Source organism: Lissotriton vulgaris, chromosome 7 (genome assembly GCF_964263255.1).
Source record: "Lissotriton vulgaris chromosome 7, aLisVul1.2, whole genome shotgun sequence".
In the NCBI taxonomy this organism is placed as follows: domain Eukaryota; kingdom Metazoa; phylum Chordata; class Amphibia; order Caudata; family Salamandridae; genus Lissotriton; species Lissotriton vulgaris.
The window spans coordinates 131,999,318-132,287,675 of NC_141695.1; the positions used below are offsets into that span (position 1 = coordinate 131,999,318).

At 46.1% G+C, this 288,358-nt stretch overlaps 1 protein-coding gene across 1 annotated transcript; it reads right to left on the reverse strand.

The window, feature by feature from the left end:
* Nucleotides 1-40,146: 40,146 nt before the first annotated feature.
* On the reverse strand, nucleotides 40,147-224,225 carry LOC147700995 (phospholipase A2 inhibitor gamma subunit B-like). The gene is made up of 5 exons (XM_086929818.1): nucleotides 223,995-224,225; nucleotides 89,944-90,063; nucleotides 89,645-89,791; nucleotides 72,106-72,252; nucleotides 40,147-42,001 (listed from the first exon to the last, which is right to left on the reverse strand). Exons 1-5 carry the CDS (start codon nucleotides 224,044-224,046, stop codon nucleotides 41,808-41,810), a joined length of 660 nt encoding a protein of 219 aa, XP_086785944.1. The 5' UTR covers nucleotides 224,047-224,225; the 3' UTR covers nucleotides 40,147-41,807.
* Between the last annotated feature and the right edge of the window lie 64,133 nt (nucleotides 224,226-288,358).

The following is a 288,358-nucleotide window of genomic DNA, read 5'->3' on the forward strand; positions in this document are numbered from 1 at the left end:
CAGACTGAATTTCAGCGAAGCAGCCGGGTTTAGTGCAAGCTTCGTTAGTACGAGAAAAAACATACAAGCAAGCATCCTGGGGACACCCGCGTGTTGGGAAAAACACTTAATAAATGACGAACAATAGTGTTAATATGATTATACAGTTTAGGCAAGGGTTTTGTTTACGAGCAGGGCGCTTTACATGCGAATCCCTGCTCCACCAACAGTGTCTCTGTATAGAGCTGGGGTGCTACAGGGCAGTCACAGTGTCACTGTGGAGACCTGGGGTCATGCAGGGCTGTCACAGTGTCACTGTGCAGATCTGGGATCATACGGGTGATCATAGTGTTATCAACACAAGGTTATGGGTTTGTGTATTTCGATCCGCACATCTGATTACTGTCCTTAATTCAAAAAAGAACCCATCATTATTGGACACAACTCAGGTCGAGGTGCTCTATTAAGGTGTGTGACACCTACCCACCAAGGTGTCAAACTGTCCACAGATTCAAAAGAACCCAGGTCACAAAATTATAAGCATTACACCTGAGCACACATAATCATTATTTCTATAATCTAATGTATTTGTATTGCACTTCAAACAATATCGCAGTGTCTCTCCACCCTATAGTCCAAAGTCCATATTTTTCCAAGAGAGATGCAATAGTCTTCTGTTGAATATATGTATTTAATTTTTCAGTTTGACAGTACGTAGCACCGCAGCAGCTGATGCGCGTTTCTTCAACAAGATTTTATGATTGTCTGTTAGACAAGGTGCTTACATTAATCCCATTCAGAGAACTGTAAATACAATTTCTACAAAAGGTTAACCTAGTCATTTAAAAAATAACCTTGTTCAATTCACATAAACATGTTTGCATATAGCCCGTTGGCCTATATGCATTACAATAGACAGTGTCTCCTAGAGACATTCTATTTTTGTTGGTGGAAATAGAACAGTTATGTGATTTCAAGCCACCCTGGGTACCTAAAATATCCGTGCACAGAGTGAACAAAACGTAGTCTATCCCATACTATAATGTGACTGTGCGTGTAACCTAATGTGCACAACCACTATCATTCCCATTACCCAGTGCGCAAATCATGCACACATTTGTGCACTTGTCTCATCTTAGTTTCTGATCTCAAAATGCAAATTTGATACATCTCAGAGAGACATCTTTCTGTTAGCTTGTTATTGACCCAGACGTCTACGAATATGCTCTCAGTACAGTGGAAACTGGTTTCACTTTGTAACAATCTGATAGATAAATGATGTCATATATATTAACATTCGCCACTTTTTATTATTCTAAGGTCATCTTTGTCTCGTTTCCCTCCAGGCAATAACAACCATAAGCTTCGTCCTTTGTTTATTCAAGCCATCATAAGGTCGGATCTTGATGAATCCAATATGCTTTGGGACTGTCACTGGATAAATGCACGACGTAATTCGTCACCGGTGAAAAGGAAAAATACAAGTCGCCGTGTCAAAACAAACTAGTGCAAACACAATTCTTGTTCCACCCACTGATATCGCACGCTGTCTCTCATGTTAGCTGCTCTAATGTAAACCAAAATTCATCGTATAAGCCGAGGGAGGTAAAGTAACATTGCTTTCCCCACCCACTTTTAACGAGACTGAATTTAATATGAGCCGCTCTATTGTTCACATTATTACGCATTCTCATTCTTACCTCAAGGCTAAGTACTGAAGCTCCTCATTTTCTGGCTTCTATATTGTGTTCCTTGTGGACCCTAAGCCACGTTTGCCCCTCTCCTTTGAACCGGTCAAATTGACTACTTCCTGATTAGACAAGGAAAGCGGACTTGTTCGCCAGAACTTTACTTTATTACAGTAACACATGGTCGCCTTTTCTTAAAGGGGTACACAGATCCCCAGTTATTGCCCAAATTTATGAAAAAAGGTTTACATTTTTATGCAGTGCGATACGCTCTAACAGGGGTTATGGAAACCAATATCACCCGTGCATTGAGATTTCACATTCACTAGAACCTATCGCGTTTCTGCGCATTTAAGCATGGGTGGGTCGTATTGCGGGCACTTATTGTTACATCATAAGGGTATTTACCGTCACTTTGCTAGACTGAAAAACACATTTTACTCGTATTAAAAAGTATACTAACCATGCAGAGCCTATCCAGGCCTGCATGCTAACTCTCGTCTCTATTCCACCAACATAAAAGACGGACTCTAGTGTTCTGTCCACAAATTCCAGATAAGTAGAAAAGCATTATCTACCGGAAAAGAGAGAGAAACCATCATTTGGCATTATCCTTTACACTTTCATTGTAGACTACATCCACCACACTTCATATCAATTTCTACAGCCTGAGGTCACAAAAATAATTTCTCATTGTTACTGTATTCGTGATCATAGTGTATTGTGCACAGCCAGGGCCATACAGGTGTTCAAAGTATCTCTGTGCAGAGCTAGGGTCATACAGGTGGTCACAGTGTCAGTGTGCAGAGCTGGGGGTCATACAGGTGGTCACAGTTTCACTGTACTGAGCTGGGGGTCATACAGGTGGTCACAGTGTCTCTGTGCGGAGCTGGGTTCATGCAGGGCAGTCATATTTATTTATTATTTATTTGAAGGTTTTATAGAGTGCGAACAAGATCCTTGCGGATATCAAAGCGCTTTCCAGTATTCAGAATTGCATAATACATATTGAGAAGTATGACAAATCAAACTGATAATGACGGAGGGCTGAGTTGCGCAAGGGATAATAATATGGGTGCAACATACAAAACGAGGTGACAAGAAACATGGGATAACATTAAAAACAGAGATCAGGAACAGTAGTAGAAAACTTAGTGTGAATGTCTCGATTTCTTAAGTTCCATGGCAGGATATCGCTCCTAGGGAGAGTGGAAGGACCTCCCAATGTGGGCAGAATTATTCTTCAGATATGCTTAGCGTCTAGTCAAGTAATTTTTGCCATGAGGATCGCTTTTACTTTCTTTTTGAAGGAGACGGCGATGCTTTTAGAGCTGGAGTCATGCAGGACAGACACAGTGCCTCTGTGTAGAGTTGGGGTCTTGCAGGGCAGTCACAGTGTCTCTGTGCAGAGTTGGGGTCATGCAGGGCAGTCACAGTGTCTCTGTGCAGAGCTGGGGTCATGCAGGGCAGTCACAGTGTCCGGGGAGCGCTGGAGTCATACAGGGCAGTCACAGTGTCACTGTGTAGTGATGGGATCATACTGGGCAGTCACAGTGTCCTGGGGAGAGCTGGGTCATGCAGGGCGTCACAGTGTCACTGTGCAGCGATGGGATCATACTAGCAGTCATACAGCCTGATTCATGAAAACCAGATTCTGCGATTCTCAATTAGCGATTAACTGCGAATCGCAATTGAGAAATCGCAGAATGGTATTCATGATGTTTAGCGAGAAAAAAAAGCAAATCGCACGCGGCCGCAAAAACCGTTAGCAATTATCGAAAATCGCCGAAAAATTGAATTTTCCGGCTACATCCGTGTCGGATTTGCGATATCGCAAATAGCGATATCGCTAATTGCGAGATCGCAAAAAGCGAGATCGCAAAATCGTGAGATCGGGAAAACGGGAAGTCGCATTTCGAGCACAGTGATGACATCACAACCAGGAAGCAGCCAGTTCCCACCCCCATTCACCACAGTGAGGCAGACCTCGAGGCAGCCACAGAGACAGCTCCTGCAAGGACACCTTGGATTACCACTTGCAACTACACTGCAGCTATGGCTGAGGAGGCAGTACCTGGCCCCAGCAACACCACCGGGCGCAAGAGAAAACTAAAGTTCTCCGAGCAGGAGTGGGAGCACTTAATTGAAGGGGTGGTGGAGAACCACTCCAAACTGTTCGGGAAGGACTCAAGGAGGGTGCCCGAGCAGGAGAAGCGCAGGATATGTGTGGGGATAGCGGCCGCTGTGAACTCTGTGGGTGTGGCCGACAGGTCACTTGATGAACTGAAGAAACGGTGGTACGACCTCCGAGGTCGTGCCAAAGAGAAGGTAGCCGAGAGGCTTGGAGAGTCCTTGGGCACTGGAGGGGGAGGACCTACAGTCCCTCCAAACACCCCCATGGAGGATCGAGTAGAAGACACGCTGGAGGCTGAGGCGTGCATCGGAGTCACCCGATTGGACTCTTCCCGCCCCACCCAAGAGATCCAAGGTAAGTGGCAAGCGACTGCGACCCTGTCCCCTATGAATGGCCATGACCATATAGCCTCCCATAATGTTCCATAGTCATGCCATCGGTGCACATCAGGTAATGCCCTAAAGCATTGTGGGACATGTAGTGTGGCCACAATGTAAAAGTACCCCAATGCAGCCAGACAGGTTCAAAAGTACGCAAAGCCATAGGCAGTCATGGAATGTCACCCAGCATGCATGTAGCAACTGCACGTGTGACAGATACATGCAACTAATGAACGTCCACTTCCCCTCACAGGTGGCGCAGACAGCAGCGACAGCGAGAGGCTGCACATAGATGAGGAAGCACAGGATGACGAGGAGGTGCCGTTCCAAGCACAGCCTCCTGCGTCTGCCGCAGCAACAACCCCTGCAGCCAGGCCCACTACCACTGTGCCTCCAGCCCCTGCCGCAGCAACAACCCCTGCAGCCAGGCCCACTACCACTGTGCCTTCAGCCTCTGCCGCAGCAACAACCCCTGCAGCCAGGCCCACTACCACTGTGCCTCCAGCCTCTGCCGCAGCAACAACCCCTGCAGCCAGGCACACTACCACTGGGCCTCCAGCCTCTGCCGCACCAGCAATGCATAGCTTGACTCCACCAGCAGCTGGCGCATCAACATCAGGTCTCGCGACAGCGGCGACACAGCGGCCACCCACTGTGTCAGGCCAGCAGAGCAGGCGTGGCAGGGCTCGTCTGCAGACCAATGCTCCCAGCACCAGGAGGGGGAATGGACAGCGGCTGCCGAGCATGAGTGTCGAACGATGAATGCTCCGGATTCACCAGCTGTAGGCACGCCGGCAAGGGGCCATACAGCTACAGCTTTATAACATTGGCCGCAATGTGGCAGGTGTAGGGGACCGGATGGACCGCATGACGGCAGCCATGGCAGGTGTGGGGGAGGGGATGGCCCGCATGACTGCAGCCATGGAGGCCAACACAGCTGCAATGATTTCGCAGCGCAACACAGCCCGCCACCGCCACCGTCAGCTACTGACCCGGCTGACGGCTTACACCCGGTCAAACTAAGTTATTGGCAATGCCACCTCGCAGCTATCGCGCCGGTCCCTGGCGCAGCAGCTCATACAGTGCTGCGAGGATGTGGCCAGGGTACTTGAGCACCTGACCACTGCCGTGACGGCACTTCGCCCTGCTCTACCTGCCACTGTTGGGGGTGATGATGCCAGTGATGGGACATCAAGTGTGAGCAGCCACTCTGCCTCACACGTAGGGGCGCTGAGACGCAGCACCAGGCCCACTGCAGGGACACGTGCGTTGGCTGAGGAGGAGCCAGAGAGGCGCTTGGGTGCTTTGCGCCGGAGGCGCACCTGACTGAATAGTACTTGTACAGGCACAGGCTGAACATAAGCCTGCTCTGTGTATTGGACGCAGCAGTATGCTGAAATACTGTTTGCAATGGAAGGATGGAAACTGGAACCATTATTGTGATTCAAACAATAATATTTAATTTAGCATCACACATTGGCGTTGTGTCATTATTAAATTTTGCATGCAATTGTGATTTGTGGGGTGAGGGGAGAGGGTGCACTAGAAACTGTTCATTGTGATGTGGTTGCGACGTCTGTGGCCTTCAGCTGGGTTCTCCCCGTGTGCATGGCGCGCATGTGCAGGTGGCCGGTCTTCCCCTTCCAATTCACTGCCAGAGATGTCGACAGGTATCGGGCGCTTGGTAGCAATGTTGTGTAGTATAGCACACACAGCCAAAATGCGGCAGCACACTTCAGGACTGTAGTACATGGCCCCACCTGTCTTGTGAAGTATGCAGAATCTGCTCTTCAGTAGCCCAAAAGTTCTCTCAATGCAATTCCTTGTGCGTATGTGTGCTACGTTGTAACGCCATTGCTGTGGTGTAGCAGGGTTGAGGTATGGGGTGAGGAGGTATTCACACAGGGCGTAGCCACTGTCACCTGAATGAGAGGAGCAGAGGGTGAGTGCCTGTGCAGCGCAGCTACTTCATCTCACTGTGACATTGTGGGCCCAGTGTACTTACCAAGTAGGTGTCCTTCCCCAAAGTCTCCCCTTGCCAGTCATGTGTGGAGGCCGCTGTGCCGGAATATGAATGAGTCATGTGTACTCCCCGGGTACTGTGCCACTATGTCCGTGATGTATGTCTTTGCATTGCAGACCATCTGGATGTTGAGGGAGTGGTAGGACTTGCGATTGCGGTACATGTACTCCGTTGCAGCTGGTGGGCAGATGTGGATGTGGGTACAGTCAATGCATCCTATCACGTGTGGGAAATGCGCAACATTGTAGAATCGAAGCTTGGTCTCATCCAATTCCTGTTGGCTTGTTGGAAATTTGATGTGGTGGTGTAGCTGGCTCAGCATTGCGTCAAGGAAACTCCCTAGGCAGCGGGACATGGTGGGCTGGGATATCCCCCCAGCAGCCGCAACTATCCCCTGGAAGCTCCCGGAGGCCAGGAGGTGCAGGCTACACAATACCTGGACATGTGTTGGCAAGGCATTGGTCCGCCTTGTTGGGTGCTGCATCAGGGGGTCAAGGTCCTGAATTAGCTTGATGATCATTGCCCCATTCAGGCGGTACTTTGCCTAAATTTGCTCTCTGGTTTGGCCCAGCAGGGTGACCCGCTGGCGGAAGATCCTGGCCTGGATTCTGCGTCTCCTCCGTGCTTCTCGCTGTAGCCTTCGACGCCTGACCACCATGTACATTCCTGGCATTGTGACGCTCCTTATGCTGATGCTGCTTCTCCTTAAGTGTGTTTGGGCAGGCCAGCACCAGTTGCTGATAGGCCAATGGTTTTTCAAAACAAATATTACTATGGGTTTGATGGTTACCACCTGCTTTGGGTTGTCCTTAAATTGCGCCTCGCAAAATGCGATTTTGGGGTTTTTTGCTAATTGCGATTTGTTATGAATCCCGATTGCGAGGAATTTGTGATTTCGCTATTATTTTCGCAGAATCCGTGATTTCTCGCTATTTCCGATTCGCTAATGGTCTACTGCCGGGATTCTGCGAATCTTTTAGCGATTTCGCAATTCTGTGTTAGTGAATTCGCATTTTGTATGGTGAATTCCGATTATGGGAATTGCACCCGCGATAGCATTTTCACAGCTATTGCGAGCGCAATTGAGCTTCATGAATCAGGCTGATAGTGTCTCTCTGCAGAGCTGGGGTCATACATGTGGTCACAGTGTCCCTGTACAGAGCCGGGGTCATACAGATGGTCACAGTGTCTCTGTGCAGAGCTGGGGTCATACAGGTGGTCACAGTGTCACTGTGCTGAGCTGGGATCATACAGCTGGTGACAGTGTCACTGTGCAGAGCTGGGATCATACAGCTGGTCACAGTGTCACTGTGCAGAGCTGGGGTCATGCAGGGCAGTCACAGTGTCCAGGGGAGAGCTGTCCTCATAAAGGTGGTCACAGTGTGTCTGTGCAGAGCTGGGGTCATGCAGGGCAGTCGGAGTGTCACTGTGCAGTGATGGGGTCATGCAGGGCAGTCATATTTTCTACTGTAGAGCTGGGGTCATGCAGGGCAGTCACAGTGTGACTGTGCAGAGCAGAGGAAATGCAGTTCAGTTACATTGTCTCTGTATAGAGCTGGGGTCACACATGACAGTCACATGTCCTGGGGAGAGCTGGGGTTGTACATGACAGTCACACTGTGTCCGTGTAGAGCTGGGGTCATGCAGGGCAGTCAGCATGTCACTGCGCAGTGATGGGTTCATGCAGGGCAGCACAGTGTATCTGTGTAGAGCTGGGGTCAAGCAGGGCAGTCACAGTGTCACTGTGCAATGATGGGGTTATGCAGGGATGACACAGTGTATGTGTGTAGAGCTGGGGTCATGGAGGGCAGCCATAGTGTCACTCTGCAGAGCTGAAGTCATACAGGACAGTCACATTGTCTCTGGGTAGAGCTGGGGTCATTAAGGCCAGTGACAATGGCCCTGATTCACAAAAGTAATCTGAGACAAAATTCTAACTTTACGACTTTCGGTATTCAAAAATGTCATTTAGTTGTAGTAAAGTTAGGATTTTGTCTCAGTTAAACTTAAGTTTTGGTCTTAAGTTAAACTGAAGACCAAAACTTAAACTTAAGACCAAAACCTTGTCTCAGTTAAACTTAAGTTTTGGTCTTCAGTTAAACTTAAGACCAAAACATAAACTTCAGACGAAAGGTTTGCCTCAGTTAAAGCTAGGTTTTGGTCTTAAATTATACTTAAGACCAAAACATAAACTTCAGACCAAAACATTGTCTCAGTTAAATCTAATAGTGTGGGCTTCAAGGCCTCCCATAAAACCAGTCTAGAAGGTGCCGTCTCAGCATTGAAGGATAGGTATTCAGTGACTGACCGATGAAGTGTGAACCTCTATGTTGGGTTACTCAGATGCCAGAGTGATATACGCCATCGTAATGAGGGTCGATTTGTAACGTGGGGCCACAGCAAAATAGCCTGACAACCCTTGTGGCGAAATCACATCCGCCAAGACCCTGTGAATATAGGGGCTGGAAAGAAAGAGATAATCTAATCGCGAGAAGGACCCATGAACCGCAGAGAAAAAGGTATAGCCAAGCTCCGCTGGATGGTAGGCCCGCCACGCGTCTGTCCACATCAAGGAGGATGTCAGTAGGTGTCGCTTAGAGTCACTAGAGCTCTGAGCGGGGTCAGTTGTGCTCCATCTGTCCTCTCCCGGCACCTTCACATCATTCCAGTCTCCCCCACCACCAATAGTCTGGCCAGCAGTTCCCCCCAAAGTCGTATGATACTATTGACAAATGCCTGGCTCAGGGGAGTGGGGGGGGGGCGTATACACTGCTCAGCATCAGAGACTCCCCATGCAACATCCCTTTCAGCAGTGTGTACGTTCCACCGGATCCATCCACAATCTAGTGGTCGTCCTATGGGGAACCCTGCAGTACATGAGAATCATTGTGCTCCGTGAGTCCCACACAAACCCGGAGGGGAAAATCTGAGCAAACCATGCCAGGCACGGCCCCCTCGTTCCCTCCATGTGAGTTACTTGGAGCAGCAGAATGTCTGCCATAAGCCTTTTGGCCTATCGGTCATAAAATCACCCCACGTTTGATTTTGTCTGCGGATCATAGTGCATCTGTGTCTGTGCCAGGTAAAACACAACAACAAACCACATAGTAAACGAAACCCCCCAATCCACCAGCCCAGTCCTCAGCAAACAAGAAGTATCTTTTGTAGCGTGCGTGCCCCGGGGACCCTAATGAGAGCCCAGGGGGACCCAATGCCAATGAAGCCCCGAACTTACAAACCCCTTACACATGTCCCTAGAAACTTCAGGAGCACACTTTCAATGGGCAGTCAGGCCTGGAAGTCCAATGAGAGTAAACCAGTTCAGAGTCATGTCCCAAGCACAGAGGCCGAAAGCCAAAGCCAGAATCCATCCGGAGCCAAAAACGTCATCCAAGCTTGTATCTATGTTATGTATCTTTGCCCTGCGTCTTAAATCATCAGTTAGAGCGGGAGCAATGCCAACATTTCGGTGTAGATATCTTTGGACGGTGTCATCAGTCACTTTGAGAGGAGTCGGACCCCAGCGGAGGTGGTGCATGAGGCCGGAGGTGCACTGTTTTGTCCGTCCTTGCAAAACCGCTTCAGGTGTATCGAAAAACAGGGACTGCCATTTGTATCTGACCCTCATTTGTCCAGGGTATGTACTGAATATTTAGTTGATCACAATCTCTACTTTGCCGCCACAAAGGATTGACGCTGTTGGTGTACTAACCTAGTGTATCCTGGGAAAATACGAATTGCATGCGAGTCACCTGTCAACTTGTCCTGGCCCCAGGAATATTTAGGGATGGCATCCCAGTCTCGATAATTCAGCAACTTAGTGATCACTGCTTAGGCTCTGGCAACTGGGAGGGCTTCTTCACAAGAGCTATGTGCGCCCACTCAACCACACAACACAGAGACAGGGAACCCTCAGGCATAATGGATCGCAGCCATTGTGACAGGATACTCCTCCACTGATACAACCCTCTGGGATCCCAACACAGCATAAATTGTTGTGACAGGCGCAAACTTCTGCGTATTCCACACACGCAGCTAACTCTTGTGTAACCACAGTCAATTTATTAACTGTCTGTTGGAGTGATACCAAAGAGTCTTCTACTGACACCCTGGTTTCTGCCTCTGTTATATGATTCACTGCCTCCCGGAGGCCCTGTCGAAGCCGGGAAACTTCTGATCCCACCACCGCGATCTTGGCATTGCGCATGTCATGTGATTAAGTGATGGCCACTAGTAACTTAGCATTATCTGGGGCCCACTGACATCACCGGTTCCAGCGGACCTGTAATGAACCTTAGTCATGGTGACTCCAGGAGGGCACCTCCAGGCCAATTTAGTATATCCTTCCTGGGCATGGCTATACCTGCCGGACATGCCCCACGCTCAGTTCTGCCACTAGCTACTTGGGGCACAGCCCCCGGCGGCCACAGCTGTAGTATCGGGTTCCCAAGGCCTACATGCTCCGTAGATAACCCACTTACTCTGAAAGAACTGTTGGCACGGAAACTGAAAAGTACAAAGAACAAGTTTATTAAGACCCCATGGGGTGGTGGTACATTCCTACAGCACCCTTCGGTAATGCAAGAAGTATCACACCGAACGTTGGTGTGAGTCCCTCTTTTATACAATTTACAAGCAATAAACAAAATAGGCAGCACAAGGTTACAGAGATTATGTACATATATGGTCATTTTTGGAGCACAGCCAACTCATGGGAGGGGTTACAACCTCACTGGTCAGTTTGGCGGCACATTCCGGAGGGGTGACTGGTCAGTTGGAACTGCGCATGAGCGGCTTGACCATTACTAAAAATAGCCTGTTGCTGGGCAGAGTCGAGTGGTCAGTTGCACGGACAACGGACTAAAAGGCATGCTGACCACGAGGCCGCTCATTCTCTAAAATGGCCGCCACAATTTACAAAATGGCGTTTCTAAGTATAGTCAAGTTAAGGGAAAAAACGTGTAGCACAGCTAAGCGCTAACTCGGCCATTGTCAAATTACGACAGACGACCCTTTTAGCGTTTAGCTGAAGCTACCTCATAGTGGACATAATCGGGATGTTCATCTTCAATATCAATTAGCATTATTTGAGCTACTTCTTTATGAAGCATCATTTTGTTGTGAGCAAGAGCTCGTCTTGATGGTATACAAGCCGATAGACACATGGAACATCAGGCTGGGCCACATTGTATACATAAACATACAAGGAACAATATCCCAACAATGATACATAAAATCGTTAGCAGTTTCCAACCCTAAGTGGTAAGCATTGACCAGAACCACCCTGAAAGAGTACAAGTTCCATTGTCCGGGTGTATTTCAGCTGCTATTTTGTGCAACTTAGAAATGGCATCATAAACGGATGGCGAATTATCTGGTACATAAACACAGCAGCTACTTCCGATTATTCTACATGCCCCCCCCCGATCAGCTAGAACCACATCTAGAACCATTCTGTTCTGAAGTGTAACGATCCTAGAAATCTGAAGTTCTTCGGTAATATTTCCTAATGCGGTAGCGGTATCATTAGCTACAGCCTCAACAACACAGGTCAATCGTCTTATTTTCCTACTATTCAAAGCGGCCCCCACAAAGGAGAACAGTCCAAAATTAAAGTCCACATATTGCTGCAGTGCAGTATCCGTCTGGTCAATATCGTCCAGAACAACAGTACGTTTAACACGGTTTAACACAAAATCGTGGTAAAGCACATAATCATTATGATACATTGGTGGGGCAATGAATACAGGGGGAAATACAAAGGATACATAGCAAGTGCCTAACCATCCTAACGGAAGCTGATGATAGCCTTTAGATCCACAAATAAAATAAGTATTACGAGATGCCACAAACGATATGCCATTCTGGCTGTCGAACGTAAGTGTAGTGTTGCATTCACTCTTTCCAACCGGGATTGTACCTTTATTACGTATGCACAAATCAGCTTTAGTTGCAATCACATTAATAACATGCGAACTAGATACATTAATGTTCCTTTGGTTGCTGTAAATGCGGGGTGCAGATGCATTGTCGGGGCGGTATTCTTCCCATTCAAATCGAGTACCCTCAGCTCGTGGGTACCCATCCCGGTCATGGTAGCAGATCTTATTCAAACGGAAAAGCACTCCTCCTTTCGTTGGCCATCGCAAAGTGAATAGGAGAGTGTACCAGGCATTGCAAGACCCATTATGTGAAAACGGGAGTGGAATGAGTGGAGTGCCCCCCTTCTTCTGATGACCAGGCAACATCCCACACACCCAACAATTGGAAGTATTTGTCATGTTATGTGTATGATGCAGGATCTGAATAAAGCTATTGTTCAAATAGGTCTGACTGTGCCGTTCTTCATGGTAGGGCAGGGTGAAGTGAAAATGTTCAGATGGAGCCGGGGTAGTCGGCAGCAAATGTTCACGTGCAGGCGCCACAAGTTCAACTACCCAAGCTATCACTGCTATTACCACAATGGTCAGGACAAAAAGGATGGCACCAAGTATTCTTTTGTCTCGTGATGCAGAAGACGCCATAATTCAAAGAGTTCTCAAAGTCTTAAATAGTTCGAAAAGTTCACAAAGTCTCAAATGTACATATGTGTATATTTACACCTAAAAAGGAAAAATACGGTGCTGAGCTCCGAGGTAGCCGTTGTTTTCTTCTCCGGGGTCAAGACGGGTGTCGCTACTCTTGGCAGAACTGATCCCCCCCCCTTGAGATTCCCGGTTTCCGTTTCACAAACCCCAGAGCGGTAACCAACCAGTCTCGAAAACCAAAAAAATTCTTCTCCTTATCGTGGCCGCAGATCGTACCGTTGTCGTCCAGAAGCAGTGTGCTCCAGGAAGGCTCCCTCGACTTCAGCCGACGTCACAGCTGGGCTCTTTTCTTTTTCCAGAATCTCCTTGTAATCAGTCAGCACAGCAGGATTCACCAGGTCCGGAGAGACACGCCGGCAGTGAGTTGAGTGTATCCACCGCTTTCTGTTGGTCACCCGTACAGCTGTTCTGGTAGCCAGGAGGACCTGCTCGGGGCCACGCCACCTCGGTTCCAAGCTGTTTGCCCTCTCAAACGACCTGATCATCACAAAATCCCCAGGACGGAGATTGTGAGCCTCTCCAGTAGAATTGTCAGGGAGCGCTTCTCAAACCTGTTGATGAATAGAAAGCAAATCATTTGTTAATCGTGCCAAATAGTCATTCATCATTATACAAGGCACATCATGTATCAATCGCGGCTTAGGCACCCCCCATATATTCATCGGCCTTCCAAACACCACTTCATATGGTGTGAGGCCAGTTCGAGAGTGGGGCACTGACCTGAGAGAGAGCAATGCTAACGGTAAAGCATCCGGCCACTTCAATGACGTAGATGCTACAATCTTAGCCAGTTTTAGTTTCAACGTGGCATTGTACTGTTCAACAAGACCTGCTGACTGAGGGTGGAACACAGCATGAAACTTCTGCTGGATCCCCAACGCCTTCAGCACATACTCCACAATTTTCCCAACAAAATGAGGTCCATTATCGCTCCACAAAAATTTGCAAACTCCGAATCGAGGGAAGTACTCCTTGAGCAAAACCTTAGCTGTTGTCAAAGCTGTATTATCTTTTGTGGGGAAGGCCTCAACCCATTTACTAAAAGCGCACACCACCACTAGGACATACTTAAGGTTATTGCAGCGCTCAAGCTGGATGTAATCCATTTGGAGTACCTCGAATGGTGCAGATGGTGGAACGAACCCTCCTTTCGGAGTATGGGTCCCTTTCGCAGGATTGTGCTGCAAACATATCAGACAAGTCTGCACTACTCTCTTGGCTGTATTGGCAATCTCGGGATGCTCCCAAACTCGTGATAACAATCGAGTGATCGCAAGAGCTCCCACATGTGCTAATCCGTGTGTCATCTGAACCATCGCTTGCAAGTAAGCTGCAGGCAATTTCCATTTCTCCATGTCTTTGCTTCTCCAACAGCCCTCATCATCTAGCGCCCCATCTACTGCCCATGCCGCAAGTTCTGCTTCAGTGGCTGATTTTTGGATATCTAGTATCTCCGCTCTAGCATCGTACCATCGCTCAGCTTGTGATTTGTTACATACATGGGGGAGTCAGTTCGGGACATAGCTGTTTGCCTTACTATGCTGTCTGCAAAGGCATTTCCTTGACCCACTTTATCAGTGATCTTTTTATGGGCACTGCATTTAATAATCGCTACTTTCTTTGGACAAAGCAACGCGTTTAGGAGATCACGCACCAGTTCTCCGTGCATAATGTGTACTCTATGAGAAGTCAAAAACCCACATTCTCTCCAGAGTAGCCTGAAGTCGTGCGCTACTCCGGAGGCGTACCGGCTGTCTGTATATATGTTCACACATAGGCCAGCACTCAATTCGCAGGCTCTCGTCAAAGCTATCAGCTCTGCTGCCTGAGCCGATTTTTGTGGTATTCGTGCTGCTTCTACCACTGTCTTAAGGGTCGTGATCGCATATGCTGCGGAAGTTGTGCCATCTGGTAGCCTCAAACACGATCCATCAACCCACAGTTCCCCATCCACATCTGGAAGTAGCATATCCTGTAAGTCAACACGACCCTTTGTCTGTTCCTCAGTCAGGAAAACACAGTCATGATGTTTTTCTTCCTGACCCTCCTCAACCGGATAGGGCAATAAAGTGGCAGGGTTCAGAGTAGCGCATCTTTTCAGTGTGATATGTGGCGCCAGAAGTGTAAGCTCATATCCTGTCAAACGTGCACTCGTGAGATACTGGGTTTTCGTCTGATTCAACAGGGCATCAACTGCATGGGGAACTAACACCAACAATTTGTGCGATAAAACTATTCCCTCACTCTGTCGTGTAGCTACCGCTGTTGCTGCAACTGCTCGAAAACACCCAGGTAACCCACGTGCTACAGGGTCAAGGACCGCCGAGAAGTATGCACATGGCCTTTGTTTGTCCCCTTGTGCTTGCACTAACACTGATAACGCGCACCCATCTTTCTCATGCACGTACAATGTGAAAATCTTTGAATAGTCTGGTGTACCTAACACGGGTGCAGAACAAAGGGCTTGTCTCAATTGTTCAAAAGCATTTTGACATTCATCTGTCCATTCAAGAGGCATAGGTGTAGTTTTGGACAGCAACGCCAACAACGGTTTGATAATGTATGAAAACCCCATGATCCACTGTCTACAAAAGGACGTTAATCCTATGAAGGCACGTACATCTCTCTGTGTGCGGGGGACTGGTGTGTCTAAAATTGCCTGAATTCGATCTGATGTTAATTCACGCCCCTCCTTAGACAAAAGATGACCGAGGTAGGTCACCTTGGGTCTACAGTATTGAAGCTTTTTCTTCGAAACTTTATGATTATTTTGAGCCAAAAAGGAAAGCAAAGCAAGCGTACTCTCCTCGCATTGAGCATAGGTGTCAGCAGCCAACAAAAGATCATCGACATACTGGATAAGGGCAACTCCAGATTGCAATTGGAAGGAATCAAGCTGTCTCTTTAAAGCCTGGCTATAGATACTCTGACTCTCAGTGTAACCTTGAGGAACACGACAAAATCTATACGATTTATTATTTAACGTAAAACCGAATAAGTATCTGCTGTCAGGATGGATGGGAATGGAAAAGAACGCATTTTTCAAGTCAATGACACTAAAGGTCGTCGCCGTTGGGGGGACCAATGTAAGCACTGTCGTGATATCAGACACCACCGGATATTGGGGGATGACAATTTTGTTAATTTCTCTCAAATCAATAATAAATTGATAGACTTTGTCGTCAGTATCTTTCTTAAGGATCGGGAGAATAGGACTATTGCAAACATTATAGGGGACTTCCTCCACTACCCCTGCAATAATCAAATCTTGAACAATGTGTGTCAGGGCAATTTCACCTTCCCTGGAGATCTTATACTGTGGGACATGTGGCAAAAGTACTCCCTCCTTTACAGTAATGCGAATGGGTGGAATGAGCATCTGTCCCACATCCGTATCCGAGGTCGCCCACAACGTATGAGGGAGAGAGGCTAATGCTTCACATTCTTGCATAGTAAAAAATCTGTCTGAATCTGGATAGTTATCATTCAAAATAACTCGCACTCCCTCCGGAGCGCAACGTATTGTTGCTCGAAAATATTTAAGCAAATCAATGCCCAGAATATTATCTGGGGTATAAGGTGACAACAAAAATTGGCCAAAACTGAAAAATTTATCGAGGCAAAGTGCAAGAGGCTTCGATAATGGGCTAGGAGTGGGTGTGCCATCAAACCCAATAATGTAATCATATCGCCAGACAGGGGAGCCCTCTGAACCAAGTTTTTAGACAAAGCGCTACGAGTAGCCCCTGTGTCAACTAGAAACTGATCAGTAGAACACAAGATACCCGCTGATACATATGGACCACTCTGATCTACTGGCACTTCAACTGATTCCGTACCCCATCCTACGCAGTCCTATGCATGCACATAATCCTGATGCTCCACATTCTCACTCTCCGATATCTGATACTGGTTCCGCCCATCAAATGTATTACGCTCATCCTGGCTACGGCCCCTCTCTTCAAACCTACCACGATCACCTCCGCCGCCTCTCGCCCCCGAATAACTGTTCCTTGACCTTCCACCTCCTCGACCACGCTGACTACGTTGCTCACGAAGTACCGGACAATCATCAGCCCAATGCCCAAACTCCTTACAATAAGCACATTGATCCTCCGCTATATCCGTACGCCCGTACGACGCATTACCCCCTCCTCGTCTACCTCTATCATTCCCTCTAGATTGCGTTCCACGAACCTGTGCCAACATCACCTTTGTTTTCAATTCCTTCGCCTTCTTATCAACACTTTCTTTAGCCTCCAATTCCTGCCGCTCATAATACTGGGCCATAGTTAACAAAGACGCAGGGGTCGCCGTGGTCCAGGAACTTTCACTCGTTTTCAATCGTTTCGCAATCTCCGGTAGGAGATTAGCCACATACTTATCGACAAACAGATGCCTACCCGTATCGTCTGTTAATGATTGCCCACTGTAATCATGAAAAGCTTCTTCAAAGCGTGTAAAGAAATCAGATACCGATTCATCTGGCTTCTGTTTGCATGAAGCCAACATGGTCCAATCGATCTTTTTAGGAGGTACCAGAGTTTTTAATTTAGTCAAAATAGCCGTCGGGAGATCTAGAATCAAAGCACACGGTTTACATGCAGGTTCCCTTTGTAAGTCAGCCTGTTCTAAGTCCTTCCAAGTAGCCCCAAAAGTCGTTTGATCATTAGTTTTACGAATCAACCTCCACATATCAGGGGGGAGAATTAACCCAAAGAAGAGATCTATATCCACAAGCGTCATTACACAAGAGGAAATGGCCCCCTCAACCCCTTCATAGAACGCAGCTGAATTTTTACGAAGATCGGGCAGGGAGTTCTTTAACGCCATAACATCTGATCTATTCCAAGGCGTATATACCCAATTATATATAAAGTACCCCTTCGCATTCTTCGACATTTTATCGTCATCTGTACCCTCTCCCTTCGGAGGAACATACAAAGGCGCAGCTTCACGCATAGGCATAACATGCATTTTGGTAGTCTTATCTGAACCCCGAAGAGGACACTCTTTGGATTCCTCCGTTGACCCCGACGCGGACCCCGTAGCATTTTTCTTTTCATCCCGCAGTCTGGTCGCCTCATCCCGCAGATGAACTAGTCGTTTGAAAAGGTCATCAGTATCTGAAAGAGCAAATAAACCTTTATCCAAATTCTCACAATAATCTGACACAGCTTTGGGTTCTAAAGTGTCTGAATATTTACGGAAGCGAGTAACAACTTCTTGCGCTAAAGTAGTTATAAAACACATGAATTCTCGTTCGGACCACAAATTCTTTTCAGCTAAAATCGTTGCTACAGTTACATGATTCAAATTGAATTTCCTAGCAAGACCACGCAAATCCGCGGCTCTTTCCGCAGATAACCTGACACTCGATCTGTCCTTTCCATCCGACTTATCCCGACCTTCGTCACCGGAATCCTCAGACGGAGCCGTGGGATGGACATACGGAGGCGGAGAACGATCTAGTAACGAAAAATCATCAATTTCATTATTAAGGACAGGATAAAACGGACGACGAATAGGAAATTGACCGGCCGTTTGCAAGTTACGTTCCCGTTCCTCCCTCTCTTTCTTCTCCTGCGCTTCCTTTTCCTCAAGCTGTAAAGCCTTATCTCGAGCAGCCTTGCGCTGCTCTTTGTCCGCCAAGGCAATTTCACGTTTCATACGTTCACGCACCGCTTTCTCCCACATTCGTACACAATCAAACATATTCTGTCTAGACCTACGTTGAAACAAACACTGCTCCACAAATTGAACCTTTCGCAAATCGAACGACCCATGTAGTGGCCATTGCAATTCAGGATCAGTTTTTGTGTATTTATGCCATAATTTGCTATACATTATAGGGGGAAGGCCAAATTTGATATACATTTCACGATTCGGAGTTCCTTCTGGGGGAGCCGGCTGTGATTCCGCTAACCTAATTGTGGTACCATTTCCGAGACAGCACATCCCTCGGAGTGTGCTTAAAACAGGCATGTTCAAAAAGTATCACGAAAGCGTGATACCGTATAAACTGGCACTTGCAGTACTTCACAGAAATGTGCCGCTCAGAGGGAAAAAAACAAAATCAGAGAAACATCTCTACATGCCTGCCTATGTGAAGTGCACTACACATATAATTCAGAGATCACAAAGGTCACAAAGTCACAAACGTTAGCTAACTCAAATCATAGACACAAATCATAGAACTTCGGCAAGCGTCCGAAGACTACCTTACCGATCACAAATCATAGGACTTCAGTAAGCGTCCGCAGACTACCTTACCGATCACAAATCTTACCCAAATCTCAAAGGTCCAGATTCCAACTGCCAAGGTCTTTTAATCGAATCAGCCAAACGGCACTTATCCAGCAACGCAGACGATCGAGAACTCAGTCGGAGACCGGCGCCACCTGGAAGGTCAGATCGGAAGGAAGGGAAGAAACACCGTGGGTGCCAAGACTCGGGTCACTCAGTGGCAGCGCGCGCGTCCATGGCGAGTTTCCAAACCTTCGTCACGACCTCTCCTTCGGGCATCCGAGTCGCCGATGAGTCCCTTCGTGGTCGCCAATTTGTAGTATCGGGTTCCCAAGGCCTACATGCTCCGTAGATAACCCACTTACTCTGAAAGAACTGTTGGCACGGAAACTGAAAAGTACAAAGAACAAGTTTATTAAGACCCCATGGGGTGGTGGTACATTCCTAGAGCACCCTTCGGTAATGCAAGAAGTATCACACCGAACGTTGGTGTGAGTCCCTCTTTTATACAATTTACAAGCAATAAACAAAATAGGCGGCACAAGGGTACAGAGATTATGTACATATATGGTCATTTTTGGAGCACAGCCAACTCATGGGAGGGGTTACAACCTCACTGGTCAGTTTGGCGGCACATTCCGGAGGGGTGACTGGTCAGTTGGAACTGCGCATGAGCGGCTTGACCATTACTAAAAATAGCCTGTTGCTGGGCAGAGTCGAGTGGTCAGTTGCACGGACAACGGACTAAAAGGCATGCTGACCACGAGGCCGCTCATTCTCTAAAATGGCCGCCACAATTTACAAAATGGCGTTTCTAAGTATAGTCAAGTTAAGGGAAAAAACGTGTAGCACAGCTAAGCGCTAACTCGGCCATTGTCAAATTACGACACAGCCTCCATCTGACTCTTCTCCGCAGGTCTTGAACACTGCGCGGATGGCCCACAGTCAGAGTTTGCTGTGGAGCACCCACAGTCCCGCCTCCATGCTCCGATGGGGCTGCACCTACCCGGTCACACCAGGATCCGACTAGGCCACACTCAAGCACCGGAGAACCTTCAATCCCCAGGGCAGCCATCCATATAGTCTAGGGTGACCAGAATTTTAAAGCAAAAAACTGGGGCATTTCCCAAAAATAGAAGAAGGACTACAATTTTACTTCAACCAGTGCACAGAAGGACAGTGCTCCTTAGCAGAAAATTACAGAAAAGGCAGTAAGAAAATACATAAAATGCCATTTTTGCAGCCAGTTTAGTGCCTTTTAATTACATTGCTTTCTTATAACAGCTGCTAATTAGCCATACTTTGTAAAGCAAAAAAAAAAATACCTCCTACCCTTTTCAGCCGACCCTCTCAATAAAACCTGGACATGAGCTTCATTTCCTGAAATCTGCTGGGACAGCTGTCGGAAAACCGGGACTATCCAGGAAAATCCGGGACGCCTGGTCACCCTAATATAGTCATGGTAAGGATGTCGGGTAGGGACCACCTCCGGCCCGAGAACCAGATTCTCCGACTGCAGCTTCACCCGGGACTGCTACTCCTGCTCGGCCCACAAGGCGGCACACCGACAATCGCGCCACAGGCCCACACAGCAGAGGCCCCCTCACTGAGTCCACACCGGCACCTATGGCTGCCCTGGCTCCGTCAACCTATACAGGCAAGTCACACCGGTCCTGGGTTCCACTAGGTCTGAAGTGTGGAGAAGTGTGGCTCAAATGGTTAGAGGCTCAATTTCCTCGGACTTGATAATTCTCGCCTCGGTGACTGTTCTAATCATGGGTCCCACTCTGCAACTCTGGGCAATAGCTTGCTTAATCTCCACAACGGCCCCAACAGCGCTGGGATGCCTTGCTTCACCTTGGGGGTGTCCAGGAGTGGACATTCCACAGGGAAAAACCAGGAAGGGTTCCTAACCTTTATACGGACAGCGCCGGGACACCTCCGTTGGAGGTAGCTGTGCACTTTACAAATGGCATTTACATGTTTTAGGTCCATGGCTGATGGGTATGAATGCGGGTGGGCAGGATGATAGCGGATGATTTAGCCTGACTGCATGGAGCACTCTTAGTTAGCTTCCGCCATGCTGGCTCCCCAGGCCACGCCCTCGTCCTTCTTGTTTTCAATAGTTTTATTTATGTCAAATTTGACAATTAAAGGGTTGACCGATGGACAAAGCAACTCTTAATTTACACAAAAGACAGAGAAGAACAATAAAATATTATGGCTTGGGGGGACTATTACTTCATATTTCACACTCAATACCAACCTCATGTGTATTTGAAACAATCTGCTAGAAATAGCTCAGCTGATACTACCTGGGCGCAAAATGCCTCATACATACCTGCTTGAAAGCAAATGGATTTCCTCCTCCCATTCCACACAGCCTTTAACCCGCCCCCACTCTTCCTTCCATATCGTGATCTTGCTTGCGTTTGCTCCAAATTCGGTCCTGTGTGCCCACCCTGTCTATAACAATAGGCATCCATGAGGAGGCTTGGCGGCCACTCATGCAATTCTATTCTATTCTATTCTGTTCAGCTCTCAGTTCTTCTAAGGGCCTGTAGTAAAGGACAGCAGTCATAATGGACACTGCCTAGGGAACAATGACTGTCTAAGGGCCTGTGGTAAAGGGCAGCAGCCATCAAGAACACTGCCCAGGGACCAATGACTGCCTTAGAGCCTGTGTTAAAGGACAGGAGCCATCAAGAGCACTGACCAGGGACCAATGACTGCATCAGGACCTGTGGTAAAGGACAACACCCATCAAAACACTGTCCAGGGATCAATAACAGCCTTGGATCCTATGCTGAAGGACAGCAGCAATCATGGACACTGCCCAGGGAACAATGACTGTGTCAGGACCTGTGGTAAAAGACAACACCCATCAAGAACACTGCCCAGGGACCAATGACTGCCTTAGAGTCTGTGGTAAAGGACAGGAGACATCAAGGGCACTGTCCAAGGACCAATGACTGCATCAGGACCTGTGGTAAAGGACAGCAGCCATCAAGAACACTACGCAGGGATCAATACCAGCCTCAGGCTTGTGGTAAAGGACAGCAGCATCCATCAAGGACACTGCCCAAGGATTAATAACTGCTTTAGAGCCTGTGATAAAGGACAGAAGCAATCATGGATACTTCCCAGGAATAAATGACCGCCACAGGGGCTGTGGTAAACAGCAGTAACCGTCAAGGACACTGACCAGGGATCCATGACTGCCTCAGGGCCTGTGGTAATGAGCAGCAGCCATCAAGGACACAGCCCAGGGATCTATAACTGCCTCGGGACCTGTGATAAAATACAGCAGCCATTAAGGACACTGCCCAGGGATCAATAACTGCTTTTGAGCCTGTGCTGAAGGACAGCAGCAATCATGGACATTACCCAGGGATCAATGACTGCCTCAGGGGCTGTGGTAAAGGGCATCAGCCATTAAGGACACTGCCGAAGGATCCTTAGCTGCCTCAGGGCCTGTGGTAAAGGTCAGCAGCCATCAAGAACACTGCCTGGGGATCAATAACTGCCTCAGGGCATGTGGTAAAGGGCAGAAGCCATTAAGGACACTGCCGAAGGATCCATAGCTGCCTCAGGGCCTATGGTAAAGGTCAGCAGCCATCAAGGACACTGCCCGGGGATCAATGACTGCCTCAGGGCATGTGGTAAAGGTCAGCATCCATCAAGAACACTGCCTGGGGATCAATCACTGCCTCAGGGCATGTGGTAAAGGGCAGCAACCATAAAGGACAACGCCCAGGGATCCATAGCTGCCTCAGGGCCTATGGTAAAGGTCAGCAGCCATCAAGGACACTGCCTGGGGATCAATGACTGCCTCAGGGCCTGTGGTAAAGGTCAGCAGCCATCAAGAACACTGCCTGGGGATCAATCACTGCCTCAGGGCCTGTGGTAAAGGGCAGCAACCATAAAGGACAACGCCCAGGGATCCATAGCTGCCTCAGGGCATGTGGTAAAGGTCAGCATCCATCAAGAACACTGCCAGGGGATCAATCACTGCCTCAGGGCATGTGGTAAAGGGCAGCAGCCATTAAGGACACTGCCGAAGGATCCATAGCTGCCTCAGGGCCTATGGTAAAGGTCAGCAGCCATCAAGGACACTGCCCGGGGATCAATGACTGCCTCAGGGCCTGTGGTAAAGGTCAGCAGCCATCAAGAACACTGCCTGGGGATCAATCTCAGCCTCAGGGCATGTGGTAAAGGGCACCAGCCATTAAGGACACTGCCGAAGGATCCATAGCTGCCTCAGGGCCTATGGTAAAGGTCAGCAGCCATCAAGGACACTGCCCAGGGATCAATGACTGCCTCAGGGCATGTGGTAAAGGGCAGCAACCATCAAGGACAACGCCCAGGGATCCATAGCTGCCTCAGGGCCTGTGGTAAAGGGCTGTGATCTACACACGTACAGAGTGTAGACTCTGAGACAGGCGACCGCTCTTTGCACCTTGTCCGCTCCTCTCCCAGTGAACTTACAGATTACCTCTAGAAGCTTTTTACTTTTGCTCACATTGTAAGACAACAACTGTATATGTAAGTCCTATATATTATATACTACCAGGTTTCCTTGATAACATAACATCAGTCAGCGAACAATCTCTGTAAATTCATTCATTCGTTTTTCAGTCATATCTCACCAAATGACAGGATGCTCAGTCTTTCCTCCAGAAGAGAAGACATTGGGGATTTAGTGTCAATTAAATCCATCATTAGCCTTGGGTCGGTGCTCATTGTGGTCATCAGAAGGTACTGGATCGTCAGGAGTTGTTCTGGGAGAAGTGATTAATTTGTGCCTGTGGTTTTAGGTGCTCAGCACCGGCACATAATCATCAACACCGACACTTTTCATGAGGATCAGTTAAGGACACATTATCATTAATTCATGGTAGGCATGGGGAGATTAAGTGATTTACCCAGAATCACAGGATGTTGAGCCGATGCCCATCCTCGAACTTTGGTCTGCTGGATCCGAAGTTGGCAGCTCTGGCTATTATGCCACATCTGCTCCCTTCTTTTATCGTTGGTAGTTAGTTCTTTTTGAGGCGGTTCTAACAGGAGTAATGGGTGGTGCAAGCTTCCGCCTGACGAGAGCCCCAGCATTAATTTTTTACAAATTAACCCCTTCGCTGCTGATGACGAGCTCAGCTCGTCATCAGCCACGGTGGTCGTGTGCGGATGACGAGCTGAGCTCGTTATGTAGTGCGGCTTTTGGAAAAAAGCCGCACAGCAGAAAAATTACCGCCGCAGCAATGTGGTTAACCCATGAATGGGAGACACATTCCCAAGCACAGTATGGTAATACTGTGATTAAGCTAAGGTTTTGGGCAGTCTAACAGCACAGATGTCGGAGGACATTACATATTTTATCCCAGTCCAGCCCATCCAGTAATACTAAAGGGAGAATATAAACAGGGCCTTAAGTAATCAATGGAAGGCTAAAAGGAGGTTGTGTAGAGTTCCTGAAGTATAACACCAATATAATTGTGGCAACACAGCTGTGAATGTCCACCCAGGGTTGTGCATTTTTATTAATGCACAAATGCTATGGAAAAAATGTGTGGCATTGGAAGTGCCTCGAAAATGACTTGATCTGATCATCCTCCTTTATACTCAAACCTGGGAGCAGGTCACACAGGGGGATGGAACCAGCAGGACACAGCAAATTAAAGCTGCCAATGGGTTAGAGCAGGGATGTGGGCCTGCGCCGGGTTTAATTCATCTGTTCATGGCGGACCTAAACCAGCATCTGGAAAATATTAATGTACACCGCCCCAAATTTGAAAACTGTCATCAAAAATATCTACACTACGCCGATGGCACTATATGACTCAGTCAGACCCCCAGAAGCTCTCAGGGATTAATCAAGGATTTTGATGAATACATTTCAATTCATCATCTTGAACTGAATATTAAGAAAACCAAAACAATTACAGTAGGGCATTCTATGGCTAGACATCAATCCTGGCATGTATGGAAAAAGCCTGTCAACTTGGTTAGGAGCTACAGATACTGAGGCATTTCATTTGATAATAACACTTCATTTAGAGGTCATTTTAATCTTTTAAGAGCTAAAATATCTTCCTACCTTGTTGCTTTAAAATCACTATGAGATAAATAGAGGTGCCCTACATATGAACATTTAGTGAAAATCATGGCCGCTAAAATGATCCCACCACTAGCCTCTGGTTTAGTCATGCAGAGGGAAGGACACCAAATTACTGGACCTAATGCAAATCAAGGCGAATAAATCTATTTTTATGATCCCTAAGAACATTTGTCATGCAGCAATTTCGGTTGGAGTTTGGTCTCCAAGGACAAGCTCTAGTGCGACAGGCCGCCTTTTTAAAATGTTTACACTCCTAATTATGGCACCTGGTTCCTTACCAAATATGTGCTGGCAAGAAATCAGCAACTCTATTTATGCTGGTGCATTGAGAGCCGACCTATCCGTCTGCTACCACACTTTCGATTTACAGCTCTCCTGCTTCCAGAAATGTTAGAGTCTGCTTTAAGCACCATCTGATTCGAGCAACTAAACAACTCTTGTTTACGGTTGATAAGTATGCAGAAGCAGCCAAGTTGCATGCTTGAACAGACATAAACTCCTAACAGAATTTGGAAATTCAGCCTTATAAAGTCTCCCCCCCTTTTCATCACGTATGAGACATGCATGTCTCAAGCTAAGATTTGGCAGGAACCCAACCAATTAGGGCATCTCAAAATGGCTGCAAAAATGGGCAACTAGCAGCTGTAGACTCTGAGGGTATCATCAAAAAACTCTACTGCATTTAGATTGCGTCTGCCCCAACTTGCTATGTGCTCGCCAAATTCCTTTAAACCCATTATTTTTAAAGTAGAAGTGAAAACATATTGCCTCGTACTTATGCTATGTCTATCGGGCACGTCAATGGGGAACACATTTTTACATGTTCATCTTAATTGTCAAATAATTTGTATGTAGTTTACTTTTACTTGTTCTTATACACAATGTAAGTAGGAATGGACATTGATAGTTTATGAAGGTAAAAGATGACAACTTAATGTTAAGCACTTTAAGCTTCTTACATTGACAGTTGAGAATGAATTGCAAATGCCTAATTAAGAGTTATCAAACGTTAAGTATTTCAGTATTGTTCTCAATGAATTGGTTAGAAGTTAAACACATTCGCATTACCTTGTACATGACTAATCTTGAATTACCTTATATAGGTAAAGTGGCTTAAGCGATTGTTTTATCCATTTGTCTTAATTCTAATGATTGTAATGATCAGACAAGAATTTGTAGCATTGTGCAAAATGAATTGGTTAGAAGTTAAGCATTTAGCCTCCCCTTGCACAGATCTTCCAATATGATTTGCACATGGCTATTCTTGAATTGCCATAAATGTAAAGTAGCTTAAATACTTATTTTACTAACGTGTCTTAATTCTAAAGGTTTAAATGAATCAGACAATAAACTATAACTTGCAAACTTAATGCACAACACTTTACTAATATCTCAACCTAACAATCTATTTACAGTAACCATGGGAATCAAATAGTAAACAAGACATAAACCAAAATACATATAACGGGGATGTTTTTCACTGAGGGTTCTGAGTGACGTACAATAGGCAGTGAAAGTGACAAACAAGATGTCAATGAAGTCGAAAATATGCCCTTTATTCCAAGTTTTTCTGCCTATAATTTTATGGTGGATGTGGCCTCCACATATCATCGGCTCCTGCTTCTGTTGGAGCGCATTTATATTCTGTAAATTGTAGGGGTACATCATATTCATGCCGCTCGCAGCCGTGGTGTTTGCTTGCCTGCTGTCGGTACATTTATAGCTGGATACTGGGAGAATCTACCATCACTGAGGGTGAACGCTGACTGTGCCTACTGCTTCTTGGGACTGTGAGGACCAGCCTGACTTGCGGCGTGCGATCAGCCGCAGCGGGTCCTCTTCCCGCCACACCCCCTGCAGCTCTTAACGGCTCGCGGCCCCCACTCCGCGGGAGCCGCTCGCAGCCGTGGTGTTTGCTTGCCTGCTGTCGGGACATTTATCGCTGGATACTGGGAGAATCTACCATCACTGAGGGTGAACGCTGACTGTGCCTACTGCTTCTTAGGACTGCGAGGACCAGCCTGCCTTGCGGCGTGCGATCAGCTGCAGCTGGTCCTCTTCCCGCCACACCCCCTGCAGCTCTTAACGGCTCGCGGCCCCCGCTTTGCGGGAGCCGCTCGCAGCCGTGGTGTTTGCTTGCCTGCTGTCGGGACAATTATCGCTGGATACTGGGAGAATCTACCATCACTGAGGGTGAACGCTGACTGTGCCTACTGCTTCACAGGACTGCGAGGACCAGCCTGCCTTGCGGCGTGCGATCAGCTGCAGCTGGTCCTCTTCCCGCCACACCCCGCTGCAGCTCTTAACGGCTCGTGGCCCCCGCTCCGCGGGAGCCGCTCGCAGCCGTGGTGTTTGCTTGCCTGCTGTCGTGACATTTATCGCTGGATACTGGGAGAATCTACCATCACTGAGGGTGAACGCTGACTGTGCCTACTGCTTCACGGGACTGCGAGGACCAGCCTGCCTTGCGGTGTGCGATCAGCCGCAGCTGGTCCTGTTCCGGCCACACCCCTCTGCAGCCCCTAATGGCTTGCGGCCCCCGCTCCGCCGGGGCCGCTCGCAGCCGTGGTGTTTGCTTGCCTGCTGTCGGGACATTTATCGCTAGATACTGGGAGAATCTACCATCACTGAGGGTGAACGCTGACTGTGCCTACTGCTTCACAGGACTGCGAGGACCAGCCTGCCTTGCGGTGTGCGATCAGCTTCAGCTGATCCTCTTCCCGCCACACCCTATTTTGACCTTCTACTTATTTACCTTACACTCCCGCGTCTCGCGGGAGAAGCCCAGGCGAAGCCCGGGCCAAGGGTGGGCCCGTTTAAGCCCGTTCAAGCTCGTACAAGGGTGAGGCGGGCCACCCTCCTTATATCTCAGTAACGTGTGATTACCATTGTCAGTACTGTGTACCCCTGTTTTTGTATGATTGCCTTGTTATCATTGTAAATGGCAGCCAAGGAAGGTAGTAGCAAGATGGCTAGTGCAAACGTAATAGGTTCTGTGGACAAATGTATCACCAGGGTGAACTCCGCTATCGACCAGACCATCTCAATAATAGAGAGGCGGGTTTCCCAGGATCTGGCACTTGCCAGAAGATCTTCAATGGGTCCAATAGCTAATGTCAGGACCCCGGTTAATCATTACAGCCCTATTAACCCTGATGTACTACCTTTCCTGGAATCTCTAATTCCCGATCCGGTGGTTTGTGTCACTGATTATCTTTCTGAAGGGAACCAAACCACGGCCTCTGACTTGCTTTTGATAACCCCTTATATATTACCAATAGAGCCTAGACCCGCTATGGAGCACAATACCAGACAACTTCGGGAAAGGCGTCAAGGGGCTATCCCAAAAACCACACAGCGTCTGGTCAGTGCTATTGAACAAAAGAAGGAAAAAGTGACCAAACGCAAGGGAAAAGCTCCTATTGAAAAAGGGCAGGCCCCCCCACAACACTAAGGCAATTGTACACACTCCTAAGGTAATCATGACCCCTGTGAGACTGCCGTTGGAGGCTGAGGAGTCAGACAGTAGGGCACCTAATGTGTTGGATGTGGAGGACTGTCTTATAAACAAGATAGGAGATCTATTTAGACTTCTTCTTCGCCCAGTTGTTGAGAGGCTAACCACGATCGAAGAAAAATTAGACAGGATTGGTATTGTGTACTCTGATAAGGTTGATCCAATGAAAATGGCAAAAGTACCCAGGGTTGAAGTCCCTCCTACTAACTCTCCGGGAGCGGGAGCTGTCAATGATCATATAACCCTGCTACCCAAGTCTTCAGATACACTGGTTGCAGCTGATTTCTCATTTAAGGCGCAAGCAAAGGTCCCAGTTGCAATACAGAGTAAAATGTCTTGATCAAATCTGGGAAATGGGACCCTGAAGGAACTATCTGCCAGTGAAGGAATTAATATTGACCTTCCCACGGAAGTAAGTCCTTATCTGGTAGTTCTAGCAGGAGTACCAGTTTTAGAAAGAGATGTTCATGAATCATACGCATCCCTACGGAATAAGGTTGTGGACTGGCTTAACAAATTTAGACCGCTACCTATGTATATCTTGAGTAGAATATTGATGGTTAAAAGGGTCTCATGGGTGGGACACTCAGACAAGGATATTAGGGGGGATTGTGTCTTAGTCAACTTTGACGACCCCAGGACAGTAGGACACATTTGTAATTGGAAAAGCCATGGTCTGGGAACTTCCATTCTAGCCCTCCCATTGTCCTATTTTTAACCCTCTGGTTTTCCTCCTCCAACAGATGATGGTTGGACTTTAATACAGCGGAGAGGTGGGAGATTTAACATGGGGGGAAGTGTGAATCATGGAGGTTGGTTAGGCCCCCAGTTTGTTCCACCTTACATTCCATGCCAAAACCGGTTCAGCAGATTGGAAGCCGTTGACTGACTTCAGCTACATGTAGGGGTTTCTCCTGTTATGATTGTCCCTCTGAGAACCATTGATGGGAGTCCCCCCAGGCTACCAGATCTCCATGGTATTGCACTCTCAACGCTGGTCATTCCAACACATGCGGGAAATAAGGAGAATGCCCAAGGTTTAGACCACTGATTAGGTATGGCGATTTCCCTGGACTCTACTGCTCTCGTAGGAAGTGGTAATGATGGGCTCATGGAGTCTGCAGTGCCTGTACCGGCATGTTCGCTGATCCCAACTTTGGGAGGTGACAAAGGATCTGGCCAGGGGTTAGTCTCACTACACAATGATGTTGCTCCCTTTTAATGGCTGTAACAAAAACCTTAAAATCATCTCATGGAACGTAGCGGGCCTGCTTAAAAAGTTACTACTCCCAGACTGGAATAACCTTATTGATAAATATGATCTGTGATTTTTCCAAGAAACTTGGTGCCTTGAGCCAATGTATAAGTCTGGCTATTCTTCTTTTTATGTGCCAGCTACCTCTTCTGGGCCATGCCGCCCGTCCGGCGGATTTTTAATTTGGGTTAAAGTTGCGCTAAATTGTAAAATTATCCACCATCAAAGTGCATCAATGACCTGATGAGGCTAACGATTAGGGAATCTAAGGCTAGTGTGACCCTGGAACTTTTTAATATTTATTCCAGAGGTCTGGAAGGGAGGGCCAAATCTTCGACTATCTCTGCGCTGTCAGAATTACTCTTATGCTGCCCTACGGAGTCTCTGCCCCTGATTGCCGGCAATTTTAACTGTACTTTCGAACCACTGGCTGTGGATGGTGCTGGTGGATTTTACGATGAGGATGCTAGATGGGGCATACCGCAATTGACGATCGCGCCAATTAAGAAATGGACACCGATTGTCATACAAATGAATGCTTTATTAATGGAGCATGCCCTTGTAGCTGTTAAAGGGCGTACGCCATCCTATTACTTCGAAGCCCATACATACAATAGGGTTTCCTGCCCCAGTAGAATAGAGTATATCTTGGTTGACAAGAGGCTATGGAAATTTGTGAGTGACATGACAGTCATTCCATCTATCCATAGCGATCATAACCCCCTGTCCCTTTGCATGCGGAATCGGTTGCTTAATAGGGAACCTCAGCTTAGTAGCAGTCCGAGGATGCTGACCAGGGAAATGACACCTTCTAACTGTAAAAGATTTATTAAATGGCAAAAATTCATCTTAGATGAACAAAAAACTAGTGCCCTTGGGAAGATCGTAAGAGATCAGACTGTGAAGCTTTCTGCAATTTGCACCAATGCGCTGGGACCCTGTCAGGCGGATGTAATTTATGCTGAAACAATTGATATGATGGGCGCTCTCCTCCTTGATACTTGGGTTACAAGCCTGCCCAGGAGCAGGAAACCTGCAGTCAAGTGGTATGATCAGGATGGCAGGGGGGCAAATTCAAAATTAATATCTGCCATTAAAACTCGCGATGCTGTTGAGGTCCGCTTAGCTCGACTCCAGTACAGGCGAGCATTATTGGTGGCAAGGAGGGCTTGGGAGGACACTCATTGGGATGAGCTGAAGTTGGCTAGTCAGTCCAAGAACGGTGAGCTGTTTTGGTCAGAAGCTCAAATGGTGGCGACACTGATCCAATACCCAACCATATCACTGATGGGGAATGGTTTGACCACTTTAGGAGTCTGTATGAAGGGGCCGAGGTAACAGATAAAAACGGGTCCCTTGAACAAGATCCATCTCTCATGACAAATATTTTGCCCTCCGTTGACCCTGTAGGGCAAAAAGAGGGCGAGGCAGCCATTAACAAAATTGTATCTGGGAAGGCACCGGGCCAGGATGGCATTGCAGGCGATCTATTCCGTGCCAATATCGAGCAATGGGCTAAGGATTTTTCTCTCTTGATTAATGCCCTTCCTCAGGGTTCACCGGTTCCGAGCTCTTGGAAAGGGGCTGAAATGATCCCCATTTACAAGAAGGGACCAAGGGAAGACCCTGCCAGCTATCGTCCAATCAGCCTTATTGATGCTGGTCAGAAGGTGGTTGTCAGGGTTCTTCTGGAGAGGATCCTTTCGTGGGCGGAAGAGAACAACATCATCTCCCAATTCCAGGCAGGCTTCAGGGCGTGCACTAGCACTGTCGACCAGGCATTTAGACTGGTTATGTTGCACTGGAAGATAGTAACCATTGGCAAGGGCGGTCTCTATTTAGCTTTCATCGATTTAAAGACCGCGTTTGACTTGGTTACCCGAGAGCGCCTGTGGACGGTTCTGCGGGAGATGGGGTTTCCCTTTCCCATTTTGAATTTGTTGGCCCGTATGCATGATGGAAATTATGCACGTATCCGGTGGGGTACACAGGAACAGAAAACCAATAAAATCCCCGTAAATAGAGGTGTCCACCAGGGATGTGTCCTGGCGCCGACCCTCTTTTCGTTGTTTGTCAATGGGGTTGTCTCATTTTTGTCTGAAATCGACGCTGATGCCCCTACTCTAGCTGGTGTCAAAGTCCCTTCTATGCTTTTTGCGGATGATACTTTATTGGTATCTAAAACACCAATGGGGCTCCAGAAGCTCTTAGACCGTTTCTGTCTATTTTGTAATCTGAGGGGCTTGGTCATCAATACAACTAAAACCAAGCTCCTTTATTTTAACCCTAGTAGGAAAGCCGAATCTACGCTTACACTTGACGAGGTGCCCCTAAAACGCGTTAAAACCTTTGACTATCTAGGGATAAGGCTAGCAGATCAATTGAAATGGCACCCACACATTGAGAAAATGGCCTTAAACCACAAGCGCATTTTTGGGAGTCATTGGGAGGGAACATAGAGCTTCAATATCCAGACCCATAGCACCTGCACTGGAGATTTATGCTGCAAAAGCGGTAGGTTGTGCATTGTATGGAGCTGAGCTCTGGGGTTTAAACAATGTTGATATCCTTGTTACGGCAGAAAATACGTTTTTTAGAGAGCTTGTCTCATTACCTAGGGGTACTCCAACTAAGCCACTCCAGTGCGACATGGGTCACCGATCAATCAAAGACCTAATCATTTTGCGCCCGCTTCTCTATTTGGCCCGCTTGTGGCGCACACCCGAGCTATCAAGTTATGCAGATCGCTAAAGAGAAATCATGAACATGCAGGGGTCCCACAAAATCGTCTGGCTTGCTAGGGTAAAAAAGTTTCTATTGGCTATTGGTTTTAACATTGCATGGGAGTCAGGTGTTTCGGTGTCAAAAACGGAAATTAAGAGAGCCTATTGGACATGGGTTGATGCCCAAGATCTCAGAGATACCAACATGGGCAGGTTGACAGATGAGTTCCGCTTACACAAGACAGTACATCGTCTTGAACCCTACCTGGACTTCATTAGGAAACCCAGAGATTGGGCACTTTACATTCAGTTCAGACTACGGAACTCTTCCGGTTCGTGAACGTACATGTAAGTGGAAACCACTCAACCAAACTCCTGTTGATTGTCCGTTTTGGACTGATGTACCCGAAACCATCCCGCATTTTTTCTTCGTATGTCGCGCTTATAACAAACCTAGGTCGAAATGGTTAAAACCTGTCTGCCGTCAGCTTGAGACCAAGAATTACTCTTCTGCCCTCAGAATTTTGCAGACAGATCCTAACACCACCCTAGTTTGTGGGGTGGCAAAATTCCTTAGTTGGGCGTGGGTGATCAGACTGAAAGACTTACTCTAACCTTATAAGGCGACCATTTTTTAACTCTGTTCAAAGCTGTAATTGGTTTCATAGATTTTTACTACTGTTGTATTTTTAAGTGCCTTTTTAATGTACGTCTCAAATGAATTGTGTTTTTAACTGTAAATGGGCTTTTTAAGATATTTCATATCGAAATAAAGCTTTGTACTACTACTACTATATTCATGAATAGTCCGTACCTGCATATATTCTTTTGAGTGTTAATTTTAGTTAGTAAATCGTGTTGTAATAATCAATGGTAAATGAAGTGTTAGAATGAGTCGTGCCAGTCGAGAAAAGTAAAATGGCATTTAGAGGGAATTTTGTAATTCTCGATGTTCATTGCAATTGCCTAACAAAGTCGCTCATATGTAACGTAATGCATTAGATTTAAATGTGCACCATATTAATGTCTGCACATGTAGAGATAATTGATTTTGCCTTAAAAGTGATGAAATGTAGTGCTTGCAGATGCAACATGTATAAATGTGTGTTTAAATTGATGTCTAAGACCTAGATGGAGTATTTACTCTTTCGTGCTATGAAAGGCCTATTCGTATTTCTTATGTTAGCTTATTTGTCTAGGCCTGAAATGTATTTTCCCTTGGGAAAGCTCTCATTTGGAGGCAATCAGGGAAATTCATGTGCGTGCAAGGTTGTTCTGTTCTCATGTTTCTGTTACAGGTACAAGGACACCGTCCTCGTTAGTTAGACTAGCACCTTTTGTTTTAGGAGTTAGGTATGGAGGAGACCTGTTCAAAGTATGCAGGAATGCCGATAATTGGGAGCCGACATTTTTTTCTTGCTGAAGAAGTCTCAGACCCAAGGATACACCAAGCGTTGCTGGACCGAGTACAAGTTTTGGTGGAAAATTACCTACGAGAGGTGCCTGGCCAGAGGAGGTGTTTCAGGGGTGTGATATCAATTGTGCATTTTGTATTCGGGACAGTTTCCCGAGGGAAGAGTGAGCAGAAAGCAGTTAGAGGGCAGAAGGAGGGGATCGATTCTAGCAGAAGGAAGTCTTAGAATGAACTCTGTAGCTTTGGCTACTCACCTTTACAACGTGAGTGTACTTCTTAGGAAGTCTTCACGAGCTGACACCTTCTCTTGTTCTTGCACGAAAATTCTAAGTAGGGATGCGTGTAGAGATAGATTAATAGCCACTAATTATTTATTTATTTATTTAAGCCATTTCTAAAGCGCACTGCAACCCTACGGGCATCCTGGCGCTATAAAAGTGTAACTAAGAATTGAGCATCATGGGGCAGGAAGGGGGAAGTGAGCAATTTACTCTTGGGCAGTTAGACTTTGGGGAAGAGCCATGTCTTTACCTTTTTTCGGAAAGGCATCAGTTCACCTATTTTCCTGATTGCAATAGGAAGGCTATTCAATAGATGGGCTGCCGCTATGCTAAAGGCTCTGCCACCGTGAGTAGCTTTCCTGATCCTAGGTATGCTAGTGAGATTAGTGGATGAGGAGCGGAGGGGCCATGTGGGTTCATACCATTTGAATTTGTTTTGTAGAGGTTTGGGACCTCTCCTATGTGCTGCCTTGAAGACAGTGCATAGAGAATAATGCAGAACTAATGAAGACTAATATAGATGTTGGGGCAGTTATTGACTGTTTAGCATTTTTGAAGTTGCTCATTCTTTTTATGCTGCATCTGATTAGGGGATTCGTAGGGTGGGCTTTGTATTAGTGCCTATGTATTTTTACAAACTTGTCATGAGGTGCTTGTATATTCAGTTATTTTTGGCTTCGTATTAAAACCCCTGACTTGGAATTCGGAGTCTGGGATCCTTTCCAAGTTTTCATTATTTTAGTCATGTTAAATTGTCATGAATGTATTGCTTCTCCCCTTTACACTTCTCAGCAGGTAATAAAGGTCCAGTCGACCGAGGATTCCTAGTAAACTTTTATATTGGAGTCCGGCTTCCTCACTACCAATGTGTACAGGGGCAGAGAAGTATTGGGGGAACCATATATAACTTGTTAAAAAAATGTATAAAAGAAATCCGATGCAAATACAAGAAGGTGATGGAAGAAATGCTTGCATAAATCTCCGCCACTGGTGATTGGTCTGAGATCCATTCCAGGCTATCGCTTTTTTGCTCACAGGGCCATTTTAGGCAGAGACCTGCCTTATGAAAATCGGTTGTGGTCCTTCTCTAATAGGAATAGTCCAGCGCGAACTGCCAAGCCAGGCCAAGTCCCCTCCAGCTGGGAACACAAACAACCTCAAACTGCTTTTGACCTACTTAAGTCCCCTCAGTGAGGTATAGCTTGAGTTCTACGGCACAGTGAGCAAGGGACCTACATCCCATTTAAGGTGTCTACTGCAAAAAATAAACAAAGTGATGGAGGAAACGATTGAATTAATGTCAGCCACCTGCAAGCGCTCAGGGTTACATTCCAGACAATTGTGTTTTGCCCACTGTGCCACTCTAGACACCTTCAAGACACAGTCAACGCATACATAAAATCCATAAATAACAAATACATACATAAAATTTGATGACTTCAGTGAGATGAAAGAAGTAGAATAAGAGAAAATTAAAGTTTGCCAAGCAAAGTGCAGGTGGTCAAGTTATGCTGAGGTACAAAATATATCTTTGAACCATGTCTCATATCAAAAGAAGTGAAGAGGGGCCAACAGAGCAAGCCTTGACATCCTTCCTGGGAAAGCTCCAAAGATGACTATGGCAACATAGATTACTTTCTTTGACCAGAAAGATATGTTAAAAATAAGATGAGGGTCACAAATTTTTGGAGCAGTAGAAGAACCGATCAGGAGTATTTCAAGGGAAAGCAGGTTGCACAATTTCACAGCCATGTGTTGACATGCAGGTTTGCCTAAAGAAAGTGAAAATTTAGATCCCAGATACAGGTTAGGTTGAACAAATCACCCTCAAAGGGTATTTAGTTTCTGAAGACTGTGCTCCTCTTGCTCTCCCAAAATGCACTCTGCCTCATGGCCTGTGTCTGTGTTTCACCAGAAGCACGTGCAGCACACCGGCTCGGCTTTGGACGGCTTTCATCCTCTCTGAATTGGTCTGCTAGAATCATGAGATGCCGGCCAGCAGTACATTATGGAGAATCACGCGAGTCAAGGTGGAAAAAATACTTAAATACGTCAAGGCAGGGAGGAGGCGTTGACTGCTCTCAAGCCAAGCGTCATGATTTGGCTAAGGCCCTACTCTATTCTCGGTTCACGCGGCTGTGTTACCCTCTAAGCAATTCTAAGATGATGGCAGTGCCTCTTTAATGAGACTGCAGACACTGGAAAGGACCTCACTTCCTATAGCATAGACATAGCTGCCAAGGTTTCAGACTGTGTATGTGTGACATTTCCATAATTGCATTGTAATTATGAGTGACATTCAATGACTATGAGTGACACTTTCTTGCAGGCACAATCAAGCAGTGAAGACGAAGGAAACATATATAAATATCAGAAACTACACCCATTTGATCAACAGGAAACTCTAAGATCTTAAAATTGCTGCAAAGCACCAGAAATGGAAGGGCACAAGGCTAGTGCCCTTATGTGGGGGTGCTGCCTGGAGGCTGAGCATTGGTGTAGCCAGGCCACAGGTTAATGGGTTTTGAGAGAAGGGGAGTAGTGAGAAAGCTCTATACACATAGCTGCCAGGTTTTCAAATTGTGTGACATTTGCATGGTTTTAGTGCACTTATGAGTGATACTCAACTGCCAAATGTGTGACACTTAGTGTGACATTTTCTAACAAGTAAAGCCAAGCAATGAAGTGCATGGAAAGAGATAAATATTAGAAATTACATCGGTTTGATCAATGAGAAGCCTTTAAATATCCTGAAACTGCTTAAAAACCCTTAAAATGGGAGGATAAGAAACTGAGACAAAACACTTTTGTTCCCAGAAGATAAAGTAAATAAATCATCATAAAACGTCTCGCAACCTCGTGCCATTTTATTATGCCCTAACAGTCACACCCGCACGTCATTGCATTTTATTGCCTAACAGGTAAGCATATGCTATGGAGATCAAATGAACACGGGCCAGATATTGTACAAACATAGGCAAAATCACCAAGAGCAGAACAATATTTTTCCCTTTATCTGTACATACTTCAAACAACACGTATAGATAGAAAGCACTTTTAAATGTGTTCTAGAGCAGATCCATGACTAATACTTAAAGTAAACAAATACAGAAATGGCATGTTACAAATGAATAAATACGATTTTGTTTTCTGTTCTATTTGGTTCACGTCGAAGCATTTGCAGACTTTTGAAACAACAAGTACACTTCTCTTAGTAAAGTGTCAACACTAGGCAGAGTACTTGACTAACCTAACTGCTGCCATTGCAGCGCTTAGGCGTGGGTGAGCAGAGCGCTTTGCCAGCTATCTTTATTTCCACAGAGCTGTGACGTGTCTTTGGGTTTTTTCTGTGGAAAGGGGCCGATAGACTATAGCTGAAGTTTAAAGCTGGGTCACACAGTGGTCTCCTACAGAGTGTCCCACTCTGGCTGGTGGCTGTTTCTGATGATTAGAACAGGCCTGCTATCAAGATACCCTTCCAAAGCAGTATTTAATTATTTATATTGAGTTTAAATGTGCAGCAACAGCAGTGGTGTAACACAGCCCCTTGCAGCACCCACGGTGCGGGGGCCCCCAAGCTTCAGGGGGCCCACTTCAGCACAGTACTCTGGCCGGAGAGCTCCTGATTGATCTGGAAGGGGCCCCTCCACATACATTGCAGGGGGCCCCCTCAAGTTTCGTTACACCAGTGGTAGGGGCATAACACAGGCCCCCGCATCCCTAAAGGTGCGGGGGCCCTGAGCTGCAGGGGGCCCCCTCAGCACAGTACTCCTGCCTGAGTGCTCCGGAATAAATGCAGAGAAGGGCCCCTCCAGGTACATTGCACAGGGGCCCCTTAAACGTTTGAAATGCCTTTGGTCTGGTACGGAGCTCCTTAGTTTGCTTCTGCCATGGCCGCCATCCAGGCCACGCCCCCATTATTGGATATTTTTAATGACAATGTTTTTGAGAGCAAACTATTTTCTATGTGTTTCTATACATATGATAAATTATGATTATTGTTACTACAATTCCCATAATGCATTTTCAAGTTAAAGCACCAATTCAAATAAAGTGACTTTTTTGATATACAATAATGTAAGATCTGTATTTCTTATACTATCATGATTTAATGAAAATCTTAAACCTTTCAAACTAGATGGTGGATTTGAGGTATCTAGGTTGTAAACCACAACAACACTTTCCAGCTGATTTGTTGCCTCAATCATGTGTGTTGGTGGTGGCTGCTGAGATGGTCCCCCACCTCTCCCACATGCCTCTGCCAAGCGACTTGCTACCTTCTCTTTTGTACATGATCTTAAGTCGTAACACATTTTCCTCATTTCTGGGATGGTATGTTATGTCACGCCAAGGGAATTGATTTTCTCCAAGATGTCATTCCAGATTTTAGTTTTTGGGCTTTCTTGCACGGTGAAAGAGGTCCTACAAACAGCTCCTCATTATGGGCAACACACTCCTTGATGAGGACCTCTAGCTCCTCTGGAAACCTCAGCTTCTGCTATCTAGCAGAAAGATGTTTATCTGCCTCTTTCCTGGAATAATTGTAGTTGTTTGCAGCCAAAGATTCCCACAAAGGTCCACAGATAAACTCCTGCAACAAAACTCACTTCCTCGGTTACAAAACATTAGAAGGGGCATGCATCTGAACACTTTCTCATAGTGATGTCATCATTCTGTTCCCAAAAAGCGACTGTACCTATCCCTGATTTCCTAAAACCAAATGGAAAATTTTGTGATTCATATTAGGGAATTGCAAAATAGCAAAGATGATTCTTACAGATTCGTAAATTGTAGAAAGTGAACTTAGCGATTTTCTAATAGTGATTCAGATGGATTCACTATTGGAAATCGCTAAGCCAAATGTACGTACATCTCGTCCAGAGTTATCGGAGTAGTAAGTTTGCCAGTAGTCTTCCTACAGAACAAAATAAGCCTTTTCCATCTAGAAATCTAGCATCTACAACAAGGTTTGTGTATCCATCTGGACTACCCAACGCTACTCCAATTTAGCAAAGTATTGAAGAATCACCTCTTTAAATAACATTACATCATAATACAGTAACAGTCCACGTTACATTTACCTTGCAAATCATTTGCTGACCGTATCCTTGCCTTTGACCGTGTACCATGTTCCACAGCCTTTTGGCAAGGTTCACCCAATACAAATTCTGTGTACATACACACATAGGGCCCGATTCACAGAACTAACTTAAGACAAAAGCCTAAACTTACTAATTTTGGTATTCACAGAAGTTAGGATTTTGTCTTAAGTTTGTCTTAAGTCTGTCTTAAGACAAACGTAAGACAAAATCCTAGCTTCTGTGAATACCAAAAGTAGTAAGTTTAGGATTTTGTCTGAAGTTAGTTCTGTGAATCGGGCCCATACATTCCTGGTGCAGGCTCATAGGAGAGGTTTATACTTACCTTCTGCCCCTGCTTCAAGAAAGTTTGTCAGCTGTCTTCTCCATATGCAACTACCTCAGAGCCCAAGGCAGCCCAAGGAGGTGATTTACAGGCTTTGGGGACCCCCTTGAAGACCTTGAGCAGGACAAAGACCTTGGAATCCAAACCCAACAGTCTGGGCGGTCCCTGGACCAGAATACTGACGGGCAAGGAACTAGACTCGCCGGGCCTGGCCATGTTGTTGTTACATCTCATAATTAAGAAAGGGTTTTTTTTTACTTTTTTGGCTGTTGCAGTTACCTGCTGCCTATCCTATGCACAAGTTGTCTGCTGTGGCGGAAGCAAAATTGCATTTTAAAAAGGAATACAGTGAAATCAGAGACATTTTGAAGACTATGTTTGGACTCAGATGTCATTTATTCAGTAACATTGTAGCAAATAAAATATTACACTTTTCAAACCCACAACACTGTAGTACATTGGAGCGGAGTATAATTTGGCCATATCTATTGTTAAGAGCTAATATTTTAAGTACACCACACATTATGTTGATAATTGTTGTGAAAAGTGGGCAACAAACGTCATCTGAGTTTTTCAAGCTAAGCTGTAGATTACAAATAGCCAACGAAACATGATCACTTGTATCAGGTATGTAACTAGATATGTAGTATTAGATACAATCAGGAGTATTGATGATATGAGCAGACACTGTGGTGCTGAAAGTTTAAATAGCTATGCTGCCACTGGAAAATGTTTGTATAAAACCACTAGTAATATTTATAAAACAATCAACAATCTGATAGCAAAAAATAAACAACAGAACATCAATACAAAAAAAGAGCGCCGGTATTAGATATGTGCTGTCATGCAAAAAGCACAGTAAAGTCAGGACTGGTATGGTTAGTTTTGGGGGGGCGCAGAGTGTAACTGCGTAAGTAAAGTTCTGCAAAAGGTACAGACGTCGCTACTTTATGAACCTGCAAAAGATTACATCTATGCACAAATTCGCCAAACAACCTTTACAACAAAAATTTTACAACACACTACCATTACGACGCAACCATTACAACGCAAACCATTACAACGCATTGCGCTGGGGGGCGCTCTAGGATAGGGAATAGATTTAATTTACTATCCAACACCTTCCCTACTATCCATGGGGACTGGAGTTGGAATAGTAAGTTAAACTATTCACTATCCAGCACCCCAAAGCGCTATGCGTTATAATGGTATGCGTTGTAAAAACTGCGTTGTAACGGCATGCGTGGTAAAAGCATGCGTTGTAACGTCATACATCCATTAAAAACATTCTGCCTTGCAAAGACTGCCCTACATAATCTGCCAGGCCTATTGACTTTTCTAATGCTTGTTTGGTACTACAATCTCTTGTTCCATTAAAGACCAGAGCAGCAAACTATGTGAGGGTGTTGGGGGAAGACAAGTGTACGTGTACGGGGTAAAAACAAGGAAACAAACAGAATACAAAATCAAAGGGTAGAGTTGGTAGCAGGAAGAAATGTTGGCAGGAAGCCAGAGAAACAATGTGTTCAGTCACTGGGTCAGGTGGCGGAACAAAACAGAGGAATTCAGTGGTATCCTCCGGAAAAAGAAACACAATTTAAAAAGAATAAAGCTTATATAGGGTAGAGGTGATGCTATCTAACCTATGAAATAATACAACTTCCTTTTGGAAATGATTTACATCCTGGAGGCTGGACTTAGGTGAAAGTAATTCATTTTTTACAATTTTGAGGGATAAGGTTTCTGAGCATCCGAGATCAAGCCCCCTCGTCAGACGTCAGCGTTCACTGACATAGCAAGGGTGATATGGACTCTAATATAAGCTAGTGAAAGTGGTCTCGGTGTCCTCTGATTGGGTAGTACATGATGGCCATCATGAGGTGCAGTGTGTCCCTCACCTACCCGGGCCTCAGCGCTACTGCTGATGCAGGGCTATTACTAGCTATGCCCATCACTGTAAATCTTGCGAATTCACTTTAAGCTTGAGCTTCCGAATAATCAACAGTTCTTTAAGGTATCTGCGTTTATGCGGTGGAGATTAAAAGAAGTCTTTCAGCAGAACAACTCCAACAAGGACAGGGAGGAAGTAGCCATGTTGAAGAAGGATGGCTTCACTGCTGCACTGAATTTTCCCCATTATGGGCACGCCTGCAAAAATGCTAGAATCTTGATCTGCGATACACAAATTTTCAGTTGCACATCCACTCATGGCAATGGAGTACACACCAACATCTGAAAGGAGAAAATAACATGGAATTATATTTGCTGCGTATGATCCTGTATGTACAACCTGTAATTCTAATATCTTGACCTCTGTATCTGAACCCCATTTCATCATATCAATGGCACTCCATGGCATTTTGTTATCTGTACTGAGGTGATTCTGTAGTCTTGACCTATTGTGGACCTATTTAGGGGTGGGCAGAACTCGTGGAGTTTTAATCCATAAACTTTCGCAGAGGTACAAAAAATTCTGTGAGATTCCGCAGAGTCCCGCCCACCGCTAATGCTAACGCTGATGTGGAGCTTCTAAGACATGATGCTTTACTAGTTCATTAATGTCCCTCTAAAACTTCATGATGTACTCATCCCTAGGTTGAGAGGAAGAGGAGACATAATGTCACAAAGTAATAGGCTAATCTATTCTACTATGACTCAAGCTGTTCCTTCTCCACTGGCTCCCTGGAATACAATTATCAATTAGACATTCCCAGATGTGAGCGGATGAGGGCTGGTCACATTGGTTTCTGTGACTGGAGTGCCAGCTCGGTGCTCAACTTCTCTCACTTTTTATGTTTACAGTGTATTTATTATCCAAGTAGCTGGCAGCTTGAAATAGGTAATTGCACAATGCTCATCAACAAGTGAAATTATAAACTTCAATTTTTCAGATGTCAACATTAACAAGCGCACAACTGCAGAGAATGCATAAAATAACCACGCTCTTCTGCAGACATTTTGCTCATGCCGTTAATAATAACAATGTTTTAGCATAAGACAAAAGGCTATGAGCGACCAGACTGTACTCATGACAGCACTTCCAGTAGTGTCCCTAGATTGGTAATGACAGTATTAGAGGTCTCAGTGTAACAGAAACAGCACTGTTAGTGCTTTCAGTAGGATGAGTATCAACAGGATGGATAATGAAAAATTGTCTAAAGAAATGTCACATTCTGCCATCCTGCCAGACGATGCTTCTGTTATTCTCACCTACCCAGGTTCTGCTCCACGAAGAATTCTTGTCTCCTAAAACCCTTTACCCTTGCCTCTGGATCTGCCCCATAGCTCCCATATTTACCCCAGTCTCTGACACTCCCTCCATTCATGCACCAGGCTTTGAGAGCCTTCTCATTCTTTCCCTCCTGGTCCTCAGCTGCACTGGGAGGTGACCAATGCTTCTAGCCCATAGCCCGTCATATAGAGTCCTCTCCTAACTATGCATCAATGGTCTAGGGAGGGTCAGACCGTGCTTCCCCTCTGTGTACCAGGAGGCCTCTGCCACGACAGCAGGACATGCCAGGAACCAACCAACAAAAAAAGGGCTAGGGAATAGGGTCAGAGATCAGAAGAGGGGAAGAGCCTAAAGGGCAAATAGGTACGTTTTTAGAAGTTTCCTGAAAGTGGCTTCATTTTTTGCTAGCCTAATATTGATGGGAAGGGTGTTCCATTTGGTTGCTGCCAGGGAACGGATAGACCGACCTCCCATTCTGGATTTTTTTATACGGGGGATCATGAGGAGGCCCTTTCCCATCGAACGAAGTGCTCTGTTAGGCTCGTGTGGGACAGCTAGGTCAGACAAGTAGGACGGTGCACTGTGAGAGATAATTCTAAAGCATAAAAGAAGGGCTTTAAAAAGAATTCTCTTCCTAATGGGCAGCCAGTGAAGGGTTGCCAAGGTGGGTTTAGAAGCAACTCTTCTGGGAAGTCTCAATACTAGCCGTGCTGCCGAGTTTTGTAGCACCTGCAGTCTCCTGATGTTCTTTTCCGAAGTACCAAGAAGAAGTACATTGCCATAGTCCATGCAAGAGGTTACTAGGGCCTGAGTCAGGGTACGCCTGGCCTCCAAAGGGAGAAGGTCCAGGGTACGGTTGAGAGTTTTCATGACCCCAAAGCACTTCCCTACAATTTTATTTACATGGCTGTCAAAGGAGAGTTTGGTATCCACCCAGACACCTAAATTCTTTGCTTCTCTGCCGGGAGTAGGTAGAGACCCCAGACAGGATGGCCACCACTCCTTGGTCCAGCTAGTGTCCTTGCCTCCAATTATCAACACCTCAGTCTTTGAGCCGTTGAGTTTGAGGCAATGTTGGGTCATCCAACCTGCAAGATTGCTCATACAGGTTTTAAAATTTTCAGCAGCCAAGGAGGGAGCTTGGGACAGGGAGATCAGCAGTTGAGTATCGTCGGCGTAAGAGACTAGCTCTACGCCGTACGATTGGACCACCCCTGCCAGTGGGGCCATATATAGGTTGAACAAGGTGGGACTCAGGGCAGAGCCCTGAGGTACCCCCTGTTCTAACGCTATGCTGTCCGAGAGAAAATTGCCTCTCTGAACCTGAAAGCTCCGGTTGGTTAGGAAAGCTTTCAGCCAGCCCAATGCCTTCCCGGTGACCCCAGCTTTGTTTAGACACTGTAGCAAGATGAAGTGTGCTACAGTGTCAAACGCAGCACTGAGGTCCAGCATAATGAGTGCCATAGTCTTACCCTCATCTGCGCCTTCCCGTAAGGAGCGCTGTCTCTGTTGAATAGCCTGATCTAAAACCAGACTGAGAGCTGTGTAAAACATTTTGGGATTCGAGATAGGCCATGAGTTGAATATTTGCTATTTTCTCTGCGACTTTGGCTAGGTAAGGTAGCAGAGATATAGGTCTTAAATTCTCTAGGGTATCCTGACTCACATTGGGATTTTTCTTTATAGGAAGTACGATTGCTTTTTTCCAGTCTTCAGGCAGACAGGCTGTAAAAAAGGAAATTTGTAGCACGTACCTAAGGTGGGGCTCCAAAACAGCCAGACTAGCAGCTATTATTTTGGGAGGAGCCGGATCCCGAGGGGAACCAGATTTAATACTTTGGCAGATTTTTACAAAGATTTCCAGGGAAGGGACCGTGAAATTACGCAGGCATAAATCTGTGGGAGCGGCGTCTTCACTCTCAGCAAAGTCGTGTCCTGGTTTTATGTTGCCCAAAAAGTTGGCATAGATGTCAGTGATCTTGCCGGAAAAATACTTAGCGATCTTATTGCAAGTATCAACTGAATCATTAAGGGAAATATTGTTAGAGGCGGTTACAGAGATTTCTTTAAAGATCTTGAAAAGCTCCTTCGAGGAATTCTCTGCTTCCATAATGCGAATGTTATAGTGGAATGCTTTGGAGGCTCGGATCATTCTATAAGTTTTTTGCGCTTTTTTGTAAAGGGTTTTAGTTTTTGGGCAAAAATTGATACGCCATGTCCGCTCAAGTTTTTTACAAGCAGATTTGGCTAGACGTAGTTCTTGAGTGAACCACGGATTAGCTTTATTGGCTCTCTTGGTGTTAGTCAGCGTACGAATCGGGGCAGTGCTATCTAAAGCAGTTGTAATGCATTTTTGTAGCTGACTATAAGCTGTTTCACAATCGGACCCTCCAGGAGGTCCAACGTTATCAAATTTCTTAATAAAGGAGTCAATGGAGAAATGTTTCCATTTTCTGCATTGATAGCGATAAGCAGTATCAGAACTGAGTTCGGTAGCAGGGATCTGTATTTGCATCGGAATCACAAAATGATCAGACCAGGGAATCGGTAGAGGGGCCAGAGGGAGTACTCCAGTCCAGTTCCCAAAGATGGGGTCCAGCAAATGTCCTAATTGGTGAGTTGGGTCCTGGTTTTTAAGCTCTAGCTGTAAAGAGAGCAAATCAGACTTTATGTCAGAGGCCTCATTATCAAGGGGGTTGTCAAAGTGGACATTCATGTCTCCCAACACTAGCAATCTGGATTTTCTCAGTGCTAGGTGAGTTGTAGCCTCCATAAGGCTAGATGTAAAGTCATAGAGTCTTCCTGAGGGTCGGTATACAAGGATACCCGAAAGGGAGTATTTCGGCCCTATTAAGATGGTGATCACTCTATATTGGATCCTGGTGGCGGGATATTAATACCTCCAACCTGACACTGGCTTTCAATAAATGCCAGTTGCGCCCAGTCCTCAAGGTCACCCCCCAAAAAAATTGTATTTATTGTTTATCAGTCCACCACTTTTGTGCTTCATTTAATAACGAGTACAAAAGAAGAAAAATGTGTGAAAGGTCAGAAAGTGCATCACGTGAGCGTCACCAAGGGAGTTGCTGGTAGGTACACACCATTTTGCTCACGTTTTTCATCATCAGTTACTTTCTTGACCATGAAAAAGATAAATCCAGGGTTTAATATATAATAAAGGGTTAAGAAAAAGAAAGATATGTGAAAAATTGCACAAGAAATGCTAGTGTTAAACTAGACCAGTGGTACGGAGCACACTCTTGAAGTAGAGTGCGACCGTATGGGACGCAGAAATGAAGTAGAACCAGACTCTCATCTGAACATGGTATGGGTGTGCATGCAGACAGAATGGGCAGTGAGAGAGCCTTTATGTTTTACTCCACAAGAGATAAATACGGGCTGAATCTGTTGGCGAATTTGAAGGGTGGTGAGAGAGCCCCGCTTTTTGACTCCGCACTAACGAAAATAAGATGAGTGGGTGATCATGGGGAAACGGGTCATGGCTGTCCTCATGCAAATAGAGGAGAGCGGATGCATGTTAGCATTTATCGCTTGACTTACAAACCAGTCAATACAAATATATGAACAGAGGGGAGCGAATGCGTGTTAGTGTTCATTGCTTCACTTACAAACTGGCCCATACAAATATCTGTACCAGAATATCAGTATTTACGTATAGATTTGAACCCTTTTTACTTGAGGATTTTACTTGAGGATGTAAGTTTGTAACTAGTAAGATACTTATGTGCATATAACCACAGGTTTATGGGCGGCAACTGCATGTGCCTGCAGGGGATGTGCAACTTACGAGTGAAGGACAGTCCCTAGAAGGTGGGAGGCCGGTATGAATTTTGAGGGCAACCACCTGGTAAATATATTATGACTCTCATGCTATATATGTTACCTTTCGCATCAGCAAGCCAATTGGCTTTTTGAAAGATGTCCTGACTGGTTGGTACCATTTGTCCGTTCTTTGTTTATCAGTCTCCCTTGGCTTAGGTCGGAAGTTCAGTGAGGTGAAGATTGGCCTGAGTCCTGATGAATTTGCTGTAAAGTATTTTTGGCAATGAAACATGTTGGCTTAACCTAAAGTGGTCTGAAACATGCTGTTTGTTTTAAATCTTAAGTGAGCTCACAACAATTAATACAAATTGGAGCATGGGCATGTGAGTCTTAACTCATTTTTAGTTTGGAGAAACGTGGTTATTCCCTCTCGTACCACAGGGTCTAGCTTGACACTAGCACTTCTTGTGCAATTTTTCACATATCTTTCTTTTTTTTCATTCTTTATTATATATTAAACAGTGGATTTATCTTTTTCATGGTCAAGAAAGTCCCCGATGATGAAAAACGTGAGCAAGCTGGTGAGTACCTACCAGGAGATCCTTTGGTGACGCTTATGTGAGGTACTTTCTGACCTTTCACACATTTTTCTTTCTTTTGTACACATTATCAAATGGGGGTACAAATGGGGTGGACTGATAAACAACAAATAACTGCCATTTATTGAAAGCCAGTGTCAGGTTGGAGGTATTAGTATCCCGCCACCAGGATCCAAGAAAGTTGTTGTATGTTCATAACAGTCAGGTCTGTTCAGTATATTTTTTGCTTTTGGGTAGAGGGCGACCTGATTGTATCATTCCCTCTTATTTTCCTTATTCTGGATAATCACTCTAAATCCCTTGGGATGACAGAGGCCTACTCAGGAGATACAGAGAAACAACAAAAAGTAATGCAATGGTTATAGGCAGCCAAAGTTTAATCTCTCTAAGGCCCACCCAAGAGCAAAAAGAGAAACCTACAAGAACCCAGTGAATGTAGACAGCCCTGTTAAAAGACCTTTAGAGTCCCCCTGGAGTAACAAAAGTCTACCCAGTAGTGACCAAGGCACCACTCATGAGTAGCTCTATAAAATACATTGAGGACCGTCTGACGAACAAACCACAGGAATTCCCTGGCTACCACCAGACAGGTAAGAAGCTCTATAGAGCAGATTGAGGACTGGCAGAGGAACAAACCCCCAGAATTCACCAGCTACCACCAGAAAGCGTAGAAGCTCTATATAGAACATTGAAAAGTGCCAGAGGAACCGTGGCAATTCAATGGTTGCCCCTAGATAGAGTGGAAGCTCTTAATAGTACATTAAAAGATTCCAACTGGCACTGGTTGCCACCCAACAAGGTAGAAGTTCTATGAGTGCATTGATCAGTGGCAGAGGAATAAACCACTGCAATGCACTGGGTACCACCAGCCAGGTTAGAAACTCTTTTGAGTGCATTAGGGAGTGGCAAAGGAACAAACCACAGGAATGTACTGGTTACTACCAGACAGACTAGAAGCTCGTTAGAGTACATTGCAGTCCAGCAGACACTACAGACAATCAGCATTTCGTAAGACCTCTGAACTCCTGGTCAGAGACCTGCTCTCTCTCCCTGCAGCTCCACTGGTAGTGGTGCTGCCCTGTGCAGTGCTCTGTGCAGGTAGGTGTTCGAGGCCCTCCTCTTCCCCCAGGCTCCTGCCTGCGCCTCATCTCTGGTGGTCCGGTGGGAGAGCCTTGCTCTTCTGCTGGTTCCACTGCTGTCTTTGCTGTTTTGTGCCTGTTTTTCTGTCTTTGCTATTGTGCCCATTATTTGTTTGTTTCTCTCTGTCTTTGTTATTGTACCTGTTTTTCTGTCTTTAGGTACTGTGTCTCTGTATTTTTATTTGTTTGCCTTGTCTCTCTCTCTGTTTGTTCTCTTTACTTCTGCCATTTCCCTTTCCCGAAGCTGCTGCCCCTGAGCCCCTCCCCCTGCCGGTTCCCGCTCCTACCTCCCAGCTGCGCTTCCCTTCCCTCATCCCTATTTAATGGCGGCTGCTGCGTGGGGCGCCAAAGGCAAGCCTGTCTGCGATCTAACCGCTACCAGCGCCAGGGACCCAGGCTCTACGACCACCCACCACTTCAACTCAGCTGCCCTCCTCGTACTCAACCCCAGAAGGAACAACAACTGCCAGCTGTCCACACCGAACACCACCCTTGGCCAGTTCTCCTGCTGCTACTGCTGACGAACAGTAACCACCCTCCGCACCACCATGGCTGGCACCCCCACACCAGAAGTCAACAACCCCGGAGCCCTAAAGGGCATCCTCTTTAACGTGCGCTCCCTACTCAGACATGCCGTAGAGGTCTGGGACCTCCTTGACACCCTCTCACCTGATGTCGCCTTCTTCATGGAAATCTGGACCAATGCCTTCTTCACCCCCGACATCGCCAACGCTATTGCAGATGGCTACAAGATCCAGAGAAAGGACAGCCCCAACCACCCAGGAGGAGGACTCGCCAATGCACACAGGAGCTCCCTCTGACTCTCCACCTCCACCACAAGCGACTCCTCCGCCCCCACTGAACACCTTCACTTCCAGATCCAGACCAGCCCTAGAACCACTCTTTGCTGCACCCTTCCCTACAGACCCTCCCTGAATGTTGCGCTTCATTTGCCCCTACAATTGCTGTCTTCATTGTACACAATCACCTCCATGGACCACATACTCATCGGAAACCTGAAGTTTCACCTCAACAACCTCAATGACCCCAGATCCACCATCTTCCTGGACAACCTCGCCAACATGTGACTGAAACAGCTTTTCAACACCCCCACCCACAAGGCAGAACACACCCTCAAACCCATCTTGGCAGGTAGGAACAATATCCGCATCAGCCACACCACAAAGCCCCTCTTCATGGACCACCACTGCATACACTTCTCTTTCAACACCGTCCCCGCTCTCAAACCCACTCCTCACCCTATGTGAAGGAACTGGAGCAAGGTCACAGAGGAGCACTTCAACTCTACCCTCATTCACGACCCCCCACCTCGACCGACGCCAACTCTGCAGCCAAGGAACAACACTGCTGGATCACCAACTGCGTGGACAAGCTCACACCCCTCCGCACCACGGACAGACAGCTGCTGAAGGCCACCTGGTTCACTATCATCCTCCAAGAAGCCAGACGCTCCTGCAGACGTCTTGAAAAATGATGGAAAAACAGCAAAACCACGGAAGACCTAACCACCTACAAGAAAGCCATGGCAGAATACCACCAACGCATAAGATCCACAAAGAAGTCTTTTATCCGGAACAAAGTCATCACCAACTCCAGCAACTCTAAGGAACCATTCAACATCATCCAAAAATTCACCAAACCACAGCGAAGCCATGAATGTAACCGCCTCCCAGAACCTCTGCAACAAGCTTGGCTCCTACTTCCACCTGAAAATCAAGGCCCTCTAAGACAACTTCAGTGAGCAGACTCCAAAAACCACCCTTTCCTCCCTCAACGACAGTTAGCCCACCATTTCCACCGAAGATACCACCACAACCATGAAAAGGACTCACTCAGGAGCCCCAACGGACCACTGCCCTCTGCACATCTTCCAGAGAGCCGCTTCCGCCATAGCACCCGAGCTACGATGGACCATCAACGCCTCCTTCGAATCCGGCACTTTCCCCGGTCTGGAAGCGTGCAGGAGTCAAGCTCCTCCTCAAGAAACCCTCCGCAGACCCGACGGACCTGAAGAACTACCAACCCATATCTCTCCTTCCCTTCACTTCCAAAGTCACTGAGAAGATCACCAACGCCCAGCTGACAAACTTCATTGAAGAGAACCACATCCTTGACCCCTCCCAATCAGGATTCAGCAGCAACAACAGCACCAAGACCGCCCTCCTCGCTGCCACAGATGACATCTGCACGCTCCCCGACCAAGGCCACACCACAGCCCTCATCCTACTTGACCTCTCTGTAGCCTTCGACACCGTCTTTCATTGCACTCTAGCAGCCATACTCCACGACACCGGAATACAGGGAACCGCCCTCGACTGGCTCCGCTCCTTCCTCATTGGCAGAACCCAAAGGATCAGACTCCCGCCTTTCCCCACCGAACCCACAGAGATCAACTGCCGAGCACCACAAGGTTCATCACTCAGTCCCACGCTCTTCAACATCAACATAGCCCCCCCCCCCCATCGTCAGACAGCATGGACTCAGCATTGTACCCTACGCCGACTACACCCAGCTAATCCGCTCCCGCACGAAGTACCCTGAAACCATGAGCTTCCAAGAAGGAATGAAAGATGTTGCAGCTTGAATGAGCAGCAGTTGTCTGAAATTCAACTAGGAGAAGACAGAAGTCCTCTCACCCCCTCAGCTTGGCACAGAGGAACAAACCACAGGAATACATTGTTCACAACCTGACAGAGAAGGAGCTCAATAGAGTACATTGAGAATCGCCAGAGGAAGAAACTGCAAGAATGTCCTGTTTACTACCGGACAGAGTAGAAGCTCTATAAAGCACATTGAGGAGTGTCAGGAGAACAAACCACAGGAATGCACTGGTTACTTCCAGACTGGGTAGAAGCTCTATAGAGTAGATTGAGGAGCAACAGAGGAACAAACCACATGCTTTGGTTACGACCTGACAGAGGTTGCACTGGCTGCCACCAGTCAGCGTGGAAGCTCTATAGGGAGTGTCAAAGGAACAAACCACAGGAATGCATTGGTTACCCTGGGGCAGAGTAGAAGCTCAATAGCAGCAGCGGCCCATGCAGGTAAGAGTGGTGGAGTCACTGCTGCTGCGTACATGGAGGTGTGCTAAAGGAACTACAGGAATGCACTGGTTACCACTGGACAGGGTAGAAGCTCTATAAAGTGCATTGAGGAGCGTCAGAGGAACAAACCAGAGGAATGCATTGGTCACCACAGGGCAGAGTAGGAGCTCTATAGAGTTCATTGAGGAGCGGCAGAGGAACAACCTGCAGGACTGTATTGTTACCACCGGATAGGGTAGAAACTTTATAGAGTACTTTGAGGACTGGGGGAGGAACAAGAACAGGAATGCACTGAATATAAGGGGTTAGGGTATATCTTCCACAGAGGCCACTAAAGATCAACATTGAAACCAATGCAGCAGTTGTTCGGAGCACCATGGGGTAATACTGTCAGTAGAAATGTAACATGGTGGAAGGAATGTAATTATTAGTTAGAGGAACTAAGGGCAGGAGGTTTTTAAAGAAGACAGGTGTGAGAAGAAGTTAGGTAAGCATGAATTCTGGCCACAAGCCCTTTTCAGCCCTAATAGGCTCATTAGAAGTGCAAAATGAGGGAGGAGATAATAAGAAAAGCACAGGTCACAACAGGTGGGCAGAGAAAGGACTTTGGCTGAAAAACACAAACGCTAAACCCAAATTCGCCTGGTGACCCGAACAGTCAGGATCTGACTTCTATGCCTCTGGTGAAAGGCAAGGAATGGAAGCTTAGGTATGTCTTTACCTTCGCTTATGCACTTTCACTTGGTTTGTAGACGAGCGGAAAAACATAGGCAGATGGGAGTAAAGAAAGCAAACCACAGGTTACAACAAGGTGGGGAAGAGAGGCCTTTGGCAAGGACACAGAAACACAAGTGAGCTTAAACCAGAGCCAATGCAACGCATTAAAATTCAAAGTTTTGCATTTGCAAATTTTCCAAAGAAGTTACCACAGACACAGTGTCCTGGAACTTTTGGATGGAAGGGATTAATGGAGGGACATGTGCAGGTCTCCATCCACTGAGGTACTTAACGAAGGAGGTCAGTGAGTAGAAGCAAGACCAAGAGTCTTGCTTCTACTCCCAACGGGTGGGAGAAGAAGACGTTCAGCAAGGAAAAATATAAATGGCTGTAAAAGCAAAAAAAACAGACAATGCAAAGTAGTGACAATTCAACTTTTTTGCAGATTCTTTGCAGACTAGGGGCCCTGGGCCGGTTGAACTGACAAGTCAGATGCTGGTCACTTTACCAGTGGTTTGCCTGAAATGCAAGGTATTAAGACAAAGGTATGACTCCGAGATCATTCATGCAGTGTTGCTGCTTTTGTGGTGCAAAAACATGGTGCACTAGGCATGATCTCAAATGGCAGCCGAAGGTGGGAATCATCTAAGATGCTAGTCGTGAAAAGTAGATGGTAACAATGTCCCTCCATTGAGGCGCATGGGCACTACGTTATCCATGCACTGCAATGGAAGCAATCCAGGTGGACTAAAATGCCTGCTAGCCAATCAAATGCTGAGATACCGTAAAGAGGCTAGTGAATAAAAACAAACATCTCTTTCTTTACTTTTTAGGTCTGGTGTAAACCAAGGAGTTTGGAATTTACTAAAACAATGTGTATAATAAACTTACTTAAAGGGGCTTTCAGCCACCTCTCTTCATCCATTGGTCTGTTATTGTATATTCAAGATGCAACTACTTCTCTCTCAATGCGTTGACACATATACGCCGCACACGAGAGAAAGCGTGAGCACCGAGCCGCTCCACAATTGCAGTGCATGGGAGCTGCTTCTGCAGCCGTAGTGCCACAGAATCGGGGTCCAGGAAGGCGAGCATGGGCCAAACATGACCAGGAACCCTGCATCAGTCCACAGCAGCCAGGGTCCGGCGAGAAGTGTCAGAGGTGAGTGCTGAGGTACATACAGGGACAAGGAGTGTGGTGTATACCCCATGGCTCCACCCCACCAGTCATTCCCTTGCCTGTTATTTGCCGCAGCCACCTGGCCCTGGAGGGAGGGAGCCCCGGTGGAGTAGGCAGAAGCCTGTTGCCATCTCTGATACCTTTAGGTTTCTGGGAGTTCCACCCCCCAGGGCGTCTACCGGTACAGGCTCTGGCTCTGCAGCCAGCCACGCTACGAGCAGCAACAACAAGCCCAGAGCCCCCATTGTGGGTGCCCTCCTTCTGTGGGAGTGGCCCGGTTAGCGTCAAGTGCTGCCTGCAGAGGTAGGAATAAGAGGGGGCCCAAGGTCCTAAGGCCCGACTGACCCCATGGCAACTGGTGGTTGGAGGAAGATTCCAGAAAGTCAAGTGGCTCCCCAGGCACATGACAAGACCAGCTGAGGTAGCCCGGAGAAAAGAAGATTGGGAGTCCGGCTGGTGGAAGCTAGGGTCCCTATTATAAGGTTCTGTTATAATTGAAAAGAGAGGAGAGAAAAAGTATCCAAGGCTGTCGAGTTAAAGTTGCTAATCCATGGTACCCCCTTACCATCCTGCAGACATATCGGCACTCGGTATCCAAAACAGAGTTCAGGGCCACAAACTGGCACAGAGCAAGCCTAAGAAGGAAGGAAATGCCTGCAGTGGTTACCCTAGCCTTTAACAACTTAAGCCTCCCCAAATGAAGGATGACCAAATAGAAGCCCCCCTAACATCTCAAACCTGCCCCAGAGGGTAAAACCCCTCCGATCCAAGCACCATCTCGAAATCCAAGAAGAGCACAAAATACAGTCCAGGGTTCCAACACTCGGAATGTCACCTCAAAGGATCCCTACAGCAGGCCTCATAACTCAATTTCTACTCAAAAGCCCTCCTAGCAGTGGAAATTCCTTCTTCGTTACAGAACCATCAGTATGCGCCAAGATCCACTACTCGAAGGAGCCCCTCCCAGGCAGCTCCCCCAACTGCGAAACCCCTGCAACACAAGACCTTCAAACACACACGGAGAGACACTGGACTCAATCCTTTCCCCAGGCAGAGCAGCCCCCCGGTAATGAACTCATACCCACAAGGAACCCACTGGTCGACACCAAGATCCCTACTGCAGGTGGGTACAGCCCATATACATCACCCTCATCAATCCATCCCGCACCCTCCCATCCAGCCCTGCCTCTCGGATCCCTAATGCTCTGGCTCAGGAAAGAGCAAAGTGGCCGAGGGCAAATAAGAGCTGGGGTATTTACCACCATTAGTCTTACAAAACTGGGAGACCAAGATTGAAAGAACTCTGGAGCTCACCCCGAAGCAGTTCAGAATGGTCTCCCCCATTCTCAGTCAAAGTTTTCAAAGTTCTCAAAACATTAATTCTTTCAATGACCCGGGACCAATCTCAATCAGTGAAATAAATCACTCCACGGCAAGGGCACTACTTTGGCAATCAACCAAAATGGAGCTGCAAATTGACCTCTTAACAACTACTGAACAAAGCCTAGCGGACATGAGAATCAAGTTGGACCAGATTTAGAACAATTTTAGTACAACAAAGAATACCTGGAACTGTACCTGTTCATGCACCGCATTCATTGGCAAATGGGCAAGACTTCACAAAATTCGAACGGATTTGGCAGCCACACTAAAGGGGCCAATAGGGAATACTATTAATCCACTGTTTAATGGCAGCCCCAAATCAACACCTTGAGCCGGCTCCCAAACCGAGCCGGCAGCCTTACAATGAGGTCCGGAAATCATGATCTACCCTTGGTCATTAACCCCACCGAGACAAAGTCTTAGCCCTTGAATTTTACATCCAAGCAAGGAAATCAAGGACAATTCCCTTAACCAGAATAAGCAAGAAGAGCCCCTCTCGAGGAGGGCCAAGAACAAACTAAAGAAACATCAGAAAAAGGCCATAAACTCTCAAAAGTGTCGCCTTCCTACAATTAACCCAGAATCATTTACCACAAGTTAACGACGACAAAGCATGGACCTGCCCAATTTTTGCCAAGAAGCCTGTCTCTAACAAATCAACATTAACAGTACCAACTACATCGGATGTAAAAGATGTGACAGATATCTTAACTTACTCAATACCCCGAACGGGGGAATTGCAAAGCTTAAAAGGCCAGGCAACCAAAATCCAACTAGCTTCTTTACCAACTAACACGAAGTCCGAGCATGCCATTCAACCACCCCTGTCCAAGGAACAAGGGCCAACACCAGGACACTCACAACCCAGGGTCCATAATTTCCTGTCCTCCAGCCGCTCAGCAATGTAATTGGCCTACCATCCCAAAGTCCCACTTTCAGCCGAGTACTCAGTTATCAAGACGCCGACTTAAGACCGAAGTCTTGCTCAGACTAGACCCAGAGCTATTCCCAAGGAGAAGGAAGTCAGCAAACCTACTTGCAAGATAATCTTCACCCCCAGATATCGCATTGAGGGCCATTACGACATTTTAAAAAGGGGTAATATACTATGCCTATCTAAGCACATCTCCACACTAGCCCAAACACAATCTGACGACCTAGCTTAGGTGGATTTTCTGAGCCTACCTGGTGACACCCATGGGGAATCGACCTCGATCAGACTGAGCCGCAACACCCTGAAAGGGCTGACACCAAAAGAAACATCCCTCATGGCGGATTGTGGCATAGACACTGCACTTCCTGCACCAGAGAAATATCCTCACATTCTAAAAGTACTTCTGCCAACAAATGCAGTCTACTCAGTACTAAGGTAAACGGCCAGCAGCCATTCAGAGAACAATTTGACAGAAAAATGAACATCCTATAATGTATATAGGATAACTAGGACACTTGACCAAAGGGCAGTTCCCCCAGTGAGCTGACGCAAACCGCTGGACAACGAACTTGGACCCGATCAGAAGGCCTGCTTCCACAACAGCAACATTACCTTCACAAAGGCCAAAAGTAATCGGATCACCACCAGAACTTTCAGAATCAACCCTCAATTACCAATTATATCCTGGAATATAGACGGCCTCGAAAAACTCCTCAGTACCAACTCAGCACTTAAATACCTCCAAAAAACAACATTCTTTGTCTACAAGAGACCTGGGCCACTGAACCCCTAATTCTCCCAGGTTTCAACAAGCTTCACACTGCAGCCATAAAACGTAATATCTTAGGGTGAGCATCTGTCTGCCTTTCGATTTACATATACCAAGCTTGTAGAATAGAGACTACCTCAATTGCAACCAACACCACAGATCTGCAAGCAGCACTTATCAGTGGGCTAAAAAGCAACAACAATTCAATGCCACGGATATTGCCTCAACTTTCGGTCTACCCCTCGCCATCATGACCCTCGACGCCACTAAAGCGTTCGATAGGGTAAATTGGGAATACCTAAATTTAATAATGAATAAATTCCATCTGGGACCCAAATTTTGTAGGACCATAGGCTTATTATATTATATAACAACCCTAGAGCATCCCTATTAATAAATGGCACACAAACCACTCCTTTTAAAATCAGCCGAGGAACAAGGCAGGGCTGCCCCCTATCCCCTCTCCTCTTTAATCTATATGTTGAACCGTTCGCACAATCCATTAGAGAGGACACCAATATTCCACATTTTACTTTCTCGGGCTGGGAAAAGAAGATTGGCCTCTATGCTGATGACATACTTATTTATACAACTGATCCTACATTGGCATTCCCCGTAATTATAAAGAAGGCGGAGATTTTTGGGAAATTCTCGGGTTATGAAATTAACGCAGGAAAAACCGAAATTATGGTTTGGAACATTCAAAATCTACAACTCCCGGTAAAATCATCAATGAGGTACCTGGGAATTACAATAACTAAAGACCTAGAGCACTTGGCGCAAAACAACTTAGCTCGTATTTCCTGAGAATCCCAAATTTTGATGAAAGCCTGGTCCTTCCTCCCACTTAACATCCATGGGAGAACTAGCTTGATAAAAATTAGTATTTTCCCGAAATTTACTTTTATCTTTAATTCCATTCCGCTAGTTTTTGACACCAAACAGCTTGCAAAATGTCAGCAGAATATTAATTCTTGCATTTGGGGATATAAATACAGCAGATTAGCTTGGAAAAAATTAAGAAGGAGAAGAGAAAAAGGAGGGCTTGCATTGCCAGGCCTGGAATACTATGCTTGGGCATTTAATTTGACCCATTCTAGGATGCTACTTAAGCTCCCCTGGGAAAATGCAAATGGGCTTATGTACAAGGCAATGCTATTGGGTTCGGACCTCCCAGTGAATGGCTTTCTCTTCAAGTTCGGCCACCAGAAGTTTTTCAAAAAATCAGGTTAAAGACACTACTGAGTAGCTTGAAAGAGTGGTCTCAAATAAAATCTAAGGCCGGGATAGGATACTTATCTGAGCATGCACCAATTTGGGATCTACCTGGACTAGCATCACAAGAGGTCAATACAGTTAAAAAAGTCCTGCTAGACGCAGGGATCACAAAGTGGGGAGATATGTTGACGGAAAGATCAATCATTGACTGGGATATCTTCAAGCTAAAAGTAACATCACCACTCTCCTGGATAGTATATCTACAAATAGGAAGCTGGATTCAGACTCAAATTAAGAAAAAAGGAATGATGGGAGAGGAGAGTCCTTTAGAAAATATCCTAGTTGAAAGACCTGCGGCAAAAAAGGAAGTTGCACTCTTCTATTGGCATATTATAGAGGATGGAGAGCGAGATTCCAACCTCCCGGAAAAATTATGGGGCGCAGAGGGAGAGGTTATTTGGGAGGAATCTTTCACCCTCCTTTACAAAATCATCAAGCCAGCATGGTTGAGGCGCAACCATTTCTTCACACTCCACAGAGCGTATTACTCTCCTAAAAGGCTGTCGAAATTTCAAACAGGGAAGTGCTGCTGTAAATGCTCTTTACCAGCAGCCTCAGACCTTCATATATTTTGGGAGTGTCCGAACATTGCCACTTTTTGGTATGAAGTCAGAACAACACTCAAATCTATTCTTGGTATCACTATCCCGTGCTCATGGTCTCTAATTATCTTCGGATTAAACCACAATATTAAGGGATTAGAGAGAGATTTTTTGTTTTATGCCATTTTATTGGCAAGAAGAGAAATTTGTAAAAATTGGGTTAACATAAATCCCCCAACACAAGCAGAGTGGCTGTCTTCACTTTATGCAACATCAAAGCTGCACTTATCGAGAACATGCAGCCCTCGATCACTTACATTTTGGGACATTTTGATCGATTGGAGGAGGGATAGTTAGATAACCCAGGGTTTTTTTTTTCCCCGGGTCCGATGATTAGGCCTAAAAATCTCTCTGTCCTAAAGGGTGGTATCGTACAGTTACAGGACAACTGGCCGAACTGGTCCGAAGGGAGTATGTCCGTCCAAGCTCTGTTGGCGACATGGAGGCTGACTCTCGGGGTACCTGGAGCTCAGTTTTGGGCTCTGAAGTGCTACAGGGGGGTCGGTCCTCGTGTCTGAGAGGACAAGAGCATAGTTGGATCGACTTATTGGCTAATGAGGACAAAAAAAAACGGAACCCCCCCCCCCCAAAAAAAAACAATTCAATTCGACTTTTGCTAATTAACTGTTACGTTAACGCTGCCACCCACCAAAAAAAAACAAGCACTAAAAACACTGTCAACAAAAATGTATCCTTTTCAAAATAAATATGCCTCATATCTTCCAGTCATTGCCGGCAACCTGAATACTTGGGAGCTGGGAACCTGCAAACCCACTCCTTATCTTCCACTGAGGCCGCTCCCCTGCAGCGTCTCCTCCAAAGTCACAGCCTGGTCTACGTGCATGCCAATAAAGCAGTTGAGGATCCCCTCTGGCTCCCACTCCCCTTTTTCAGGGGTAAGTCCATAATTGACTACATCTTCATTCCAGACCACCTGGTATCATACCTCAATCATTTTGCAGTGGACAACAGGGACGAGAGTGACCACTGACCGCTGAGGGCAATTCTCCAAATAGAAGGAATATTTGCCCCACAACTGCAAACACTAGGGGCTCCAACCGGGGCAGAGTGCCACAAAGTACTAAGCAGAATAAAATGTCCGGCAAAGCTTGGCCTAAAACATGTGGAGTTGATCACATATAAAGAGTCGAATCCAAAAGAACTAGGTACAGTCCCCCTCCAAAAGAATTGGGAAACACTCCTACCGGACCTAAAACAAGCCCTAAGGGAGGGACCGGGAACTACCCAGACTCAGGTCATTTATGTCTACCCATCCAACCACAGATCAAAACAAGGGAATAACACCTTACCTAATCAACCCTTCAAAGGCTCTGAAATCAAGGAAAAAAGGTAACAAAAACTTGCAGTCATACAATCTCAGCCCTCCGATCAGAGCACAGAACGAAAGTTTGCTAGATAAAATCAAAGAAGATTGAGGGGGCCGGGCTGAACATCTTCACTCTTCTCAAAGAAAGGGGACATATACAAATTTGGAAAAACATCAATTATCTCAGCAACACCAGTCAGACAAAAGAGAACGGAGTGGCAGCCGACAAGTGAGTCAAATACGCAAGACAGCTATACCTTAACCATTAGGACACACCATATATCAATCTACACCAACCTTCTTCAGCAACATGCCAGGCCGTCAAAGAATACTGGACAGGACATCTCACACCACTCTTCAGAAATGCCAATGCCGCCTCAATAATCCCAACCTCTTGGAAAGGTTCCATCCTCTTTCCAATTCATAAAAATGGGGACCGCAGGAGACTGGGTAACTATTGCCTGATCACTTTTTGTTAGACCTCCAAGCTAAAGCGTATGCAAGGATACTACAGAAAGAACTAGAAGCCGGGGTAAACAATAGTAACATCCTTCCTCTCTTTCAATCAGGTTTTAGGACCGAAGGTTCCATCATGGATAACATCCTAGCACATCGAGCTACACAGCTGACAAAACCGCCTCTCTTTTGGTGCTTTGAGGATTACAGCGCAGCATTTCACTGGGTAGACGGAGTGAACCTGTGAGAAAAACTAGACTCCTGGGGAATCCCACGACAGTTACTAAAAGCAATAATTGCACTACACCAGGGATCCTGGGTCTGCATAAAGACCAACCAATGCACTGCAACAATAAAGGTGCTAACCAACAACGGTCTGAAACAAGGCTGTGTCCTTGCTCCCCTACTCAATCTTTATACAGCAGACCTGGGAAAAGCCATGGATGGTGCATGCCTATTAACACAAAGGTTGGGAAAAGTGTGGCTCCAAATCCTCCAGAGTGCCAATGACATCGCAATAATGGACCGCAGGCAGACCGGTCTCCAGAAACCCCTAACGTACTCCACACCTACAATCAAAAGAATAACCTCATGGTGAACCAGGAGAAGACCAAGATAGTCATCTTTGGGAAGCACCCCCGAAAGAAAAGTGCCCAATGGCGCCTAGGTGATCAGCAAATTAAAACATGCATGAGTTGCAACTATCTTGGCTTCCGGCTATCAGACGGGGCTACAGCAGCGGCCCACTTTAAACATCGAAGAAGTAAGGGGCGGGCATCATTTGCAGTTTAAGGCGTCTAAATCAGCTGCTACACAGCCCCACCACAGAACCCATCCTGAAAGTCTTGATAGCCAAACTCGATCTCTCCATCAATTATGGTCACCTTGCATTTCCTGGTGCACTCAACAGGTTCCTCATGCATTTCCATATTTCTGCTTACAGGAAGGTTCTAACCCTACTCCGACAGGCTAGGAGATCCAGAGTTAGACTGGAGCTGGGACCTACTTGTCCAAACATCATATGTTAAGGGGACACAATTAAATACTACATGAGTACCCTGTGTGCCTCAGCACCCTCACTGAAAGCTCAAATCAAATACATTTTTTAAGTGGCTGGTTTCCCATAGCAGGCCAAGTTGAGGGAGGCCACAAGCCTAGTTGAAATAGAAGTTCAAAACCTGCAAAATCAGGATATCTCGGTCACAACCTGGAAAAAATCAGTGAACGCACAGGGTAAAAAAATGTCATTTGAAGGGCACCCAAAAAGCTTACGCCGCCAATCCAACTTTTCTAAACTGGATGCCGCCTATATCCTGGGCAAACCCAAACCCCGGCCTTATTCTTAGTCTTGTTCTTCTTTCTTTCTTTTATTTTTTCTCTTTTGCCTTTCTTTTTTTTCTTCTATATTTCCCTTTGTGCCTTCATTCCATTTTTAGGTCGAGCCTAGAGCAGCGCATGCACGGCTTGCTCGACTTTAGTGAGGGGCTTTTCAAAGTGCTACCCGCCGGCCACCAGCTTGCGGTTACGTGCACAAGCATGCGCGCCTCGCTCCACCTCTTTAATCATTGCTGCGCGAGCATCCCTCGCGTGTGTGTTCTCTCCCCCCCCATTGAGCCTCCCCAGGTGTGCGGCGAGTGCGGCTGCTCTGCACAGCCCAGCCAGTCCCTCACCTGCACTGAGACGATGAGACCGGCCTGTCTCCTCCTTTCTCCCTAGCGCAGTCGATGAGTCCTGTTTGCCTTTAATTCCTCTCAGGCGATGTGAGTTCTGATGCTATCGAAGTCCATGTTCCCTCTTCTCAGCCGACCTGGAGACTTCAGCTGGTCTTTGTACAATTCACCCCCCACCCCGAGCTGAACTTGCGAGGTTTGCTGGCTTTAAGTCATTTCCTTCTCTCAAGTGGAGCTGATGTGTCCTCCTGCTCGGAGAATCCCTCCTTCCTTGTCCTGCGCTCAGGGCCGGACTGGCCAGCCGGGCAAGCAGGCAATCCCCCGGGAGGCTGGAGCCCCAGGAGGCCGGTTTTGACACCTGGAGGCCGGTTGCGCACCCAGGAGTTTTGATACAGGTTACGCGATCTCAGCGGCCTCTTTAAGATTCTCAAGCCCCATTAAAAGACTAATTATTCTTGCACAGGTGCATGCATGATTAGATACTGTAGAAATAGCGCTACTGTGCAAACTCTTAGGTACTTGAATAGTTAATGAAATCCCCTTCTGAACAACCAGCAAAACTAGCGTATATAATTGAAACCTTTCAGCAGGCACCTTTCAGTTTGATTTTTCCAAAATTATCCTGGGACAATCATACTGAGCAAAGTGTCGGGGTCACTCACTCAGTGCAAATGGGGGCTGAATTAATAATTTTTTTGCCAGGGCTGCTTTAAGTTCCTAGTCCGGCCCTGCCGGCGCTGATGAGTTCAGTTAAGTCCCACCTGAGCTGATCAGTGCTGTTGCTCTGGAAGTCCTGAATTCACTCTCCTGCAGATGACGCTGTTGTCTTGATCACTATGTACGACTCCTAAAATCTGATGTTTCCTGGTGGTCTGGAAATACTAATTTCCTCGGCTGATGAGTTCTGTTTGCTTGTAAGACCTCCTTCCCTTACCTAAGCAGGTGAGGTCTGTAAGTTCTTCTTCACTCTCTTCAGCTAATACATTCTCTCGGTCTGTAAGCCCTCGCCCCTCACTTGAGCTGATAAGTTCTGGTGGTCTCTAAGTTCTCCGTCCATCTCCTGAGCTGAGGAGTGCTGTTGGTCTGTAAATCCTCCCTCCAACTCCTGAGTTGATAAGTTCCTGTGATTTATCCTGAGCTGCAGTGAAGTACAAACCCTCCAATCCCCCTTATCTGCGACCTCACTTGGTCCAGGGGCTCTAGAGACAGCTCAGCAGGTCAATGCAGCTGCTGAAGAGATGTGTGTGCAAACCTGACATTCGAGTCAGTGAAGGGCGCCTGCCCAGCCTTTCAGCCCCCAGTACGCAAAAGAGTACCACCGAGTCCAGCAACTGGGAGAGTTAATATTTATACTGTATGAGGTCGGGTGCCCTGGAAGCATATTTAAACGCGAAAAGTGATTATTTACATTACCTCCCCTCCCCCCCCCCACACCCCACCCCTCCTATTGAATGTATTTGATTTCCTTCAGTGGAAGAGTTACTCACTTTACATGACATTTGTGCTCGTTACATAGAAGGTTTTTTTTTAGGTCTTTCGAAGTCGACCGTATCTCTATGATGTTTACAAACCTTGCATTAATGTAATAAGAACATTTTGTCTGACTGTTTCAGCTGGATGTCATTTGAATTGTGTTTGCATTGGATGTTTCGCTGCTTGATGTATTGAGATATACTAAGCACTATAAAGAACAGGTGTTGGTATATAAGGTTGAAAGGCTGAGTCATTCATACCGGGATTCAAAGAGTGACCCGCAGATCACTGCACGTGTGAGCGGCGAGTGTTTAAGTCACCCAGCCAGCTCGCCGCATGCAGTAGCTCTCCTGGCCTTTGTGCCATGCCAGAGTTTGTCCTCTGCGTTTAAGCGTGGCACCGCATGTACAGTGAAGACTATTGGCTTTGACAGTGCTCCCTTTTCAAGCCTGAAAGCCGCTGCAGCCCGGGACCCCTGAAATCCCAACCGGCCCTGCTGTAACTCACTCTTGTTTGCGGGGAGCCGCGCTGTCTGCACCTTTGCCATTTTTTTCCAAGAATTACTAGCTGCTTATCAGTCCCAGATTTTGCGAGGACAAGGTTGGCATGTGAGCGAATTAACCAAGGAGAAGTCCATTCAAGAAAGCTTTGTTTAAAAAAAAAAAGAAAAAAAAGCCCACATGAAAGCTTTTTAGAAGGTGGGGGTTGGGGCCCTGGGGCGGAGGGGGCGCTCTCAAGGAAAAATGCATTGTGGGTTAGAAGTACATTTTAGGGCTCGCCCCTTTCCTATTCCGCAGGAATAGGAAAAAGAGCCCTAATGCAGCTAAACCACTATTTAAGGCCAAGGGCTCTCCAGCGGATTTTGGGAAGTGCACACCTCGTGCACAAGCTTGCCTGAGCCTTCTGCCTATCAGCCTGCCAGTTCTCCTCCCCTAATTATTCACGGCCGCAGGCCGTGACTCTGGCTCTTCAAAGGCTCTGCTCCCTGCTCCCCGCCTGCACTTGACGGCCACTTGCCTTCTGTCCCTTAATCTCCCTGTGACTCCCCCCTCACCTCTCCCACTCCACTGCTTCAGGCCCCCACCATTTGCTCAGGACATTGCTTGTTTCTCTGATTTTGGCTGTGTTTGGTTCCCAATCCATTTCGTACAGTCAGTAAGACCTTCCCAGGGCTTGGGAGCTGCATTATGTGTGTATACTAGAGATGAATTCCGTTCTCCCACCCCCTCCTCCCAGCTTCCAACCTCTCCCCGCCCCCTACTCCCGTCTTTCAGCTACTGAAGTCACGGTGTCAAAACGAACTGGAAGCTGATGGTATCTAAAAAAGCCTGAATTTGAGGTGGAAAAATTGGCCTGCTGAAGCCTGCTGCACTCTAATTATTTTAAACAAGCACGGCGCAGTCCAGCTGACAATTAGGAAATTCTGCTTTATGGCTTGGGGGATTCGTACGCAACCTCATAATAACTGCAAACACGTCCTTTCATTTAGACAGTAATGAATGTGAGGGTAAGGGCCGGGGGGAGATTGCCTGGCAGTTTTAGACCACTTAAACACATTTTGAAACAGCTGTGTAATTACCGTGGCTCCGGCGTTCAGCAGCCAATCCCAATTTGTAGTCTCAGAACATCTGTGATTTCTCAACAGCCCATTCGTACCCCCCACCTGAGAGGCACTGAGTGCCCCCACCACCTGCCCCTCCCCCCCAGGAAGTGCTGCGTGCCATGCTTGGGCGAGCCATTGCCCATAGATTCCGGGGGCAGGGCATGTTAGCATGGGTGGGGGGCACGGGAGAGGTGGCTGCGGGGCATCCACGCTGCGACAGACTGGGAAACACGAGCTCAGTGTTCTCTTCGTAAGGATGTACTGGGATGACAGAACATTTCTAGAGGCTAGAAGGAAATGTTCGAATCAACATTCTCAGCACACTCACGACAATATCGAGGCGGTGTGTTCCTCATCATACATTCATGCTTTTGTGCTCTTTAGGGAGGAAGGGTATGGATAGACAGAGTCTGTAAAGACGTTGCTTGTAACCTGCCTATTTTATAATGTTTACGTCTTTGCTGTGACATGCCATTAGGCATCTCCAGGTGCAACGTTACAGGTATATGAAAGATCAAGTAAAGGCAGGGTTCTTCCAAGGAAGATAGCATTACACTGTGACAGTACAGCCTTTTCTGTATTATTGGAAATAACAATTTGTTTTTATGTGGCAAGTCTAAGTGTCTAGGCTCTAGTAAATACAAGGTATTAGCATTCTCCAGTTTACCCACCTCGGAAGGATGGGAGATTCGTTTGGCCCTGACAAGGTTTGACCTTTAACTGAATGAATATTCCCATATACCACCAGGGGCGATATTTTGGATACTGTGCATTGCTCCACTCTGAACGGTGAAGTACTCTTAGCTGGGTGCGCCAGGCGTAGCCTGGGATATTCCCTATGACTTTGAATGCGAGGTTCGGAAAGAAAGCACAAACCTCCCTTTGTATTGGGATAAGTGTACAAGTGAAAGGCTGAGATACTGTTTCAAGCTGCCAGTTTGCCTTTTGAGGTGTTTTCCTGAAACGGGTCAGGTGTGGTGCAAGGACCATGAAGCATCCTACCTAACGGTGCGTGAGGGTTATTTGTCCTTCAAAAAAGATCATTCTAGCATTCCCTTGCAACAGGCCAATTCTATTAATGGTCCAGTCTAGACTGGACCTATTAAGCGCCCTCTGGAGACACCTAAATATGTACAGGGCCTTGTTTAAATTAGTTTGGTGTGGTATCATTTCTTTAGCGGTAGAAGCCATTTTAAACTGCTAGAGTTAGGCTGGTAATATCATGGTGGGGTGGAAAAAGAAATGGTATTCTTTCTGATGAAACCACATACAAGCGACCCTTGACCTTGCCAGGTAGGTTGCTCCCCCACCACACAGCTCCGCCTGTGTTCTCCAGCCCGCTGCTGCTGCTGGTAAGGTCGCCCCTCTGCTTGCTGTTTCTGTGCCCTTGCCAGCTGTCCCCCTCGCTGCCCCCGGTCTTCTGTGCCCGTCTTCTTCTGCTTGTTGCCCTTTTTGCCTTCTGTACCCCTCGTGTGCCCCTGATTCTGTGACCTTTTACCTTCTGTTCCCCTTGTCTGCCCTGATTCTGTGGCATTTTTGCCTCTGTTCCCCTCGTACGCCCTGATTGTACACCCGTTTTTTTCCTTCTGTCCCCCCGTTCTGTGACGATTTTTGCCTTCTGTTCCCCTCGTGTGCCCCTGATTCTGTGACATTTTTGCCTCTGTTCCCCTCGTGTGCCCTGATTCTATGCCCGTTTTTTTTCCATCAGTGCCCCCATCTCTGTGACCATTTTGCCTCTGTTCCCCTCGTGTGCCCCTGATTCTATGACATTTTTGCCTTCGGTTCCCCTTGTGTGCCCCTGATTCTGTGACATTTTTGCCTCTGTTCCCCTCGTGTGCCCTGATTCTCCACCTGTTTTTTAGGTATCGGTGTAGCCAATGCGCTTGCGCATTGCTTCTGCGAGTAATTATGTAGGGGCTCCAGGAAAGCCTAACAAGAGGGCTTTGAAATGCGGATTATGGCCCTATTGCATGTGAGGCATTCAAGCGGGAAGCTGGCATCTGGACTGCTTTTGCCAGCGTGCGCTTGGCCTCACTTCCTGCTCCCCTATTTCTTTCATTATCGCTCACACCCCATATTTTCGTTCCCTCCCACCCTTCCTTTGATGCCAGAGGGCTTTGGAATGCGGATTCTGGCTAGTGCATATGCCTCACCATTTGCTCCCCCGCATCAGACTTAAAAGGCTGCAGCTCCCCCGCCCCTGCATCAGACTTGAAAGGAATGCACTCCCCGCTATCTTGTTCTTTTAGCTCTACACTCGCCAAGCATTACCTAAAGCTAACCAGTGGGCCTTTTGCCCCTCACTAAAAGCTCATCTCCTCACGTCTCTTTCTCGCTCTCGCACCCATGCTCTTTCCGTTACTCCTTGCTCTCTTTATCTCCATTCCTCCCCTGTAGTTCTCTCTCATTCTGGCACTCTCCCCGTACCATCCCTCTTGCTAACCTACTTTCCCTTTTAATGCTGAATATTGAAAAATATAAGCAGACGCCAGGTGTTTTTAACTATTTTTTTTCACTTTCTACTTGCGCACCACTCGTGTGTTCTTTTTTTTCTCCTCCTACCCCTCTCTCTACGTCTCTTTCTCGCTCTCCTTGCTCCCCCTCCAACCCCGCCCTCGAACTCCACCCTCCAACTCCAACTCCACCCTCCATCTCCAACTCCACCCTCCAACTCCACCCTCCAACTCCAACCTCCAACTCCACCCTCCAACTCCACCCTCCAACTCCACCCTCCAACTCCACCCTCCAACTCCACCCTCCAACTCCACACTCCAACTCCACCCTTCACCCTCCAACTCCACCCTCCACCCTGGAACTCCACCCTCCAGCTCCACCCTTCACCCTCCAACTCCAACTCCACCCTCCACCCTCCAACTCCAACTCCACCCTCTAATTCCACCCTCCAACTCCACCCTCCAACTCCACCCTCCAACTCCACCCTCCAACTCCACCCTCCAACTCCAACTCCATCCTCCAACTCCAACTCCACCCTCCAAATCCACCCTCCAACTCCAACTCCACCCTCCAACTCCAACTCCACCCTCCAACTCCAACTCCACCCTCCAACTCCACCATCCAACTCCACCATCCAACTCCACCATCCAACTCCACCCTCCAATTCCACCCTCCAACTCCACCCTCCAACTCCAACTCCAACTCCACCCTTTAGCTCCACCCTCCAACTCCACCCTCCAACTCCACCCTCCAACTCAACTGTCCAACTCCTCCCTCCAATTCCACCCTCCAACTCCACCCTCCAACTCAACTGTCCAACTCCACCCTCCAATTCCACTCTCCAACTCCACCCTCCAACTCCAACTCCACCCTCCAACTCTAACTCCACCCTCCAACTCCAACTCCTCCCTCCAATTCCACCCTCCAACTCCACCCTCTAACTCCACCCTCCAACTCCAACTCCTCCCTCCAACTCCAACCTCCAACTCCTCCCTCCAACTCCTCCCTCCAACTCCACCCTCCAACTCCACCCTCCATCACTCAGGAACACCACCACATCACTCAGGAACACCACCATACCACTCAGGGGCACCACCACATCACTCAGGGACACCACCACATCACCCGGGAACACCACCGCATCACTCGGGGACACCATCACATCACTCGGGGACACCACCACATCACTCGGGGACACCACCACATCACTCGGGGACACCACCATATCACTCGGGGCCACCACCACATCACTCAGGGGCACCACTCAGGGGCACCACCACATCACTCGGGACACCACCACATCACTCGGGGACACCACCACATCACTCGGGGACACCACATCACTCAGGGACACCACCACATCACTCAGGGACACCACCATATCACTCGGGGACACCACCACATCACTCTAATACACCACCACATCACTCTAATACACCACCACATCACCCTAATACACCACCACATCACTCAGCCCAACCACATCATCACTCAGCACCACAACAGCACTGTCCTTGCTTGCTACCAACAAGCATTGCCATAGCCAATAGGACTCGCATTAGGAAAGTGTAAGCTATTGGCTTTGGGAATAATGATGCTATTAATTTATATATTTTCAAAGACAACACATATTAAAAAAATATGTAATTTACATACCAATAGCTCACACTTTCCTAATGCGAGACCTATTGCATTGCAAATACTTGTTACTGTAGTTTTCATTAAGGCTGAAGTCTATCAGTTGGACAGAACTTTCTTATTCAATATATCAATCTTGTTGAGAAGTTCGATCCTGTCCCTTTAAAAGCCCTGCTTAGAGGTGTCAGCTCTGCCCCCATACATGTTTAACATGTATGCTTAAAGCGGAGCACTGGTACTGAGCCAAGAAGGTACATGGAACATGTTGAAGTTGCGATACTATCCCACTACACTACATCAGCCCTACTGATGAGTGCCCGCACTTCCTCAGTAAAGGTTACAGCAGAGCACTGAAATGTTGTCACTGTCCCTATGCGAGGATCTAAATCATTCTGACAGGCCAATATTGTTGTATTGCAGCAAAACCCACCGGTTCTGGGCTGTCCTAATAAATGTTCAGCAGCCCTACTGCTCCATTAGTAGCAGAGCAACCTCGCTGAAAAGAGCTGCTACTGTCCCATAAAGTGTAAAGCACCCCTGCTGCGAGGTGCTGATACTGTCCCATAGGGCGTAAAGCACCCCTGCTGAGAGGTGCTGCTACTGTTCCATAAAGCGTAAAGCACCCCTGCTGCAAGGTGCTAATACTGTCCCTTAGGGCTTAAAGCACCCCTGCTGAGAGGTGCTGATACTTTCCCATAGGGCGTAAAGCACCCCTGCTGAGAGGTGCTGATACTGTCCCATAGGGTGTAAAGCACCCCTGCTGAGAGGTGCTGATACTGTCCCATAGGGTGTAAAGCACCCCTGCTGAGAGGTGCTGATACTGTCCCATAGGGCGTAAAGCACCCCTGCTGAGAGGTGCGAATACTGTCCCATAGGGCGTAAAGAACCCTGCTGAGAGGTGCTGATACTGTCCCATAGGGCGTAAAGCACCCCTGCTGCGAGGTGCTGATACTGTCCCATAGGGCGTAAAGCACCCCTGCTGAGAGGTGCTGATACTGTCCCATAGGGTTTAAAGCACCCCTGCTGAGAGGTGCTGATACTGTCCCATAGTGCGTAAAGCACCCCTGTTGAGAGGTGCTGATACTGTCCCATAGGGCGTAAAGCACCCCTGCTGAGAGGTGCGAATACTGTCCCAAAGGGCGTAAAGCACCCCTGCTGAGAGGTGCTGATACTGTCCCATTGGGCGTGAAGCACCTCTGCTGAGAGGTGCTGATACTATCCCATAGGGCGTAAAGCACCCCTGCTGAGAGGTGCTGATACTGTCCCATAAAGCACCCCTGCTGAGAGGTGCTGTTACTGTCCCATAAGGCATAAAGCACCCCTGCTGAGAGGTGCTGATACTGTCCCATAGGGCGTAAAGCACCCCCGCTGAGAGGTGCGTAAAGCACCCCTGCTGCGAGGTGCTGATACTGTCCCATAGGGCGTAAAGCACCCCTGCTGAGAGGTGCTGATACTGTCCCATAGGGTGTAAAGCACCCCCACTGTGAGGTGCTGATACTGTCCCATAGGGCGTAAAGCACCCCTGCTGAGAGATACTGATACTGTCCCATAGGGCGTAAAGCACCCCTGCTGAGAGGTGCTGATACTGTCCCATAGGGCGTAAAGCACCCCTGCTGAGAGGTGCTGATACTGTCCCATAGGGTGTAAAGCACCCCCGCTGTGAGGTGCTGATACTGTCCCATAGGGCGTAAAGCACCCCTGCTGAGAGGTGCTGATACTGTCCCATAGGGCGTAAAGCACCCTTGCTGCGAGGTGCTGATACTGTCCCATAGGGCGTAAAGCACCTCTGCTGAGAGGTGCTGATACTGTCCCATAGGGCGTAAAGCACCCTTGCTGCGAGGTGCTGATACTGTCCCATAGGGCGTAAAGCACCCTTGCTAGGTCTTGCTTCGCTTTTGGGATCTTATCAGTGTTTAGCCACGCAACAGTTGATGTTGCTGCACCAAGGATATTGTGCTGCATAACTAAATACTTATAAGGTCCCAAAATCGAGACCTATTGGCTATGCCAATGCTTGTTCTTTTTTGCCTTCTTTCTCTCTTTTTTGCCTTCTTTCCTTTTTCGGGTCCTTTCTTGTCTTCTTCCCTTTTTCTTTCTCTTATGCTCTTTCCTTCTGTCTTCTTTTACGTCTTTTTTTCTTATTTGTCTTCTTTACTTGAACATGTGCATATGCACAGTGATATTAAGGAATTAATTCATTATCAAATTTTAATTTCAAGTTGTTGGAGATGATTTTTGATTTAATTCCTCATCTCGTGGAGAGACAAGAATATACCTGGGTTCAAGCTCCACTGAAGAGGGCCCAGAAGGTGGAATGGCGGGTACTTGTTGGAAGCATAAATTTGCTCAGGAACAACTAGTAGGTTATAGTTAGTAGAAAGAGATAAGAATATATTGAAATATTATGTTGTATTTAGGGTCATATCACTCAATGCTTTGAAGCATCAGACGCTTGAATTGTGCTCTGTTTTGCCTGAAAGCCAGCTATCTTAGTTGTGGTAGAATCAGGGGGGTGTTTAATAGGAAAGTTCTTGTGACAAGTTCAGGGCTTTGTCATGTGGTACAGGGGAGTATTGAGGTACTCCCACAAGTATCATTAATCAATTTGCTGTACACTTCTAATAAAGTAACATGTTTCTTTGCATGTATGAATGATATCCTTCATAAATTGGTAACATTGTCCAGTAGCTCTATTTGTAATGAAACATTCCACCATCATAGAAGGGTTGAAAAGCAACCCAAGGTTTCTTATAAAAGAGGAAAGGTTGATGGTATGAGGGGGAACTAATGACCCTAGTTAGATAGATTGTATTTGACCAGGAGTTCCTCTGCTTCAGATGTTCAATGCCTCAAACACTGCCTGCACATCATCCAAAAGAGGATGTCCAGCGTCTACCCGACGCTGTTCTTGTGTCCTTTATGAGATGGCATTATGGGCCACCCTCTGTGCTCATGCAAACTGTGTAGCTCTCTATTCCTCGGAATACATGGCAGAAAGTTCTGTGAACCAACCACCTCTTTTGAGAATAATTACCTGTTGATACATTCGCAGTACTGTGAAGACACCTCGTCTCCTCCCCGGTGCAATCCTTGATCACATGCTTGGAACATGTTTGCGACTGTTCCTCAAAGCACCAGGGGCACTTCACTCCATTAGGTTTTGCAGGTGCAAATGGAAGTGCTGAAAGCAGAAAAGAAAACATCTTTAATATGAATTCCTAGCACATTAACACGGATTATGCAGGTTTGCAGAATTTCATAAAGTGATGACATGCTGCATTACAAACTTACTTAACTTTTTCGAGGCACTTTTTGACATAAAAATAAAAAAATCCATATCTCTGGTTCTCCTCACCTTATTCTAATCTTCTAGATATCTTATTGTTCATTAAACTTTGCTCTATTCTTCTAAAGTGTTTTGGCAGTTTTCTTGTGTTGTGTTCTTTACTTTAAACTTGTTGGTACTGCTTGAACTTAGCATGCTCTTCTCTGGGGATTGCTTGTGTGAAAGCTAGCAGAAGTTGAACAGAGATTCTCTATAAACTGTGGTTTGACCTACCCACGGTGGGTGTATTCAGTTGGCAGGGGTACTACCCTCCCAAATTAATAAATATTTCTGGCAGACTTCATACGTATTCGTTATTATGAAGGGGCGTGTTGAAGATGTCCATTCCAAATACCAATCAGTTTGCAATTTATCAATATTTTGTGACCAAAATCTGTTTGCAAAACATGGAAAAATGACAGACTCCTGAGATGCAGTTTAAGGCATTTCTGCAAGAAATGGGGGACAGTTTACAGTCCTTTCCACTAAGTGATTGTTAAAAAAAAGTTGATCGGGAGTAACCAGTTGCACAGTGGGCCAATTCTAAGAAAAACTTTTGAAAAAAGAAAACTTGGCTTTTTAAACGCAGTACCACTTCCTTAAAGGCAAATTGGCTGAATTAAAAAAAAGTTTACTTTATTGAAAGGCGATTACAGAAGTGGTGCTTTTCTGACCCCAGTGGGCCTCCATCTCTGTGACTACCACCAATCGGAGTGAGATGCAATTGGCGACCTACCTTATTCATTTTCAAAGAGCAGATGAGATTGCAACCCATAGTAAACTATTAGTATATAACTTGGTTTATTGGGCTCAAAAAGGCTGGTTACAAATTGCACCATATATTTGCAACCAATTATAAGTACATCAAACCCTAGTTTCTAACATCCTTTATCTGATCTTTCATTTACAATTAATTTATAAAACTTGAAATTGAATTGTCACTGTAACACAAAGTAGTATTTTTAAATAGGTTGTCTTTAGTGCTTTCCAAATTTGGACAAAGGTTGGACCAATCCCAATGGACACATAGATTTTTTTCCAGATCCTGAGTGCATAGATGAAGGAGCCACTTCATCTTCATTCTGATGTTGTCCTGGATGTAGGTGTGCTAAGAGCCACCAGAGATGGTAAGTCGGGCAGTCAGATAGTCAAGGGTGCAGGTTGTGATGGCTTTATAGGTAATTGTAGGAATTTATAGGTAACCATGTCAAAAGGGCCTCTTTTGACATGGAACATGATATGATTTTGATTGGAAGTGCACTGGGTCCCTGCTAACCAGGTCCGAAGCACCACAGTTCCTTCCCAAAACGGAACTATTGCTCCTAAATTGGCACAACTTCAGCTCCTCATGTAAGTCCCAAGTAAATGCTACTCCTGATACTTAGGGGACTGGGACTGAAGAGCGTCCTTTAGGGGTGCAGCACAAATTGTTCCACCATGCAAACTGTCATTGCAGGCTGCATGTCTTAGTGCAGACAAAAACGAAGAGTTGACATGGCCTACATTCGTATGTGCCATGCCCACAGACACTACATGAGATATAGGTAAATCACCCCTGCTGCAGGCCTTCCAGCGGCAGGGTGCACTATGGCACATGTTGTTATATCTAGATACCTTCAAAACTATGGTACAAAAATAAATACAGGATCTGTACAAAGAAGCAAAAAAACACAGAAACAACCTAACAACCCAAGAAAAAACATCATTTTTCAAATCGCAAACAACAAGAACACGACTGTCTGCAATACAGACAAAGGAGGGGCATTAGTCATTTTAGATTCGGAATACTACAATGAAAATGTAGAGGTACATGTTAATGACTAATCGTTGTACATGGAGCTTAACACCAACCCCACTAAAGAATATATGAAAGTTTTGAAAACCATAATAGAACGTGCATTGGATCTAGGCACCATAACGGAACAGGACAAAAAATTCCTGAATAAGAAAAATCCAAGTACACCGACCTTACAAATGGTCCCCAAAATTCCTAAAAATATAAAAAGACCGCCATTCAGACCAATTGTCAACAAAAGGAATTCAATGCCCGAGCCTATAGGGAGGTATAAAGATCGACACTTACAATCAAGTGTCCAAAGAATGACAACTTTTCTCCAAGATACAACCGATTTTCTAAGAAAGCTTGAAGATAATAATATAGATGATCAAAACAACATCATCTTATGTACTGTGGATGTAAATTATTTATATACATCTATTCCCCACGACCTGGGACTACAAGCAATGGAATCATTTCTAGTAAACAGTGACAAAGAAATTAATTTACAAGTATTCCTTATGGAACTCATGCAATTTGCACTACACCACAGCTATTTGACTTGGAACAGATTCTTTGCACAACTCTCTTGCGTAGCTATGGGCAACTGTGCAGCCCCAGCATATGCAAATCTGTTTATGCACCGGTTTGAACTGGACTATATTTTATCGAACACGATTTGGCAACAACATCTGCTAACATATTTTTGATACATTGATGACATCTTTGTAATCTGGAAAGGGGAAGAAAATATGCTACTGGAAAACATAAATCAACTCAATCTTGTTGATGAAAGAATACTATTTTCACATACTATTAACAAAGAGAAAGTGGCATTTCTAGATGTGAATATACAATTGGAAAATAACTTGATTGTTACCTCAGTATACAAAAAAAGATGGACCGTAATAATTATCTACATTTCCAGAGCTTCCATCAAATGAGCCTCAAAAGACACCTTTCATATCCGCAGTTGCTCAGAATAAAACCAATATCATATACTGAAGAAACTTTCAAATTAACAGTGAAAAAAATCTAAGAGAAATTCTTACAACGAGCATACCCACTGCATATTATAAAGGAAGCACAAGACAGAGTGAACACCAAAGAAAGAAGCCAACATCTGAGGCTTAAACCACCAACTACCTCCAGAAGAGAACGAGCAGTTTTTTTTCTTAAAATTTTCCACTCAGAGCTTTGGAATCAAGCGTATAATTGTGACAAACTGGTCATTACTCCAAATGGAAGAAGACTTCAAAGGCATTTTTCAGTCACGTCCCATTTTTGCATACCAGCGTACCAAAAACCGGAAACAAATGTTAAGCACCAACCCTGAACTAATGGAACATATATACAGAGGGCCCGATTCACAGAATGAACTTACTACTTTTGGCATTCACAGAATGCACTTACTACTTTTGGTATTCACAGAATGAACTTACTCATTTTGGTATTCACAGAAGTTAGGACTACTAACTTTAGGACTTCTAAATGCCTTCTGGGAATACCGAAAGTCTTAAAATTACGATTTTTCTCAATTTAGTAGTAGTAAAGTTAGGACTACTAACTTTAGGATGCCTAAATGCCTTCTGTGAATACCAAACGTCTTAAAATTACGATTTTTCTCAATTTAGTAGTAGTAAAGTTAGTAGTCCTAACTTTACTACTACTAAATAGAGAAAAATCCTAATTTTAAGACTTTCGGTATTCACAGAAGGCATTTGGGCATCCTAAAGTTAGGAGCCCTACCTTTACTACTACTAAATTGAGAAAAATCCAAATTTTAAGACTTTCGGTATTCACAGAAGGCATTTAGGAGTCCTAAAGTTAGTAGTCCTAACTTCTGTGAATACCGAAATGAGTAAGTTCATTCTGTGAATACCAAAAGAAGTAAGTGCATTCTGTGAATGCCAAAAGTAGTAAGTTCATTCTGTGAATCGGGCCCAGAGGAACTATCTCATGCCATAATTGTGGAAACTGCAATCATATAATTCGAGGAAACACACTCATGCATCCCACAGAAGAAACTCCAATTAAACTGGAGGTTAATGCCACTTGTGATGCCAATTTTGTGGTTTACCTCCTCAAATGCCCATGTGGGCTACCATATGTGGGAAAGGCAGAACAGAGAAGAAAAACACGCCTTATCAAGCACAAAAGTAACATTAGAAACAAGAACCCAAAGTCTACAGTAGCAATACATTTCTTTGAGAAAATTCATAATACCAGCCAACTTCGATATATGATACTGGAGCAAATTAAAGAAAGAGAAGGATGAGACAATAAATTTTTTTTACTCTAACTCGCAATGGATTCTGAGACTTGAGAGACGCACGCACATGAAAAGCCACAGGTACGATGTTTATGAAATCTGCAACTGGCACGGTTCTTATTTTGAAGGGAGCATTGTGAAACCGTGAATCTATCGGTTGGCACTCTTTGAGTTCAGTTGATTAACCCGCCACAACACTCTTTGGGTACCATCTATTACCCCTTACGCTCACCATAGGCACGTTCCTGCCGCTGAGATTATATGAAACTCTTGGTAACAACTCGGCAGTGCTGTTTTATATTTTTTCCTCACTACATGGACACCAATGTTTTTGCTTAACGCATAGCTCACTTAGCCCACCATCGGCACAGTCTTTCTACCGCATGTTATATACTGTTCACGTTTTTAAATTTACATCCTGAAAACCACACCCACTTAGTTTTTTCGACAATTTAATACAAACTGACAGTCACATAGCACTATGCTCAGTCACCACCCTATTTTTTTTATTGTAGCATGAATGTATTGATTGATACCTCGCATTGCAGTAGATTGTTGGATTAAGTTGAATGTATTAAGTTGAATGCGTTTTGTTTACCTTGTTTCAGAGAAAACCCCCTGATGAAGGGCTGGTCCCGAAATGCATAGGGGAAATATATACCCTGTGATGATTCAACAAAAAGTTTGGATACAACGAATTGATGTGACCATAATTTGAACACCAATTATTACATCAAATGTGGAAATCATCATATCAGTGTTAAAAGAACTCTTTGAAAAATAAATTGAGTTTGAACACTTCAATGCGTGATTAAATTATTGTGGAAAAGCAATTCTTTCACTGAATGAGAGCCTGTAGGCAGTGACCCCATCCCATTGGAAAGGGAAAATTCTGGTCATATCTGCCTCAGCAGATATGGTCCTGCAATATCTAAGTCGCTCTTGGCTATTGTAAGTGGGCAGGAAAGGCATTGAGAGTACAGGGGCTGGACACCCATTATTAGGAGTTCCCCAGCACCATGATGGCTTCACTGCACTCAAAGATGGTTGGTACCAAACATCTCATCTTAATAAACCCACACAGATCCCAGTGTTGGATTTATTAATAAATGCACGCAGAGGGCACTCTAGAGGACATCGTACATCAGTCTCAGCAAACCTGCCACCAGTAGACATGTTTTGACCTCATGGGGTGAGAGCCTTCATTCTCAGAGGCCAGGAACAATGCCTGCTCTGGATGGAAGTGCCTAATACTTCATGCAGACCAGAATGGCATTAGCACGGCGGGTAGCTTCAAAGGTGATGATGACTTTTAAATGCAATTCAGGTATCTCCAGTTAGTGATGCCAACCCCCCTGTCCTGCCCCACATTTTGGGGGGAGTACAGGCTGGAAAATTGGTTAGATTAGGAGGTGTGCCCATATTCAGCCTGAAAAATCCCTAAGGAGTGGCAGGTGATGTGGACCTCACTATTTAGATGCTCCATCTTGTGTTGGAAAGAATTAGCCAACCAGGGTCAGTGTTATTCTCATTTCCTAACAGAACTGGAAAAATAAAAATATAGTCACCCTAAAGGTAGGTAGCCCAGTAGCTTTAGGTGGCACCCTTTGACACTGAACTTCGGATCTGATGGACCAAAAATAAGAAACAAACAAAGAAGAGCTGCCGAAGCCTAAGGGCCTGCTGTGGACTTTGGGCACGTAACCCTGCCTACCGCTTGAAGACCAATCCATTGCTGTGAGATGTCTCATTATGCCGCTGTAAGGACTCTAAAAACCCCAGAGGACTTTCAACAGTTCGACAATCACCCATGTAATCCCTTGGAGTAGAGGAGCTTCTCCCCTGCAGAACGCAGGCACTGGACCTGTAGAGTGTGGTGAACCGAATCGCAGCTCCCTGGCCCGACTAATGCTGCTGTGCACCATACTCAAGAATGTGTACGTGCAGAAAATGCAGTGGTAAGTCTCTGAATGGGATCACAGACGAACCCTGACCATGTCAAGGAGCTCACTGAGGCAACTCTAATCTCAGAGGGTGGGTTGGATGTATCTACCCTGGCTGTCTGGCATAGTAACCTGGTGAGATACAGACAACAGCCACATATAAATGGGGTTAGAGTTGAAGCCCTGAGAGACACTGGTGCTAGTGACACCATGGTGGATGAGCAACTGATGTCCTCGAAAGAGTACTTAACTGGTGAGACCTACACAGTCTTCAATACTGATAATCGGGCTAAGGTACATCCAATGACGTTGGTGTCCTTAGAGTCGGAAGGGGTTACTGGGCACAAAAGGGTGGTGGTATCTTCTGCAATTCCTGTACATTGACTGCTAGGCAATGAGCTGGAGTCCTCAGGATGGGCTGAGTTCAAAAGAAAAACACATGCAGACATGCTGGGTACACCTAAATGGGTATGCTTGAAAACCAGAGCACAGAGTAGAACCAAGGGTGAAAAAGAAAATTCGGAATCTGAAATTACGCCCCAACCTTCAAAGAGAAAAGGCAAGAAGACTGCTTCTCAACAGACACAGACCCCAGACAGATCCCCTCTCCTGAGGAAGAAGACCTGTTAGCCCCAGAGGGAACTGAAGCCCAGGAGCTTAGGCCTTACATGGCAGAGCTCTTTGGCCCAGGAGGGCCCTCTAGGGAAGATCTGTGCCAGGTGCAGAGGACTTGCCCCACTCTTGAAGGCCTGAAACAGCAAGCTGCCGATCAGGGAAAGAGAGTTGTCAGAGGCTCCCACAGGACCTGTCGGGAAAAAGGACTGCTGTACACTGAGGCCAGAGACCCCAAACCTGGTGTTACTAGGAGAGTGCTGGTGCCTCAGCAGTTCAAAGAGTTTCTCCTCACATTGACTCATTACATCCCCCTAGCTAGGCATCTTGGCCAAACCAAAACTTAGAGTAGGTTGGTGAGCCACTTCTACTGGCCAGGTATGTCCCAAAAGGTGGAGGAGTTTGTTAACTCCTGTGTCACCTGTCAAGCCAATGGCAAGACAGGTGGCCACCTGAAGGACCCCCTTAATTCAACTTACAGTAGTTGGGGTTCCCTTTGAAAGGGTATATATCAACAATGTTATTCCCCTTGACCCTCAAACAGCCGCAGGAAACTGATTCATACTGGTAGTAGTGGATCATGCGAACAGGCATCCTGAAGCTATTCCCCTAAGGACCACCACTACCCCTGGTGTCAGACAGAGGTACAAAATTCATATCTACTCACCGAATACATGTGGGCTGAATGTGGAGTGACTTACACTTTCATTACCCCATATTATATGCAGTGGAATGGGCTTGTTGAAAGGTTCAACAAGACCATGAAAGGTATGATTGGCGGACTCCCTGAAAACTCAGAAGGAGATGGGATGTCTTACTATAAGGTCTGCTTTTCGCCTACTGACTGGCACCCCAGAAGTGAGTAGGGTTTTCCTCCTTTGAACTTCTGTTTGGTCATCCTGAAAGGGGACCATTGTGTCTTGTGAGAGAAGGATGGGAGAAGCCTCGCCAACAGCCCAAACAGGATATTGCAGATTATGTGCTTGGCCTTCTTTCCAGGATGGCTGAGTACATGACAAAGCAAATAAAAACCTTGAGGCCGGCCAAGAGCTCCAGAAGCTTGAGTATGAACAGAAGGCTGCCATGGTGGAGTTGCAACCAGGGCTGAAGGTGTGGGTGACCAGACCCTACCATATCATTGAGAAAAAGGGGAGGTCACCTATCTAAGTCATCTATCTGCTGGACCCTGGCACTTGCAGGAACCCCAAGAGGGTTATCCATGTAAACCACCTTAAACCCTATCATGAAAGGGCCGAAGTGACCAGGCTGATAGTCACAGATGAGGATCATAACCTCTCCCTGAACTCCTCACAAACAACCCTAAAGATGGGCCAGTGGACGGAGTGGTCTTGTCAGACACCCTCACTGTCCAACACAATATAGATTGCAGGTGAATCCTAAATCAGTTTTCTGGGGCCTTCTCCTTGACACTGGGAGCATCCTTCCTGTCAAAAAGAAAATATTCAGTTAGTCTAATTATGTCAAGGAGAGCATCAAAGCTGTGGTGAGCAAGATTCTGGTATTGGGAGTCACTGAATACTCTGAGAGCCCCTGGGCCAGCCCAGTTGTTTTAGTCCCCAACCCTGGGCGAGAATGTAGCCTAACTGCTAGAGCGGTCGGGCTCGAAGCTGGGGAACCGGGTTTGAGTCTCATCAGGGGCGCTCAGCATCCTGTGATTCTGGGCAAATCACTTAATCTTCCCGTACCTAACAAAAACAAAACTGGTGCTCTGACAACTGATATCTTTGTGTCGAGTTTGCGCTATTCAAAAGTCCCTCAATTTTATTTTTTAAAACCTCACACCCATGTTGGAAAGAGAAAGATGAGGTTTGTGTGGACTATAGGGGCTTTAATGCTCTAACCAAAATGGATGCTTACCCAATTCCTAGGCCTGATGAGCTAATTCACAGGTTGCCGGGCAGCCAAATATATCAGTACTTTTTATCTCACTTCAGGGTATTGGCAGTTAGGTCTGACCCGTAGAGCAAAAGAGAAATCAGCTCTCTCGATCCCTGATGGGAATTACCAGCTTACTATGATTTCCAAATGTTGGTGAACAAAGTCTTGTTGGGTCGGAATCCTTTAGTCCAGTTTATCTTGAGGATATTGCTGTCTTTAGCTCCACATGGCAGGATGAACTGATTGACTTTGGCAAGGTACTCGAGGTCCTCAGGAGTGCAGGCCGCACTATTAAGGCAAGCAAGTGCCAGAAAACGCAGGGCACTGCTGTGTACTTGGGCCACCTTGTAGGTTGATGCTAAGGTCAACTCTTACAGCCCCAAGATGCAGAAAATTCTGGACTGGGCAGCTCCAACCACCCAGACTCAAGTCAGGGCATTTCCTGGCATGACTGGGGATTACAGGAGGCTTGTGAGGGAATATGGGTCCATTGTGGCCCCCACAACGAGCTGAACCCCAAGAAAATTCCCAAGAAGGTTAATTGGACTGTGAGTTGTCAAAAATCTTTTGAGACCCTGAAAGAAGCAATATGCTCAGCACCCATTCTGAAAGCTCCAGATTGCATCACTCAGTCCACAGTGCAGATAGATGCCTCTGAACATGGGATAGAAGTGGTTTGATCCCAGACCAGTGTTAACAGCCATGACCAACCTGTTGATTTCATTAGCAGAAAGTTGCTCCCCAGAGAGCAGTGTTGAAGTGCCAATGTGAGGGAAGCCTTTGCTGTGGTTTGGTCCCTGAAGAAGCTAGACAATATTTGTTTGGTTTTCACCTTCTAGTTCAAACTGACCACATGCCTCTCAGATGGTTGATGCAAATGATAGGTAAAAGCCCCAAAGAGTTAAGGTGGTCCATATCTCTACCGGGAATGGGCTTTACAGTCGAACACAGACCTGGGACTGACCATGCCTATGCAGATTGCCGTTCCATGTTCTTCCACTTAAAAGATGAAGACTCTCTAGGGAAAGGTTAGATTCATCCGCTTTCATTTGGGGCGGTGGGGTTATTAGGAAAGCTCCTCTTTTGAAATTGTTAGCCCCCGCTTTTTGCCTGGAATGCTGTGATTTCAGCTGAAAGTGCACTGGGTCCCTGCTAACCAGATCATAGCTCTTTCCCAAAACTGTACCATTGCTTCCCAATTGGCACAACTTCAGCTCCCCATGTAAACCCTAGTAAATGGTACCCCTGGTACCTAAGACATTGGGACTGAAGAGTGTCCTCTTGGGCTGCAACATGAATTGTGCCACCCTAGGGTGCCCTCACCAAGACCATGCAAACTCCTATTACAGGCTGCATGTCTTGGTGCAGATAAAAACGAAGAGTCCACATGGAACACATCCCTGTGTGCCTTGCCCACAGACATTGCATGCTTTACCTATAGGTAAGTCACCCCTAGTGCAGGCCATCCAGCCCTAAGGCAGGGTGCACTATATCACATGTGTGGTCATATCTGCCTGAGCAGATGTGACCCTGCAACATCTAAGTCCATTCTTGGATACTATAAGTGTGCAAGGAAGCCACAGAGAGTGCATGGGCTGGACACCTAAGAACCCCAGAGGACCTCCAGCCCATCACCAATAGCCCAAGAACTCCCTTGGAGTAAAGGAGTTACTCCCCTCTAGGCACCAAACCCACACAGTCCGGTTTACCAACTTGCAGCTCCTCGGCCCTGCCAATGTTGCAGCTGCCCAGGATGACATACTACATGCTCTGGGTGGTCAGATCTGTCTCCCCACTGAGTGGGAAGACATCAGGATTTTCCAGAGCCGTGCCATACCAATCCCCGGGGTACCAGACCCCCTGCAACCAACATCGACCAGAAGAGTCCAATCCAGACTTAAACTGCCCAGGAAGCAAGCACTAATTGAGAGACGCTAGACCTCCTGAGATCCACCTCATGATGGGCCCAACAGTCCTGAAATTGTACCTGCTACCTGCTTGCCCCTGACCTCGAAGACCATCCACAGAGCCTAGCTGACCAACCTGCTCTGCACTCAAGCCCCTAGCCTGGGTAACAATTAACCAGCTGTGCTCCAGTTCTCCGGAGGCCCTTGTGACCTGAGCCCCCTGCTTGGTAACCCTCGGACTTGTCTACAAGTACTCTTGTGCATCCCGCATTTAGGTGACCCCCTTCTTCATAGCGCACCAGCTACCAATGCCTTCACCACCTTTCTCCCGGCCGAATCCAGGACTCTCCAGATGAACTGCTGGTGGAACTTTGGACCTCAACTTGTCACTACACTAACTCCTGAAGGTGAACCCCTAAACCCAACTGCCTAATTTTCTATGTATTTCTGATTTTTCTCCCATAGTGCGTTATTGCATACAATAGTAAACTATTTTTTGAACTTTTCTAAATTTCAAGAAATTAAGTACTTACCTGAGAACAAAGTTCTTGGTTTGAAAAAATATAGAAAAATAAAGGTTATTTTTGCAAATTGGTCTCAGATTTTCTCTGGAGTGTGTGTCTCAATTATTGCCACTCTGAGTTCCACAAATGCTTAGCACCACCCTCAGATAAGCCTAACTGCTCACCCACACTACCACAAAATTGAGCGTTAGTATTATTCACTTGTATCTCTGTATGCCAATCTGTAACTCAGTGGGCTCTCGGCACAGTTTGATTCTTTTTAGTACACTATAAAGAGAGACCTCATCCTACAGTGCTGCACAGGTCTTTAATTTAGCCTTAAAGTGCACCGTAGTGAGCTATACCGGCTATTAAAGGCCAGCTCCACCATCAAAGGCCCGAGATGAAGGTGAGAGCCTTCAATAAGGGAGCCGGCCTTTAATGACCGGATTAGCCCAGAAATGAATGAAATGAAAAGAGATTTATAAAGCGCTACAGCAGCTATTAAACATTCAACCACCAGATGGCAGAATGTTCTAACAAATAAAGCAAAGGCCTCTCTGAGACCGAGGGTATTTAAATCCCAGCAGGCTCCATGAGGCCTTTGTTCACAGCAACAGCTGTGAACGACCAAACATTGGAATGCTGGAGCTCCAGGCTCTTACCAGCCATTACACACCTGGAGCCCTCCATTGTCTACAATCGAGCTCCCAACATTCCAAATTTCTAATTTGTGGTGTTGGCTGTCAAGGGCAGCCGGTCAAGTTCCATCAGCATCCGTCGCAACCTCCTTCTCTTACATCTCCGCCAAGACCTAGAACGACCTGCCCACACACCTGCGAACAGCACCCTTCCTGGCAGATTTCAGAAAAAAACTCAAGACCTGGCTTTTCGATGGAGATATCGTACCCACAGCACCGAGATACCCCTAGGGATGACACTGATGCACTTCGCAAATGCTGATTGATTGCATGACTCCTCCCAAAACGCCTCACATTTATTTATATTTTATTTATTTATTTATTAAGCTTATTAAGCGCGACAGCTACCCAAAAAGCGTTTCCCGACACTGGACAGGCAAAGTGCTAGGTAACCTAACGTTTAAACAGTGAACAGTGTTTTTGATTGAAAAGCCAGATCTTGATGGCTCTGCGAAAGCGGACATAGCTGGTTTCTTTGCGGATATTCACGGGGAGAGTTCCAAAGTGTAGGGCCTAGGTATGAAAAAGATCTGCCACCCATTCTAGCGAGTCTAATTCTGGGAACATTGAAGTTACCTTGGGATAAGGACCGAAGGTGGCGAGAGGGAGTGTAGGGACAAACAAGGGATTGTAGGTAAAGTGGAGCTGAACCCAATTTGATTTTTAACATGTAGCTCAGGGTTTTGAATTTAATGCGACTCTCTACCCTGAACCAATGTAATTCTCGGAGGTGTCCGGAGATTTGGGCTGTTTTGGGAATTTTGCACAGTAGTCTAGCGGCGGCGTTTTGAACCAACTGCAGTCGTCTTGTCACTGCCTTGTTAGCCCCAAGGTAGAGGACATTTCCGTAGTCCAGCCGGGAAGTTATAAGGCCATGGTCCACACATTTTTGGGTGTCGCTTGGCAGCATCCAGATGATTTTCCTAAGCCATCGCAAGATTGTAAAACAGGTGGCAGAGACCTTGCTTACCTGTTGGTGCATAGTCAAAGCATTATTAATAGTAAAACCCAGATTGCGTACATGGTCTGATGGGAGAGGGAGGGTGCCCATCTCAGTAGGCCAATGTTTAGGACTCCATAGGTCTTGTTTTTGACCCAGAATCAGGACTTCGGTCTTACCACCGTTCAATTTAAGTAGGTTGTTGTTCATCCAGGTGGCAATTTTCCCTAAGCCTGACTGCAGGAGGGATATGGAGCCAGGGCCCGGTTTTGAAAGGGAGAATGTGATCTGGGAGTCATCCGCATATGTGAATAGGGTAAGACCTGCTTGTTCCGCGATATGGGCCAACGGTTTGACATACAGATTGAAAAGTAGGGGGCTGAGCACAGAGCCCTGGGGAACGCCATAGGGAGACGTATGAATTTTGGAGGTTGCCGTGTTAGAGAAAATTTGAAAGGTGCGGTGTGTAAGGAAAGAGGAAAGCCAGTTTAGTGCAGGGCCGCAAATGCCCAGTGAAGATAATGTCTTCATGAGTATGGTATGAGAGATAGTATTGAATGCTGCGCTGAGGTCGAGTAGTATAAGCGCAGCTGTGTCTCCTCTGTCAAGGTGGTGGCGCAGGTTCTCCGTGACTCCCAATAGTGTTGTTTCAGTGGAGAAACTGGATCGGAAGCCGGATTGCGAGGGATGAAGAATGTGATTAGATTCGATGAACTGGGCGAGATGGGAATGGATGTGCCTCTCAAGAACCTTGGAGAAGGCTGGCAGAAGAGAAATAGGGCGGACGTTGGATAGGACGCTTGGGTCTGCCATGGGTTTTTTCAAGAGAGGTGTCACCATGGCGTGTTTCCAGCTAGCCGGGACAGTTGAGTCTTGCAGGGAAAGGTTAAGGGTTTTACAAATCATAGATAAGTCGGAGTAATTATGCTCCTTTTCCAGTCTCTCGTCCATCCCACATTTATCAGTAAGAGGTCTACTTACATGTGGTGGTGTCTCAGCATAGACAAAACATGAAAGGTGGGAATTTAGACTCGTAAGTTTGTGAATAGTATGTTGTAGTACACCTACTAATACAAAATGCAGTTACTGCATCGGGATCTATGTGTGCAATTGTTTCAGTAGTCAGTAAGAATGTTTAGGGAACTTCCCCCTTAAAGGTAATTTATTGAGTAGCACTAAGGGGATATGCAAATATCAGGTATCCCCGACTCAAGAACCCTGCAGTTTACATCACAGTGAGACCTTCATTGGGAGAAATGGGTAAAACGCTGAATCTGGTTGAGTCTTCACTTACAGTCATTGCAGCAGGTCCCCAGCAGGAGGCGCTGCACACCCACTGACTTCAATGAACAGAAAACATGGTCCAGGCAGGAAGAAATCAAAAAAGCTCAGACAATACACGGAAACCTTATCATTATGAGATGCCTCTTCAAACTCCTTGTCCCCGCAAATTTTTATAACAGAGGAAGCTCTGAACGTCACTAGAGTTCTTCTAATAAAGGACCTGCCGAACTGGGCGGGGACATTGCGTTCTCGCCACCATGTGCAAAGGAGATCTTACTCAGGGGTACTCATAGTACGGCCCGCGGGCCAGCGGCGGCCCGGCAAGCCTTCCGCTGCGGCCCGCGGACCATACAGACATCTGTAATACCCACTGTGTGTGGAACCCCTGGCCACCCTGCCGTGTGCACGATTATTGCTTTGCAGTGAGTGTTAGAGAAGCGAGCGAGACGCACATTAAATGATTCGCGTCGCCCTCCAAAAGCTGTGTTTGTTTTTCTGAGAGCCTCGGCTGGCAGCAGCCCCGTGGGGCGCTGAGGGCCTCTCAGTGGAGCCTTTGAAAGCGCCCGGTGCCAGGGCCTCTTTCTGCCGAGCTGTGCCCTCGTGCTGGGCGGGGATTGTTTTTTTTTTTTTAATGTAAAAAGGGTCCACAAACATGAGGTTGCAGCAGCACTCTGTGGGAGCCGGGCTATTTCAGTGAAGGTCAGAGTGGAGATTCAGGGGTTGCTAAAAAGAGGCAAAATACAACAAAGCCTCATTAACAAGTAAGTGGTCTATTAAAGACCTGTGGTGAAGTACTCGGGTGCAGCCAGCAAGCTGCCTCAGCCCTGGCTGACACACCCGCACGCCAGGTGAGGTGACAGAGGGAGGGAGCGGGAGGGAGGGGGGAGAGGCAAAGGGAGGGAGACAGAGTTACTAGTGAATGTGGGTCTGCAAAACTCTGCTCAGCATCACATTCTTACTGTTTAATAATTTTAGACTGTACCTTACTCCGTGCTACAACACTAGGTCTTTCTAGATTCCAGTTGCTTCTAAACTCTGCTGTGCCAATGATTCCAGCAAGGAATTCATTTAAAAATGAGCATTTAGAGCCAACGCGATGCATGCCACCAGCATTACTATTACGTTTCTTACTTTTCTCACTGTTAGAGATTGTGACATGTTGTAAAGTAGAAACAACCATAGTCGCTTGGTTTAAGTTTAAACCTTTTCCATAGTTCAATTGAGAGTTACATCCAGAAAATTCGGTATTTGCTAGGAATGCAGATGTGACTTTTTGACCGTGGTATTAAATCCAAGATTGAGTAGCAACGTTTTTGAGCCAGTAATGGCATTTTTGAGCTGTGCTCTCTTACACCAGCCATGTAATTATGGACTTACGATATACATGGGCACTTTCACAATGTAAATGTGCCGCAACCACTATCAAACAATTTGTAAACACCCATGTAGTTGACATTTTCCGCAACACAAGACTAAATTGGGGCTATGTTCGCTTGCCACAAAAAGAAGATAAAACTGACAAATGAATGCACTGCAATGTGAAAATATGCATCATTTAAATCAGTGGTGGTCGTGAAGTCCCTCTCCTATCACCTTCAATACTGGATCACTTCCTGAATGGCTATCATTTAGAAGTGTACTGTCTTTACATAAAGGTTTACTAGCCAGAAGTCTGTAAATGGAAACAGAGAGGGAGGGGGAGAGGGAGGGAGGGGGGGAGAGAAGGGGAGGGGGAGACAGAGAGGGAGGGAGACGGAGAGAGAGAGGGAGGGAGACAGAGGGAGGGAGACAGGGGGAGGGAAACAGAGGAAGGGAGATAGAAAGAGGGAGAGGGAGACAGAGGGTGGGAGACAGAGGGAGGTTAAAGAGGGTGACGGAGGGAGGGAGACAGAGGGAAGCAGACAGAGGGAAGCAGACAGAGGGAAGGAGAGTAAGACAGAGGGAGTGAGAGAGAGTGAGACAGAGGGAGGGAGAGAGAGGGAGGGAGACAAAGGGAGGGAGAGGGAGACAGAGGGAGGGAGCGGGAGACAGAGGGTGGGAGACAGAGGGAGAGAGACAGAGGGAGTCAGACAGAGGGAGTCAGACAGAGGGAGGGAGACAGAGGGAGGGAGACAGAGGGAGGGAGACAGAGGGAGGGAGACTGAGCCAGAGGGAGACTGAGCCAGAGGGAGGGAGAGGGAGACAGAGGGTGGGAGACAGAGGGAGAGAGACAGAGGGAGGTTAAAGAGGGTGACAGAGGGAGGGAGACGGAGGGAAGCAGACAGAGGGAAGGAGAGTAAGACAGAGGCAGACAGAGAGAGGGAGACAGAGAGCGGGAGACAGAGAGAGGGAGACAGAGGGAGGGAGGGAGAGGGAGGGAGACAGAGGGAGGGAAGGAGACAGAGGGAAGGAGACGGAGACAGAGGGAGGTATACGGAGACAGAGGGAGGGAGACGGAGACAGAGGGAGGGAGACGGAGACAGAGGGAGGGAGACGGAGACAGAGGGAGGGAGACGGAGACAGAGGGAGGGAGACGGAGAGAGAGGGAAGGAGACAGAGAGAGGGAGACAGGGAGAGAGACAGAGCTAGGTTGAAAGAGGGTGACAGACAGAGGGAGACAGAGACAGAGGGAGGGAGTGAGCCAGACGGAGACAGACAGAGGAAGGGAGGAAGAGAGAGAGAGAGACAGAGTGAGGGTAGCAGAGGGTGAGAGAGAGAGAGGGAGTGAGACAGAGAGAGAGAGAGACAGTCAGATTGAGGGTGACCGAGGGTGTGAGAGAGAGAGAGAGAGAGAGAAATGTGTGTGTGCCGGTCTGGTGGCTCAGTGGACGAAGGCGTCCGCTGCAGGTGCCTATGTTCAACCTCATGGTCACAGTTTTTATTTTGCTCTAGACCCGCCCCCTCCCCAACTGACCCCGCCCCCACCAGTGCGGCCCTCGGCCACAAACCACACTGTAAATTTGGCCCCCGAGAGAAATTTTGTGAGTACCTATGTCTTACATTAATTAGAGGGATGGACGAGGTGTTTCTGTTCTCACCCGCCACCTTCATCGCCCGTCTCTCTATCTCTCTCTCGGTTTGTCTCACCATTTCTTTCTCTCGCTGACTGCCTGTCTCTGCCTTTCTGCCCTCCTTTCGTCTCTCGAGCTATTCCTCCCTTAGCTGGCAGAATGCAGGCGGTGGGCACAGCTGCCGAGCTGCTCCATGCCACAGGTGGCACCGTGAGCCAGGGCTTCATTCTTTACCAACATTCAGGGATAATATTTGTCTCACACTAACAAAGTAAAACTACAAGTCCCAGAAGGAAATCAGCAGTGGAATCAAACCCACGGCTCTTGGCAGGTGGGACTCGTGACAGGAGGCTGTCTGCAAGCATGGCATCTGGTGAGGATGGCACCTACGAGCCAGGGTTGATAAAGTGGGGGCCGTACCAGGGCGGTGTGCAGGGATGCAGCCGTCGGAGCTGCAACATGCCGTGGCGATGCGCATGCTCATCTGCGGGGAGTTGTAGCTGTACGCCTGCTTGCATGAACTGGACCGGTCACACGTCCTCAGGAGCACTTGTGCTTTCCCTCCTCCTGGGGGCAACAAATAAACACACAAACTGAAATATTTAATTGCACAGAAGAGGTATTTAACTTAGTTTCGACTGTGACCTTGTGCATGGTGGCCTTCATCAGGCCAGAGTGCACATTGCCACTTTGTTGCAGATGTAAACATTTGAATGTACCTCCTACAACTTCTGAGTACGCAGTCAAGCATCTAGTCTCTGGCCCGGTGCAGGGTTTCAGATCCCCTGTGCAGGAGTCGCCTGTCGGGCTGGTGCACTCATAACACATAAGGGCATTTCCTGGTAGAAAGACAGGAAAATAAATCATTAGTCTGGTTTATTCATGTAAGGCGAGCTCCCTCCTCCTCCATTGTTTACAATGCCTGAATTTTAAAAGGTCTAACAGGGCACCTATAGAGAAGCAAGACACCTAAAGTGCATCTATAGAGAAGCAAGGCACCTATAGAGTATATATAGAGAAGCAAGGCACTTAAAGGGCACCTATAGAGAAGCAAGGCACCAATAGGACACCTTTAGAGAAGCAAGGCGCCTATAGGGCACCTATAAGAGAAGCAAGGCACCTATAGGGCACCTATAGGGAAGCAAGGCACCTAAAGGGCACCTATAGGGAAGCAAAGCACCTACAATGCATCTATAGAGAAGCAAGGCACCCATAGGGTACCTATAGAGAAGCAAGGCATTCTTCTTAAAGGTTTCAGTATTTGCAAAAGAAGTGTTCAAGAATCACAGCATGGCACCAATTGTCACTATAAGACCACTCCCTGGTATATATGATGGGTCTACATGGAGCCTGGGAAGACTTCTCCATTACATCAACATAATACCACGACGAAATATATAAAGCAAATGAATCACTGTGTACATGAATCTACATCATGATATAATGTTCACGCAGGGTGGCCATATAGAGCACAAGACGTCTGTCCATCTCCGGTCTTTAGACACCTTCTCAGTCTATTTATCACATCCACTTCCCTCATCCTCTCGGGAACAACCACAATCTCACATTGTCCCACACCCTTGTATCGGCCATCATAACCACCTTATCTTTCACCCCACATTATTCTGGTTTGTGAAATACTATTCTTACCCTTGGGTACTCAACCAGATGGTTTCATCCGTGCAACATCTTCATCCTTCATCTTGACTTCTCTCTTCCATCGACACTGGGTCCTTTTCCTGCAACAGGCTTCTTACATCACACACAACCTTCAGTCTACCAACTCCCAGCTTCAGGGGATCCACTGCTCTTTGTTCCACACAGTACACTGCACTCCACCTTACATATGTAGAAATGGAACCAGTCCAGTGTTGTCCTGTGGTATGGTGCACTCCGCTCACAACATCTGATGAAAGCCAGTAATCTCAAGGCTGCGTTTTTCCCATGGTAGCACTCAACTAAACCATTGCTTATGTTTACAAGAAGATTATTGTATTCCTCATGCCTGTCAACCGTAGATAATTCCCCACCTCCTCTGACACCAACCTATACCCACTTATTCATAAGATCTTTCTCAATTACTTCAATACTTCTTCAACCACCTCATTGTTAGCAAACTTTACTTCAAGCCACTTGGAGCAATAGTCCCTCATGATAACAATCCTACACAATGGGTACCTTGTGCAATCCTAACTTACTCAAGACAAGGTAAGTTACTCCAGCTAGTTCTACCAACTTATTACTAATATTGCACATAGCACAATTGCACAAAAATGCTCAACTGTGCTGTCAAGACATGGTGGCCAAAACCCATCTTGAATTCTCCTCTTTGCGGTCATGATGGCCTGCCTCTAATGTGCTTCTCTTTAGACCAACTGGCACCACCAAAAACCATCTGTCAAGACACCTTTCTACTGTCTGCTCCACAGGCATCTCTTCCACAGCCTGTTGTTGAACGTGGACTCTGAAGTGTCATTCCCTTCCATTCTCACAGAACCTTGCCAAACTTCCTTCCCATTACAGTCATAGGCTCTACAAACCTTCCTCTCACTCCTGTTTTGTTTTTAATCCACTCAAAACCACATTCACTTGAGTGAAAACACTTTTGATCATCCCTGCCGCAATCAGCTCCATCAGCCACAATATCATCGACAGCAGGCAAGACACAAAGTTGACCATTGTGCTTTTTAAACTCAATACATACTACATACACCATCCTATAACAATGGTGTTACAGTCTTAGTCTAACCTGGCATTTAGAGATTCTTGGAGTGGCACGCCTGGCACGAAAAAGGACGATCAGTAGCATGTGTCCACATGCAGGGTTAATTCAGTGCCTCCTAAGAAGGCTCTGAAAAATGTAAATGTAAATGTATTTGAGCTTATATAGCGCACAGCTACCCGCAGTGGGTTTCCCGGCGCTTGCTTCGGGAACCCGTCCTGGTATTCCCCTGTGAGATAACCCCGGCAGGGTATCCACAAGGTAAAAGCCGGGCATCCCGCCGCGAGGGGCCGTTGTGGAGATTAAGCAAGCTATTGCCCAGAGTCGCAGAGTGTGAACCCGTGAGTCGAGAAGGCACCGGAGCGAGAATTATCGAGTCCGTGGAATTTTTGAGCCCAAGACCCGGCGAGGCAGGGAATTGAACCCTGGTCCAGGGCCGATCTCAGATTCCGGGTCTGCCGCCTCTAACTCCTGAGCCACACATCTCCCAAAAGGTGCATGCTTCACTGGTGCATCCCGGGGCCGTATTACTGAAGAGCCCCAGGGGCGCAACAGGCGTTTGCACCCACTTTGCAAGCCCCATGGAGCACTTTGGAGCACTTTGGTATTACAGAAGGGGCCACACACGCTTGTGAATCCCCTTCTGTAATACCAGTAATGATACTCAAGAGGGCGTTTTCTCATTTGCACGTGGGCATGGCCCCATGAAAATTAGGGAATCCCTTTTCCTATGGCCTGATCCATATTACAGGCACGGGCATGGAGACATAGAATCTGTTGGTGCCCAGGGGCATTACACAGGCCCCCGCAGCCCCCACGGTGCTGGGGGCCCCCTCACTCAGTGAGCCCGGCTGTAAGCAAGTCTCTTCATTCCAAGCCAGCCGGCCGAATACCTACACACATTAACCTGCTAAGCGATTTCAGTACGGGAGACAGGCAGATAAGAAAAAGGACTCTTTCTTTTCCTTTGTGCCCAAAGAAGACAAATACATTGTCTAGTCCCCCTGCTACTGGTAGCTGCCCCACCCGGTTTTTGGTCCCCCTCCCTCTTCCCTCTCTTACTGTTGCGCTCCTCCTCATTTAGTAATACCGAGACTTCAAGAAACTCGTATTACCTTCTCGTTCCTCCTTTCCTTTATTTGCTCCCCTATGAAATGGATCCAAAAAAGAACAAGCATTGGCATAGCCAATAGGTCTCGTCTTTGGGATGTTATAAGTATTTAGTTATGCAGCACAATATCCTTGGTGCAACAACATCAACTGTTGCATGACTAAACACTTCTAAGGTCCCAAAGGCGCGACCTATCGGCTATGCCAATGCTTGTTAAAGTTAGTAATACTGCCTGGGCATTGGTTGCACCTCATTAGTACAATTTTAATATCCAGATATATCCAGATAAAATAAAAAAAGGCAGATTATTTGGCAGATGATGGATTATGTGGCAAATATATAACTATGCAAAATTCACTGCAGCCGCACACTTGCATAATTCTAGTGGTCCTGCCTATTAGCCAATAGGCCTTGTTTACCTGTTGGCTTTGTCAATCATGTGCAGTATTGACACACACAAAATATAAGTGTGAAGGCGCAAACACACACAGAACACTAATAATGGATGTGTCATTCCATAGGAACACCACGATTGTTTGAGGACATGTTAGCACATGCATCACCATGCATGCACACACCTATAGACTGATGCATGTGCCATTTTATTAATTTATTTTCGCCTAACCGATCCTATCTGGCAGATGGCCCTTGGAGCAATAAATAAAAAATGTATTTTACTTGTCTAAAGGCGCTTTTCCACAATATAGCCGCTCCGCAGCAAATAGCAGATGCTGGCCCATAAATAAAATAAAAAGACACTTTATTTCAATGAATGAGAGGGGTGTGGATGAGTGAGAGGCAGGAACCAATGGTGAGTTAGCGGGAGCAATGGATGAGATGTATTCCCTATGAGATGTTGCTGGCAAAGAAGGTGAAAGAGTCCGGTGGAATCCAAGGGTGAATTCTTGAAAAGAAGAACCTGCAAGCAGAGGGAACGGAGTCTATGCCACTCAGAGGTGACCAGGAGGCATGGAACAGCCTTAGGCATTATTCGCCACCTATAGAACGCTGCTCAGGCACGCTTATAGCAAGACTGCAAAATTGTTTTAATACTTTAAAAAATTGTGTGTGAATTGATGTTACAAATTTACCTGTATTTTTAAAACAAAACTTCACGCGGTACTCAGGGCGGCTGCTCCAAGACCCCAGCTGTTCCCCCTCACTCCCCCCCTTGCAGCCAATCACGCTCAGAAGGGGCGGGGCCAGGATATTTAAGCAACTGTAGCGCGGGAAACTTCCCTTAGGCATTATTCACCACCAGTAGAACGCTGCTCAGGCATGCTCATAGCAAGACTGCAAAATTGTTTTAATACTTTTAAAAATTGTGTGTGAATTGATGTTACGAATTTACCTGTATTTTTAAAACAAAACTTCACGCGGCACTCAGGGCGGCTGCTCCAAGACCCCAGCTGTTCCCCCTCACTAACCCACTTGGAGCCAATCACGATCGGTAGGGACGGTACTCAGGGCGGGGCCAGGAGATTTAAGCACCTGTAGCGCGGGAAACTTCCCTTAGGCATTATTCGCCATCGATAGAACACTGCTCAGTCACACTCATAGCAAACAAAAACAAAACTTCACGCGGCGCTTAGGGCGGCTGCTCCGAGACCCCAGCTGTTCCCCCTCACTCCACCCCTTGCAGCCAATCACACCTCAGTAGGGGTGCCAATCGGGCAGGGCCAGGAGATTTATGCAACTGTAGCGTGGGAAACTTCCCTTAGTCGCCACCGATCGAAAGCTGCTCAGGCACGCTCATACCAAGACTGCAAAATGATTTTAATACTTTAAAAAATTGTGTGTGAATTGATGTTACGAATTTACCTGTATTTTTAAAACAAAACTTCACGCGGCGCTCAGGACTGCTGCTTCAAGACCCCTGCTGTTCCCCCTCACTCCCCCTCTTGCAGCCAATCACGCTCAGTAGGGGCGGTACTCGGGCGGGCCAGGAGATTTAAGCAACTGTAGCGTGGGAAACTTCCATTATACATTACTCACCACCGATAGAACGCTGCTCAGGTACGCTTATAGCAAGACTGCTAAATTGTTTTAATACTTTTAAAAATTGTGTGTGAATTGATGTTACGAATTTATCTGTATTTTAAAAATAAAACTTAATGCGTCGCTCAGGGCGGCTGCTCCAAGACCCCAGCTGTTCCCCTACACTCCCCCCTTGGAGCCAATCACTCTCAGTAGGGGCGGTACTCGAGGTGGGGCCAAGAGATTTAAGCAACTGTAGCACAGGAAACTTCCCTTATGCATTATTCGCCACCGATAGAATGCTGCTCAGGCACCTTCATAGCAAGACTGCAAAAATTTTTAATACTTTCAAAAAGTGTGTGAATTGATGTTATAAATTTACCTGCATTTGTAAAACAAAACTTCACGCTCTGGTCGGCTGTTCCCCCTCACTCCCCCCCCTTGCAGCCAATCACGCTCAGTAGGGAAGGTACTCAGGGCGGGGCCAAGAGATTTATGCAGCGCGGAAGCGCGCAGCGGGCGTGCCGATGGCGCGCCAAAGGCAAACTGTCTGCGCCCGTCTGCGCCCCTCATGTCGGTCCACTCATATACTCCTCTGAATCCCTCAAAAAGCTACATTCAAGTCAACCCAGCCACACCCGCGAAATATGCAGTCTGGCCACTAAGATGGAAATCTACACGGTATGTATCTCTTCTCCAGAACTACGACGACAACCCTACCCTACCACACAAACCCCACTAAGCCGGGTCCAACCCAGCCTCCCTCCCCTATATTTTGTTTACCTCAAAACCGGCTCCCTTGTCAAGCACCAATAAGACATCTTCCTCCTTCTAGTCAAGGACAAGCCAGATATTCTCCTATTGACTGAAACCTGGCTGACACCCGACTCCTCCCCTGACATACTGGCAGCGCTTCCCCCAGGCTATTACATCATTAATGCCAACCGCCTTCCCAGCAAACCTGGAGGGGGGGTCCCAGCAATCATACACGCCAAACTCGAAGTCAATGCCTTGACCTGTCTTAATCTCCCTAAATCGGAGAACTTACTAATTAAATTGGAATCTTCCTTTGACACCTTTGTCTGTGTACTAGTCTATAGGCCCCCGCACCATTTGCCATCATTCCCCCTATCTCTGTGCGAACAGATCGCAAACCTGGTCATGAACCAAGCTAAAGTACTTCTCGTAGGCGACTTCAATTACTGGTTCAATGACCCCCACGAAGGTCCAGACTCTATTGAACTGACCGACCTCCTCACCAACCTGAACTTCACTCAACAGGTCCCCTCGCCCACCCATCAAAAAGGGCACATCCTTGATCAAATCTGGACTAACAGTCTGACTTTCACTGCCCCTGTCACGCTCCCTTGCTTATGGTCTGACCATTACCTAATTAAATTCACGCTAGCCCACTCTACCATCAGGAAAGCCCCGACGGTCGCAAGTCAGGAGCCCCCACTGACTGCTGCCCTCCTCACATATTAAAACATTGCCTCTCCGTTCTCCCAGACCCTGCCCTCACCCTCCTCAACAACTCTCTTTCATCTGGCCACGTCCACATAATCTTCAAAGAGGCTACCGTGGTACCTCTTCCGATAAAACCTGAAGCCGACCCCACCTGCATGTCTAATTACCGCCCCATTTCCTTGCTTCCATTTTTAGCGAAAGTTTTAGAGGCACACGTGGCAAGATGCCTATCTAACTTCTTGGAAAGGTCCAATTACCTTGAGCCTCATCAGGCGGGTGTCCGGCCTGCCCATTTGACTGAATCTGTAATATTAGCTGTACTGGACACCCTCAGTGATGGCGCAGACAGTAGCGCCACACAGGCCCTGGTACTTCTGGACATTTCTGGCACAGTTGACATGTTAGACCACACTATTTTGGTTGACCGTGCCAGACAAGCTGGCATTCAAGGAACAGCGGCCAGCTGGCTAAGCTCCTTCCTGGAGGACAGGTCTCAGGCCGTCTGTCTAAATAAGATGTTAGCCCTCAAACAGAGAATCACCTGCAGTGTCTCGCAAGGCTCCTCCCTGTCCCCCCATCTGTTCAATCTTTATATCCTTCCCCTAATTCAGTCCCTCAGAGACAGGAAGGTGAAGGTCTTCAACTACGCAGATGACCTTCAACTGGTCTTATGATAACACTGACATATCAATCACCGATTTCCAGACCTCTATGAGGCACATCCAACTTTGGATGGACCAAAACCACCTTAAGCTGAATCCTGGAAAGACTCAGCTGGTACTTACAGGAGACAGTCACAATTTCTGGGGCTCGCACTATTTGCCTCCTAAGATGGGCTCTCCGCCTTCTCCCTCCTCCTCGGCAAAAACTCTCGGAGTCACACTAAACAGTGATCTCTCACTTAAAACACAAGTGGGTCTCGTAGTATCCAAATGTTTCTTCCAACTACGGAAAATCAGGAAGATTCGCGGCCTTCTCACGCAGGAAGCCCTGACCCAGGTGGTGATAGACACTGTCTTGTCACACCTAGATTTGCGCCAACTCCGTCTTCCTGGGCATGCCTCTCTACCTGCTAAAACGGTTGCAGCTGGTTCACAACCATGCAGCCAGACGGATTCTACGACAACCCAGATGGCAACCAGTCACTCCCCTGGTAAGGAAACTACACTGGCTTCCCATGTCCCAGAGCTGTACCTTTAAAACTGGATGCCTGATCTTTAAATCTTTGCCCCGAAAAAGTCCAAAATGTATCAACAACTTGATACTTAGGCATACCCCTGCCCGCATCCTACGCTCAGCCCACCTCTCACTCCTCCACACCTCTTCATTGAGGCGGAAATGCATAGGAGGTTGCAGATTTGCCACTCTCGCCCCCATACTTTGGAACTCCTTTCCCCTGGAGATCCAAGCCTGCTCTGATCTTATGAAATTCAGAAAATCCCTCAAAACCTGGCTTTTATCCCATGAAACCCGGCACTGCTGGTCGGGGTTTCTCCGTTGTTACTCAACAATAAACAACTTATCTTGAACTCAATCAGTTCCAGTTACCTTATTTACAACACTGGCTTTTTGAGCAAGCCTACAACTGACACTCTCTTGGGTAACGACCTTTGCCTTTGCTCCTACAGCACTATGAAACCACCCAGTGTACACGCGCTTTACAAGATATTCTTAACATTAACATTAACAGCAATGACCACCGATAATGGAAGATGCAGCAGTGATGACGGTGATCTTGTTGCTGCTGTTGTGAAGACCAGGCGATGCTGTAGAAGATCAGGAGTCTTTCACAAGCAGACTCACATTAGAAGTCGAGTGAAGGGGGTCCGTGCCTGGAGGGAGCACCAACAAGCCTTGGTAGTAGAAACAGACGTGGTAAACGATAAAGGAGCAACGTTGGGACGAGCAAGGTCCAAGGGACCCACCATTTGCAGAAGAGTCAAAGCAGGCACTGAGTAAGCAGGGGAGCCCACTGAAGCCAAAGAAGACCCTCAAGAGGACCCACAGGGCAAAGGCACAGGAGTCTCAAGAGGACCTAGAGCAGCTCAACAAAGATGCAGGTCAACGGTGTAGAGGATGTGGTGAGGACGAATACCATGGCAGGAAGAGGTGCTGGAGATGAGAGTTTCGTGTAGCCCAAAGATCTCTGGAGTACAGAGCCAATAAGCCTTCGTAACGGCAAGTCAAGTCAAGTCAAGTCAAAAGATTTGTATAGCGCGCTACATACCCAGAGGGTCTCAAGGCGCTTGAAGAAGGGTGGGGAGTTACTTGTCGAATATCCATGTTTTGAGTTGCTTTCTGAATGCTAGGTGGTTCTGAGTAAGGCGAAGGTGAGTGGGAAGTGAGTTCCAAGTTTTAGCTGCTAGGTGGGAAAAGGATCTACCTCCCATGGTGGTTTTGTTTATGCGAGGTACAGTGGCAAGGGCTTGGTTGGAGGATCGTAGCTGGCGGGAGGGGGTGTAGAAGGATAGTCGTGTGTTGAGGCATTCAGGTCCGATTTCGTAGAGTGCTTTGTGTGCGTGGGTTAGGAGTCGGAAAGTGATTCTCTTATTGACGGGGAACCAGTGGAGGTTTTTCAGGTGACCAGAGATGTGTTCTTTATGCGGGATGTCTAATATGAGCCTGGCTGAGGCGTTCTGGATGCGTTGTAGTTTTTTCTGGAGTTTTGCGGTGGTGCCGGCGTAGAGGGTGTTTCCGTAGTCCAGTCGGCTCGTGACCAGAGCGTGGGTGACTGTTTTTCTAGTTTCGGTAGGGATCCAGCGAAATGTTTTTTTGAGCATGCGAAGAATGTTAAAGCAAGATGAGGAGACGGCGTTGACTTGTCTGTTCATCGAGAGTGAGGAATCCAGGATGACGCCCAAGTTCCGTGCGTGGTCCGTCGGGATGGGTGCTTGTCCAAGGGCCTCTGGCCACCAAGAGTCGTCCCAGGCGGAGGGGGAGGTACCTAAGATGAGGACTTCTGTTTTGTCCGAGTTCAGTTTCAGACGGCTGTGTTTCATCCATTCGGCTACTTCTTTCATTCCTTCGTGTAGGTTGGTTTTGGCTGTGTTAGGGTCTCTGGTGAGTGATAGGATCAGTTGAGTGTCGTCGGCGTAGGAGATGATGTTGAGGTTATGTTGGCGTGCGATGGTCGCTAGGGGGCTCATGTAAACGTTGAAGAGGGTGGGGCTGAGAGAGGACCCTTGGGGTACGCTGCAGATGACTTCAGTAGCCTCTGACTTGAATGGTGGAAGGCGGACTCTCTGAGTTCTACCGGTGAGGAACGAGGTGATCCAATCCAGTGCTTTTCCTTGGATTCCGACGTTTCTGAGGTGCTGTAAAAGGGTGCTATGACAGACTGTGTCGAAGGCTGCGGAGAGGTCGAGGAGGATGAGGGTGACTGTGTCTCCATTGTCCAGTAGAGTCCGAATGTCGTCTGTTGCTGCGATGAGGGCGGTTTCGGTGCTGTACTTGGCTCGGAAGCCGGACTGTGAGGAGTCGAGGGATTTGTTGGTTTCGAGGAATGCGGCGAGTTGGTTGTTGACAGCTTTCTCGATGACTTTGGCCGGGAATGGAAGGAGTGAGATAGGGCGATAGTTTTTGAGTTCGGTGGGGTCAGCTGTGGGTTTCTTCAGGAGGGCGCTGAGTTCGGCATGTTTCCAACTTTCCGGGAAGGTTGCGGAGTTGAGGGAGCAGTTGATGACGTCTCGGAGGTGCGGTGCAATAATGGAGTCTGCTTTGTTAAAGATGTAGTGAGGGCAGGGATCTGTGGGGGATCCTGAGTGGATAGAGTTCATCAGACGGATGGTGTCCTCAGTAGAGATTGGTTTCCAGTCATTGAGGATGTTCAGGGGGGGAGGAGGTCCTGCAGGGGAATGGGTGGGTTGATCTCCGGGTTGGTTGTCGAAGCTCTTGTGGATGTCTGCAATTTTGTTGTAGAAGAATGTGGATGTGGGATTCTGGCTTCAAATTTGCTGAGAGGGCAGGTCAGGCCTCGTGGGAGGTGCAGAACCACCACCTGTGTTGCTGAGCCTTTCAAAGTCCATGGGACATCAGGAGCAACAGACCTGTCAGCTTTGTTGCGGTGCCTGCTGATGCAGAGGAGTGACTTCTTCACTCCAAGAGAAAATACTTTGGGTGTCCTTGATGTCCAGAGGACTGTCTCTGAACCTTGAAGAAGCACAGGCAGAGACAACAAAAAAGACTTGCAGAACAGTGAGACCAGGAGCAGCAGGAGTCCTCCTTGGTGCAGTCTTGGTTCCAGACGAAGTCGAGGTGCCCAGATGATCGAAGTTGAAGTGGTTTCGGGTTTGATTCTTGTCCCACAATGTATCTGAGGAGACAACCACAGGTGAGCCCTTAAGTACCCTAGGGATAGGTTGGAAAGTAACAGGGGACCCTACCAGAGGAGGGGCTGGACAGAGGGGGGATACTCCCATGTCCTTTGTCCAGTTTCACCTCAAAGCGGGAGACAAGGGATTCCTGCACTGGCTCAAACTGGAGTATGCAAGGAGAATACCATGTACCTTTCAAAGCAGTCTGGTGGTGCTAGCAAGTAGCCCCACTCCTGCCCAATACATTAAGTCCTATCTGTGAGGTGGTCACACCTCCCTGTGACAGGAAATCTATTGTTCTACCTTCCCCTGCTCGAGTTTAGTTCTGCAGCAGGAAGGCAGAAATGCGTCTGTGGTTGGCACCAGCATTAGCTTGCTTTTAGACCCTGAAAGGCTGGTACCAGGTATACAGGGGGCACTCTAGGGTAGCTCTCCAGTACATAGGATCATACATCCAATACTGGAATAGGAGTTGGGGTAGTATTCCCACATGTTTGATACTAAACACAACCAATTTCGGTGCAACCAATATGTAGTTAAACATATCGTAAATGACTTAATGTACACTACATGTATTAAATGGCTGACCGCACTTACAAAGCCTGAAGAATCGACTATAGGGTTTGTAGGGGTGTGCTGCTCATGCAGGGGTAACCTCACACTTTTAACCAGGCACCCTGTCCTCAGGACTGGAGAGCCTGCTATAGGGGTGACATAGGTTTTAGGTGTAGTGACCTCAGATATAAGGAAATGTATATCTGCTGTGAGAGGTGCAAGCACCACCTCACACAGGCTGCAATGGCAGGCTAGCAGTCACAGTGTAAGTGGACTTCCCTGGGTGGCACAATGCATGATTCAACCCAGAGGAGACCTATAGTGTACCTATGCCCGAGATACCTCAGTCCCTAGTATAACCTAGGGACTTAGAAGCGTAAACTAGTAGCCAATTGGGAAAGTACCAAAGTACTTACCACTGTCACATTTAGGAGGAGAGCACAGTGACTGGTGCCCTGATGAACTGGATACCAGTCAGATTAGTCATAAAATAGAATAATACCAGCAAAAAGTATGGGTAACCATGAAAGCAGATCCTACTTTCGTACGGCACCCGACATCAGGAAGGCTTGATTATTGGAGGGGTTGGGTCATGGTTGGTTCACTCCTTGGTCCCAAACTTCACCCTGGCTAGAGCTGGAAAGTGTGTGCTTCTGCAGTGCACAGGCACACACTCCAGGCCAGAGGGTGTTCTAATGAAGCACTCGTTCAGGCCACCTTAGCTGCCACTTGGGCTTACACTGTGTCCTGGATACAGATGTTACAGGGGTGCGTCAGCAGGGCACAAGCAAACCGGGGCAAACAAGTGGAATCCTCTTGCCTGGACTGTCACTGACCTCAACGAAACACATGATAGCTACCCAAAATACAGCCAAATACTTCACATAAGAGGTAGCATCTATCAAGTCCTCAAACAGGACCTTGGAAAGTTGTTGCAGGAACAACACCTCTAACACCAACAGGAGAACTTAAAAGAGGCTAAGCTAACTACCTTTCAAAGGATCTATTTTAGTTCATCTCTTAATTTAGGAATCCTTCAGTAACTTTGGAAGAGGTAATCTCATTTTAAGAGCTCCTGGATTTCTCGGTTATTCAGTACTAAACCATTATAGGGAACTGGACGTGCACCTAGGAACCAAGGACTGGACCTTCCCGAATCAATGGAGTTTCCCTCCGACCACCACCTTTATGTCAGCATCTTCTCTACATTCTTATTAGAACGCTTCTGATAGCTTCTATTGTGCTGCAGAAAGTCAATATCTCTCCTCTTTACGTGCCCCTACAATACGCAAAGACATCAACCTCTGTAACAACCATTGTGGAACTCGTTGTCAACAACTATCGATCTTCCCCTCTTTCAGTCTACACTGACTTTTCAGTGCTGCTTGCCATAACTTTCATCTAGATCTAGTATAATGGGGTACCCAGTGGCCCTCAGAACCTGGGTATGAAGATATGTAGTACTGTTGGTTCTGTTGGGTACAGAATTGCTTTCTTTCTTACTGAATAAAAAATATCAGCAAAAATAAACAATTTTTCAAACATTTGTGTCATAGCAGTTGATGGAGAAAAAAGTAAAAAGAAAACAAAGAAAGACACCAATCATAAAAAAATCAAAAGATTATATTGAAGGAAAGAATCACTTTTTTTTTAGGTTTTCTAGTGTATAAATGACACTGAGAGGCTGTCACAAGTAATAAACAAACAAACCGGTGCAAGTGCTAAGGTGACATGGTGCAGAAAAGTGCTGGTTGTGAAAAATATGTATACAGTGATGCATTGCTGGTTAAAAATGATCATTCAGATGTCATCCATCCCTAGATACATAAATCTCTAATCCGCTTGGGATTTGGATTTCCTTTTGACATTGCGCAGAGAGAATAGGGTTGACGTTTCGACCCAAAAGTGTGCAAATTGCTAGTAGTCACGGAGGGTCTTCCTCAGGACAAAAGGAACACAAGGACAGCCTGTACAATTAAAGGGGTAGTATTATATTGGTGTGTTTGATAGTTGGAAAATGACCAATGTGGTAGGTAAAAAAGGACCTACCTGAATGCAGGTAATGTGAACCTCGACTGTTTTCAAGATATGATCCACCGTAAGCAGGATTCAAGGAAGGAATAAATTATGCGTGGTCCGGATGTACCATGTTACAACGCATACCATTACAACTACCTACTATTACAACGCGACCATTACAACGCATACCATTACAACGCATAGCGCTTTGAGGTGCTGGATAGTGGTAAGTATAATTTACTATTCTAACTCCAGTCCCCGTGGACACTAGGGAAGGTGTTGGATAGTAAATTATACTTATTCCCTATCCTAGAGCGCCCCCCAGCGCAATGCGTTGTAATGGTATGCGTTGTAAAAGTTGCGTTGTAATAGTAGGTAGTTGTAAAAGTTGCGTTGTAACAGGTGTATACCGCGTGGTCCTGGTGTTGAAGAGTAAGGACAAGACGGGTTTGTCTTTGATAGTGAAGAATCACATCAAAGGGAAGCACGGTTAGAAAGCTGCAGTGGAAATGGTTAAACATCAGCTAAATAAAATTGCGCACAGCGTTGCAAGAAAATCCTCATAGGGTGCTTGGAACATAGGAACCCATGCATGGACTCAAGACGAGGGTGAGCGTGGGGGACAGATCAAGCTGCAAAGTGGCAGTGACATACATGAGGTCTTTGGTGAATAAGACCCAAGTGGATGGTAGTTTGTGGAGTGCACAAGCACTGCCAGGCACTTATTGTGATTGCCAAGTAAAAGTCATTTCATTAGGTATACACGCAAGTAGTGACTTAGATAATGGCTAATACTGCACCAAATTAGGCGAACTGAAAGAGTGGCGCACAAACAAGTATAAGTCTGTGTGAGTTAATAGATAGACACAGTGAAGCGAGTCAGGTGAGCACGTGAACCTGTTCTGTTGGGTAGGCACATGACATGGTCTATGATTCTCAATATTGAAACATCATATGCATGAATCGAATAAGCGTCAAAAGGAAAAATCATAGAAAGGCACGGTCGCGCATGCAGCTATGGAAAAAGTTAATTTAAGAATGGAATTGTGTGAGCACGTGAACTAAAAACCGCGCAAGCTGACTAAAAGCACGGTGGTGTTTTAAAAAAGGGAATCAGGCGAGCGCATAATAGACTAGTCAATTTGTTGCGGAACCTAGAACTAATTGCAATACAATTTCTGTGAGTGGATTGTTATTGAAATTTTTCCGTAGAAAACGATGGTGAAAAGTCTACCACTCTATCATGACATGTTGATCCAATATGGCGGATTTTTCAAAATGGCTGCCCATCATTTGAGATACTGGGTATAACTCTTTATATGCCCATGTGTGGTATCATTTTATATAGTTTTTATAGACGGGAATGTCAAAAATAACATCGAAAATTGTTTCTGATGACCATATTATCAAATAATTTCCAGAATATGTCAGATAGGCAAAGTTTGTATACATTTTTTGTTGACTTATATGACAAAGTGTGAAGGAACATAAATATTACAATTACCTTTTGAAATAAAAAGTTTGCTGTTGTTTGTGTTTTGTTTTGTAACTTTGTTGTTATTGTTTGTTTTGTTTGTTAATCAAAAATGTTTTATTTATGTGTTACAGGTTCTTGCGAGTTGCTAGGAGATACAGTGAAAATGGACGTAGAAAAGTGTTTCATTTGTGATGTGGTGTTTCAAAAAGATGACAATGTATCTGTACTCACTGGAAGGGGAGTGACTGGAATTCAAAAAACATGCAAGGAGAGAAAAATATCTAAGTTTCACGTTTGTGTTGGGCAGAAAGTTCACAAGAAATGTAGAGCACGTTTTGCTAACTTGAAAACTCCGTTCCAGGAGAAAGAATCAGATGCCACAACTTCTCGTGTTCTACGGTCATGTAAAACCCTGTTTGAGTTTAGAAAAAATATTTTTTTCTGTGGTACTGAGTTAAGTTTATACTTCAGGGAGTATACACGGCATTTACAATGGTCTGCATGTTGTCCAAAGAAGTGATAGGTTTTGGGGTGGCCTTTCCACTGAATTGGTAATTGAACAAGTTCTAATGAAGAATATAAAAGGATTCGGCGGAATGACCCATGGAAAAGGTATGACTGAAAAGCAGCAGCACCCTATTTGCGCCCATTTGAATGAATGCATGCGGGACTTTGCTTCAGTAAAGCATGCAGCAAGTGAGCAATATGTTACTATGACCAGTTCAAGAATTGAATGTGATAAAGGAGATACACAGAAAGTACTGGTATATGTAGAACAGCTCAATGTTTTTGAGCGAGACAGCAACCTGCGTAACATTGTCACGGGAGTTACTTATGGCAGTGATGTTAATCCTGAACTTGCAGAAGTAATTGGAAATAGAATTCCTAATGAGATGACGGACAAAAGAGTATCTGAGTTCTCTATCAGAAAAAGCAACCAGGTGAAGGTAATGAAATCAGTTCAATCTGTTAAATTGAAAGAAGAAACCTTTGTTATGGATCCTGAACTATTGTTTCAGCGCTTGTTGCTTTGTGCTCAGACTAGTGGCGTGGATTTGCAGGAGGTGTTTCGTTATGAGCTTTGCCGATACCCAGCTAGTTTATTCAATAAGCATTGACTTATGAGGGAATATGGGTAGTTGCAGCTTACCAATTACATTAAAGAGTAAGAACCAGCCATTGCTAACATGCCCAAAAATATGCAGTTCGTCATTGATGGTGGGTGGTTACTACATCGCCTTCCTTGGAGTCCGAATCAGACATTCCATGAGCTGCTTTGTGTCTAGGAGAGATATGTGGTAACAAACTATGGCCAGGCAATAATAGTATTCGACGGATATGGAGATACGTTTTCTACAAAATCAGAAGCCCATCCAAAAAGAAACCGAGGTATTGTAGGACATAAAGTAGATTTTATAATTTCTACCTCCATCGCCACCCAGAAACAAATATTTCTGAGTAATAATAAAAATAAACAAGCCTTCATTGCTCAATTATCGCAAAAGTTACAAGAAGCTGGGTGTAAAACAAAGCAAGCTCATAGTGATGCAGAATTCATGGTCGTTTTGAAGGCTATTGAGAGGGCCAAAACTCATCCTACAGCCATTGTTGGCGAGGACACCGATCTTCTCATACTACTCCTTCATCATTTTCAAGAAAAACAATTTGATATTTTCCTTTGCCCAGAACCTAAGAAATCTTCCAAAAACATAACTGTGTATGATATTAAGAAATTAACAAAAGCTTTAGGTAATGACGTCTGCTCTCACATCTTATTTGCGCACTCCGTATTAGGATATGATACAGACTCCAAATCATTTGGATTAAGAAAACGTGACTCCATAAAGTTGCTAAGAAAATCAGGCAGCTTCAAAGAAAGTGCTGCCGTATTACAAACTTCACAAAAATCAACAGAAGAAATCGAAAATGCTGGTCTTAATGCTATTATATTGTTGTATTGAGGAATAACAGGAGACAGCACACTACATGATATGAGACTTCGAACTTTCACTTCAAAAGCAACAAAATCAAAAATACATGTGAAACCGGAAGTCTTGCCTCCTACAGAGGATGCCTACAAATTTCATTCACTCAAAGTATATCATCAGGTGCAGCAGTGGATGGATATTCATATGGATCCATTACAGTGGGGATTTGAAGTGAAAGTTGGAAGATCGGCTCCCATTAGAATGAGTCAATCACCAGCACCTGATCATTTATTAAAATGTGTTAAATGTGGCTCTATCAAGATTCAATGTGCGACTCTGCAATGTATATGCAAAAGACAGGGAATAGTGCGCACAGATGCGTGCACGGATTGTCAAGAAATAAGCAATTTCATGGAAGTGGACATGGACGATGAGTGAAATCATACTATTCTTATAGTGCTGTTTGAATTTATCTCTTTAACAATTTTAATTTGTCAGTGTCATATTGAGAAGTGCTATATTATCTAGTTGAAATTTGTTTATCCTTTTCAAATGATGTTAAAAATATATAAATAAAATATAATGTCAAAACTATGTTGGGCATATTAACATATAATTATTGTTGTTTATTGTATTAATCCCAATTTGATGATATAGTCATCAGAAACTATTTTTGATGTTATTTTTTACTTTCCCGTCCCAAAAAACATATAAAATTATACCACACATGGGCATATAAACAGTTATACCCTATATCTCAAATAATGGGCAGCCATTGTGAAAAATTTGCCATATTGGATTAATGCATCATGATAGAGGTGTAGACTTTCCTCCATCATTTTCTACGGAAAATTTTCAATAAGAATCCATTCACAGAAATTGTATTGCAATTAGTACTAGGTTAGCCCATTTTTTGAACTAATTTGACTAGACTATAAGTTCTAAGGCTCTCCGTGCTGGCAAGAGTCAGGGTGGTTAAAGACTCTCCTGATGCGTAAAGGGATCCCGGTGAGCGTGAAAGTTCGAAGACTCTCTGTGCTGGTGAGAGTCAATTCATGCATCACTTGGTGTTTTTTAAAAGAAGAGAATCTGGGGAGCACATAAGATTTAACCCTTTCCATGCTCATGACGAGCTCAGCTCGTCATGATGCACAGTTGAGCTGTGCTGATGACAAGCTGAGCTCGTCATGAAACACTGACATCCTGCATTCTTCAGCACAGGAGGGGAAAACACCTAGCAGCGAAGGTGTTAAGACTCTCCATGCTACTTAGAGTCTGGGTGGTTGAAGACTCTCCTATTGCATTAAAAGGATCTCGGTGAGTGCGAAAGTTTGACAACTCTCTGTGCTAGTGAGAGTCAGGTCTTGCATAAGGCTAGCAAAGCGGCTGAAAAGGTAGTAAAAACCTCTCACTGTGCGTTAACGCGGTCAAGGATGGACCCTTGAGAATTATGGGGCATATTATCAAGAAACAGTGTTAACATTATCGCCGCTTTAGCGTCAGAAAACTGCAGCTAAAGAGGCGATAATGGGCTTGATAATACGCCCTTGTAAATTCCCATAGAAGCCCATGTTCTGGTGTGAACATGGGCTTCTATGGGAATTCTCTACGGCGTATTATCAAGCCCATTATTGCCGCTTTAGCTGAAGTTTTCTGCCTCTAAAGTGGCGATAATGTTAACGCCGTGCTTGATAATATGTCCCGACATGCTTAAATATATGCTCAGGCCAGTTCAACAGAGTGAATGCAAAAGTGGAGAAGTCAGGAGCATCTTACCTCTCCCTGTGCTACTCGAACATTGAGATGCGAGCGCCCGGGGCGGTAGGCCATTTAAATACGCTAGAGTTGAGTGGGACCCACGCACCTGCCAGCAATTAGTTAAATTGAAGTACGGGGGCCAGCGGACACGCTTTTGTCTACTCTGGGGAAGAAGTGCGATTTGTTCTGCCAAGGATTGAAAATGCACATGGCAGGGAGTGAGGGAAATTGTCTCTAAGTGCATGATGTGAGCACAAAGGCATCCATACAGTCTATTGTAATATTATCACAATAATGAGTCACACGACTGAGCTTGAACATGTGGTGAGGTTGAAGTGGCTGGAAGTAAGGTGTTCAGTCTGTGATAACAAATGATATTCTGAATTCTTATATTCATATAAATCGTGGATTCAGTTGACCAATGGCTGCATATGTACACATATATTTTAATTTTAAATTATAAATGCATATGTATTGTTTCTGGGACAAGACAGGAAAACACAAGCATTATGTTTAAGGGCAGCCAGTATGACATAAGTAAATGAGCTGGCGAACAGTACTTGTTTTTGATGCACATGTGGACAATTAAGACATGCAGTCACGTATAGTGTTATCCCAATAATGAGTCACCAGGTTAGGTCAATTAGCCTAATCCAGGACAAATATTCCAACTCTCACACCATAGCGACTGCAATAGTACCAACATCATCTATGTTGTCAAGTGTCCCTGTGAAAAACTCTACATCGGGTAGACTACACAGAAAGTCAAGATCTGAATGCTACTGCATTGCAGCTGATTGTGCAACAAATCCCAAGGAGCACCCCTGGTAGAACACTTTCTAGAAAAAACTATCAAGCAGAAAACCTCAGGTGGTGGGTTCTAGAAAGGGTCCTTCCACACAAGGGGCGGTGACCTGGCTTCATCACTCAATTTCAAAGAATGCAGGTGGATCCACTTACTTGACACTGTGAACAATGGTCTTAATAAATTGGAAGAGACAAGTAGACAGCTTGGCCTCCTAGTCAGGAGATAATCCCACACGCATCCATTGGGTCATCCGTAGTCATTTATACATTTAAATGTCCGCCTGACAAAACCTTACACAATTGATTTTATACCTAGCACCAAACTTTTTAGCCATGCCACAAGCATGCTGGATTTGGCTAATTGACCTTACCTGGCGACTCATTTTTGGGATAACACTATACGTGACTGTATGTCTTAAATGTCCACATGTACATCAAGAACAAGTACTGTACCCCAGATAATTTACTTATGTCATACTGGCTGCCCTTAAACATAATGGTTGGGTTTTCCTGCCTTGTCCCAGAAACAATACATCATGCATATGCATTTATATTGTAACAATGAAAATATATGTGTACATATGCAGCCATTGGTCAACTGAATCCACAATGTATATAAATATACAGAATTCAGAATATCATTTGTTATCAGAGACTGAACACCTTATTTCCAGCGACACCAGCCTAACCACATGCTCATGCTTGTGTGACTCATTATTGTGATAATATTACAAGAGACTGTATGCCTTTGTGATCACATCGTGCACTTAGAGCCAGTTTTCCTCACTCCCTGCCTTGTGCGTTTTCAATCCTTGGGAATAAATCACACTCCTTCCCCAGAGTAGACGAAAGCCTTGGCCCCTTACTTCAATTTAATTAATTGCCTGCAGGTGCATGGGTCCCACTCAACTCTAGCATATTTAAATGGACTACCGCCCCGGGCGCTCATGTCACAATGTTCGAGTAGCGCTGGGAGAGGTAAGAAACTCCTGACTTCTCCGCTTTTGCGTTCACTCTCTTGTACTGGCACGTGCATATATATGAGCATGTCATTCTCAAGCGTCCATCCCGGACCACGTCAATGCACCGTGAGAGGTTTTTTAGGTCTCGTCTACGCACCATGCATGCGGTGCATAGGAGAAACCTAATACCATCGGCACAGCTTTGGGGTCAAAAACGTGCACGCATTGCATTGCTAGCAAATGCAACGAGTGCACGTCTGGCGATTTCTTTGGCGGGAGCCCAGAATCATGGGTGTTAGACCTGGCATCTTTGGCGTGGTTTCCCCTGACTTTTTGCCTCTACCTCCTGTATTTTTGACGCTGTGCTGGATTTCGTTTTTTCTGGTTTAGATGCTTTGGGCACTTTGCCACTGCTGATCAATGTCAAAGTGCAAGTGCTCCCTGAGTAAATTGTTATTGTGATTGGTTATCCATCATTTTCACATTTGTATGACCAAGAAGTCCCAAGTAAAGTGCACTGAGTGTGCCAGGGCTGGTGATTCAAATGCTACCAGTGGGCCTGCACTGGTTAGAGGCGGCAGACCCGGAAGCAGAGGACGGCCCGGGACCAGGGTTCAATTCCCGACGCGGCAGGGTCGTGAACCAGGGTCAGCGGACTCGATAATTCTCGCCTCGGTGCCTACTCTAGCCAGGGATCACACTCGGCAACTCTGGGTATTAGCTTGCCTCATCTCCACAACGGCCCCCCACAAACGCCGGGGATGCCTGGTTTCACCTTGGAGATACCCAGGAGGGAACATCTCACAGGGAAAGCCAGGACGGGTTCCCCAGCGGTCTATAGCGCCAGGACGCCTCCGGGTAGCAGTGCGCTTTACAAGACACACACATTTACATTCACACATTTACATTTACTGAGTGTGCCACCCACATGAGTAGCCCTAAAATGGTGTCTCAGGCCTGCCACCGCAGTGCCTGTGTGCAGTCTGTGAACCGCCATGTCAACCTGGCCAGTGTCCCCACTGACCAGGCTTAACCCTTCCCTTCCTGTACACAATGGACACCCCTATGGAAGGGCCAAGGTACCCCTCTGGGCAGGGTGCAGAGTATGTGAAAGGTAGAGCATGTACTAGTGCAGCTGACATGCTCTGGTAGTGCATTACAGCCATTTTCGTGTTTCACTGTTGTAAGATTATCTTGCCCATAGGCCATCATGGGGAATGCTGTGTACAGTGGTTACCTGCATATCTTCCCATAGGAGCAAGATAGGACATAAACGTCTGATATCCCTTAACTCAGAATTTAATAACACATCTTTTAGGAAATGTGTTTTTTAAATCCTGTGTTTGAGAACAGCACTTTTAGAAAGTGGCTGTTCTCTTGTCTGACCTTTCTGTGTGCCTTGGCCTGTTTGTGAATTGACTGTCTGGTTTATAAGTGACAGGAGCTAAGTGGCTCCCAGAGGCTGAGTGGGCCATCTCTGGGCTGAATAGCTCCATCTGCATCTAGAGTGGTGGGAGAGGATAGCACCTGGGCCTGAATAGGGCTGTGCCTGCCTTCCACAATGCTGGCTCCACCTCCTGCTGGGCGGCTGACGACCCTGCCCCTCTCTCTGAAAGGAAAGGAGAAGCCAGGAAAACAAAGTGCTCAAGATACACCCAGAACTGGTTCAGACCGAGCTCAGAGCCCTCCTGCACAAAGGGAACAAAGACGTTTAGGGGTATAAGTATAGGACCCCAGACTACAGAAAATTAGATCATCCTGGAATCAAGAAGGAACCTCTGCTAAGGAGAAAACTGGAAGACTGAAGAGGAAGGGCTGTCCTGCTGTGTATTTGTGGGCTGACCTGCAGTTGCTTTGCTACCAAGGAGAGGGGAAGGAGTTTGCTTTGTGCTGTGTCCCCTTGCTTGAAGAGATCTCCAAGGGCCTGAGTTGAGTTGGCTCCCTGTTAAGAAGTTCCAGGAACAAAAGGACTTCACCCCCAGCTTCCCTCCTGAACTGAGAGAGTTCTGTCCTTCCTAGAGTGCTTGGGCCAGTTGTGGTGCCTCTGGAAGTTGTACCTGCTGTTTGGGAAGCTGGACAAGAAGAAACTAAGTCTTTCTGCAAAGTTTCACGCATCGCTCGCTTGCGGAGCACATCCCAGTCAGTGCGAGAAAATTCCTGCTGCCGCAAAGACTGAGATCTTCGCAGCGCCTGTTGCTGCAGCAAGAACCGAGGCATCCTTTGCTTGCGGAACACATCGCTCCGGTGCGAGAAGATTACAATCGCTGTGAGTATCGTCGCAGAGCCTGTCATCGCTGGGTGAGATCGTCACACCGCTTGCTTGCGGACCGCATCACGTCACTGTGAGAATCGTCGCCGAGCCATCGAGAGGAGAAGATCAACGCTGCGCCGCGCATCATCGCCGCACCTGAGATCGTCACTGTCTCGAAGATCGTCGCATCGTACCTTTGCGAGACGCTTCCTACGAAGCCTGCGCATCGGAATCCATAGAAGGTATCGCATCCCTCCTAATACAGACGGGAGTCTCCGCAACACGCCCGCTGCGTCCAGCGGGATTGTCGCATCGCCTCCCCAGGGTCTGCAGGAGTGGCGCATCGCTTGTTTTTCAACGCTGCAACTTCCATTTGGAACTTTTGCCGCATCTAAAGGTACTTTTGGCTAAAATGTGGCGCAACTGTGAGTTATTTTAACGCAACCTTAAGAACTCTTTTGAAACCATATTCTTGAACTGTGTATATTGGATTTTTCTGTCATTTTGGTCTTGTTTAGTTTAGAATAAATACTTTCTGAACTGGTGTGGAATCCGTTTGTGGTGTTTTCACTGTGTTACTGTGAGTGTTGGTAGAAATACTTTACACATTGCCTTTGATAAGCCTGTCTGCTCGTGCCAAGCTACCAAGGGGGCGAGCAGGGGTTATCTAAAGAGTGTATCCCCTTACCCTGACTAGAGACCAGGGTCCCTATTTGTCACAAGTGCCTATCTCTGCCAACTAGAGACCCTGAAATCTAACATTGGTGGGCAGCAGTGAGGATTTGAACTCGTATTTGTACTTGATCCACAGTGATTGGTGTACATCACTAGTTTAGTGCAGACCACTGCGCAGCCACATACTGTGTTTGAATATCTTCTTTGGTTCTATTTTTGAGTAACTCTTCAAAGCATCATGTCTCAGATTGGAAAAGCACCAAGTGTGGAGGCAGAATTGGAGTTTGTCATTGAGGATTTGTTTTCATACAAAGTTGAGGACCTTTCAGCTAATCTGTAAACAGTTTGAGTGCCCCATAAAGAGCAGCTTCAGAAAGGATGAGCTGCAGGAATCTTGAAGGCCTGGTGGGAGGCCCAAGAGGGAAATGATGCAAGTGGAAGGGGGGGGGGTTTCAACCCCAAGATTTGCCAGTGGGCAATCGTGGCTCAAGGGCTGGCAGCAACCCTTACAACAGGGGCACTACCCCAGGTGAGTTAGAGGAGAATCAGAGAGTTAGAGACTATGACTTGGCAGTCATGAGGATAAAGATGAAGCAATTGTAAATGGCGAAAGAGAGAGAGAGGGCGGCGGAGGAGAGCAAGAATGCCCGTGCCTTGGAAGAAAATAAATTGCTTTTGGCTCATGAGTTGAGCATGAGAGAACTGGACATCAATGCCAAGGAGCTGGAGTCCGGTTCAAATGCTGGCAGCGCACAGCCAGTGCAGGTGGGTAAAGTATATATTACCAAGGATCTTGTACAGAATTACAATAGGAGTGAGGATATCTATGCCTGGCTTACTTCTTATGAGATTGCATTAAGAATGAATGGTGTGCCTGAACAGCATTGGGGGGCGGTCCTGTGGAAACATTTTGAGGCTTCGGGGAGATGTGCTCTAGAGCCCTTAGAATTAGCAGGTACCATGACCTACCCCAATATGAAGGAGGCCCTGGGCCCAATTCACAGAACTAACTTAAGACAAAATCCTAAACTTACTACTTTTGGTATTCACAGAAGTTAGGATTTTGTCTTAAGTTTGTCTTAAGACAAACTTAAGACAGACTTAAGTTAGGATTTTGTCTTAAGTTTGTTTTATGGCACATGCCACCGCCCGCCGCCGCTCCACCGAAGCCTGCTACGCAGGGCGTGCCGGTCCCGCCACCTCACCCATAACTAAGTCCATGCGGCCCGCTTCTCTCAGGAGCGGAAGGTCTTCGAGAACACAATGACCTTCCTTCGACATAATAATTGAGCAAAATGCTAAGCTAATCCTGCACTAAGATGACCTAGAAGTAAAGCACAAAATTAAACTAAGCTAAAGCTCCCTAGCCACTAGGTCACCATACCTAAAATGATGGAGGGGAGCAGGAGCCCAAAGGATTTATCCTTGGGCTCCAATTGGGCTATAAACCAAAAGAGCCCAAAGCAAAAATGGCTAGCATGAAACCTGCCCCCCACCAACCTCCACGGCCCCTCCCAAACTTCCTGGGGGGAGACATCCCTGCGGCCCCTTTTGTCTAAGAAAAGATAGTAAATCTGAACCGTTTTCTCCTCTGCACATACACTACACATACCAGGATGCACTGTGTTGGCTTGAGTTCATGTTTCTTGGTCTGTAAATTGACTGCATTGGGAAGATGTCATGTGTCCGGCAAAGTTACCAAGTCACTGTATATCACTATTTTGTCTTGTCATTTAAATTGCTTCCCACATCCAGCCAGTCCGGCTTTTAAGCGATTAATACATTGCATTCTGGTACACGTCGTTTCAGAGTTTACACTGTAATGACTCGGACATCCGAGATGTAGAGCGCTGGTGGCTCAGTAGCAGCACGGACTCAAGGGCACACACACAGCAGCATGGGCTTCTGGGAGGCGTGCAGAAGCATCCTGGAGTTAGTGTTACTGTCCCGTCGGCATCAAGATCCGCGGAGTCTGGCCAGACCATGTGTCCAGGTGGAGTTTCCTCTTTGCTGACAAGAATCCTATGTAAGACAATGAGCGTATATATTGGCGAGTGAGGCCTTTAGCCACCAGGGAAGAGTCCTGCATCCAGCACAGATACCGAGGCTCAATAATTGCAGCAGCTCAGGAGCTGGAACTCCACGTACAAAAACCAAGCATTGGTAAATGCATTAGGTTTCGCCTATGGGATTAATAACAAGGGGGCATATTATCAAGGGGGTTTATCGCTGCTTTTTTGGCTTTAAAAGCCAAAAAAGCAGAGATAAAATTATCTCCCTATTACCTAGCTGTTGCTAACACCAGTTAGCGACAGCTAGTAGGAGATAGCGACCATCTTGGGCCCCACTTTGCATATCAGTGATATTTATCACTAATAACATGCAAAGTGGGCGTGCCAAGATGTTAGCGACTGGAAACAGTCGCTAACATCGCTATCTCCTATTACCAACTTTTGGAGATATTCGCGCTATGTGCGAATATCTCCAAAAGCTAACACCTGCCCTGAGCAGTTCTTAGCCATGTTATCCAATGGGAGGTGGATAACATGGCTAAGAGCATTAGCTCGGTAATGCATGAATATCGCTGACATTTCAGCGATATTCATGCATTGCGTCCGATTTTTATCGCATTTGCGATAAACCTTGGTAATACCAAGGTTTATTTGCGATAAAAATCGCCGCAGCTCAGCGGTAAATTTTTGTCTCTAACCAAGCAATAGCGATAATTATCGCTATTGCTTGGTAATATGCCCCAAGATGTGTCGGAACAGTGTATGAGTGCAGGGAGAGTGATCCGACTGCTCTCTGTGCAGGGCGAGTGGTGCATGAATGGAGATTGATAAGTGTCTAAGGGGCATATTACCAAGCAATAGCGATAATTATCGCTATTGCTTGGTTAGAGACAAAAATTTACTGCTGAGCTGCGGAGATTTTTATCGCAAATAAACCTTGGTATTATCAAGGTTTATCGCAAATGCGATAAAAATCGGCCGCAATGCATGAATATCGCTGAAAAGTCAGCGATATTCATGCATTACCGAGCTAATGCTCTTAGCCATGTTATCCACCTCCCATTGGATAACATGGCTAAGAACTGCTCAGGGCAGGTGTTAGCTTTTGGAGATATTTGCACTTAGCGCGAATATCTCCAAAAGTTGGTAATAGGAGATAGCGATGTTAGTGACTGTTTTCAGTCGCTAACATCTTGGCACGCCCACTTTGCATGTCATTAGTGATAAATATCACTGACATGCAAAGTGGGGCCCAAGATGGTCGCTATCTCCTACTAGCTGTCGCTAACTGGTGTTAGTAACAGCTAGGTAATGCGGAGATAATTGTATCTCCGCTTTCTTGGCTTTTAAAGCCAAAAAAGCGGAGATAAACCCCCTTGATAATATGCCCCTGAGTGTGGTGTAAAAGGGCCTCAATGCATGGTGATTGATGTGTGTTCAGTGCAGAATGAGAACTGTGTGAGCGTACAGCGTGAGAGGTGTTACCCTGTATAAGGGGGGGGGTCGTGTGCATGTGCAAATAGTTATGGCTGGGTATTGTAAATTGAACTTATGCACTGCACGTGCAATTAATTGCGGATCGTCTTTGAAGGATTGATTGCAATATAGATTTTCGCAGGCTACATTATATATTTAGTATTCAATGCCACATGATGTTTGAATATTTTGTATTTGTTCTTAATAAAAATGAAAAGTTAGACCCTGTTTAAATGCTTTTATGGTCATATTGACCGAAATAAAGTTTTATAAAAGTAAAGTATATATGGATGTGTGTCTGTGCACAAGCGATTGTGTAAATGAATGTGCCTTTGTGTGAGTGCATCTGTGTGTGCAGCGTGCATAAGTGCAACATAGCCCTGAGCTCTGGGTTCGTGATAGCCAGCTCACGGCTGGATCTTGACTCAATCTGGCTGTTTGTTACTTCGAGGCACCAATGACATGTACAGCTCGAACATGAAGTTACATTAATTTCATTCAATTCCAGCCAAATGAACCACAGCGAGAAACAGGATTATGTGTTGCAATTTACGTAGATAAAAGAGAATCAGGTTGATCCGAGAGGGAGTTGATGAGGGCTGTGCCACGCCTTCTCAAACATATGCGCATTTAGCTTACACCAGACACAGCCCTCCCAAGGCGAACACAGATGCGAAGGGCGCAGGGGACGAGTTATCCTAATAATTACATAGCAGTGTGACAAGTTTGGAAGACCATCTTTTTATGTTGACATTTTTGTGCCAGTAATCTACAGCATGCCAACTTGTGGATATGTTATGTCATGTTATCAGCGTTTATGTAGCGCTTTCCAGTCATGTTATCAGCGTTTGTGTAGCGCTTTCCAGTCATGTTATCAGCGTTTGTGTAGCGCTTTCCAGTCGTGTGTAAGGCCTCACAGCGCATCTTCCGTACGCACCAGATACTAGTGCGAATAAGAGGCTGTTGCGGCGACACCATGGAGAGAGGCCAAATGGTCGCCAGGCTGCCGCACGTCCAGACAGAACAGTTGCACAGCTGATGACGAGTTGCATGAATTGAATTTCCTACTTTAAAAGACAGCAGCACAGTGGCAGTCCATCAGCACGCCAGAGAGGGCCCTGGCAAAAGTCTGGGTACTGTATCTTATCCTGCCCCAAGCTTTTTTGATTAATGCCACAGTAAAGTTAATGATTTCATCTAATTAAGTACTTAAAATTTAGTTACCCTGGGGAAGGCAGCGACTGCTGTGCTTTCACTGCAGACATTGGATTAGAAGCTGAAAGCCTTCCTTTAGAACAGGCACACATGTCCAGAATGCTCTGCTTCCGGGAGCAGTGGTGTGTTTTGATTACCTCTCTGTCTGTCATTCACCCACCATCCATCACTGCATGGAGTCATCCATCCATCACTCAATCCCCTTCCCTCCATTGCCGTTGATTCACCAAAATGCCAGGTGTAACGGAAGCGACTTCATGGGCCCTTTGGCCGCTATGTGACATCACAGGAAGTGACATCACATGGCCTTTAACCATGTGGCATTGGAATTGGCATCATGGGACCTCAATTTGGAATGTTTCAGAAAGTGACAATACATCACCTTTGACCTGATGTCATTACAGATTGTGATATCAGGCGACCTTTGATAAGCTACCGAACGTACTTTTGTGGGCCAACTCTGATCTTATTGCCTTTTGGGCGGGCCCACAGACAGACGGCCAATGGCAACTGCAAGTTAGAGATAGCGCCGTTATCATGTGCCCATCCATTTCCTTCCTTCTGCTGCTGTCACTATGTGCCCTACTCTGATCCCTACTACTGTGTCCCCATTTATCTAGTCTCTAATGCCTGTAGCCTCTGCAATGTTTGTCTGTTTTCAAAGCAAAACCAAAGGGGATGATGGACGAAGTGTTGAACATTGCAGGCACTCACCTCCAGTCAACTCATCTGGGTTGAATATATCATCATTCTTTAGCCCACTCCTCCACCCCAGTTCAGACATGGCCATATGCAAAGCAGTCTGACCCTGTGCCTCATGGGAACAGTCCCCTTTGGTTTTGCTTTGTTCGCCCTAAGTTGGCATCGTATGCCCAGACGTGGGTCCCTTGCGCACTTTGCCACTGGATTAAAGCTAGCCTGGCTGATGACGGCTGATTAGTGCTTGCAATGTTCAACACTCAGTCCATCATCCCCTTTGGTTTTGCTTTGTCTGTTTTCTAGCAAAGACTCCCAGGCTCTGGCACTAATAACTCTTTCATTACCCCCAGGTCCCTTATGTCCTCGGCCCATTCATAACTTATGGAGATAACCATCTCCTGACAGAAAATAAAACAAGAGGAATGCTGGGATATCCCTACTGCCCCTCCCCCTGGGAGTACAAAGGTAGGATCTACCCAGCAGCCCTCCTGTTCTTTTTTTCTGTCTTCGACAGATTGGTTGATGGATGCTGTTGGTGATGATGGGCTGCACCTGCTCCTGCTGGGCTTGGGTGGCGTGCAGGCTCTTCTGGCTCCTCCTGCCCGGCTGCCTGGCTTCGCGGGCAGGGGTGGTGTTTCCTGATGTGTATGCCCCCCGGCCTGCTGGGCTTGCTGGGGGGTATTACTTCTTCGCGGCCGTGTTTCCGGTTTTCCGGCCCTTTGCGGCTGGTGCGCCGCCTCCCGGTTGCTTCCGGGTCGCTGTGCGCATCTCCCCGAGCCTGGCCGGGTGGGAGACGCGCTGCGCTGGATGGTCGATCCCGGATCCGGCTGTTGGTGTGTGGGGGCCTTGCTGATGCTGCTCAGGCCCCCGCTCCGGGTGAGTCCCGCTTTTGCGGTGTTTTTACTCCCTCTGTCAGTGTTGTGCTGTTTGTTACGGGGCGTTGAAAACCTGGAACGCTTGTTTTTGCACTCCTGCCTCGGACGTCTCGAGGCTGCCGCTGCTGCTAAGGCCTGCCTGGGAGCGTGGTGCTCGGTCTCCGGCTGCAGTTCCCTGGCTTCCCCCGGGGGTGCTCGGATGCAGCATATCTTGTTCCGGTGTGTTCCATGTGGTGCCAGTGCATGTGGCATTACAGCAAATGCTGCCGACTTTGGAGCTGGTGACCCAAGTTCAGTCCTCGGCATTGGTTCTACCTCCTGTGATTAATTGTTTGCATTTCCTTTCTGGTTCTGCCCTCTTGGCTGCAGGCCCTGATCCCGGAGCTGCCTGTGTGTGTGGGCGCTACACTGCATGCTGCCCTTCGCCCCCTCTGCTCGCCTCATCTTGGTAGGTCTTGGATGGGGGTGTGCGACGGAGGTTTGTTTGGCCTCTGCTGTTTTTTGGTTGCATGACAGCTGGGCCGCTGCTCTGTCCCTTACTCTCATGGGCCCGGGTCTGGGGGGGGGGGGGTGTGCTACCTGCCTCTGTGGTGGGGCTGCTCTGTCCCTGACACTCTGCCTGTCATGCCCTTTCGACTTGGACGGACGACTTAGCGGTGGGTGGTCCAGGTTCTAGTCTCAGCGGGGGCGCTCTTCCTCCGGTGTTTCTCGGCGGATCTCATTTTCTCGCGGTTCCTTCCGACTTGGCAGGGTTCCTCGGAGTCAGGGAGTGGTTGTGTTCTGTCGGCTGCCTCTGCCGTCTTTGGTGCTGCCACCCTTGGTTCGTGCCTCCTATCGACTCGCCACGCTTCTGAGTGCGGCGCTGGGCTTTGGGTCTCGGTTTCTGGGGTGCTTTCCTGGGCCCAGGTCTGGATGGGTGTTTGCGCTGCTGCCTGCCGTGGTGGCTGGTTTGGCTGTTCTTTGGCCTCTGTTTTGTTCTGGGTCTGGTGGCTCTGTGGACCTCTTCCCTTCTGGGTGTGCGGTTTCCTTTGGCCTTCCTGTGCGCTTGTTGTGCGGGGGTCTGTGTGAGGAGCTGTGCAGGGTGCTTTCCTTGTTCTCGTTGCCTGCCTGTTTCGCTGCGGCTGGGTGTGGATGCCTTTCTCCTTGATGTGGGCTCCTCGCTGCCGTGCTGCTGCTCGTCCGCCTCCTGGGTTGCCTTGGCTGGCACTTCCTTTTGCTGTGTTGGTTGGCGCTTTGCCCTCTGGCGGTCCTCCGGTCCCCTGTGCGGCGTTTGGTTGGCCTCCGCTCTGGCGGTTTTGCGCCTCTGTTTGGTGTCGGGGCTTGCTTGTGGGCTCTGTGCTGCCTTCCCTTTTGGGGTTTCCTGCTGCTGCTGTTTCAGGGGTGCGCGCTACCTTCGGCTGGCCCCGGTTCTCCGGTGGTGGACGTTCCGTGGGTCTGTTCCCTTGGTTCTCTTCTTCGGGGGTTCTCCTGCTCTTGGCGCCTCTGGGGGTGTTTGCCCTTTCTGTTTCTGGCTTGGGTTCCGGTCGCCTCTGTGGTGGCTGGTTCTTTTTGCTGCTCCTGCCTTTGCTTGCTCGTGGGTTCCCTGTGTGGTTGGGGTTTCCCTGACTGCTGGTTTGCGCCTTGCCCTCTGGTGCTCTGGTGTCGGTGTCCCTTCTTTTTCTGCTTCGGCGGCCTGTTTGGGTTGCCTTCTGCTTCCGGCTCTCTGCCCCGTCTGGTGGTGGGTCGTTGTTCCTGCTTCTTGGGCCACTGCGCGGTGGGTCCTTTGGGCTCCCCTCATTCAGGTTGGCCTGCCGTCCTGTTCTTGCTCGGTGGTCTTGCCTCCTCTGCGGGCTGGCTGTTGTGGCCTCTGCCCTGCTTGGGGATCCTGGTTCTTCCCTTCCGGGTTCCTGGTCCTGTCCCTCCTTTGCCTTGGCTGCGCCTGGTTCCTCTTGTAAGTCCCGATGGTTCTTTGGGGTGCTCTCTCCCCTCTGCCTCTCCTTGGGTGGCTTGTGCTGCCTTGGGTCCGGCTGTTCTGTTCCTCCCGGCCTGCACCTGTTGTCGGGCGTGGTGCGTGGTGGGGGCCTGCTTGGTCCTTCTGGTGCTGTGGCCTTCCCTTTGCTGGGTTCTGCTGTTTCCTGGCATCCCCTCCTGTGTCTGCTGTGTTGCCTGCCTGGGGCCTCCTGGCGGCTGCCGGGTCCTGTCATGCCTCCTATTCTCGGAGTTGGTGTGTTGTTCCCACGCTCCGCTGTCTGCTCGGTAGCTTGGTCTGGCCTGGTTGGTTTCTGCCTGGCCGCCTGGAGCTGCGGGGTGCGATTGGCTTCTTCCTTTGGTTTTCTTCCCTGCCTCTTCTGGTTTTGGTGGTGGTGCAGGGTGGCCGTTGTTGTTGCCTCTCCTGGGCCTGTGGGTTTTTCTCTCCCCGGATGTCTGCTGGGTCTGCCTCCCGGCCTGCCGGGCTTGCTGGGCGGCATGGCTTCCTCCTGGCCGGTGTTCCGGTTTCTCAGCCCTTTGTGGCGGGTGCGCCGCCTCCCCGTTTCTTCCGGGTCGCTCTGCGCGTCTCCCCGTTGTTTGGCCGTGTGGGAGGCGCGCTGCGCTGGTTGCTGTGGCCTGCGTTTGCTTCTGCTTGACTTTCAGCAGTGGCTTTCTGTGGTGGCCTGTTGCCTTGGGCTTCCTCCCTGTTGGCTCCTGTTCTGGGCTGGTCTGCTTTCTGTTTGTGCGTCCTGCTCTGGGTTGCCTGGTTGTGCTCTTTCTGCGGTCCTGGGCTGCCTGGTTGAGTCTCTTCTGGGAGTTTCATGGGTGGCTTGGCATTTCTTTGCGGGTGCCCTGCCTGCCTGTGGGGTGGCTGGTCCCTGTGTCGTGGGGTTCCGGTTGCTTGTGGGTGTGGTGTGTTCCGGTCTGCTTCTTGTTTCTGGCCGTCACGCTGTTGCCTTCTTGTTTTCCCTTCTTGCCTCTTCTGAGGTTCATTGGGGCATTGGCGGGGCTGTTGGCTCTCGGGCCTGTGCTCTGTTGGGGTCTTGCCCTCTTTGTCCTTCCCTTGTTTCGGGTTGGTTCTGCGGGTTGCTTTGGCTTCGGCTTTGGCTTCCTGTCTGTATCCTTGGTTGCGGCTTTTCGCTGTGCGGGGTTCGTCCCCTGTGCGTGCCCTGCCTTGGGTCTTGCCGGGCTGTGGGATGTGGTTTGCTTGTGCTTTCCTCCCTGGCTGCGGTTGCTTCTGTGAGGTCCTCTGGGGTGGTTTTGCCTCTGTCTCTCTGGCCTCTGGGTTTCTGCACCGGTCCCCTGCTTGGGCTGTTTGGGGTCTTTGTGCCTGGCCTGTCTCTGGTTTGGCTTGGCTTGGCTGTGGTTGTTGTGTCCTTCGTGGTTCCCTTGCTGTTGTCTTGGGTCCTCCGGGTCCTTGGCCCGTCCGGTTGCACTCCTGCTTTGGTGTTCAGGTTTGCCTTCTTCGGGCTGTTGCTTCCTGCTCCCGTTTCCTCCGCTTTGGCTGGAGTTCTGTTTTGGGGTTCTGGGGTTCCTTCGGTTCCCTTTCCTCTTTTTCCGGGTCTCTTTGTCCTGGTTGGTTGCCCTTGTTGGTTCTTCCTGCTCGGGTTTCCTGGTGGTGCTGGTTCCCTTTGCCTTGTGTCCTCGTCTTGCGGGACGTGGTGGCTTGGTTCCTGGGGTTTGCTCTTCGTTCCCTGGTGCCTGGGTTTTCTCTCTTTCCCTGTCTGTGGACTCAGTCTTGCGTTCCGGGTTGGGTACTGGTGGGCTTCCGCTGTTCTTCCCGGGGTTGGTGTTGTTGGTCCTTTGGTTTCTCTGGTCCACTTGTCTCCTGCCTGTTCTTGCCTGGGTTGTCTTCTTCTGCCCGTTTCTGGCTTGTTGGCCTGGTGGATCTTGGCCTTTCTCTTTGTTTGGCCTCTCTTCTGCTGTTGTCCTCTTGCCTGTGGTGGCTTGGGTGTCTGTGCTCTCCCTGTCGCTGGTTGGCTGTCGGGTGTTCCTGCGGTGGGCTGATTGGCCTCTGTGGTGGCCGGTCTGGTCGTCTGGATGTGCGCCCTTGCTCTTGTTGGGTGTCTGCTGGTCTGGTGGGGGTCCCTCTTGTCGGGGGCTCACCCTGGGGTTTCCCCGGTTCTTCCTTTTTCCTTCTGCGGTTGCTGCCTTGGTGTGGTTTCCTGGGTTGGCTTCTGTTGGGTTGGGAAGGCCGGCTTTTTCTGCTTTGGTATTTCTCCATAAGTTATGAATGGGCCGAGGACATAAGGGACCTGGGGGTAATGCTCTATTACTTACCGGTAATCTTCATTACTCCTGGTCCCGTTGTCCTCGGCCCATTCATACGCCCCTCCCTCCCTCCCGGGCGGCCGGCCTTCCTGTCTGGGCTTGTTTGTACAGGAGGGCTGCTGGGTAGATCCTACCTTTGTACTACCGGGGGGAGGGGCAGTAGGGATATCCCAGCATTCCTCTTGTTTTATTTTCTGTCGGGAGATGGTTATCTCCATAAGTTATGAATGGGCCGAGGACAACGGGACCAGGATTAATGAAGATTACCGGTAAGTAATAGAGCATTAGTGAGTGTTATATAGTGCTAGCACATATCCCAATGTGGCATGACAGAGTGCTTTACATCACAAACATATTATACAGTGACAATGAGTAATACAAGTGTAATTCAATATAGAGGAAATTATACTTATGAAAAGAAGGACTACAAGGTGTAGGAGCTATAATACTGGGAATCATATGTTAAGATTGTTTTGTCTGGAGAAACAAAAAGGTGACTTATTAAGCTTTCTCACCATGCAGCAATGAAAGTCGCCCGCTCTGCATTGCGTGAAGAGGAAAGAGCACAAAAGGACCATATCTGCTAGGACATGGCGTTGTTACTCTCGCTTCTCAAGTGCTGCCTTGAACGAATACACACTGCATTGCACCATAGTGCAAGGGTGTGTGCTAGATGTCAAGCATGGGTTTTATACTGGAAGGGTGGCCTTTCAGCACAAAATTCTATGATTTGACAAAATGTATCACTCTTTCACTTTGTAAGCGTGCTCTACTTTGAAGCACACGTGCAAATTTGGAAAGGTTTGTAGAACATAAATCTGTTCCCCGACTTCACTCTGTTTGATGCAAATCCCTTTTCTACCAAAGTTAACAGATAGTGATTAGCATCAAAATCCACGAATGGGTGCATGGGAATGTACCAGTACCAGTGAGCTACTTTGTGTTACTTTAGGGCTATTTTCCAATGCAAATCAGAATTTGCACAGGAAAGTAAACCTAAAACAAGACTTTTGTGATACAATCCAAGTGCAATGTTTTAGCAAATCTGCACCATTAACTCCGAATATGAAACATAACACAATGATTAAGGGTGGCATACTAATACAATTGTATTACTACCCAAAGAAGATCTTTGTAGCAACCCTAGCATTAACAAAAGATGGAAGGGCATTAGTTTCTAAACCTATGCCTTGCAATTTGCATGCAGACAGTTGATGCCAGTTCATAGCTAAATGTGCTATATTAGAAGGATTGTATGAGCTCCAAGTAACAAAAGAATCTCTCTGACAAAAGCAGTAACCCACTGAGCTAGCTACATAAAATACAAATCTGTGACCTGTATGTCACATCTCGTGCCTTACATTGGGAGCATTTACCTTCAATGCTACTGTTAGACTTGACTTTTCAGCTGGTTTATCCACAGGCTTTTTGCTTTTTTGACCTGCCATTTTTTGCTGTGCTTCTGTTGGCTTGTGGACTCTGGGCACTTTTCATCTGCTATTCAGTGCTAAAGTGCATATGCTGTCCTGGTAAATTGTGTAAATGGATTATTGTTTCCATGTTTGACTTATTTGATTTACTACTAAGTCCCTAGTATAGTGCACGGTGTGTGCCTAGGGCCTATAAATCAAATATTTGCTAGTAGTCCTGCAGCACTGATTATGCCACCCATACAAGCAGCCCTTCAAAGGGTTCTCAGACCTACCACTGCAGTGGCTGTGCTCAGTTGTGAGTGCCATGTTGACTTGGCAAGTACACACAATTAAGAAATGAACAGTGGGGAGCATAAAGATGCTCCACTCCCAGTCGCACTGCTGAAAAGGATATTACATCCTACCCCAGTTTCCAAAAATATATCGAAGAAGTCATTTTTATCCATTTTAACCATTTTAACCATTTTTGTCCCGTCAATTTTGTGCTTTTCACTTATCTATTCCACAGACATATTTAATCATGCGTATTGGATGCTTCATATATTCACAGCGTGCCACAGACCTCATCAGGAATACGACCAAAACTCAAGATTTCGTCGAGCCAGCATTTCTTTATTAATACCCAATGCATTTTGGGCTTTTCATGGCCCTTCGTTAGGGGAAACTGCAATTAAATCATTACAAAAAGATTCATTAATTTTATCTGGTTCTGGGTCAAACAAATACAGTTCTTAGTCCTTCAATAGCGCGCAACATTATAAGCGATAAACCCCGTATACCCCCAAGTGGCAAACCCCATATAATCACAATCAATGCTTCATCTACGTTCTCCGTGCCCTCATGTGCTTTTATCACAACATGTGCTTTTCCACGTTCTATGTTTACCCCTAACAGCATTCCACGAGCGTCGTAGTTAAACACTCCCATGCATTTCACAACATATCTTATTAAGTTCCCTTCATCTGCCCTTCTGCATTTATTCCTATCTAAACTTCCCCATTGCCTCTGTCTCGCCCTTCTATGTTATTTTCCTTTCTCCCCATCTTCATTTCTACACGGCGCAGTCCCTCGCATTAGTCATCTAATCAATGAAAAAACGTCTCCCTGGTTCTGTGTTACTCCTTATCCTGCTGTAATTACATCAGTTTCATAACTCCACATCATTCTTCTTCACCTCTCTTCCCACTCGTTTTACTCGCATTCAAATCTCCCCCCGTTTTTTCAGATTAAACCACTACCTTTTCACATACCTCGCTCGACACCACGTTCTTCCTAACCCTCTTCGTTCATCGTTTAAATGCAAATGAAGTTTCCCCTTTGTGAAACCACTGTTTAAAACCGACGCTCCTCCCCCCTACCTCTGATAATTTGCACCTGAATGAAAGTCCTTGCCTACAGTTCCCATAATACTTTGCATCTTGTTGTGAAAAACATTAACATGAGTCATCTACCGAACAGTGAACAAATGTCAAAAATGAAAACTGTATAAAACGAAGCTAATTGTTTTGCTTCCAGTTACTCGGATATAAACTACATATGTCCGTTCCCAGATTATTTCTGCCATTTTTCTCATCTAAGCCGAGGCTATTAATCAGTAAAATCATGCCGTTTCGATATGCGTGTGGTTTCCAATGTTGTAGCTTCAGATTCAACTTTTCAAGTGTTTACCTCGGGTGCACTGCCAACAATAGGGCAATTATAATATAACAACAGTTGCCAAGCCCTAACCTTCCCTTGTATTACATGTAAGTCACCTCTAAGGTAGGCTCAAAGTACCCTATGTAGACAGAGTGCGGTGTATGTGAAAGGTAGGACATTTACCGGTGTGCTGACCTGTCCTGATTGTGAAATATTGGGCCATATTATCAAGAAAGGGCGATACATTATCACTGCTTTTATCAGCAGGAAACTGCCGCTTAAGCGGCGATAATGGGCTTGATAATATGCCCTTGTGAATTCCCATAGAAGACCAGGTTAACACCAGAACCTGGGATTCTATGGGAATTCACAAGGGCATATTATCAAGCCCATTATCGCAGCTTTAGCTGTAGTTTCCTGCCGATAAAAGCGGCGATAATGTATCGCCCTTTCTTGATAATATGGCCCATAGCGTATTTTGTTTTTCACTATTGAAAGGCTATCTGTCCCATAGGATAAACTGGAGGACACTATGTAACATCTTAGAAGTATATCTTCCCTTTGGAACAAGATAGAGAAATGGAGTTTAGTATGCCTAAACTCAAACTGTAAAAAAGCATATTTTATCAAAGATCATTTTTATGTTGTATGTTTGAAAATAACACTTTTAGAAAGTGGTATTTTCTTGCTTAGCCATCCTGTGTGCTTCTGCTGAGTTATGGATTGACTGTCTGGCTTTGGGGTGACGGAGCTGGGGATGTGCATTCACAGTAGACCTGAGTCCTGCCTTTCCTAGATGAGTCAGGGCAGGGCTGAATAGACCTGTGCTGCATTCAAAGTAGTAAGGGGAGTTTCACTAGCTCATGAATAGGCCTTGTCTGCATTTAGATTGGTTGGAAGACCTGTCTCCCTTGCACAATAGTGTCTCCTCATCCTGCCTGGAACCTGGGCAAGAGAGGACAGAACTGGTTTGGACTGAGCTCAGAGACGTTTGCCACAAGAGAACAAAGGAAAATGTGGTATAAATATTGGGGCCCAGACTCCAGAACTGTAGATTATAGCTGAACTAAGGAACCTGCCAGGAAGAAGAGCTGAGGAAGCTGTCAGGAGGAAGTGCCACTTTGCTATGTGCTCGGCTGTTTTGGCCTGCTGCTAGCTGCTTCTGTCTTGGGCAAGAAAAGGACTGGATTGTACTTTCATCATCCTGCTGTTAGAGTTTTCTCCAAGGGCTTGAAGTAGAGCTTGCCGCCTGTTGGAAGTCTCGGGGAGATAAAAGACTCAGGAATAGCAAAGAATTCAGGTTCAACTGCTACCAGCACTGGGAATTGTGTGTGTTGTCCTACCACACACGAAAAAGCAACCTGAGCCGTCACCGCCGCAGCTGCTGGCTAGGTGTCCTGAAGGCACCACAGATGGCAATGCCGCACTATGCACCACACTCCTTGCCTCCCCGCCACCGCTGTTCAATGCCACAACCAAGCCACTGCTTGAATCGCAACCCGTGGGCACTGCACATCGCACCACCTCACTTCACAACATTGCTCTGGTATCCCCAATGAGGATGCTCCACTCTGACATTGACATCGCTGCTTGCACCGCTTGTAAATTACACTACGCACCGCCCTCATCCCGCACCACCGCCATGGTCTACCGACGCCATCGACTCCAGTTAGTGAGCCGTTGATAGCACTCCTGCAAAGACGATGCCGCTCTTTGCACCGTGACCTGCCATCACTGCGACGAGCACCACATCCCTTTGCACTGCAGCCCTGCTCTCACTAATTCAGCTGGATGACCGTCACCGAGCCGCTGCCTGTACCGCGACCTGAGGACATCGCATGCTGCGCCGCTGCACTTCGCACCACAGCCCCAATACCTGTTGATGCTGGCGCTCCCGACTTCAACTGCGAGGAGTTCAATCTGCAATGTGTGTGACTTTAAGAGCCCGACAACTCCTGCAGTGACCTCCAGAACTGAAGCCAGCTCTTTAGAGCTCAACGAGAGATTGGCAATACCCTGCATTTCTAAAGGTACTGTTTTGAGTGTCTTCCTGATGCTATTACTGACCCGCAACACTGCGGTCAGCCAGAGCTGATTAACTTTATTCTTCACAACACCCTGATTGCCAAGGTTGGAGCTATTGACTTAAAGGAACTGTATTTTAAGTCTATTATTGATTTATTAAGATTCTTGATAACTGTAAGGTGCTTTTTTAAAAATTGTTTTTCGTCTTGTTTGCACGGATACAATTTTGGTTATTTTTCTAAAACTTTTGTGGTGTCCTTTTGTAGTGTTTTCACTATATTACTGTTGGTTTTGTGCATATGCTCTACACAGTGCTTCTGATATAAGCCTGACTCTTTGTGCCAAGCTACCAAGAGGGTGAGCAGGAGTTATTCAGTAGTGTATCCCATTATCCTGAATAGGAAGAAGGGTCCCTACTTGGACAGGATAATAGCCTGCCAGCTAGAGACCCCATGTCTAACAACTACTTTATCATGAGTCAAGATTATGGCTAGACAAATCAGACATATCTCCATCAAGTGCATTAACAGCCGGCAATATCATGCTATTGTAACTGTCCCCTGAAAATTCCTGGAACACAATTATCTCTGCTGGCTGTTCTTTTTTTACTTCAACTTGTCATGCAAATGGTGTGCCCTCGAGATTGGCACCCTCTGCAGTGACAGCGGTCACTCTGCTCTAAAGTCAGCACTGCTGCTTATGCCCATTACAACAGTGTTACTATATCCATAAAGGTGTACAAACAACCACCATGCATTTTCCATTAAAATGTTCATTTAAATTTGTAATCTGTGTTAAAAAAAATAGCCCAATCATGTCATTTGAAGACTTTTAGTCTCTTTAATTTTTTGTAGTACAACTTGCATTACTAAACCATACAAAAGAACTGCGAACAGTACACAGCTGTCTAGTAGCCTCAGATAATGTGTGAGTCCTTTAGAAAAAGCTTGCATTGTAGTATATTATGGTCAGAACCTTTAGTTTCACCCTTAACACCGTACCAATAGGCTAAAAAATGCCACCATGCAAAATGCATTTGGCTAAAAAGACACACAAGGTTGATGATCTCACCCATAACATGGGGCTACTATACAGCAAAGTGGTCATATTTAAAGGCATTAACATAAGGCTTTATTGCAGCTCTGCATGTCAATGGTGCATATCTTTGGTTGCCTGTTCAACTCGGTAACTAATAAATACCAGGGGATGTCGCTTGTGCCTGCTGCTTGCCTTTGGGTCCTGCACTGGATAGTGGGAAGTCATTCTTCTCAACTCTTGTGTAGTTCAGGTGGAATGTTCTTCTATATAATGCGCATGAACCATACAGACAGTCAGCTGTGGCTCAGGACTTCTGACCTTGGTCACCTCCCCTTCAGATTTAATGCAGAAGTAGCAGAGGTGCCTAAGCATGCCATCTTTTAACTAAAAAATCAATGTGCATGCATGGATTCCAGGACTGATAATATTCTTGAGCTCTGTGGCACCAATACTGTGACCCGACAGAGCCCAACGCAGTTCACACCCTCATCCTTGATGGGGGATCTGGTTCCCTTTCTCTGCATGGAAGAGGCAGGGAGAATAACAGAGTAGAGTTTATTAAAGTCTGTGCCTGTCCAGAGTGACTGTGATATTCCAGACCTTGTGCAGTCCAGACACTTGGCAGTCTGACTCTGAAGAGTGGCACAGACCAGCTGTTGTGCCGGCATTTCACACAGTCCTGACGTATGAAGCAGCTGCATGTGTTTGTCTGTTCGTCTTCGTCTGTCTATCACTTTTCTAGCATTGGAATGTGTCTCCAACTAGTTGATCGCGAGCTACCAGTAGGTTGCAGAAACCTTCAGAGTAGCTCCCAGCCTAGAGTTCATTTTTATCTAAGAACTGCAATAAATAAGTGTTTTGTTTTCCTTTTATGGTTAAGGAAAGGCTATGTTTATTTTACATTATTATGAGGCTGCAGATAGCAGAGACTGACAATGAGCAGTGCTCACTCAGACTTATGACCCTTGTGGTTCACAGAGGTTCAGAACTGAAGCACTGAGGTATTTAACTCTTCAGTAAAAGTCATTCACAACTCAATATTGCAGCATGAGAACAAAATTATGTTTCTGAACGCTTTTAAATGAGAGAAAAATAACATGAAGTGTTAATGATTAAGTTGACTCCATTTGAATTTTCCTTCTTTTAACCCCTTCGTCGCTGATGACGCCCCCCGGCCGTCATGAGTTACGGTGGGCGTGTGCTGATGACGGCCGGGAGCTGTCATGACCCCGCCCGCGATTGGAATGTGCCGCACAGGCACAGAATTCCGTTCGCAGCCAGGGGCTTAAACGTCTTGTGTTTACAAACAACAGGCAAGCTCATCCAGTGGGCGGTAGACACACTGGCTTGTTTATAACTGAAAAATAGAATCATTTTATTTTAAATGGTAAAATATAAAGAGAAGAACAATGTTTCTATGAAACATTGGCAATGTTTTCTGTACTTTAAATTAAACCAGTTAAAACCTAATGTTTTATGATGTATGTTTCTTTGCTTTAAATTCCTTACATTTAGACAAATAATTGTATTTTTCTGTTATAAATATGACACCATACATACAGGCCACTGTGAATAAAATGCCTGCTGTTTGTAAAGACACTTTGGCATGGGAGAAAATTAAAATTATGAGTGTTCTGTAATGAATAAAGTTAACTCTTCATTTGAATTCTCTTCCATTTCAAACTATCGCATTTGCACAAAGTAGGCATTTTGCGCCTAGTGGCTGGTAGACACACTTCAATATTCACAGCTGAAAAATACAGGTTTTTTTTATAAATGGGAGAAATATAAACTGCTGAAAAATTTTCCTTATTATGCAAATTATTGCAGAACATTTTTTTCTGCCATTCAAAAAAATGTTTGTATGTTTGTGCTATAAATGTAATGGTGCCACATAGGGCAAAAGGAATGTCCTGTGCCATAAGTACATATGACACAGGCTCTTAGTCCTCCATACACATATATGCTATTTATTCACACACGTTCATACTTTCCCACAGCCCATGAACTCACTGATGCACAGGGCAGCCATAGAACCCCTACCCGGGCTCACTGGACATTAGATAGAGTCAATGAAGCTGGCTGAGGGGGTGTCTGGTAACACTGCACGAGTTACTTGACCTTCGGCAACTCATGGTGATTTTCACTGATCGGAGGTAACTCTCACTACAGAAAAGGTTAGAGACCCCTGCTCTACCTTATGTTTCATGGATAACTGAGGCTAAGGTAAGCTGAATCCAACTTCCCAGTCCCAATAATCAACAAATCAATCATCACCTACTCCAGACATTACCCCCCAGCAGACGGCCTGGCTGAGATTAAAGAAGGGTGTCCCACTTCAACTATGTTCATTTGTTATATATATGGCCATGTCTTGGCTAGATGTGGGTATATTCTTTGTAACTTTAGCTACATTTTCATTTATGCATTTTGATGCCAAATGTTGCATTTGCTAAAGAACCAAAAACTAAGGGCTCGTGATCCGCCCGAGAGTAGCTGGGCTGAAGATTAGATCAAAACCAGAAAACATGCCACCCTCAACCCAGACCAGTCCCGAACTAGGTTGTTTTTTAGTCGCTAGTATAGGGTGTAAACAAACCAGTGCTGCACATGGGCACTTAGTTAAAAAATGTGCCAAATTGAGAGTATTGGAAAGCAACAACACTGACTTCAGGTAGAGCAAACAACAAAATGAAGGGAGAGAACAGCTCATGGGTAAGAGAGCAACACGAGGGGGAGAAGCACACGAGGGAGCCAGCCAGCAAACACGTTCACCCTTACTGAGTTGGGCAAATAAAAGAAATAAAGTAGGTCATAAAGTGAGTTGAGGAAGAACACAAGTATTTAGGTCATGCTTCAGAGGAAGAACAAACACAGAAAGTGGAAGTGAAGGCAGCACAGGCTGCCCAAAGAGAAACAAGGAAATGAGAAGGAGCAGAAAGCCAGCCAATGATAAACAATGGGCGTGCTAAAAGCCCGCTGTAACATAGCTGTCAAACTTCAAAGGTAACATTTGACTATTTAGTCTAGTCCTGGTTATTCTCAGAATTATGAGACTTGCAGTCCTGAGTTTATAGTGGGTTAAATAAGACTAAAAGTCCCAGAATTCCTAGACAAAAACAGAACTAGTCTAAGCAGTCACACATGTAGCTGGAAGACTTGGGAGCTCTGCTGTAAGCTAATAGAGTGTCCCACAAACAACAGAGTATGTGCTGTCTCATGTGGGACCTAATGAAGGGCAGTTTCCCTGTGAGTGGGGTGTGCCCCAGGACACTCTCCAGCCTTAACACACCATTGCACTACCTGATGAAGAAGAAAGTAATCTTACCCTGATTACGTCACAGCCATCAATGTGACCCCCTACGGTTCGTACGAGAAATAAGAAAGAATTATCAAGTTGTTTGCCATGCACGTGAAATTAATTCATAATGCTCTAACAATGCTGTCAGGTACACGCTGTTGGCGCATTATTCGTTACTAAGAAACAAAGAGTTTCATGCCCTTGACTTGGAGCCCAAGGGCATTGGGAGAAGCATAACACGCGCCACCGAGGTGATTGATGGTTCCAAGAGAGCTAAACTGTAGTGTGTCTAAGTAGGGAGTGAGTTGGTTTTACCTAAGCATACAATCATATTACCCTAGTAACTAGCACAAGCAAACATGCATAGGCTAACCCTAAAAGTACAAGGCAGCTAAGATATATTCATACACTTTAAACTGCGCACATTCATGCACAAACACAAACTCATACTCACACCGTGTACGCTTTCTCATGACTGGGTAACCCATGTTCTCTGGAAGAATATCACTACATTGAGCAATCAATCAGGCGTTTGTTGAGCGCGACTACTCACCTGTAAAGGTCTCAAGGTGCTAGGGGTGGGGGGGCAGGCTCCAGTCCATCAAGGAGGGGGTCTGTTGAAAAGCCAGGTTTTGAGGTTTCTTGCGAAGATGGAGAGCGATGTTGTCTGTCTGAGGTGGAGTGGAAGGTCGTTCCAGGCTCTGGCCACGAGGAAGGAGAACGAGCGGCCTCCCGATCTGGTCTTCCTGGTTTCGGGGACCACAGTGTGGGAGAGCTGGCCTGATTGTAGGGTCCTTTGGGATGCGTGGAATTTGAGTTGGCTGTTCAGGTATGCTGGTCCGGTGTCATGGAGGGCCTTGTGTGCATGGGTGAGCATCTTGAAGGTGACTCTAGCCTAGGTGGGGAGCTAGTGGAGTGTATGCAGGTGCGAGGAGATGTGGCAGTGTCTTGGCAGATCAATGAAACAATCTAGCAGTAGCTTTGCATTGGGAAGCTGATGGTCAAGCGACCGTCCTTTACAGGCATTTACGTGATCAGCTTAGAGATGCTGTAGCACAAGCCTTGTCTCGCCAGACGCCATCTTCTGTCTGAAGACTCACTTGGGATCACTGTTCCCTCCAAGCTGCGTGCATGCGCGGCACCACATCTATCGCCTGGAGCGCACATTGTACATTACAAAGCGCGCACAGGCATTTGAGGACCTTCGCGACGCAGCTTTTAAAATGCCTGTGGCGCGAAAACGGTCAGATTGTGTCCCTTTTTGTAAGTAATCATGTTAATTGCGGCGCCCGTCAAGCGCTGCGCTTAACATGATTACTTTAACAAAGGCAGACATTCTGCCCGGCTGTTCAGTGTTGTGTTCTATTTACAAATGAAAGACAGCATGTCTACAACCATGTTGTGCTTGTAGACTTGCTGCCTTTCATTTGTGACCCGCCCAAAGTAGGAGGCACGGCATTATGTAGCCTCCTATATGCCGACGACCTGGCCCTGTTCAGCCTCACAAGGGTAGGGCTACAAAGGCTTCTTGACTCACTGATGCAATATACAACCATTAACCAACTAGAAGTCAATATGAAAAAGACCCTGATAGTTCCCTTTGGCAATAAACGTTATGGAGGTGGTGGCTGTCACTAAACAAAATAAGCCGCAGCACTGGCCAATCATACAAATACCTAGGCGTCCATTTGGACTCCAGGGGTAATTTTGTAAAGCAGAGTAATGCGATTGCAGCCAAAGCCACAGCACTAATGGTATCATTGACCAAGCTGTCGACGAAACTCTCAGGCCCAACCCTTTCTCCCCTATTAGAAGTTCTAAGAGCAAAGATTGGCCCCACATTATCTTATGGTATAGAGACCTTTAAAGGTAAAATGAACCCCCGCCTTAAACAAACACACAACAAAAATCTACAAAAAAGTACTCCATCTGTCAAGTTCTGCATCCCCTGCACAGATCAGATTAGAGCTGGGGCTAACAAATTACGATGCCCATAACCTCGGTACATACCTCAAGCTCTGCCACAAACTGAGACAGGCTGATTCTGGCACACTAGAATTTCTAGTCTGGAAAGAAATTAATGAGAGTAACCCAGGAGGATCATATGGCTGCCTTTTGAAGAATTACATCCACCAGATGTCAGCTGCTGACCTCTGGGCCCTCAATCCTAGCCAGCCTGCCTTTAAAAATGCAATCAAAAAATGTGTGAGATCGATATCTCTCGCTACTTACAAAGCCCTCCTCACGAAACGTAGCCATTCTTGGGCAGTAGTTAACTCCTACAATCAAGTATCTGCAGCCACTTATTTTTCCATCACTTTTTCACTCCACCTAAAGCGCAGTTTCATCGCCCTAAGAATGGGGGACTGGCGCTTCCTTCAGAATCTACCCATCTGGCGTCGTACGGAAGAGGACATAACTTGTAGAGGATGTGGGTCAGCGATAGAATCAATTCTGCACGTGGTCTGTATCTGCCCTACTTTCAACTCTCAACGCAGGTGTATGCTCAGGTCAGACTGGAACAGGTTGGGGGTTCGGGCTTGTAGGCAAGCCGCTCTGTCTATGGACAATACTGTTTTAAACATAAAATTTGCTAAATTTATTCAACAAGCGTATTGTAGCCTTAATATAAGGAAAACCACCACAGCCCTGCCACTGACTTTTTAGATTACATAATGCACTGTAACAGAAGCCCCAAAGACTAGGAGGGTCTCAACACTAATTGAAACTCTGTAGCATGTACCCTTTATGGTTTGATTTTATAATTGAATACAACGGGAGATGTTTGAGACCCGCCAGGTCATGTTTAACAAAATAGTTTAAATTCTTATTTTTTATGCTTTTTATGTCTGTATGGGTTTCTTTTTTTAAACTATTTCTCTCATAAAACTGTACACAATGTGATTTGGGAAAAACTTTTAAAGATATTTTTTTATATCTAAATAAAGACTATTATTATTATTATTGTGAAAGGCAGACCAAGCAAGCAGGAGACAGAGAACCGGAATGGATGTCTCAAAGCTGATAGTTGTTAGGGTGAAAGCGTGATTGCGGGCCCATAGGAGGTGCACACGCTGTCATGAAGTGAGGTTGGACTCAGGAAGCGGCGGGGAACTCGACGGGAATGGTGTGTGCTGAGTGCTATCTGCATCCTGGCAATTCGGCATAATAAGTGTGCTGCTGGATGTGCATATTACCGGCGTTGGACCGGACAGCATGAATCAACACTCTCACCATCATGGCCGGGCTTGAGTCGAAATCGCGGCCATTGCGGGGAGCAGCAGTGATGTGTGGCTGCGACCGGTGTGGCTCACTGCCGCTGCATCAAACTCGTGCTCAGAGACGGAGTGCCAGAGGACTGTGGGCTCACTGTGTGTGTGTTACTGTTGTGTTTCTATCTAATTCGATATTCCCGATTCATGTTCTTATGTGGTTATAATCAATATTATCCTGGTAAAGGCATAAGAATCATATCCATATTCAGTAATAGCCCATGCAGTCCAAAGCACAGCACAGCTACTCCCATCGACTCCTAGAAAGCACAACGCGTTCTTTAAACAAACCAAGCCTCCAGCAGCCCGGTAAATCCCCCCCTGCTTTTGTTTTGATTTGAACAAGAACTCCTGGAGTCCAGAAAGAACTGTTCGTTCTTAGTGATGTCTTATGTCTAGGCTTTCCTGTTTTCAGTTTCTATTTTTGGTAAATTCTGGTGGGGTTTTTTCAGTGTTTTCAATATCTTAAAAAACAGTTGTTATCAGTGGTTACATATTTTCGCGCCACTAAAAACAACAGAAAAAGTGTTTTACCGGTGTTTATGGAACGTTTTGCTTTTAATATTGCTTGCTTTCTGCACTGAAAGAACATGGTATATAGACAGTGTACTTATAGTGTATATGAGGTCCAAATAGATTTTTGCAAATTAATCTTATTGTAGTACACAATACAATACTTCTTCAGTGAGTCTTTGGGTCATGTGCGCTTGCTCTTTCCTTCCCATGTAAACTTCTGTGAAAAGGCCCTCTCAGCATTCGTAGCCCCTTGGGCTGAGAACCATCAGCTAAGGGACACAGTTGGGATGACTCTTTCTTTGATGCCACATAAAGCACAAAATTATACATATTTGCATTTTAGTTCCTGTGCATAAAAAAACAGTGCACCAGAATGGACTAAAAAGTCAATAGCATCCCTCATTAACGCTGAAGATTGTAAAGATGCTTTCAGCATACCATCTAACAAGTGGCAAGGATCTCCTACAGGGAATCACTTCAGCTCGGTTATCAATTTTGACAGGTTATCACACAAATTTTTTATATACGTAGCTGAATCACTGCAAATACAAACAATATCACGCCAATCTTTGTTGAACTTGGAAAGAAACTTTTTTGCAGAGCATTACAAGTGAAACTGCGTTCCATGTTTTCCAAAAGTCTATCCCAGATGCTTGGTGATATATATACTTGTCACTATACTTTGGATTGAATGTTTAAAGCCTGAGGTGTTGGCAATTCACCTACCATCAATACTGACCCACTAGAAACTATGGCCTGATGTATTAAGGGTTTTTACCCATTCTCTGTGGGTAAATGTGATGGCACATATTAGGAAAGATTTTTATGAAACCAGCCATTTTACCTATCAGTGAAAGAACCAAATGCAGCCAAAATATCAAATATGAGTTTGATATTTCCTTATTCTCTATAGTTTATAAAATAATTAAGCTAGACCTAAAACATAAAACTAAACCCTGCATCTTTAGACCAAAGGCTACAAAACTGAAGAAGTAAAAGGAAGAAGAAACAATATTTTAGTGGCATCTCTAAAGAACAAAACTCAAGCAGAATAATGTTACTGCTAGCTTGTATAACAAAGTTACATTGTATTGACCCCTTCAGGAAGAAAAAAATTACTCTTTCACTCTCTTTTTCCTTTCTTTGAATGGTATTTAGTTTGTGGTTGTCCAGGTGTTTTTTCAGTGTTTATATGTTTTCACCGGTGAGGGCTATTTTTCTTTCAGTGGGGTTTTATCAGTTATTATAGGTTTAAACCTAAAACCCCACAGCCTACTTATGTCCAACCTTACGTCAAACTCGGCACCTTTCAGGTATAAATATACCAACAGTTGCCTTAAGCAAACACACAGTGGTTTGGAGCAGAGCGACTATCTACTTGCCCGAGAGCCCAGCTGATGCGAGAGCCTATGGAAGCTGCCCCTCCCGTTTGACGCACTGAGAGAGACGCTGTCTTTTTCTCCAGCCGAGAAAATCAAGCTCCGTTGTTTCCAGTCTACCCTTGCGGGTTGCTGGGAGATCGAGTCCTGAAGAAAGAGATACCAGACCTCCCACATTCTATTACCAAGGTACGGAGCTGACTAAACCCTTAAGAGAATTCTTGATGCCGATTCTTGGCAAAACAATCTTTACCAACTTAACTTAAACTGCTGCTTACTTACTCCTTCCCAAGTATTAGGCTTAGGTCAGGTACACCTGGGTAGGCATAGTTAGAAGCACCAGTTGAGTACGTTATTCAATGTTTTTATATATGTATATATTTTATCCATTTTAAAGTACCATATGGCTAAGAAACCATATCAATGCATTTACAGTATTATTTCATAAATACTACTTTTACTGTACGCACTTTACTTTATGATAAGTATTGCAATTGTGGCAATTCATTTCTCTTGCATGAGAAAGAAGACTGCTCAATAAATAACACCTTTTATTGAAAACGCCTGTCTCTCTATTTCTCTGCACTCTGGTGAAACTCAGTATGCACGATTGACTGAGTGAAATAGCTGCCTATTGATTTCACACAACTCTAGAGATACACTCTTATTCTGAGGGAGCAAAGTTGTCATGTTTATGCGATTGTCCGAAACTGAATCTCTTCTTGTCTGAGTCAGGGAAGTTCATCCCTCCCTCTTCATTCAAGAAAGTTTCTAGTGACCTCTGAGCTTGCTGGCGCAAACCTAAATTATGTCTTACATAGTCAGTAGAGACATTGATGACCTCAGTCCTACGTCTACACTGCTGTTTATGTTATTCCAATGCGCAGAGCCTATTGGGAAAATAGGAACTACACTACATTACGGACTGCATTACGGCACACTGTTCAGTGCACTGCTGCCGTGGTGCTGAATATGTGTTGAGATTATAATTAAAAGTTTACATGGATCTTATATTATCTGCGAGGCTGGTTTCAGCTCCGCTGCGCTTGGTTTGCTGGCTGCAGCAGTGGGGCGGCATTCACGTGAATGCAGCTTTTTGTCCATTTTCAGAGACAGGACTTCGCTAGGGGCGAGCGGGAGACCGACTGCCAGTTTTTTAAGTTAAAGTTTGTCAGCCCACCTCGCACCTCCAACAGTGTAGCCTCCCCTCTCATCATGATGCCTCAAGACTGAACCAGCTGCTGGAGACTCGTTGTCGTAGCTCACAGACAGTAACTCCTAGTGATATACGACCCTTTTAGAAATAAATGTTTAAGTTTATAGTGTCAGCCTGTATGTAGCTCACTCTCCTCAGGCTGAGCTGACAGTGTTTGGGACCGGCTGCCAGAGACTCATCACGACCGCGTTTCACACTCACTGACATTCTCAGGTCTCATCCTTCTTGTGCTGCAGGCAGCAGTGAGCACCTTGCTTGCCCGTTTGTTTTCTGCCAAAGGCATCATTTCATGAGCGATCCAGGACTGCCACGAGTCTTGAAAAGAGTTGTAAATTAGGATTCCGACCGTCTGGATAGTTGCTTAGGCTGGTGGTTAAATCTTCAGAAGAGCTAGGCGTTCACTGTCAAGACTCCACTGAGCGTGTGCTTTCATTTCCACCCTAGGGTAAGCTGCTCCTGTTTACAGCCATCTGACAATACGTGTTTATTTTTTACCAGCTGTATGTACATTTAAAGAAGGTATAGCCTTTTTCAGAACCTTAACAACGTATTTGCATAAAGCACAAAATATCAAGTTCTGGTGGCTCATCCTTTACCTAGAAGTGGTCACAATCTTCTTCAAGGTAACAGCTGGGCAAGCACTGACAAACTGGGGATACAAGTGTCTCCCCGCACCAGCTTCGCCTTTAACACCATCGATGCTAGTGTTATTTTCCTCCTGTGCTGGTTTATTGAGTTTCCCATTGTTCATGACGAGCTCAGCTCGTCATGAGTGTATGGAGGTGTACATCATGATGAGCTGAGCTCGTCATGAGCGTCCAATGGGTTAAGGCCACTTCTCTATGTGAACCTCGTTATTGGACCTGCTCATAAAAATTATTCTTTTTAGAAATGTTTAATTTGCACTTGAGAGTTTGGGCTGCAATATGGGTCTTCTTAGGTTGGAGACTCCAGGGCAGTTGCCTCATTATCTTGAAGCCCAAATTGTTAGGTTACACTTCTCTTGAGACACAGAAAACTGTGGCAACCTGAAAATATCAAAAAGGTTTACTCCTAATATTCCATTTGGTCAAATCCATCCATACCTCTCCCATCTCCTGATATTTTAAATTTATGGATTGTAAATTTTTACCAGTTGGGATTTGCTTGCATGATATATACATATATGTATAGATATATGTGTGTGTATATATATATATATATATATATATATATATATATATATATATATATATATATATATATATATATATATATATATATATAGATAGATAGATAGATAGATAGATAGATAGATAGATATATTTTAATGCCTATTAATTTGTTATATTGTTGATCTCTATTGAGGTCTATACCAATTCTGAATATTGGACAGATGTATGTACTATTGCATTGACTACCTTACATTGGTAGAGCTGAGATTTGTCTCCTGCACATTCCATTTTTTGCTTCACTTTTCTCTTCACTAGCATCTAGTCAGTATTTTGTGACACTCTTTCACATGAGATATCACCTCTATTGTACACTGGATCTTTTATGACTTGATATCTAATATAGCCTTATAGCCCGGGCTATACCGGCTATTAAAAGCCTGCTCCCGCGTTAAAGGCAGAGCCGAAGGCGAGGGACTTTAACAAGGGGTCGGGACTTTAATAGCCGGTATAGCCCTGCTATGAAGGGCTATAACGCTATTCGAACATTCTGCCACTAGAGGGCAGAATGTTCTAACAAATAAAACAAAGACGTCTCGGAGCTCGTGAGGATTTAAACCCCCTCGAGCTCCGAAATGCCTTTGTAAAACATTGGCATATTGCTCTGCGGGCCTTTACTGGCCCGTAGAAGCAGCGAGAACAATGGAGCTCCCAACATTCCAATGTTCTAATAATGGTTCCAGAGTTGCTTGTGAATTTCTAGAATTGATTTTCTGGATGCTACAAATATTTCCATTCTGTCATGTTTCCAAGATCATCTATGCACTAAACAGTGCAATGCTGGCTGATTTCTTTGCCTATTTTTGATCCTGACTTTGGCATTGTCAGACCACACACTTGCTCATCCCACATTCTTCAACTAGCATCTTCCCTGTGGCTGATTTATCACTTTTTCAAATACTAGCCCAGGGCAACCCCGGGCTACTAGAAGCACAGCTGCAGGGCATTAAGCCTCTGTAAATTTATTGGAATTTTAACACATTTACTCGGACTTCAATATTTTCATTTAATTATCAAAAGATAGCATATTTGCTCATAAACAGTGGTCATCAAAAATATATATGCACATGTTTCAAAGGGCATTCATAATCAATGTCAAACAATAGGCACATGAAAATATTAACAAGACATATTTTCAATTCCTGTGAAATGGTGTTAACGGTTCATCAATACTTGGTATTCAAAAACAATAACCAACATCCCAATGCATTTCGGGTTACATAAAGAACCCTTCTTCAGGGGATTAATTATATACAGTCAAAAGTTCAATCTTCCTTGAATGATTGGTCTCTCAAAGTGCAGATTCGACAGGATCTAAAAGACAACAACATACCAAACTATATTGAGTTTTTCCATATGTACAAGTGTTTATCACAAAAGAACGTTCTGGAGTAAACACTGAGGGGAAAGAGCCAAAGTACACGCCACCAAGAGTTAACACCCGTGTCTTACAAAACGATCAAAAAGTGTGAGATACAAAAATTGCGAACCGACTCATTAATAAAGAGTAATGAAAATCAAACGTGCTGCACTCTCGGAGGTGAGAAACAGGATACAAAAGGTGACGTCAAAAAACATGCTGGTGACAATTTCACCAAGTGAATTCCAGTATTCTATTGTCTGCCCTTAAGTAGAAGAACACAACTTCAATGTAAAAGAATACATACACTCGTATGAACAGCCTCTCGTTTATCCAGTAGCTTATCCAACGTAAATAGCCCTTTCTTTGCCAAAACCTAAACAGCAAGTGAGTGAGAGCCTATTACAATTGCGGTGCAATGTGTTATAAATACCGGCATGAGTCTAACTTCGGAACATGTCTTACCGCCAACTTCAAAACGGGTTAACGCGCTGCTCAAAAGTGGTCGCCCAGCAACAATCTGTATGTTAAGAAAAACTCGTAGTGAGTTTAAGGCTGTGAGACTGCCGCCCTTACCAAAAGTAACTGCTATTATTTTGTTCGTGAACTGACCTGCCGCCTCCTACAACGGCGTCCTGAATGAGTCTACCGGTGCGAGTCCGCCCTACCGATCACGTGGTGCGGAACTCGCCCGATGGTTACTGCCTTAGTCGACACAAAGAAGGGACTGTAGTCACGCAACTTTGATTTTCCTCTCTAGTCATGGCGGTTGTAGTGCGCCTGCAGCCTTAACGCTGTCAAGAATAAGTGCGTCTATCTTATAGATCATAAGAAAACCTGTTCAAAGTTTACTTAAAAAGCCGCTAATTCTTAAGTACAGTATCCCAAGTTACACAACCTATCTCCACAATTGATTACTGGTGTGCAGATCCACCCCACACAAGTGATTTATCACTTTGACATATGTATTTGACATCTTTCAGACATGGGAACATCTATTGCCTTTGTGAAAGAACTATGTTATAGAAGTGTGCAGTGATGATGGTAGATCCATCCTCGGGGCATAAAACTACAATTTCCAGGGAGGTAGTATAGCCAGGCTAATATTGGCGTATTCAAACCCCACATATTTCCCAGTGGAAGAGAAGTCATGGACAGGAACAGAGAGGGATCAGATTCCCAGAGAGCTCTTCACTTTATGTTATGACAGTTGTTTCCTAGTCGTCTCGTTGTTCACAGGCAGTTCTCCTCAGGAGTTTCTCATTTAATTATGTCAAAGGCGGATGTATTCGGCGAAACGTTAACATTTGGTGCTAGAATATACACCAGGTAATTCACCAATTCATGTTTCAAAGTTTACATCGCCAATAATAAGTCGGGCGTGCTACCATACCCTGTGTATGGCTTACGGCTTTGCTTTAGATGTTCCTCAATAGGAGGTCTGAAACTTCAAAGAAAGAATATCACGCTCTTTCCCAAAAATAACTCAATTTGATTGTGACTGTTAATACTGTGACTGACCATGGCTGGTGGTTATACTTACTGTGTTCGTTCTGTAGTTCTTTTTTTTCTCCTCGGCACCTTGACTCACCACTGGTGACGACCGGACCTCTCACTGCTGTCTACTGACTGCATGATGCAGCAGTGCACTCTTCCATGCCCAGTGGACTGCAGTCGGCCGTCCGGGGCTCCTTGGAAATAATTCTCCAGCATGGCCAATAATTTAGCTCCTGTGCCCCTTGAACAGAGAGGGCCACCTGGACAGGTCTGTGCACCATCATGCTTTACATGTTGTGCTTTTGGACGTGCTGCCTTTACTTTTAGGTAACACATAAGTTTAAAATCTTTGCTTAGCTTGTGTGCCACCCGGCTGTTGTTTTGCAGCTTCTTTCTGTCCCTGCATCCAGATATATAATACAACAAGTGACATTACATCTACAGCAGTAAAATCTTATGATGGCACCACTGTTGGAGCCTTGTGCTTTTCTAAACCCGAAGTGTACTTGCCTGTGTAACCAATTCATGTCATGGTGTGTTTATCCAATTTGCAAACCTGCCTTAAGACTCTTAACGTGGCGCTGTATGAGTGGAAATGCAGTTTTTCCACTTTTTAAGCAAAGGTTTAGAGTGATATTTGGCGCTGCTCCCCCACGCGCGGTCTGGTTCCTGGCGCACACAGACTTCCCTGCAGCGCACATAGACCCTACACTGCCGCCCACAGAGGGAAAAACTTAGAGGGAACATTGCTTGGGATAGGGGCAAATTCAAGACAATGGGGATAAGGAGCATCTTCAAGCTCTGAAGACAATTTCCCAATATTTGACCCACTCTCTTCTTCCAGAGAAGGCAAGAGTTAAAGAATGCATCGGAATGATGGTCATTGGGCATTGGTGTTCTTAAAAAGTAGTGGAGAACTTCTCAGATGATATTCGACCCACCAGGAAACAGAGGTCCTTACAGAGTTAACTACGTCTCATACCCAAAACACAACTGATTGTGGGCTCAATGGGAACATCATTGGTCTAACGCATGCCTACTGGTCGCGTGTCCAATGACATCATAAGAAACACACAAGTCTTAGTGGGATTTGATTTGATTTCGGGACCCAAGTAGTGCTGATGACATGCCTTGAAGTACATCACAAAGATGTTGCTCATCTTAATAATGCATTAGCATTTCCATGGAGTCAGAAGAACAGTAGGCCATTTATTGACAGAAGGGCCATCCCAGAGGTGAATGGAAGACGGTGCTAAGGACAGGATGTGGCATTTGCTAGTGCCTTTGTTCTGTGGAAGAATGGCCCATCATCATTCCAACATTGTGTTCAGATTCCTTCTGCATCATTATCTTTCAGTATACATTGATGACATTCTAGTTTTTACAGACACGTTATGCCTCCATAAAGTCTGTGCAGACATCTGTTATGATGTAGGTTGTATACGCACCTCTAGAATGTAAGGTGTTGGGAGTCCCAAGGTGGCCAGTTAGAGCACTATTGTCTGGTGGACCCTCTATCTCTCCTCACAACATTTTTGCTATGATTCTTTCTTTCCTCACAACAGCATCCCTCTAACCTTCAGCAAGAACGTCTGGGCAACATTACCATATCCATCGGAACCACCCACCCGCTGCTCTAATTTAGAAGCGCCCTGAAGCCTCATCGCTTTGACGTATATTACTTAATGACAAAGCAACGTTCCACTTCACTTTCAGAAGTCTGCTTGCCTCCCCATCACTCACTCACTGCAACTTTGCTTTGACAAGGTACATCGCTAAGTTAATTTTCAGGTAGGGTCGCACTATGTGATATTCAAGCATATATACACATGCAAAAAGTATCTAAGGCTCTATTCCATTAGAACATTTTTGGGATACCTATGGGGTCTGCACACCAGAGGCCTGCATGTGGCAGTTCTGGAGGCACCTTCCCTCACCCAGACGGTGCCCCATTCAGGATCAGCAATGCTCTATGGGGGGGCAAGACAAACTGTAACACAAGGGTTTGCTCCGCCACCGCCTCCCACTTCCAAACTGCTGGTACGCATGTAGAACAGGAAGTATGTTTATGTCAATGCCAACATCAGCAGGGAAACGTGCTGAAACATATATGTTAAAAGAATGATAAAGACCCAGTCTTACTACAATAGCAGAATAAAAAGCAGCATGAATAGGGTTAAGATTTGGGTGAGGGAAAAGCAGATGCGCGGCTTGGTAGGATAGATAAATATATTTAGACACCACTGTAGCAGTGAAGGCCACAGACCTGCATTGAGGGAACACGTGTTTAACACCATATACAGATAAAGGTGAATCGAAGCGCAAGACAGTAGACATGTGGGAGTGGTACTGTTACACTTCAAAACTTTAGAAGGTCCATGAGTGCTATCTAGGCTAGTGGATGCCTTCTCTGTATTGCTAAGTTATTGTTTGTTCCACCGATATCCGAGCGCCTAGAGACCTGCAGGTTTTTTGGCGCGTTATTAAATAAAAAAAAAAAAAAAAAAACAGACAAGCCAAGCACACCAAGCTTGTGCAGAAATGTATCAAACCATAGGAGGCATTCTATAGTCATGTGATCAGTTATTTTCGTAAAATGGTATTGCCTTTTTTGACAATGATGCTGTGCTCGAACATTCTATCATTAATTATGCATGGACCACTGTCCCTTGTATTGTGATTTGAAGTTGAGTTACAGTTCTGCTGAGCAGACTGGCCTTCCGCTTGTGGACATACTGATTAAACACTGTGCTTTATTGGCAATTAAAGTTATGTCTTCTTTTCTTTATTTAGAGAATACGCTGATCTGGACAATTCAGTCAGTGTCAAGCTCTGAGGTCATAGATGTAAAGCAATTATTTATGAGACTGTTGTTCATATAGTGTGCACTATCTAGATGTTTGAGTCACAACACCACACTGAGCCAGTGTAGGGTACAACAATAAGACCAACCTATCGCATTGATTATTGACACTGGAGCCTCCATCAACATGTCTGTTCACAATTTGCAAGCCTTCTCCCTCCACTAGTTATTTGCCACACCGCTGCCTGCATTTTTGTATTTAGAAATTGTACGCTTCTGCTCGGCGGTTTCTTCTTAACCAACACCACTCATGACACGCGCTCGCTGAGTGCCAAGATATTCATCTCCAAGTCAAGTCCAGAGACCCCATCAGCTGCTGCATGGGTGAAAGACTGTGGTTGTTGAGTTTCCTCTGAGCAATCAGACATGCAACTAGGCGACATGTTAGCTGAGTTTGAAGGACTCTTCCATGGGTAGGCTGAATGAAGGGAAAGTGCTTTAGTTGTGTATCCACTTCCATTAATAAATGACCTCAAACATGGGGAAGGAGATGGAAGATGAGCACCTCAAGTTTGAGAAAGTATACATAACCCAGGGGGTTTAAGATCCCAATCCACCGGTTACTCCTATAGTGGTGGCACGCAAAAATAAACAAGGGGGCGTGTGCATCCGTGTAGATCTGTTCGTACCTAGCTCTACACTCTGATGAGATAGGCCAATTACAGAGTTGTTGAGTTAACAGCATATGTGGGTGTTCAAAACTAGATCCAGACTTTGACCTTTACCTGCTTTGCACCATGTTACCTCCTTCTCCAGGTCTTAGGAGACACAAGCATCTTGGAATTTGCAGCAACACTGGGTTCCCAAGGAAGCGGTGTTCAGGTTGATTGTGGTCATCGTTATTCAGGAACATACAAAGACTGCAGAGAGACAGAAGATCAGACTTTGAGCCCCGCTCCAGTTCTTTAAACATTGTGAACTCTCCTTAAATCAAAGAAGTGTGAATTGTCATGGACCAGTATGGATTCTTTGACTTTAGGCGATTCACACCGGTTTGGGAGCTCAGTGGTATTTTTGTTCTAAGTGTTGGAAATTAGAATCTTCCTTGGAATGGTCTGTTGGAGGTTCAGCCTCATCCTCACCCTACTCACAGAGCCTCAGGGAGCGCTCGTTGAGTTGTTGGGAATAGACCGAAAACAATACAAAGCACCCCAATCAACCAAAGATATGCTCCCAGAGGACAGTGCCTTTCAATACTATGATCAATCCAACATGCTACAACATGGCTAAAAGATATTTGCAATGGCCTATTGGCCTTGCCAATGCTTGCTTCACTTGATTTGGTTTTCAGGAATCTTTCAACCGCATCAATCAGAGGTGTAACTAACTGCGTGCTGCTTTGCGTAGTTTTAACTCCAGGTGTTGTTCTTCGGCGTACTGTTGTTAATGTGTTAGCTTTTGTTCTGTGGGTGCAGAATCCATTTGTCGAAGGCCCAGCACACGCCTATGCTTATATTTCCATATATTTTGGCCTGGTCAAGGCATCAACCCGGGTTTTCTATTGCTTTCTAACAGCCTATGGCTTTCTCTAGGGTCACCATGTTAGCACTTGCTACCACAAATTAGCTATTTAGCATTTAACAAAGCACTATTTACTTTTACTGAATGTACTTGCCTTTATCGACTTTGGAGGAACTATTATATTCATTAATTGGTATCACAATGGTCCCAAAACCACACTGTTGTTTTTGCAAAAAGAATTGCAAATAAAAAAAAAACTGCCAGGACTGAGCATGGGCAGGCTCCCGCGCATGCAAAGTTTCCAAAATGAAGCCGCGATGGGGACTTTGCTGCGCAATAAGGTACGTTTTATTTAAGTTGTATTTTAGCCATAAATATAGTTAAATAAGGCGGGCGGGAGGTGGGCGGGAAGCAGGAGGCAGGCGGGTGGCCAACTTCGGTTCCACCCGTGAATGTGCGGAAATTTGCCTCGTTTTTCCGCCTTCTTTGCGGAAGTTGCAAAGTTCCGCACATTCCGTGGGCAGAACGGAAATGTCCGCCCACCCCTAGTCTGAGGACGAGGACCTCTTACTTCTCCGAGCTGACCTTCAGGCAGCTGTTGCTCGTCCAGGATGCAATGTCTGTCATTCCTTCCTGGAGGTTGAGTCCAGTGGTGATGGGGTCCTTGGTGAAGGAGAGGATGAGCTGGGTTTCATTGGCGTAGGATACCATACGGAGTCTGTGTTGTCTGACGATGGCGGCGAGGGGACAATGTGGATGTTGAAGAGCGTGAGGCTGAGGGACAATCCTTGGGGTACTCCGCAGTTGATCTCTGTAGGTTCGGAAAGAAAAGGTGGAAGTCTGATTCTTTGGGTTCTCCCAGCAAGGAAGGAGTGGAGCCATTCGAGGGTGGTTCCCTCAATGCCGGCTTTGTGGAGTCTGGCGGTGAGTGTGCGCTGGGAGGCGGTGTTGAAGGCTACAGAGAGGTCTAATAGGATAAGGGCTGCGATGTGTCCTTGGTTGAGGAGGGTTCGGATGTCATCTGTGGCGGTGAGTAGAGCTGTATCTGTGCTGTGGTTGCTGCAGAATCCAGATTGGGAGGGGTTGAGGACAGAGTTCTCTTTGATGAATATTGTTAGCTGGAATTTGACGGTTTTCTCTGTGACTTTGGCCGTGAATGGGAGGTGGGAGATGGGCCTGTAGTTTTGTAGGTCCTTGTGGGTCTGCTGAAGGCTTCTTAAGTAGGGGTCTGACTTCTGCGCATTTTGGGAAAGATGCCGGTTCGAAGGTGGCGTTGATGGTGCATTGTAGTCTGGAGCAATGGCAGAGGTGGCTCTGTTGAAAATGTGCAGGGAACAGCGGTCCGTGGGGGCTCCTGAGTGGATGCCTTTCATAGTCGATGCAGTGTATTTGGAGGTGACTGGGGTCCAGGATGAGATGGTGTGTTGGCTGGCGTTGCTGGAGGACGGAGTGGTTTTGGAGTCGGGTGTCTAGTCGTTGAAATTGTCGTAGAGGTCCTTGATCGGCAGATGGAAGTAGGAGCAAAGCTTGTTGCAGAGGTCTTGGGTGGGGGTGATGTCCGTTGTTTTGCTGGGGGTGGGTTGGTGAATTCCTGGATGAAGCTGAATAGTTCCTTGGAGTTGCTGGAGTTGGTGAGGATTTTGTTCTGGATGAAGGTCCTTTGGATGGATCTGATGCGTTGGTAGTATTCTGTCATGACGTTGTTGTAGGTGGTGCAGTCTTGTGAGGATTTGCTGTCTCTCCAGTTCTTCCCAAGGTGTCTGCAGGTGCGCATCGACTCTTGGAGGTGAACCAGGTGGACACTGTCTGTTGGGTTACGTAGGGGTGCAAGCTCATCTGTGCAGCTACAGATTCATCTGTGGAGTTCTTTGGCTGCAGGTTTGGCGTCGGTCGAGGTGGTGGGGGCATTGCGGTTGACGGTGGAGTTAAGCTGCTCCTCAGTGATCTTGCTCCAGTTTCTTTGTGGAGAGCAGGGTGTAGGTAAGGGTGCCGTTGGTTTGTCGACGTGGAAGTGTATGCAGTGGTGGTCCATCCATAGGGACTTCTAGGTGTGGCTGAAGTAGACTTTGTTACCTTCTGCGTAGATGGGATCGAGGGTGTGTCCTGTCTTGTGGCTGGGGGTAGTGACGAGTTGTTTCAGTTCGAGGTAGGCGAGGTTATCCAGGAGGGTGGCAGAGTTGGGGTCGCTGAGGTTGTCGAGGCGGAAGTTGAGGTCTTCAATGAGTATGTGGTCCATGGAGGCGATGGTGTGGGGTGCGTGGAGGCCGGCGACGGAGGTGTTGAACTCAGTTCAGTGTTCGGGTGGTCTGTGGGTGGGGGTGCGTCTCAGGGTTGTTTTGGGGCTGATCTGGATCTGGAAGTGGAGGTTTTTGGTGGTGGGTGGGCTGTCGCTTGAGCTGTCGGTTGTGAGTCAGAGGGAGCTCTTGTGTGCAATGGCAAGTCCTCCTCCTGCGCAGTTGGGGTGGTCCTTTCTCTGGACCTTGTATCTGTTGGGTATGGCGGTGGTGATGTCCAAGACAGAGGTGGAGTCGGTCCAAGTTTCTGTGAAGAAGGCAACATCTGGTGCAAGGGTATTGAGGAGTTGACAGATCTCTACAGGGTGTCGGTGCAGGGAGCGCATATTGAGGAGGATGCATCTCAGGGCTCTCGAGGTGTTGGTGTTCGGTGTAGGGGTGGTGGTCTTGGGGGTGCAGACGGTGGTGAAGTCTGGTGGCAGTGGCGGCAGGAGAACTGTCCATGGGTAATGCTCAGCGTGGACAGATGGCTGTTGTTGTTCCTTCCTTGGTTGAGTGCGAGAAGGGCAGCTGCGTTGTAATGGTGGGTGGTCGGAGATCCAGGGTCCGTGGCATTGGTTGCGGTTGGGTCGCAGAAAGGAGCAGATGGGCTTGCCTTTGGTGCCACCGCACATCGGCCACCATTAAGTAGGGAAGGGGGGAGGGAGGTGCAGCTGGGAGGCAGGAATCGGATGAGGGAGGGGCCTTTGGGGCAGCAGCGCCAGCAGGAAAGGGAGCGGGAAACAGAGGAGAAGAAAAGAAGAGACTAGGTATAAGGCGCACTGAAAAATAAAAAATGGGCAGAACATAATCAGGGCACAATACAATCAGGGCACAACACAGCGCTCGAACCCCTACCTGTACTGATCACTGCGCAGGGCAGTGGCACATCAGCTGATCTGCAGAGGGAGATAATAGGACTCTGGCCAGGAGTCAATGTATCAGTTTTAAGGTAACTGCGCAGAATAACCATGGTCTATTGGGCAGACTTTTCAACTGGAGAACCAGGTTCCCCTCCCAGCCTTGGCTCAACAGCCTGTAATTCTGGGTTAATCACTCAATACATAAAACTGTGTAATGGAAGCTGCTTCTCCCGTAAAGTGCTGTAATGTACTTGGATCAGGTTCTACTATACTAACGCTGCACATGTTAACAATTACATAAACTTAAAATCCTCCCAAGAGCTAGGGGGTAGCAATGTGATGTGTCTTGCACTGGGTCTGAGGGCTGGCTTCAAGAGCTAGGCACATCTTTCACAGTGATCCCAATTCTGCCCGAATCTCTCCACGGGACACTGTGTTTCTCTTTGCCTTCTCAGGCCGTCCTCTGCAAATCTGCGACTGGGAGTCCCCTTCACACACACACACACACACACACCCACACACACACACCTCCAGCATCAACAGCGCACATCCATTGCACTAAATCTGTAATAAATAGCAATCAATTCTAACCCAGCAGCATACACGAGCTGGGGTCAGGCGTAATGCCCGGGATCACAAGCGCAATTATTTCCAGGTTAAACATTGTGGTGTGTGGCTCGTGCTTTGAGCCCCTGTGGGCAGGAACTCACTGTGTTATTTAGATCTATTACTGTGCTGGTGTGTTCTTCGTCTGCCCCCTTTTATCCTGCAGACACTTCTCATAAAGGATATGTCATTAATATGCTGTGGCGAAGGCCTCAGTTCTATTTCTATTTCTATTTCAAAATCTTTTATTCGAATAATCGTGTAGATAATCATAAAAAGTACATCATAAATTTAAATACATCGTTTTAAAGCAAGACACGTTATTATTATTACATTATACGTTTACAAATTTAAAAGATAAAAAAGGAGTGGACTTTAGTTCATAAATAGACTTAATACAGATGATCACAAATTCAACTGGGCATCATTTCCATAGCTTTGCGTATTGTTAAACAAGATTTCAGAAACATGGCTACATTATTTGCCACGTATTGTGTTTCAAGTTGTTGTATGCCGGGCGACAGGTCCTCAGCCCCATCTGGCGCAACACTGGTATGACCCAGTGCTTACGCGCTTCAACGTAATAATGGCAAAACAATACTACATGCATAGTCGTTTGAGAGGAGGCCTTGTCGCATGGGCATTTTACTAGTTCGTGTGACCAGTTTAACATTTTTGGAAAGGTGACCAAACGGAAAAACAAATTAAAACGGAACCTGGTTAATAAGTACTTCTCGTGATTAGATAAATGAAATGTAAGGTAGGGCTGTATACCCGGAGACACTTGGGCCATCAAAATGTGAGCGTTTGTTTGCTTGGATACTTCACCAGACAAACGCAATTCCCTTAAATGATTTAGACATTGGAATTTCAAGGCTTTTCTACTTAGCTCAGTGATGGATGATGGCTCAATAACATACTGAATTAGATCTAAGTCTTTCAAGAAGTTAACCACGTACACCAACCATGGGATGTTTTTCCAAGATGTCAGCTCTAGGCATTCTGTGATCAAGGCACGTGTCAGGTGGCATTGCGGTTTGGTCCAAATACGGTGCCATAGGAGAATTGGTTGACATTTGATGTAATCTGCTAAATAGTCAATCCCAAGCTCGATATGACAACCGTACGTGGGTGCACTCTGAGGGAGTGCCAACAGATATTTGGCAAAGCCATTTTGAATTTTTTGCAAGTCCGCCACATTTGCATAGCCCCATACACCGGCTCCGTATGTGGTGATGCTCTGACATTTAGCTTGGTGGATTTTGAGCAATACAGGTGGGGTGGGTTTTCCCATTTTTCTAGAAAATGAGACAAGGGCGGAAGTTGCACGCTGGTAAAGCAGTTTTCTAGTTACCAATGCCCTTTTCCAAGTTAGTTGTTCATCTATTAGAATACCCAGATAAGGGTATTCCCTAACTCCTTCCAGTTTAGAATGCTCAATGTGGAGATGTCTAGAGCTTTTTACCTTGGGCCCTGTTTGCATGACGAAGGTCTTAGTCTTGTTTACTTTTAGCCCAAGTGAGAGCATGTAATTGCAGTATTTATCCAGCTGTTTTTGGAGCTGTACTTGGGTCCTAGCAAAAATTACGGAATCGTCAGCGTAGAGTAATGCTGGAATAGGGCGATGATTGATGGTAGGTAAATCCTGGCTCCCTTCTAACATGGCTGCTTCCAGCCCGTTGGTGTATAAGTTAAACAAGAAGGAAGCCAGGACACAGCCCTGTCTAACTCCACGGGTTATTGGAAAGGAAGATGTTAATTCTCCTCCCACGCCATATCTCACGCATGCCGAGGCGTCAGAGTAAAGCTCGCGTAGAAATGTAATGAGGGGAGGATCAACACCCAACTCCTCCAAGATAGACCACAGCTTGGCGTGGATTACACAGTCAAACGCCGCGCTGAGGTCGACGTAGACCATAAATAAGTTACCCCGCTTTGCTCCCACGTACTTTCCTATTAGAAGTGTTAGGTTTAGGGCCTGATCGACAGTACCCAGTCCCTCCCGGAGTCCATACTGTAGGTCGGTTAAGATGTTCTTGTCTGCCGCCCAATCCTGGAGACGATCCAGAATTAGGCGTCCCGCGACTTTACCCAGTGAATCCAGGAGGGAGATGGGCCTGTAGCAGGCAGGATTGTTTCTTTCACCCTTTTTAAAAATTGGGAGAAGTATGGACGAGGACCAGGAGTCCAAAAGGCCAGTATTTAAGACTGCCGCCATAAGCTGGGTGACGATTGGGGACCATAAGTCAATATTAGAAACAAATATGTCAAGGGGGGCACCATCTGGGCCGGGAGCCTTTCCGGGTTTCGAGGAGGATAGTGCACATATGACCTCTCCGAGTGTGAAATGGAGATCTATTGGATAGACCCCTTTTTTGGCAGATGCAGTTATTGGATTAGGCTGTTCGTCGTTTACCGAGTGCGAGTCACTAAAGATCTTAGAAAAGTGAGTCACCCACTCGTCCGCGGTCACAGCTACGTCCAGATGTTGATGTGAATTTGCCTCGAGCAAAAATGGAGATTTAACTACCTGCCAGAACTGGGAGCTGTCCTTACTAAAGCAACTCTCATGTAGTTGGGCCCATAATTTATTCTTGTGGTCTTTTTTACAGCTAATTTGGGCTTGCTTGTACTCGGATCTTAGCTTGGCTACTTTATTTTTGTCTCTGATAGGGTTGTGTAGTTCTTTTTTTAGAACTGTTAGGGCTTTCCGACATGCCGTGTTGAACCATCTGGGCTCAGAATGGTTACCGGATTTGTGAGTTCGGAATAGTTCATTCCGGATAACTTTCAGGATTTCCCCGAAGCTAGATATAATTTGCTCGGGGGGGGAATCCACCTCAAGACAGATGTTTATCCATGGGAGTGCCTTAGATATGACCTTAGTTGATGTTGCTAGTGGATCAATCCTTGACCATTTCACAGAATAACCATTGGTTCTGTCCATACTCAGTGTTTTTTGGGTCAACAGGCTCTTCCTGGTAAGATGAGGAATATTCATAGATAACTTAAGAACGATACTGTTGGGAAAATGATCGCCTGAGATTGCTGCTCCGGTATTGAACTGGCAAAGTGTACCCTTTAAAGTATAAGAACACAGTATGAAGTCTATAGTGCTCGAAAAACCCCTGCCGTGGAAAGTAGGATAAAAGTCAATAGGGGGGTCTACAAGTTCATTGGCGTAAGTCATTTCTAAAGACATTAAACTGTCATTAAAGGAGTCACCTACGAGGGAGTGGGTGAAATGTGTCAGCGGACAATCATTCTCATCTAGAAGACCACAGTTTGTTTTCTTGTAATTGGGACACAGTTGAACATTAAAATCCCCTCCCCATATTACGTTAGACGTTGTTGGTAAATGCTTGGTACACTGTTCACTTAAAAACAGGGAAATTGCAGACACAGTTTTTGCACATTCTACTGGAGATAAGTTGTTATAATAATTAATAAAAGTATACGACGCACCATTTTTAAAAGTAACCATTAGAATTTGATAGTTCGATGTGGTACTAAGGGTAGAGATTTTCCTTGCTGCGAGGTTGTTTGAAGTGTATATCACAAGACCCCCCATAGGTCTGCCATGTGTTGATGGGCAAGCTGGGGAATGGAATGTTTTATACCCTAGTATATGAAGTGGGTCAATTGTCCAGGTTTCTTGCAGACAAATTATCTGATATGTGTTAACTAATTCCAGCCAGGGTTTCATTAAGATCTTTGATCGGAGCCCTGCTACGTTCCAGAATATTATTGGTACTAGGAGGGTCGACGAGGTTTCATTGGTGGGTGCTGGACTTCCTTTTTGAGATGGAGTTTTTAAGGGTAAACAGGGATCAGTATTAAGAGGGCAGGGAAGGGTATCACCTTGACTGTCACATATAGTAAGATGACGGGGCTGAATGTCATCGCATAGAGAAGAATATGCATCCACTGTATCAGGTACGACTACTGAAATGGATGACAGCGTCTGTCTAGTTGCTGGAGTAAGAATTTGAAAAGCAAGTGGAGGCATTGTTGTTGGTTGACCAAGTGGAAATAAGTTCCTACTGATCAGAGGGGTGGGCGATGGTGGTCAATCTACCATCTCCAGGCAGTCAAACCTATTATACGTAGGAACACCCCTCCAATCAAGGAGTGACGTGGTGTCTCTACCTCCTTGTCCCGTACAATTTGACCAGTCTGGGTTTCTGTCCCAGCTTCCTACCTGGGTCCAGTTCCACTCTGGGCCTGTTGGTAGGGATTTGGCAGGGGGGTAGAAAAAGGCTAGTCTTTTCGTGCCAATTCCTTCGGGAGATGTTTGGGGACCCCATGAGGAGATATATTCAACTGTTTGGGGATCCTCGAAAGTTATTATTATGCAATCTCCTGAGATCATTTTTGGCTCCTTCCCTACCCAGGGGACTCTGCGGACTGAGACAACTCTATTATTAGCATAGGGAGGAAGTGGCCGATTCAACGATAACCAATGGAGTACCTTATTTTTTTAAGGACCATCCAGGTTCTTCAGAATTGGTATGCAGCGCTGGGACCCCAGTCATGATGATAACGAATGGGGTTGCTTCTGGGGGAAGATGAGCGGGTCGAGCTCCATTACGTCTCGTGTTGTAAGCTGCGTTTTTTGGTGCAGATGTTTTTGCTGTAATCAATGTTTTTGTTGGAATGGAGGGTTGGCCTGTTGGTACTGGAGGGACGGGAGCAGAGGAATTAGCGGGCTTTTTTGCAGCTGTGTGTGTTGTTGTTTGCTGCACAGATGTACTAGTTGGTTTTTGATGGACTGCCGCTGTGGTAGTCACCTGTTTGTGAGCTTGGGGCGTTTGATGGGGAATTGTTCCTCCCGCGTTTTTTGATTTTGACTTATGTGGCTGGATCGCAGGAAGTGAGGGAGCGGGGATCGGACTTTTCTTAGCTTTTAAATCAGATGTTATTAAAGCTAATGATTTTTCGATTTTTATCAGCGATAGTTCGATAGGTTTTAGGTATAGTTTAATCAATGTCTCTATAGAGGCTAATATATGGGTGTCATTAGTGACATGATCCCGCCCACTACATACATTACCATGTGTGTCGGGTGAAAGGTTTATTATGTCTGACGTTGTGGTGGTAGTCTGCTGTTGAAGGGCCAGCGGTTGGGAAATGTGTTGGGCTGGGGTGGGAGAGTGCATAATAAATTGTGTCAAGGATTCCTGTCGAGTGTCGGGGTTATTTTGGGGGGATTTCTTATTTCCTTTTTTCCCCTTCTTCTTTTTGGGGATAGCACCTTCCCTCTGACCCCTTGTGTTGGGAGAAGAAAAGTCCTCATCTGGTGGATTTATAAAGAGGATCGGGGTTCTCTCTATTGATGGAGAAAGATGGGATGTGGGAGAGTGTGATATTTGTGTTGCTGAAAGGTCAATAGACACTGATAAGTCCACAGTACCAGCTACTGTTAGATGTTCTTGTTGCAAGCCAGGGTCTAAATTGCGTTGCGGAGTTTTGGCTGCTGCCAATAGACCCAAAGATGAGCGTTTGGCTGCAGCTAGGTCCTGCGAGACCCTCCTTTCTAGCAGGAGAACTCCCTGGTTTATGGCGTCGTTCGCTTTGGCGATAAATTGGTCAATTGGGCCTATAACCTGGGCAGCATGGGTAAGTTTACTATTTCTGGTGATTCTGGGTGACATATTTCCAAAGTCAATGAACACAGTATCAGAATACAATACAATATGTCCGGGTTAAGCAAGGTACTGATGTGCAGCAAAAGGGTTGAAAGTAAGGGAAAAATAAAATGTCAATAAGGTGGCCCAGTCCAGTCTTACCCGGTCTTGAACGGGCTTAAACGGGCCCGCCCTTGGCCCGGGCTTCGCCCCGTGCTCCGTCCTGCGCGCGTCCCGCATCGCGGTTGAACTGGTGTCAGTAAAGTACAAGGAGGCTGGGGGCGTGGCCGCCGGGGGAAGAGGCACCAGCTGTGTGAGCTGAGGCTGCTGGTCCTCGCAGTCCCCCGGTAGGCTCCACGCACTGTGCAGATTGTAAATGCCTCGTCCTGGGAGCGCGATGGCTCTCCACCGACTGTGGAGCCGCTCACACCAGGTAAGGCTGAGTCAGAAAACAGAATGAGCGGCACCCGCGAAGCGGGTGTCGCGAAAGGTATCCGGTTAGGCTGGGCAGCAGCAAACAGAAGACTATCTCACTCCGTGGTTCAAGGTAAATCCCAGGAAGCACCCACTCGATCAGTGGAGCCAGGCGTAGTTAACAGCGGAGGCTGGGGGCGTGGCCACCGGGGGAAGAGGCACCAGCTGTGTGAGATGAGGCTGCTGGTCCTCGCAGTCCCCCGGTAGGCTCCACGCACTGTGCAGATTGTAAATGCCTCGTCCTGGGAGCGCGATGGCTCTCCACTGACTGTGGAGCCGCTCACACCAGGTAAGGCTGAGTCAGAAAACAGAATGAGCGGCACCCGCGAAGCGGGTGTCGCAAAAGGTATCCGGTTAGGCTGGGCAGCAGCAAACAGAAGACTATCTCACTCCGTGGTTCAAGGTAAATCCCAGGAAGCACCCACTCGATCAGTGGACCCAGGCGTAGTTAACAGCGGAGGCTGGGGGCGTGGCCGCCGGGGGAAGAGGCACCAGCTGTGTGAGATGAGGCTGCTGGTCCTTGCAGTCCCCCGGTAGGCTCCACGCACTGTGCAGATTGTAAATGCCTCGTCCTGGGAGCGCGATGGCTCTCCACCGACTGTGGAGCCGCTCACACCAGGTAAGGCTGAGTCAGAAAACAGAATGAGCGGCACCCGCGAAGCGGGTGTCGCGAAAGGTATCCGGTTAGGCTGGGCAGTAGCAAACAGAAGACTATCTCACTCCGTGGTTCAAGGTAAATCCCAGGAAGCACCCACTCGATCAGTGGACCCAGGCGTAGTTAACAGCGGAGGCTGGGGGCGTGGCTGCCGGGGGAAGAGGCACCAGCTGTGTGAGCTGAGGCTGCTGGTCCTCGCAGTCCCCCGGTAGGCTCCACGCACTGTGCAGATTGTAAATGCCTCATCCTGGGAGCGCGATGGCTCTCCACCGACTGTGGAGCCGCTCACACCAGGTAAGGATGAGTCAGAAAACAGAATGAGCGGCACCCGCGAAGCGGGTGTCGCGAAAGGTATCCGGTTAGGCTGGGCAGCAGCAAACAGAAGACTATCTCACTCCGTGGTTCAAGGTAAATCCCAGGAAGCACCCACTCGATCAGTGGACCCAGGCGTAGTTAACAGCGGAGGCTGGGGGCGTGGCCGCCGGGGGAAGAGGCACCAGCTGTGTGAGCTGAGGCTGCTGGTCCTCGCAGTCCCCCTGTAGGCTCCACGCACTGTGCAGATTGTAAATGCCTCGTCCTGGGAGCGCGATGGCTCTCCACCGACTGTGGAGCCGCTCACACCAGGTAAGGCTGAGTCAGAAAACAGAATGAGCGGCACCCGCGAAGCGGGTGTCGCGAAAGGTATCCGGTTAGGCTGGGCCGCAGCAAACAGAAGACTATCTCACTCCGTGGTTCAAGGTAAATCCCAGGAAGGCCTCAGTTCAAGTGTTCCTTTCCTGCCAGTTCTGGACTTGGAGTGGTGTGGGCTAGTGGCTAAATGCTGATTATAGGGGCATAACTCCAGAATCTTATATACATTCATTTTGTCATTACTTTAAACATCGGTGGTGGCTTTGGAGGAAAACTGACCTGACAGGAGTCTGCGAGAAACTGGCTATATGTTTGTGATTTAGATCCCCACTGAACTTTGTTCCCACAGTCTACGGTTGATTAATAACAAACATTGCACACAATACTACAGGGTGCACTCTTTACAAAAGAATTATGTTCAAAACCCTCTGCCTCACTCACAATGCTTACTATGGCCTGGGTCCTGATGGCATTAAAGCTTTATTTCAACACTGTGCTCCCACCAGGGATCTCAGGTCAGCAAGCAAACATCTCCTTATTGTTCCCAGGTTTAAAAAGGTGAGATGGGGCGGGAGAGCCTTTTCAATTGCTGCAGCCAAGTTGTGGAATTCCCTCCCTGAGGAAATTTTGGGACAATGATCACACACTCTTTTTCGAAAGGTTTTCAAGACCTGGTTGTTCCCTTAGATGTCTGTCTGAGTGTGTCTTCTCCTGCCTGTATATCGCTCTGCTGTTAGAGCCTTGACGCCCTTGGGCTAAGTTAGCACTCTATAAATTTATATTCATTCTTTCAGCACTGCAGCTCTGTCAGGCATCTTAAAAATAAAACACGTCAAAACACAATATTTTTCCTCTTTACTTGTGTGTGGTCACTCTTTTGCACAGCTCGTGTCAACAGGCTCCCATGTCAGCACCAATTGTTTCTGCCTGGATAATTGATGGCAGGGAATTGGCACCTTTACTGAGGTCCACTTTGGAAGTGTGTACACAGACAGCACAGAAGTATTCGCTGAGTTCAGTTGTAATCAAAGCTACTAAACTTATAATATTGTGCAGCAACTGCAATTTCCACATAATTATGAATTTCTCACGCCTATCACATAATCCATCGCTTGCTGCATAATCGCGGAATTCAAACAAAAAAATCCTAACTCATGTGCTAGAAAAGTTAAAAAAAAATCGATGCCACTTGCTTTGTGGGCAGTGGCTGATAGATCCTCTACAAGGGTTACTTGGTCACCTTTCAATTCCAGACTCCTTTATTCAGGTGTCAAACTGGGATTAATGAGCTGATACGTTTTCCCAGATAGTGTTAATATGTATTAAAATGACAAAATAGTGAAATATTCCTGCCACATAATTTGATGGATCTTGTTGTATAACTTGGACAACCTTGCTACATAACTTGGTACTACCTTACCACATAAATCCAGTGGTCTCTGCTAAAGCGTGCTGTGACTGGGTGATTTTGGCGACTCCCTGCATGGACCCCAGATGAGCTAGTACTGAAATGAATGAATAGCTCAGTCAGCGCCTGCAGTGTGGCCAGTGCGTAATAATACTTGCATGTGCAGCTCTCTTGCTTTGGCAGATGGCCCCAGCCATCCCTACTTCCTTTCTGATAGTTCAGCATGCTAAGAGGGTACTTACTACATTTTCAAATGTCTAAAAAAACGGAACTGAAAAGAGTCCAACATGTCGGCAAAAGTGAGAAACAAAGACGTCTGCGCCTTCCACAGGAAAATCTGTGCTGTGGATTTGCACCACTATTTTTTTTAAATACAGTTTATTGAACTTGACATGAAGTTCCAAGCAGCATCACTGCATTGTGCATCATTTGATCAGTATCATAGACCTCCAGGTTCCTACTCACCGTACACCAAAGTAGGGAAAAAAAGCAATAACTGTTACAAGTGCGGATTTGCACCACTCTTACGTATAGGTTTAAACTTAACTCAGGAGTTAATTGCCTCCTAATGTTTGCGTGTGACCTTCATACTGGATGTTGGACGGCTGTACTGCACACTATTTCACCACATGCCAAAGAGCTTATTACAAGAAAAGATTAATATTGCCATAAACCGTTAATATACACGTGCAATAAATCACACTTAATGTGCAATCATGACCACACCACCACGCTCATGTTGGAAAGGGTGCAGTCAACGCTGAAAAAAGATTAGAAAGTAAATGAACCTATTATAATAGTAATAAAAAAGAGTTTGCAAAGCGCCTGGTTACACCTGCCAGTGTGTCCCCGCGCTGCGGCCAGAGAAAGCTACAGAGAAGTGTCGGAAAACGGTCCAGCAAAAGCTTAAGGGTTCTATGTTCTATGCCAGGAAGAGCCAAGTCTTCAGTTTTTTTCTAAAGATGTTCTCTGATTGTTCTAACCGAAGGTCAGGGGGAAGAGCGTTCCACTGCTTGGCGGCCAGGTAGCGAAAAGAACGGCCTCCCATTCTAATTTTTTTTATAACTGGGACTTGCACCAGCCCAGAACCCTGGGAATGCAGGGCTATGGTAGGGGTGTAGGGGGACAGTAGGTTGTGCATTATCTTGGGCCTTCCTCAACAGGATTCGTTGACTGATACACAGGGCCTTGAATAAAATTCTTTCCCTTGTTTGGAGCCAGTGAAGAGTGGTTCGGGCATTTTTAGATGAGGCTCTCCTAGGAAGCATCAGGACCAGGCCGGCGGCGGCGTTTTGGGTGTACTGTAATTTTTGCACGCTCTTTTTACTGGCACCTATGTAGAGTGCATTCCCATAGTCCAAGCGAGAGGTGACAAATGCGTGGACTAGGGTTTTCCTGGCAGCTACCGGGAGCATTCATAAGAACTTCCGAAGGGCCTTCATTATGCCAAAGCACTTTCCCGCCACCGTCCTGGTGAGGTGATTGAAGGTGAGGGTAGGGTCTAGCCACATCCCCAGGTTTTTAACCTCCTCCTTGCGGGCGGGGGTGGTGCCCAAAGTTTGCGGCCATCAACTAGGTGACCATATCGTGGGGGTGTTTCCCACAAAGAGGACCTCAGTCTTGCCGCCATTCAGCTTTAAACAGTTGCTAGCCATCCAGACTTAGAGCTCTTGAAGGCAAGCAGAGAAGTTAGGGGTAGCTTCTTCCTGGGATTGGGTCAGGGATACGACAAGCTGTGTTTCATCCGCATACGACACGATACTGATGCCCTATTTATCAACGATGTTAGACAGAGGTGCAATGTACAGATTAAAAAGCGTAGGGCTGAGTGTCGAACCCTGGGGTACCCCCTGTCCTAATCTGATATTCTTGGAGTAGTACTGCCCTTGGGATACTTGAAAGCTCCTATCCTGTAGGAAGGAGCTTAGCCATTTCAGAGCCAGGTTGGTCAGTCCACTCTCCTTAAGGCGCTGAATCAGTATGGTATGAGCCACGGTGTCGAAGGCAGCGCTGAGGTCCAACAGAATCAGTGCAACCGTCTGTCCGGCATCGACCAACCGACGGATGGTTTCAGTGGATGGAAGCAGCGCCGACTCTGTGGAGTATGAGGCCCTAAAGCCTGATTGCGTGGGGTGGAGTAGGCTGGCCTGATTCATGTGTTCAGTTATCTGATCATTGACCACCTTCTCTGCGATCTTGGCGAAGAAAGGTAGGAGAAATATTGGTCGAAGATTCTCCAGTTTGCTAGCGCTAATCCCAGATTTATTTTTAATAGGGACAACCACTGCCTCCTTCCATCTTTGGGGGACCACTCCCACCTCAAAAGAGAGTTTAATGAGGTGTCTAATGTAAGGCCCCAGAATGTCCATAATCTCCCTCATATTTTTCAGTTTAATGGGATCTCTCGGGGAGCCTGACCTGATGTTCAAAGCTATGGATTTTAAGTCATCTAGGGAGGGAAGGCTGAAACTGGAGAGACAGGAAGCTTCTTCCAGATTACATACTCCCTTCCAATCATCTTTCCCGTTACGGGCCTCCTCCGGGAAAGTAGAGTAGATCTTCTTTACTTTGTCCGGAAAGTAGTCTGCTATTGAGTTGCAAGACTCAACAGAGACTTTACTAGGGGCAGAGGCTCTGTCCAGGGATGAAAGCTCAATACAAGTCACAAATAGCTCTCTAGAGGAATTGTCGGCAAGCTCAATCTTCATATTGTAGTGTGCTGCGCGTGTCTTCCTTATGAGAGAGTGATACATCTTAAGATTGGTTTTATATGTGGCCCTCCTTTCATCAGAGAAATCTTTCCTCCATCTACGTTCCAGATGTTTAAAGGAGGAGCTCCTCATTGAACCAAGGCGCGGATCTGGATTGTCTCCTAGAAGCATTAGTGGCCCATGGCGCCACCTTTTCAAGTGCCTCACAGATGCGTTAATCAAGAGCACTACAGGCCGTTTCGACATCACTCCCTCCAGGTTGCCCCCCCTGCTGAAGAGCAAGATTAAACTTGGTAGCCGAAAACTGGGACCACTTCCTCTGGGGTCTGCTAGTATCTGATTTAGGCGTGCCATGGGTATAAAAATCCTGAAGGGAATGATATAGTGATCAGTCCAGAGGACTGGGATGGGAGTGTCAACCCAGAGCTTTCCCCAGTTGGCAAAGATAGGGTCAAGTAAGTGCCCATGCTGATGTGTTCGGACAGTGGATTGTAATACTAATTGGAGTGCCTCCAGCTCCTGGCTGAGCTCTTGCGCCGGGGCATTATCCCTGTTGTCAAAGTGTAGGTTGAGATCACCCAACACCAGCACCTTAGCATATCGTTCTGCTAGTTGGATTATGTGCTCCGTGAGACTGATGGCAAACTGTGAGGCCGGGCCCGGTGGCCAGTATATCAAGAGGCCTTTAATGACATGGATGTTGTCCACTATAATAGTGAAGAGCCCTGCCTCACTGGCCTCTACTGACACCCTCTCCAGGGAGCATTCCACCGCTAGTTTATGAATTATAGCTATCCCAACCCCTCTGCTTCCAGGGCGATCCAGTCTAAGGATCCCATAATTTGGGGGGAGGGCCTGAAGGATGTCTGGAGCAGAGTCTTTGTTCAGCCATGTTTCAGTTAATAGCATGATGTCTGGTTGGGTGTCCATAAGGAAGTCGTGGAGCTCTTGTTTGTGCTTGCTTAGGGACCTACAATAGACCAGTATCAGGTAGAAATCATATTCCTTCCCAGCTGTCCCCTGGTAGGTAGTCAACACATAGGGGCAGTGACTGCATTTTTGCTCCCTGCAACTTAACTGTACACAATGCCCACATAGGCTGGGTATGGAAGTGCACATCGGTGGAGTTCCTCCAAGGTGTAGGTGTGAGTGCTCATAAAATGCGCAGAGGTTCTGGCCCCGGGCCCCGTCCGGTCACGGCCGGGCGCAGACGGGCTTGCCTTTGGTGCGCTGGTGGTGCGCCCGCTGCACACATCCGCTGCATGTCCTTCCTAGCATGTGCCCTAAGTAGCCCCTCCTGCCTGCACCCTAGACCGCTGACTGGGTCTGGCGCAGTGTTTCGGTTTATCAGCAGATCGCATGTTACTAACCCCTCGCCACCACCAACACACACACGCAGGAGCGCGCTTCCACCACAATCGCGCGCACAGTGCTCAGGCGGGAGGCCGGCCTCCCTAACCTCACACACTGCTGCTGTGTATCGGTCAGCGGTATGGCACAAGGGGAGCATGGTCACCAGTAGAAAATGTGGGTGTATTGTGGTAATGCGTTCATAATGCGTTCATTACAAAAAAGGGCCGGACTCCTTAACAGTGATTATTATACTTGTGGGCGCACAACATGAATAATTGCAATAAAATACAAGAAAAGTAGGTGTTGGATTACTTCTCTAAACTAGTAAACATTTAAACTGTCTCTTGTAGTGCAGGATAGAAAAAGAGGTTTTAAACTCTCATTGAGAAAAAAACACAAGTGATGTTTATATAAAATTGATGATGTATTTTTTTCCATGTACAGAACAGTCTCGTCTAATGAGAAGATATCAGTGAAATTAACAGTCAACAGCACTGCATCACTGAAAACATATTTGCAATGCCATAGGTCTCGCATTTAAATGCGTGACCTATGGGATTGCAAACAAACATCCCAGTTCAATAAAGAAAAAGTACACGTACCGTGTTACAATCACGAAAAGGGGCCAGTAGTCATGGAAGGGTACAAATGACAACATGGCCCTACTAAGGAGGGACTAACAAGCCTATTAAGGAATCAAACACCAGCATTTACGAAGGACAAAGACACAAACCAATTCAAAATATGGGCGGGGCTCCTCCTCCGTACTCTACCTACAACCGATTGGCAGAGCAGCGATTGCGCTCTGGCACAGGCTCGACCTAAAAAGGGCCTGAGAGTAGTGCACAGACATTAGAAAGCAGAAAGTCAACCGGGCCTGGTGGTTCTGTGGACTACTGCTTCCACTGCAGGGACCTGTGCTTGACTTTGTGGTCACAGATTCAAATGCTGGCAGGTGAACTCAGCCGTTCACCCTTCTGAGGTTGATAAACCTGGTCTGGTGGTGCTGTGGACTACTGCTTCCACTGCAGGAGGGACCTGTTCTTGAATTTGTGGTGATGGATTCAAATGCTGGCAGGTCAAGTTAATGTTTCATCCTTCTGAGGTCGCAAAACCAGGTCTTGTAGTGCTGTGGACTACTGCATCCACTGCAGGTGTTTGTGTTTGACCTTGTGGTCACAGTTTCAATGCTGGCTGGTCAACTCAGCCTTTCATCCTTCTGAGGTTGATAAACCAGGTCTGGTGGTGCTGTGAAGTATTGCAGGGACCTGTGTTTCACCTCGAGGTCACAGGTTCAAATGCTGGCAGGTCAACTTCATCCTTCTGAGGTTGATAAACCAGGTCTGGTGGCACTGTGAACTACTGCATCCACTGCAGGGACCTGTGTTTGACCTCGTGGTCACAGGTTCAATGCTGGCAGGTCAACTCAGCTTTTCATCTGTCTGAGGTCGATAAACCAGGTCTGGTGGTCCTGCAGGGACCTGTGTGTGACCTCGTGGTATAACCACACTAACCCCAGGGAAGTCCAGAGGGGAGTGATCTAGAGATGGGGGGCACTAGGAGCAAGCTAGCCTCCAACACAAAATGTTAAACACAAATAAAGCTGCTCCTAATAAGGTGACCGAAGGTGTTCTAAACCTAAGCTGTGAGTGTTGGCATCTCACAAAAAGTGAAGGACTGTCCTCACACACCATGAGGTGTCATGCTTCATCATCAGCAGTCCTCGGCCTCTAAAAACTTGATTTGGTAGAGGGCGGGCCTTCACCTGAAGACAGTGAGGCACTTCAAAAGCTAAGTGGGGGCCTGTGATATGTGAGGGAAGTTTAAAACCCATTACAGTTACCAATTACATTTTTAATAGGAAAGGTCGTTTTATGGTATTGAAATAATGTGGAAGGTGAGCATGGGGAAATTATTGTCCCCTCACCGCAGTGAAGGTGGTCAACATGTTTCTCCCGAGTGGCCCAGAAGGGTCTGTGGCATTTATCAGGACCAATGAAAGGGCTCTGTTCTTACCAACCTTAGTGGTGAGAAGGTACCACTTGGTGGGATGACCTTTGTCACACTCCACCAGGGAACAGGACTCTCATCAAGCCTGTAAAACAGAAATATATACAAGAGTACCATCAGGTACAAACTCAAGATGATCAGTCACATCAAGAACATTCAAAAACCATATGCACATAAATTTACGTGAGTGGCTATAGGTGTGTAACATGTGTCACTCATCTGTACACGCACATTGGAATAGAAATATCTCATGTGATTGGATTTTTCATATATCTTACCATTGGTAAATACACTATATCCCCCATGTGAGGCAAATTGAGAAGAGACCCCTGTTGTCAGACTCGGGCGGGAAGACAAAACAATGATAGCAGAGGTAAAAAAGAATATTTCTAAATAAGAATATTTTAAAAAATATATAATAAAACACAACCAGGGAGCCTGAAAGTGCTCCTTAACAGGCTAATGTGCAATCACTCATTTATACATGCATGCCCTTACTGCCTCAAGGTGCGCCTCTCTCACCTTCCTTCCTGAGGGACACAAAGGATGTCCTCTGCTTCCTAAGAGACTTATAGATCAATGGAGGGAAGCTTACACTGCTTCTGCTTGAGCTGTGCATGTTCTGTGATGAAGGGAAGTTGCACTCCTTCTTCCCAAGCTTGCAGGTTCTGTGATGGAGGGAAGCTTGCACTCCTTCTTCCCAAGCTTGCAGGTTCTGTAATGGAGGGAAGCTCGCACTCCTTCTTCCCAAGCTTGCAGGTTCTGTGCTGGAGGGAAGCACACACTCCTTCCAAAGCTTGCAGGTTCTGTAATGGAGGGAAGCTTGCACTCCTTCTTCCCAAGCTTGCAGGTTCTGTGATGGAGGGAAGCTCACACTGCTTCTGCTAAACCTGTGTATGTTCTGTGATGGAGGGAAGCTCGCACTACTTCTGCTTGAGCTGTGTGTGTTCTGTGATGGAGGGAAGCTCACACTGCTTCTGCTAAACCTGTGTATGTTCTGTGATGGAGGGAAGCTCGCACTACTTCTGCTTGAGCTGTGTGTGTTCTGTGATGGGGGGAAGCTCACACTGCTTCTGCTAAACCTGTGTATGTTCTATGATGGAGGGAAGCTTGCATTGCTTCTGCACACGCTGTGCACGTTCTGTGATGGATTGAAGCTTGCACTGGTACTGCTCGAGCTGTGTATGTTCAGTGATGGAGGGAAGTTTGCACTTCTTCTGTCCGAGCTGTCTATGTACTGCAAGAAGGGAAGCCTTCACTGCTCCAACACAAGCTGTACAGGTTCTGTGATGAAGGTAAGGTTGCACTGCTCCTGCTCGAGCTGTGTGTATTCTGTGATAGAGTAAAGCTTGCACTGCTTCTACTCAAGCTGTGGATGTTCTGTGATGGCAGGAAGCTTGCACTGCTTGTGCCCAAGCTGTACATTTTGTGTGATGGAGGACAGCTTGCACTGCTTCTACCTGAGCTCTGTATGTTCTTTGATGGAGGGAAGCTTGCACTGCTTCTATCGAAGCTGTGCATGTTCTGTAATGGAGTGAAATTCGCACTGCCTGAGGTGTATAGGTTCTGTGATGGAGGGAAGCTCACACTGCTTCTACTCAAGCTGTGCGTGTTCTGTGATGGAGGGAAGCTTGTACTGCTTCTATCGAAGCTGTGCATGTTCTGTCATGGAGTGAAATTCCCACTGCCTGGGGTGTATAGGTTCTGTGTGGAGGGAAGCTCACACTGCTTCTACTCAAGCTGTGCGTGTTCTGTGATGGAGAGAAGCTTGCACTGCTTCTGCTCGAGCTGTGCGTATTCTGTGATGGAGGGAAGCTCGTACTGCTTCTGCTCGAGCTGTGCGTGTTCTGTGATGAAGGGAAACTCGCGCTGCTTCTGCTCGAGCTGTGCGTGTTCTGTGATGGAGGGAAGCTCGCACTGTTTCTGCTTGAGCTGTGCGTGTTCTGTGAGGGAGGGAAGCTCGCATTGCTTCTGCTCAAGCTGTGCGTGTTCTGTGATAGAGAGAAGCTTGCACTGCTTGTGCTCGAGCTGTGCATGTTCTGTGGTGAAGGGACGCTTACACTGCTCCTGTAAGAGCTTTGCATATTCTGTGATGGAGGGAAGCTCGCACTGCTTCTGCTCAAGCTGTGCATGTTCTGTAATGGAGGGAAGCTCGCACTGCTTCTGTACGAGCTGTCGATGTACTGCAAGAAGGGAAGCCTTTGCTGCTTCCACTCAAGCTGTACAGGTTCTGTGATGAAGGTACGGTTGCACTGCTCCTGCTCGAGCTGTGTGTATTCTGTGATAGAGTAAAGCTTGCACTGCTTCTACTCAAGCTGTGGATGTTCTGTGATGGCAGGAAGCTTGCACTGCTTGTGCCCAAGCTGTGCATTTTGTGTGATGGAGGACAGCTTGCACTGCTTCTACCTGAGCTCTTCATGTTCTTTGATGGAGGGAAGCTTGCAATGCTTCTATCGAAGCTGTGCATGTTCTGTAATGGAGTGAAATTCCCACTGCCTGAGGTGTATAGGTTATGTGATGGAGGGAAGCTCACACTGCTTCTACTCAAGCTGTGCGTGTTCTGTGATGGAGAGAATCTTGCACTGCTTCTGCTCGAGCTGTGCATGTTCTGTGGTGAAGGCAACCTTGCACTGCTCTTGTTAGAGCTGTGCATGTTCTGTGGTGAAGGGAAGCTCGCACTGCTTCTGCTCAAGCTGTGCGTGTTCTGTGATGGAGGGAAGCCCGCACTGCTTCTGATCAAGCTGTGTGTGTTCTGTGATGGAGAGAAGCTTGCACTGCTTCTGTTAGAGCTGTGCGTGTTCTGTGGTGAAGGGAAGCTTGCACTGCTCCTGTTAGATCTGTGCATGTTCTGGGGTGAAGGGAAGCTTGCACTGCTGCTGTTAGAGCTGTGCATGTTCTGGGGTGAAGGGAAGCTTGCACTGCTCCTGTTAGAGCTGTGCGTGTTCTGTGGTGAAGGGAAGCTTGCACTGATCCTGTTAGATCTGTGCATGTTCTGTGGTGAAGGGAAGCTTGCACTACTGCTGTTAGATCTGTGCATGTTCTGTGGTGAAGGGAAGCTCGCATCGCTTCTGCTCAAGCTGTGCTTGTTCTGTGATGAAGGGAAGCTCGCACTGCTTCTGCTCAAGCTGTGTGTGTTCTGTGATGGAGGGAAGCTTGCACTGCTTCTGCTCGAGCTGTGCATGTTCTGTGGTGAAGGGAAGCTTACACTGCTCCTGTTAGAGCTGTGAATGTTCTGTGGTGAAGTGAAGCTCTCACTGCTTCTGCTCAAGCTGTGCGTGTTCTGTGATGGAGGGAAGCTTGCATTGCTCTGCTCAAGCTGTGAGTGTTCTATGATGGAGAGAAGCTTGCACTGCTTCTACCTGAGCTGTACATTTCTGTGATGGCAGAAAGATTGTACTGCGTCTGCACGAGCTGTGCATATTTTGTAATGGAGGGAGGGTTGCAGTGCTTCTACCTGAGCTGTGCATGTTCTTTGATGGCGGAAAGATTGTACTGCTTCTGCACGAGCTGTGCATATTTTGTAATGGAGGGAGGGTTGCAGTGCTTCTACCTGAGCTGTGCATGTTCGTTGCTGCCTACCATGTGCCAGTGTAACGTGTGGGACAAAACTACTGCCACCGTTTGTCTTGTTATATTTTATAATCTTTTTTATTGAATTGTATATTAGACTCTACAATACTAAACACATTCTGAAAAATAAGGACACACATTATAAAGGTAAGTAAAATTAAGCATAAATATTATGTTAAGCTATAAGATATATTATAAGAGCAGGCTAGAAACTCTGACTGAAACTCCACCAGAAGGGTAGAGAGAACAGGCCCCTCGTCCAATACCTCATATTTGATCATGGCATCCTTCACTGGTGCTGACCCTGCTGCACCTGTCCTCGTCACTACTCAAAATCCTGCACACTCAGGGCATCTTTAAATGCATTAAAATGAAGGGGTGCACTCTACATCTGTGAGCAGGCCTGGCTTCTGATTCTAGATGTGAGTCAAGCAGCCAGTCAGAGAAATAAATAAGACCCCTTTGTTCAAATGTTAAACCCGCTGGCAGATGTTGGCCAGGGCATGTTGCAGCTTCAACCAGGTCTGTTTCTTTCAGGGAGCAGTTTCTGGGACAGGCATGTTTTGTATAGGTGCAAACTCGACCCGAAGCTATTGGACCTCTTTAGTCTTCAGTTACATTTCTCAAGGACACATTATTTTTTGAGGCACAGGGAGATTAAGGAGATTAGGTCCAAAGTCCACAGATCTGGCTGTAGTGCCACATCCAGGAATCAAATTAAAACTGGCCCCAGTTAGAGAATCAGATCACTAAAAAAGTGGTTCCTTCTTAGCCAACCGCCGACAAACGGTCTGGGCCTCCTCTGGATCTGCCGAAATGCCGCCATTGGGAGTCGGAGTTCCTCAGGGCTCAGTATTGAGCCCTACTCTATTTAACATCCTCATGACCCCTCTGGCGACTTTGGTGGAGTCCTACGGGGCCCAGATCGTCTCATATGCTGACGAAACCCAGCTTCTTTTCACCTGCCGTGAGAGCGAAGAATTCGATGGGGAAAGTATCCGTGAGTGCCTTGGGGCTGTTTTTAACTGGTTCCATCTGAACAGCCTCAAGTGTAACTCGGATAAATCCGAGATACTTTTCTTCGGATGCCCATTGGAACCGGACTGGCATGGTTGGTGGCCTGCCGACATGTTCCCTCCAGCCCAGTCTTCTGAATGGGCAAAGAACCTGGGAATTAAAATCGACAACGGGCTTACGCTCAAATCCCAGGTGGCAACCCTTACAGGGACTTGTTTCGGTATCCTTAGGATGCTCCGAAAGTTCTTTCCTTTGCTGTCTGAGGAACATCGGAGAATAACTGTACAGGCCCTCATCGGATCCAGATTGGATTACGCTAACATTCTGTATCTGGGTCTTCCGGAATACCTCTTACAGCGTTTGCAGGTGACTCAGAATGCTGCAGCACGAGCTATCTTTGGCCTGCATCGTCGAGCCAGTGCCTCAAACTTGCTGCAATCCCTTTATTGGCTCCCCATACGGAAGAGGATAATGTTCAAGGCCTTGACATTAGCCCACAAAGCCTTGCACGCCACTGGTGCAAAATACCTACAGAAGAGGCTGGATTTCTACCAGCCGACACGATCTTTAAGATCGGAGTCACTAGCACTCGCGGTAGTTCCCCGTATAAAGAGGGCACGTCTGGGAGGTCGGTCCTTCAGATTCCTGGCCCCTCAGCTGTGGAATTCTTTACCATTGTCCCTGCGGTCCACATCTAATCTGCTTGCCTTCAGGAAGGGTCTTAAGACTTGGTTATTTTCTGGTTAGAGCACTTTTATCCTTATTCTCTGTTTTCCTTCTTTGCTGTTATGTTTCTTTCAGTCTCTTTTTTGGGTCTGTAGCACAAAGCGCCGGGACACCCCTTTGGGGTAGCCGTTGCGCTATATAAGACCCATAAATAACATAACATAAATAACATAACATGTTTACAAATTATACAGTTTTAAACTTGTAAAGACAAGATGCATAAGTGTTTGTGCTTGCTGCAGGTAATGTTTTTCGGTAATACCATAGTAACAAACAGTTACTAAAAACCAACCCAGCAGAACATAAAACAGGCCCACAAAAAGCCACACAACTGTGCCATCCACTGATAGGTCAGGCCGGGCCTTCGGGCACCGCCAGGTCGCCCTATAGGCCAGTCCGACCCTGCTTGCCATGTTCAGTGCCAGACTTTAAGCTGAACACAGTTGTCCGAAAAGCTAGATGGAGTTAATAATATCAGTAATGGCATGGCATTTCTTGGCACCTACTTAAAGTGTAAAAATAGCAGTGCACCTCTCCGGTGAACCTTTTAATCTGAGGTTCACCCTGTGCTCGCTTTTCACTGCCAGGCTCCAGGGCAACCGCAGAGCTTTCCTGGAACTCACTGCCCAGTGGGCAAGACGCGAGCTGAGTATGAATCTGCTTCCAGGAAATCTGCCACACAGCAGAGCATGTGTGTGCCCAAAGTGGAGGCTGCCTCCTGTCCAATGCCTCTTGGCCCTTGCATGCTTTGTAAGTGGAAGTGAAGTCATGTTTCGTTGCGGGTCGCCACAAGGGATGCTTCGACAGTGTCTCTCCTCTGTGACCCAACAACAGGGATGCTGCAGTACTCTTTGTAGGAGTATGTGGAGCATTGCGGCATTCAAGCAGGACCCTATTTACAGCCCAGTCAATACTGTCACGTTCCTCCTCAGCATTTTGTAGGACGTTGTTGAGAGTGCTCATGAACTCAGCACAGAGTCCCCAACGTTTTGCTCATTGATGGCTCATGAGGCCTGAAACCACTGCTTTGCAAGTACAAATTACTATTTATGCTGCATGACTTTTTATGGTATTTCTCTCCTTGCAATATCACAACATAGACACTCTGCAGGAATAGAGGGCACCATGAATTTGTGTGTTGTGGATGTGTAGTGTTTTGTGTGTTATGTCTACGCCAGTGGTTTTATCCAGGTCACTGCACCTACACGACAACCTTTTTAGCCCACCGTGGGTTGCATGATCTAAGTATGTTTTACATTTACAGGTCATGACAATCCTGTCTGGAAACAAGCTATCCAGTTTATTGTTCTTTTCTACCTTATCTTTTCAGAAGGAGATCAAGATAGTATCTTATCCAAATATCGAGCTGATTAGGCTTACTTCAGATAAAACACACACATAGCATTCCCTATGTGTTGAACGTATTTTTCTGTCTTATTGTGAGCAGGGTATGGATCTGTGTACCCATCCTGATGAAGAAGTTTCCAACTTCGAAACATGTTGACACAGACACATAGGAGGCTTTTTGTGCATTAATACATTATAATACTCCAACTCACGTCTTTTAACCACATGACTGCTAAGGCAATTCCCCTCCTGTGCTGGAAATTGTTATAGTCCATGTATCTTGTATCATGACGAGCTCAGCTCGTCATGAGCACACGACCAGTGTGCTGCATGCCGAGCTGAGCTCGTCATGAGCAGCGAAGGGGTTAACAATACCAGCAGGGGGTTTATTAAAATTCTTTCCAATCCTACCTGCCAGGTATTTTTTACCATTCACTTACTATTCACTTCTGACCCTACCACTCACTTCCACTCTCTCTCACACACTACACATAGAGGTCACATTAAGTGCTCCCGCGTATTCGCTGGTTAGTAGCACGCGGCGCTCCGTAGAGGGGTGCGAAGACCCCTATGATGAAGCATGACACCAAGGGCTCTTTTGGTGTGTGAGGGGTATTTTAAAAATACAATGTGCTTTCCACCAAAGTAGGAACCACATTACTTGTGAGATTGTCAATTGGGTTCCACCATATACCTTGTGGGTGGATTCCTTATGTTTATAAAAAAATGAAAAAAGAAAAACCCACAAGGGATGTCAGACAGCTGCGTGTCGAAGATTCAGCATGTAGGATGCCATGTCAGCTTGGAAGGAATTCTCCTCTAATTTGCAGGGGGAATACGCGTCTTATATACCAGAAGGGTCAATCCAGGGTTTCTTCTAAAATCAATATGTTTTAACCCTTTGCATGCTTCCGCGATTCTGCGCCTGTGCGGCAGAATCGCGAGTGGGCGGGTTCATGACGCCCCCAGCTGTCATCAGCATACGAGCACCGTAATGCATGACGGATGGGGGCCGTCATCAGCATGCAAGGGGTTAAAAACAATCATAAACGTTTTGAAAAGAATCATAAATGTTTTTCCAAACAATGCGATCATACACTGAAGGCTTGTTGGTCAAGGATGAAAAAAGTGGTGACCCTTATACACAATAATTAGGCTGTGCCTGGGGTGTGTTTATATATGTCAAGTACAGGAATTATGATAAAGTACTGAGAGCCTGGTGTTGAAGGGACAGGAGGAAGCTACTGGGTAAAAGGTCACCTGTGTAGAATCGTTATTGTCGTGTGGATGGGTCCAATGTATGTAAAAAGGGGTATACATGACAGGACTAGCCTAAAAGACATGACAGAATGAGACCTATTTCATGCATCTGTATTATCCCCGAATATGTTTTGAATATTGTAATGCTGCTCCATTTATTTAAGGAAGCTTTTTTTATCATTTTGACTTTTATGGTAGTAATTGGCTGAATAGTTGTTATGACTGACTTGGAAATAGTGCTCACCCTGGAAAATTGCAAAGTTGGCAGTGACTCGTGGCCATGAGCGAGGGGAATGTCTAAAGTAATAATTGGGTGCAAATGGTTCACAATGCCCAGTCGTGGCAGACAACCAGCTACCTGGTGTTCGGCCTACTGGTTGATAGCAAACTCTCTGCCTGATTCACAACAGCCATTACATGCCCGTAATGCCTGGCATGGCCTAGCTTTAGGGTGTGTGGAATCGGGGATACAGGGACTACCATGTGGGCGCCTCTCAGATGCAACTCTTCCTGACAGCTCAGTAGATACACTGAAAAGTATTTGTAATATTTAATTTGACAGTGAGACACTTCTTGTATTGTTTGATGCCCCAGATTGCTCTGAGCTCTACTTTAGCTATGCCAAGACATGTATGTATCAGCAGGGGTAAAAGCCAACATGTCTTTGAGTACCGGGGGATGTGGGCAAAAGGTATTCATCCTTCTGTGTCGTTCACCTTATTTGTTGGTGACTTAACATGGAGGACTCGATAAATAACTAGATTCCCACTTCCTGGTTTGTACAGAACCTCAAATGAATATTCTTGCAGCTGCAAATCCTGCTTCTCTGTGCAGAGGAGGATGCTAGGCAGCAGGCCACTAAAGTATGGGCACCAAGTGCTTGGACTCAGGAAAAACAAAACAAAAGGCTGCCCTACACACTGATGTGGAAATGCAGGTAACCCCACACAGTTGGTTTTGCCTCCTATCGATATGAGAATGTTGTTGCTCAGTCTCTGTGAGGGCCCAACTGACACGTGCAACAGGGCAACAGGGGCCCATTGACCTTTGGGCCCCGTTGCTGAAGAAGTACAGTCTTTAGTCTCCCAGATCACTAAGCTGGTGGGTCTGACACTAACAGAGATATGCGCAGGTCAGCACAGCTCTTGGAATGTCATGGTGGTATCTGTCGACAAGGCATCCGTGGTTAGGAATGCGTCTGCTGGTTATTTGCTTCTGCTTGTTCTATCAACCAGTTTCTGGCTGCATTGGCTTTCAGAATATCTCTGAGGGTTAAATTCACTAACATCTGTGTGAACGCTTGCACGGCACTGCGCAATTTTACAGTGTACGTGCGGGCTCTTGTATGGTGAATCGACCCCAATACACCGAGTAGTTAGGGAACTTAAGTACTGCATGAAACAACCACACCCCCAGGATGAAGATACTACGAACATCACCGACACTGATGGGATGGAAGAGTTGTGACATCATGGACGTTCTGGTCTTTTTTGCATCAGAAACAGCTCTCTGGGACTCAAAGAACACTATTTCTGATTTCAGAAGTTCACACTTAGGGGCATATTACCAAGGGCCATTATCGCCGCAATAGCTGGACTTTTTCCCACTAATGCAGCAATAATTTTATCGCCCTATTACCAAGCTGTCGCTAACACCAGTTAGCGACAGCTTGTAGGTGATAGCGGGCATTTAGGGGCCCACTTTGCATGTCAGCAATAGTTATCGCTAATGACATGCAAAGTGGGCGTGCCAAGATGTTGGCGGCTGAAAACAGTCGCTAACATCGCTATCTCCTATTACCAACTTTTGGAAATATTCGCGCTAAGCGTGAATATCTCCAAAAGCTAACGCTTGCCCTGAGCAGTTCTTAGCCATGTTATCCAATGGTAGGTGGATAACATGGCTAAGAGCATTAGCTTGTTAAAGCATGAATATCGCTGACTCTTCAGCAATATTCATGCATTGCGGACGATTTTTAACCCTGTAGGAGATAAACCTTGATAACAGCAAGGCTCCTAAGCAATAAAAATAGGCGAAGCACGGCGATAAAATTATTGCCGCTAACCAAGCCTTGCGATAATTATCGCTTATGCTTGGTAATATGCCCCTTAGTGTGGTGCAGGGACAGTCTGTTGTCTCATCTTTGGGTGAGGACTGCTTGTAGGTTAAGATGACGCTGCTCGATGGAGGTCGAGTGTATATAGTATAGTTGTGTTTTCAATGATTACTCTTCGCAGGCCCGAGAGAACTGTCCTTCTGCAACTCAAAAATACCTCTTGCATCTCAAGATTTCAACGTTTTAACTTTCATAGTGCCTGAGGCCAACATGGATGGAAAAGTTTATGATATACCTCGAGGACTCATCGAGCAGACACTGAGGTCTATTTTCAAGACCCTCCTGATCAGTTTTGCTTCAATACCTAAGAGAGGGGTCTCCAAACCGGTCCATTCCAGATTTTTTGGATATCCCCATTGAGATACATGTAGTAATTTTAAAAATCTGGCATGGATCTGGCCCTCCAGGGCCGGTTTGGAGACCCCTGCACTAAGATATCAATAGTAAACATTGTGGCCTCCTAAACGGTATTGTGACCAAGTGCAATGAGACCTCCATGGGATTTGTGTCTTGGGACATTGTGATCCACCTCCAATTCCAACCTACCTGTATTTAAGACGTTTCAGCAGAAAAAGCTGGGGAAGCTGACTGCATCTGGAACCTCTGCTACAGAGACAAGTCCATGCTTTGGTGGTTGTCATGTGCTACAGTTGCACCATTTATGGCCTGCACCCTGCCTTAAACAGGTGTAACACGTGTTGCAGGCCCTGCCCTGCTAGAGCTGTCAGGGATCTCAGATGCTTTCCATGTGGGGCCAATAGAGAGTCTTTCTTGCTCCAGTATTCAGAGGTCCTACCTACACATCTCTCAATCCTTCGTCTGTTGCTACTTCAGGTGTTATCGTTCTCTCATTCTCTCTCTAGTCATCAGATCGGCTTCTCTCTAGCCATCACTGATCTATTCTTTCAGCATCTACCAGAGATCCATTCTTTCTCTGAAGCCTGTCTCTGTCTCTCTGTTTCACATTAGCTATCAGAGGTCCATTGTCTCTTTCCGCCATTGCAGGTCCTTCTAACTCTGTCCATCCATTTAATCTCCTTTCTTTAAGACCAAAGAAGGTATTTTATTTCTCTCTGCAGACAATATAGTCACCATCAACCACCAGCATTTGATGGTCCTAATCGCCTCTCTAGCCAGTATTGATATTGCTTTTTGTCTCCTGATGCTCGCTGTTCAAGATCTTTATCTTGCCCCCAGCCCTGGGTGAACCTGTATCGCTTCTGATATCTCAGGCCCTTTTCTCTGGTCAGGATATACACGTAACACGTTTCATCCAGCACATGCCCATTTTTCTTGCTTGAGCAACCAGAAGTCCTCTCTATCTAACTGATCACGTGTCCCTCAAGTCGTCATTTGTTATGCCTCTTTTTATCCATCTAAGAACCCTTTTCTTCTTCTCTCTTCAATTATCAGACATTCTATATCTCCCTCTTGCCCTTTCCTCCTCTCTCCCTCTAACTCCCTCCCTCACTCCCTTACTCCCAGGCCTTATTTTTCTCAAAGTATTTGAGGGCATCATCTCTCTGCTCCTTCCAGCCATTCAGGGTGATTTATCTCTCCATTTTATACAATTTGTTGTCTCTCAGCCACACCCAGTGTCAACCTCTCCCTAGCCACCAGAGTTCTCCTTGCTCCTTCCTCACACAGCCATCAAAGATGGTCCATTTTCATTTGCTTCAGTCACTGGAGATAATTCTCTCTCCAGACACTGATGGTCTTTGCCTCTCTAGTCATCTGAAGTTATGGATCTCTCATCCATCAGGAGCCTTTTCGCTCTTTCCTGCCCCTGGAATACATTTGTCTCTCAAGCCATTTAAAAACATTCTATCTTCAATAATCTCTCTTTGTCTGTCTCTTACTTCTTCTCCATTTCTTTCTTCGCTTATCTAATATTCCTTATTTCAGAAGCCATTACTAGTCCCTTGTCTCTTCAGCCGTCAGATGTCCTTTCGCTCTCTCTCTTTTTACGGACAACAGATTCACACTCACTCTCTTTCTCGCTGTATTCGCCACCTCCTACTCTCCAGGCATCTACCAGATACTATGTTATCCTTATACCTGTGGCCATTTCTTAGTCCAGCAGACACAGAGCCTTCCTTTCTCTAATCATCAGAGGTCAGACTCGTTTTCCTCTTGTCACCAGAGGTTTTCTTCCTCTCTCCAGGCATTGGAGGTTCATTTCCTCTCAAGTGATTGGACATTTCATAGAAGCAACAAATGACCACTCTTGAGTCTCCCAAGCGCATTAAGATGAGGTCCTTTTCAGAGATCACGCTATGCACTGTACGTGAGCCCATTCGTACCTGCACTCCCTTATCTGTAAAACATTAGGACCTCTTCTTAAGTGCTATGAAACAAGCACACTTCACTCAACATTGTGTTATCAAATCACGCAGGTGTCTTTTAATAACATCATTGTGTTTTGATTACATAGAAGATAAGGTAGAAGGAGGTTTGTCCAAGCTAACTTGCACTGAGTTTAATCTTTGCTGTCCAAATAGACTGTCTTTTTTAGGCCTGGCATAGCCAGAGTTTTGCCATTGATAAAAAAATAAATCAATAAACAACTAAGATCACACTAAACAACATTGAGTCTGGGGTCCTGATTCACAGAAGGGTCTCATTGATTAATTGTACACTAGTCGAATTGATGTGATGCCCAATCATCTAAATTAAAGCAAATGAAGTCGAAACCATAAGAGTTCTCATTATGAAGATTCTGCCCTGGGTCTGGAGACTCACCCATGACTGCCCCACGACTGATAGGCCTCCGCACTCTAAACACCACTATAGATTACAGTTTAGTACGTCACGGTCTGTCCTCCCGGATTGTGTATTTTAAATTTATATTGATTTGTATAAGTAATCATAACCCAATATTCCTTGTTCTAGATGTAAACATGTTAGGGAAAGCAAACCGCTGTGAAGAACTGGACATGGATACTCCAATGGTTAAAGAATTCAATGGGTTAAGGTTGGAACAGCAAATGTTATGAATGGTTTCAATTATAAACAATGGAGAAGGAATTAAGACGTCTTTCTCTAGACAGTTATAAAGTTATTTGTAAATACATGTCAAAGAAGAAAATGGTGAGGAATCAAGCAAAAACTTTCCATCTACACAGATGGTTCAATGCAGCATTTTCAAATCTCATGGGCAACTTAAATCAGCAATTCATGTAGTTTACAGAGATCCTATCGCTGTCAGTGAAGCTAAGCAGGCCTTTAAGCCACTCATTCAGCATAGGATACACGAAATTAGAAGATGTGCCGTGGATGACCTGGAATTAGCCGTTATCGCCAGGGACTGCAGGAAGTTCTGGGAAGTCATAATCCGTCCATTTTTTTACGGAAAAGTGTCCAGAGGGTTGAATGTCATATATCTACAGATTTATGGGTAGTGCATGTTGAAAAAGCATTCGCTTCAGATATAGTTGTTGATTTTTTGGTTGAAGAGAATATTCAATTAACGATCACTGATGATGAGGCTAAAGAGCTAAGGGGCATATTAACAAGGGCTAGCGATAATTATCGCTGGCCCCACATAGCGGTAGGAATATTATCACCGGCTATCGCTGAAAATTATCGCCATGATAACATTATATAAACAATACATAGCGCTATGGCGATAATATTTCAGCGATAGCAGTGTTTACCATGGAACATCGCTGGTTTTCCAGCGATGTTCCATGGAAAACAGCGATAATATTGGTGATACAACTCTGTGGTTGTATAAGCATAATTCACCTACCATTATTAGAATGCCTTAGTCTGGAATTTAACAGACGTTAAATTCCAGCGTTAAGACCAAGGTAGCGCGTTTTTTTTTTATCGCTGCACCTCCTTGTTAATATGGCGAAGCTGCCTTCGCGATATTTTCATGTGTTGTTTTCACAGCCACGCCTTCTTTGCATCTCATTAGCGATGTGCAGCGAGACTGTGAAAAAACGGTCTCTACATCAAAGGAACACGCTAGCGCGTGTCCTTGATGATATTGCGGTATAATTGACGCAGCTTATTGCCCGAAAATGGACGCTAAAGTGGCGATAATTATATCGCCAGCCTTGCTAATATGCCCCTAAGTGATTCTATTGAAATTGCTAAAGTAATAAATGCCATTAATAAGAGTGTTGAGGGAAAAGCTCCAAACCCAGATGGCGTTCTGGTGGGGGATTGAAAAAATGTAACTTTCTGAGCCCCACTGCTTAATAACGTCTTCTGACCAGCGATTAGGGAGGAAGCGCCCATTTTCTGGCATGAGGCAATAATAGTCCAGATTTTGTTAAAAAGACAATAGGAACCTGCAAAGTTTTTACTGACCAATTTCATTGATAAATCCAACCATGAAAATACTAGGCCATATCGTCTAACCGAGACTGGAGGTCTGGGTAGAAACAGACCAAGATCTGAACTGATGTACAATATGGTTTTCAACCCGGCCTGGGGACAGTAAGGCAGTTGTTAACCTTGTCCCTGTTGGTGGGAAAATATGTCAAAGTCAGGAAAGGCTCATCGCACATGGCCTTTATGAACCTCTCCTGTGCTTTTGACTCTGTGAACCGTGCAAAGCTATGGTCTTTGCTTGTGAAAATAGGAATCATAGTCGCATTGGTAGACTTAAAATACAGAACGCACCAGGTGGGGAGTGTTCTTCCCCGATACCTTCTAATAGAGGAGCCAGACAAGGTGGCATACTAGCTCCATTTTTGTTTTTATTTTATATAAACAATTTAAAGAAATACCTACAGAACAGAGTTATGGACTTGCCAAAGGCCGGGAAATGCTCAGCACCTATTCTTTAATATATGCAGATGATGCAGTTCTTCTGGCCATAACCTCAAATGGCTTCCAAACCACCTTAGATGCCTTTAATGATTTAATGAAAGAACATGATTTCTACATAATTAGGTCGTAAACCTATAAAGGAAATGTTTCAATTATATCAATGCAAAAGTATACCACTAGAGACACTTATAGGTCAAGAGCATGGGCACATATACATTCAGATAAAATTCAGAGGATTGAAAATAGCTTTTTAAGTAGGCTTCTCTCTGTCACCAAGAGCATCACAACCCACATTTACCATAACGAACTAGGGTCGGGTAATGCTGAGGACACCATAGAAATTGCCCCTGTATTACTTTTGTTTATCTGGTATTCACCTGTGACTGCCTTCTTCAGGTGCATTGTAAAGGCTTTGCCCTTGATACCATGGATAGGATTCCATGGCTCTATTATGTGAAACACACCTTTATCGACCTAGAACTCCTAGAATATTTTAGCACCCCAGATTTGTTAACTGCTTTCTTTAAAACGTGTTGTCAACTATTCCTTGATTTTAAGTATAACATAAGAAAATTACAGTCAGGGACTATAAAGACAATTGTGTATTAAAATGCTTTAATCACCACTTTGGGGCCGGAACTGTACTCAACTTGGATCTTCTCACCCCAGCAGAAATGTTATCTTATTGGCCTTTGTTTAGCAATTGTGCATTTTCTGATGGCCTTCCCACAACTGACCAGTGCTAAAGTGCACATGCTTCTCTGCTAAACAAGGTTACATATGGTATATCCCTAATTGTGATATTTAATTTATATGTAAATCCCTATTAAAGTGCTCTACTTTTGCCCAGGTCCTGTACATTTAAATGCAGCAAGTGGGACTGCAGCACTGATTGTGCCACCCACACACGTAGTCCGTTAAACAAGTCTCAGGTCTGACATTGCAGAGCATGTGTGTGTGTGTGCAAGACCCTTCTTTGAAGTCGCACCCATTTCAAAGGCACAATTGGGTACATGTGCTGGGACTCCCTCCCCATCAAATCAGACACTTCTGGACCTGCAAATACACTGAGTTAGAAGGACTGATGTGCTGCTACAAGGACTGTCACTCTGCTGGACTGCTGCCCTGGAAGGTTTGCTTTCTGCTGGACTGCCATGCTGACAGATGCTCTCTGACAGTGCTGAGGGTGAGCTGGACTCTGCCTGGCACCCAGATTGATCGCCATGGGCTTGTTGGCTTGCATCCAATGTTCTGAGTCTCGGTGATATCAAAGTCTCATCATCTGCTCCAGTCACATTGGAAGTGGACTTAGGTGCTGGTTGCAGTGTTATTGACTCATCCTCTGCTTGCAGGAAGCAGAACCGATGCATCGCCCCAATTGCGGGAGTGGACTTGGCGCATTACACTTGGAACCATCCCATCACCTCTAGAAACCAAAGCATTGGAACCGCACATCACTGTCGCAGCAGTGTTGGAAGTTCAACGCATCCCCACAACTGCATGGAGAAACCCAGCGCATTGAACTCAGAACAATGCATCTCCACTTCGGCACTTCGTCTTCAGAACTGACACATTGCCACCGCTGCGTGAAGAAAATCAATGCATCAATCAGCAGCACCTCTCATCTTGCCGTTGCAACCAGGATCAACATACCTTGTTCAGCGGACCTGCATGGTTCTCTCAGGCCTGTGCTCCATCGTGACCAGCCAGAATTTTTGACTTTGCCGTGGTCCTGTGCAACCAGATAACTCAAATGTGCGATTGTTGTTTCAAAGCGCGAACAACACTTTTATTATTTAAAATTAATACTTCTACCAATTGAATGTTTGTTGTTTTGGTGTTAATTTATTTACACATTTATTGCCTATTTTTGGAACTTGGTGTAGAGTCGTTTTGAAGTGTTTATATTGTGTTACTGTGCAGTGTGTTGCACAAATACTTTACACATTGACTCTTAAGTATAGCCTTACTGCTGCTCTGTGCCAAGCTACGAGAGAGGGAGCATAGGTCAACTTTTAGTGTGTATCTTACTTATTCTGACTACGATTGTGGTCCCTACTTGGGGAAGGTGCATGCCTCTGCCAAACAGAAACAGAATTTCTAACCCTCATCAACTAAAAACTCAGACAACAAACTCAATCCATTTTGTAAAATAAAATTTCTAATAGTTTGTATTTTAATTCCTCTGTTTGTGTTCAACAATATTCAATAAGACACTATATTATAAACTTATGTCTGTAATTTTACACCCCTAATTTAGAATTGATGTGGTATTCATGATGTGTACTTTTATGGCAAAAAGCTTAATAAAGTTATCTTGATAGACTGTCTGTCATTAGGGGTTGAAAGTCTGCTTTACAAATACATATGTCATGTCATGTTATGTTGTGGAAGGATGGGTGAATGACGATATTGATACATAAGTAAATGGTTGGAAAACGATGGTGGTGTGACTTGGTGGCCAACTGGATGTGTGGGAGGCTGGACGGCTTATGAATTTATTTTGTGATGTAAGCATAAATTGTCTGTTGGTTTTTGTGCACTTTGATGTAAAATCCAAGTAATTAAATATTCTATATCGGCAAACTTTATACTTTGGTACAGGACTTTGCCCCTTTTGGCTATAAGAGGAGCTCTTAAAAGAAAGAACAGCAGTGAGTCATCTTAGAATAGTAAATATCATGTTGTGGCACTGAGAATCAAAGAATCTGGATTGGACATTGGAATTCTTAGGTCACACGTACAACTGTGATTCAAACATTTGTATTAACCACGTGCCCCGATTTATCAGAACTTTCATTATTTACAACACTTAGAAATGGCACATCATGAAGCGATATAAGAATAAATGATTGGAATGCTAATAGGGGTCAGTAAAGTGTATCTTTTTGCACTGTGATTCTGGAAGTTCATTTGGAACCACAACAAACACAGGTCCTGTGACCAACCGTGACTCTGCAGGGACAGATGAGTGAAAATCCAGCTATAGCTTAAGGGAAGTGGGCGGTGCAGTCCTGAGAGCTTTGAATACCCAACGTGAACCTGATAAAAGTGAACAAAGCTGGTTTTTATTAAGGCTTGACAGTGCCAGATAAAATCACTGGCATGTAGATCCTATGGCTGATGCTTCTCATACACACATGCAGATTCTGATGGAAGGAAATCTGTGCTGCGGTAGAGAACTTGTAATTTAAGAGCAGATTTCAGTTGGCGAAGCACTTTGTCCCTAGCACCACACCCAAGGCCGGAGAGGGCCATGAAGCTCCAACACTGTGTGTGAGTTGGCTCACGCGATAATCATCTCAGGTGGCCAGAGCTTTAAGTGGAACTAGGAATCTTTCCCAAGAGGCAAAGCCTATGTAATTAAGGGCGTGGCTTAGAACATGGCTACTAAAATCCTGTACTTTAGACACTGTGCCACATGACTAGTATGTCTCTGAGAGTTTTGTTATGACATCCAGACATATAATACAACAAAGGACATATGCCTAAAAAGGCCAGTCATTTTGGGTTTGCCAATGATTTTTAGTAATATCAAATAAATGAGCAACAATGACATTGTTGCTAATAATTAGAATTGAAAGAGTTTCAATTTTGAAAATGTGAAACTGAATTAAACATTGCTAAGATCTGTGGAAGGTGAGGATGTGTTTGGAGTGTCTCATTCACTTCTGTTTTCATTCACATCACTTTCCTCTGCTGTATCTCACTCTGCTAGATACTTATGAACTATTGGAAATTGCACTTTTTGCAGGGTTACCCGAAACGTGTTGCTTTCCACCTCCTATAGGCTTTAGGACTCTGAGCACTTTACTACTGCTGCACAGGGCTAACGTGCAAGTGCCCCCTCCTTTAAACATGTGTGTAACGGGTATACACCTGTTTTGACATAACTGATTTACTTGTAAGTCCTTGCAAAGTGGTATATCATATACCCTGGGCCTGTAAATGTGATGCTAGCAGTGTTCGTACAGCACTGATTTTATCACCCACAGAAGTAGCCTTTCAAACTTGTCTCAGGTCTGCCACTGCAGTGCCTGTGTGTGCAGTTTACTGCTACTTGTGACGTGACATTTAAAACTACTTGCCAAGCCTTAAACTACCCTTTTATTACATATATTACATCCGCACGATGAACTCCATCCACTCCGGATCACCAACCGACCCCTGCCCTCACCACGTCTTCAACAAGGCCGACTCCATCATCGCACCCCATCTCGGGGACATCATCAATGCCTCCTTCGACACCGCCACCTTCCCAGAGAGCTGGAAGAACACCGAACTCAGCGCCCTGCTGAAGAAACCATCAGCAGACCCCACCGACCTCAATAACTACCGCCCCATCTCGCTCCTTCCTTTTCCTGCCAAAGTCATCGAGAAGACAGTCAACAGACGGCTGGCCGCCTTCCTCAAGACGAACGGATCCCTCGACCACTCGCAGTCCGGCTTCCGGGCCAACCACAGCACCGAGACCGCCGTCATCGCAGCCACCGACGACATCCGAGCCCTGCTCGACAACGGGGAAACAGCGGCCCTCATCCTGCTGGACCTCTCCGCAGCGTTCAACACGGTCTGCTACCGCACCCTAGTGCAGCGCCTCAACAACATCGGAATCCAGCAGAAGGAACTGGAGTGGATCATCTCCTTCCTCGCCGGAAGAACACAGAGAGTCCGCCTCCCCCGTTCAGATCAGAGGCCACCGAAGTCATCTGCGGCGTACCACAAGGATCATCGCTCAGCCCCACACTGTTCAACATCTACATGAGCCCCCTCGCGGCCATCGCACACCAACACAACCTCAACATCATCTCCTATGCCGACGACACCCAGCTGATCCTCTCCCTCCCCCGCAACCGCCAGAACCAACCTACACGAAGGGATGAAAGACGTAGCCGAGTGGATGATGAACAGCCGCCTGAAACTGAACTCAGATAAGACGGAAGTCCTCATCCTGGGATCATCACCCTCCACCTGGGACGACTCCTGGTGGCCCCCTGCCCTGGGCAGTGCACCCAAATCAACGGACCACGCACGCAACCTGGGCTTTATCCTGGACTCCTCCCTCTCGATGACCAGACAAGTCAACGCCGTCTCCTCGTCATGCTTCAACATCCTACGCATGCTACGGAAGATCTTCCGGTGGATCCCCACCGAAACCAGGAAGACGGTCACCCAGGCCCTCGTCAACAGCCGTCTGGACTACGGGAACACCCTTTACGGCGGAAAGAGAGCCAAACTACAGAAGAGACTCCAGCGGACCCAGAATGCCTCAGCACGACTCATCCTGGACATCCCCTGTCACAGCCACATCTCCAGACACTTGAGAGACCTGTGCTGGCTCCCCGTCAGCAAGAGAATCACATTCCGACTCCTCACCGAAGCACACAAAGCTCTCCACAACCAAGGCCCCAGATACCCTAATGACCGCCTGACCTTCTACACTCCCACCCGCCAGCTACGACGACTAGCCACGCCCTCGCCGCCGTCCCCCGCATCCGAAGAGCCCCAATGGGAGGAAAATCCTTCTCCTACCAGGCTGCCAAGACGTGGAACTCCCTCCCCATCCACCTCTGCCTGACCCAAGACCACCTCGCCTTCAGGAAGCAACTCAAGACCTGACTGTTCGAGCAGTAGCGGACCCCCCTCCCCCAAGCACCTTGACACCCTCCGGGTGAGTAGCGCGCTATACAAATGCTTTGATTGATTGATTGATATACATCCCCTCTAAGGTAGGCACTAGGGGATGTACCATGTTACAACGCATACCGTTACAACTACCTACCATTACAACGCGACCATTACAACGCATACCATTACAACGCATAGCGCTTTGGGGTGCTGGATAGTGGTAAGTATAATTTACTATTCTAACTCCAGTCCCCGTGGACCCTAGGGAAGGTGTTGGATAGTAAATTATACTTATTCCCTATCCTATAGCGCCCCCCAGCGCAATGCGTTGTAATGGTATGCGTTGTAAAAGTCGCGTTGTAATGGTAGTGCGGAGTAACGAATGCGTTGTAACAGGTGCATACCGGCACTAGGTAACCCTATGAAAAGGGTGGTATGTAAGTAAAAGGTAGGCCATATACTTTTATGTTTTGAATGTCATGGTAGTGTCAAACAGCCTAGTTTGTTTTTCACTACTGTGAGGTCTACCCCCTCGTAGGCCACCATTGAGGATTCCTTAATACACTTTTAAGCTGTAATTCCTGATCGGAGAGGAGTGGCTTTTTCATGTTTCATATGTTTGGAATGGTAATGATAAATCTTCCATACTAGAAGAGTTGGATTCAACATTACTGTTTTAGAAATGCCACTGTAGAAAGTGGACATTTCTCTGTACTTTGCTGCTGTTTGTGCCTGACAGCCTGTCTCCACTACATGTCTGGTGTGGGTGACAGCTACACTTTGTGTATTCCCTCTAGACAGCCACAGAGGAAGGGCTGGGTGTGACACAGGACTCATCTGCATTGTGATAGGCTTCCTGGGCTGAACGGGGGAGAGAAGGCTCACAATTAAATCTGAATAGGCTGTGTCCTGTCCTCACACACAGCACTGATTTACCCCCCAGGGTTAGCCTAGAAGACATGACTGGGTCGAAAGGGATCCTTGTGAACTTGAGACAGGTCTTTCAAAGTCATCCCCTACATCAAAGCCACTTTTGAGTATAAGAAGCAGGGAACAGACTCTACCAAATGTAACACTTCTGGATCTTGAACTGAACCTCTTTCAGAAGGACCACTATGTTGCTTAAGGGATGCAACTGGACTGCTTTTATGGAAGGACTGCTTCGCTGCATGTTGCCCTGCTGCCTACTCCTGCCTGACTCTGCTGGAAGGACTCTGCCTGCCCTTCAAGTGATCTCCAAGTTCTTGCTGAATTACACTCTCAGGGTCATCAAAGACTTTGTTGCTGCTTTCACTACTCTACTGCCGAGGCCCATTCTGTGAGAACTGGTTTCATCCGCAGGATTCAAGAACTCCATGTTTGAGGAAGACTGCGCTGGCCTGATCCCCAGCTGAGCTCAGCATTAAATGTTTACTTCATTTAAGGACCCACGCTTCACTTGTGAATGCAGCGGAGTCCTGATCGGTGTCAGTGTTTCAATTTCACCTCATTGCATCTCTGGGTGTAAGTGGTCATGCTGGCCTGATTTCCGGCTGGGATAAGTGTTTCCATGTTGATTTAATTTAAGGACCCATGCCTGATTGGCAACAGCATCAGAAAATTTTACCTTGCCGCATCTCTGGGTGGAAGCATCGCTGTAGAAACGTCTTGCCCCGACTACGACTCAGCCAGAGGGAGGCCATCGCCACTACTCTCCAGCTTTGCACTATGGTCCGGTGTGACTTGAGCAACCCCCCTGCATCCAGCCTGGGGAACAAAATTGTCGGTGGCTTGCCCCAACACTGCTGCCTCATCCAAAAAGGTACTTAATATGAATGGACCGAACGGTCTCGGTCAGCAGTGCTGCACTCCTCGCAGACCACTACATTTTACTCAGTGTTCCTGCCTTGAGGTACTCATTAGGATCCTCCCACACCCGTGATCTGGCTACACTGGAACAAAGAGTAATTGCCCATTGTATACTTGGCTATCCTCTGTGAGGACCCTACCCAATGCAATGCAGTCGATGTGACCGTAAGTAATCTGCTTATAACTAATGTTCTTTCAACGCTCAGAACTGTAAAGCACTAATTGCTTGATTGTATTTGAAAACACTCATAACTTGCAAACTGCTTATTGAATTTTTTTGGTTTTGGTCTTGTTTGTTCAGAATACAATAAGCTATATTTCTAAACGTGTGGAGTCTTTTGTGGTGTATTCAGTGTGTTAATGGCTTGGTGTGTTACACAAATATTTTCTGCATTGCCTCTTTTGATGAGCCTGCCTGCTCTGTGCCAAGCTACAAGAGAGTGAGCACAAGCTATCTCAGTTGTGCATCTAGCTTACCCTGACTAGAGTGGTGGGTTCTGTCTGCTCAGGGTGTATACCTTAACCAACCAGAAACCACATTTCTAGCATACACTTTTTCTCCACACATCTTTCTGAAATCGTTTGTGTTCATATCTCACGGCATACATTTCCTTTTGTCTCCATCTTGCCATTTTCTCCATCTGCACTTATCTTCACTCCCTTCTCTTTAACACCCCACTACCACAATCCACCAACTCACATTAAACACTGCTTATGATTTTTCTTTGGCTCTGTCAATTTTCTGACAGCTGTGAACAGCCTACACACACTTTCTGAAGGGTTAACAATTGCAATTTGCACAATATGTGATCATCACACTGAGCACTCTGCAGGGAAGTCAAGGACTGGAGATGTCTGGTGTCTGAACAACGTTATTACCCACAAATAGACAATGTGAGAAACGTCAACATTATCTCCAGAGCTTGGACTTGTATCCCATTATAAACACCCACTCATTACTTGAAAACACCCAGATACCTGAATGTAACACAGTTCAGAGTAGGCACTATAAAAGAGTCTTATATTTCATGAAGAAACTACAGAAACACAACCTCTGGAGGAAACAAGCGCACTTAGTAAATGCAATATGAAGTAAGAGTGAAATGTAAATAGGCACTGCATAGCCGTTATGGATTAGTTTAAGGCTTTCTATAGTCATTAATTAAATAATTAATTGTGGGTTTGTAATGCGCTAGAATCGACTCTCGAAGGAGTATCTCTGTGCAGTAGACCGCTGGGGAACCCATCCTGGCTTTCCCTGTGAGATGGTCCCTACTGGGTCTCTCCAAGGTGAAACCAGGCATCCCCAGCATATGTGGGGGGCCGTTGTGGAGATGAGGCAAGCTAATGCCCAGAGTTGCCGAGTGTGATCCCTGGTTAGAGTAGGCACCGAGGTGAGAATTATCGAGTCCGCTGACCCTGGTCCATGACCCTGCCGCGTCGGTAATTGAACCCTGGTCCCGGGCCGTCCTCTGCTCCCGGGTCTGCCGCCTCTAACCAGTGAGCCACACCACATAGTCATTGTTGAGAATCTGAGCATTGTTTTTGTCTGTAACGTTAAGGACATGACTTTACACCCCAATAAGGATCCTATTACTCATGTATCTGAGTCCTGGGAGGATCTGACCCACTTAAGGTCCAGCAGGCGGCACACAGATATTCAGTGAGCAACTGGCCAGAACCTAATCATATATGTGGCCTAGTTCCTGTCTGCACATACAACACATCTTCTGAGGTCACTCAGCCATAACTGGCCTAGACTGCAGCAAAAGTGACTTTATGTCGCTGTAGACTGTCAACCTAACTGAGAAAGTATTTAGAAGGTGTACTACCACATACACCCTCATTGAATCTACATTCCTCCCAATGGTGTAAATAGCCAGTCCAGTCCTCTGAGATGTGAGTCTCTGAGCCGTCTGGAACCACAATGCATGATTCATAGAATTTTTCAAGTGCATTTGTAGGAAACTTGTCTTTTCTGCAAGGTCACCATAGTTTTTTTGCCTATTCCTGAACCCTCTATTTTTGCTGACTTTTGAACTCTCTACACTTTACCCCTGTTAACCACTGATAAAGTGCCAGTGCTCCTCCCTTCAATATGGTGATATTGGCATACCCCTAGTCAGCATGCTTAACTTATCTGTAAGGCCCTAGTATATGATACGAAGGGTACCAAGAGACTATAAGGTAATGTCATTAGTAGACTGCAACACCCATTGTGCCATCCACTACAGTAACAGTACTAACATGACTGCAGGCCTACAATTTGTATCCTGGCAGTTACAGTTTTAAACTGCAAACTCGACCTGGTCAAAACCTTCATTTTAAACATGTGCATGTCAACCCAATGTAACCTTTATTGCCCATAAGGCATGGTGCATGGTATTTAAAAGTAGGCCATGTAGGAATTTAATGGTAAATATCCCTACAGTAACAAAGCCTCAAGGCTGGCTGTTCTATAGAAAAGCACTGAGTTACTTTATTACATTTAATATTGCTAATTTCTGTTAGGAACAATCTGGTAAAATGACTATTTTAATAGTTACTAACAATACAATTCAGTGGTGAAGTTGGATTTTTGATAAATATTGAGGAAAGGTACTTTTAGACAGTTTCCTTTTCCCTCCCTGTTTTCTTTTGGAGGCCTATTTGTTCTCCCACTTCAGCCAGCCAGTAATTAACATTTGAATATGTGTGAACAGAACAGAGAACAAAAGCCTGGGTATGGGGAATTAGTGCTGTTCCCTTGAGAGAATAAACAGCAGTTTTGGGACCAAAACTGGATTCACTTCAAAAAGCCTCCCTTGTCATAGGTGTAGCGTCCTCCCAGCATAGGTACCCACCAATGACTACATCACACACTGAGCTTAGTATTACTTGTCTTTATTAATCTGCATGTAACTGCAAACTCAACATTTATAAACAAGCTTTCATTGCATTCTTCTATGACACCAAAGTCAAGTCTTTATGGAGTGCGTGTGGAGACAAAAATGTTCTGCCATAAAATTGGCAAGACACTACATCTTCCCCTCTGTTAAATAATAAAATGTCAAACTTCTACAAATGAATGTATATCTATGTATATAGAATGTATGACGCTACAACGCATACATTTACAATGCATGCCTTTACAATCCTGTTTTTACATCACAACATCCTTTATAAAGCATTCTTTTACATAGCATGCCATAACATCACATTTTCAGAAACTACCTTTAAAATGCATTCCATTACAATGTCTTATCACAATATGCGATCCATTGCTCTATGTACGGTTTATAGACTATGGTCTAAATAAACGTTGTGTGTCACTGTCACTGTCATTCCATTACATTGCATTATACCTTTACAAAGCATACCATTACAAAGCATACTAAGCATGGGCTGAAAATTTGTTCCGCTCGCGGAATTTGCTGATTTTCCGCGATTTCGCGATCCGCGAATCTTGCGAAATTGCAGTAAAATCCACGAAATAGCGGGGACGAATTTTCAGCCAAGCACTTACAGGGTTACAGCAGCAGGTGCAAAAGTTGAAGCTAATTTTTTGTAACCTTTTACAAAAGGGTTACAAAGAAATTAACTTCAACTTGGGCATCTGCTTCTGTAAGCCTGTAAGTGCTTCCGGGCACCTCGTTGCCTACTTGAAACTTAACTCTGACCCTTGAAGCAGGGTCAGAGAATAGTTACAAGTAAGCAATGAACCTCAACAGGAAGCAGTGACAGATATAAACACAAGCATTTGCAATGCAATAGGTCTCGCATTAGGAAAGTTTGAGCTATTGGTCTTGTAAATAACAATTTTTTTTATTTATGTGTTGGTTTTGAAAATAGCTAAATTAATAGCTTTGTCATTTACAATGCCAATAGTTATAACTTTCGCAAATGTGACACCTATAGCATTTGTAATGCAACATGTTTTGTATTTACGTGACTTAGCTGTTTTGATATTACAAATTACAATGGCTTTTATTTTTTTAAAATAATTAATACTTAAATAAAAGTAATTTTAATTTATAATGGCAATAGCTTAAACTTTTGTAAATAACTTTTGTGAAGATTATGTTCAGTGTATTTTATTGTGACGAAAATCCAAGAACAGAGAAGAAATATTAACATCTTATTGTGGCATTTGTAATAAAGTTTGAAACATTGAGAGAACATATTTGAACCAGTTGTTGAATGGTTGTGCAGATTGATGCTGGGGTGGCGCTGAGTGGTGCTGTGGTGGTGCTGAGTGGTGCTGTGGTGATGCTGAGTGGTGCTGTGGTGGTGCTGAGTGATACTGGGCTGGTGCTGAGTGATACTGGGATGGTGCTGAGTTGTGCTGTGGTGGTGCTGAGTGAGGCTGTGGTGGTGCTGAGTGTTGCTGTGGTGATGCTGAGTGGTGCTGTGGTGGTGTTGAGTGACAATGTGGTGGTGCTGAGTGATGCTGTGGGAGTGCTGAGTGATGCTGTGGTGGCGCTGAGTGGTGCTGTGGTGGTGCTGATTGGTGCTGTGGTGATGCTGAGTGGTGGTGCTGAGTGATACTGGGCTGGTGCTGAGTGATGCTGGGGTGGTGCTGAGTGGTGCTGTGGTGGTGCTGAGTGATGCTGTGGTGGTGCTGAGTGATGCTGTGGTGGTGCTGAGTGGTGGTGTGGTGGCATTGAGTGTTGCTGTCGTGGTGCTGAGTGGTGCTGCTGAGCGGTGCTGTGGTGGTGCTGAGTGATACTGGGCTGGTGCTGAGTGATGCTGGGGTGGTGCTGAGTGGTGCTGTGGTGGTGCTGAGTGATGCTGTGGTGGTGCTGAGTGATAATGTGGCAGTGCTGAGTGATGCCGTGGTGGTGCTGAGTGATGCTGTGGTGGTGCTGAGTAATGCTGTGGTGGCACTGAGTGTTGCTGTGGTGGTGCTGAGTGGTTCTGAGTGATGCTGTGGTGGTGCTGAGTGAGGCTGTGGAGTGGTGCTGTTGTGGTGCTGAGTGATGCTGTGGTGGTGCTGAGTGATGCTGTGGTGGTGCTGAGTGGTGCTGTGGTGGTGCTGAGTGATAATGTGGTGGTGCTGAGTGATGCTGGGGTAGCGCTGAGTGATGATGTGGTGATGCGGAGGGCAGAAAGGCACAAAAAGCAGTCTAAAAAAGGGCAGAAGGGCAGAAAAACAAGGGAAAAACGAGTCTAACAGAGGCCAGAAGGGCACAAAAAACGAGTCTAACGGGGCAGAAAGGCACAAAAACGGGTCTAACAGAGGGCAGAAGGGCACAAAAAACGAGTCTAACAGGGGGCAGAAGGGCACAAAAACAAGGGAAAACGAGTCTAACAGAGGGGAGAAGGGCACAAAAAACGAGTCTAACAGGTGCCAGAATGAATCCCGCCCTCAGTGTTTGTCCACGAAGATGCTACCTTTTTGTACAATACCTCTACTCAACTGGAGTACTTTCTACTGTCTAATCAGTAAGTGCTCCCTCGTTGGCTAAAAGTATAGGGGCAGATTTACAATAACTGGTGGATCCCCAGGGATGCGCCAGTTATTGTGCGTCGCAGCTCCGCCACCCATGGTGCGCCGCATTGACAATGCGGAGCACCATGTGGCAAAAACGGCACAGATGCGTCACGCATCTGTGCCGTAAAAGCAGCGCATGGCTGGAGCTGCGTCGTGCTTGCGACGCAGCTCCAGCAATACTCTGGGGTGCCCTATCTCCCCAATGCTGCATCAAGCCTTGCGCCTGCTTCAAGCAGGCGCAGGGTTTTGATGCAGCATTGGCCTAAAAGTGACTGAGTGAAATCTTTTAGATTTCACTCAGCCACTTTTAGGAGGCGTTCCTGTGCATGAACGCCCTCCCCTGCGCCGGCACGCCTCCTGATGGAGCAGGGCTTTACAACGCGACACATCTCTCAGAATCGTCAAGTTGTTAATACCCTGCACCATGGCGCATCTTTTGTGCTGTCGCTGCGTCACAAAAGGTCTCGGTAGAGGGTGGCAGTGGTGAACCAGAGGGTGGCAGTGATGAACCTGAGGGTGACAGTGCTGAACCAGAGGGTGGCAGTGGTGAACCAGAGGGTGGTACGGGTGAACCAGAGGGTGGTACGGGTGAACCAGAGGGTGGCAGGGGTGAACCAGAGGGTGGCAGTGATGAACCAGATGGTTGCAGGGGTGAACCAGAGGGTGGCAGTGGTGAACCAGAGGGTGGCATGGGTGAACCAGAGGGTGGCAGTAGTGAACTAGAGTGGCAGTGGTGAACCAGAGGGTGGCAGTGCTGAACCAGAGGTGCTGTGATGAGCCAGAGGGTGGCAGTCGTGAACCAGAGGGCGGCAGTGGTGAACCAGAGGAGGATAGTGCTGAACCAGAGGGTGGCAGGGGTGAAACAGAGGGTGCTGTGATGAACCAGAGGGTGGCAGTGGTGAACCAGAGGGTGGCAGGGGTAAACCAGAGGGTGGCAGTGGTGAACCAGAGGGTGGCAGTGCTGAACCAGAGGGTGAAAGTGGTTAACCAGAGGGTGGCAGTGGTGAACCAGAGGGGCTGTGATGAACCAGAGGGTGTTAGTCATGAACCAGAGGGTGGCAGTGGTGAACCAGAGGGTGGCAGTGGTGAACCAGAGGGTGACAGTGCTGAACCAGAGGGTGGCAGGGGTGAACCAGAGAGTGGCAGGGGTGAACCAGAGGGCGGCAGGGGTGAATCAGAGGGTGGCAGTGGTGAACCAGAGGGTGGCAGTGATGAACCAGAGGATGGCAGTGGTGAACCTGAGGGTGCTGTGCCCATACACGACCGCATGGGTAACTTCGCCATGCAAGCGGCCCGCGAACACGCAAAAAACCCCACAAACACGCAAAAATACAAAAATCCGCAAATTTGGCGCAAATTCGCGGAACACAATCTCGCAAATTTCGCCCATACTTAAGGCATACCATTACATTGCATTTAAGATAAGTGTTGGATAGTATAGGGGTGATAATTACTTTTCTAACTACAGTGAGTGCAACAGTAGGGTAGGTGTTGGATACTGTAGGGGTAAAAATTACAATTCTAACTCCAGTGAGTGCAACACTAAGGTAAGTGTCGAAAAGTGTAAGGGTACTATGCAGTGTAATAGTATGCTTTGTAATGACATGCAATGTAATGGCTGCATTGTAATGACATGCGATGTAAAGGATGTTACAATGTAATGACTGGTATGTAAAGGTAGTGCGATGTAATGACTGCGTTGTAAAGGTTGATATATATATATATATATATATATATATATATATATATATATATATATATATATATATGTTACTTGTAATGTTTCTTCTAGGTCTATGACTAATTGAAACTACTGTACCTTTAAAAATGTAAACTCACTTGCAAAATGTTACCCGTGATCAAGGAGTGAAGCAACTCCGAAACGCGTTGGGCACCCGTTGACAAATAAAGCGTTTTTCTGAAAAACGAGGCCACGGCACCAGTGAGGTTTTTTCTCTTGTGTACTGGATTTCGAGTTGATATATATATGTATATATATAAATACATATAAATTGTTAAGTGGGTGTTATTGCTGCTTAAGGCCTACGGCATTGAAGAAGGCACAAGCTGAAACTGGTCTGCCTATGTATCCTGAATAAATCATCTGTGAAAAGCCCCGCAGTGTCCCTGGTTATCTTCCTGAAGCTCAGAGAGTGTACGAGTTACATTTAGCACGGTTCCATACGTGCACGAGGGATCCTTTCAGCAAGAGACCGTGGGTAATTTGAAAACTAACTGAGATTACAGAGGGGTCGGAGAAACACCACGGTCTGCCATTGAAACCTCCGAGGAACTTTTGGCAACTTTGACCATCGGGCGCAGAGGGTGCGGAGAGGCGCCGTACTTTGCCTGCGCTCCTGTAGCTATACCTCGGAGGATCTGGCAGAAAGAATGGGACTGAAACAGCAACCACTTGTGTTTTTAAAACGAAGGCCCACTTTCCTGCATCTGTATTTTCAAGCATGCTGTATTTTCAAGCATGCTACTAGTAGTCCCCAATACTGGATGCGAGCAGAGAGAATATGTTGCAGGTGAGCCCTGCCACCACTAGGAAGGAGGAGCCATATAAATTGTTAAGTGGGTTTTATTGCTGCTTAAGGACTATTGCATTGAAGAAGGCAGAAGCCGAAACCGGTCTGCCTATGTATCCTAAATAAATCATCTGTGAAAAGCCCGCAGTGTCCCTGGTTATCTTCCTGAAGTAAGAGAAGTGTACGAGTTATATATATATATATATATATATATATATATATATATATATATATATATATATATATATATATATATATATATATATATATATATATATATATATATATATTTATATATATATATATATATACAAAAAAAATACGGTAATCAACCTGACCAGCCTTGACCTTGACACTGCAGAAACTCAATTTCTGGCCCTAGGACTTTCATTCTGCCCCAAATCTGGATTCAAATATGTACAGTCACGAATTGACGTTTTCAAATTCATTCGCAAGTTGAAATTAATAAAATTTCACAAACTTAATAAAGCCACTAATACAGCTACAGTGATGGGGTTTGAAAACCGTCCAAGTGTAAAATTCCATGTGTCGGATGAGCCAATACTGAGAGATGTGCATTCGTTGGCAGGACACACAGAAGAGGACATGGGCAATATACAGGAAGAACTTCGTGAGATGGGAATTGAAAGTACAAGTCCAGCTACTAGCCCTTTCCGTCCTCCGTCTACATTTATCCCTGTCATGCCACGGGATGCCATAGACATTTTCAGTGATTGTGTCATTGATGACTTAAAGACATTGAATAAAAATGTAATCAATAAGAACAAACACAGAAGTTACAGTGAACAGCAGTACTCTAAATTAATGAGCAAGATTAATGAACACAACAATATAATAGTAAAAAATGCTGATAAAGGGGGCAATATTGTGCTCTGGCCTCGCGATGCCTAAATAGAAGAGGCCAATAGGCATCTCAATAATCCATCATGTTAGAGGAAGGCTTCATTTAATGAGTTGAGAGCTGTGAAAGATCTAGTATTTAAGGAACTAGCACAGTGGAAGAGGGAAGGTCTTATTAACAAAAAAGAATATAATTGTTTAAAAACTGACCACCCCATTACACCTACTCTATATTTCATACCCAAAGTTCACAAACAAATTAGTCCTGTGCCTGGGCATCCAATATTATCTGCACAACGTGTATTATTAGAATGTATGTCCAAATATGTGGAACTTTTTCATCAGGGGATATGTAGAGAGGAATATATGTTCATATCCTGCATTCATTTTTCCCACAGGGAATCACAACGGTGTGGTCACAACGACTGTGTTGTGATTCTGCATACCATCACTCCGCAAGTCGGAACAACGACTTGCGGAGGGGGGTACTGGAAGTTGGAATAGTATAATTTACTATTTCAACTCCAGTCAGTGTGGACACTAGGGAAGGTGTTGGATTTTAAATCCAACACCTCCCCCCCTGCAAGGCGTTGTTCCGACTTGCGGAGCAATGGTATGCGGAATCACAACGCAGTCGTTGTAATGACCGCGTTGTGATTCCCTGCATGGAAAATGATTTGTGGAAAACCCTGTTTACCGTAGAGAGCCTTCCTTCATACAAAAAAGATACTGGCCATTTTTTAGAAAAACTAAGGGAGATTACATCGGACAATGAATACTGTTTCATTGTTATGGATATATGCTCCCTATATACCAGCATTGAGCATGAGGATGGCCTTAAAGCTACAAAATAATTTCTCTCTAATAGAGATGTGTGGTTCAATGAACACAATAAGATGCTGTTGAGAAGGATACACATATGTTTGAACAAAAATTATTTTCTATTCAATAAAGAGATATACCAACAACTCCGGGGCGTGGCGATGGGAGCATGCTTCTTCCCTAGCTTTGCATGTCTTCATGTAGGCTGGTGGGAGGAGCATGTTCTTGGCCACGTCCTGGAAGAAATGTTCACTGACAACATTGTTAAGTGGTGGTGTTTCATTGACGATGTCTGTGTAGTCTGGCAGGGATCTGTCGAATCGGCACAGAGATTCGTTGATGTCATTAATGACAACAATCTAAACCTGGAGTTTACAATCAACATCAGCAAAGAGAGGGTCGAGTTCCTAAATGTAGAGGTATATATCTGCAACAATACCATACACACTAGACTTCACAGGAAGGTCTCTGCTGGGAATTCGATCCTACATGCTAGCAGCACTCACCCCAGGCATCTCATCCAGAGTGTCACCTATGGGGAGTTCTTGAAAATTAAAAGAATTTGCAGCAATAAAAGTGATTTAACTGCAGGTGTAAATGATTCGGTACAGAGATTCCTCGCAAGGGATATAACATGGCTGACTTAAGGACAGCTCTATCGAAAATACACTCCCTCAAAATGCAGAGGCAACTAACTGTGATCAAGGAGTTACCCCATTAATTGCATGTAGTGAGTCCATAACTGAGAAACCACCGGTCAGACTAATAACTACTTGTAGTTGTCACCATAAACTGATCATCACTAAAAACTGGCCTATTTTAAAGTCTGACATGACAATAGCATCAGAAATAGAGAACTCTCCGGCTATCACATTCAGACGGGCACCCTCTATAAGTGATGCCCTGGTAAAACTAAGTCCGGAAGTGCAAGAAAAAGTAAACTGGTTATCCAAAAGGACAGGATGTTTTAAATGTAGCTTTGCAGGGCATGTAAATTTGGTGTAAATAAAACAGAGTTATGAGATGCATTTTCCCCTGATCCATATCAAATCAAAGGACCGTTTACGTGTAAAACTGATTATTCTGTCTATGTTTTAGAATGCACATGTCAGTTAAGATACATAGGCAGCACAAAACTACAGGTTTTTAATCGTATCTTACAGCATTTACGTGCAATTGTCAATTCTGATTCCAGTTACCCGGCCGCGCAGCCTTTTAAATTAGTACACCAAAATAACCTTAATGATCTTAGGTTTTTTGTGATTGATGCCGTTCCAAAGTCTATTAGGTGGCAATAGAAAAAATAAATTGCGACAACTGGAAAGCCAATACATCGTACAATTCGATACCAAAATTCCAAACGGGTTAAATACAAGGGAAGATTTCTACAATTTCTTATGAACAGTGAATCTCTGTATATGCTGCTTTAATCTTGATGTGTTTATGATAATGATTTTTATGATGATGATTTTATGAACTATTGTTTTAAGTCTGTGTCGATGGTTTGTATGTGGCCTTTTAGCTTCATTTTTACTGGATTTTAACTGGCCTTACTAGCTATCTAGTTTTACTAGTTTTTACCTGGTGTCAGTGGAGTGGGAGGTTAAACTGATTGCTGTTTGCACATCATTTTTAACTTTTGGTTTATAAACTAATATCATGTTTTATACATATTTTAATACAAATTTGCGTATGATTAATCTTGAATTTGCACAAAAAATTTGTTTACATATTTAATCGAAATAGTTAGCTCCGGAACCACTATAGGTTCCCTGGTTTGCACTACTTTTCACTTTGCTCTTTATTTACATGTGTATGGGAAACTCAAACAGATAAGTCAATATTCAATGTATTCGCTTTGGTTTGCATCAATTTGCCCTTAGCACTTTATTCAAATGAGTATCAGAAATACTGCGGTCCTAAGCATCTGCCTTACTAATACAATATTTTTTCAAAGAAATGGCAAGCTATTCATGTATTTAATGATAGAGTTGCATTTATTATTATTTTTTTTTAATAGGCACTGTTTTTTTGGAAATAATTTATTATAATACTGTTGATAGTATTCAGCACTTTCTGCCAGAAAAACAGCTTAAATATGAGGTTATGGAATATTTCAGGTCTTAATTTGTGAATTTAGTATTTAAACATAGAGACTTAGGGGCACTTGCACATTATTCCTCATATATATTCATACATTAACTCACTCATAAGGACCATGAACAAATCCGCTTTTAGACTAACACGAAATGAATTAACAATATTTATGTATTGTAATATATTTTCAAATAATGTGTGGTCTGAAAACAATGTGCACTATATAACATAAAAAAAAGTTCTCACAGTCTGTTTTCCACCTCCATCACTGTGAAGGGAGGAGCATCTGATGAATGTATCAGTATTTATTCACATGGGTGGTCACAACATGTCCTGTGATCAAGACTGGGGTTCCTGGTCGAAATGAGTCATGTCTGATATTATCGTAATAAAGCCCTAAATTTGCAGTACTTGCTGTGTGGTGGTCCGTTCCTGGCCTCGTGTCTCTAAGGGAGGAGGAAAGGCGTATTGGTGTCAGGACTGTGCCTGCAAAATATATATATATGTATTGTTTGGAATATATATATATTATTGAATCTACACGAATTTCTCAAAGAAGATGGCCAGCTCTGCTCCGCTCCTTCCCTAAAAGTCTTGCGAAGATTCTTCAAGCGAGGGCCGAGAAAAAAGGGGGTTCCCAAAACGTGTTTTCCCCATGTTAATTTCCTTAGGACGATTAGACACGGCTAAAGCCCAAACCGCTGAACGGAATTCCACCAAATTTGGGAAAATAGTAGGGTCTGGTACGCAGATCACGCTTTTGGTTAAATGGTGTAAATCCCTCCAGTAGTTTCTGAGAAAATCAAAAGAAAAAAATATATATATCTGGGCGGAGCCTAACCACACATCTCATCGTGAGATCTGATTGGCTGTCAGCACTTCATCCAAGAAGTGTTGGCAGCCATCTTCGGACCAATATACATGATAGCACCTCATTAAAAAGCATTGCAGTTAATAAAAGGTTTTGGGACTTTAGTTACATTATAAATCATTTGTTGATGCTACCATACTCATTTTAGGAATTGTGGTATGTTCTAAGGTGATTTTGCTATGTGAAAAAGCCTTCTGCTGGCTTATCATAAATCATGTTTGAAAGAAAACTATTATCTCATGCTTTTCCCACAGTGGTTTGGAAGGGGATCTATAAGCTAAACTGAAAGCATATTTTCTGTAAATTCACGTTATCTTTCTCAGTCATGTGAGAATGAAGTCTGACATTCTCCGTAAAACATGTACATCCAACAAGGACAGAGACTGTCAGTTGATTCCTTTGTGTTCTACTGCAGCTTCCAAGAGTGTTCTAAAGAACAACTAGAGCGCTAACAGTCCTACTTATTACAAAGGTATGGCACACCTGATGCCATCTTGATTGGAATAAAGTGGTAACTCTTAAAACATTTAATTTAAAAAGGAACAAAATGAGGGTGTATATTTTGCCATAGAAAGTATGATTAGTGCTGCAGAAAGAAAAATTAGGGCACATTTTGAGTGATTTCTCAAATCCTCTTCTATTTCATTAAAAAATTCTGACATGCAGTCTCCCAAGATGGCCACCAGAGACAAAAGAGCCCAAATGTAGCCCAAATATTACCCAGATGTAGCCCAAGTATAGCCCAATGACAGAATGTCCCAGAGTGTTCTAAAGAACAACTAGAGCGCTAACAGTCTTACTTATGACAAAAGTATGGCACACCAGAAGCCATCTTGATTGGAATGAAGTGGTAAGTCTGAAAACATTTAATTTAAAAAGGAACAAAATGAGGGGTTTCATTTTGTCATAGAAAGTATGATTAGTGCTTCAGAAAGAAAATTAGGGCACATTTTGAGTGACTTCTCAAATCCTCTTCTATTTCATTAAAAAATTCTGACATGCAGACTTAAACATGAACTTTCAATACCAGCAGCAGACTTCCCTGGTGAGCAGTAGCTTTTCTACAGTGATCTAATAAGCAACTAGCGTGCTAACATTATGAATTTATGGCAAATGTGTGTCACATCTGAATGCCTTCTTGATGAAATCAAAGTAGAAAACTGAAAGTATTTCCTACTGAGGAGACTGTAGTAAATGAGGAAATTAGGAAACTTCATAACAAGTAAGTCTCCCAAGATGGCCACCAGAGACAAAAGAGCCCAAATGTAGCACAAATATCCCCCAGATGTAGCTCAAGTTTAGCCCAATGACAGAATGTCTCAGAGTGTTCTAAAGAACAACTAGAGCGCTAAGAGCATTACTTATGACAAAAGTATGACACACCTGAAGTCATCTTGATTGGAATAAAGTGGTAACACTTAAAACATTTAATTTGCAAAAGAACAAAATGAGGGGGTTTATTTTGCCATAGAAATTATGATTAATGCTGAAAAAAGAAAAATTAGGGCACATTTTGACTTCTCAAATCCTCTTTTATTTCATTTAAAAAATTCTGACATGCAGACTGAAACATGCACTTTGAATACCAGCAGCAGACTTCCCTGGTGAGCATTAGCTTTTCTACAGTGATCTAATCAGCAACTAGATTGCTAACATCAAGAATTTATGGCAAATGTGTGACACATCTGAATGCCTTCTTGATGGAACCAAAGTAAACAAGCATTTTGTAATGAGGTGGCTTTTTAGCTTTGCTTTTATTAGTGTTTTTCAAAATTTCATGTAAATAACATGCATATGTATGCATATATGTATATGTATGCATGCATTTATATTTGTATTTATATAGATATGCAGATTATATATGTTTATATATGTATGTATTACCTACTGGCGGTCGCCAGTAGGTAGTTATAGTTAGGATTATTTTCAATAGAAAATCTCAACATTCTATTGTGAATAACTTTGGCGCCAGTTGAGGAATCTGCCTGAAAATTTCCTCAAATTTGCCTCGCGGCGCTCCGGTCCTTCCCTGAGAGTTTGGAGAGGATTCGTCAAGCAGGGGCCGAGATAAAAGGGGGGTCCCAAAACGTGTTTTCCCCAAGTTAAATTCCATAGGGCGGTCGACCTCACTTTTAGCCCGAACGGCTGAATGGATTTCCACCAAACTTGGCAAAATTGTAGGGACTGGTAGCCCGATGTGCCTTTGCTATGTCTCTAGATATGTGCTCCAGTGGATTTTGAGTAATTTAGGTTCAAAAAAATATATATCTAAAAGCGTGCCGCGGTACGCGCCGCGGGGCGCAAACCAGCGCACTACGCGAGTTTGCGCGCGGAAAGCTGATTGGCTCTCGGGTGTCTGTCAACATTCCAAACAGTCCAGAGCGGCCGCCATCTTGTGTCTCGGTAGGATCGAGACACAAGAGGTGGCAAAAACAAAGGGGGAAATGACCATAAGGGGGCAGAGTAGACCCCCCCTGGCCACCTAGGTTTGATGTGGGGGCTATAAAAGGGCCCCGCAGGGCAAAACATATTTTTTTCCGAATTGCGCGGGGGGTGCGCGCAGTATGCGCACCGCGGAGCGTACCGGGGAGCATACCATGGGAAAAAAAGAATGATAGAGTTTTTAAAAAATGTAGCCTTTTTTATAATTTGGAGGTAGTTCTAAAAAGAACAGGTTTTTTTTCTTCTTTTTGTTGTTTTATATTTTTTTAAATGTTTTCTTGAACATTTTGTACTTTTTTTGGCTTTTATGAACTATTTTATATTTTTTTTGTTATTTTTATGGGGAGAAACAAAAAACAGTGATTTGAAAACGGCTCAACTGGAACAAAAAATTTCAGGAAAAAATTATGAATTTTTGGGGCATTTGTGGTTGTCACCAGCACGATTGATGAGTGTTATGCTTTGCTCACCATAGGTGATGGTCTTACCACAAAAAATACAAGAGATCTTGTATTGCCCAAACTTTGATTGAATGTTTGGGACCATCTCCATTGTCTCTGGTCCCGATGGAGTGGGTTGCTTTCTTTTGGAGGTGCTGGGTGAAGATTGGGGAGGGTTACTGGCCAGTTCTCTCACCTCTGCGGCAGCATAGTTGTTGGGATGATTGCGCTGCATGTGCCGAATCATGGTGTTGTTACCAAATGAATATTTCTTATTAGGGTTCCCCCTTGAAAGTTCAATGCCACAGATTTGGCAAGTCACCTTTGGCGCATTCACTTTCTTCTTGCCCTCTGGAATAGAAAAAAACTCCCATACAATGTGCTGCTTTGGCCTATATGGGGTATTCTCTTCTTGCAGCAACCTCCTCCACTCCTCCTCCTCCTCCTCCTCCTCTTCTTCTTGACCACAAATGTGATGTTATAGTGGTCCTCTTGGTGGGGGTGGTGGTGCAGATGCTCCAGCTGCTGCTACTACTGTAGCCATTTTAAAGTACAAAATATTACTCAAAGATCTCCAAACATGTCTTCCTCAGTCAAAGGACAAAGTCAGAATAAGGAAAATAGGTGGGGGCTTTCATCATTTGGAAAAAAAACTGTCCTGAACCAATGAAAAGTGTTATTTTCGGGTCACATGACCCGGGCTTTCATCATTTGGAAACCAAAACTGTTCTGCACCAATAAAAAGTGCTATTTTCAGGTCACATGACCCGACGCTCTTACGCGACGCGCCCGAGCGCGTCGCGTAAGCGCGTCAGATGCTTACGTTGCGCGATCGTATTCGCTCGAGTGCTTCGGGTGCGCTCACGCCATGCGTATCACGCGGACGCGGCTACGCGATACGTCACGATGATGTTTTCGTTCGCGGCAATAGCGCTAACGGGACGCTCACCGGTGCGCGCCCCGGGGAGTGCCGGAAAACTGCGCTTTCCGGTGCGCACACCAGGGTGCGCACCTGGAGCGTACCAGGGCGAAAACATAAAAAAAAAATAGTATTATATAAATATACAATATAGGATTCATTATAAAAAATGTTACATTTCATAGTTTTGAGGCCCTATATATAGTTAGGAATTAGCATTTAAAAAAACCTATGAAATTCACTGAAAAAACCATAGGTTTCACACCAGTTATAGTTAGGAATTAGCATTTAAAAAAACCTATTAAATTCACTGAAAAAACCATAGGTTTCACACCAGTTATAGTTAGCTGGAAATTTTACTGACATAAAACCATAGAAATTCCAACGTTATAGTTAGTTGGACTCACTATAACAAGCGCGCCTGCAATGCACTGCTGATGATGTCACATATTACATCACTCATGACATTGTCAATGACATCACCTATGACATCACTTATGGCACCATCCTTGTGACAGAGTGACAGACCTCCTTTTAGTGTAATGTAACCCTTGAAACACATATTCAAAAATAGAAACTAACATTTTCAAAAAAATGGAGATACTCATACCAGTTACAACAACCAATTCAGTAATTCCACCATCTATATATACATCCACACATCCACCACACACATCCACCACATTCACCAACAGTTCTATATAGTCACTCATACATATACTCACTCATCATATGTAGTGATACATCTATACATCCTGTTATACACCGACAGTCATCCAAAAGTTACTCATACACATACTCACACATGCAAATAAACTATTGAACATCCATTTATTTGCATATACAACTATACACACACTACCTCCTTACTTCTAAGGAAACTTAAACATACTTACTCTCTTAAACAATCACTTACAGAAACACATACTTATTTAAACAGGAACTCTTACAATCTCGTACTCTCACATATACTCACTTATATACATCAAAACTCACATACACTAGATTAAAATATATGTTGTTACTAAAAAAGACAATAGTGAGACAGTCATTCACTCACTAACACACATATACACACTCATCCTCCCATACAGTCCTGCACATATGCTGTCTTAAAAACACATACAAACACATACAAACAGTGAGTCAGTCACCAACCCATGCAGCCATTTACCCATACAAATACTCTTCTAAGAGACCAATAACAAATATAGTCTTTAACATAGCAATTAAGACAACGCAATATAGACTTTCACACAGTTTAGTAACTACACATTATATATAGTGAGACTCCACAAATTCGTCAAGGAAACAATCAATGACACTGTTACTAAATCCACACATTTATATTTATATATCCACTCATTCTTCAATGCAAAGTAGTGTATTTATAATACATATTTAAATATCAAAGCAAACCACATTCACTGGATGATGTCATCAGTGATGTCATCAGTGATGTCATTTGAGATGTCATCAGTGATGTCACTGACCATGTCATGAATGATGTATTATGTGACATCATGAGCAGTGGATTGCAGGCGTGCGAGTTACAGTGAGTACAACTAACTATAACGGGGGAATTTCAATGGTTTTGTATGAGTAAAATGTCCAGCTAACTATAGCTGGTGTGAAACCTATGGTTTTTTCAGTGAATAAATATATATATATATCGATAGATATATAGATATATGTATGGGTGCTATACAATTGCCCTAGAACTTAGGAGGGCACTCGGCTGGGTTCCTGCCATCTGGCTGTCATTCTCCGTTTCCCTCGTTGTGCAGCAAAACTTTTTCCTTGCCTTACACGTTTCGATGCAACGGCATCTTAATCATATGCATGATACAATGACAGTTGTAGGAAGTGCTCTTTTTATTACCATTATTGAAATTGATTACCAAACCACAGTGGGCTTAGCACAGTCCATTCATAGTGCATGATGGGACATGTAGTTCTTTAGGAGCATTAATTGTTCCCTTCGTAGGGTTTTGCAACATGCAATAACTTTATCAGCTTGTCACCTTTGTAGGCTTTGGCACAACGACTAAAATCCATTAAAATTATGCATTTGAACATAAAGAAATAGCACAAAGAAGAAATTTATGCAACACAAGTGAACTGCCGTTTTGACTAAGGTGTAGTGCTGCTGACTCCAGCTTGCTCCTGCCTAGCTGTTTCCTTACCCTCCGCCTCCGGATTCACCCAACTTACTTTTTACTTTTTCTCTACTTTTTTATTCCCCCATCTTGTCTGTATTTTGTTTACGTCACCCTCTTCCACTCACTGCAATCATAGCAGAGGCAGGCAGTAGGTGCCAGAATACTAACAACTTCCAAAAACTCTGTGCAGATGTGAGCATGTGCAACATCTTTGTGAAGGACGATGTGGCAGCACTTATTTCTTTTTGTGCAGTAACCTGCTCTGGAGGAGAGTGTGATCCAGCATGCACTGCTTTCCTGGCATCTCCATCATGGAGAAGTAGGTCATACACCAATGGGCTGCCATTCTAGAGCAGGGGGACTTGCTTGACCTGATAGTCATTGAAGAGGTTACAGCGGCGGTTAAGTGATGTTTTCATGTTTTTTATATGAATTACTTTGCAGGAGACAATATACTACCCCAAACAGAAGCTTGCAATACAGCATTAGTCACCCAGGAATGTGTGGTGCAGGTACTGATTCTGCCACTGAACATAAGTCAAACGCATGCACTCAGGATTATGTTTTGTGTTTAAAAAGCATAGTTCAGAGAGGATCAGAACAAGGACACATGTTTCTGTTCTCTGCTTACATTTCTTATGGAGCTGAGATTGTGATGAACTATGTGCTTTAAGAAAATCACAGGTAGATAGATCGATAGATCGAAAGACCGATACATAGATAGATAGATAGATAGATAGATAGATAGATAGATAGATAGATAGATAGATAGATAGATAGATAGATAGATAGATAGATAGATAGATAGATAGATAGATACAATTAGGACACCATCTTGGATTAACTATTTATACCTGAACACGGAGTATTACGTGCTTAACATAAACAACATAATTTACGTACACATACCGATTTTCGACTGAAAAATAGACTACTGACACAATTGCATCAATTCCTCCCACTTCCAAATATTGGTAAAAATTGGACATGAATTCACTCTTTCATTCGGAAGCCACAATTAATTATCATAACTGAAACGTAATTACAAAATTAAATAAAGAGCTCAATACCGTTGGTTAACCTAATTCACTATTCACCATTTTAGACATCTGCACTTATACAATGCATCCTTATGTATACTGTGTCACATTCATTACTATTCTTGTTGAATCAATTTGTATAGTTTCTCAATTACGCGACATGTCAGCGAGGGTGTCTGACGTCACATCATAGTGCTGGGACACTTCTGGTGAATTTGTGGTTTGCTTTAGTGTGTTGATAGCAAAAATGTATGATGTATAGCAGGGAACTATTTTTGGGATGGAAGGGAAGGGGCAAACATGATTTGTTACTCAAGCATTAGACTTGCTTCTCTGTAAATGATTAGATCTGCTGTAATGATTTAAGTAACAGGACTTATCCGTGTCTTGCTTGTACCTCCTCCTTTCAGGGCCTTCAATGAAGGGGGGGACCAAGTCCACCTTGGCCACCACCAAAGCACAAGGTATTCCTGCTAGTGCTGGCAAGTCATGATTGGTTACCAATACCACCACCTCCATCAATACCACCACCACCCCTACCACCACCACTCCCACCGCCAGTTCCACCAACAATACAACTACCACCGCCACCACCAATACCATCACCACCATACAACCACCACAAATACCAAGACCACCAAGACCACCAACACCAATCCCACCACTGCCAATGCCACCACCAACACCACCACTAATACCACCACCAATACCACCACCAATATCACTAATAATACCACCACCAGCATTAATATCACGACCACCACCAATACCACCACAGCCACCACCATTATCACCACTACCAATACAACCACGACCAATACCACCACCAATAAATACCAATAACACCTCCATCAATACCACCACCACTAATACCACCGACACTAGCACCAATACCACTACCACCATCAATACCACCACCAACAACATCACCATCACCAATACCAACACCACCACCAATACTACCACCAACACCACCAATACCACCACAAATAACACCACCACCAATACCACTACCACTAATACTACCACTATCACCATTGCCACCACCAATACCACCACCACCAATCCAATACCACCACCACCAATACCACTACAGATACCAATACCACCACAATACCACCAATACCTGCTCCAACACCAATATCACCACTAATATCACCAGCACTAATACCACCAGCACTAACACCAATATCACTACCACTAATACCACCATCACCAATACCACCAGAATCATCAATACCACCACCACCATTACCAATACCACCACCACCAATACCACCACCACCAATGCCACCATCACCACCAATACCACCAACATCACCAATGCCACCACTACCAATACCAATACCAACACCACCAATACCACCACCACCAATGCCACCATCACCACCAATACCACCACCAATGCCACCACAAATATTACCTCCACCAATACCACCAACGCCACAACCAATACCACCACCACCAATACCACCACCACCAATACCACCACCACCAATACCACCACCACCAATGCCAACACCAATACCACCGCCACCTATACCACCACCACGTCCAACCCCACCACTACCAATACCACAACCACGAACACCACCACCAAAACCAATACCACCATCACCACCAATACCACCACCAACAATACCACCACCACCATTACCTCCAATACCCCACCACCAATACCACCACCACCAATACCGGTACCACCACCACCAATACCAATACCACCACCACAAATACCAATACCACCACCAATACCACCACCACCAATGCCAGTACCACCACCAATACTAATACCTCCACCACTTATAACAATACCACCAATACAACCACCACCACCAATACCACATCAATAACACCACCAATACCAATACCCCCACCACAAATACCAATATCACCAGCTCAGCGCCTCTCGCTCACTAGTAATAGCACGGGCACTGCACGATGGCCGGAGCTGCAGCCGAGTCCATCCCTCCCTCTCTCCATGCCTGCCATAAAGCACAGCCCACCCTGCAGCAGGAGGTGAAGCCAGGGTCCTACTACAGCTGGAGTGTTATTTATTAGGCCAAAGATAGCAATGACATTACACAATGCCACACTGCTCACTCAAATCACGGCGAGGGCAGGAAATAGCCCCCCCTCCAGCTCTTCCTCCTGAGCGGTGACAGTGTAATCACAGAGCGAAAGGTTTTGGAGCGCTTTTTTAGTGTTTATAGCTCAGACCATATGTAACTCTCACTACACACTTTGTGCCTGTGTAATTTACAACACTTACACATCTGCTTCACTGCACTATTTATCACTACAGATGTTCCAGACCGGTCTCTTCCTCTGATATTTACAATCTAACAAGCAGTCAAGAACGCCCTTTATTGCAATGCAATAGATCTCAAATTTGCGAGATTTTAAGCTATTAGTATTGTAAATGACGATGCCTTTGATTTATGTTTTAAAACCCAAAACATAAATAAAAGAATTGTCATTTACAATGTCAATAGCTCAAACTCTATGGAGGCCTATTGCATTGCAAATGTGTGTCTTACTGTGGCAGTAACCTCTACCTTACCCTTCTTTTATTTTTCTTCTCTCCCTTCCATTCTATTTCCTTTAATCTTTGTTTCCCTAATGCTTTCCTAGTCATCCCCACCTATTATTAAAATGTTTAAAGGGTTTAATTTTTGACAGTTTTGATTTTTAAAATGAATAACACCTTTCAATATACTACTTGGGCTTGCTATACTTTTACAGCTAGATTCATGAAACGAAAATCGGCTCGCAAAGGGCCAGATTCTGATAATCTGGCCCTTTGCGAGCGCAATTTTTGCATTTGGGATTCATCATCCCAAATGCAAAAATCACTATTAAAGAATTCGCACATTTGTGAGGAATTGCATTTAAGGAATCTCTATTTGAGATTCCTTAAATGCAATTCATGAACCAATTTAAAATTGCGAAATCGCAATTTTGGGCCGCTATTTACCGCGAGGTCAAACCTCGTGGTAAATAGCGAAAACTTAGAAAAATGCATTTAAATGCATTTTTCTAAGTTGCATGTTACACACACACATGTCCTTTGGACATGTGTGTGCGCAACACCAATGTAGACTACATTTCAGGGGTGCTACAGGGTGTCCTTTGGACACCCCTGCACCCTTGAAATCGCAATTTCAAAATGCGAATCGCTAATAGCGATTCGCACATTGATATGTCTTTCCATTCAATCCTATGGGTCTTTAGGCCCATAGGAATGAATGGGGAGTTATTCCTTATTTGCGATTAGCAATTAGCTAATCCCAAATAAGGAAGCTGTAGGAATCGCTAAATGAATTGCGATTTGGACATGAATCTTGCTTTGCGAGTCTGTAATAGCGATTCCTTAATAATCGCTATTACTGACTCGCAATACGAGCCTTTGATGAATCTAGCTGTTAGTTTTGTTAGTTACTTTTTTTTACTTGTGCACATACTCCAGTCAGCAGTAACATTGCTAAATAAGTTCCTTTTGTCTTTTTCTGCAGCCTGCAGAGGTAGACACAGAGGGGAAGCAAGAGAAACATCTGGTGCAGAGAAAGGAGAAGGGGCCAGTGGCTGCTGGGATGAGTCTTAAGTCATGTTCCTTTCTCAATCACTACGGTTGCATTTGTTAAGGTATTCCTCCCTTGCTTCTAAGCATGGTGGTCAATCATTTTTAAGTTATTCACCTCACTGTGTGTTGTTGTCTCTGCCTCTTGCCACTTGAAAGCAGGGGTAGAAGAACAGTTGTGTTGCCCAGGGCTCGCTGCCCAGCCATACTTACCATATGCCAACCCATCTCAACACGTGCCCAATTTCTTCCTCAACTTCTTTCTAAATTTCATCTTCTTATGCCTGCTCCTATACTGGTCTGTCTTCAGCTTTCATTGCATTAATAATGAATAGGTGTGAGGATGTTGTCGGGGATGGGCAGGTCCAGCTTTAGCGCCATGCGACTTTTGCAGCTGCACTGGGCACTGACCTGGAGGGGGGTACAGACCTTGGGGGGAGGGGCTGTGTTTAGCAAAAACCTACGATTAAAAAACACCTGCTGCAGAGTTCCTTGTGTGTCCGCCTTTCAGGCAACAATAAAAGTATCATGATAACTCTTGTGTTTAATTTTCCTGCTATAGAGATAGAGGTCAGTGTTTTTTCTAGTGGCAGTTTTGTCTCTCCATGAAGTAGCGCAGAGGGTTAAAAAGCCTGCTGCACAGAACATATCTGTATTTTATGTGCATAGCTGAGTGGATTAGTAAAGACAAGATAGGCAAGATGGCGTCTAACTGCCCATGACCCCAACTCCCAATCGGCCGGACCTGTACCTTGCAGCAGGCCCCCATGACTCGGCCCGCGGAGCGGAGGACAGGGAAAGGAGGGCTGAGGTGGCGCCAGCAAAACCACATACACCGCAGGAGATCGCCGCGAGATCAGGGGAGACACCGGAGATCGGACCGTCTTCATCTACTCTGCAGGCTGAATGTTGGTAAAAGTGATGCAGGGATAGTCTGGAGTGATCGCCTGTTGCCAGAGCCTCCCTGCATTTGCCTATGAGAGCCTTTCGGACTTGCGGCAAAGGTAATTGAATAACGGTGAGAGACGCTAGCCAAGAGGGCACCATCCGGCCGAGCAGCCGTAAACGGCTATGTGGCTGCACATACATGAGGTCCGTAAGGTGAATTGCTGCCGTTAGCCCTTTAGTAGAGAGTGAATTAACTGTCTCATTCATCCCGGGAGGTACTGGCGGGGGCAAGAGCAGGTGTCGAGCGGCCCGACGTAGAACTCTTAGCTCTGTGGGTGGGGTCCGGAAGAGCGAGAGAACAGAGGTGAGAGGTGGGCCCCGGCAGGGATACATGTGCTAGGGCCCCTGCATTGAAAACGAGACACTGGGGCGCACATGTGATATCTGCGAGGCGGTGAGAAGACTCCCTTCCGTCAAGCCTGACTCTAAAATGGCAGTGATCGGGCACCATTTTGCAGTTATTTAAGCGAGGACTTGCCTGGTCAGTTGTAGTGACATAAAAACAGCTGGTGCGGTGCCTGACAAGCATACAGGAAGACATGGTCACTGAAAACAGCCCATATCAATGACAGCAGGAGCATAAAACATTGCCTGACCCTAAGATGGCTGCCATTAAGATCATTTATTATGAGGAGCCTCTCAAGCTACCTAGGTGAAGGGCCCATGAAATAGCAGCGGAGTCATAGAGACTCCAAAGCAGTAAAGCTTAGAGGCGGGGCTGGAGTACAGTTGATTAGGGCTTTGGTACACAGGCAAAGCGAAGAAGCGTGAGCCTGCTGCTGGTAATCTCGGCCGGAGCAGTCCAGAGACTGTAGTGCCTTACCTGAGTGGCTGTTGAGGACCGGGGCACCTTGGGAGATCCCGAGTAGCACTTGTAGTGAGCACTGAATCCCCCCCGGAGTGAGCACCGATCCAGAGACCAAGGTAGTGACCAAGGTACTGTTGTATGCCACCTGTGTGCTTCCCAGCACACAGGCCTCTTAGAATTTAGAATGCTTTACCTAGCTTCCCTGTTGGAAGTTCCATGTTGGTCAGTTGGTGCTGGACTGCGCTTGTTGCCAGTCCTTGTGGATGTCAAGCTGTTCCTCTAAGAAGATTAAATCTCATCCTGAACCTACAACCTTTGTGTACCTCGTCTCTTCACAACATATTGGCGACGAGGATGACTGACTTTGATAATCAGTAATTCTATATGGTCTCATGACGACTGAGGAGATTTGAGTCTACAATGCCTGACTGTACAAAGGAGCCATACCCGCATTATGGCGATTATCCTCTCTCGACTACTAGAATCTGTGACCCCTTCTACCTCTTACACCCCTCTATCTTCAGTCCAATCTTGTTGACTCAGTCTTGTTCTGAAGTAACAACTTGTTCCTAATCGCCTCACTTCCCTGACAACACATTAGTATGGGTATCTTCACCTGACTTCTGGAATATGTGCCCCCTTCTTGTCCTTATACTTCTCCTCACCACTGCTACCCAAGTAACACCCTTCTAATATCCCCAAAACCCTCCTCCTCCTCATTTTCCCAACATGGCCACCACTCTAGTTAAGTCAGGAATTATTTGCTACAAAATCATTTATCCTCCTAACCTGACTAAAGCTTCAGCAAAAAAATTCAAGCATTATAATATTGAATGTTTCCCTGATTCCATTTTTGTTGATCAATTCTTCAATGGTCGTTATGGGAGGCTCAAAAACGATTTCATTTTTTTCACTCCTCCTGGTCCACCAGCTTATATAATTCCCTTAACGTCACCTCCTACTCCTCTATCCCTCATGAGAAACAGCTACAAATGTCCCCCTCTGTGTGTATTAATGGCTCCCTCACTATCTCACTCTATATCAATGGTACTGTCATGATCTAAGCCAAAGACACCTGTCTCTCTCTCTTTGACCACCTCTTCCCTTCCCTACTCCCCTCCCCTGCGACCGGGTTCTCACTTGACTCTTCATCCAGCTCCACCCATTACTCCCTATCTCCTCCCCTGACCCCCCTATACTTCAATAAGCTGCACCCTCGGGAGGCACAAGTTGACCCTTTCCCCCTCCCCAGTTCCCTATTTTCCCATTTTCCCTCCTCAAAGTGTGCCCCCCTTCATCACTTCAGCCTTACCTCTAGCTAATATGCTCCTCGTCCAATCTACACCGTCCCGGTACTCCAATCTTATCTCCTCCCCTGTATCCCTACATGCCACCCCATTATTTAGACCACCTCTCCTCCAACCTTCTCCCCTAGTTAACTTTCCTTTTGTTGCCCCTATTCCCTCCTCTTCTCCTCTTTTCTACCCCCTCCTCCCCTCGCTTTGTACCCCGATTTCTTCACAAACCCATTGCATCTCTCTTCTTCCCTCCACTCCTCCAGTAATGCTGTGCCATCCCCTTTCCCTCCTTGGTAACCTTTTCCCTTTCCCTCCATCGGGCCTAGCAGAATCACTTTCTTTCTTCAACTTCCCTATCTTCCAACCCCCCCTCACTCTGCCAGGTGCCCGTTCCCTCACATCCACCTAGCTGACAAGACCTCTCCAACCCCCTCCCCTCTCTTCCTCCCAAACCTCCTTCCATCCTATGAGTCCACACATTCCCCCCTCTTTTTCCGCCTCACCGCCTCGCTCCTCACCTATCTCCCCCTAATTATGTCCTTAACTCCTATCCTTCTAGCATTGTCAACAAAGACAACTCTCCTCTCACCTCTGATACACCAATGCCCACTCTCAACCACCTTTCCCCACCTCTGAACCCTGTACCCCAACTCCCCTCCCGTACCCCCACCTCTCCATGCCTTCCACTGCCAATTGCACCCCCTCCTGTTTCCATCAAGCAACCCAACATGCCGTGCTCTGCCCTACTCTCTCTGGAAAATAAGCTGAGTTCTCTTATCACCTTCATCTCCCAACTTGAAGATACCATTTCACTTTTAAGCTCCAAGATTGCCACCTATCCATACCCCTCAATTCCTTTGGAAAGCACTCACCTTCCCATGAGATGCACCTCGTCCCCACACCCCAAAATAGCCAAGCATAACCTGTTGTCTGCAAACCTCGCAAACTCACACCCTTCTTCCACTTTCCTATCCTAGTATCCATACTATCTACACTAATCCGACCATCTTCTCTGTCAGAACCACTCATCCACCTAAACCCTCCCGAACACCCTTGTATAAGTACAATATCCCTATCACCAATCATAGCCCAAGTGCCCCCGTCACCAAAACAGTCTTGACAGAGCTGCGCTGTCTGCTCCACAACTGTGCCGCCTCTAACCAGTGAAGTAGTGTGGCTCACTGGTTAGAGGCGGCAGACCCGAGAGCAGAGGACGGCCCGGGACCAGGGTTCGATTCCCGGCGCGGCAGGTTTCTGGACCAGGGTCAGCGGACTCGATAATTCTCTCGCCTCGGTGCCCACTCTGATCAGCGATCACACTCGGCAACTCTGGGCATTAGCTTGCCTCATCTTCACTAACAGCCCCACCAGACCGCCGGGGATGCCTGGTCTCACCCTGGAGATACCCATTAAGGGACCATCTCTCAGGGAAGCCAGGAAGGGTTTCGCAGCGGTCGAAGCGCCTTGGGACCCTACGGGTAAGTAGTGCGCTATATAAATGCCAATACATTTACATTTACAACTGCAGATCTGCAATAGAACACAAACTTGAAATCTCCGATACCATCATCCTTCACAATATTGACATGCTCTTCCTCACAGAGACCTGGTTCAATGATACCTCTCACTCTATGTTTGATCTATTAATACCCACAGGCTATTCTATATTTAGAAATGACAGAATAGACAAAGTTGGGGGAGGTGTTACAGTCATCTTTAGAAACTCCCTTCTACTTAAGGATTTTCCTAACAGCTCCTTCTGTACTTTTGAATGCCTATCTCTTGAGCTTCAATTGCACCACCGCTCACCCCTTAGATACCATGCCGTTTACCGCCCGTCTGGTAGCAGCCCTTCGTTTATGGAGAAACTCACTGACTTCATCAGCTACCAACACTCGCAAAGTGACAATCAGATGTTCGTGGGTGACTTCAATCTCCACTGGGGCTCGCTTCAAGACTCTTCTGCGAATATTCTGACGACCTTCCTCTCTGCAAACGATCTTATCCAACACTGCACAGAAACATCACACTTTAAGGGCTCAATCCTGGACCTTGTTATTTCTAAAGCAGGCACGCTTACTATCGCTATCCCTATTCATGTAGACTGGTCTGACCACCTCCTCATACCATTCTCTCTTCACCTATCACATTCTATTTCTCTCGGCCAACTTAAGAGGGCTACTTCCTGGTTCCGTGACACTAAAAATATTGACCTCGGTACCCTCTGTGATTCAGCTTTGCTATCACTTCCACGGCTAGACCCGAACCTGGATGTTAACAAGCTCACCTCCCAAAGCCTCATCGTCCTTGCAGTTGAAATCAATAACGTCGCTCCTCTTCAAAGCAAATAGAAAAGGCCTACTCCCTCAGCGCCTTGGTTCAACAAATCCATTTATGAAGAAAGGAAGTACCTAAGAATCCTGGAGAAACAATGGAGACAAGCGCCTTCCACCAACAATTTGGCCACGCTTCGTTCAACAAGATCCAAGTACCACAAGCACATCTTCCTTGGAAAAGATTCGCACTTCAGAACCCTCCTCAACTCAGCCAAAAATAGACCCAAAAAACTATTCGATCTCATCAAGAATCCAAATTGCTCTCCCCCAACCTCCAAGTTGGAGGATTCTACAAAGAAAGCAGCGGAATTCGCTATATTCTTTGACGAAAAAGTGAAATCACTTGTGGATCAGGTCATTCATCCTACCCCTCCAGAGGAACGCAAATCCTTAGCCATTTGGCATAACTTTTACCCCATCTCTGAAGATGCCCTCTTCAAATGCATCCTCGAAACAAAGCCCTCAAACCATTCTACTGACCCCATCCCTAGTGCCATTGCCATTGACTTCTATACGCATTCGCTTTCCTATTGGACCACTCTGGTTAACCTCTCCCTCTGTCAAGGCTCCCTTCCTGTTTCCTTCAAAACTGAGCAAGTTACCCATCTGCTTAAAAAACCCACTGCTGATGCAAACGACCTCAACAACTTCCGCCCCATCACTAACCTACCTTTTCTTGCGAAAATCACAGAAAGATGTGTAGCGAAACAACTCTCCCAACATATCAAGGACAATGATCTTGGCAATTCCCAGTATGGCTTCATTCAAAACTGCAGCACTGAAACAGCCTTGCTGCAAGTGATTGATGCCATGCAGCAGTTACTCGATTTGGGGGAGTCTTGTCTTCTACTTCTCCTTGACCTTTCTGCAGCCTTTGACACTGTCAATCACAACAATCTCCTTAACTCTTTTCAACAGAGAATGAGCTTGGAGGGCAGTGTGCTTAAATGGTTTGCTTCCTTCCTCTCTGATAGATCCCAAATGATCAAAATAGCAAACAGTCTTTCATCTCCTTTGGCGGTAGGTCAAGGTGTTCCTCAAGGCTCTATACTTGCACTCACTTTGTTCAATCTCTATTTGAACCATTTGGAAATCTCCTAAGTAAATCGGGGATCCTCTATCATCTCTATGCGGACAAAACTCAAATCTACCTTAAGGTGGCCTCCACTCACGATCTCTCTGTCCAAAACTCCACTCTCGACTCCATTCAAAACTGGATGTTAACTCATCAACTGATTCTGAATGCCTCCAAAACTGAATTCCTCCTCCTATCCTCCTTGCTTTCTTCTCCTCTGGATCAATCATGGATGGATCAGATGAATCTACTTAACAATAAACTCATAATTGCTGACGGCACAAAATCCCTTGGTGTCATACTCAACAAAAAACTCAATCTACTCTCCCACATCAATTCCATTGCAAAGTCTGCTCGATACCAACTGCGCCTTCTTTGGGGGATTCGTTGCTTCTTCCCGGAGAAAGACCTTAAAACCCTGGTCCAATCGCTGGTTCTCCGTAGATTGGACTAATGCAATTCTCTTCTTACTGGCCTTCCCAAATCCCAACTGTCCCCCCTTAAATCAGTTCTCCATTCAGCAGCTCGTTTTATATATGGGGCCAAAAGAAGCGAGAGAACAGAGGGCACATGTGTGCGCAACAATGTGCACAGATCAATTTCAGGGGTGCAACAGGGTGTCCTTTAGACACCCTGGCACCATTGAAATGGCATTCTCAATTTGCGATTCTCTAATTGAGAATCACAAATTGAGAATGTCTTTCCATTCATTCCTATGGGCCTCTAGGCACATAGAAATGAATGGGGAGGTATTCCTTAATTGCGACTCGCAATTTGCGAGTCGCAATTAAGGAATGTTTAGAAATCGCTATTTTTTTAAGCGATTTCTACATGCATACGCTTTTGCGATTCCTTAATTGCGATTTCTTAAAAATCGCAATTAAGGAATTGCAAAAGCCAACATTGAAGCATGTGCCTGATAGAGCTTAATTCTCTTCTCTGTTAAAATCTAAGAAATGTTATGGATGGGAGGTGCAGTCTTTGCTGTCGATGATGGAGGTTTATTATTCTTGATATTGATCAGCAAACATGCAGGCAAACAGACCCACAGTCCTGCTCAAAAGTAACCCTCATGCACTGAGGCATTTCAAAGCAATTAAATTAAAAGAATGAACTTTGTCTCTTTCAATCATCACCTCGCCTTTTCTGTCTCATCACTCTCTCTTTACCTCTCTTCCAATCTACAACTTTATGTACATATCACAGTTCTCACTCCATTTGAACTCTCCCCATCGCCTAGATTTACCCAATCTCACTATCAATACACCTGTCTTCCCTCCACGTCTGTCTACCTCTCTCTCATGACCTCACCTCCATCTCTCCATCAATCGCTATCCCAACTTATATGTCCCTATACCTTATCCCTCTGTCTATCTCAACTAGCTCTTCGCACGCACAGTTTTGTTTCCATCTTACATCCTGTGTTACTCCTCCATTTGCTTAAAGTCTCTCTCAACCGTCTGATTCTCATTTTTTTACCTGTCGCTTTCTCAGTCTCTATATATGAAACCTCTTTTGACCTCACTCTTAACCCTCTTACTTTCCCACCCCATTGACTCTACCATATTTCTCTCTGTCCCACACCCCTCTCATCATCTCATCTATCTCTATCTAAATGTCCACTGTGTTTCCCTACCAAACTTCTCACCATTTGTTTGCTACCTGACTTTTCCACCTCTTCTCTCTCTCTCTTCCTATCCCTGTTCCTTCAATACTTTACTTTTTCTTTCCTTTTTTATCTATTTTCTATATCAGTGCATTCTTCCTTCTCTCTGCTTCATCTGCCTCTGCACCTCTTCTAGTTTTCAGTTGACCCTCTCTCTCTGAACCGCCTTCTTTGTACATTTATATTACTCAAATGTCTCTACTTTATCACACAACACACTCTATTTCTCACCCTCTGTTTCTCTCACTCTCTCCCTATCACAATATCAAGCTCCCCACTCTTTCCACGCCTCACCTATGTCTCCCTACTTTAACTCTTTTATATCAACAGCTCATCTCACTTTTGACCCTTCACACTTTTCATTTCTTCCCTTCTCTCACTCATTACTCTCTTTACCTGACCTGTCTTTCTTTAGGCCTCTTCTCATTTACCCCTCTCTTTTTCTCACACTCTCTCTACCTTGCATCTGTTTATAGATCCTTCACTAGAATATCTTTTATCTACATATATATCCCTCTACCTTAATGTCTACTTCACTTTTCTTTCTTCCTTCAGTCACTGTATTTTCGTACAACAAAAAGCATTTATTAGTAAAAGTGTGCATATTTTTTATAAACTGTACAAGTGAGGTTTGGAGACAAAATGTGTGCATTGTCATTGATATTTTTAAAGCTAATGCTTAAATGACAATCACTGCTGCAGTCTAAGAACATAGGCTGGATGATGTCACCTTTATGTATGAATGTGTATGATATTTCTGTAGCACAAACCTAGCCAATAGCAGTAGAGCCTTGTCAGGGACAAAAGACAAGCATAAAGTCAACGAGTGATATGAGTTGTAGGTGGGTTGTGGATTGTTAATGTAATGTGATGTAATGTGCTTTTAAGAGGTGAGTCTTCAAATCCTTTGTAAATTGAAGCAGCTTTGCATATGTTTGGGAGAGAAAGACAAACAGTTTCCAGATTCTGGATGCACAGATGGAAAAGCCCTGCTGCTTTTCTTTTCTTTTTTACACTTCTTAATCTGCTGTCTGGTCATATCTGGGCTGCCAGTGGGTGAGATTACCAGGAGATGGTGAGCTGGTCTGCAAAATTAGTGGGGGTGTTGGTCATGATAACTTTGTAAATGATGCAACTAGTTATAAAGATGATGCAGGTCCACAAATGGAACCAATGCAGTTTCATCATGTTGTAGGTGATGTGATCATATGTATTCAGGCAAAGGGATAAGATGTGCTGCAGAATGTAGGATGCTTGCAAGGAGTGCTAGTGTTGCATCTCAGAGGCAATGGAACAAGGCATTACTACTGACCAGAGTATGAGGTCATTTTCTGGAAGAAACATCTTCACTTCTTCAGAAGCAAGAGCTGGTACCAGCTCATCTTGTGTTTTTTACAACGTGCTCTCCAAACGGGGAACATCATTTACAACGCAGTGTTTACACCGCACTCCCTTAACAACGCTGCCATTACAACGCAAGTCGTTACTACGACTTGCGCTAGATGGCGCTGTTGGTTAAGGTATATTGTAATTTTATATTACAACACCTTCCCTACTGTTACGTGGACTGGTGTTGGAATATAAAATTATAATATTCCACAATCCGCGCCCTCCAAAGCAAGTCGTTGTAATGACTTGCGTTGTAATGGCAGTGTTGTCAAGTACCGCGATCTAAAAGATCGCGTTGTACTGACATACATCCCTCCAAACCTGTAACAGCTCTGTAAATTAGTAGTAGCACTGTGTGAGTATGTAACACATGTGGCTCTGCTGTGTATGTTGTATACGCATGAAATTGTGAAATGCCTGACATTTGTATTTTCCCACTCTTAAGAGACATTATCTGGCATAACGCCTCAACTCTCCAAATACTATTGAGAGAGTGAGGTTTGCACAGCTAGTAGCTTTGCCAGTGCATGTTTGTTCTTCATCCTATCTCTCCTTTCTGAGCCTTTCTACCTCCTTTCTCCTCTTCTATGATGGCCTCTGAGCTCTCTACCTCCTCTCAGCCAGTCTCTTTCCTTAGTCCCTTTAGCCCTTAGTTTGTTTAGCTCAGCTCACTTCTGTTTTCTTCCTTTGTTTGCATGCCTAGTGCAATGGTATGCACTTTAAAACATCATCAGACACCCTGTCCTGAGTTTAAACATTTGCTGTAAAGGCTGCCTTCCACTGGTCTATTTCACGCCATTATGCATTGATGTCAGTTATTTATATCGAGAGCACAAAGGGGATCTGTCTGGGAGGCAGTACTTTTTGTGATCTTTCAAATCTACAAGAGCATCAGTGAGCTAACATTAAGGACGCAGTGGTCTGAAAGTATATAAATAATCAGTCCACAATGTGTGTCCATTCAGGGGAGGTGGCGGGGTGTGTGTGTGTGTGTGGTTTTTTGTAAGTTCAGGGTTGTTGTTTATTGATATGGTACATATATCTTTTCAGGCTTATAATTTGGTAATTGAAACATATTGGCAATGATTTGTGGAGCTGGTTGAGGACTGAAATAATTAGTAGTGGTCGGATTCTTGGAGGATTCTTGGTGGACATGTATTGAGTATAAGCATATCCACTAGGGCCCTCAGTGATGACACCAATATGTATCAGTTGAAACCATTTGTGTTCATTAAGTTCAATTGTCTTTTTATTGTGTTAACATTAAAATCCAGTCATAGTACACTGATGCTTATGGTCAGAAAAGCTTTAAAATGTACTACTCCCACTCTTCAGAGAGATTATCTGGTATACGCCCTACCATTGCTTAGTGGACCAACAGCAACCCTGCCTGCGAAGTTATCTTATAATAAAATCCTTAAATCATATATAATTGAACCACGTGCCATTTGCCATTATTTTGCTCAGAAATGAATGGAAATGACCGCAGATCTACAGTAAAGCCATATTTAAATTAGATCCCCTTTTGATTAATGTGCTTACTCTAATGAGTTTTATGCAACTTGCGAGGGACCCTCAATGCTCCTGTAAAACTGGCTTTAAATCGTATTCTGTTTTGTGCAAGGTTGTCAGCTAAGGAAGGGGCTTAAGTTGTAAGACTGGGCGCAAATATGTTCAGTAATCTTTCGGACTATCCACAGCCCACTGTTTGCAAAGTGTCACTCACATCCTCCAAACGCCCTCGGGATCATATGTAGCAAAATATACAGAATGAAAATAAACTGTTTCAAATATCACCAAAATTAAAGATTTGTTTTAAACAGATTTTGCCGATACAAACCATTACTTCCCCTCAGTGCCACATCATGTTAATATATGGGGCCATGCCCCCCAAAACTTACACTTCTGGCTACGGGCCTGCATGCTTCAGTACCAGAAAGGAAACCTGGCACCTCTCTTTATGGCCGAAGAACGGGTGTCGGAGACATGAGACCACGGCCAGAAAATAAAACCTCTTACCTGAAAATGTCTAAACAGTTCAGATCCAGCTTGACTTCCGGTGTTAAATGCCTGTACTTCAAATAAAAGGCACATGCCGGCTTTTGTAAGCGCCCAGAAGTCGCCAATAGCTCGTGATAGCTCTTTAGGAGTACTATACACGTCTCCGTACTTAATCATTATATAATCTGACCCCTTGTGGACAGGGCGGGTACCGTCAGAGGAAGGCCCAGAGCGGTGTCGGGCACAGCTCTAGTCACCTCTTCTAGGCACGTATTGATATGGGGGGGGGGGGCACTTTTTAACACTTTTAAGTTCACGAGGCGCCCACATACAGACACAGTTCATGTTCCCTACTCATACAGCGTAGGATGACCCACCTTTAACCAGGAGACCAGCGAAGATGCAGACGAGGGACAGAGCGACCGCCATGGTCCGTAGTGCCGCGGAGCTCACGTCAAGTATAGCGCTGCGCAGCTCACATCCGAGTCTGACGCTGCGCGGCTCACATCCGAGTCTGGAGGTGAAGCACCTGCTGGGGGTCTCACGGCCGGGCCGACGCTGCGCGCTCAGGGGCGGCTCCGGGGCTGCGAGGCTCGGGGGGCGGCTCTGCGGCTGGCTTCGGGAATGAGCTGGCTGCGTATTTATAGATATAACAGGCCCAGGACTAGAAGAGGAAGAGAGGGCGCGCTAGGAATAGACACGAAAACTACAGTGTCTGGGAGAGCAGGGACTTTGTGTCTGCAGCCCCAAGGGCGTGGCTGAAGGGCACGGTGGTCCGTGGGGGCTGCCGAACGCCAGACAGAGGCATTCGCCATCATGCCATCCTTAAAGGCCCAAGTGCCTCCACCCTCCTGCACAAAGCTGCAGGCAGCCTGCCCCCACGTGCACTCTCGCCATTCTTGTGTGCAATCCTATGTTGCAACCCGGTAAGTGCTTCAAAGGCCCAATGGTGTCTCTGTTGCAAACTGCCCACCTACTATTTGACAGTAAGGCGGGATACGCTAATTAGCGGATGCAGTTTGCTCCCAATTTCGAATTTGTCCGTATATGGCACTCACTCACACAGAGTAAACGTGCACTCAGTGCAACCCAAATGTACTACTTTGGGAGGCAGACCGTCACTTTAATAGCAGTCTTTTCCACTTCCGGTTCTTCTGAGCGCGTGGCCTCCCATGCTGCCATCTTGCTCTGGGGAAGGTCCAGGACTTTGCCCGAACGTTCTGCCCACACGGAGGAAGTGTTTCAGCGCAGCGGGCAGCCACAGGCCCGTGGTGACCGGTCAGGGGCACCACTGGATGCAGCTCTGGGGTGGCCTGGGGGAAGGCTGGCCGGATGGTGGGCTGGCATGGCCAGTCCTGTCACTCCCGTCTGACCTCACCCTTGGCCTTGTATAGATGTGTTGCCACCGTCATTGGCAGCGCTGGAAGGGCACTGGGTGGTGCCAGGCTGCGGTGGCTTCCCGACGAAGGCACTGGCATTTATTTCCGTACAAATTAAGCACTACTGGTCTGGAGAAGCCAGACCTGGGCTGTGAGAGTGACTCCCCCTGTGAGGGGCAGGCGATATGAATGAAGGCAGAAGCGCGTTGCGTGCAACAAAGGTGGCATCAAACCGCCTGTCTTTGAAAGAGCAAAAAGACAGAAAAAAGGGAGAAAAGTTGAAAGGAAGAAAACAGAAGTGAGCTGAGCTAAACAAACTAAGGGCTAAAGGGACTAAGGGAAGAGACTGGCTGAGAGGAGGTAGAGGGCCCAGAGGCTGTCAGAGAAGAGGAGAAAGGAGGTGGAAAGGCTCAGAGAGGAGAGATAGGATGAAGAACAAACATGCACAGGCAAAGCTACTAGCTGTGGTTTTAACGTGCTACAACATGCAAATAGCATTTCTGCATAACGGTGTTTCCATGTTTTATCCATCATGACTCAGCAGCGCAAAAGAGCAAAATTTCAGGGGAGGTAGTGTGTGTGTGGGGGGGGGGGGGGCGGGGGAGCTAAGAACAAATTTCGGGGGGGGGGGGCTAAATCTTCCAGCAATAGGCAGATTGTAGATACAGGGGCTCTAAGAAGGGGTGAAAAAACAACAAGGACTCATTTACAAGCAAATGGTCTCTTAAAGACCTGTGAAGTACTCGGGTGCGGCTGTGTATGTGCCCAGGAAGCTGTCTCAGGCCGGGCTGACACACACAATGGGGTGGGGGATGGGGGGGAGGGGGACGGACGGGAGTGCTGATGCACTTTGAGCCCAATGGGCGGGGGGAGAGGGAGGGTCGGGCAGGAGTGCTGATGCACTTTGAGCCCAATGGGCGTTGAGCGCCTGGCATGAATAGCCGGACAATTGCCTTTGCCAGTTTTATATCAAGTTTAGCCTGAAAAGGCAACAAGGTCACTCTGTAAGTGAAGTGGTTGGGCTCACTGGTTAGAGGCGGCAGACCCGTAAGCAGAGGACGGCCCGGGACCAGTGTTTGATTCCCGACGCGGCAGGGTCGTGGACCAGGGTCAGCGGGCTCGATAATTCTCGCCTCGGTGCCTACTCCAGTCAGGGACCACACTCGGCAACTCTGGGCATTAGCTTGCCTCATCTTCACAACGGCCCCCCCAGACCGCCGGGGATGCTTGGTCGTACCTTAGAGATACCCATTAGGGACCATCTCTCAGGGTGAGCCAGGACGGGTTCCCCAGCAGTCGAAGCGCGGAGATACTCCTCCGGGAGTCGATTCTAGAGCTATATAAACCCACAATTAAATTAAATTAAAATAAGTCTTAAGGGACATATGTATCAAATACCGTCATCGCTATTTAAGAATCGCAAAACAGGATGTAATAATTAATCCGCAAATATTTTGTGTTTCCTTGGCATTTCTAAATTGCGATTAGCAAATTGCGAATCACAATTAAGGAATACCTTCCCTTTTATTCCTATGGGTTAGGAGGCCAATAGGAATGAATCAGAAGACATTCTCAATTTGTAATTCGCAATTAGAGAATCGCAAATTGAGAATGCAATCTCAAGGGTGCCAGGGTGTCAAAAGGACACCCTGTTGCACCCCTGAAATATGTATGAGTGCACATGTGGCGCACATACATGCCCTAAGGGCATGTATGTGTGGCACATGGCACTTTGGAGAAAGCAAAAAAAGTGCTTTTTTTCAAAGAATTTGCAAATTACCACTAACTGTCAGTTGGTGGTCATTTCGATTTCTTAAGACAAATTTGCACAACTTAGGTGCTTTCTACATCACATTTAAGGATCCTGATTTTGCGATTACTTAAATGTAATCACAAAATAGAGAATCACAAATTTTGCGATTCTTTAATTTGCAATGCCCATTTGGGATGATACATCCCAAAATGCCTTTTCCCGTTCGCAAACAGGCCAATTCTGACCCCCCCGTTTGTGAACAGGAAAAGGGCTTGATACATATGCCCCTTAGACTGTTACCATTTCCCTGGCACCAATTTGTCTCCTTTAAAAGGTAATACACTGGTGGTGAATGGTAGACTTGAGAGGAGGTTGTGGTACAATGTTGGTAGAGGGTAGACTGGTGGGTGGAGGTTGTAGTGCAGTGGTGGGGAATTGTAGACTGGTATGAGGAGGTTGTAGTGCAGTGGTGGGGAATTGTAGGCTGGTATGAGGAGGTTGCGGTGCAGTGGTGGTGAATGTAGACTTTTGGGAGGAGGTTGCGGTGCAGTGATTGTGAATGGTAGACTGGTAGGAGGATGTTGTAGTACAGCGACGGGGAATTGTAGACAGGTATGAGGAGGTTGTGGTGCAGTGGTTGTGAATGGTAGACTGGTGGTAGAAGAGTGTGGTGCAGTGTTGGTGAAGGGTAGACTGGTGGGGGGAGGTTGTAGTGCAGTGTTGGTTAAGGGTAGACTGGTGGGAGGAGGTTGTAGTGCAGTGTTGGTTAAGGGTAGACTGGTGCGAGGAGGCTGTATTGCAGTGGTGGTGAACGGTATACTGGTGAGAGGAAGGTGTAGTGCAGTGGCGGGGAATTGTAGACTCGTATGAGGAGGTTGTGTAGTAGTGGTGAATGATAGACTGGTGGGACAGTTGTAGTGCAGTGGTGGTGAATGGTAGACTGGTGGTAGAAGGTTGTGGTGCAGTGGTGGTGAATAGTAGACTTTTGGGAGGAGGTTGTGGTGCAGTGTTGGGGAAGGGTTGACTAGTGGGAGGAGGTGTGATGCTGTGGTGGTGAATGGTAGACTGTTGGTAGATGGTTGTAGTGCAGTGGTGGTGAATAGTAGACTGGTGGGAGAAGGGTTAAGTGCAATGGTCACGAACAGTAGACTGTCTGGAGGAGGCTGTGGTGCAGTGATGGTGAATGGTAGAAAGATGGGAGGAGACTGTAGTGCAGTGGTGGTGAATGGTAGACTGTTGGGAGGAGGTTGTAGTAAAGTGGTGTGCAGTAGTTGGCAATTGTTGACTTTTATGAGAAGGTTGTGGTGCAGTGGTGGTGAATGATAGACTGTGGGAAGGTTGTAGTGCGCGGGTGGTGAATGGTAGACTGGTGGTAGAAGGTTGTGGTGCAGTGGTGTTTAATGGTAGACTGTTGGGAGGAGGTTGTATTGCAGTGTTTGTGAATGGTAGACTGGTGGGAAGAGTTTCTAGTAAGTGATGGTGAATAGTAGACTGGGGGGAGGAGGTTGTGGTACACTGTTTGTGAAGGGTAGACTGGTGGGAGGAGGTTATAGTGCAATGGTGGTGAATAGTAGACTGGTGGATGAAGGTTGTGGGACAGTGGTGGTGAATGGTAGATGGGTGGGAGGAGGGAGGAGGTTGTAGTGGGGTGACAGTGAATGGAAGACAGGTGAAATGAGGTTGTAGTGCAGTGTTGGTGAAGGGTAGATTGTGAGAGGAGGTTGTAGTGCAGAGGTAATGAATGGAAGACTGGTGGGAGGAAGTTGTGATGCAGGGTTGGTGAACGGTAGACTGGTGGGAGGAGGTTGTGATGCAGTGGTGGGGAATTGTACACTGGTATGAGGAGGTTGGGGTGCAGTAGTGGTGCATTAATGGTAAATAGTTGACTGGTGGTAGAAGGTTGTGGTGCAGTGGTGGTGAGTGGTAGACTGGTGGGTGGAGGGTGGCTGGAGGAGGTTTTAGTGCAGTGACAGTGAATGTTAGACTGGTGGGAGGAGACTGTAGTGCAGTGGTGGTGAATGGTAGACTGGTGAGAGGAGGTTGTGGTACAGTGTTGGTGAAGGGTAGATTGGTGGGAGGAGGTTGTTGTGCAATGGTGGTGAATGGTAGACTGGTGAGGGGAGGTTGTGGTGCAGCGTTGGTGAAGGGTAGACTAGTGGGAGGGCGTGGTGGTGCTGTGATGGTGAATTGTAGACTGGTCGTAGATGGTTATAGTGCAGTGGTGGTGAATGGTAGTCTGGTGGGAGAAGGTGTAGTGCAATGGCGGTGAATGGTAGACTTGAAAGGAGGTTGTGGTGCAGTGTTGGCAGAGGGTAGACTGGTGGGAGAAGGTTGTGGTACAGTGATAGTGAATGGTAGACTGGTGGGAGGAGGTTGTGGTGTAGTGGTGTTGAATGATAGACTGGAGGGGCAGTTGTAGTGCAGTGGTAGTGAATGTTAGACCAGTGGTAGAAGTTTGTGGTGCGGTGGTGGTGAATGGTAGACTAGTGGGAGAAGGTTGCAGTGCAATGGCGTTGAAAGGTAAACTGGTGGGAGAAGGTTATGATGCAGTGGCTGTGAATGGTAGACTGGTGGGAGGAGGCTGTAGTGCAGTGGTGGTGAACAGTAGACAGGTGGGAGGAGGTTGTCGTGCAGTGGTGGGCAATTGTAGACCGGTATGAGATGGTTATGGTGCAGTGGTGTTGAATGATAGACTGTGGGAAGGTTGTAGTGCATGGGTGGTAAATGGTAGACTGGTGGTAGAAGGTTGCGGTGCAGTGGTGCTTAATGGTAGACTTTTGTGAGTAGGTTGTGGTGCAGTGTTTGTGAATAGTGCACTGGTAGGAGGAGGTTGTAGTGCAGTGGTGGTGATCGCTGAACTGGTGGGAGGAGGTTGTGATGCAATGTTGGTGAAGGGTAGACTGGTGGGAGGAGGTTGTAGTGAATAGGTGGTGGATGGTAGACTGCTGGGAGGAGGTTTTGTTACAGTGTTTGTGAAGGGTAGAATAGTGGGAAGATCATACGGTGCACTGCTGGTGAATGGTAGACTGGTCGGAGGAGGTTGTGGTGCAGTGATGGTGGATGGTAGACTTGTGGGAGGAGGTTGTAGTGCAGTGGTGGTAAACGATAGACTGGTGGGAGGAGGTGAGCATTTGTAAACTGGTATGAGGAGCTTGTGGTGCAGTGGTGGTGAATGACAGACTGTGGGAAGGTTTTAGTGCAGTGGTCGTGAATGGTAGACCAGTGATAAAAGTTTGTATGGCGGTGGTGGTGAATAGTAGACTGGTGGGAGTAGGAAGGAGGTTGTAGGGGGGTAATGGTGAATGGTCGACCACCAGGAGGAGGTTGTGGTGCAGTGTTGGTAAAGAGTATACTGGTGGGATGAGAATGAAGTGTAGTGGTGGTGAATGGTAGACTGATGGTAGCAGTTTGTCGGGTGGTGATGGTGAGCGGTAGACTAGTGGGACAAAGTTGTAGTGCAATGACAGTGAATCGTAGACTAGTGGGAGGAGCTGGTAGTGCAGTGGAGGGGAATTGTAGACAGGTATGAGGAGGTTTTGGAGCAGTGGTGGGGAATAGTAGACTAGTGGGAAGAGGGTGTAGTGTGGTGGTGGTAATGGTAGACTAGTGGGAAGGTTGAAGTGCAGAGATGGTGAAGAATGGTAGACTGGTGGGAGGAGGTTTCAGTGTAGTGGTGGTGAATGGTAGTCTGGTGGGAAGAGGTTGTAGTGTAGTGGTTGTGAATGGTAGACTGGTGGTAAGATGTTATGGCGTAGTAGTGGGAGTAAGTTGGTTGTAGGCTGTGATGCAGGTGTGAGAGAACATAGTTCAATTGCATTTCGATACAAGGTGCTGAGAGCATTAAATCAGTGGTTGTGTGGTTTTATGAGGTATTGGTAAAATAGTCAGGAGTAACTATGTGGTTGTGTGAATAGCAGTGCACTGGTTGTTTATAGTCTTATAATGGGGTGATTGGTAGACAGTCAGCATACACTGGTTGAAAATGGTTGTGCAGTGCTTTGGTTGACAGTTTAGTGCTGTATGAAACACAGTGATGTGGTGTTTTACCTCAGTGCTGTGAATAATAATATGCAGTTGTAGGGATAGTAGTGCAATGAGTTTTGGCAGTTTATTTATTTGACAGTGGGTTAGTTAGTGTTGCTACTGCCATTCATGCTATGGCCTAGAACAACTCCCAGGCTTGACATCTGGTTGAAAGTAAAATTTGTATTCCCTTGCAGCCTGCCCCTCGAGGGGCCTGGCTCATGTGCATCATGTGCGACGATGGGACCTGATTCACAAAGAGCCTTTGCACTCTTGGGGTAGGCCCGCAGTCATGTGGGAGTCTCTGCACTCGTGGCAGAGGCCCCGCAGTCCTGGGCGAGTCTCTGCACTCGTGGGGTAGGTCTTGCAGTCACAGGGGAGTCTCCATTTTTTGAATTTGAAATATAGGTGAATGTTAAAACTGCCTAGGTCAATGCACAAAACTAGTTTTATTGGCGTGCTCTCGCTGGCAGGATTAAAAAGCAGTGCAAAGAGTTGTATGGATTTACAAAATCCCCATCAGTGCACATCCCACTACGGGGGCCGTCACTCTCCTGATTGGGATGGGTAGAATGGTCCACCAAGACCAGGATGGACCTGTTGCCCATGGCTGTCTTAGGGTCCAGATGCCCGACAATGTCAATGCCCACTCGTTCGAATGGGGTACTGACAACTGGAAAGGGCTGGAGTGGAACCTTGATCTTTCCCCCCCACTCTTCCCACTTGCCTGGTAAGATTCACATGTCCTGCAGTGAGCATCTGAGCTCCTGCACATCTGGGGCCAATGAAAGTGGGTGACCAGCCTCTCGAAGGTCTTGGTGTGCCCCAGATGTCTGGCCAATGGCAAATCATGAGCCAACCCCTGTAGGAAGGCTCTGAAGCACTGGGGTACCGCCAGCACATGGGCTGACACAGGCTTAGCAACCTTAGGCTCACTGTAAAGTAGTTCATTCTCCCAATAGATCAGATGTGACCCTGACTGATCGCCTGGGCTGCAGCCTGTCGCTTCAGCCCCTCGAGAAGGGCACGTTCTCTGCTGTTCACAAAATTCCTCCCTGGTGGGCCCTTCTTCCTGCTGCCAATGGGTCAGCTCAGGCAGGTCCCCCAGTTTAGCTACTTGTTCCCCTGTAGGCTCCAGGGCATCGCCCTCAAGGTCTACTCCCTCCTGGACCATGGGAACCATGGGGGCTGGTTCCCCACATCCCCTACCCCTTCTCTTTAAGGCAGGGGCCTGGGCCATACTTTCAGGCTCCAGGTCCTTCTGAACATCCTTAATGGCTGCCACTCAGGCAGACCCAACGTTTCCAAGTGAGATTTCCGCTCCACCGTAGCCCACTGGGAGTTCTCTAAATTGTTGCCCAACAGACAGTCTATCAGCATGGCTGGCAATCAGTTACTTGGAGAGTTCCTGAGACCCCCCCCCCTCTCAAAGGGAACCTAAACCACCTCACACTGGCTCTCAGAGTTGTCTGCTGACACTACTTGGCAGAATGCATGGGGGACAACCTGACTGCTGTCAGCTCCAACCGGGAGCTGACAGCAGTCACACTAGCTCCTGTTTCCCTCAGACCCTCCACCCTATGGCCATTGATGGTCACGCACTGCCTGTATTTCTTAGTGTTATCAGGCAGCGTGGGGTTAGGGACCTTCTCAAAGTCTCCCAGCGAAACAAGGGTCAATTCTACGGGATCCCACCGACCCTGGGCACCCATTTCCTCCCCTCCCAGGACTACACTAGCAATCTGGTGCATGGGGGGGTGCATTGGAGTCCCTCTGGCGACACTGGGATTGTAATACCGGTGGCCCACTTGACCACACGTAAAACAAGTAAGAGGCCCCCTCTGAACAGGCCTACCTGTCGGAGGCACTGACGTCTTCTCAGGGGGAGGCTGGGACACCACTCCTTGGTTCCCTTGGGAATTACTTTTGGGCCCCTCTCTGGAACTCCCTCTGTTTACCCCTGTCCCCCACACTTCTCTGCTGGGGACCCTGCCCGCCTTTGGTGAAGTCTCCCACAGGACCCTTGCGAACCTGGGTGCCCACCCAGCGGTCCGCATCCTCAGCAAGCTTCCTAAGGTTAGTTAGCCTACTAACAATAAGGTGCTGGCGTAGCTCTGGAAAACAGTTACTATATAAATGCCCACCTACTAATTGGCAGTAAGGCGGGATACGCTAATTAGCGGATGCAGTTTGCTCCCAATTGCGAATTATTCCGTATGTGGCACTCACTCACACAGAGTAAACGTGCACTCAGTGCAACCCAAATTTACTACTTTGGGAGGCAGACCGTCACTTTAATTGCAGTCTTTTCCACTTCCGGTTCTTCTGAGCGCGTGGCCTCAAATGCCACCATCTTGCTCTGGGGAAGGTCCAGGACTTTGCCCGAACGTTCTGCCCACACGGAGGAAATGTTTCAGCGCAGCGGGCAGCCACAGGCCCGTGGTGACCGGTCAGGGGCACCGCTGGATGCAGCTCTGGGGTGGCCTGGGGGAAGGCTGGCCGGATGGTGGGCTGGCATGGCAAGTCCTGTCACTCCCGCCTGACCTCACCCTTGGCTTTGTAGGAGGCCGATGGTAATAGATGTGTTGCCACCGTCATTGGCAGCGCTGGAAGGGCACTGGGTGGTGCCAGGCTTCAATGGCTTCCCGACGAAGGCACTGGCATTTATTTCCGTACAAATTAAGCACTACTGGTCCGGAGAAGCCAGACCTGGGCTGTGAGAGTGATGCCCCCAGTGAGGGGCAGGCGATGTGAATGAAGGCAGAAGCGCGTTGCGTGCATTAAAGGTGGCATCAAACCGCCTGTCTTTGAAAGAGCAAAAAGTCAGAAAAAAGGGAGAAAAGTTGAAAGGAAGAAAACAGAAGTGAGCTTAGCTAAACAAACTAAGGGCTAAAGGGACTAAGGGAAAAGACTGATTGAGAGGAGGTAGAGGGCCCAGAGGCCGTCAGAGAAGAGGAGAAAGGAGGTGGAAAGACTCAGAGAGGAGAGATAGGATGAAGAACAAACATGCACAGGCAAAGCTATTAGCTGTGGTTTTAACGTGCTACAACATGCAAATAGCATTTCTGCATAACGGTGTTTCCATGTTTTATCCATCATGACTCAGCAGCGCAAAAGAGCAAAATTTCAGGAGGGTAGTGGGGGGGGCTAAGAACAAATTTCGGGGAGGAGGGGCTAAATCTTCTAGCAATAGGCAGATTGTAGATACAGGGGCTCTAAGAAGGGGTGAAAAAAAACAACAAGGACTTATTTACAAGCAAATGGTCTTTTAAAGACCTGTGAAGTACTCGGGTGCGGCTGTGTATGTGCCCAGGAAGCTGTCTCAGGCCGGGCTGACACACACAATGGGGTGGGGGATAGGTGTGGGGGGGGGGACGGGCGGGAGTGCTGATGCACTTTGAGCCCAATGGGCGTTGAGCGCCTGACATGAATAGCCGGACAATTGCCTTTGCCAGTTTACATCAAGTTTAGCCTGGAAAGGCAACAAGGTCACTCTGTAAATCTTAAGGGGCATATGTATCAAATACCGTCATTGCGATTCTCAAATAGCAATTTTTAGGGAATCGCTATTTGAGAATCGCAAAACAGGATGTAATAATTAATTCGCAAATATTTTGTGTTTCCTTGGCATTCCTAAATTGCGATTAGCAAATTGCGAATCACAATTAAGGAATACCTTCCCATTTATTCTTATGGGTTAGGAGGTCAATAGGAATGAATCGGAAGACATTCTCAATTTGTGATTCGCAATTAGAGAATCGCAAATTGAGAATACAATGTCAAGGGTGCCAGGGTGTCAAAAGGACACCCTGTTGCACCCCTGAAATATGTATGAGTGCACATGTGGCGCACAGGCCATGTATGTGTGGCACATGGCACTTTGGAGAAAGCAAAAAAGTGTATTTTTCAAAGAATTTGCAAATTACCACTAACTGTCAGTTGGTGGTCATTTCGATTTCTTATGACAAATTTGCACAACTTGCGTGCTTTCTACATCACATTTAAGGAATCTGAATTTGCGATTCCTTAAATGTAATCACAAAATAGAGAATCGCAAATTTTGCGATTCTTTAATTTGCAATGCCCATTTGGGATGATACATCCCAAAATGCCTTTTCCCGTCCGCAAACGGGCCAATTCTGATCCGCCTGTTTGTGAACAGGAAAAGGGCTTGATACATATGCCCCCTAGACTGTTACCATTTCCCTGGCACCAATTCGTCTCCTTTAAAAAGTAATACACTGGTGGTGATTGGTAGACTTGAGAGGAGGTTGTGGTACAATGTTGGTAGAGGGTAGACTGGTGGGTGGAGGTTGTGGTGGAGTTGGTGAAGGATAGACTGGTGGGAGGAGGTTGTAGTGAAGTGGTGGTGAATGGTAGACTGGTGGGAGGAGGTTGTAGTCCAGTGGTGTTTAACAGTAGACTGGTGGGAGGAGATTGTCGTGCAGTGGTGGTTAATTGTAGTCTGGTATGAGGAGGTTGCGGTGCAGTGGTGGTGAATGTAGACTTCTGGGAGAAGGTTGCGGTGCAGTGTTTGTGAATGGTAGACTGGTAGGAGGATGTTGTAGTGCAGTGACGGGGAATTGTAGACTGGTATGAGGAGGTAGTGGTGCAGTGGTTGTGAATGGTAGACTGGTGGTAGAAGAGTGTGGTGCAGTGTTGGTTAAGGGTAGACTGGTGGGAGGAAGTTGTAGTGCAGTGTTGGTTAAGGGTAGACTGGTGCGAGGAGGTTGTATTGCAGTGGTGGTGAACGGTATACTGGTGAGAGGAAGTTGTAGTGTAGTGGTGGGGAATTGTAGGCCCGTATGAGGAGGTTGTGTAGTAGTGGTGAATGATAGACTGGTGGGACAGTTGTAGTGCAGTGGTGGTGAATGGTAGACTGGTGGTAGAAGGTTGTGGTGCAGTGGTGGTGAAAGGTAGATATTTGGGAGGAGGTTCTGGTGCAGTGTTTGTTATGTTATGTTATGTTATGTTACAGCGTTCTTTTATAGCGCACGGCTACTCGAAAAGAGTGTCCCGGCGCTTTCCACCTGTATCTCAGATTAAAAATAACACAACACAGCAAAAGAATGAGAAAAGAACTGAAACTGAAGCAATAAGAACAGCCTAAAGATTAAAAAGCCAGGTCTTCAGGCTCTTCCTGAACTGGAACAAATTGACAGTGCTGCGCAGCGAAAGAGGAAGCGAGTTCCACAGCTGTGGGGCTTTGCAGCTGAAAGAGCGCCCTCCCGTGCGGGCCTTCCTCACCCGAGGGACCACCGCTTTGTAAAGGGATTCCGAGCGCAAGGAGCGGACTGGTCGATAGAAGGCTAGTCTCCGCCGCAGGTATCCAGCCCCTGATCCAAACAGGGCTTTGTGCATCAGAGTCAGGGATTTAAACTGGATCCGCTTCCGGACAGGCAGCCAATGTAGCGCCTGAAGCAGCCCGGAAGCTCGGGCTCGTCTACGCAGGCCAAAGATAGCCCGGGCGGCAGAGTTCTGTACCACCTGTAGGCGCTGAACTAGGTAATCAGGGAGGCCAAGGAAGAGGGCATTAGCATAATCAAGCCTCGAACCGACGAGAGCCTGCACAGTAATACGCCTGTGCTCCTCAGACAGCAGGGGCAGGAATTTACGGAGCATTTTCAAAATTCCATAACAGGTGCCAGCCAGACCCAGAATGTGTGTTCGCAGCGATAGCTGGTTGTCCAGCTTGACACCCAGGTTTTTAGCCACCAAGGAAGACTGTGCAGGAGGGCTCATGTCGGACGGCCACCAATGCTGCCACTCCGGATCGACACCGCAACCAAAAAACAGAACCTCGGACTTGCTCGAGTTGGCCCTTAGTCTGTTCCGTTGGAACCAGTCAAAGACCAATGTAAGACAGTCCCGAATTCTCCCTCCATCAAACTCCTGGTCTTTCCCGCATGTGAAGAGGAGTTGCGTGTCGTCGGCGTAAGAGACGATCTGGGCCCCATATGCTTCCACCAAGGCCGCCAAAGGGGACATAAAGATGTTAAACAACGTGGGGCTCAACACAGATCCCTGTGGAACCCCAACTCCCAATGGCGGCATCTCGGCAGAGCTCTGGGAAACCCAGACCGTCTGGCGGCGGCCTTCAAGGAAGGATGTAAACCACCTGAGCACCGTCCCCCTAAGGCCGATGTCATAAAGCCTCGCTAAGAGCGCCCTGTGGGGGACGGTGTCGAAGGCCGCCGATAGATCTAACATGACCAGCATCACCCTCCCGCCGACATCAAGAGTCTCCCTGATAATCTCAGTGACCTCTAGCAATGCCGTTTCCGTCCTAAAATTAGGACGGAAACCGGATTGAGATAGATGGAGCAGATTGTTAGCTTCCAGAAAGCGCGACAGGACACCGTGGACGTGTTTTTCCGTGATCTTCGTGAGGGCCGGAAGAAGTGAAATTGACCTATAATTGGCCAGAACCTCGACGTCGAGACCCGGTTTCTTTAGGAGGGGGATCACCATCGCTCTCTTCCAAGAGCTGGGGACCCTCCCCTCCCTCAGCGAGGCGTTGAAGATGGGATTAACCAGCGGATTCACCACCTCCGCCATCCCAGCCAAAAATTTGGTGGGGCAGGGGTCAAGTGGCGAGCCAGATTTCAAATTGGCCAACAGCTGCCTGGACACATCGCTGGAAACAGCAGGAAAATCAGACAGCACCGCCGTCGGTGTGTGCGGAAATCCGCACCCAGCCCCGGTGACGCCGCTTCCATCCGTTTGTGAATGGTAGACTTGTGGGAGGAGGTTGTAGGACAATGGTGGTGAATGGTAGACTGGTGGGAAAAGGGTTAAGTGCAATGGTCGCGAACAGTAGACTGTCGGGAGGAGGTTGTGGTGCAGTGATGGTGAATGGTAGAAAGATGGGAGGAGGCTGTAGTGCAGTGGTGGTGAATGGTAGACTGTTGGGAGGAGGATGTAGTAAAGTGGTGGTGAATGGCAGACTGTTGGGAGGTTGTAGTGCGCGGGTGGTGAATGGTAGACTGGTGGTAGAAGGTTGTGGTGCGGTGGTGTTTAATGGTAGACTGTTGGGAGGAGGTTGTAGTGCAGTGTTTGTGAATGGTAGACTGGTGGGAAGAGTTTCTAGTAAGTGATGGTGAATAGTAGACTGGTGGGAGGAGGTTGTGGTGCAGCGTTGGTGAAGGGTAGACTAGTGGGAGGGGGTGGTGGTGCTGTGATGGTGACTTTTAGACTGGTGGTAGATGGTTATAGTGCAGTGGTGGTGAATGGTAGTCTGGTGGGAGAAGGTATAGTGCAATGGTTGTGAATGGTAGACTTGAAAGGAGGTTGTGGTGCAGTGTTTGTAGAGGGTAGACTGGTGGGAGAAGGTTGTGGTACAGTGATAGTGAATGGTAGACTGGTGGGAGGAGGTTGTGGCGTAGTGGTGTTGAAGGATAGAATGGAGGGGCAGTTGTAGTGCAGTGGTAGTGAATGTTAGACCAGTGGTAGAAGGTTGTGGTGCAGTGGTGGTGAATGGTAGGCTGTTGGGGGGAGGGAGGAGGTTGAAGTGCAATTGCAGTGAATGGTAGACTGGTGAGAGGAGGTTGTGGTGGAGTGTTGGTGAAGGATAGACTGGTGGGAGGAGGTTGTAGTGAAGTGGTGGTGAATGGTAGACTGGTGGGAGGAGGTTGTAGTCCAGTGGTGTTTAACAGTAGACTGGTGGGAGGAGATTGTCGTGCAGTGGTGGGTAATTGTAGACTGGTATGAGGAGGTTGTAGTGCAGTGGTGGGGAATTGTAGACTGGTATGAGGAGGTTGCGGTGCAGTGGTGGTGAATGTAGACTTTTGGGAGGAGGTTGCGGTGCAGTGTTTGTGAATGGTAGACTGGTAGGAGGATGTTGTAGTGCAGTTACGGGGAATTGTAGACTGGTATGAGGTGGTTGTGGTGCAGTGGTTGTGAATGGTAGACTGGTGGTAGAAGAGTGTGGTGCAGTGTTGGTGAAGGGTAGACTGGTGGGGGAAGGTTGTAGTGCAGTGTTGGTTAAGCGTAGACTGGTGGGAGGAGGTTGTAGTGCAGTGTTGGTTAAGGGTAGACTGGTGCGAGGAGGTTGTATTGCAGTGGTGGTGAACGGTATACTGGTGAGAGGAAGTTGTAGTGTAGTGGTGGGGAATTGTAGGCTCGTATGAGGAGGTTGTGTAGTAGTGGTGAATGATAGACTGGTGGGACAGTTGTAGTGCAGTGGTGGTGAATGGTAGACTGGTGGTAGAAGGTTGTGGTGCAGTGGTGGTGAAAGGTAGACATTTGGGAGGAGGTTCTGGTGCAGTGTTTGTGAATGGTAGACTTGTGGGAGGAGGTTGTAGGACAATGGTGGTGAATGGTAGACTGGTGGGAGGAGGTTGTGGTGCAGTGTTGGGGACGGTTTGACTAGTGGGAGGAGGTATGATGCTGTGGTGGTGAATGGTAGACTGGTGGTAGATGGTTGTAGTGCAGTGGTGGTGAATAGTAGACTGGTGGGAGAAGGGTTAAGTGCAATGGTCGCCAACAGTAGACTGTTGGGAGGAGGTTGTGGTGCAGTGATGGTGAATGGTAGAAAGATGGGAGGCGGCTGTAGTGCAGTGGTGGTGAATGGTAGACTGTTGGGAGGAGGTTGTAGTAAAGTGGTGGTGAAAGGCAGACTGTTGGGAGGAGGTTGTTGTGCAGTAGTTGGCAATAGTAGACTTATATGAGAAGGTTGTGGTGCAGTGGTGGTGAATGATAGACTGTTGGAAGTTTGTAGTGCGCGGGTGGTGAATGGTAGTCTGGTGGTAGAAGGTTGTGGTGCGGTGGTGTTTAATGGTAGACTGTTGGGAGGAGGTTGTAGTGCAGTGTTTGTGAATGGTAGACTGGTGGGAAGAGTTTCTAGTAAGTGATGGTGAATAGTAGACTGGTGGCAGGAGGTTGTGGTGCAGCGTTGGTGAAGGGTAGACTAGTGGGAGGGGGTGGTGGTGCTGTGATGGTGAATTGTAGACTGGTGGTAGATGGTTTTAGTGCAGTGGTGGTGAATGGTAGTCTGGTGGGAGAAGGTATAGTGCAATGGTTGTGAATGGTAGACTTGAAAGGAGGTTGTGGTGCAGTGTTGGTAGGGGGTAGACTGGTGGTTGAAGGTTGTGGTACAGTGATAGTGAATGGTAGACTGGTGGGAGGAGGTTGTGGCGTAGTGGTGTTGAATGATAGAATGGAGGGGCAGTTGTAGTGCAGTGGTAGTGAGTGTTAGACCAGTGGTAGAAGGTTGTGGTGCAGTGGTGGTGAATGGTAGGCTGTTGGGAGGAGGGAGGAAGTTGAAATGCAATTGCAGTGAATGGTAGACTGGTGAGAGGAGGTTGTGTTGGAGTGTTGGTGAAGGATAGACTGGTGGTAGGAGGTTGTAGTCCAGTGGTGTTTAACAGTAGACTGGTGGGAGGAGATTGTCATGCAGTGGTGGGTAATTGTAGACTGGTGTGTGGAGGTTGTGGTGCAGTGGTGGTGGATGATAGAAGACTGGTGTTCGAAGGTTGTGGAGTGGTGTTGAATGATAGACTGGTGGGAGAAGGGAAGAAGTTGTAGTGGGTGAAGGTGAATGGTAGACCGGTGGGAGGAGGTTATGGTGCAGTGTTGGCGAAGGGTAGACTGAAGGGAGGAGGCTGTAGTGTAGTGTTGGATAAATGATGGACTGATGGTAGAAGGTTCTAGTTCAGTGGTGGTGAATGGTAGACTAGTGGGAGAAGGTTGCAGTGCAATGGCGGTGAAAGGTAAACCGATGGTAGAAGGTTATGATGCAGTGCTTGTGAATGGTAGACTGATGGGAGGAGGCTGTAGTGCAGTGGTGGTGAACAGTAGACAGGTGGGAGGAGGTTGTTGTGCAGTGGTGGGCAATTGTAGACCGGTATGAGATGGTTATGGTGCAGTGGTGTTGAATGATAGACTGTGGGAAGGTTGTAGTGCAGGGGTGGTGAATGGTAGACTGGTGGTAGAAGGTTGCGGTGCGGTGGTGCTTAATGGTAGACTTTTGGGAGTAGGTTGTGGTGCATTGTTTGTGAATAGTACACTGGTAGGAGGAGGTTGTAGTGCAGTGGTGGTGATCGCTGAACTGGTGGGAGGAGGTTGCGATGCAATGTTGGTGAAGGGTAGACTGGTGGGAGGAGGATGTAGTGAATAGGTGGTGGATTGTAGACTGCTGTGAGGAGGTTTTGTTACAGTGTTTGTGAAGGGTAGAATAGTGGGAAGATCATGCAGTGCACTGCTGGTGAATGGTAGACTGGTGGGAGGAGGTTGTGGTGCAGTGATGGTGGATGGTAGACTGGTAGGAGGAGGTTGTAGCGCAGTGGTGGTAAACGATAGACTGGTGGGAGGAGGTGAGCATTTGTAAACTGGAATGAGGAGCTTGTGGTGCAGTGGTGGTGAATGATAGACTGTGGGAAGGTTTTAGTGCAGTGGTGGTGAATGGTAGACCAGTGATAAAAGTTTGTAGGGCGGTGGTGGTGAATAGTAGATTGGTGGGAGTAGGAAGGAGGTTGTAGGGGGGTAATGGTGAAAGGTAGACCACCAGGAGGAGGTTGTGGTGCAGTGTTGGTAAAAGTGTGGGATGAGAATGAAGTGTAGTGGTGGTGAATAGTAGACTGATGGTAGCAGTTTGTCGGGTGGTGGTGGTGAGCGGTAGACTAGTGGGAGAAAGTTGTAGTGCAATGACAGTGAATCGTAGACTAGTGGGAGGAGCTAGTAGTGCAGTGGAGGGGAATTGTAGACAGGTATGAGGAGGTTTTGGAGCAGTGGTGGGGAATAGTAGACTAGTAGGAAGAGGGTGTAGTGTTGTGGTGGTGAATGGTAGACTAGTGGGAAGGTTGCAGTGCAGAGATGGTGAAGAATGGTAGACTGGTGGGAGGAGGTTTCAGTGTAGTGGTGGTGAATGGTAGTCTGGTGGGAAGAGGTTGTAGTGTAGTGGTTGTGAATGGTAGACTGGTGGTAAGATGTTATGGCGTAGTAGTGGGAGTAAGCTGGTTGTAGGCTGTGTTGCAGGTGTGAGAGAACATAGTTCAATTGCATTTCGATACAAGGTGCTGAGAGCATTAAATCAGTGGCTGTGTGGTTTTATGAGGTATTGGTAAAATAGTCAGGAGTAACTATGTGGTTGTGTGAATAGCAGTGCACTGGTGTTTTACCTCAGTGCTGTGAATAATAATATGCAGTTGTAGGGATAGTAGTGCATTGAGTGTTGGCAGTTTATTTATTTGACAGTGGGTTAGTTAGTGTTGCTACTGCCATTCATGTTATGGCCTAGAACAACTCCCAGGCTTGACATCTGGTTGAAAGTAAAATTTGTATTCCCTTGCAGCCTGCCCCTCGAGGGGCCTGGCTCATGTGCATCATGTGCGACGATGGGACCTGATTCACAAAGAGCCTTTGCACTCTTGAGGTAGGCCCGCAGTCATGTGGGAGTCTCTGCACTCGTGGCAGAGGTCCCGCTGTCCTGGGCGAGTCTCTGCACTCGTGGGGTAGGCCTTGCAGTCGCAGGGGAGTCTCCATTTTTTGAATTTGAAATATAGGTGAATGTTAAAACTGCCTAGGTCAATGCACAAAACTAGTTTTATTGGCGTGCTCTCGCTGGCAGGATTAACCGCATCGCTGCGGCGGTTCTTTTTCGGCTGTGCGGCTTTTTTCTAAAAGCTGTGTTACATGACGAGCTCAGCTCGTCATCCGCACACGACCACCGTGGATGATGACGAGCTGAGCTCGTCATCAGCAGTGAAGGGGTTAAAAAGCAGTGCAAAGAGTAGTATGGTTTTACAAAATCCCCATCATTGCACATCCCACTACGGGGGCCGTCACTCTCCTGATTGGGATGGGTAGAATGGTCCACCAAGACCAGGATGGACCTGTTGCCCATGGCTGTCTTAGGGTACAGATGCCCGACAATGTCAATGCCCACTCGCTCGAATGGGGTACTGACAACTGGAAAGGGCTGGAGTGGAACCTTGATCTTCCCCCCACTCTTCCCACTTGCCTGGTAAGATTCACATGTCCTGCAGGGAGCATCTGAGCTCCTGCACATCTGGGGCCAATGAAAGTGGGTGACCAGCCTCTCGAAGGTCTTGGTGTGCCCCAGATGTCTGGCCAATGGCAAATCATGAGCCAACCCCAGTAGGAAGGCTCTGAAGCACTGGGGTACCACCAGCACATGGGCTGACACAGGCTTAGCAACCTTAGGCTCACTGTAAAGTAGTTCATTCTCCCAATAGATCAGATGTGACCCTGACTGATCGCCTGGGCTGCAGCCTGTCGCTTCAGCCCCTCGAAAAGGGCACGTTCTCTGCTGTTCACAAAATTCCTCCCTGGTGGGCCCTTCTTCCTGCTGCCAATGGGTCAGCTCAGACAGGTCCCCCAGTTTAGCTACTTGTTCCCCTGTAGGCTCCAGGGCATCGTCCTCAAGGTCTACTCCCTCCTGGACCATGGGAACCATGGGGGCCAGTTCCCTACATCCCCTACCCCTTCTCTTTAAGCCAGGGGCCTGGGCCATACTTTCAGGCTCCAGGTCCTTCTGAACATCCTTAATGGCTGCCACTCAGGCAGACCCAACGTTTCCAAGTGAGATTTCCGCACAACCGTAGCCCACGGGGGGTTCTCTAAATCGTTGCCCAACAGACAGTCTATCAGCATGGCTGGCAATCAGTTACTTGGAGAGTTCCTGAGACCCCCCCTCTCAAAGAGAACCTAAACCACCTCACACTGGCTCTCAGAGTTGTCTGCTGACACTACTTGGCAGAATGCATGGGGGACAACCTGACTGCTGTCAGCTCCAACCGGGAGCTGACAGCAGTCACACTAGCTCCTGTTTCCCTCAGACCCTCCACCCTATGGCCATTGATGGTCACGCACTGCCTGTATTTCTTAGTGTTATCAGGCAGCGTGGGGTTGGGGACCTTCTCAAAGTCTCCCAGCGAGACAAGGGTCAATTCTACGGGATCCCACCGACCCTGGGCACCCATTTCCTCCCCTCCCAGGACTACACTAGCAATCTGGCGCATGGGGGGGGTGCATTGAAGTCCCTCTGGCGACACTGGGGATTGTAATACCGGTGGCCCACTAGACCACACGTAAAACAAGTAAGAGGCCCCCTCTGAACAGGCCTACCTGTCGGAGGCACTGACGTCTTCTCAGGGGGAGGCTGAGACACCACTCCTTGGTTCCCTTAGGAATTACTTTTGGGCCCCTCTCTGGAACTCCCTCTGTTTACCCCTGTCCCCCACACTTCTCTGGTGGGGACCCTGCCCGCCTTTGGTGAAGTCTCCCACAGGACCCTTGCGAACCTGGGTGCCCACCCAGCGGTCCGCATCCTCAGCAAGCTTCCTAAGGTTAGTTAGCCTACTAACAATAAGGTGCTGGCGTAGTTCTGGAAAACAGTTACTATATAAATGCCCACCTACTAATTGGCAGTAAGGCGGGATACGCTAATTAGCGGATGCAGTTTGCTCCCAATTGCGAATTTTTCCGTATATGGCACTCACTCACACAGAGTAAACGTGCACTCAGTGCAACCCAAATTTACTACTTTGGGAGGCAGACCGTCACTTTAATAGCAGTCTTTTCCACTTCCGGTTCTTCTGAGTGTGTGGCCTCCCATGCCACCATCTTGCTCTGGGGAAGGTCCAGGACTTTGCCCGAACGTTCTGCCCACACAGAGGAAATGTTTCAGCGTAGCGGGCAGCCACAGGCCCGTGGTGACCGGTCAGGGGCACCACTGGATGCAGCTCTGGGGTGGCCTGGGGGAAGGCTGGCCGGATGGTGGGCTGGCATGGCCAGTCCTGTCACTCCCGTCTGACCTCACCCTTGGCCTTGTAGGAGGCCGATGGTAATAGATGTGTTGCCACCATCATTGGCAGCGCTGGAAGGGCACTGGGTGGTGCCAGGCTTCGATGGCTTCCCGACGAAGGCACTGGCATTTATTTCCGTACAAATTAAGGACTACTGGTCCGGAGAAGCCAGACCTGGGCTGTGAGAGTGACTCCCCCTGTGAGGGGCAGGCGATATGAATGAAGGCAGAAGCGCGTTGCGTGCAACAAAGGTGGCATCAAACCCCCTGTCTTTGAAAGAGCAAAAAGACAGAAAAAAGGGAGAAAAGTTGAAAGGAAGAAAACAGAAGTGAGCTTAGCTAAACAAACTAAGGGCTAAAGTCTGAAGAGACTGGCTGAGAGGAGGTAGAGGGCCCAGAGGCCATCAGAGAAGAGGAGAAAGGAGGTGGAAAGGCTCAGAGAGGAGAGATAGGATGAAGAACAAACATGCACAGGCAAAGCTACTAGCTGTGGTTTTAACGTGCTACAACATGCAAATAGCATTTCTGCATAACGGTGTTACCATGTTTTATCCATCATGACTCAGCAGCGCAAAAGAGCAAAATTTCAGGAGGGTAGTGGGGGGGGCTAAGAACAAATTTCGGGGGGGGGAGCTAAATCTTCCAGCAATAGGCAGATTGTAGATACAGGGGCTCTAAGAAGGGGTGAAAAAACAACAAGGACTTATTTACAAGCAAATGGTCTTTTAAAGACCTGTGAAGTACTCAGGTGCGGCTGTGTATGTGCCCAGGAAGCTGTCTCCGGCCGGGCTGACACACACAATGGGGTGGGGGATGGGGGGGAGGGGGACGGACAGGAGTGCTGATGCACTTTGAGCCCAATGGGCATTGAGCGCCTGACATGAATAGCCGGACAATTGCCTTTGCCAGTTTACATCAAGTTTAGCCTGGAAAGGCAACAAGGTCACTCTGTAAATCTTAAGGGGCATATGTATCAAATACCGTCATTGCGATTCTCAAATAGCAATTTTTAGGGAATCGCTATTTGAGAATCGCAAAACAGGATGTAATAATTAATTCGCAAATATTTTGTGTTTCCTTGGCATTCCTAAATTGCGATTAGCAAATTGCGAATCACGATTAAGGAATACCTTCCCATTTATTCTGATGGGTTAGGAGGCCAATAGGAATTAATCGGAAGACATTCTCAATTTGTGATTCGCAATTAGAGAATCGCAAATTGAGAATACAATGTCAAGGGTGCCAGGGTGTCAAAAGGACACCATGTTGCACCCCTGAAATATGTATGAGTGCACATGTGGCGCGCAGGGCATGTATGTGTGGCACATGGCACTATGGAGAAAGCAAAAAAGTGTATTTTTCAAAGAATTTGCAAATTACAAATAACTGTCAGTTGGTGGTCATTTCGATTTCTTATGACAAATTTGCACAATTTGCCTGCTTTCTACATCACATGTAAGGAATATGAACTTGCGATTCCTTAAATGTAATCACAAAATAGAGAATTGCAAATTTTGCGATTCTTCAATTTGCAATGCCCATTTGGGATGATACATCCCAAAATGCCTTTTCCCGTCCGCAAACGGGCCAATTCTGATCCGCCTGTTTGTGAACAGGAAAAGGGCTTGATACATATGCCCCTTAGACTGTTACCATTTCCCTGGCACCAATTTGTCTCCTTTAAAAAGTAATACACTGGTGGTGATTGGTAGACTTGAGAGGAGGTTGTGGTACAATGTTGGTAGAGGGTAGACTGGTGGGTGGAGGTTGTAGTGCAGTGGTGGGGAATTGTAGACTGGTATGAGGAGGTTGTAATGCAGTGGTGGGGAATTGTAGACTGGTATGAGGAGGTTGCAGTGCAGTGGTGGTGAATGTAGACTTTTGGGAGGAGGTTGCGGTGCAGTGTTTGTGAATGGTAGACTGGTAGGAGGATGTTGTAGTGCAGTGACGGGGAATTGTAGACTGGTATGAGGAGGTTGTGGTGCAGTGGTTGTGAATGGTAGACTGGTGGTAGAAGAGTGTGGTGCAGTGTTGGTTAAGGGTAGACTGGTGGGAGGAAGTTGTAGTGCAGTGTTGGTTAAGGGTAGACTGGTGCGAGGAGGTTGTATTGCAGTGGTGGTGAACGGTATACTGGTGAGAGGAAGTTGTAGTGTAGTGGCGGGGAATTGTAGGCTCGTATGAGGAAGTTGTGTAGTAGTGGTGAATGATAGACTGGTGGGACAGTTGTAGTGCAGTGGTGGTGAATGGTAGACTGGTGGTAGAAGGTTGTGGTGCAGTGGTGGTGAAAGGTAGACATTTGGGAGGAGGTTCTGGTGCAGTGTTTGTGAATGGTAGACTTGTGGGAGGAGGTTGTAGGACAATGGTGGTGAATGGTAGACTGGTGGGAGGAGGTTGTGGTGCAGTGGTGGTGAATAGTAGACTGGTGGGAGAAGGGTTAAGTGCAATGGTCGCGAACAGTAGACTGTCGGGAGGAGGTTGTGGTGCAGTGATGGTGAATGTTAGAAAGATGGGAGGAGGCTGTAGTGCAGTGGTGGTGAATGGTAGACTGTTGGGAGGAGATTGTAGTAAAGTGGTGGTGAATGGCAGACTGTTGGGCGGAGGTTGTTGTCCAGTAGTTGGCAATAGTAGACTTGTATGAGAAGGTTGTGGTGCAGTGGTGGTAAATGATAGACTGTTGGAAGGTTGTAGTGCGCGGGTGGTGAATGGTAGACTGGTGGTAGAAGGTTGTGGTGCGGTGGTGTTTAATGATAGACTGTTGAGAGGAGGTTGTAGTGCAGTGTTTGTGAATGGTAGACTGGTAGGAAGAGTTTCTAGTAAGTGATGGTGAATAGTAGACTGGTGGGAGGAGGTTGTGGTGCAGCGTTGGTGAAGGGTAGACTAGTGGGAGGGGGTGGTGGTGCTGTGATGGTGAATTGTAGACTGGTGGTAGATGGTTAGAGTGCAGTGGTGGTGAATGGTAATCTGGTGGGAGAAGGAATAGTGCAATGGTTGTGAATGGTAGACTTGAAAGGAGGTTGTGGTGCAGTGTTGGTAGAGGGCAGACTGGTGGGAGAAGGTTGTGGTACAGTGATAGTGAATGGTAGACTGGTGGGAGGAGGTTGTGGCGTAGTGGTGTTGAATGATAGAATGGAGGGGCAGTTGTAGTGCAGTGGTAGTGAATGTTAGACCAGTGGTAGAAGGTTGTGGTGCAGTGGTGGTGAATGGTAGGCTGTTGGGAGGAGGGAGGAGGTTGAAGTGCAATTGCAGTGAATGGTAGACTGGCGAGAGGAGGTTGTGGTGGAGTGTTGGTGAAGGATAAACTGGTGGGAGGAGGTTGTAGTGAAGTGGCGGTGAATGGTAGACTGGTGGGAGGAGGTTGTAGTCCAGTGGTGTTTAACAGTAGACTGGTGGGAGGAGATTGTCGTGCAGTGGTGGGTAATTGTAGACTGGTATGAGGAGGTTGTAGTGCAGTGGTGGGGAATTGTAGACTGGTATGAGGAGGTTGCGGTGCAGTGGTGGTGAATGTAGACTTTTGGGAGGAGGTTGCGGTGCAGTGTTTGTGAATGGCAGACTGGTAGGAGGATGTTGTAGTGCAGTGACGGGGAATTGTAGACTGGTATGAGGAGGTTGTGGTGCAGTGGTTGTGAATGGTAGACTGGTGGTAGAAGAGTGTGGTGCAGTGTTGGTTAAGGGAAGACTGGTGGGAGGAAGTTGTAGTGCAGTGTTGGTTAAGGGTAGACTGGTGCGAGGAGGTTGTATTGCAGTGGTGGTGAATGGTATACTGGTGAGAGGAAGTTGTAGTGTAGTGGCGGGGAATTGTAGGCTCGTATGAGGAGGTTGTGTAGTAGTGGTGAAGGATAGTCTGGTGGGACAGTTGTAGTGCAGTGGTGGTGAATGGTAGACTGGTGGTAGAAGGTTGTGGTGCAGTGGTGGTGAAAGGTAGACATTTGGGAGGAGGTTCTGGTGCAGTGTTTGTGAATGGTAGACTTGTGGGAGGAGGTTGTAGGACAATGGTGGTGAATGGTAGACTGGTGGGAGGAGGTTGTGGTGCAGTGGTGGTGAATAGTTGACTGGTGGGAGAAGGGTTAAGTTCAATGGTCGCGAACAGTAGACTGTCGGGAGGAGGTTGTGGTGCAGTGATGGTGAATGGTAGAAAGATGGGAGGAGGCTGTAGTGCAGTGGTGGTGAATGGTAGACTGTTGGGAGGAGGTTGTAGTAAATTGGTGGTGAATGGCAGACTGTTGGGAGGAGGTTGTTGTGCAGTAGTTGGCAATAGTAGACTTGTATGCGAAGGTTGTGGTGCAGTGGTGGTAAATGATAGACTGTTGGAAGGTTGTAGTGCGCGGGTGGTGAATGGTAGACTGGTGCTAGAAGGTTGTGGTGCGGTGGTGTTTAATGATAGACTGTTGAGAGGAGGTTGTAGTGCAGTGTTTGTGAATGGTAGACTGGTGGGAAGAGTTTCTAGTAAGTGATGGTGAATAGTAGACTGGTGGGAGGAGGTTGTGGTGCAGCGTTGGTGAAGGGTAGGCTAGTGGGAGGGGGTGGTGGTGCTGTAATGGTGAATTGTAGACTGGTGGTAGATGGTTATAGTGCAGTGGTGGTGAATGGTAGTCTGGTGGGAGAAGGTATAGTGCAATGGTTGTGAATGGTAGACTTGAAAGGAGGTTGTGGTGCAGTGTTGGTAGAGGGTAGACTGGTGGGAGAAGGTTGTGGTACAGTGATAGTGAATGGTAGACTGGTGGGAGGAGGTTGTGGCGTAGTGGTGTTGAATGATAGAATGGAGGGGCAGTTGTAGTGCAGTGGTAGTGAATGTTAGACCAGTGGTAGAAGGTTGTGGTGCAGTGGTGGTGAATGGTAGGCTGTTGGGAGGAGGGAGGAGGTTGAAGTGCAATTGCAGTGAATGGTAGACTGGCGAGAGGAGGTTGTGGTGGAGTGTTGGTGAAGGATAAACTGGTGGGAGGAGGTTGTAGTCCAGTGGTGTTTAACAGTAGACTGGTGGGAGGAGATTGTCGTGCAGTGGTGGGTAATTGTAGACTGGTATGAGGAGGTTGTAGTGCAGTGGTGGGGAATTGTAGACTGGTATGAGGAGGTTGCCGTGCAGTGGTGGTGAAAGTAGACTTTTGGGAGGAGGTTGCGGTGCAGTGTTTGTGAATGGTAGACTGGTAGGAGGATGTTGTAGTGTAGTGACGGGGAATTGTAGACTGGTATGAGGAGGTTATGGTGCAGTGGTTGTGAATGGTAGACTGGTTGTAGAAGAGTGTGGTGCAGTGTTGGTGAAGGGTAGACTGGTGGGGGAAGGTTGTAGTGCAGTGTTGGTTAAGGGTAGACTGGTGGGAGGAGGTTATAGTGCAGTGATGGTTAAGGGTAGACGGGTGCGAGGAGGTTGTATTGCAGTGGTGTTGAACGGTATACTGGTGAGAGGAAGTTGTAGTGTAGTGGCGGGGAATTGTAGGCTCGTATGAGGAGGTTGTGTAGTAGTGGTGAATGATAGACTGGTGGGACAGTTGTAGTGCAGTGGTGGTGAATGGTAGACTGGTGGTAGAAGGTTGTGGTGCAGTGGTGGTGAAAGGTAGACATTTGGGAGGAGGTTCTGGTACAGTGTTTGTGAATGGTTGACTTGTGGGAGGAGGTTGTATGACAATGGTGGTGAATGGTAGACTGATGGGAGGAGGTTGTGGTGCAGTGTTGGGGAAGGTTTGACTAGTGGGAGGAGGTATGATGCTGTGGTGGTGAATGGTAGACTGGTGGTAGATGGTTGTAGTGCAGTGGTGGTGAATAGTAGACTGGTGGGAGAAGGGTTAAGTGCAATGGTCGCGAACAGTTGACTGTCGGGGGGAGGTTGTGGTACAGTGATGGTGAATGGTAGAAAGATGGGAGGAGGCTGTAGTGCAGTGGTGAATGGTAGACTGTTGGGAGGAGGTTGTAGTAAAGTGGTGGTGAATGGCAGACTGTTGGGAAGAGGTTGTTTTGCAGTAGTTGGCAATAGTAGACTTGTATGAGAAGGTTGTGGTGCAGTGGTGGTGAATGATAGACTGTGGGAAGGTTGTAGTGCGCGGGTGGTGAATAGTAGACTGGTGGGAGAAGGTTGTGGTGCAGTGATAGTGAATGGTAGACTGGTGGGAGGAGGTTGTGGCGTAGTGGTGTTGAATGATAGAATGGAGGGGCAGTTGTAGTGCAGTGGTAGTGAATGTTAGACCAGTGGTAGAAGGTTGTGGTGCAGTGGTGGTGAATGGTAGGCTGTTGGGAGGAGGGAGGAGGTTGAAGTGCAATTGCAGTGAATGGTAGACTGGTGAGAGGAGGTTGTGGTGGAGTGTTGGTGAAGGATAGACTGCTGGGAGGAGGTTGTAGTCCAGTGGTGTTTAACAGTAGACTGGTGGGAGGAGATTGTCGTGCAGTGGTGGGTAATTGTAGACTGGTGTGGAGAGGTTGTGGTGCAGTGGTGGTGGATGATAGAAGACTGGTGTTTGAAGGTTGTGGAGTGGTGGTGAATGATAGACCGGTGGGAGAAGGGAAGAAGTTGTAGTGGGTGAAGGTGAATGGTAGACCGGTGGGAGGAGGTTGTGGTGCAGTGTTGGCGAAGGGTACACTGAAGGGAGGAGGCTGTAGTGTAGTGTTGGATAAATGATGGACTGATGGTAGAAGGTTCTAGTTCAGTGGTGGTGAATGGTAGACTAGTGGGAGAATGTTGCAGTGCAATGGCGGTGAAAGGTAAACTGGTGGGAGAAGGTTATGATGCAGTGCTTGTGAATGGTATACTGATGGGAGGAGGCTGTAGTGCAGTGGTGGTGAACAGTAGACAGGTGGGTGGAGGTTGTTATGCAGTGGTGGGCAATTGTAGACCGGTATGAGATGGTTATGGTGCAGTGGTGTTGAATGATAGACTGTGGGAAGGTTGTAGTGCAGGGGTGGTGAATGGTAGACTGGTGGTAGAAGGTTGCGGTGCGGTGGTGCTTAATGGTAGACTTTTGGGAGTAGGTTGTGGTGCAGTGTTTGTGAATAGTACACTGGTAGGAGGAGGTTGTAATGCAGTGGTGGTGATCGCTGAACTGGTGGGAGGAGGTTGTGATGCAATGTTGGTGAAGGGTAGACTGGTGGAAGGAGGATGTAGTGAATACGTGGTGGATGGTAGACTGCTGTGAGGAGGTTTTGTTACAGTGTTTGTGAAGGGTAGAATAGTGGGAAGATCATGCAGTGCACTGCTGGTGAATGTTAGACTGGTGGGAGGAGGTTGTGGTGCACTGATGGTGGATGGTAGACTGGTAGGAGGAGGTTGTAGTGCAGTGGTGGTAAACGATAGACAGGTGGTAGGAGGTGAGCATTTGTAAACTGGTATGAGGAGCTTGTGGTGCAGTGGTGGTGAATGATAGACTGTGGGAAGGTTTTAGTGCAGTGGTGGTGAATGGTAGACCAGTGATAAAAGTTTGTAGGGCGGTGGTGGTGAATAGTAGACTGGTGGGAGTAGGAAGGAGGTTGTAGGGGGGTAATGGTGAAAGGTAGACCACCAGGAGGAGGTTGTGATGCAGTGTTGGTAAAAGTGTGGGATGAGAATGAAGTGTTGTGGTGGCTAATGGTAGACTGATGGTAGCAGTTTGTCGGGTGGTGGTGGTGAGCGGTAGACTAGTGGGACAAAGTTGTAGTGCAATGACAGTGAATCGTAGACTAGTGGGAGGAGCTGGTATTGTAGTGGAGGGGAATTGTAGACAGGTATGAGGAGGTTTTGGAGCAGTGGTGGGGAATAGTAGACTAGTGGGAAGAGGGTGTAGTGTGGTGGTGGTGAATGGTAGACTAGTGGGAAGGTTGCAGTGCAGAGATGGTGAAGAATGGTAGACTGGTGGGAGGAGGTTTCAGTGTAGTGGTGGTGAATGGTAGTCTGGTGGGAAGAGGTTGTAGTGTAGTGGTTGTTAATGGTAGACTGGTGGTAAGATGTTATGGCGTAGTAGTGGGAGTAAGTTGGTTGTAGGCTGTGGTGCAGGTGTGAGAGAACATAGTTCAATTACATTTCGATACAAGGTGCTGAGTGCATTAAATCAGTGGTTGTGTGGTTTTATGAGGTATTGGTAAAATAGTCAAGAGTAACTATGTGGTTGTGTGAATAGCAGTGCACTGGTTGTTTATAGTTGTATAATGGGGTGATTGGTCGACAGTCGGCATACACTGGTTGAAAATGGTTGTGCAGTGCTTTGGTTGACAGTTTCGTGCTGTTTGAAACACAGTGATGTGGTGTTTTACCTCAGTGCTGTGAATAATAATATGCAGTTGTAGGGATAGTAGTGCATTGAGTGTTGGCAGTTTATTTATCTGACAGTGTGTTAGTTAGTGTTGCTACTTCCATTCATGTTATGGCCTAGAACAACTCCCAGGCTTGACATCTGGTTGAAAGTAAAATTTGTATTCCCTTGCAGCCTGCCCCTTGAGGGGCCTGGCTCATGTGCATCATGTGCGACGATGGGACCTGATTCACAAAGAGCCTCTGCACTCTTGGGGTAGGCCCGTAGTCATGTGGTAGTCTCTGCACTCGTGGCAGAGGTCCTTCAGTCCTGGGTGAGTCTCTGCACTCGTGGGGTAGGCCTTGCAGTCGCAGGGGAGTCTCCATTTTTTGAATTTGAAATATAGGTGAATGTTAAAACTGCCTAGGTCAATGCATAAAACTAGTTTTATTGGCGTGCTCTCGCTAGCAGGTTTAAAAAGCAGGCCAGAGAGTAGTATGGATTTACAAAATCCCCATCAGTGCACATCCCACTACGGGGGCCGTCACTCTCCTGATTGGGATGGGTAGAATGGTCCACCAAGACCAGGATGGACCTGTTGCCCATGGCTGTCTGAGGGTCCAGATGCCCGACAATGTCAATGCCCCCTCGCTCGAATGGGGTACTGACAACTAGAAAGGGCTGGAGTGGAACCTTGATCTTCCCCCCACTCTTCCCACTTGCCTGGTAAGATTCACATGTCCTGCAGTGAGCATCTGAGCTCCTGCACAACTGGGGCCAATGAAAGAGGGTGACCAGCCTCTCGAAGGTCTTGGTGTGCCCCAGATGTCTGGCCAATGGCAAATCATGAGCCAACCCCAGTAGGAAGGCTCTGAAGCACGGGGGTACCACCAGCACATGGGCTGACCCAGGCTTAGCAACCTTAGGCTCACTGTAAAGTAGGTCATTCTCCCAATAGATCAGATGTGACCCTGACTTATCACCTGCTGCCTGGGCTGCAGCCTGTCGCTGCAGCCCCTCGAGAAGGGCACGTTCTCTGCTGTTCACAAAATTCCGTCCTGGTGGGCCCTTCTTCCTGCTGCCAATGGGTCAGCTCAGGCAGGTCCCCCAGTTTAGCTACTTGTTCCCCTGTTGCCTCCAGGGCATCCCCCTCAAGGTCTACTCCCTCCTGGACCATGGGAACCATGGGGGCCGGTTCCCCACATCCCCTACCCCTTCTCCTGAAGGCAGGGGCCTGGGCCATACTTTCAGGTTCCTGGTCCTTCTGAACATCCTTAATGGCTGCCACTCAGGCAGACCCAACGTTTCCAAGTGAGATTTCCGCTCCACCGTAGCCCACGGGGAGTTCTCTAAATCGTTGCCCAACAGACAGTCTTCCAGCATGGCTGGCAATCTGTTACTTGGAGAGTTCCTGAAACCCCCACCCCTCTCAAAGGGAAGCTAAACCACCTCACACTGGCTCTCAGAGTTGTCTGCTGACACTACTGGGCAGAATGCATGGGGGACAACTTGACTGCTGTCAGCTTCAACCGGGAGCTGACAGCAGTCACACTAGCTCCTGTTTCCCTCAGAACCTCCACCCTATGGCCATTGATGGTCACGCACTGCCTGTATTTCTTAGTGTTATCAGGCAGCGTGGTGTTAGGGACCTTCTCAAAGTCTCCTAGCGAGACAAGGGTCAATTCTACGGGATCCCACCCACCCTGGGCACCCATTTCCTCCCCTACCAGGACTACACTAGCAATCTGGTGCATGGGGTGGTGCATTGGAGTCCCTCTGGTGACACTGGGGATCATAATACCGGTGGCCCACTTGACCACACTTAAAACAAGTAAGAGGCCCCCTCTGAACAGGCCTACCTGTCGGAGGCACTGGCGTCTTCTCAGGGGGAGGCTGGGACACCACTCCTTGGTTCCCTTGGGAATTACTTTTGGGCCCCTCTCTGGAACTTCCTCTTTGTTTACTCCTGTCCCCCACACTTCTTTGCTGGGGACCCTGCCCGCCTTTGGTGAAGTCTCCCACAGGACCCTTGCGAACCTGAGTGCTCACCCAGTGGTCCGCATCCTCAGCAAGCTTCTTAAGGTTAGTTAGCCTACTATCAATAAGGTGCTGGCGTAGCTCTGGAAAACAGCTACTATATAAATGCTCCCATGCAAACAAATCATACAATTACTCAAAAGTTTCCACTTTGCTACTCTCGACCCAGAGATCAATTTGTCTGCAAAAAAAGACACATATTCAACCCAAGTGGGACCCTCTAACTTCTTACAGGTACTAAATCTCTGCCTGTACATTTCTGGGGTCGAACCATATCACGTTATCAAGGCTTCTTTCATATGGGCATACACCATCCTGCTCTCTTCAGGCAGATCCAACAGGGTATCCCTCCCATCACTCACAAATCGTCCCCACAACCCCGCTCCCCAATCCTTCTCAGGCATCTGGTAGGACTCCATGGCTATCTCATATGCGGCAAACCATTGCCCAATATCCTCACTCTTATGGAAATCCTTGATGACATCCTTGGGTATGTAAACTCTACTCTAAGTAGGTACTAAAAATGTTCTGCCATCAGAGGGGGAGATCTCAAACTCTTAGCCTTGATCTCCAACTTCCTCAATACTCGCTGAGGCTTATGATTCATTTTCTCAAGTTCAAATGCCAACCTGTTATTCTAAATATCCAACTTTTTACTCTCTAGGTCCTTCTGACCTTCTAATTTGGCCATCTCCAAACTATGCCTCCTATCTCTCTCTCCCTGTCCTCCATCTCTTCTGGAGACAGACCTTTTGAGGACACACTAGTACCCAGATTGGAAAGTGCTTTACCTCCCACTAAATCCACTTTGTCATCCTGCTGCCCTCCGGCATTCTCTTCCTCTTCCATAGCGGACTCTCTCGCTTCTAACCAGGCCTTAAGCAACTGGAGTGGAAGACACCAAGATGTAATCATTGAGACCAGCAAGGTCCCAGAGATGCACCAAGTTCAGGGGAGTCAAAGCAGGCCTGGAGCAAGTAGGAGATCCCACCAAAACAGAAGTAGATCCTTAAGAGGACCCACAGGCTGAAAGCACATGAGTCACAGGAAGACCTCAGGCAGCTCAACAAAGATGGAGGCCCACGGTTCAAGGGATGCAGTGAGGGTGCTGATGTTCGAAGGATAAGGTGCTGGAGGCTGGAGATTCTTACAGCCTAAAGATCTCTGGAGTGCAGAGTCAAAAAGCCTTTGCAACAGCAAGTTGACTTGGTGCACAGATGTTTGGTCCCAGCGGCTCTGACGAGGGATACTCTCCTCAAAATTGCAGGGAAGACAAGTCAGGCATCTAGAAAGCTGCAGAATCACCACCTGTGTTGCTGGGCCTGGGGCAGTCCGTAGGAACTCAGGAGCAGCAGACCGCTCAGCTTTGTTGCGATTCCTGCAGATGCAGGGGAGTGACTCCTTAAATCTAAGGGGCATCTTTTGAAGATGTCCTTGATGCCCACAGGTCTTTTGGAGAACCTGAGTGAGGCACGGACAAAGACAAGGCAGGCAAACTGAAGAACAGTGAGACCAGGAGCAGCAGAAGCTTTCCTTTGATGCAGTCTCGGTTCCAGTTGAAGTCCAATGAAGTCCATATGTCCAATTGGTTGAAGAATGTCTTGGTTTCAGACGTGAGTCTTGTTTAATGATGAATCTGAGAACCCACCCACAGGGAGCCAATACAAATTGCCATGGAAAAGTTTGGAAAGACTAGGGATTCCCTCCCAGAAGAGGGGCTGGTCACAGGGGAGGGTACTCTCCTGTCCATTGTCCAATTTCATGCCAGAGCAGGAGCCAGAAGTTTCTCAACTCGCTCAAACCACAGTATGCAAGGAGGGCACCAAATGTGCCCTTCAATGCAGTTTGGTGGCCCTGAAAATGCCCTTATCCCAGCCCAATTCACTAAGTCCTGTCTGGGAGTTGGTCACATATCTCTGTCATGGGAAGCCTATTGTTCTACCATCCCCTGCTCGAGCACAGCTCAGCAGCAGGAGAGCAGAACAGTGTCTGTGCTTGACAACAGCTGGCAGACCCTAAAAGGCTGTAATTGAGAGAGAAGGGGGCTACCCTAAGGGGCCCCAATTATATGGGATCATACCCCCAACTCTGGAATCGGTGTTGGGGTTTGATTCCAAAATATTTGATTCCAAACATGACCCGGTTCGGCACAACCATTTTATAGTTAGACATTTCGTAATGACTGATGTCCACTATATATCTTAAAATGGCTGACGGCACCTACAAAACCTGGAGTATTGATTCTGGGCTTTGTTGGGATGTCCTGCTCATGCAAGGCATCCTCACACTTTTAGCCAAGCACCCTGCCTTCAGGACTGAAGGAACTTCCATAAGGGTGACTTATAGGTTTTAAGTGTAGTGACCTCCTATATAAGGAAATGTATATCTGTTTGGAGAAGTGTAAGCACCACCTCACACAGGCTGCAATTGCAGGACTGTAGTCTGAGTTGAATTGGACTCCCATCTTTGGCACAATACATGCTGCGTCCCATGAAAGACCCATGGTGTACCTATGCCCTGGGTATTTTAGTACCATATACTACAGACTTAAAAGGGTACACCTGCAGCCAATTGTGGAGGTGCAAAAGTACTTACCAAAGCTATTTTGGGAGAGGGAACACAGATGGTAGGGTTCTGATTAGCCATGCCCCAGAAAACTAGTCAAAACACACCGACACCAGGCAAAAACTGGGTAACCATGAAAGCAGATCCTTCTTACCTACAATAGTCCATTCATTCCTTGCTCCTTCCTAAACCTGCTCCGCAATTCTTTGAAAACTATTCACTTTCCCATGTTTCTCTCTTTGCCCTCAGCAATTTAAATTAAGGGAAGAAGAAGAGCTGTGTTTGTGTTGCTTTTGCTCACTGCCACTGCCTACCTATACTTAACACTTCCGATCTGATCCCACCCCATCGCATTCCCGACACATGGCACAAATGTTCCCTCAACTTTTTCCAAAGCTTCTGCCTCACACATCATCTCTTGCACTGGTGTATTTTTTAACTTCAATTAACCACCCAACATGTAGGTGTGGGCGGAAAATCCGTTCCGCTCGCGGATTTTGCGGATTTTCGGGAAATCCGCAATCCGCGAGATTTGCGAATTTCCCGCAAAATCCGCAAATCCGCGAGCAGCGGATTTTGCTCGCGCTGCTCGCACTGTTAGCGTGAGTTCGCGCCCCGCGAATAAGTGCGAAATTGCAGAAATACGATCTTGGCAAAACTGAAAGTAACTACTTACCAGGTTCAAAAGTTCAGGCACATCATTAGTAGCCATTTCCTGTAGGGCTTCCTGAGGGGCCCCTCCAGAGTTCAGTTGCCAGTTGAAACTATTATGTGACCCTGCTCTGAACCTCAGAATAGTTACACATATGCCACAAAGGTCCTGAATTACAGCTAAGGGAGACAAGCAGGAGCCAGGCTGGAAGTTAAAATCCATTAATCAGCCCCTAATTCATTATTGTCAGTTGGGGCAGGGCAGGTGTTGTAACTAATTTTGCAACAATGAAAGCACTTAGCAAGTGCAAAAGATCACTAATCAGGGCGCACTAAGGAAGCAGGTGCCAGCTAAAAAAATATTCTGTGACACATTAATCAGCCCCAAATTAATTCAGGTCACTTGAGGCAGGGAAGGTGTGCTTTGCTTTGCCGAAAATAATGTACACTGGACAACCAGAGGGTGTAGTGATGAAACAGAGGGTGGCATGGGTGGGCCAGAGGGTGGCATGAGTAGTCAGAGAGTGGCAGTGGTGACAGAGAGTGGCAGTGATGAAGAAGAGTGTCCCAAACAGGCTGGACACGTAGAAACAACAAGTTCGCAAAACTTGCGACCCGACAGGTAAGTTCGCAAATTGCGAAATTGTAAAAACCCTCGCGAACTGGCAGAAACACGGGCGAACACAAAAAAAAAAAAAAATCCGCAAATTCGCGGGAATTCGCGGATTTTGCGGATTGCGAATCCGCAAATCCGCAAAATTCACGGATTGCCAATCCGCAAAATCCGCTCATGCTTACCAACATGTCCATAGCCGAACCTAAATCTAAACAAAGCCCTAGCCCTAAACTTCAACTCTACCTAACCATCACTTGCTCCCTTTACAGTGGCCCACACTAAACGAGGGTCTTCTTTGGACCCCCATAGTCCATTCTGGCAGCCTTTCCATGTCGGACTTTCTGAAATGAAAAGGCTGTCGGAAATCGGAATCGGAATCCCAACAGAAGTGCCTGCTTCGGCACTGCCTCCATTGGGGATTGTGATTCTGACCGTCGCCCCGCTGGGATCAGATTATCCTGTCGGAGGCGGCGGTCTTTCGCCTTGGCCTTTGCGGTCCAAACACCTGCATTGAAATGAAGTGGTCAGGCCGATGATCTGTCCCTTGGTTGGGCCGCCACTGATGGGCTGTTGGTGGTGGGAAGAAGGACATCAAAATCACACATTAAGTGTGTAGTAAAAAAAACTGTCATCCCATGAAATCGTTTCTTAAACTTTTCACGATTTTTAATGCCAAGTTGACCTCCAAATAACCTATGGCTTGTGGTGCAATAATTAATGCAAAGTAAAGCAAATACTAATTATGTGAATAACAGGTAAGTCACAATGACTCAAGATCAAATAAACAAATGTAATTGGACCTAGAGATGCAGCAATGCAGTGTGCATGTGACTGACTATACAAAAGTGCTCAGAATCGGTTCTACACTGCAGATTTTTTTTTATTCCTCACAAGATTCTATTGTTCCACTTGGAAATCCATCCCTGAGCTCCAACAGTACCCAAGGAAGACAGGCACTGGCAAGAGTAGCTGCTTGGCTGTGCCTTTAGAAAATGGAGGCGATCATTGTAACCTATCGCCGGCTGGTGGGACTGGACCCCAATATCTCTACAAATGAATCTCCTTCGACTCCCCCAAGACAAACTTCTGCTCTGCTAACCTAGCCCTGGATGAAATCCCCTGCACCCACAGAGCAAGAACGGCAGGCAGATCCTTCTTCTACATCGTGGCCAAGACCTCGAACAAACTCCCACTCTGCATCAGACAAAGCCCTACACTGCAAACATTCAGGAAGAACCTCAAGACCTGGCTCTTTGAATGACCGTAGCTGCCGAAACTCCCCTCCCTGTTCTCAGCCTTTCTGTCTTTCAGTGCCGAGCAGGCAGAATTGAGGGCAAGACACCCTCACCCCACACAGCAGCCACCACCACACCCCCCTCAACTATAGATGTCCACCTTTGAAAGGTACTCAGAAGAGTACTGGACTTAAATGCATGCCAGAGGAATCTTAGGCAGACACTTGACATTTTGGAGGAATGTTTTTAATAGGGTGAGGATGGGCCTACTGCGGATGGCGTGAGTGGAGACAATTGGGGAAGGTTTAGATTAGTTTTGTATAGTTTAGTTTGGTGGGTGTTAGAATTGGGGGTCTCTGGTTGGTACAGGCAGGTACTTGTGACAAGCAGGGACCCTCTCCTCCAGTCAGGGCAAGGAAATTAATTTCTCAAAATAACCCCTGCTCACCCTCTAGGCGGCGTGGTGCAAGCAGTCAAAGCTTATTTCAGAGGCGATGTAAGTTAAGCAGTTGTGACCACATACAGTAAGGTATACACACAAAGGGGTGGAGACGACAAAAAAGGAACACAAAATCAACAAAAGTGTGCAAGCATTCGCACACTCATGAGTGATGAAAAACTGCCCTCACTCACACACACTGTGTGTGACATGCTTCATCATCGGGTCTGCTACAATGCCCGGGCGTAGCCACACACCAGGTGGAGCATAGGGAGGTGAAACAAAGAAATACACAGACAAAGTGCAATACAAAGTTGAACGTGACACCAGTGTCCACAAACAACAGATTAGATTGACCACATACAGTAACCCAGTGACAACACTACAAATGGACACCACACAGGTTTTATATAAAAAATAAGTAGACTTTATATAGAGTTATCACAAGACGAATAAACGACAAAAAGAATCCACAGTACTATTCAGTTTCAAGAGTTCAGGTTAAAAAGGCTTAATTCAAGGTTCTGTGCTAGTCGGTAGCCTTGTCCGGCTACAGCGTTGCTGAAAAGAACACAGAGTCTAACAAATCCAGTGGACCGCGTCGGTACAGGCCCACTCAAATGGTCGACAGACTCAGTCACAGTACCTTATAAATGCTGAACGGTTCCAGTGATCGTCGTGGTGCAGAAAGGAAGCGCAGGAAGCGTTGTCCCTCGATGCGGTGCAGGCTACGGCTCGTTGACGGAGACGGTGAGCACAGAGCTTGCATTGTTCGAGGTGGACGTTGCTTGATGCGGTGCCTACAGGACACCAGGCCGGTCGTGAGAGCCGGTCACAGCTCCCTGCCTTTGAGCCACTTGTTTCCAGCAGCAATTCACAAAGAATGGTAAAGTCCACTGGTCCTTGGACTTCGGTCAGGGGGCAAGCTCTCTTCCAAGCCATTGGAGATCTTTGCACAAGTGAAAGAAAAGTCCAAAGTTCTTTCTCCTCTCTTTGGCAGTCAGGAAACCACTGCAGGCCAATCCCCCAAGCAGCACTTCAGCTTGGGAATAGTCTCTCCACAGTTTCATCAGGTTCGTTCTCCTCAGCAGATGTTTTGTCTTGTCAGTTCCAGGAGTGATCTAATTTCATGGGATCAGGGTCCCAATACTTATACCCCAAAATCCTTTGTTCTCTGAGGGGAGAGGGGCCTGTGCCCAGTTTGAGCCAGTTCTGAAGCACTCTGTTAACCAGACTTTTCCTTTTCTTTCACAGCGTAGGGCAGGCAAATCAGACGACCCACAGGAGGTGGAGCCAGCATTGTGGAAGGCAAGTACAGTCCAGGAGAACTTTGTTGACAGTCTTCCTTCTCTTCTTTCAGTGTGCAGGGCAGAGACATCAGACACATCACAGGGGGTAGAGCCATCATTGTAGAGGGAAGGGCCAGCCCTAATCAGGTCCCAGGTACAACTCCTCCCTCCCATCTAGATGCAGATCTCCCTATTCACCACCGGGCTGCCCCAGCCTGTCTCCTGTAATTCCCCAGTCCTGTCACACACAAACCCAGACAAGGAATATACAACCTAGCAGAGGCGTGCTCAAATGGTTAGGCAAGCAAATACCTACTTTCTAAAAGTGGTATTTGCAAACACAGAATATTAAAATAAATGTTACTAAAAGATGTATTTTATTATTCTGAGTCCAGGAATACTAAACTCGAAGTTCTACCATGTTCTCTGAGTCTGCTAGCATTATAAAGTGTAATAATTCTAACAGCCCATTCTGGCCTATGGAGAACAGGTAGCCTTGCAATAGTGAAAAACAAAAATGGCTGTAATTCACTATTAGGACATGCCACACACATCAGGGCATGTCCTACCTTATACTTACTGATAGAGCGCTTTAGGTCGCCCCACTAGAATTTGTACAAATACTCACCTGGGCCCATAATTCCAAATCGTATACCTTGTCTTTTATTTAGGTAACTCATGCTCTACTACCAGCATTTTGTAATTGTATCTTTAATTCCTATACCAGTAACCTAATAATCTTTGACACTAGGTACCTAAACACAATGGATCAGGGAGTTGAGTTAAGGAAAAAAGGCACTCAAAACATTATAACATTTGTAATTATACAATAACCACAGACTCAGGGTAGGTTCAAACTCTATATCCAATCATCATCATAAGTCATGAGCCATAAGTTAAACGCAATCAGACAATCAATAACCAAAATCAGAAACAGCGTATAGCTATGAATAAGATAGAGTATGCTAATCATTTAGAACTTTGAAAACAAAAAGGGAAGGTAGAAACAAGAAACATACAAATTTTTAGAAAAAAACAGTCTTTCGCAACTTGATTAAAGGAGGGTAAAGAAAGGGAACATACTAAACCCAAAGACTTTCGCAATTCACTGGCAGTTTGAAAAGGAGAACACAACTTATGCAAATCGATTATTCAGATTTTAGCTTAATAACTATAGGGAAGGTAAGATTTGAACCATACTATTAAATTCAGCTTATCTCCTTAAAGGGAGGGTGAGAAAAGGAACATATACTCTTATAGAAACATATCGCATTAGCTAAAGGTGGGTTGAAAATTTGGAACACACTAATAGTCAATAATACATGAAAGTCTCATTTACCAAGGGACGGGGAAGAAAAGGAACATATGCCATCAAGCTTTGCAAAATTTGGGAAGGTGAGAAAAGGAATGCAAGTTAATTTACAATCACCCACACAGACTTATATTTACCTAGGATAGAGTGAAGACCAACCCTGGCCACGGGTCAGTTGGAAAAGACAGGAGGAACCCCAAAGACTTCAGTGCCAGTAGGCGAGCATGTGCAGTTCATGGATAATCAGGACAGGATAACCCCAGAATTTGGATCAGGACCGGTTCACCAAAGGTTAAGACCAGCACCCGCAGCTTCGGTTGCAACGCCTACCCTACTCCCTCTCTGCAAGGAATCTGCCAAAACCCCGAATGGGTTATAACTTTTATCAGCAAAGTGCTTCGCCAGCACTTTCACTTCCCAAAACCCCGATTGGGTTCTCGAACCTTCCAACAGAGTGTTCCGCGGCTCTCTGCTTTCAGTCACCTATTGACTACGTTGGGTCAGTGTCAGGTCAGCTATTCGGACAAGTTGGACAATTTCTCTAGCTAAGCCTACGCTAGTTATACTATTTTCAGGTCAGTGTACCACCCTCCAATGTTTCAAGTGTAAGGATCCCCAATTTTGATTGGACAAAGGAGGAGGACAGGTCATCACACCACCAAAATTTTAGACTTTCTCAAACTCCTTATTCAAATTCCATCTACGCCCCTTAAATTCCAGGTTCTCATGACATAAGCCTTTTTTTTAACAATGGTGAATATAACATTGAATACAATTGTAACAAATTTCAGTACAGTTCAGTTCCCTGTAGCTGGGTCGCAGGTCGGGTTCCCAGGCGCATCTTGGCTGTTGCTGCTATCTGGCTGGGTTCCAATGCTGCAAAGTTCATTTTTCCTCCGCAGGGTGTCATGCGCAGAAAGGACTTCCAAAATGGAGTAGTAAGCACCTCCCAGGCCCAAAGAATACGATACACGAAAAGTAAAAGGAAACAATTTAGACCACAGTAATAAATGATTACACTGTATACCATGAATTTCTACTCTATACCCATTACTTTAATATAAACTATAGCACTAGGATTAAGCAGAACGAACAGCTTAGCGAAAGCAGCAATGCAAGCTTCTCGCATGTGAGAACACAGAACAGCCATTTTATCTCTAGTTCGCAGAAGCAACAGATTCGCTCCAAAGCTGCGAGTACGTCATGTCACGTGGGTATGACAGACGCATGCGCAGTAGAAATTCCCGCGTAGCAGCAGCCATTTTAGATGCAGCGTATTAGGATTAGTAAACACATAAGCAAGCTTCACTCGGACACCCAAAAGGTGAAAGAATAAGGGGAAAATTAGTAAGACAAACAGGTTTGTTATTTTGTTAGGGTTATTTGAGGTTCATGAGTACCAGCAAGTCGCTTCATATGCGAATCCTTGCTCAATCATTACAATGCACCCTGCCCTTGGGCCTACCATAGGGGTGACTAATATGAAGAAAGGGAAGGTTTAGGGACTGGCAAGTGGGTGCACTGGCCCAGTCAGCATGACAGTACCAGACTGCACGCAGGCTCTGCAATGGCAGACCTTAGACACATTTTACAAAACCGCTTCGGTGGGTGGCACAATCAGTGCTGCAAGCCCACTAGCAGCATTTGGATTTACATACCCTGGGCAAACTCAGTGCACTGTACTAGGGTCTGACAAGTAAGTCAAACATCCAATCATGGAACCACTTATTTATTTATTTATTTATTTAAAACACTTGTATAGCGCATCTGTCACCTAGCAGGCATCCTGGCGCTGAGAGATTACTCCTAAAATGGTAAGTAGTGGGAGACTGGGAGCGGGTTGTCGGAGAGGGAATTAAGGAAAGAGCCAGGTTTTAGTCCGCTTTCTGAATGGAAGGAGTTGTGATGTTTGGCGGATGTCGACAGGCAAACTGTTCCAAAGTTTAGCGGCTGCCACTCTGAAGGATCTTCCCCCCGTCCTGACCTTGTTGAATCTTGGTACTATGACAAGGCAGGCTGAGGCAGATCGGAGAGTCCTGGTAGGGGTGTACCAGGTGAACATTTTTTGCAGGGATCTGGGTCCAGCTCCGTGCAGTGCTTTAAAAACAAGGCAGAGTGCTTTAAAAGCTACGCGCTGCTTCAAAGGGAGCCAATGTAGCTCGGCTAAAGCTGCTGTGGCCGAGGATCTCATCAATACATCAATTTAAAATAAGGAGAGCATATGCACTTTAGCACTGATCAGCAGTTGTAAAGTGCCCAGAGTCATTAAACCAACACAAACAGGTCAGAGAGAATATAGGAGGAAGGCAAAAAGTTCAGGGATGACCCTGCAAAAAGGGCCAAGTCCAACAGTGGGTTTTTGAGGTATTTTGAGAAAGGGGTGAGGTTGTTGCGGATGGTGTGGGGCGAAACAGTTGTAGAAGGGGTAGATTATTATAGTTTCATTTTGAGGCTTTTTAAGGGAATTTGGGTGGGGGGTCTGTTATGGGTGAAGTGATTGGCTTTATTTTTTGTAAAAATAAGCTCTTTATTTTTTCATTCTCATGGGTTTCTTTTATAATTATTGTTAGCATCATTAGCAATCATATGGTTATAATTAGTTGTATCCAATAAGTAGAGTGAAGTGTTCTTGTTTTTCTGTCCCCAGGGACTAGTTTCTAACCAGTGTGATTCTGCACTACAGAAGTGATACAAGTACCTAATGAAGGGGTTTGGGTCTAGTTTAGAGATTGTGGTTCTGCCTAGTTCAGGGTAGAGCAAAGAGTAGAAATGATTAGGGTAGAAGAAACATTTATAAATCACATCACAGTGCGGACAACAGTGCAGTTCAACAAAACAGAAGCTCATTGTTGCTGTCAAAAAGGTTTCTCATGGTTTCCAGAAGGCTCCTACCCACGGCCAGCAATTTCTAACCCCACTTGACCATTAATTGAGGAGAACCTTCATTCATTGTATCCACTGCTGTATTTTGTTTATGGCAGAGTTCAGGGCACTTCCTACACTCACATAATCAGCCAAGATCACTGTACTATTTCACCAAGTATAGCCACGTCTCTATGGGAGCTTAGGGCCATATGTATCAACATCTCCAGTTGCGATTCTCAAATAGTGATTTTTTGCGAATCACTATTTGAGAATCACAAAATGCTATGCTATGGGTGCACATGTGGCGCACATACATGCCCTAAATGCATGTATGTGCTTCACATAGCACTTTGAAAAATGCAAAAAAGTGCATTTTTAACACCTTGACTGCTGCCCAGATTTATCACCAGTGCTGACCCCTAATGTTAATGGGTGTGGTCATGATGGAATGGTTCCGTCATGAGCACAGCTCAACCGATGCTCATGGCGGATCCATTCCGTCATGAGCATCGAAGGGATTATTAGAAATCGCAAATTACCGCCAACTTGAAGTTGGTGGTAATTTGCGATTTCTTAAGGCCAAATTGCACTTTTTTGTGCTTCTTACATTGCATTTAAGGAATCGCAAAATTTGTGATTCCTTAAATGCAATCGCAAAATAAGGAATAGCAAATTTTGCGATTCCTATGTTGCACGCAGATTTGCCTCATACATACCATTTGGCAAAATTGTGATCGCAAACGCCGAAATTCTGAAAATTACGGCTTTTGCGAATGCAATTCATCTTGATACATAGGGCCCTTAATGGTTAATACTTCCTGGCACTGCATTTATGAATTACTAAACTGCAGTTTGTAAGTCTGCCACCAGGTAGCGCAAGATTCCCACATTTTGGTGATTTGATGATTCGATTCACCCGGTGGAATACCAGGATTATTTTAGCAGTGCTGTTTTAGTAACATTCGATAATTGGGTTACCGACCGTCAGACAAATATAAACTGTCCCAGCCAACTAAAATAAGTGGCTGTGATGCCCACTGGCAAGCACCTACAGAAAAATACTGGTGGGGGGGAGGAGCCAAGCCTGCATCCGAAATGGCCGCATAGCCGCTCGGCTCCGCGAGCCCTTTCTCCCTGCATGCCTATCCTGTTGTTCGTTCTGGCCAAAAAAGGCATAATTGGATACTAGAAGGTGAGCGCTCACTTACCGCCTGCTCCTGAGATTCTGGCGTGCTGTGAAACCGGAGAATTCCCCACCCATCGCGCAGCGGCCCGTGCAGTGACGAAGCCGGGGTGTCGATTGCAACGGGCGGCCGGCAGCGATCGCAACCACAGTGGCCGCCTCTGGTGGTGTGGAGTCCGTCGGAGGGTGCCGTTGTCTTGGAGTGCCGCTCAAGGCAGCATCAGCCAGGTCCCTTGTCGAAGAGCCTTGGGGGCCCGTGGGGCATACTGGAGTCGAGGGGGGTGCGTGGCTCCTGGCCCCCCTCTTCGGACTCCGTGCCCGGACGTAACCAAGGATCGCCCCCGAGACAGGCGGGCAGCCCCCAGGGAGTGGCAGGGTCTTTTGTTTAGCCTTTTGGTGGCTCTCCCTGGGGAACCCGCATCATCGCTTTGTGTTCCGGGTGTACATTTAGCGGCGCCCTGGGCTGGGGCCGGTCCTCGCTGTGAGGTGCGGAGGTACGGGGCCGAACTGTCGAAGATGGCGGCTGACACCCCTCAACATGGTCCATGTCCCGATCGGATGGCTGCTGTAAACATGGTGATGGGATGCTGGCGACGCACAATGGAGCCCACACCCAAAGATGTCCTGGCCGCCTTAACGGATCTACGTGAGTCCCTGATCTGTAACGTCAGGGGCCTGGATCGAAAAATGGCCGCCATTGCTGCTTCGCTGCCCTGTGAGGACGCAGTCCGATTTCAATGGAGTGCCTCTGGGCCTGTTTCTACTTCCTTGAGGAGGACTTTGGCCCCGCCTGGATTCCGGGAATTGCCGAGAGACCTGGTTGCTTTGGCCCCCCGGGACAGTTCGGATGCACACGTGAATGCTTCTTGGGGACACATGCCTAACCTGAGCCGGGGGACGCACTGCTGCTCTTCTACTCGGGTAGCCTCAATAACACCGCGGCACTCGCCGGACAGTGATAATTCCTCTTCACGGATGGTACTACTGTGTCTGGGCTTTGTGGCACCCGCAGGCATGATACGTCCGCCCTTGGACTTTAGTTGCATACAACTGGATGGACTCGAGTTGCTACCCCCTTTTTTGGTATTACTTGGGACTGCTTCGCTTGGACCCTTCAGATCCTTCAAAAAGTACTGTAATTTGCTTGACAAATGTATGCTGGGGGGCTCCGTTGTTAGACGAGGCCAGGGGTGATGCACTTTAGATTCCGGCGGCCCTCACGTTAACTGACGGTGCTTTGGGTGTGGTGGTACTGGGGTTGTATTTTCGATGTGATTGGTACTTGACGCTCTCCGCGATCCTCCATTTTGCAGTTGGAGTTTCTCTATGTGTAGGGGTGATGGGCGGGGCCGGGTGGCGAATACGAGGGCCCTCCTCCTTCCATACTCTTTGTTTCCTCTCTTCTCTTTCTAAATTTCGGGTTCCATTAGGGCGACAGGCACGCGGCTGGGGGGGTAGGCCTTGGTCTTCCGCGGGTGTGCAGGGTGAGGGTAGAGGGGTGGGGTTTGTTCATTTTTGTTTCCATGGCCCTTTAGTCTACGTCTTTTCTATAGTGTCGTCTCGTTCGTGGTTCCTGTGACGTGTATTGCTTTGAGGGGTGGGATTGGGGATTGCTCTCCATCGGATTTGTGCCAATGTATCTCCTGATTTGTGTGCCATATCCCAAATACTTCGTCGATATTTATGTTAATTGTGGATATCCTGATCTGCGTACTGTGTCTTAGGACCACGTGGACTTGTATGGCATTTCTTCAGTTCCCTATTTTAAAAATTAACCTCTGTAATCCTGACTTCGGACCTGACCGTATGCCCATATGGTGTCTCCTGATATATATATCTCTCCGGCTTTTGAATTGCTCTGATTCTTCGTATTGACTGCTACATTTTTACCTTGTTTCGCGGCCGACCGTGAAGGTTGTAGGCCCGTACCTGTAATTGATTGCAAGACGAATAAAGGTTCACAAAAAAAAAAAGAAATATACTGGTGGCACTCCATGAGGGTAGAATTACATCCAACATGCCAAGAACTACGTCCATTAGGTCAGCACCATCATTTTGCCACGTGCCCCTTATGCCAAGAATTGACTGTAGTGCATCAAGGGCCTGTCTTTCTTTGGATTTGTCTTTTGTAGATATCGTTTTTCTTATAATATCCTAATGAGATGATTAATCTTTCAATTAAATTTATATAACTGATTGTATACAGAAAATTTATATAGCTTATGGGCGCTACGAGTGAACTGTACAATTAGAAGCTAAGCCATATGGGCTGTCACCCATGTATTTACAAATGCGATGTGATTACATGTTACGTGTCATATGTTATAAGTGTAGAAAAACAATAAAGAAATAAAAAAAAGAATTAAACAAAATCATAAAAAAATTAATAAATGTTATGTCGCTATCAAATTTTTGACTCAAGGAGCATAGTCATTTAAGCGCATTTAGAGTGGGCATAAATATCAATTGACGCACAGCAGAGTCCAATCATATAGGTAGAGTTTGCTTTTTTGTATTTTGTAGTGCATAAGCGCCAGCATTTTGCCACATGTGGTCCTTATGCCCAAAAAAAACCTTTGACATGCTAACTCCCACATGTTGCCAATGGCAACTAAGCATGGGCGAATTTTGCGAATTGGCAATTCGTGAATTTGCGGATTTGCGAATTGGCAATCCGCAAAATTCGCGAATTCGCGTGAATTTGCGGATTTTTTTATTTTTGCGTGTTCGCGAGGCGCTTTGCGTGTTCGCGGGAGTTCGCGAGGCGCTTTGCAATTTCACAGTTTTTTTTTTTTGCCTGCTTAATCACTGCCACCCTCTCATTTTTTATGCCCATCTGCCCTCTGTACCACTTGTTTCTGTGCCCTTCTGCCTTCTGCCCCACTCATTTTTTGTCCCCTTCTGCCCTCTGTCCCACTTTTGTGCCCTTCTGCCCTCAGCCCCACTTAGAATGGCGCCGGCAAGCTGCCAGCGCCATTCTAAAATAGCTAGAAATAGCTAGAAATAGCTTCAACAGGAAGCACTAATAGATAAAGTAAAGCAGGGGCTCCAGTTGAAGGTCAATTTAAGCTACACAATCATTTTTCACCCCAAGTTTGGGGTGATTAATGATTGTGTAACTGAATTTGAGCAGCACCTGCTTTACTTTATCTATTAGAGCTTCCTGTTGAAGCTGACTTTTGTAACTATTTTAGAATGGCTCTAGCAGCTTGCCGGCGCCATTCTAAAAGAGTTACAAAAGTCAGCTTGAACTTTTGACCCAATCCGTTCCGTTCGCGGATTTTCATTTGCGGATTTTGCGGGAAATTTGCGAATCTCGCGGATTGCGAATTTACCGAAAATCCGCAAAATCCGCGAGCGGAACGGATTTTTCGCTCATGCTTAATGGCAACCCATATGAAAGGAAGCTAATTCTAGTAAGCCACGCCCAGCAGAAGGCTCACAAATATAACACACTTATTCACACACTTATTCACACACTCACTCACTCACTCATACATCCTTACGTTCACTCGGAGTTGAGGCAGGAATTTCCCCTGCATGTTATGCTGTTGTGATTCTCTGCTGTGAATGCCCGACTGTGCACACTTCATAGCCTGTTTTTTTTATTTTGGCCCTGTGTCACACTACTCTAGCAGGTGTGCAGAGGCTTAGGCCAGTCCCTTGACATGACGGAGGTCCCAGACCTGTCTTGTCACCTGGAGGGCCACTCCAAGCGTTCTCTAACTGACACACAGTGTCTCTGTCTCTGCCATAGAGAGGAGATGCCAGCGTACTGTGTTGTGCGACCCATAGCTGCGGCTAAACTTTTTTTCTCAGAGTTTCTGGATTGGAGGCCTACTGGCCCTCTCTTGAAAAGTTCAGATTCTTTGTGCTTGGCCAACTCCTAGCACTACTGTCTCACATGTCACTTCCGGCTTTAGGGCGTTGCGACCGGTGCAGCTGCACTGGGCGCTACCTGGAGGCGGGTTACAATTCTAGAGGGTTTGAGGGGGGTTGTCACTATGTTTAGCAATAGTGCACAGTATAAAACCACCTGCTGCAGAGTTCCTTGTGCATCTAGCTTTCAGGCAGCAATACAAATGTCAAGATTACTCTTGTGATTAATGTTCCTGCTAGAGAGAGAGAGAGAGATTCGAGTTTTCCTCATGGCAGTTTTTACTCTCCATAAAGTAGCACAGAGGGTTATTATGTCAGCTACAAAGAACAGATTTGCATTTTTATGTGTACAGCTGAGTGGATTAGCAAAGCCAGCCATTACTAGCTCTTTAAAACAAATGAAATGTATTTGAGAGCGGGTCATTTGAGAGATGAGGGGCACTTTTTTGCGGAGTGGCAGTGAGAGAATCTGAGGAGGAAGTCATATTCGGGGGTGGGGAGGTGCCAAAAATGATAGTCGCACTGGGCTACACCAGCATCAAGGCCAGTCCAGTTGTTTTCGTGAGTTGACTATATGGTAAGCGCTTGTGCAAAGTGAACCAGAGTAACACAGGCCTGTGGAATCCATTTTGGATATTCCTGGCCTTTGCACAAGATAGAGGTGCTTGTTTCCCGAGTAAATAGTAGAGATTTGCTGACATTCCTTAAACTGAAGAGTGGATACCTCAATCGATCAGGGGTTTGTAAAGCATGGCTACTCACCTGTGATGGTCTCCAGGGGTTAGGGGGGGGGGTTGCAGATCCATCTGAGCACTGAGTTCATTCAAAGAGACAGGTCCTGAGGTCTTTCCTGAATTGGGACAGCAATGGGAGATTGCCTGAGGCAGGGCGGCATGCTGCATAGGTCTTGGCAGCGAGATGGAAAAGGATCTTCTTCCGGTTCTGGTCTTGTGGAACCGTGGGGCAGTTGCCAGTGACATTTGAGTGAAGCAGGGGGGGTCTGTTGGTGCGTGGAATCAGAGGCAGTGGGAGGGGTCTGTTTGGTGCGTGGAATAAGAGGCAGTGGTTCAGTGGTCCGACATTGTTGAGGGCCTTGTATACATGGGTGTGGAGCTTGAAGATTATCCTTCTGCCAACTGGAGCCAGTGGAGTTCACCCTTTGGTTGTATGATGTAGCTGTGGCAGGGGATGTTTTAGACCAGTCTGGTAGCAGTAGTTTGGATGGTCTGGCACTTCCGGATTCATTTCTGGGTGACCCCAGGGTAGAGTGCGTTGCCGTAGTCGAGTCTGCTGCTGATAAGGACGTGGGTGACCGTCTTCCTGAATTCGGTGTGGCGGGCGGAGCGTGTTAAAGCATGACGAGGAGACAGCTGGACACTGTACTGAGGGAAAAGTAGCCATGGCTTCTGTAAAAGAAAAATGGCCTGTTGCTGAACCAGGGTATGCTGTTTAGTCTTCCTGAAGTATTGCAATTTGATGGTAGGTGTTGGACCTGGCCCTCTCTGCAGGGTCACTCCAAACATTTTGCGTTTACCCTCCACTTTTTGGGGAATTTTGCTTTTGCTGGCTTTAGGACTCTGTACTTTACCACTGCTAACCAGTCCTCGAGAGCTTGTGTTCTCTCCTCTAAGCATGGTAAAATTGGCTTACACCCAATGGGTCTCTGACACAATATCGAAACCAGAAATATTGTGTAACAGAAATATTGTGTAAAAAATATTGAGCACAACAATATCCTTTTCCTATCTATATGCAAGTACAAAAATAACGGAAACAGATATTGTTTTAAACTAATATTTAAAATACATTTTGTTTAAAGTAGTACATTTTAAATATTTTACATATAGCATTTATATAATGTGAATTAAATATGTTTAAGTAATATTTAAAAAAATACATATATATATATATGTTAATTTAATCTAACACACACATATGTGTGTATGTTTATATACACATATATCATGTTAAACTATTTTACAAAATATTAATTTTAATGTGTATTATAATTTTCAATTTTTTAACATTGACTAATATAACAATTATATATATATATATATATATGTATATATATTTATATATAAATAACATTAATGTACAAACATGCAACAATAAAATAAAAATTGCAACAAATAAACTACACACACAATTAAATATTGCAAATTTAATGATTCATAATAGGAAAACAATAAACAAAAATACGTTTTACTACAACTAACTTGATAATTTCATACATTTACATATATAAAAAATATAAAATTAAATGCACAAAGACATAATAACAATATATATTCATATAATTTTAACAATATTATTGAACTCTAGATATAATAAATAAACTATTCCCACTCAAGTTCATAGAGCAGTATGGAATGCATTGGACTCAGGAGGGGCACAATGTACTATTTCCACAACCTGAATGCTCTGTACCCAAGGGTTGAACACAGGTAAATTTAAGGGTTAGGTCAGGTCCAGCATTCTGTCTTTCCCTATCACTCTTTCAATTCGGTTGATGACAATCTGAAACAGAAAGGCCACTACTCTGATGTGGGGGTTCCAGTTTGTAAACAACCTTGTGAAAAGACCCATTCTATATGGATGTGGAACTGACTCCCATTAACTCTGACTCACATTAATTTTACTCAAAAGCTGTGTCTCGAGAACAACCTCGCGAGGACACTTGAAAGGAGAACAACCGCAAACTGAGTCTGAAAGTGCAGACAGGATGCACACCCCCTGAGTGCTGTTACTGTCTCAACATGAAACCCCCACTACCCCATTTGTAGTTCTAGTTCTAAGTTCTCCATATATGATGAACAGTCATCTTTCTGGAAGTGAAGGAATATCTACCACTTGCTGGAAGAGCTCTATACCTGACCTGAAGGACCTAGAAGTCATCCTGCCTGCTGAGATAGGTAGGGAGGCTGCCAACCCTCCAGAACAAGTGACTGTCCAGGAGGAACACGGTACAGAGTATGCATAGCTTCTGGAAGACGAGCACTCTGAGCATGAGCTATCTACCCCGGTGTCAGGAGGTGTACAGTCTCCCCAGTGGTGGTCCAGGTGGGAAACATGATGACTCAACCTGAACATCACTGAAGCCCAGGAGCACTGCTCACGTTTTGTTTAAAATGGTGATACATCGATGTGCACTTTTGTACACAGTAGAAGAAGGTGTGCAACGCTGAAACGCATCCTATGTTTGATTTAATTTGATGCACCAATAAACCATCTGGTGGAAGAAATACCTTTGCGAGGGCGACCCGTTCTTTATACGTCACTGGGGATCGAAGTTGGAGCTGAATATATATATATATATATATATATATATATATATATATATATATAATATGGTTGGGGAGCGTAAAAATTCTTAATCCTCTTGGGACCATTTTGCATTCTATATATTTCTCCAGGGTAAGGATTTCCCAGCTCTTAGTTATCTCCTTTTTCAGAAGTCTTTAGGGTAATTTCTCCTGTTTCATTCTGTTTGCCGTCATCTCTTCTTCCTGCTTCACTTGTATTTCCTTTTTGGAACATTGCTTGAGCTCGCTGAGCTCGTTTTAATGCTCTCTCTTCCATATTTACTTTGTTTTATGTGCAACTTTCAAACGCTGCTTTTTGCTTTATAGATGTGTTTTATCCTTTAGGACTCAAGTTGTTTGCAAGGCAAAGGCTGTAAATACCACGGCGCTTCTGCCATTTAATACCTGTATTAAAAGGGCAGTAGTTTTATATTATTTGGATAATCGGCGTCTCCGAGGTACACAGTTCACTTGGACGCTCGGTATCTCTACTCGCTTCAACTCTGTTGAGCCCCTCCGTATTTTATTTAAAACACTTCGCGCTTCTCACCTTTTTCTTTCGGTGCGGCGCTGCGTCCCATATATCCTTAGTAGCGAGGGGGCTCCTCACAGTCTCTCGTTCTCAAGTCTCCAAACTGCCGACAAGCTTCCGTGTTCACAAAATGCAGTATGCCGCTCCGCCCACACCATCTCCGCGGCAATACTGCAAATGCTCCCGGAACAGTTTCCCAATCTCGGTGTTATGTAAACAAAGAGCAGTCGGGTGCTCCTCCGTTTTATAAATTGCTCAACAAACTTGCCTGAACACAGAGGGCACACTTAGCACAGCTGGTGCATGCGGTGGGGATGGTCTTTCCCTGACAACAATCTTCCACCAAAAAGTATACGCTTGCACTTGCCCAAGTGGATAATTCACAGGTTTAATTCAACGGGTAATTCACAGGTTTAATTCAACAGGCCATTGGCAATTACAGCACTCTCCTCCACCTACGTGTTTCGACCGGCAGGTCTTGGTCACAGTGTTAAACAGTGGTCCTACCTTGATTTCAGTATTTATAGCTGTAAAAAAGGGCAATTCCACTAAAGCTGCCAAATAGGACTGTCCAATCAGCAACAGATGACTGAGGGAATATGAATCAAAAAGATTTCCATATGGTATTCTCTAGTGTATAGTGTCATACAAGATGCGACAAAAATAATGTATTGTATTGGTGTTCTGCCATGAAATCATACGTTTGCCTAAAAATAAGAAACAAGAAAAAATGTTAAAAACATGTTTTTAAACTACCAGACCCATAATGCATCATAATGTGCTAATAGGTGTTTCTGGTATAAATACTGAAATCAAGGTTGGACCAATGTTTAACACTGTGATCAAGACCAGCCGGTCGAAACGCGTAGGTGGAGGAGAGTGCTGTAATTGGCAATGGCCTGTTGAATTAAACCTGTGAATTATCAACTTGGGTGAGTGCAAGCGTATACTTTTTGGTGGAAGATTGTTGTCGGGGAAAGTCCATCCCCGCCGCATGCACCAGCTGTGCTAAGTGTGCCCTCCGTGTTCGGGCAAGTTTGGTGAGCAACATATATATATATATATATATATATATATATATATATATATATATATATATATATATATATATATATATATATATATATATATATTACCTACTGGCGGTCGCCAGTAGGTATATATAGTTAGGATTTTTTCCCTATGGGATTTTTGAAAATTCTATGTCTAATAACTTTGGCGTTTGTGGACGGAATCGGCTGAAATTTTCAGGAAAATGGCACATTTTGTTTCTGAGCAGCCCTTGAAAATTTGGGGGGGTTTCGTCAAGGGGGGGCCGAGAAAAAAGGGGGGTCCCAAAACGCGTTTTTCCCATGTTAATTTCCATAGGGCGGTTGGCCTCACTTTTAGCTCGAACGGCTGAATGGATTTCCACGAAACTTGGCAAAATTGTAGGGACTGTTAGCCCGATGTGCCTTTGCTAGGTCTCAATATATGTGCTTCAGTGGATTTTGAGAAATTAACGTTTAAATCAAGATATATATCTGTAACAGCGCTCCGGGCAGCTATCCGGTTAGCGAACTTTTCGCGTATCGGAACTTTGCGATGCGAAGCTGATTGGCCCTCCGGTGTCTGTCAACATTCTAAACAGTCCGGAGCGGCCGCCATCTTATCTCTCGGTAGGATCGAGAGAGAAGAAGAGGTGAAAAACGAAGGGGGAATTTAATGAAAGGGGGCAAGGTATACCTCTCTTGACCCCCTAGGAATGATGTTGGGGTTATTAAAGGGTCTTGTGGGGAAAATAAAAAAATATATATTTTTCACGGTAGAAGCGCTTCCCGAGCCGCGAATTTTGTGTTTCGTTTTAATTAAATTACTAGGTATAAGGGGGTGCGGGAGACGTATCCTGACCCCTTATGTTTTCCGAATATGTTGATACATGTCTTCCAGCGGCTGTGCGTGAGCTTTTTTTTTTTTTTTGCTGCGTGACGTCTGTTAACGTTCGATTCGATGGAAATCAGGAAGTGTTGACCGCCAATTTGTCACTGCGATAAAATATTTTGATATAAATGAATCCTTATTGATAAACATTGTCTGCGCTATCTTGCCTTTTTTGTCCAATGCCACAATTTTGTCGTGCACGGCAGCCATTTTAGATGCCTTGACCAGGCCCACTCTCTGCACGCCGTCGATTCTCAGCACGGCTCCGCACCCTCGCAAGCATCTCCCCCACGCACTGGTCACCCCCGCTCTCTCTCTCATGCATGGGCCATATACTTCCCCCCATCTGCGCTGCTCTTCTCTGAGAATCACACCCTGTGCCCGCCCGACACCTCCCTTTCACCCTATTCACTACCGCACCCTCTGACACTCCTCTTCCTCTGTGTCCGATTGTCCAGGCCGGACCCAGGCTATCACCTAGCCCTGCGGATGTAGTTTATGGCCCCAGCTGTAGAGAATGCAGACATGCCAACCCTCCCGATTCAGGCGTGAGACTACTGATTTCAGTGCTAGTCTTTCGCCTCCCGATTCCTGCAAGGAAAAATCCGGGGGCATATTACCAACAACTAGCGATAATTTTTGTCTCTAACTTGTTTAGAGACAAAAATTATCGCCGCACATCGGCGAATTTTATCGCACATAAACCTTGCTATTAGCAAGGTTTATCGCAAATGCGATAAAAAACGGCCGCAATGCATGAATATCGCTGAAAAGTCAGCGATATTCATGTATTATCGAGCAAATGCTCTTAGCCATGTTATCCACCTCCCATTGGATAACATGGCTAAGAACTGCTCAGGTCAGGTGTTAGCTTTTGGAGATATTCGCGCTTAGCGCGAATATCTCCAAAAGTTGGTAATAGGAGATAGCGATGGTTAGGGACTGTTTCCAGTCGCTAAAATCTTGGCACGCCCACTTTGCATGTCATTAGTGATAAATATCACTGACATGCAAAGCGGGGCCCAAGATGGTCGCTATCTCCTTTTAGCTGTCACTAACTGGTGGTAGCGACAGCTTGGTAATAGGGAGATAATTTTATCTCTTTTTTTTTGGCTTTTAAAGCCAAAAAAGCGGAGATAAACCCCCTTGATAATATGCCCCACGATTCCTCGGGAGTTTCAGTTGACAAGGCTTGGCATTGTGTTACGTGGTAATTCTTCCAGGAAACGTCAGAGGGTCGATGCAGGGGTTCTAGAAGGGGTGATAAACCATTTAAGCCTCATGAACAGGCGCGTGCTCTTTTAAAGATTTGTGAAGTACTCGGGGCGGCGGTGTGTGTGTGCCCTCTTTCAGGAGCGGGCGGGGGGGCACTGCCAGCAACTTGCCAGGCCAGGCAGTGTTGAACACGTGCATCACCCTTTCTCTGCCTGCTATTGCGCTCCATGCTTCGGAAAGGTAAGAAAAAGAACGTGCATTTGAGTTTGAAATGTCCGATCCTGTAGCAGTACACTTGCAAAGCCCACACATGACAATAACCCGATTCAAGGCCCCATTCACCCGATTTTTTAAAAATATATAGCACTCCAACAAAGTTGGATTTTAAAACTTTATTAACTTTTAAATATAAGGAACGCAACAAAAACTGTAAATATATTTAAAAAAAATTTGAAATTAACCAGAACTATAACGATAAGAACAACAACAACAATAATATAACTTTTATTCCTAAATTACGCAAATATTTAGCTAATCTGCTAAAGGGGGGAGTCGCCATTTCTTTACAATAATCAATAATGAAAAATCAACATCAATAGGGTTGTCCGTTTTCTCGATGCAGCACTATAGTGCAACATACACAGCACCTGGGGTGTCAAGAGTGAACAGGTCCTACCTGCTTAACCAATGACTGACAAATGCTATATTAAACACTTACTATGTATAATACTTGCGTTCACAATAGTTTTACTTTATAAAACAGAACAAAAGATGTCCCCTGTAAGTAAACCCATATTAGAACATTGGAATGTTGGGAGCTCCATTGAAAACAATGGAGTGCTCTGGGCTTATAATAGCTGGTATAAGCCTGGAGCTCCAACATTCCAATGTTTCTTTGTTCACAGCTCTGGCTGTGAACAAAGGCTTCAGGGAACCTGGGGGGATTCCAATCTCCTCACGCTCCCAAAAGGCTTTGTTTTTTTTGTTAGAACATTCTGTCCTCTAGTGACAGAATGTTCTAATAGCCTTATAGCCCTTCGTAGATGGGCTATACCGCTATTAAAGTCTCTCTCCCTTGTTAAAGGCCCTCGCCTTCGGCTCGGGGCCTTTAACGCTGGAGAGGGCCTTTAATAGCTGGTATAGCCCTCTACGGCAGGCTATAAGGCTATATTAGCTGTTTCAGTTATTGAACATCCTAAGGTTTTATGACATGGGGAACAGTGGTGATATCCTGGGTGGGTGATGGAAAAACATCTACAAAGGAAACTATTACTATAACGATAACAACAACAATAATATAACTTTATTAACTTTTAAATATAACGAACGCAACAAAAACTGTAAATATATTTAACCATTTTTTGAAATTAACCAGAACTATAACGATAACAACAACAACAACAATAATATAACTTTTATGCCTAAATTACGCAAACATTTAGCTAATCTGCTAAAGGGGGGAGTCGCCATTTCTTTACAATAATCAATAATGAAAAATGCACATCAATAGGGTTGTCCGTTTTGTCGATGCAGCACTATAGTGCAACATACACAGCACCTGGGGTGTCAAGAGTGAACAGGTCTTTCTTTGTTCCTTAAGATGTTATCTGTGTCAACCTCTTCCGAGAATGTTGATGCGTTAGGATTTCCTTGTGTTTCTTAATAGCATTGGTGTCTGCACACTTCTTTGTCAATTCTGTGAACATGATAACTGTTTCATAAACAGACGATATCTTTGTTTAGTCATTAGTGTTAAGTGTGTCTGAAACTACAGTGCCCTTCTGTTTTTTTTTCTTCAGGCTCTACAGAGTTTTGTGTGTTGTTCTTTTGAGCGACAATTATTCCAGAGGTTTCAGGTTTACTTGTTTTGTCCTGCAGTGAGTTAACAGCTTTAGAGACTTCATGTTTATTTGCTATGTCCTGCTGTTCGTCAACTGCTTCAGAGACGTCAGCCTCATTTGTTATGTTTGACTAGATCGTGGACCTGCCCGGCCGCGCCCAAAATGGTGCCGGTGTAAATGGGATTCGTAACTGCTTGTTGTGTACTGGTTGCCCAACCTTGATATCACGAGATACATATGCAGTTTTGAAGCACATGGCGGAGGCTTGTCTGCTGTAGTGGGGCGCCCCTTTATCGTTTCAGTCGCCATTCCGCCCGCTTTTGGTACACTGTGCCTTTTCCGCCATTCAGCTGTTTAGCGCCCGCTCTTACGGCTACAGCGTCTCGCTCACCATGTAGTTGAGTTGCTCCCACTCTTGCGGTGCAGCGATAGGCGGCTTCCACAGGACTCTTAAAATGGCGGCCGGCTCTTCGGATTTGGGCCTGGTCCAGTAAAATGGCCCTGGGACACCTTGGAACTCGGACGCTTGTCTGCCAGGGCTTGGGTTCAATTCTCGAAAGCGTCCCCTCAGCCTTGAAGATTGTACAAAAGTCTTGGGGGCCGTCGACTCCCGCAGGCTTCCGGTGGGGAGCGGCTGCCATGATTGCTTGCGGAATGGCCACGACGGAGCTACGAGATGGTGGTGCTCTCATGGTGACGCCAGCTTCAGTCTGAAACATCCAGAAACAAGGTGGGGCTTTCATCGTTTGGGAAAAAAAATGTTTTAATCCAATGAAAAGTGTTATTTCTAGGTCACATGACCTAGTCTTACATCATTAGGAAAACAAAAGTAAAATGAACCAATGAAAAGTTTTATTAACAAGTCACATGACCTATTATGCTTACGTTACGCGCTGCGCGGCGCGCTCTGGATCGTTTCCTGGAAGCTGCGCCTTGCGCACCGGAGCACTTCCGGGTGCGCTAACGCGTCGCGTCATATGACGCATTACGCGACAATGCAGGTCCAGAATATAGTCAAAATGTCTCCACCAACCAGCGGTCGGAATACAACCGCTTTCAGCAGTCCAAAAAGTTCGGTTAAATCTTAAGAACGGGAGCAACTCAACTACATGGTGAGCGAGACGCTGTAGTCGCAAGAGTGGGCGGTAAACAGCTGAATGGCGGAAGAGGCACAGGGTACCAAATGCTGGCGGAATGGCAACTAAAACGGTAAAGAGGCGCCCCACGACAGCGTGTCTTCAGGTCAAACGGATTGTGGGACAAGGTCCAGAATGGAAGAGTCATTAAAAGGGAAAAAATTCCGCCGGACCCCGGGAGCCGGCCGCCCATGTCGGGGGCGATCTCAGGCCACACCAGGGCAACACGACTTGGGGAGGGGGCAGGAGCCAAGCGCCCCCTCTCAGTCCGCGCCATCTCACCGCCCCTCGGGGGCCTCCGTCAAGCGGTTTAGGGAGGCACCGTATCACATTGTTTTCCAATGCAGTCAGGTCCACAAATGGACCCCACTTACTTTGAATAGTGAAGCTGCAGCAGGTGCAAATAAGGTTTAAACAGTGTTACAAGAGCTGCTTAGAACTCTGAAGTATGGCACTCAACAACCAGGACTTATGCCATTTGTGTAAGGCAGTGATATGGAAGCAACTCAGGGACAAAAAGCATGAACGAACATTCACGTATGAAAATCTTATTTGGGGAAGGTGTGGAATCCAAACGCCCCCTCCCAGTTCGCGCCACTACACCGTATGTGGAAAATCTGAAGCCATCGTTCTACAAACTCTCAACGCTTGCTATCAGTGTATGAGTTTCATGCTCGATCGATTGAGCTAGCCGGATCGGGCAATAAAAAGTATAAAATAGTTATGTAAATAGTTATTTAATAAAATGTTTTACCCTGTTTCTTTGCTGGTGTGTTGTCTATATTTATAATATTTGCATAGGGTTTGTCGTTATTTTGGGCGGGGTGGGTGGCAGAGTCGAGCTGTCTTGCAGCCCTCATGGTGTGGAGCTCAGTTCATTTCACTATTTTCGTATTTCTCATGAAGGGTTGTTCCTAATGTTTGTATTTTACCGAGGTCAAAAAGAGATCGAATTAGTGGTCTACTGATTTTGCTCGATTACTTTTATTTTTTTACACGATTTTTCACTATCTGCAAACACTAAACAGAGTATTGCGACTTTGTGCTTGTTTGTAAATAGAGAATGATCCAAAGAGAACCAATTCTAAAACAGTAAATGCTTGGATAACAATCAATCAAATGGAGAGACAAGCAGGTACGACGGATTACAACAGGGGTAAAGGTCTGCGTTAACTACCGTTCACTATCTGCAAAGAGAGAGTACTACTAAGAGAAAAGAGGGGAGGGGAGGGGGGGGGGCAGCGTTCAAAGCACATCAGCGTGCATAAACACGAAAACGTTTTTACCTATCACGTACTTGACATTTGACAGCTTTTGATATTTGCTATTAAAAAACCATTGAAATTCACAGAAAAAATCATAGGTTATAGTCGATATATAGTTAGGAATTTGCATTTACAAAACCTTGAAAATTCAATGAAAAAACCATTGGTTTTAGGCCATATATAGTTAGGGATTTGCATTTACAAAACCTTATTTTACTCGCATAAAACCATTGAAATTCCATATATAGTTAGATGCGCTAACTATATATCGCGCACCCGCAATCCACTGCTGATGATGTCACATATTACATCATTCATGACATGGTCAGTGACATCACTGATGACATCACTGATGACATCTCAAATGACATCACTGATGACATCTCAAATGACATCACTGATGACATCTCATTTGACATTACTGATCACATCACTGATGATATCATTCATGTGATAATACGATGAACCTCTTCAGACTCTAATATAACCTTAGATACAATCAGTGTAAACTCACAGACTGTCACTCATCCATGGAGTTACTCACACACCTAGTCAGTCATGCAAAGAATCAATCACACCTCCATTTCCTCAACTATACAGTTATACAAACTTTACTTATTCAAACATATACTAACACATATTTACTCTCTTATACAATCCCTGATACAAGTTCACAATGATCCATACAGCCACTCACACATTCACTGGCTCTTATGCACAGTTATTTATATATGTCAACTCTTACATGTACTGTGTTTTACATATGTACTTACTTTGACATATAGCACTGAGATATCCATTCACTCACCAATACACTCATGCACACAGTCAACCGCCCATACAGCTGTTTCCACATGCACTTTTGAAACCATACATCTAGTGAATCAACTGCTCACACATCTATGCACAGAGTCATACACCTCCCAGTCACCCACACACACTCTCAGTCTCCCATACAAATACTTGGGCAACCAATCAATAACCCATAAACTTACTCATATAGCTACTTATCAACACATGCAGCAGTTTACAGAACAACAGACATAATGATGCACAAATTAAGACAGTTTAGTCACTAACCCATGCACTCAGTGAGACACATTTAATCACTCACTCATACAGTCAGTCATGCACCTACTATATCCTTCATCCAGACACTTATACATCCACTCATTCTTCAATATGTAAGACATATTTTAACTATACAGAAACATACAGTCACTGGATGTTGTCATCAGTGATGTCATCAGTGATGTCATTTGAGATGTCATCAGTGATGTCATCAGTGATGTCACTGACCATGTCATGAATGATGTAATATGTGACATCATCAGCAGTGGATTGCGGGTGCGCGATATATAGTTAGCGCATCTAACTATATATGGAATTTCAATGGTTTTATGCGAGTAAAATAAGGTTTTGTAAATGCAAATCCCTAACTATATATGGCCTAAAACCAATGGTTTTTTCATTGAATATATATATATATATATATATATATATATATATATATATATATATATATATATATATATATATATATATTCACAGAAAAAACCATAGGTTATAGACCATATATAGTTAGGAATTTGCATTTACAAAACCTTGAAAATTCACTGAAAAAACCATAGGTTATAGACCATATATAGTTAGGGATTAGCATTTAAAAAACCTTATTTTATTTGCACAAAACCATTGAAATTCCATATATAGTTAGTTGCACTAACTATATATCGCGGACCCGCAATCCACTGCTAATGATGTCACATATTACATCATTCATGACATGGTCAGTGACATCACTGATGACATCACTGATGACATCTCAAATGACATCACTGATGACATCACTGATGACATCTCAAATGACATCACTGATGACATCACTGACATCTCATTTGACATTACTGATTACATCACTGATGATATCATTTATGTGATAATACATCTTCAGACTCTAATATAACCTTTGATACACTCAGTGTAAACAGGCACTCACAGACTGTCACACATCCATGGAGTTACTCACACACCTATTCAGTCATGCAAAGAATCAATCACATCTCCATTTCCTTAACTATACAGTTATAGACACCTTACTTATTCAAACATATACTAACACATATTTACTCTCTTATACAATCCTTGATACAAGTTCACAATGATTCATACAGCCACTCTCACATTCACTGACTCTTATGTTCAGTTATTTATATATGTCAACTCTCACATGGAGTGTGTTTTACATATGTACTTACTTTGACATGTAGAACTGAGATATCCATTCACTCACCAATATACTCATGCACACAGTCAACTGTCCATACAGCTGTTTCTACATGCACTTTTGAACCCATACACCTAGGGAATCAACCGCTCACACATCTATGCACAGAGTTATACACCTCCCAGCCACCCACACACACACTCAGTCTCCCATACAAATACTTGGGCAACCATTCAATAACCCATATAGTTACTGATATAGCTACTGATTTAAACATGCAGCAGTTTACAGAAGAACATAAATATTGATTGCCAAATTAAGACACTTTAATCACTAACCCATGCACTCAGTGAGACACATTTAATCATTCTCTCATACAGTCAGTCATGCACCTACTAAATCCTTCATCCAGACACTTATACATCCACTCATTCTTCAATATGTAAGACATATTTTAACTTTACAGAAACATACAGTCACTGGGTGTTGTCATCAGTGATGTCATCAGTGATGTCATTTGAGATGTCATCAGTGATGTCATCAGTGATGTCACTGACCATGTCATGAATGATGTAATATGTGACATCATTAGCAGTGGATTGCGGGTCCGCGATATATAGTTAGTGCAACTAACTATATATGGAATTTCAATGGTTTTGTGCAAATAAAATAAGGTTTTTTAAATGCTAATCCCTAACTATATATGGTCTATAACCTATGGTTTTTTCAGTGAATTTTCAAGGTTTTGTAAATGCAAATTCCTAACTATATATGGTCTATAACCTATGGTTTTTTCTGTGAATTTCATTGGTTTTTTAAAAGCTAATATCTATAGCTGTAAAATATATTCTATATTAAGTGACGTATCACGTAGCCCGTGAGACGCCTCATGATGCATCGCATAACCGTGACGTATCGTCTCTGCAGCGCAAACCAAACCCAAAACGTAAGCGCGCCAGAACACGCTTAAAGATATATATATATTTTTTTAACCTTAATTAGACAAAATCCACACGTGCACATATCACAAACGTTCAAAAAACACAATATGTCGGACTCCCGTTACGCTGCCGGTTAGCTGCCCGGTTAACGTACCAGGAAGCACCTTTACCGCGAAAAATCGCAAATTTTTTTTTTTTCACCCCCCAGGGAACTTTAATAGCCCCCTCATCAATCCTAGGGGTTCAGGAGGGGTCTGCCTTACCCCTTTCATTCATTTACACCTTTTTTTTTTCCACCTCTTGTCTCTCGATCCCACAGAGAGACAAGATGGTGGCCGCTCCAGACTGTTTACAATGATAACAGCCAATCAGCTTCTCCTCAGACTCCCGTTACACTGCCGATTAGCTTCCCGGTAGCTGCCCGGTTAGCTGCCCAGTTCGCGTACCAAGACGCGTCTCTACTGCGAAAAAATCGGATTTTTTTGTTTGTTTTTTTTTGGCCCCACGTGGCTTTATAATATCCCCCTCATCAATCCTAGGGGGTCAGAAGGGGTCTACCTTGCCCTCTTTCCTTCATTTCCCCCTTTGTTTTGGCCTCCTCTTGTCTCTCGATCCTACCGAGAGACAATATGGCGGCCGCTCCGGACTGTTTACAATATTGACAGCCAATCAGCTACTCCTCAGACTCCCGTTACACTGCCGGTTAGCTTCCCGGTTAGCTGCCCGGTTAGCTGCCCGGTTCGCGTACCAAGACGCGTCTCTACGGCGAAAAAATCTGATTTTTTTTTTTTTTTTTGGGTTACACTGCCGGTTAGCTTCCCGGGTAGCTGCCCGGTTCGCGTACCAAGACGCGTCTCTACGGCGAAAAAATCGGATTTTTTTTTTTTTTTGGGTTACACTGCCGGTTAGCTTCCCGGTTAGCTGCCCGGTTAGCTGCCCGGTTCGCGAACCAAGACGCGTCTCTACGGCGAAAAAATCGGAATTTTTTTTTTTTTTTTTTTGGGTTACACTGACGGTTAGCTTCCCGGTTAGCTGCCCGGTTAGCTGCCCGGTTCGCGAACCAAGACGCGTCTCTACGGCGAAAAAATCGGATTTTTTTTTTTTTTTTTTGGGCCCGGCGTGGCTCTATAATATCCCCCTCATCAATCCTAGGGGGTCAGAAGGGGTCTACCTTGCCCCCTTTCCTTCATTTCCCCCTTTGTTTTGGCCTCCTCTTGTCTCTCGATCCTACCGAGAGACAAGATGGCGGCCGCACCGGACTGTTTAGAATGTTGACAGACACCGGAGAGCCAATCAGCTTCGCTTCGCAAAGTTCCGATACGCGAAAAGTTCGCGAACCGGAGCGCTGCCCGGAGCGCTGTTACAGATATATATCTTGATTTAAACGTTAATTTCTCAAAATCCACTGAAGCACATATATTGAGACCTAGCAAAGGCACATCGGGCTAACAGTCCCTACAATTTTGCCAAGTTTCGTGCAAATCCATTCAGCCGTTCGAGCTAAAAGTGAGTCCAACCGCCCTATGGAAAACTCAATGTTAAAAACGCGTTTTGGGACCCCCCTTTTTTCTCAGCCCCCCCTTGACGAAACCCCCCCAAATTTCCAGGAGCTGCTCAGAAACAAAATGTGCCATTTTCCTGAAAATTTCAGCCGATTCCGTCCACAAACGCCAAAGTTATTAGACATAGAATTTTCAGAAATCCCATAGGGAAAAAATCCTAACTATATATACCTACTGGCGACCGCCAGTAGGTAATATATATATATATATATATATATATATATATATATATATATATATATATATATTACCTACTGGCGGTCGCCAGTAGGTAGTTATAGTTAGGACCTAGTTTCCATAGGAAATCCTCAACATTCTATTTGGATTAACTTTGGCCCTGGTGGACGAATCTTTGCGAATTTCTCAAAGAAGATGGCTCGGTCCGCTGCGCTCCTTCCCTGAAAGTTTTGGGGGGATTCGTCAAGTGGGGGCTGAGATAAAAGGGGGGTCCCAAAACGTGTTTTCTCCATGTTATTTTCCATAGGACGTTTAGGCACGGCTACAGCTCGAACGGCTGAATGGATTTATTAGAAATTTGCCAAAAAGGTAGAGTCCAGGTCGCAGATTACGCTTTTGTTTGAATGGTGTAAATCCTTTCAGTTGTTGCTGGGGAAATTAAAGTTGAAGTCAATTATATATCTATAAGCGCGCTCGGGTGCACGCACTAATGCGGCTGTGCGCGAGCGGAATTTTTGTTTTGCTGTGTGACGTCTGTGAACGTTCGATTCAGAGGAAATCAGGAAGTGTTGACCGCCATTTTGTTAGTGCGAGTGAATATATTGTACATTTCAAAGCGTTAGAACATGGAAAGGAGACAAGGTAGAGATTGTCTGGCCGCGTAGGTTTTCTCAGGGGGTGCAGTAAGGCCCTTGAACGCGAAAAGAATTTTTTTTTTTTAAATAAAAGTTGCGGGGTGCACGCACTCGGACGCGCACACCTATTTACAAGACTGTGAAAAACTATAGTGTAGAGCATGGAAAAGGAGCAGGGTGGAGAGTGTTTGATCTGGTAGGTTTCCTCAGGGGTTTATTAAGGTCGCAGAAAGTCTAAAAGTAGTTTTTTTTCTGCAAAAATATAGCGGGGTGCGCGCACCCGGTCGCGCACGAAGACCAAAATTAAAAGGAAAGATGGAGATAAATCAGAAGTTTGAGTGTTTAGATATAAGGTGGCTCTTAAAAGAGCCCTTGTGTTAATTGAGTTTTTCTGCACTTATAAGTAAGTACCGATGCAGAGTCTCATGTTACAGAGGAAGATTCTGTTTCCCTCATCCGTGAAATGAACACCATCTCTCCTATAGATGCCTTGCATGTTGTAACGCAAGTTGTTGTGGTATATAGAACCCATGCTATTATCTCTGAGGAAAGCAGAAACAGATTTATTTACATGTTTCCTTGCTTTCTCAATCTGTGGACAATGTTGATTGGACCAATTCCATTTCTGTCTTTGGCATATATTGGAATATACCAAGGCAGTTCGAGGAAAAAGTGTCATCAATTGCCGAAAGGTGTCATTTAGAAGCATTTCCAGACCTACCCCAGTCAATGTGCCTAGATCGTTCCCACCACAGTGCACAGTTATAAGGTCAGGTTCTGGGAGATGCATAAAAGTTTTCACCAATGG

What these genes read in the sequence shown, in the direction of transcription:
- LOC147700995 (XM_086929818.1), bottom strand. Translation starts at nt 224,046, where the DNA reads ATGGCGGTCGCTCTGTCCCTCGTCTGCATCTTCGCTGGTCTCCTGGTT. An exon ending in CGCTGGTCTCCTGGTTAAAG is followed by an intron (nt 90,064 to 223,994) that starts GTGGGTCATCCT and finishes TCTTTCTACCAG; the next exon opens with GAAATGCCCTTATGTGTTAT. An exon ending in TACTGCGAATGTATCAACAG is followed by an intron (nt 42,002 to 72,105) that starts GTAATTATTCTC and finishes TTCTCCTTTCAG; the next exon opens with ATGTTGGTGTGTACTCCATT.